At 48.0% G+C, this 288358-nt stretch overlaps 7 protein-coding genes and 1 long non-coding RNA gene across 16 annotated transcripts; 4 read left to right on the forward strand and 4 right to left on the reverse strand.

Annotated features, from left to right (window-relative positions):
* Positions 1–376: 376 nt before the first annotated feature.
* bicra (BRD4 interacting chromatin remodeling complex associated protein) lies at positions 377–59938 on the reverse strand. Of its 5 annotated transcripts, XR_004410341.1 has the most exons (17): positions 59539–59938; positions 28073–28213; positions 26692–26737; positions 24810–24852; positions 24107–24172; positions 20863–22659; positions 18906–19139; positions 15010–15657; positions 14171–14417; positions 11510–11652; positions 10257–10385; positions 8651–8712; positions 8017–8165; positions 7444–7538; positions 6885–6987; positions 3014–6056; positions 377–387 (listed from the first exon to the last, which is right to left on the reverse strand). XR_004410341.1 is itself a non-coding variant. In XM_033014484.1 (16 exons), exons 2-16 carry the CDS (start codon positions 28089–28091, stop codon positions 4948–4950), a joined length of 4887 nt encoding a protein of 1628 aa, XP_032870375.1. In that variant the 5' UTR covers positions 28092–28213; positions 59539–59938; the 3' UTR covers positions 2113–4947. The 5 variants fall into 5 exon arrangements, 4 of the variants coding, with proteins under 4 accessions (XP_032870375.1, XP_032870376.1, XP_032870374.1 ...); XM_033014484.1 differs by lacking the exon at positions 377–387 and having other exon boundaries at positions 2113–6056; positions 18906–19136; XM_033014485.1 differs by lacking the exon at positions 377–387 and having other exon boundaries at positions 2113–6056; positions 10272–10385.
* Positions 59939–71468: 11530 nt separating this feature from the next.
* Positions 71469–101143, forward strand: znf541 (zinc finger protein 541). The gene is made up of 17 exons (XM_033014366.1): positions 71469–71868; positions 75979–76103; positions 76773–76900; positions 79881–80202; positions 80701–81750; positions 84133–84197; positions 85181–85355; positions 87287–87532; positions 88680–88983; positions 90535–90625; positions 90775–90917; positions 92339–92442; positions 94730–94805; positions 94961–95049; positions 97388–97615; positions 99208–99392; positions 100652–101143. The coding sequence occupies exons 1-17, from the start codon at positions 71562–71564 to the stop codon at positions 100833–100835; spliced, it is 3822 nt and encodes a 1273-aa protein (XP_032870257.1). The 5' UTR covers positions 71469–71561; the 3' UTR covers positions 100836–101143.
* A 1741-nt stretch (positions 101144–102884) lies between these two features.
* On the reverse strand, positions 102885–106773 carry erh (ERH mRNA splicing and mitosis factor). The gene is made up of 4 exons (XM_033014237.1): positions 106617–106773; positions 106185–106272; positions 104646–104766; positions 102885–103602 (listed from the first exon to the last, which is right to left on the reverse strand). The coding sequence occupies exons 1-4, from the start codon at positions 106617–106619 to the stop codon at positions 103500–103502; spliced, it is 315 nt and encodes a 104-aa protein (XP_032870128.1). The 5' UTR covers positions 106620–106773; the 3' UTR covers positions 102885–103499.
* A 4296-nt stretch (positions 106774–111069) lies between these two features.
* LOC116967691 (zinc finger BED domain-containing protein 1-like) lies at positions 111070–117237 on the reverse strand. Its single transcript, XM_033014285.1, has 5 exons — positions 116980–117237; positions 115911–116197; positions 114473–114611; positions 111685–113683; positions 111070–111648 (listed from the first exon to the last, which is right to left on the reverse strand). The coding sequence occupies exons 2-4, from the start codon at positions 116163–116165 to the stop codon at positions 111783–111785; spliced, it is 2295 nt and encodes a 764-aa protein (XP_032870176.1). The 5' UTR covers positions 116166–116197; positions 116980–117237; the 3' UTR covers positions 111070–111648; positions 111685–111782.
* A 129-nt stretch (positions 117238–117366) lies between these two features.
* mrps12 (mitochondrial ribosomal protein S12) lies at positions 117367–121568 on the forward strand. 2 transcript variants are annotated; one of them, XM_033014286.1, is made up of 3 exons: positions 117367–117564; positions 118447–118535; positions 120897–121568. In XM_033014286.1, exons 2-3 carry the CDS (start codon positions 118487–118489, stop codon positions 121319–121321), a joined length of 474 nt encoding a protein of 157 aa, XP_032870177.1. In that variant the 5' UTR covers positions 117367–117564; positions 118447–118486; the 3' UTR covers positions 121322–121568. The 2 variants fall into 2 exon arrangements, with proteins under 2 accessions (XP_032870177.1, XP_032870178.1); XM_033014287.1 differs by having other exon boundaries at positions 117371–117505.
* Positions 121569–129101: 7533 nt separating this feature from the next.
* Positions 129102–185593, reverse strand: LOC116967813 (protein Smaug homolog 1-like). Of its 4 annotated transcripts, none has more exons than XM_033014420.1 (13): positions 185378–185593; positions 176128–176680; positions 161556–162071; positions 154187–154453; positions 147270–147379; positions 146081–146167; positions 144208–144517; positions 143247–143332; positions 142139–142254; positions 139081–139282; positions 138090–138216; positions 136044–136127; positions 129102–135630 (listed from the first exon to the last, which is right to left on the reverse strand). In XM_033014420.1, the coding sequence occupies exons 2-13, from the start codon at positions 176321–176323 to the stop codon at positions 135602–135604; spliced, it is 2130 nt and encodes a 709-aa protein (XP_032870311.1). In that variant the 5' UTR covers positions 176324–176680; positions 185378–185593; the 3' UTR covers positions 129102–135601. The 4 variants fall into 4 exon arrangements, with proteins under 4 accessions (XP_032870311.1, XP_032870313.1, XP_032870312.1 ...); XM_033014422.1 differs by lacking the exon at positions 185378–185593 and adding an exon at positions 184092–184110; XM_033014421.1 differs by lacking the exon at positions 185378–185593 and adding an exon at positions 176866–176992.
* Positions 167109–185602, forward strand: LOC116967815. Its single transcript, XR_004410329.1, has 3 exons — positions 167109–167119; positions 169786–169787; positions 185565–185602. It is a non-coding gene; the product is annotated as an uncharacterized LOC116967815 (long non-coding RNA).
* A 6344-nt stretch (positions 185603–191946) lies between these two features.
* LOC116967804 (glia maturation factor gamma-like) lies at positions 191947–201195 on the forward strand. Its single transcript, XM_033014406.1, has 7 exons — positions 191947–192404; positions 195321–195417; positions 195948–195997; positions 197246–197295; positions 198806–198888; positions 199931–200004; positions 200977–201195. The coding sequence occupies exons 1-7, from the start codon at positions 192402–192404 to the stop codon at positions 201046–201048; spliced, it is 429 nt and encodes a 142-aa protein (XP_032870297.1). The 5' UTR covers positions 191947–192401; the 3' UTR covers positions 201049–201195.
* Positions 201196–288358: the final 87163 nt, after the last annotated feature.

Below are 288358 nucleotides of genomic sequence, written 5' to 3' on the forward strand. Positions count from 1 at the left end.
TACACAATCATCTTGGTCCGCGGCTGATGGATGTATGGGCAGGTCGTGGGCACAGATCCATCCCCTTCCCCCACCCACCCAGGGGAATACTTGGAGACGCCTCAGTGAACCCCCCCGCCCCCCCAGTGGGACAACGGGAAAGGTCTTTGTTCACGACGCCAGCTTGTGCAGAGCGCGCTGGCCCGCCTTGCTTTTGTTCCTCAACGTCTCAAGCTGAAACTAAAATCATTCGCGCCTCCTGGACAAGAGACTCGCAAACCTGCAGCTCGTCGACACAAGGCAGGAATCAGCCAGTCCCAGGACAGTCAGTCCTCAGGAAATCTCAGCCGCACTCTCACACTCACCACCTGCTCACTCACTCACACACACTCGTGCTCACACACACACCTACACACAGAATTGATCTGCATTGACACTCACTGCCCCGAAAGACAAGTTGATTCTCCACAAGTTCTAGGCACCAGATTTAACCTGAAACAGTCACAATGGCTGCCCCCTCCCTCGCCCCCAGCTCCATGGGGTGGAAGTTGTCCCCACCCTCCCGGGTTTGTCTGCTCCCCAAGGTGCTGGCTGGGTGTATGGGTGTGGGCTAAAATGCGACTGCAGGGAGGGTGCTGCCGGGCAGAAGATCCACCCAGTTAGGGTGCCCCCACCCCTGGGTGCTCCTTCACAGTGGCCGAGACACCGCCGGTCAGACAGGGGGGGCTGCAGGCAAAGCTTCACCCAGTGGACACACAGAGTGCTGGAGTAACTCAGCGGGTCAGGCAGCATCTGTGGAGAACATGGATAGGTGACGTTTCAGAGTGCTGGAGTAACTCAGCGGGTCAGGCAGCATCTGTGGAGGGAACGGACACACAGTCAAGTCGCCTGTCCATCCCTCTACAGATGCTGCCCGAGCTCCTCCAGCACTTGGCGCTTTGCTCAAGAATCCAGCATCTGCAGTTCATCGTGTGTGCAGAGTGGAGAACCAGGCTGACGGGCCGATACCTCCACCTTGATCTCCATTCGGCTAGCCTCCAGATACATCCTCCTCCCTCACCAAAACACACCCCGTCCCCTTTGTTCAGGTAGACGAGACCAACCAAGCTGGTTCCCCCAAACCAGACCCGTGGAAGCTGCACCCAATAGCCTCTGGAGCCAAGATCTTGCTTCAGAGTTAGAGTGACTGAGACATCGTAACGCACCCTCTGTCCACGGGTCAGGCACAACACTCCCCCCGCATCGCCCAGCACACGTCCCAGGCGTGGCAGTACAACCGGGGGGGGGGGGGGGGGGGTGATGGAGGGGGTGATGGAGGGGGAGGGGGGTGATGGAGGGGGTGATGGAGGGGGGGGGGGGGGTGATGGAGGGGGGGGGGTGATGGAGGGGGAGGAGGGGGAGATGGAGGGGGTGATGGAGGGGGGTGTGATGGAGGGGGAGGAGGGGGTGATGGAGGGGGAGGAGGGGGTGATGGAGGGGGGGGGTGATAGAGGGAGGGGGGTGTGATGGAGGGGGGGGGGGATGGGATGCAGGGACTGCGGCAGTAACACGCGGAGTGGAGAGGGAGAGGAATGTGTGGGGTCGGGTGAGGAAGGGCAGGTCCAGCGGTCATCTTAATTACCCTCCAGGTATGATGTTGGTGCTAGTCCCCAGCAGGTCTGAACGGTGAGGGCGGGGGGAACCTAAACACGCACATCTTTGGGATGTGGGAGGAAACCGGAGCACCCGGAGGAAACCCGCGCGGTCACAGGGAGAACGTGCAAACTCCACACACTCAGCACCTGAGGACAGGATTGAACCGGGTCTCTGGTGCCGAGGCAGTGGCTCTACCTGCTGCACCACCGTGTTGAGCCAGGATGAGAGATTTCCGGTTGCTCAGAAGGTTTGAGCCCCTGAATGTCGGCCTCGTTGTGCCAGAGGGAGCGAACGATGGGATTGGGATAGCCTGGCATTTACTGGGTCAAGGGGCTGAACGGCCTTGTCTGGGTGCCAGCACAGCGATGGTCAGAGACTCTCCCTTCACCGTCGTGGTTTACTCCTTGGCCTGGCTCTATGCTCCATGTTAGCTGGGCAGCTACACCTCATCTTGCAGGGAACCAGACTTCAGCCCATTACCCCACTCCCTCATTGAAGAACCCACTTACTGCTCAACAAGGGGACTGGCACATCAAAGAAACACTGCTTCAAAATACTGCCATTCTGCAAAGATGCAAATGTACTTTCAAACTCCAGGCGATAATGCTGACATTTTAAAAAACTGCAACAGGAAAAATATTTTTATATCTCATTCAAGTAGAAAATGTAACAGAAGTTGGAGTTTTTTTTGCTTCCGTATGTTGGCACTGTACGACATGATCCCACCCACAAGTGCAAAACAAAACATGACCAACATTCACAATGGTGCTTTCTAGACATTGCACGGCGGGATACTCACCAAACCAAATGTGAAGCATCTCTCTCTCTCTCTCCCCCGCATCTAAACTCTCCCCTCCCCCGCATTTAAACATTACTTTGAAGTTCCCAACGTTTAAAAAAGACATTTGCAAAAACCATAACTGCCCCTTCCCAAGCAAGTCCTCTGGACAAATCTTCATTCCAAATCCAATCCTTTATCCAACATCATTAACAACATTCTCCCCATTTTCCTTTGTAAGTACAGAATACAAATCACCGTGGATCTGAGGGGGTGGAGGATGGAGGGGGAGGGGGGGTGGAGATGGAGGTATGGAGGGGGATGGAGGTATGGAGGGGGAGGGGGTGGAGGGGGTATAGAGGGGTAGGTGTTTGACATTAATGAACACTAATGGCTTATCCATGTCACCAAGATGCAGCTTCAGAAACATCCACAGAATATCAGCAGAGGGACGTGTGTGAACATACAGTGAGAGAGACACACACACAGACACGGACAGAGAGAGAAAGAGTCACACAAACGGGGGGGGGGGGGGGGGGGGGGAGGGAGGGAGAGGGAGAAACACACTAGGACACATTCACACATTCGAGAGATGCATGCAAGCGAGGCAGCGAACCAAACACACACACACACACTGACAGGAGGGAGGGCAGCCCTGTGTGCATGCATCAACACTGTGATGAGTCTGTTCTCCATGACCTTGCATCAGATGTGGGTACACGTTCCCCGTGCCCCAGAGCTGCAACCCATCCCATCCCCACACCACTGCTGAGACTGGGACAGTGTGGGCACAGATACAGGAGGCACTCTGCCACTGACCAGTGGTGAGTGGACACTAGCACTGACCGGTGGTGCGGTGTGTGGCCAGAGACAACTCCCTGGCGAACCCCGTCCACAACCCATTGTTATTCCGTGAAAATAAAGGGCTACAGAATTCTGCATAATTGTTAAATTAAAAAAGTAGATAGTAATATTCCCCCTGCATCCACTTCCCTCCCATAAATATATTTTACTGACTGCATGGTTCTTGGGAATGCAGTCAAACAAAACATTTCTTCAGATAGATCACTCAGGCAGAAAGATACCAACACAAATAGCAACAGCATGGTAACTCGCTGCTAACACAGGCTTGCAAAGTCCACTCGGCCCATTACTCCCCAGCTGTCCCACCCGTGTTACACCACATCGAATCACAGCCCAGATCCAGAATCCCCACCCTTCTATTTGGCCTCCACAGACAGCACACGTTCTATACCCTCAGGCCTACCTCCCCGACCCTGCCTCCTCGACCCTGCCCTCCCTGACCCTGCCTCCCCGACCCTGCCTCTAACGGGCGCATGTGCTGGGAACCATCATTACGCACGACACAATGGGCCTCTCTCTCTGTGACCCAGGACCAAGGAACACCACAGACTCCACTACACCCACTGCTGAGAAATACCTGTGGATGGACTGGTCTGGGGACTGAGCCAGCCGTCTGGGTGGACTGGTCTGGGGACTGAGCCAGCCAGCTGGGTGGACTGGTCTGGGGACTGAGCCAGCCGTCTGGGTCAATCCTCATCGGGCAGTGATGCACAACTGGGGAATCAGGTAAAGGTTCATCTTCCCTCTCCAGGTGAGATGGTGGGTACATAAACGTTGACCAAGTGTCCACACCGATTGAAATCTGGTCACCACCTAGGTAATGATCAGTACAAAGGAGGGAGATTGATCAGGTAACCAATTGCAGACACAGAGATTGTACTGAAGATGAAGTTTAGCAAAGACTGGTGGGAATGGCAGCGAGATATCGCCCCTGAACGACAAGGCTTTGAGAGAGGTTGGAACATTACATGGGACATTTACATTGTCCCTCACTGTTCAAAGGCTCAATGGCAATACTGAGGATCAATCTGTGGCACACAATGGGGTGGGGAAGTGATGTCAACATCAGGGGCAAGGCTGGCAGGAAATGTTCTTAACGGTTCAAAAGAAAACATGGTGAGGCTTAAAAATAATAGATTTCCGGGCAATGCCTGTGCCAAACTGGGTTCATCCAAGTAACGGTGCCACGATGATCTCTCGTCCTTTGGTGGCATGGGGCGGGGGCACCCCTGAGCCACGGGGCAAGTGAAGGAGATACCATTTCACTCGTGGACCAGGCACTTTGGGGTCTGTCACAGCCACCAACCCAATGCCATGGTGACAATGGACTGGAGGAGACCAGAGGAAGACACCAAAACATTTGGATGTGGATTTGTTTTTTTGGTTAAGGTACATTGGTCAATCATCTAGTGAGCTATTTGAAATCATCACCCTTCAGCTCCCAACACCTTTAGGTCTTCAACACAAAGGTATGGTCTCCACCCAACCCCTGGAATAGTTGCTAACCTCAAGGTGAGGGTTGGCCATCCCATCACATCAGAGCTACACCAGGGGCTTGTCACCGCATCTTCTGCTAGAAGCATGACATGTTCTCTGGGATGCAATGTTTAGGTCGGTACACAGAGGGATACCATCTTGTTAGCGCCGTGCCTCTGTTGGCTACTGCACGTTGGGATGTAGCAGTACTCCAGTCATCTGGTGTAAGTCCTAGCTCCAAGGCCACCGTTACGATTGGGTGCAAGGTAGGTGTCCGAGTGTGTGGTTGGGGAGAAGGGCGAGCTAATCTCGGAGGCGTGGTAGGGTGAGGAGACAGGGGGAGCCAGGGATGACTGGGGTTGCCGGAGATTGAGGATGCTATCGATGGCGCTCTGCAAGTGTTCTGTCAACGTGTCGTCCTGGGGGCTATCGCTGGAGAAGCTAGCGTTGTCCATGTCGAACGACTCGCACTTGGTCCTCTTTGGAGGGGGCAGGGCCAGTTCCCAAGAGCCATCGGTGGGCTCGGCCTTGATGATGCCTCTCACCAGCTCCTCCGGCGCTGCCCGCAGCCCCCCCTCGCCCTCCTTGCTCCCAGGGGGCTCCTCGCAACGGGCAGGTGGGGGGTGGGCATGTGTCCGAGTTTTCCTGCCCCCCCCCTCCGCCCTGCCCCTGCCTGTCCTCTGCCTGGGGCCGGCGGGAGTGGGCTCACACTTGGCCAGCACGTCCCTGCGTCCGTCCTTGCGCCCGTCGTCCGGTTGGCCGGAGCTGGCCGGAGGGTCAGCGGCACTGCGACCGCTGGGCGGTGCCTCGCGTAGGCTCTTCCTGGGCGGCAGCTTGCATTGGGCTGTGGGGGGGTGGGGGTGGGGATCGGTGGGCGAGGGAGAGGCGTGGTGGTCCAGGCCCCCGTTGAGCTGCCGGGCAGTGGCGCTGACCGCTGGACACTCGGTGCTGCGGATGACCGAGCTGACCGGTTGGTGTACTGGGTCGAGTGCCGTGTTGTGCACCACCTTGCTCAGACCCGCCTCCTGCTTAATCTTCAGCTTTAGACCAATGCGACTGCGAGCCTCGTATGTCTTCATGGGAGGCGGGCGGCTGCGTGTGTGCAAGGTGTCGTCGTCTCCCCCCTCCGGCCCACCTCCCACACGTGCCCACGACACACACGGGGACCCTCCCGACTGCTTGATCACCAGCTTGGTTCCGTGGACCGGCGTCGAGCTCGCCACCAACGGCAGCCGCAGCGGTTCCTGCAGCGACGAGCAGGAGGATGGCGGGGAAGACGAGGTGGGCAGGTTGTGGCACCGTGACGACGAGGCCACATACTCATCTGTAGGCGGGAGAAAGCAGAGGCGTTTAGTCACATAGACCAGGCACAGAGATACACAGAGCAGGCACAGAGATACACAGACCAGCCATAAAGATACACAGAGCAGGCACAGAGATACACAGACCAGCCACAGAGATACATAGACACACACACACACACACCAGGCACATAGATACACAGACAGAGATACACAGACACACAGTCAAAACATACAGACACACAGACCAGACACAGAGATACACAGACAAGACACACACACACAGACAACACACACCAGACACGGAGATACATAGACACACACACACACACACACAGACCAGACACAGAGATACACAGACACACACACACACACCCAAGCCACGCTCTCATCTCGCTGCTACCATCAGGAGGAGGGTACAGGTGCCTGAAAACCATGACCTCCAGGTTCAAGAACAGCTTCTTCCTAACAACCATCAGGCTCTTGAACACTGCAAACGCCAACTAAACTACAACCTGTCTTTGTTGCACTCGGGACTATGGAAATGTGTTTGTGTTGCACTAATATTGGGGCTTTTATTTTAATTGAACTTCTTTGATAGTGTTTTATGATGTTATCTATGAGCACTGTGTTTAAACCGGTTTTGCTGCCGAGAATTTTATTGTTCCGTTTCAGTACACACCAGCGTTGGTCGGGGCGTGTGCGGGAGGGAACTACAGGTGTGGTTCAGTACAGGTGTGGGTCAGTACAGGTACAGGTGTGGGTCAGTACAGGTGGGAGGGAGGGAACTACAGGTGTGGGTCAGTACTGTTGTGTAGGTGGAACTACCGGTGCTATCGGCAGGGCCTTACCTGGTTTGTCTTTGGCCAGTTGTCTGTCTGTGGAGAGGGAGGTTTTCTCTTCCTGGATGAACATCCTGTCAATCATCACCATCTCTGCCGAGGGACTCAGCCGCTGGAGATTCAGAAAAAGGCAGTAAACTGTAACTGGTCTGTAACCCCACTGCAGCCTGTAACCCCACTGCAGCCTGTAACCCCACTGCAGCCTGTAACTGGTCTGTAACCCCCACAGGAAAATGACGTTGGGCTGGGTGGTGGGTCTGTTGTTGGCCATGGAAGGTGTGATCTCAAGAGGGGAGAGGGGAGGGGAGAGGGGAGGGGGCAGGGAAGAGGGGGCAGGGGAGAAAGGAGAGGGGAAGAGGACTTAGTAGAAGTTACTTTAAATGAGAGAATTCAACGTTCATGCTGCTGGAGTGTAAGCTATCCGAGCACAATAGGAGGTGCTGTTCGTCCAGTTTGTGTGTGGCCTCACTCTGACAGTGGAGGCCCAGGACAGAGTAGTCAGTGTGGGAATGGTTGGGAGATCATGTAGGCGTCAGCGAGCCGCGCGCAGGTATTGGGGAAACTTTACCCTGGCCTCCTCAAACAGCAGCATTCGGTACTTGTGTAGCATGGCCTGTGTCCGCTTCAGTAACTGTGTCGAGACGGCTTCAAACTCCTCGTCCACTGGAACACAAAGATTCACACTTACATCACTAGATAAGTGGCTCAGTAACTCAAACATAGAGACTGCAGACAGTGGACACAAGGATCTACGGATGCTGGTTTACAAAACACAGACACAGAGTGCTGGAGTAACTCAGCGGGTCAGGCAGCATCTGTGGAGAACATGGATAGGTGACTTTTCTGGAGACAGCTGGCCTTCCCAAGGGTGCAAGGGGCAGAGAGAGCACTTTGTTCTGATCTAGATCGCTGTTACGCTACCCACGTGGTTACCCTCCGTCCCCTCGTTAACATCAGCGACATGTTCTGTGAAGAGTTGTGGTCTCAACATAGACTCCATGGGTCACCAATGTGAACCTGTACCTGAGGTAGCCAAGTCACTGGAGGTCCCATACAGAACCTCCACCGGAGGACCAAGGTGTACCCCCATAAACAGGGAAAAGACGTGGGCTTTGGGGAACCACGTAACTGTGACCATTACCATTCCTGTGTTCGTCCACAGAGGGCAGCGTTCCCTGGTACAGGTGGTAGGGCAGCAGCCGGCTCAACGTGTCATGGTGAGTCCGAAATGGAGACTTGCAGTTGGGTTGTAGCACGCCATCCTGATCTCCACGTAGTCGCTCCAACAGCCTGTAACAAGAGCACAGCAACCATGATCTAACACCGACAGGCAGGAAGGCAACATGTCCCAGACACACAGAGCAGCCTTGTAACATACCCACTAACCCAGGCAGCATCCTGGTAAACCCCTACACCCTCTCCCTGTAACTGAAACTCCAGGTTTTGTGTCATCTGCAAATTTACTAACCAGCCCATCTACATTTATGTCCAAGTTATTTATATATATCTCAACCTACAAAGATCCTTGCGGAACAACTGGTCACAGAACTCTGGCCACAATACCACCCTTCCACCACAACCTTCTGTCTTCTGTGGGAATGCCAGTTCTAGATCAAAACTAAATTCTCTCGTCACTGACCCTTCAAGGTGGACGACACAGGACTGAACGTTGCACAGATGTAGAGGGTATGAGGAACCGGACAATGATGAAGGTGGAGCGACTAGAGGACTCGATACTAGAGCCACTTGGACAATTGGAGGACTGGCCGACTTACATGGACTCCTTCGGGGGCTGGGGCGTCAAGGATGTCTTCAAACTTCCCAGTTTACTCTCCATCTGTGGAGCAAACAAACAGTTCAATGTTCACTCATCCCCGATGACCTTCGGGAGACAGAGCTCCCAGAGAGAGAACATCGCACATTGGTCTAAAGCAGTGGTGGCCTTGACTCAGTCTAGGCCGAGTCTCATCTCTGGGTGATGGGTCCTTGTGCTAGAACATTACCCCCACTGAGCAGCTCCTGGTATCAATGTGGGCGAGCTGGGGTGCAGTTAGTTTAGTTCCGTCTCAGTCTAGTGAACTTCAGGAGAGCAGCGTGCCAGGAGAGAGCCACTGAGGTGAGGAGTGTTCTTGTTCAAACTGTACGGGCATTCAGGAAACGTTTAGAGAGATATGGGTCAAATGCAGGCAGTTGGGAATAGGGTAGATTGGCCGGTGTGGGCAAGTTGGGCCGAAGGGCCTGTTTACATGATGTAAGACTCTATGACTATGAAACCCAAAGGTGAAACTGGTGGACAGTTGGGCACAGAGGGAACTGAGGAATATGAGGAATATGGGGAAGAACCACAGCGGGTCAGGCAGCATCTGTGGAGAACATGGATAGGTGACGTTTCACAGAGTGCTGGAGTAACTCAGCGGGTCAGGCAGCATCTGTGGAGAACATGGATAGGTGACGTTTCACAGAGTGCTGGAGTAACTCAGCGGGTCAGGCAGCATCTGTGGAGAACATGGATAGGTGACGTTTCACAGAGTGCTGGAGTAACTCAGCGGGTCAGGCAGCATCTGTGGAGAACATGGATAGGTGACGTTTCACAGAGTGCTGGAGTAACTCAGCGGGTCAGGCAGCATCTGTGGAGAACATGGATAGGTGACGTTTCACAGAGTGCTGGAGTAACTCAGCGGGTCAGGCAGCATCTGTGGAGAACATGGATAGGTGACGTTTTGGGATCCTTTCCAAACTCTCAGGAATATGGGATGAGAGTGAGGCATGTGAAACAGGATTGTCTGAAGATCATGAGAGGAATAGATCGTGTAGACACACATAGTCTCTTGCCCATAGGAGGGGAATCAAGAACTAGAGGACATAAGTTTCCTTAAGGGAGGAAAGATTAAATAGGAACCTGACGGGCAACGGTTTTGTTTTACACGGAGCGATGGGTGTATGGAACGAGCTGCCAGAGGTAGTTGAGGCAGGTACCATCACAAAAATGTTTAAAAAACATTTAGACAGGTACATGGATTGTAGGGGTGTAGGGGGATATGGACCAAACGCAGGCAGGTGGGACAAATGTAGATGAGATGTTGGCCAGTATGGGCAAATTGGGCCAAAGGGCCTGTTTCTGTGCTGTATCACTCTATGACTCTATGAAGAAGTGCCTGGTATGTGCACCAACACTTCCTTGTCTACGAATTAAAAAAGCATGAGGTAACAGTATATTCTGGTAACTCACAAGAGCCCATCTGTTCTGTTCACTAGTGTCCTTTGGGGAATGAGCTCTGCCCTCGTTACCTGCTGGGCCCCGTCTCGTATCTGGTGGATGGGTACAGGGGTCCAGTGGTCAGAGGCTGGGCCCCAGTGGGGCCAGTGGGGCCTGTCACGTACCTGGTGGGCACTCACAGTTCCTGCGGGCACCAGCTGCGTCAATCCTTTCCCCAGGAGCTGGATCTGGATCGGCCCTTTGGACAGGCTCATGTTCAGACCTGAGATCGAACTGATCACCCCCGTCTTGGTCTGCAAAACACCAGGAACAATAAGCGTACAGACCGGTCAATGCAGGGGCAAGGACAAGATGGACTGTGTTAGAAAGCAGAGCACAGAGTGCTGGAGTAACTCAGCGGGTCAGGCAGCATCTGAGGAGGGAAGGGATGGATGACATTTCAGGAGGAGGTAATTGAGGCAGGTACTATAACGACATTTAAAAGACATTTGGACAGGTACATGAATAGCAACGGGTTAGGGGGATATGGGCCAATTGGGACATGTAGGTGGGACAGCAGGGGCAGTGGGCTGAAGGGCCTGTTTCCGTGCTGTATGGCTATGAGTATTGAGACCGAACCCTCTAGCTTCTGAATGGCCTCAACCTGAAACATTATCTGTCCAATTTCCTCCACAGATGCTGTCTGACCTAATGAGTTCCTCCAGTAACATGTTTTTGATCAATTCCAACATCTGCAGCCTCTTGTCTCTGCTTCATAAAGCAAAGTGTCAGGTCAGTTACCGCACCCAAACTAACAGCTAAATACAAATCAGCTGGTTTATAATTATGCTGTGTCCTGGTCCACAGCCTCTTCCCCGTGTGTTTGTTCCAGCTTGTCCATGCAGCAAGGTTGCGGAGCGGGTAGAACCGCTGCCTCACAGCACCAGAGCCCCTGGTTCGATCCTAACATCAGGTGCTGTCAGTGTGAAGTTTGAACGTCCTCCGTGTGACTGTGTGGGTTTACTCCGGGTTCTCTAGTTTCCTCCCACACTCCAAAAGGTTAGTAGGTTAATTGGCCCTCTGTAAATTGGACCCTAGTGTGCAGGGAGTGGATGGGAAAGTGGGAGAAGACAGAAGGACTAGTGTGTACGGGATGATCGCTAGTCAGTGTGGACTAGTGGCACCGAAGGGCTTGTTTCCATGCGGTATTCCTAAAGTAAAATGTCTGTAGACCTGTCGTCACCTCGCAGAGTTTAACTTGTACTATGGATCAGGGTGTCATGGGGAATTGTTAAAGCCAGCCCCAGTGTCCAGCACAACTGACCAACCCCCACCCACTTAAACTGCATGTTACTTACAGCACACTCCCCACGCTGCCCGTCAACTTCCCCACATACCCTGCCCTGCCCCCCTCCCCCTCCCCAGCCACGAACCCTACCTGCAGCGAGGGCTGCATCTGGTGCTGCACAAGAGGTTTAATCTGCAACGGCACAGCTGCTCCTTGCTGCAGGTGACCGGCAGATGCCGAGTTTGGCCCCGCGATGACCTTGCTGTCCGTAGAGCGGGTTGTGGCCGTGGTACCTGGAGACGGGACAAGATGGTGGAGAATGAAGACCAGGACGAGCAGCCCAGGGTCTGTCGCACACACTGCTGTACGCACGCACTGCTGTACGCACACACTGCTGTACGCACGCACTGCTGTACGCACGCACTGCTGTACACACCCACTGCTGTACACACCCACTGCTGTACGCACCCACTGCTGCTGTACACACCCACTGCTGTACACACCCACACACTGCTGTACACACACACTGCTGTACACACACACACACACACTGCTGTACACACACACACTGCTGTACACACCCACTGCTGTACACACGCACTGCTGTACACACGCACTGCTGTACACACACGCACTGCTGTACACACACGCACTGCTGTACGCACACACTGCTGTACACACGCACTGCTGTACACACACGCACTGCTGTACACACACGCACTGCTGTACGCACACACTGCTGTACACACACACTGCTGTACACACGCACTGCTGTACACACACGCACTGCTGTACACACACGCACTGCTGTACGCACACACTGCTGTACACACACACTGCTGTACACACGCACTGCTGTACACACACGCACTGCTGTACACACACGCACTGCTGTACACACACGCACTGCTGTACGCACACACTGCTGTACACACACCCACTGCTGTACACACCCACTGCTGTACACACCCACTGCTGTACACACACGCACTGCTGTACACACGCACTGCTGTACACACGCACGCACTGCTGTACGCACACACTGCTGTACACACACCCACTGCTGTACACACCCACTGCTGTACGCACCCACTGCTGTACGCACGCACTGCTGTACGCACACACTGCTGTACACACACCCACTGCTGTACACACCCACTGCTGTACGCACCCACTGCTGTACGCACGCACTGCTGTACACACACGCACTGCTGTACACACACGCACTGCTGTACACACCCACTGCTGTACACACCCACTGCTGTACACACCCACTGCTGTACACACGCACTGCTGTACACACACGCACTGCTGTACACACACGCACTGCTGTACACACACGCACTGCTGTACACACACGCACTGCTGTACACACACGCACTGCTGTACACACACGCACTGCTGTACACACACGCACTGCTGTACACACACACTGCTGTACACACGCACTGCTGTACACACCCACTGCTGTACACACCCACTGCTGTACGCACCCACTGCTGTACGCACCCACTGCTGTACGCACCCACTGCTGTACGCACGCACTGCTGTACACACACGCACTGCTGTACACACACGCACTGCTGTACACACACGCACTGCTGTACACACACACTGCTGTACACACACACTGCTGTACACACACACTGCTGTACACACGCACTGCTGTACACACGCACTGCTCCTCTTCAGGAGAAAATACCACTCCGCACATCCCACCCCTTGTCACACCGCAGGCCATTCAGCCCATCAAAGGGCAACTCACCATGTCTCCAGTCACTCTTACAAACTTCAACACATGCCCTGTAGAAAGCCGACTGACGGCTTGCATCACACTTTGGTTTAGGAACAGCTCTGCCCAAGACCGCAAGGTACCACAGAGTGTTGTAGATGTAGCCCAGTCCATCACACAGACCACACTCCCCACCATTGTAGATGTAGCCCAGTCCATCACACAGTCCACACTCCCCACCATTGTAGATGTAGCCCAGTCCATCACACAGACCACACTCCCCACCATCGACTCCATCTACACTTCACGCTGCCTCAGGAAAGCGGCCAACATAATCAAATACTTGTTTTCTCTCCCCCCTCCCTCCCCCCCCCCCCACCCCCCCTCGGTCATTCCGTCTTCTCCCCGCTCCCGTCCGGAAGAAGGTACAGAAGCTTGAAAGCGCGCACCACCAGACCAGGAACAGCTTCTTCCCCTCTGTTATCAGGCTTCTGAACGGTCCTTCCATCAGCTAGGGTTCTGTCCGATTCACCTCTACCCCGTTGCGGACATTGGACTTGGTCTCTGGAACTGATGCGCTACAATGCTGAGAACTATATCCTGCACTTTGTATCTTCCCCTTTGCTCCACCTATTGGACTGGAGTTTGACATTACTGTAATTATGTATGGTATGTCTGATCTGATGGTTATCATGCAGAACAAAGCTTTTCACTGGTATACCAAAATGCTGGAGAAACTCAGCGGGTGCAGCAGCATCTATGGAGCGAAGGAGATCAGTCTGAAGAAGGGTTTACGGCCCGAAACGTTGCCTATCTCCTTCGCTCCATAGATGCTGCTGCACCCGCTGAGTTTCTCCAGCATTTTTGTGTACCTTCGATTTTCCAGCATCTGCAGTTCCTTCTTAAAAGCTTTTCACTGTAACTCAGTACACGTGACAATAATAAACCCAAACCTATCCCAGCGAACAGAGTCCCCACTCCCATACCAGCCACCCTCCCCAACTAAAGCCCCCTCACTCCCCCCCCCTTCCCTTCCTGTAAAACCACCCCCCCCCCCCCCCACCCCCATGCGGCCTCACCTGCCGTGGTCTTGATGAGGACGGAGGTTTGCTGCAGGAGGGAGGCGAGAGCAACCTGACCCGCTCCCTGGGGCAGGGGCTTCAGGCCGGTGGGGGTGGAGGTGGTGGGAATGGGGTGGGGCTGGGGTCCGGGCGACTGCCCCTGCCCGGAGAGCAGCATGGTGGGCGGAGTGCTGGTCAGTGGCGTAGGGCCTGGGCCAGTCTGCCCACTGCCCGGCTTGGCCTGCAGGATGATGCTGTGTTGCATCTGTGTGGAGAGAGTGAGTCACATGTGTGTCTGTAGCACAATCCCCAACATGGTCTGTACATCCCCATCGCCCCCAAAATCGTCCCCTACCCCCCCCCCCCACATAGTCCTGTAATGACCCCAAAACTCTCCCACCCCCCCCCCCCAAGAGTCCTGTAACGACCCCAAAATTGTCCCCTATCCCCCCCCCCCACTGTCCCCCACCACCCGGGGTCCCCACAACCGTGACCCCGGTCCCCACTGTCCCCCACGACCCCAGTCCCCACGACCCTGTGACCCCAGTCCCCACGACCCCGGCCCCCTGTGACACCGGTCCCCACGGCCCTGTGACCCCCAGTCCCCACGACCCTGTGACCCCGGCCCCCTGTGACCCCGGTCCCCACGACCCCGGCCCCCTGTGACCCCGGTCCCCACGACCCTGTGACCCCAGTCCCCATGACCCTGTGACCCTGGCCCCGTGACCCCGGTCCCCACGACCCTGTGACCCACGGTCCCCACGACCCCAGTCCCTACGACCCTGTGACCCACGGTCCCCACGACCCTGGTCCCCACGACCCTGTGACCCGGGGCACTCACTCACTCACTCACTGACCTGTTGCAGCTTCTCCATCATGGTCTTGTGCTGGGGACTGGGGTTGGGGTGTGTGGCCATGGTCTGTAACTGACTGGTCACCATCTGGAACCTCTGCTGCTGCTCGGCGGTCAGAGTGACCGTCTGGTAGACGGGCTGCAAGGGAGGCTGTGGGTGTGGGGAGCAATGCAGCTGCAGCTGCACGTGTGCCTGGGGTGGGGGGCCCTCGGTGAGGGGCTGCGAGGGGGGCTGGAGGTGGGGAGGGGTCTGGGCCTCGGCTTGGCTGTGGGAGGGAGGGGGGGTCACCTGGGGAGGGGCTACAGCATTCTGGAACTGCATCTGCAGGTGTGGCTGCGAGGGGGGGCGCATGGGGTGGGTGGGTTGAGGGGGAGACTGCAACTGGGTCTGGATGACGTAGAGGGGTTGCAGGGGTAGCTGAGACGGGGTGCAGGAGCGGGACAGGGGCTCGGAGGGGGGGCGGGACAGGGGCTGCGGCTGGGAGGAGGGGCGGGACTGGGGCCGGGAGGGGGGGCGGGACAAGGGCTGGGGTTGGGAAGGGGGGCGCGACTGATGGGGAGATGACATCTGGATGTGGAGCTGCCCGTCGCTCCCTGTAGCCTGGGGGGCAGGAGACTGCGATGTTGGCGTCTTCTGCTGCCCTGCAGCCATCTGTAGAAAGAACAGACATGTGTAGGAGCCGTGCAGCATTGAGGTGACCCCCAAAGGCCACATAACCCCCAGAGTCAACAGGAGCCCCCAAAGCCAACAGGAACCCCCAGAGCCAACAGGAACCCCCAAAGCCAACAGGAACCCCCAGAGCCACGGAACCCCCAGAGTCAACAGGAGCCCCCAGAGTCAACAGGAGCCCCCAGAGCCACAGAACCCCCAAAGTCACGGAAGCCCCAGAGAGTGGCCACTGAGTAGCTGACAGCCCCACAGACACGAGAGATGACAGTGGTGGGATGGAGAGCAGGTCCCTGCACATACACGGCACCCAGACCCCCCCCCCCCCCCACGGCACCTCCCCGGGACCCCCATGGCTGCTTTATCAACTATTAATAAACCCAGAGCTTTCTGATGATCAAAGCGAGCGTACTTGTGCAAGGAACAACTTGCATCCCTGTGTCCCATCACACATTCCCAGGGTAGACCATAAGATGTAGGACCAGAATTAGGCCATTCGGCCCATCATGTCCGCTCCGCCATTCAATCATGGCTGATCTATCCCTCTCAACCCTTCTCCTCATAACCCATGACACCCGTACCAATCAAGAATCTATTCATCTCTGCCTTAAAAATATCCATTGACGGCCTCTGTGGCAATGAATTCCACAGATTCTCCACCTTCTTGCCAAATAAATTTCTCCTCATCTCCGATGTAAAGGAACGTCCTTTAATTCTGAGGCTGCTCCCAGCTCACTCCCGGGACAGTTATACCTGCTACCAGCTCACTAACCCATCATCGTAAGGATGCTCACATCTTGTTCCCAATCCCTCCATGACATTCCTCCTTCTCCACAACTTGTTGCAGCCCCGTAAGTATCAACAGTCTCCTGGCTTTCACCTCCGAGAATCTCCGGGAACCCAGGGTCGCAGGGAACCCAGGCTCAATGGTCAGTGCGGCAGCTGGGATTAGACTGAGCTTCTACCCACACACTGTCCCAGTACAAACACGTCCCTGGTCTGGTCCGTCACCGCCCTGGTCATAGCACTGGAAGGGAATACAGGAAATAATCTGCAAAACGGACACAGAGTGCTGGAGTAACTCAGCGGGTCAGGCAGCATCTGTGGAGAACATGGATAGGTGACATTTCAGATGAAGATTCTTTTTCAGACTGATTCTTCACTCGACCAGAAACCTCAGCTATCCATGTTCTCCACATATGCTGCCTGATCCGCTGAGTTACTCCAGCACTCTGTGAAACCTCAGCTATCCATGTTCTCCAGAGATGCTGCCTAACCCACTGAGTTACTCCAGCACTTTATGTTACTCCAGCACTATGTTTCTATGTTTCTATGTTTATGCCTTTTTTACGTATTATCAAGAATCTGCAATTCTTTGTTTTCTAGACCTTCAGTCCACTTACATTCCGTGGATGTTTGGCCCATTTACACTCACACAGAAACACACACAGACACACACGCAGACAGACACACAGACAGACACAGACAGACACACACACACACAGAATCTCTCAGGTACAAAGGCAACGTTACATAATGCAAGGAGCCAGGATTGAAGGAAGAGAGGGTGAACAGCAGCTTTGAGGCAGAAGCAAGAGTGAAGAGAGAAAGACCACTGGGGGAGGGGAGCTACCAGAGAGTTGCTGTGGTCGTGTGTTGTGGGGAACCATGCATGTCTGTAACACGCCACCAACACACATGTCGGCAGGTGTTGAATCTGATGCCTCAACACTGCTGTTTCTGCACCCCCTGTTTACACCTCCCACTAATGTATTCTCTCGCTGGTCAGAACATCACCTCTAATTATGCAGGCTTTATGATGATCTAATAACTGTCTGTGGCACTTTATCCAACACTGCACAAAACACAACTACATCTTTATCTGTTTTTTTGTTACAACACCAAAAAATCTATGGGAGATGGCATGGACGATTTCTTTTTCACAGATCCATGTTAACTATTATATTAACTATTATTATTTCTGAGTAGGTTCAGTGATTGTAGATGCTGGTTTACAAAATAAAGACACAGAGTGCTGAAGTAACTCAGTGGGTCAGGCAGCATCTCTGGAGAACATGGGGAGGTAACGTTTCGGGTTCGGGACCCTTCTTCAGACCTTGGTGTTGAACCGAAACATCACCTCTCCATGTTCTCCAGAGATGCTGCCTGACCCGCTGAGTTACTCCAGCACTGTGTCTTTTTTTAAATTATTTTTTAATATTCAGTTACCAATATTCCTTAATAACGGATTTGAGCATTTAGCCTCCCTCTGATGTCGGCCCAACTGTGGTTCCCCATTTCTCTCTCCCATGCTCCATAAATAATTGCCTCCATGTCTCTGGAACGGTTCTTGGATATCTGGAAAGTTGGGACTACATCCATCTCCAGAGCCAGTTCCAACTAAACCTGGTCCTATAGTTATGGAGACAGGCCCTTCAGCTCACCTTGTTCACACTGGGCTAGTCCCACTTGCCTGCATTTGTCCCATAGCCCTATAAACCCTTCCAATCCTTGCATCTGTCCAAATGTCTTTTGAAGGTCGTAAGTGCATCTGCTTCCTCTGGCAGCTCACTCCAGACTCTGGGTAAAGATTCTGTGCGTTTACCTCAGTCTGAAGAAGGGTTTTGACCAGAAACATCACCCATTCCTTCTCTCCAGATGCCGCCTGTCCCACTGATTACTCTAGCATGTTGTGTCTACCTTCGATTTAAACCAGCATCTGCAGTTCTTTCCTTCACACTGTGCGTATCCCCCTCATGATCTTATACACCTCTATAAGCAAAGCCCTCAGCCTCCTGCGCTTCAAGTCCTAACCTGCCCAAACTCCTCTCCCGGGAGCCCAGGCCATGAGTCCTGACATTTGTGCAACAGAAACCCTTCATGATGTTGAACTGTGGAAACTGCTGCCAACTCTCTGGGTGTAACTGAGAGTGTCTGTGCCTTCCCCACAGCCCGAGACCGTGAGACAACTCATAGACGCTATCTAGACCCCAGACACGTGTAAGGGAGAGTGCCTGTGCCTTCCCCACAGCCCGAGACCATGAGCCAACTCACAGCCGCTGTCTAAACCCCAGACACTACACCTCCAGCGGTGACCCAAGTAACCACGTAATAAGATTTGTAAAGTATATCTTGTGCAGTTAGTGGGTCCAACAGCCCCGGAAACCCAAAGCAGGAGGTTTATTAGTAGAAGCGTGAGAGGGTGAGAGACGGGGAGGAGAGGGGCAGGGTACCTGACCAGGCAGGGTGTGCTGGAAATGTGTGACGGGCAGTGTGGGCAGTGGTGCGTGTCCCTTGGCATCGGGGATGGGGCCGGATGCCAGGCCCAGGCTGCTGCTGACGATGACAGAGGCGGGCACGCTGCTGGTGGTGATGGTGGGGGCTAGGCTGTGGGGCGGCTGGTTCAATCCTCGCTCCTGCTGCAGTTTCAGAGCTGCCTGGTAAAGCTGCTGCTGCCTCTGTTCCTGCTGGAACATGCAAGACAAAGGGGTCAGCACCGATGCAGCACCGATGGGGGGAGGGGGGGGGGGGGACACCGATGCAGCGGAGATAGCAACGATGCAGCGCCAACTGGGAGAGTGCTGGTGCAGCAGCCGCAGGGGAGAGAGCTCCACCACAGCTGACAGCACTGATGCAGAGGCTGCAGGGGTTCAGTGCCGGCGCATGGGGAGGCAACACCAATGCAGTGGCTGCATGTGAGGCAACAACAATGCAAGGATCCAGCGACGCACAGAGCAACGGGATGAAGCGCCGGCTGCAGGTGTCCTGGGATGGGGGTGGCTGAGCCCAGCGCAGGGTCCCTAACCCCCAACCCCACTGTGGACGGCAGCTGTAAACCCCCTCACACCCCAACTCTGTAACTCCCTCCCAATCTCTAACCTGCGCCGCTCCCCGCCTCTGCAACTCCCCATACCTCCTCCCCACCTCCAGACTCTCCTGATATACTGACCATCCCCAGAGTGGGCTTACCCCAAGCTCTACCCCCCCCCCCCCCATAAAATCTGCAGACCTGTCCCACCCATCCTTAACATGCAGAGGGGCCAGAGGGCAGAGGGGCCGGTGGGCTGAGGGGCCGGTGGGCAGGGGCCGGTGGGCAGGGGCCGGTGGGCAGAGGGGCCGGTGGGCTGAGGGGCCGGTGGGCTGAGGGGCCGGTGGGCAGGGGCCGGAGGGCAGGGGCCGGAGGGCAGAAGGGCCGGTGGGCAGGGGGGCCGGTGGGCAGGGGCCGGAGGGCAGGGGCCGGTGGGCAGAGGGGCCGGTGGGCAGAGGGGCCGGTGGGCAGGGGCCGGAGGCAGAGGGGCCGGTGGGCAGGGGCCGGAGGGCAGAGGGGCCGGAGGGCAGAGGGGCCGGTGGGCAGGGGCCGGAGGGCAGGGGCCGGAGGGCAGAAGGGCCGGTGGGCAGAAGGGCCGGTGGGCAGAAGGGCCGGTGGGCAGAAGGGCCGGTGGGCAGGGGCCGGAGGGCAGAGGGGCCGGAGGGCAGGGGCCGGAGGGCAGGGGCCGGAGGGCAGAGGGGCCGGTGGGCAGGGGCCGGAGGGCAGGGGCCGGAGGGCAGGGGCCGGAGGGCAGAAGGGCCGGTGGGCAGAAGGGCCGGTGGGCAGAAGGGCCGGTGGGCAGAAGGGCCGGTGGGCAGAAGGGCCGGTGGGCAGAAGGGCCGGTGGGCAGAAGGGCCGGTGGGCAGGGGCCGGTGGGCAGGGGCCGGAGGGCAGAGGGGCCGGTGGGCAGGGGCCGGAGGGCAGGGGCCGGAGGGCAGGGGCCGGAGGGCAGAGGGGCCGGAGGGCAGAGGGGCCGGAGAGCAGAGGGGCCAGTGGGCAGGGGCCGGTGGGCAGGGGCCGGTGGGCAGGGGCCGGTGGGCAGGGGCCGGTGGGCAGGGGCCGGGGGGCAGGGGCCGGAGGGCAGAGGGGCCGGTGGGCAGGGGCCGGAGGGCAGGGGCCGGAGGGCAGAGGGGCCGGTGGGCAGGGGCCGGAGGGCAGAGGGGCCGGTGGGCAGGGGCCGGAGGGCAGAGGGGCCGGTGGACAGGGGCCGGTGGGCAGAGGGGCCGGAGGGCAGAGGGGCCGGAGGGCAGAGGGGCCGGTGGGCAGAGGGGCCGGTGGGCAGATGGGCCGGAGGGCAGAGGGGCCGGTGGGCAGGGGCCGGTGGGGCCGGGTGGACGGACGGGGTCTGGTCTACGCGCGCTCCCCCCCGCCCGAGCTCTCACCTGCTGGAAGAAGACCTGTGTGGTGTCCTGAGCGGCTGCCGGCCCCGATGGGGCCACCACGATCTTGCCGGTGGGTGCAGTGCTGGTGCTGCCGGCCTGGGTCCCCGGGGTCAGTGGAGGGCCAGGGCTCTGCACGGTCAGCAGTGATCCCTGCCCGTTGCCCAGGGCTACAAGGCTGGTGGTGGTTGCGGAATTCCCGGCCTGAGCCTGAGCCTGGGCCTCGCCTACTCCGGCCCCCAGCACGGTGGGCTGACCAGGCATGGCCACTCCCTGGATGACAGCAGACCCGGTCCCTGACCCGGTGCCCTGCGGCCCCAGGCCGCCAGCCAGCGAGACAGGCATCTGGAAGACGGTGGAGGGCCCCACAGGTCCTGCCTGCAGCTGGATGGGGCCGGACAGAATGTGCGTGGCCCCGTGGGCATTCTGGGCAATCACTTGGCCCAGGTTGATTTGCCCGGCTAGGCCCTGGTTGGTGAGGATCTGTGCGGGTAGCCCCTGGTTGGTGATGATGTGAGTGGTGTTGGGTGAGGGGCCCGTGGGCTGAGCTGTGAGGATTTGCCCCCCCACCCCGGGTGCCAGAGCAGACAGCTGCTGGGAGAGTTGTCCGCCCGTAAGCTGCCCCTGCAACAGGAACTGATTCTGGCCTTGCAGCATGGCCTGGTGCATGTGCTGCGGTTGTATGACGATGCTGCCCCCTTGCAGCTGCAGGCTCAGCGGCTTGCCGAAGGCTTGCGGGGGGGCTTGCTGTGGCTTGAATACCCCCGAGGAGAAGCCGGGCCCCGAGGCAGAGAATACCACGTTCTGGCCCGGTTTGCCGGCCATGAATGCGACGTTAGGCTGGGCTTTCTGCTGCGGAGCCTGCGACTGCTGCAGTGGAGCATCGGCCTGCAGGGACAGGGCTGCGGAGGACGGGCAGAAGGGCTTGGAGCTGATCTGGAAGAGTTTGTGCTGCACTAAGCTGGCACTGGGCTTGGGCTGAATGGGTGTTGGGGTGCGCTGGACAATGACGTTGGGGCCAGCCAGCTGTGCCTGCATGAGTGTGGGGCCAGATGCGGGACGCACCCCCGCCTGCCCTGCAAACAGAGAGTTGCCGTTGTGCGCGTTGGGACCGGCATTCTTCTGCAGCACCAGGCTGGCGTTGGTGGGTGACACCGCGGACACTTGCTGCTCAGATGCGGGTGAGGAGATGTAACTGACTCCCGGCACTGTGGTCACCGTGGGTTGCCCGGCCTTGCCGATGATCTGCTGGGCCATGACCGGCTGGCTGGACAACTGACCGACCACCTGGATCTGGCCGATGCCCAGCGTGCCGGAGGGGCTCCCGTTGGGCAGACCCTGGATGTTGGACACAGGCTGAAGGGTGACGTTGCCCAGTCCCACCTGCTGCAGGAAAGGCTGGATGTTGATAGCCTTGTTCACCACCTGGCCAGCGATGGTTTGCTGCTGGATCAGGGTCTGCTGTGCCAGCACTGCGGACGGCTGTTGTTGCAGCCCCATCAGCTCCGTGCTGCCGGCAAACAGATGCGCCGCCTCAGCCCCCTGCGACACTGGCTGCAACGAGGAGAAATGCAGCGACCCAATGTCCAGCCCCGCATCATCCTCCAGTGACTGCTCGGTGATGTTGGCCTCTTGCAGGCTCTGCTGAAGAATGTCGCATGGCTCTGCTGAGCCGGGCAGGTTCGAGGCCGAGCTCGGCCCCAGGATATCATCCTCCAGGAAGTCCAGGTCAACAGCGCCGCTGGAGCTGGGAGGCTGGCCACTGTTCAGGTGGTTCACCGATGCATCCTGTACATTGAGCTGCAAGGGGGCAGGTTGTCAGCAACACAGCAACACGTCACGCGGTCACGCAGCAACACGTCACACGGCCATGCAGCGACACGCCACGCGGCCACGCGGTCATGCAGCGACACGTCACGCAGCACGTCACGCGGCAACACGTCACACGGCAACACGTCACGAGGCAACACGTCACGCGGCAACAGGCCACGCAGCAACACATCACGCGGCAACACGTCACGTAGCAAAACGTCACGCGGCAACAGGCCATGCAGCAACACGTCACGCGGCAACAGGCCACGCAGCAACACGTCACGCGGCAACAGGCCACGCAGTAACACGTCACGCAGCAACACATCATGCAGTAACACGTCACGCGGCAACACGTCACGTGGCAACACGTCATGCAGTAACACGTCACGCAGCAACAGGCCAACACGTCACATCCACTTCATTAACAGTCAAATGATCTAGCTATCAATTGGCCACCAACATGTGATGGGAACACTTATTTTAAAACCCAAATGGAACAAGAAATAAATCCTCAGATAGCGTGGATGTGGAGAGGATGCTTCCACTAGTGGGAGAGTCTAGGGCCAGAGGGCATGGCCTCAGAATGAAAGGGTGTTTCTTTAGAATGGAGATGAGGTGGAATTTCTTTAGTCAGAGGGTGGTGAATCTGTGGAATTCATCGCCACAGACGGCTGTGGAGGCAAAGTCATTTTTAAAGAGGAGATTGACAGATACTTTAGTAAGAGTATCAAAGGTTAAAGGGAGAAGGCAGGAGAATGGGGTTCAGAGGGAAAAATAGCTCAGCCATAATTGAATGGCGGAGCAGACTCGATTGGCCAAATGGCATGATCTCAGCACCTCCCCCCCGGTTGTACTTGGCAATGATGATTGTATTTATGTACAGCATTATCTGATCTGTTTGGACAGCATACATGACAAAGCTGTTCACTGTATCTCGGCAGTGGAGCTGCTGATGTCTGGAGAAGTGAGGCTTTAGTGGAAGGACCCAATAAAAGAGGCAGCAGTTCAGTGCAAACTGGAGAGACCAATCTCAGGAGAAGAGATTGAAGGGAGATTTGATCCCAATGTGAAGGGTTTTGTCAGCACTCTCCATTGGTGGAAGTGGTCATGGGCTACACTGACAATACCAAATAGTGAGAGAACGAATGAGACGCCACCTTGAGTTACAGGGAGAGGGCGCACAGGCTGGGACATTTTTTTAAGCCATTACTGTATCCACAGTTTCCTCTGGCAGTTCATTCCAGATACGGACCACCCTCTGAGTGAATAAGAGCCTGTGCCCTCTAGTTTTAGAATCCTCTACCCTGGGGAAAAGCCTGTGTTCATGCCCTCCATGATCACGTACACCTCAGTCAGGTCACCCCTCAGCCTGCTACGCTGCAAATGACAGGGTGCCTGCCCGAGTGCCCCCCTGAGAGTGGACATCAACACTTACCGAGGCATCGGTGAAGAAAGCACTGGCTGGATCAGCGTTCGTGTCCAGGAGATCCTCACCGTCAAGCTGGTGAATAAATAAATCACCAGCACATTTAGAAGCAGAACCTTGCGGAGATTTGAAGCATCAAAGTTAAGTTTAGAGATACAGCACGGAAACAGGCCCTTCGGCCCACCGAGTTCATGCCGACCAGAGGAAGTAGGATTTACGGGCGGCACAGTGGTGCAGCGGTAGAGCAAGTGCTCTCTGTGTGGAGTTTGCACGTTCTCGCTGTGACCTGCGTGGGTTTTCTCCGAGATCTTTGGTTTCCTCCCACACTCCAAAAAAGTACAGGTTTGCAGGTTAAGTGGCTTGGTAGAAATGTAAAATTGTCCCTAGTGTGTGTAGGATAGTGTTAGTGTGCGGGGATCACTGGTCGGCGCGGACCCGGTGGGCTGAAGGGCCTGTTTCTGCGCCATATCTCTAAACTAAATCTATATGTGTTGGGGTTGTGGAACAAGCTGCGGGGTCGTTGATGGCAACATGACAAAGTTGGGAAGCAGGGATAAGATGGGTTTGTTTCACCATCATAACCAGCATGCCCGAGGCTGTACGGTACATGGTCTCCAAGCTCAGGCTTATTCTCAAACATTGAGAGTAAGTTATGTGCAACCCTGGGGCACAGGAGGAACAGAGTCCATCCACGTCTGCTGTCTGGACTTACCTGGTCTGAACCGTGCAGGAAGTCATTGAGGGCCTGAGGGTCACTGCAAGGAGAGAGAGAGAGAGAGAGAGAGTCAGCGTGTTTATTGTCACATGTACCCGTGACATAACAACAATGTTCCATTAAACACAATACTCACAGGTAACATCAAATAAATAAAAATGTCAATGAATGAATAACCTCAACATCAGTGCAAATAAGCTCAATTCCCCTTGCACAACCATAGAAAGGTCATAGTTTAGTTAATGTTGTGTAGTGCTGGTTGCCTGATGGTTGATGAAGAAGCTGTTCTTGAAGCTGGAGGTCAGTTTTCAGGCTCCTGTACCTTCTTCCCAATGGTGGCAGCGAGATGAGAGCGTGGCCAGGGTGGTGTGGGTCTCTGATGATGCTGGCTGCCTTTTTGAGGCAGCGACTCCTGTAGATCCCTTCGATGGTGGAGCGGTCAGTACCTGTGATGGACCTTCAACAGTGGGGAGGTCAGTACCTGCGATGGACCTTCGATGGTGGGGAGGTCAGTACCAGTGATGGACTTTCAACAGTGGAGCGGTCAGTACTGATATGGACCTTCAATGGTGGGATGGTCAGTACCTGTGATGGACCTTCGATGGTGGAGAGGTCAGTACCTGTGATGGACCTTCAATGGTGGGGAAGGAAAGGCTGCAGATTCATTTATTCGGATGTCCACTAAACAACAAGGCCCGGGGTGCTGTAGACTCCTCGTGTGAATGCAGACGTTTGAGGAGTAAAGTTAAATTAGGAAACGCTGTTTATCACATCCTCAATGGTGGCTGCACTGTGCACCATGTAACACGAGTTCTCCAGCTGTTTATTCAGATGCACACCGTCAGGTTGCATCACAGCTTGGTGTGGGATCAGCTCTGCCCAAGACCGCAAGGTGTAGCCCAGTCCATCACTCAGACCACCCCTTCCCCTCTGTTCTTCTTCCCCAGCATCTTCCCCTCTGTTATCAGGCTTCTGAACGGTCCTTCCATAAGCTAGGGTACTGTCCGATTCACCTCTACCCCATTGCGGACATTGGACTTTGTCTCTGGAACTGATGCGCTACAATGCTGAGAACTAGATTGGGTATCTTCCCTTTTGCTCCACCTGTTGTACTTGAGTTTGACTGGATTGTGGTTATGTATGGTATATCTGATCTATTTAAATAGCAGGTTAAACAAAGATTTTCACTGTAACTCAGTACACCTGAAAAAATAAACTGAAACCTAAAGATGGAACTGTACAGCAGTTTAATGGCAGCACAGCATTGCAGCAGGTATAGCCGCTGCCTCACAACACCAAAGACCTGGCTTCAATCCTGACCTAGAATGCTGTCTTTGTGGAGTTTGCACATTGTATTCTGTATGCTGTAGTAACATACAGCATACAGCATATAATCCTCCAACATTTTCGCCACCTCCAACGGGATCCCACTACTGGTCACATCTTCCCATCTCCACCCCTTTCTACTTTCCGCAGAGACCGTTCCCTCCGAAACTCCCTGGTCAACTCGTCCCTTCCCACCCAAACCACCCCCTCCCCAGGTACTTTCCCCTGCAACCTCAGAGGAGGGTAAGATGAAGAGGTGTTTGACAGATTAAGTTGCAGAGACAGGTGGGCAATGAGGAACAATGGAATTTCTCTTGGAGAGGATGTTGCTTTAAAGGCCCAGAGCTGCCGGAGAATCAGAAGGACTCAGAGGGTCTGAAGAAGGGTCTCGACCTGAAACGTCATCTCTCCAGAGATGCTGCCTGTTACTCCAGCTTTTTGTGTCTACCTTCAACCAGGAAGCTGGAGGATCCAGAGGAACAAACTCATCACCGGCAGCCCAGCGGCACAGACAGAATGACCATGACAGAGAACGCGGAGGCTCGGTACGTACCATATTACATCTAGGAGACAACGCCCATCTTCATCATCCATGTCAACTGCAGGGACAGAGAGAAACCATTACACACGGCACCGCAGAAGACATACGTGCGCAAACGCACACCGCCACTTTCAGGGACAGTTTCCTCCCAACTGAACTATCCTATCACCAACTAGAGAGCGGTCCTGACCTCCCATCTACCTCATTGGAGACCTTCAGACTACCTGTAATCGGACTTTACTGGGCTTCACCTTGCACTAAACGTTATTCCGTTTATCCCGTTTCTATTCACTGTGAACGGCTCGATTGTAAACATGTAGTCTTTCTGCTGACTGGTTAGCACGCAACAAAAAAGCTTTTCACTGTACCTCGGTACACGTGACAATAAACCAAAGTAAACAACAAAGGAACTTGCATTTCTCTGGCACCTGATGCTGTTACTGCCGTGCGACAGGAGTCAGAGCCTAGGTGTGGACAGCAAAGCTCAGTGCTGGCTGCTGCTGGCATTCATCAGGAACTGCTCGCAACTCTGGCAAACTGGGGGAACTCCAGCTGCAGCCGTGGGATATTCATCACCTCTGGGCTGCGGGCGGGTGGGCGGGTGGGCAGGTGGGTGGCACTCACCGGGACCGGCAGCACCAGCCCACCCAGAGGTGCCCGCTGCAGAAATGCAACCCCCCAGTCACCCACATACCCACCTACACAATCACCCACCCCCCCTCCCTCACCCACCCCCAACCAACCCACTCACCCACACACCCCCCCCCTCACCCCCCACCCACTCACCCAAGGGTGACAGTTACAGACACCTAGCTCATCCATCCACCCCCCCCCCCCCCCCAGTCCACCCCGCAGAGTGCCATACACCTTGTCCCACCCCACCCTCACCCACAGGACACAGCTCCAGAAACCCTGGCCCCCTGGCCAATCCACCCACCCGCCCCCGTGTGGCTGGAGGGACTTTCCGTTGGGAATGGGATCCGTGTGGCTGGGGGGACTTTCCGTTGGGAATGGGATCCGTGCGGCTGGAGGGAGTTTGCGTTGGGAATGGGATCCGTGCGGCTGGAGGGAGTTTGCGTTGGGAATGGGATCCGTGCGGCTGGAGGGACTTTCCGTTGGGAATGGGATCCGTGTGGCTGGAGGGAGTTTGCGTTGGGAATGGGATCCGTGCGGCTGGAGGGAGTTTGCGTTGGGAATGGGATCCGTGCGGCTGGAGGGACTTTCCGTTGGGAATGGGATCCGTGTGGCTGGAGGGAGTTTGCGTTGGGAATGGGATCCGTGTGGCTGGAGGGAGTTTGCGTTGGGAATGGGATCCGTGTGGCTGGGGGGCCTTTCCGTTGGGAATGGGATCCGTGCGGCTGGGGCAGAGTTCGACGTATGGCGGAGGAGTTACCTGCATGAGCCGACATCATAGAACGCCTGGGGTGCGCCTCTTGCTTTAAGCGTCTCTCACTCCCCTATTGCAGCGTCGATTCTGCCAGAGGCTGCTCCATACCCACATCACGCCACGTCTCAGCTGGGTACAACTCTTTACCTGCACAGAAAGACACCATTACAGCCTCACATACTCTTGCATGTATTACAGTGGCCCTGTGCCAGGTCCCGACCCCTCACCCTTCCTCTGAACCCCCAGCGCCTCACCTAAACCCCAACCACCCCAAGTAACCCTTACACCACTTGCATGGAGTTTAATCCAAGCAAGGATCCGGTGTTGCACTTTGCGAGGTCAAATGTAAAGGGGAAAATATACAGTTAATGGCAAGACCCTTAACACCATCGATGTATTGGGTTCCCTGGAAGTGGCAACACAAGTAGACAGAACGGTAAAGAAAACAGGAGGCCACTCACACAGAGTCACCTCACAGAGCCCACCTGGCTCACAGGTTGTCACTTCCATTCCCAGCAGAGCTGCTGGGAAAGTGTGGGAACAGGAGATGGGGAGATGCCTGCTCTGTGGATCATGTGGCAACGGTTCCATTTGAACCAGGCACGTTGGAAGAACACAGACAGGGAAGCAGATGTAATGCGGTGTGCATTAATAACCAAAGCCAAGAGTTTATTCCGTAACTCAGCCTCCCCAGGGTGTGAAAATCCTGTGGCCTCTCTCCCAACCTCCTGCCTCTTCAAACATGCACCCTTCAGGGTGGCCACAGCTGGGAGCCACGGGATTGGCCACAGCTGGGAGCCACGGGATTGGCCACAGCTGGGACCCACGGGATTGGCCACAACACCGACCCACAGGATTGGCCACAACACCGATCCACGGGATTGGCCACAGCTGGGAGCCACGGGATTGGCCACAACACCGACCCACGGGATTGGCCACAACATCGACCCACGGGATTGGCCACAGCAGGGAGCCACGGGATTGGCCACAGCTGGGACCCACGTGATTGGCCACAACACCGACCCACAGGATTGGCCACAGCTGGGACCCACGGGATTGGCCACAGCTGGGACCCACGGGATTGGCCACGCACACAAATCAATTTGTCCGTTCTGTGCCATAAACTTGGAAACTTCCATTTCATCCCTCATGCTGCATCTTTATCATCATAAACACTGAAACATCAGGAGTGTGGAATGAAACTGGTTTGGAGAGTTATTTCTCTGTACAGATCCCTTCCTCCATTGTGTCTAATACCCAGAGAAATCCTACACAGAACATGTACTTTCCTTTGAGCGGCACAGTGGCTGCTAGCACACATACAGCTTTGTAGGTTAACTGCTTTTGATCAAATTGTAAATGGTCCCGAGTGTGTAGGATAGTGGTGGTGTACGGGGTGATTGTGGTCGGCACCAACTCGGCAACGGGAACCCGTCAGCCGCGACTGCGCAGTTGGGGGCTATGGGTCAGTGGTGGAATATTGCCTTGGTGGACTGCCCCAATGGGGCCGCACCTGGTCTAGTTAATACTAACGTTTGATTGATGCTTTCCCATTTTCTGGTTTCCTCCTACATCCCAGAGACGTGCAGGTTTGTAGGTTAATCTGCCCTCTGTAAATTGCCCCTAGTGTGTAAGGAGTGGATGAGAAAGTGGGAGAAGATAGAACTAGTGTGGATGGGTGATCGATGGTCAGCATTGACTCTGTGGGCTGAAGGGCCTGATTCCATGCTGCATCTCTACACTATATGAGATAATGAAGTTTAACAGTGAGTGCATGGAGGACATTAGAATGGTCCAGACACAAAACATTGTCTGTCCATTTAACTCTTCAAGTGTCGGTGTGCTGAGGGTTTGTGCCTGCACTGCTGGCCTGCTCCCTCTCCACATTATTACCCCTGTCAGGTGACTGGGAATCACGAGAAACTGCGGTGAACACCACACAAACTGCACTTTCCGGTTTACGAGCTTAACAAGTTCTGCCCAAATTACTCCCGTACAACAGATTTGGAAGCTCATGAGGAAATTCCCCTCAGGCTGTCCTGTAAAAGCCAGATATAAAGTACCGGCCCATAAGGGGGGGAGAAGAGGAGAAAGTATTTTTTAAAAGTCAAAAGCTACGGCATGGGTGGGGGAAACTTTTAAATCTCTTCCCTGTACAGGGACCCGACCTTTTCCCTGTCGGGTCTCCGTTGTCGTTGGGGCCTAGCACCGTGGAGCGGCCTCCAACCGGAACAACCTGGGGGCTCAAGTCACGGAGCCAGCGGAGCTGCGGACCTGCCATCGTGGAGCTGGCTGGTTTGGAGCGTGGAGAGCTGTGGTGGCGCGCGGCTGCGACCTGACTCCGGTGGATGGTGACACCGGGAGCTCGCGGGACCCCGGTGGGAGACCGCTTTACGGAGCAGCAACAACAGCAACTTCTCCCGCCCGAATTGCGGGGTTGAAAGTGACCTGGAGCGGGGCCTTACATCGCCCGACGCGGCTTAAACAGCCGCGGGACTTCCTAGCGTCCGCCGGGGGCTCCAACATCAAGACCCGGAGCAGGTTCCTTACATCGCCCGGCGCGGCTTTAAATGGCCACGGGACTTGCTAGCGCCCGCCGGGGGCTTTGACTTTGGCATCGGGAGAAGAATGGAGAGCAGGGGAGAGACAAGACTTTGCCTTCCATCACAGTGAGGAGGAGATTCACTGTGATGGATGTTTGTGTAAATTGTGTTGGTGTGTGTCTTGGTTCTTTTCTTGTTGTATGACTGCAGAAACCAAATTTCGTTTGAACTTCATGTGAGGTTCAAATGACAAATAAACGGTATTGTATTGTGTTGTAACACCCTCACATCCAGCAACCCCGAGAAATTGTCCTTGTTTCAAGAAGTCAAACCATCAACTGAAAGATTATAATGAACAGCAACTTACACAACACATGGTCAAGAGGCACGTCAGATACAATGCTGGAGACGCTCTAGTTTAGATATACATTAAGGAAACAGGCCCTTCAGCCCACGCCGACCATCGATCATCCTGTACACGCCACTTCTCCACGTGCCCCACAGAAAGCATCCTATTGGGATGCAGCACAGCCTTTGGGATCAGCTCTGCGTAAGACCACAAGAAATTGTAGAGAGCTGTAGGTGTAGCCCAGTCCATCACACACACCACACACCCCACCATTGTAGATGTAGCCCAGTCCATCACACAGTCCACACTCTCCACCATAGACTCTTTCTACATGATGTTATCTGAAGAAGGGTCTCGACCCGAAACATCACCCATTCCTTCTCTCCAGAGATGCTGCCTGTCCCGCTGAGTTACTCCAGCTTTTTGTGTCTACCTTCTACATGATGCTAGACTCAGTGGGTCAGACAGCATCTATGGAGAGATTACAGTAGTGAGCTGCTTGTTACTAACATGTTGCTACATGATGCTAGACTAACTCAGTGGGTCAGACAGCATCTATGGAGAGATTACAGCAGTGAGCTGCTTGTTACTAACGAGCCCAGCCATGCCAAGGTCGTGCACATTGCTACACAAACGCAAGCTTGTTGTATCTTCATGGAATCCAGAGCAAGATAATGACAACAGGAAGCAGAGCCGGAAGTGTGCACGCACACACACACACATCTAAACCACTGGGTCAGAACGAAACTGGGCCGGGCCTAAACAGGAAGGAGAGCACGGGTGAGGGAGGTGTGGGAACAGGAGAGGCAGGGGGGGGGAGAGGGGGGTGTGGGAACGGGAGAGACAGGGGGGGGGGGGGGGGTGTGGGAACGGGAGAGGCAGGTGGGGGGAGAGGCAGGGCGGGGGAGAGGGGGGTGTGGGAACGGGAGAGACAGGGGGTGGGGGGGGTGGGAACGGGAGAGGCAGGTGGGGGGAGAGGGGGGTGTGGGAACGGGAGAGGCAGGGTGGGGAGAGGGGGTGCGGGAACGGGAGAGGCAGGTGGGGGGAGAGGCAGGGCGGGGGAGAGGGGGGTGTGGGAACGGGAGAGACAGGGTGGGGGGAGGGGGGTGTGGGAACGGGAGAGGCAGGTGGGGGGAGAGGGGGTGTGAGAACGGGAGAGAGGAGGTGGGGGAGAGGAAGGGAGGGGGAGAGGGGTGTGAGAAGGCGAGAGACGAGGGGGGGGAAAGAGAGGGGGGTGTGGTAACGGGAGATGCAGGGTGGGTAAGAGAGGGGTGTGGGACGGAGAGACGAGGGGGGGAAGAGAGGGGGGGTTTCGGGGACCGGGAGAGGCAGGTGGGGGGAGAGGGGGGTGTGGGAACGGGAGAGGCAGGGTGGGAAGAGGGGGGTGTGGGAACGGCAGAGATACGCAGGAACGGGGATGTGGGAATGACAGAGAGACGGGGCAAGTGTGACAGTGTGAAGGGGTAGGTGTGGCAGAGTGTGACGGGGTGAGTGTGTGACATGAGTGGCAAGTGGGGCAGAGTGTGACAGGGGAGGGGTGAGTGTGGCGGTGGCCAGGTGGGTGTATGGAATGAGCGTAGATGGGGCATGTTGGTCGGCGTGGGCAAGTTGGGCTGAAGGGCCTGTTTCCGTGCTGGGCGGTTTCACAGAACAACACAGTACAGAGGCTTCCAGCCGGTGCGGGGAGATGAGAGGGACAGGCGGGACCAGCACCAAGGCCCAGTGCCAGTGTAGGCCTTCAGTGCCAGCGTGGGCCTTCACAGTGTGGCCTTTCATTCACAGTGTGGGCCTTCAGTGCCAGTGTGGGCCTTCAGTGCCAGTGTGGGCCTTCACACACAGTGTGGGCCTTCACTCACAGTGTGGGCCTTCACTCACAGTGTGGGCCTTCACTCACAGTGTGGGCCTTCACACACAGTGTGGGCCTTCACACACAGTGTGGGCCTTCACTCACAGTGTGGGCCTTCATTCACAGTGTGGGCCTTCACTCACAGTGTGGGCCTTCATTCACAGTGTGGGCCTTCACTCACAGTGTGGGCCTTCACTCACAGTGTGGGCCTTCACTCACAGTGTGGGCCTTCACTCACAGTGTGGGCCTTCACTCACAGTGTGGGCCTTCACTCACAGTGTGGGCCTTCACTCACAGTGTGGGCCTTCATTCACAGTGTGGGCCTTCAGTGCCAGTGAGCTGAACCAGGGAGGGATCTAGAGCATGGAGCCAGGATTCAGAGAAGGTGGTGAGAACTGGGTGACTGGGGCAGATGCATTACATTCCTCCTGAGCTGCCGCCGTTCCAGTTCTGGATGTTTTCATTCATCTGAAATCTGATCCCGGTCTGGTTTAATGTGTACAAACGTGTAATTGAGGCAACTCGGACATGCATGCCGACACTGTGCCGCACACACGTGGCTCGCAGCGGCTCAGCACCGCACCACGGAATGCGTGTCACAGCCCCACATGCAAAAAAAGAGAGAGAGAGAAAGAGAGAGAGCCGAATAATGGAGTCCCTGTGATCGGGGTGCAGAGGATATCAGGCTAGTGAGCACACTAGCAAGGGTATAAACGAGAATCCTTTCCTTTAGTTGGTGACGTGGGATGACGGGGGAGGTGGTCACCAGACCTGCCACATCTCCACCAGCGAGATGCCCCAGAGACAGGGGCTAGAGTAGAGGTGAATGTGGAATGGAGGACCAGTCAGAGCAATCCCGGTGGACAGCTAACCTGTAACACTCTGGCCCCTCACAGCGCCGCTGTGCCACCGTGCCACTCCATCAGCGCCGCGCCACGGTCCCTGGTGTCAGTCACCGTGACGGGGGAGGCTAGCTCCATCCGCACACAGCAAGATCCCACAATTGGCAGTCGCTCTCAACATTGCTGGTCGAGGGGTAAATATCAGCCCTGGTCGCCCCGGGACAGGCCCAAGGAGTCTAGTGCTCTCCTCTATCTCCCCAGGACGCGGCACCTTCAGCACAGCAGGCCGTCCTCAGCGCTGCAGCGGGATCTTCACTATGGACCTCCATGATCAAGAGTCGGGCTCAATCCCAGAAACACGTCTTGGAACACAAACACCACTAGCTGCCCTTTGCAGCCTGATCTCTGACACATGCAAACTTTCACCAAAACACCAAAGAACAGATTCCATTACTAACACGAGAGGCGGCTCGCTGATTTAACTCCTGGGCCTGAAGCATCCTATGGTGTCACAAGGGGCTGACTTGCTACAGATATTAAACACACATTGCTCCCCTTTCTTTGGATCCAAATTATCTGCCTTTATCCGTCTGGAACACCCAGCTCTCCCTGCAGTCCCCGACATCACAGGGGGAGTGCGAAATCAGATCTTGCAAACAGGCAGGAAGAAACATGGAGGGGTTTAGTGGGTGTGTTAGTGAGTGTAAGGTTGTAACGAGCAGGTTGTACAGGGCCCCGCGTCAAGCCATCAATATTCATCATTCAAAAAAACCTCATGTGTAGGATGCTGGTTAAACCGAAGATAGACACAAAAAGCTGGAGTAACTCTGGACAAGCATCATCTGAACTGTGGGCAAATCAAGCATGAGCACCAGGCAGCATCTCTGGAGAGAAGGAATGGTTGACATTTCGGGTCGAGGCCATTCTTCATTCAAAGCCTCATTATAGGAATCACACGATTCTATACAGCTGTACAGCACGGAAGCAGGCTCGTCCCATTTGCCTGCATTTGCATAGCCCTGTAAACTGGCACACATGGTGCAGAGGTAGAGGCTCAGCCTCACAGCGCCAGAGACCCGGGTTCCAACCTGACCAAGGATACTACAGTATCTGTGTGGAGTTTGCATTTTCTCCCTGTGACCTTGTTATAAACTTTGCGCTCTATCCAGCCAAATTACACCAAACTCAAATACAAGTACCTGTAGTGCAATAGAAAAATATCAGAGTAAAGAATACAGTGCAACAGCGTAATGGTTACAGAGAATGCAGGTAAAACAAAAGTGCGTGGAATATAATGAGATAGACTAGTTTATCCCTAGTGCAGGGTACAACCAGTGTATGGGTGATCAATGGTCGGCATGGAATCTGTGGGTCAAAGGGCCTGTTTCCATGGGGCTGGCTCTGTGACTATGGCTGATCACAGGGCATGGGGCCATAGGACAGTGTAGTGACACAGCATCACTGCTCCAGCAGCCAGTTCAATCCCGGGCTCCGGACCACTAAGGGTATTTTTGCAGCTCCCATTCCCTCCCACATCCCATAATCGGTCCCTGTAAAAAATACTCTGGACATAGAGGTAAGGGGCAAAAACTGGGAATTTGTGGAGAATAAAATGGAAAGTGTAGTTATATATGTACCCGATGGCCAGTGTAGAATTGCTGGGCTGAAGGGCTCTTTATGGACGTCTGATCAGTTGGGATTTTATCTGGAGAAATATGAGATGATGTCCTTGGAAAGCAGTCAAAGGCAAGGGGAGGGACAATAAATAAATGGGAGGGTGGTACAGTGGTGCAGCGGTAGAGTTGTTGCCTGACAGCGCCAGAGACCAGCTTCAATCTTCACCTACAAACTTGAAAATGAAAACAAAAGGAGACGAGCACCCGGAGGAAAGACACGTGGTTACAGATAGAACGTGCAACCCTCCACACAGACAGCACCCGAGGTCAGGATCGAACCCGGGTATCTGCTGTTGCAAGGCAGCAGCACTACCCGCTGCAACACTGTGAGGCCCCACATTCTTATGCAGACGTGTGGGCTGTGGGCAACTAAGCAGTAGGTAGCTAGGGAGACTCTATGTTGGGCCAGGATTTTGTTTTTATTTCAGATTTTCAGCACACCCATTGTTTTTGCTTTCTGGTCAAGAACGCTGAGCAAGATATTAATCACCCACCCCAATCTCTTTTGGTTCCAAGCTAATTATTCTTTGATGAAGCTCCTTATGAAGGGGAAATCATGCTTGACTAATCTTCTGGAAGTTTTTGAGGATATAACAAGTAGAACGGATAAGGGAGAGCCAGTGGATGTTGTGTATCAACTTTCAAAAAGCCTTTGACAAGGTCCTACACAAGAGATTAGTGTGCAAAATTAGAGCACAGTGTATTGGGGGTAGGGTATTGACATGGATAGAGAACTGGTTGGCAGACAGGAAGCAAAGAGTAGGAACTAACGGGTCCTTTTCAGAATGGCAGGCAGTGACTAGTGGGGTGCCACAAGGATCAGTGCTGGGACCCCAGTTATTTACAATATATATTAACAATTTAGATGAGGGAATTAAAAGTGACATCTCCAAGTTTGCGGATGACACAAAGCTGGGTGGCAGTGTGGGCTGTGATGAGGATGCTATGAGGCTGCAAGGTGACTTGGATAGGTTGGGTGAGTATGCAGATGCATGGCAGATGCAGTATGTGGATGAATGTGAGGTTATCCACTTGGTGGCAAGAACAGGAAGGCAGATTATTATCAGAATGGTGTCAGATTAGAAGAGGAAGTATAACGTGACCTGGGTGTGCTTGTATATCAGGCACTGAAAGTAGCATGCAGGTTCAGCAGGCAATGAAGAAAGCTAATGGCACGTTGGCCTTCATTGCGAGGGGATTTGAGTTTAGGAGCAAGGATGTCCTACTACAGTTGTACAGGGTCCTGATGAGACTGCACCTGGAGTATTGTGTGCAATTCAGGTCTCCTAATTTGAGGAAGGACATTATAGCTATTGAGGGAGTGCAGCGTAGGTTCACCAGGTTAATTTCCGGATGGAAGAATGGGTCAACTGGGCTTGTATTCACTGGAATTTAGGAGGATGAGAGGGTATCTTATAGAAACATATAAAATTCTTAAAGGATTGGACAGGCTAGATGCAGGTAAAATGTTCCCGATATTGGGGGAAGTCCAGAACCAGGGTCACATTAAGAATAAGGGGTTGGCCATTTAGGACTGGGATGAGGAAAAACTTCTGCACCCAGAAGTGAATCTGTTGAATTCTCTGCCACAGAAGGCAGTGGAGGCCAATTCACTGGATGTCAAGAGAGATTTAGATTTAGCTCTTAGGGCTAAAGGAATCAAAGGACATGGGGAGATGTATCAGCCACGATATATTGAATGGCCAAATGGCCTCCTCCTGCACCTATTTTTCTATGTTTCTATGAAGCACCTGGAAGCGTTTTGTGATGAATCCTCTTCACAAGACCACCAGGGGCACTGGGGCAATGGCTGCCCTGCCGGCAGTCTGTTCGTCTTTTCATCTTTTTGTTATTTTTTAGTTTGTTAAAAGTTTTAGTTTTAATGTTCTTCGGTTTGTTATATGTGAGGGGTGGGGGCGGGGGGGTGGGGGGGGGGGAAATCGGGGGAAATTCAGGTTCTTACATTCCCGGAGATGTGGTTGATTTTCGGATCACATTCTCCGTGTTCTGCGGCCTACCATCGATGGAGCTGGAAGCCACCTCGGACTGTTGTGAGCCCCACCGCGGGGCTTGGACTTAACATCGGAGCTGATCCCTTGCCTGGGATCACTCCCACCGCGGAACCAACACCAAGGGCTCGCAGTCTCGGGTGAGGCCGAGTCAGGAGCTCCAACGTCGCGGAAGGTTTGACCAGCCCCGACGCGAGATTTGATCGCTCGGCGTGGGGCAGCTGACATCCACCCGATGCGGGAGCTTTATCGCCTCAACACGGAGGGCACGAACGCCGCTGGCTACGGGAGTCAAGATCATCCCGTCAACGGGGGTTCGAGGCCCACGACTGAGGAAGAACTAAGGGAAAGACGAACTTTATTTCGCCTTCCATCACAGTGAGGAATGTGTAGGAGCCACTGTGGTGGATGGTCATGTTAAAATGTGTTGAGTGATCTGTTACTTTTAATTGTATGACTGATCTGGCCAATGAAATTCCTCGTATGTTGCAAAACATACTTGGCGAATAAAGTGTGATTCTGATTATTAAATGGTTATTCCCTTCAGAAACCAACATTGGCAACTGAGTCACCACGGACTCCCCTAAGCCAGTCCCATTTACCCGTGTGTGGCCCAGATCCCTCTAAACCTTTCCAAGCCATGTACCCGTCAAAGTGCCATTTATAGTGCGGCACGGTGGCGCAGCAGTGGAGCCAGAGACCGGGTTCCACCCTAACCACGAGTACTGTTTTTACGTTCTCCCCGTGACCACGTGGGTTTTCTCCGGGTGCTCCGGTTTCCTCCCAACAGGAAAGACATGTTTAATTCGGTTTCGGTAAAATTGCAAACTGTCCCTAGTGTGTAGGATAGTGCTAGTGTGCAGGGTGATTGCTGGTCAGTGCAGACTTGGTGGGTTTGGTGTTTCTGCACTGTATCTCCAAAATCTAGTCCATAGGTTTTAATTATTTATACATCAGGAAGCACATTTTCTTCGTAATTATTTCCCCCCAACCCAATGAGTAGTTTGTGGCCCATGGAGTAACACAACTGAGCACCTCAATAAGACAAAACATCCTCCACGATAACTGTCAACACTGGCACCCCACAAGGTTATGTTCTCAGCCCCGTTACTAAACTCCCTTACACTCACACCTGTTCACACTCCATCTACAAGTCTCCAAATGACACTGTTGTGGTGGGCCGCATCTCAAACATGGAGGAGCAGTTGAGGAAGGAGAATGGGAGTAGAGTAGAATGGTGTCATGTTAATAATCTCTCCCTCATGAAGGGCCTGCTGCTGGACTTCAGGGAGGGGAGCAGGGTGGAGCATCAGCGGTCGTGACCAAGGGCCGAGAGCTGCAAGATGCTGGCAAGACCAAGGAAGCACAACAAATCCTCTGCTGCTGCAGAAAGCCAAAGAAATGTGGCACATCTCCAATAACCCTTACCAATTTGTACAGATATACTGGAGAAAACATCCGATCTGGATGCATTACAGCTTGGCAACAGCTCTGCCCAAGAACACAAGAAATTGCAGAGTGTTGTGGATGTAGCCCAGTCCATCACACACACCACTCCCCACCATTGTGGATGTAGCCCAGTCCATCACACACACCACTCCCCACCATTGTAGATGTAGCCCAGACCATCACACAGACCACACTCCCCACCATTGTAGATGTAGCCCAGACCATCACACAGACCACACTCCCCACCATTGTAGATGTAGCCCAGTCCATCACACAGACCACACTCCCCACCATTGTAGATGTAGCCCAGACCATCACCCAGAACACACTCCCCACCATTGTAGATGTAGCCCAGTCCATCACACAGACCACACTCCCCACCATTGTAGATGTAGCCCAGTCCATCACACAGACCACACTCCCCACCATTGTAGATGTAGCCCAGTCCATCACACACACCACTCCCCACCATTGTAGATGTAGCCCAGACCATCACCCAGACCACACTCCCCACCATTGTAGATGTAGCCCAGTCCATCACACAGACCACACTCCCCACCATTGTAGATGTAGCCCAGTCCATCACACAGACCACACTCCCCACCATTGTAGATGTAGCCCAGTCCATCACACAGACCACACTCCCCACCATTGTAGATGTAGCCCAGTCCATCACACAGACCACACTCCCCACCATCGATTCCATCTACACTTCACGCTGCCTCGGGAAAGCAGCCAACATAATCAAGGATACACCGTCATTCTCACATCAGATAGAAGATACAAAAGCACATTCAGAAACAGCATCTTCCCTGCTGTTATCAGACGTTCAATCTCTGCATCAATCCACCTCGCCACACCCCTTGCTATGTGTTTAATCTGCACTTTCCCTGTACCTGTAACAAGAGATTCTGCACTTCCTTTCTTCTCTGGCCTCAGTCCAAGCCACTGCCAATCACCCTCCTTCACCTCTATCCACCCATTACTCACCAGGCCTACTCATGCCCACCCCTCTCCCCCTTCTACTACTATCAGTCTGAAGATCTGAAACATCACCTGTCCATGTTCTCCAGAGATGCTTCCTGACCCGCTGAGTTACCCACTCAGTATCTGCCTCAAACACCTCCTCCGGCAGCTTGTTCCATAGACCCACCATCCTGAGTGAAAAGGTGACTACTCAGGTTTGTGTGAAGGAAGCTGCACAGTTGGAAAGGTCGACAGGCGGGAGGGAAATATGGGACCCGACCTCTCCCATTATCAGAGTCTCCCTGACGTTTGGACAGGTGCATGGGGTGGGGGGGCCTTGATCAGCATGGGCAGGTTGGGCTGAAGGGCCTGTTTCCATGCTGTGTGACTGGGACTACAGGTACAGGAGGTCATGGGCAGCCCAACAGGCTACTTAGAAGATACTTTAATAAACAAGAAAAAGTTCACTAAATTATAAAAGACAACATAGTGCAAAACCATAGTGCTCACCGATACAAAAAGGCAAAATTAGTTGCAAGACGCTGGTCCACAGAAAGAAAACAATGAAGTGCTGGAGTAACTCCGCAGCATCTGTGGAGAACATGGATAGGTGACGTTTCACAGAGTGCTGGAGTAACTCAGCGGGTCAGGCAGCATCTGTGGAGAACATGGATAGGTGACGTTTCACAGAGTGCTGGAGTAACTCAGCGGGTCAGGCAGCATCTGTGGAGAACATGGATAGGTGACATTTCTGGTCAGGACCTTTCTTCAGACTGGTCACCATCGTGATCGGGATATTGTGTTGCCGGTCTCCGTTAGTCAGCTCGTCAGTAGAGTGCGAGGATGGGAAGGGGAAGTTCAGTAACGGTTGAGGCAGTGACAGACAAACCTCCCGTCATGGAATAATGAGGAGAGAATCATTGAGGGACCATCCTGATCACCGTCTCGTGACCCCTGCCTGCTGGGGAAACTGTGCAGCAGTGTTTGTGTTCAGCAGCAGAGTGGTGGTGATGCTGCTGCAGTAAAAGGTCTCTGACACACGGATGGAGGCAGGCCAGGCCTGGGGAGGGGGCTGAGAGTCCGCAGCACAAACCCACAGAGATGGAAGGGGAGCACAGCTGGCACCAAGCACAGCAGGAACACAGAGCTAACACAGGGTCCCAGCAGCTCATATATCCCATCCTCACACAGCAGAGTTTACACAACCCCACTCTCCCCCTCCCGTTCTCTGCCCCCGTCCCCAGACACACACTCTGCCCCTCTCTCCCCAAACACATGCACACAGTCTCTCTCTCTCTCTCTCCAGGCACACACTCTCCCCCTCTCCAGACAGACACTCTCCCCCTCTCTCTAGACACGCTCTCTCCATAGACTTGCTCCCGACAGCCACCCTCTCTCTATACACACACACTCCAGACTCACTCCCCCCCTCTCTATCAGGTGAGGGGACACAAACAAATGAGCCAGCCTTCCTGCAGCCCAAGCTGAGGGCAGCCCCCTGTCAGTGCCCACCTCCCCCAGATGTATTTGTGATGGAGACAGGGGAAGGAGCAGGGAGGCCGAGCTACACAAAACCATTGGCACTGCCAACAGAGAGGGGGGGAGCAGATCTGTGGGAAAACAAGCAAACAATAAACTAGCCGCTGGCTCAGTCGGTGTGTGATGCACATCAGCAGCCCCATTAAAGTGACGCTCCCACACAAACAGAACTAACTCGCCTTCCCTTTGTCCCTGACCCCTGTTTAACTGATCACACACAGGGGCAGTGCCGATGTATGCGAGCGGCTCTTCACACCAACATTCACAGGCAGGATCTCACATAACGTCACAGTGACACGGGGGGGGGGGGGGGGGGGGAGAGAGAGACGGAGAGAGTGACGGAGGGGGGGGGGAGAGACAGAGTGGGGGGGGGTTAGAGACGGAGGGGGGGGGGGGTTAGAGACGGAGGGGGGGGTGGAGACGGAGGGGGGGGTGGAGACGGAGGGGGGGGGTGGAGACGGAGGGGGGGAAGAGACGGAGGGGGGGGTGGAGACGGAGGGGGGGGGGGTTAGAGACGGAGGGGGGGGGTAGTGACGGAGGGGGGGGAGAGACGGAGGGGGGGGAAGAGACGGAGGGGGGGAGAGACGGAGGGGGGGAGAGACGGAGGGGGGGAGAGACGGAGGGGGGGAGAGACGGAGGGGGGGGGAGAGACGGAGGGGGGGGAGAGGCGGAGGGGGGGGGGAGAGACGGAGGGGGGGGGGAGAGACGGAGGGGGGGGGGGAGAGACGGAGGGGGGGGGGGAGAGACGGAGGGGGGAGAGACGGAGGGGGGAGAGACGGAGGGGGGGTAGACGGAGGGGGGGTAGACGGAGGGGGGGTAGACGGAGGGGGGGTAGACGGAGGGGGGGATAGACGGAGGGGGGGGATAGACGGAGGGGGGGGATAGACGGAGGGGGGGGATAGACGGAGGGGGGGAGACGGAGGGGGGGATAGACGGAGGGGGGGGATAGACGGAGGGGGGGTAGACGGAGGGGGGGTAGACGGAGGGGGGGTAGACGGAGGGGGGGTAGACGGAGGGGGGGTAGACGGAGGGGGGGTAGACGGAGGGGGGGTAGACGGAGGGGGGGTAGACGGAGGGGGGGTAGACGGAGGGGGGGTAGACGGAGGGGGGGTAGACGGAGGGGGGGTAGACGGAGGGGGGGTAGACGGAGGGGGGGGGAGAGGAAGAGACGGGGGGGGGAGGATCGGCAGGGGTGAGAAGCAGAGCCTGTTTTGATGCTGTATGATTCCATGGCTAAACATAAATGTAGAGTGCTACAGTGCCTCCATGATGTTTGGGATAAAGACCCATCATTTATTTATTTGCCTCTGAACTCCACAATTTGAGATTTGTAATAGAAAAAAAGTCACATGTGGTTAAAGTGCACATTGTCAGATTTTAATAAAGGCCATTTTTATACATTTTGGTTTCACCATGTAGAAATTACAGCAGTGTTTATACATAGTCCCCCCATTTCAGGGCACCATAATGTTTGGGACACAGCAATGTCATGTAAATGAAAGTAGTTATGTTCAATATTTTGTTGCATATCCTTTGCATGCAATGACTGCTTGAAATCTGCGATTCATGGACATCACCAGTTGCTGGGTGTCTTCTCTGGTGATGCTCTGCCAGGCCTGTATTGCAGCCATCTTTAGCTTATGCTTGTTTTGGGGACTCGTACCCTTCAGTTTTCTCTTCAGCATATAAAAGGCATGCTCAATTGGGTTCAGTTCGGGTGATTGACTTGGCCACTCAAGATTTGACCATGTTTTAGTTTAGAAAACCTCCTTTGTTGCTATAGCAGTATGTTTGGGATCACTGTCTTGCTGTAGAATGAACTGCCGGCCAATGAGTTTTGAGGCATTTGTTTGAACTTGACAGATAGGATGTGTCTACACACTTCAGAATTAATTATGCTACTACCATCAGCAGTTGTGTCATCAATGAAGATAAGTGAGCCAGTACCTTCAGCAATCATACATGCCCAAGCCATAACATCCCCACCACCGTGTTTCACAGATGAAGTGGTATGCTTTGGATCTTGGGCAGTTCATTCTCTCCTCTATCCATTGCTCTTGCCATCACTCTGATAAAAGTTCATCTTCACCTCATCTGTCAACAAGACCTTTTTCCAGAACTGTGGTTGCTCTTTTAAGTACTTCTTGGCAAACTGTAACTGGGCCATCCTATTTTTGCGGCTAACCAGTGGTTTGCATCTTACATTGTAGCCTCTGTATTTCTGTTCATGAAGTCTTCTGCGGACAGTGGTCATTGACAAATCCACACCTGACTCCGGAAGAGTGTTTCTGATCTGTCGGACAGGTGTTTGGGGATTTTTCTTTATTATAGAGAGAATTCTTCTTTCATCAGCTGTAGAGTTTTTCCTTGGCCTGCCAGTCCCTTTACTATTAGTAAGCTCACCAGTGCTCTCTTTCTTCTTAATGATGTTCCAAACAGTTGATTTTGGCAACCCTAATGCTTGGCTGATGTCTCTAACAGTTTTATTCTTGTTTCTCAGTCTTATAATGGCTTCTTTGACTTTCCTTGGCACAACTTTGGTCCTCATGTTGATAAACAGCAATAAAAGTTTCTAAAGGTGATGGAAAGGCTGGAGGAAAGATTAGGTGCTGAGAGCTCTCTTATACCTGCATTAAGGAGGCAATTAAACACACCTGAGCAAATACGAACACCTGTGAAGCCATATGTCCCAAACATTATGGTGCCCTGAAATGGGGGACGACGACTATGTATAAACACTGCTGTAATTTCTACATGGTGAAACCAAAATGTATAAAAATGGCCTTTAATAAAATCTGACAATGTGCACTTTAGCCACATGTGATTTTTTTTTCTATTACAAATCTCAAATTGTGGAGTACAGAGGCAAATAAATAAATGATGGGTCATTGTCCCAAACATTATGGAGGGCACTGTATAAAGGCATTTAAGAGGCATTTAGATAGGCACATGGATATGCAGGGAATGGAGGGATATGGATCCTGTGCAGGCAGGGGAGATTAACTTGGCATCATGTTCGGCACAGACATTGTGGGCCGAAGGGCCTGTTCCTATGCTGTACTGGTCTGCGTTTACATGAGATGGGAAGATGCTGATTGGGAGCCTGGTCCTTCAACTGATTGGGAGCCTGGTCCAGTCACTGAAAGACGATATCCAGGTGCAGCCAGCGCTCGGGAGAGCAAATGATGTGTTGGGAGAGGTTATGCAGAAAATAGAAAGACTTTGCGCAAGTAATTAAAAGGGAATGTGATGAAACTGCGTACGGGGCAAGACCCTGCAGGACCACTGCTGAAGCCCCTTCCCCACGAGCTATCTCCCACCCTCTGCCCACAGACCCTTGCACATTAACATTGATTTAGTTTAGTTTACAGATGCAGCATGGAAACAGGCCCTTCAGCCCATCGAGTCCACGCTGACCATCGATCACCCGTTCACACCAGTTCCATGTCATCCCACTTTCTCATTCACTTCCTGAACACTGGGGCAATTTACAGAAGCAATTAACCTATAAACCTGCACGTCTTTGGGATGTGGGAGGAAACAGGAGCACCCGGAGGAAACCCATGAGGTCACAGGGAGAACCCGCAAACTCCACACAGACAGCAGCCGAGGTCAGGATTGAACCCAGGTTAGTGGGATTGAAGGCAGCAGCTGTACTCTGTGCCACCCAGAAACAGATGCTTCAGGCACAGTGCGTGCTCCCATGCCAAACCCAGGGTTCAAAGTCATAACCTGACCACATATCAAACCACATCTGTACAGCTCTGGCAACACTGCGCACTTCTGTTCCTTCAAAACAAAAAACATCATCCTCGATCAGTCTTCATGATTGATATCTAGGCAATGCCTTATTAAAAAACGACCCAACACCAGTGGTAACTAGTCGGTAACCGGCAGCAGTAACTAGTCAATAACTGCCAGCAGTAACTAGTCAATAACCACCCATCAGTAACTAGTCAGTAACCACCAGCCAGTAAGTAGTCAGTAACTACCAGCCGGTAACCACCAGTCACTGCCCTGGGCACTGGAGCCAACACTCCACAGCCAATGTTTCAGTAGCAAACCACCCTCACAGGTGACGTTGCCTGATCTGAAGAATGGCCTCGACCTGGAGGCTATCCATGTTCTCCACAGATGCTGCCTGACCCGCTGAGTTACTCCAGCACTTGGTGTTTTGCTCCAGACTCAGGAAATCATGATACAGCTCTATAGGAATTTGGTTAGGCTGTATTTGGAGCAGTACATGCAGTTCTAGTCGCCCCATTACAGGAAGGATGTGGAGGCTTTGTAGAGGTTTACCCGCATGCTACCCTGGATTAGAGGGTGTCAGCAACAAGGGGAGGATGGAAGAAACAGATTGTTTTCACTGGAGCAGAGGATGAGAGTGCTTCCTGAAAGAAGCGTATAGACAATAGCAACATTTAGGAGCCATTTAGTCACATGAAGAGGCAGGAATGGAGATCATATGCAGAAGGGACAGGCAGCATCTCTGGAGAGAAGGAATGGGTGACATTTTGGGTCAAGACCCTTCTTCAGAACTGAAGAAGGGTATCAACCTGAAACACCACCCATTGCTTCTCTCCAGAGATACTGCCTGTCCCGCTGAGTTACTCCAACATCTTGTGTCTATCTTCGGTTTAAGCCAGCATCTGTAGTTCCTTCCTACATGTGTAGAAGGGTTAGTTTAATTTGACATCCGGTTGATATACACAAGGGGGCCATAGGGCCTGCTTCTGCACTGCACGGTCCTGTGCTTCTATGAATCCTAAAGAAAGATGCAAACTCTTTAAAAACAAACTTCTGACTCAAGAGATTAACTGAGATAGACTGATAACTCAGCCTCAAAAATCAGATTAAAAACACACAGACATGTTGATTACACAGAAATAAGCCGCGAGTGCCTCAGGGAACCAAGGTTGACTCTGGGTCACCATGGGCAGCCAATGAGGCGGGTGGGTCAGCTTCACAGGAGCCCTGAAGAGTCACAGGTTCAGGGAGTGAATTTCAGAATTGGCTCCATTCACAGTCAAATTCATACAGCACAGAAACAGAACCTTCAGCCCGACAAAATGTCCCAACTCAGCCAGTTCCATTGTCCCATATTTAGCCCATATTCCTATCCATGTACCTGTCCAAGTGTCTTTTATATGTTGTTACAGTACCTGCCTCAACTACCTCCTCTGGCATACACCCACCCACCACCCACTGTAAGGAGATTGCCCCTCACGTTCCCCTCTCACCTTAAATCTACATCAGCTGCTTCTGGATTCCCCAACCCAGGGGAAACTCTGCCGCACTCTATCTGTCCCCCTCTTGATTTAAAACACATCTACAAGATCATCCCTTGGGCTGCTGTACTCCAAGGAATAAACTCCCAGCCTGCTCAACCTCACCCTGTAGCTCAGTGCCTCGAGTCTTGACAACATCCTTGTAAATCTTCTCTGCACTCCATCCAGCTTAATGGAATCTTTCCTGAACCAAAACTGAACACAATACACCCAGTGTGTCCTCATCGAGTTCTTGGGACAACTGTAACATAACGTCCCAACTATTTCCAAATACCCTAACTGATGGAAGATTGAGCAAGAGCTGGATAGGACATCACGTAGACTCAGGGACCAGCCCAACCCAGCCTCCAGTCCATGCCATAGTGGTCATGTGGACCTTGGTAGAAGGGCCAAATGGAGTCAAGGACCATCCCCACCCAGCCACTTTGGACAGCCCAGGCTGATGCTGTCCACAGCACCAAGCGTTCAATTCAAACCCCATCTCAACGCTCCCAGTGCTGGTCGTGGAGAACAGGAACTGTCCCAGTGTTTATCAGCAAGCCTGAAACCCACCACCTGGTCACCAGCTCACGGGGGTTAGCACGCAACAAACGCTCATCACTGTACCTCAGTCCATGTGACAAACTCAACTCAATCTAGTGGGAGCTTTCTGTGCACTTCACCCTGCCCTCCCCCCTCCACCCTGCCCCCCACCCCATGCACACACCTTCCCCCCCAGTCCCTCTACACCTTTCCCCCAGTCTCCCACACCTGTCACCCTACACCTTGTCCGTCCATTCCACCCCATACCCCTCACTCCTCCTCTTCTCTCCTATTTGACACCTTTTGTCTCCTTTTCACCTCCAACCTGTCACATTCCACCCACCTGCCAATCCCCCCCATCTACCACCCATTGCTTGCCAGACCTTGTCCTACCACCACAGTTTCCAGCTTTCTCCCCCCTCCCCCTCTATTAAGCCAATGATCTGAAGAAGTGTTCCGACCCAAAGCTTTGTCTGTCCAATCCCTGCACAGATGCTGCCTGACCCACTGAGTTCCTGCAGCACTGAGTTTCCACACAAGATTCCAGCATCTGCAGCACTCTGCACATTTTCCACATTCTGTGGTTAATTACTGTGGGGAGGGGATGTGCTGTGGGCTCCGACTTGGAAGTTTCCTCAGAGGGCAGATCGCATTACAGGGCTTGGTCACTCTGGGGAGGCCGATGGGGGGGTGGGGGGCAGGAAAAGTCATTCCCTGCTGAATGTATTCCCAGTAACTCCAACTGCAATGTCAGACAGGAGTGGTGCAGACCAGCACATGCTGGGGGTCCCTTTAAATTTGTAACTCAGCTGCCAATCAGACGGCTAAAGGCATGTTCTAAAATGGCAGCTGACTCCTGCAGGGAGACAGGGGGCCTGGAGTCAATCAAGAGAGTAGTTAGCCGCAGGAAGGGTTTGTGATTCAGTCGGCAGTTTCCACAACGTTGGAGCAGATACGCTGTGTGAACGGTGAGTGAGTCACGTTTCACCTTGTTTCTCCAGGAAATCCAGAAGGTGCAAAGATTGCAGCAAGATACAACATGGTATGTGCAAAGTAGAAGCATCTGACAGGAGAATGTAGCTGACAGACCAGGCTCACATCCGAGGGAGGCTGACAGACTGAAGGGTACCGACCCAAAACGTCACCAATCCATGTTCTCCACAGATGCTGCCTGACCTGCTGAGTCACTCCAGCACTCTGTCTTTTTTTTGTAATCCTTGCTTCCACACTGAGACACACATGGCCAGCTGAGACTTGCAAAGGAACATAGAACTGCACAGGAACAAGCCCTTTGCTCATAATGTCCATGCCAAACAAGATGCCATTAATCTCCTCTGCCTGCACATTTAGCTTTATTTTTGTTGGGTTTATTATTGTCACGTGTACTGAGGTACAGTGAAAAGCTTTGTTCTGCATGTTATCCATCAGATCAGATCTACGATACATAAATGCCAAGTCCAATAGGTAGATTAAATGGGAAAGTACAGAGTGCAGAATATAGTTCTCAGCATTGTAGCGCATCAGTTCCAGAGACAAAGTCCAATGTCCGCAATGGGGTAGAGGTGAATCGGACAGAACCCTAGCTTATGGAAGGACCGTTCAGAAGCCTGATAACAGAGGGGAAGAAGCTGTTCCTGAGTCTGGTGGTGCGAGCTTTCAAGCTTCTGTACCTTCTGCCGGACGGGAGCGGGGAGAAGAAGGAATGACCGGGGGGGGGGGGGGGGGGGGGGGGAGAGAAAATAAGTCTTTGATTATGTTGGCTGCTTTCCTGTGGCAGCGTGAAGTGTAGATGGAGTCAGTGGTGGGGAGTGTGGTCTGTGTGATGGACTGGGCTACATCTACAATGGTGGGGAGTATGGTCTGTGTGATGGACTGGGCTACATCTACAATGGTGGGGAGTGTGGTCTGTGTGATGGACTGGGCTACATCTACAATGGTGGGGAGTGTGGACTGTGTGATGGACTGGGCTACATCTACAATGGTGGGGAGTGTGGTCTGTGTGATGGACTGGGCTACATCTACAATGGTGGGGAGTGTGGACTGTGTGATGGACTGGGCTACATCTACAATGGTGGGGAGTGTGGTCTGTGTGATGGACTGGGCTACATCTACAACTCTCTGTAATCTCTTGTGGTCTTGGGCAGAGCTGTTCCCAAACCAAGCTGTGATCCATATCCATTTGTGTCTAACAGCCCCTTAGGTCTTGAAACATATCCTGCAGAGCAAATTGTATGAATAGAAAAAAAGAAAATCTGAATCAAAATGATGACTGGAAAAAAAGTCCAGTTCTTACAGGTAGAAAGACAGTTATCCAGAGTTACAAAATCTGATATTGAGTCCAGAAGGCATGAGTTGCCCAGATGAAACAAGTGTTGCTCCTCATACATGTGGCAGTTCCCACTGTCAGAGTATAGGAGTGGCAGAGCTTTAGTTGGGCTGACAATTAAGATGGGCTCATGCTCTCCTCATCCCACCCCTCAACCCCCACCCCTCCCCCCCTTCCTCCCCCCCCCTCCCCTCCTCCCCTTCCCCCCCGCCCACCCCTTTCCCCTCCCTCCCCCCCCCTTCGCTTGCTGAGAAGCGGGCAAGAGATACCGTGCTCCCGAATTACTATTCATTGAAAGATACAATATTGGTCTGATAAAGTCCGATAGAAAATAGTTGAAATGTCTCCAATGAGGCAGATGGGAGTTCATGAACATACTCCAGCATGAGAGGAGGGTTCATGAACATACTCCAGCACGAGAGGACGATTTATGAACATACTCCAGCACGAGGGGAGGACGATTCATGAACATACTCCAGCATGAGAGGAGGACGATTCATGAACATACTCCAGCACGAGGGGAGGACGATTCCTGAACATACTCCAGCACGAGGGGAGGGTTCATGAACATACTCCAGCACGAGGGGAGGGTTCATGAACATACTCCAGCACGAGGGGAGGGTTCATGAACATACTCCAGCACGAGGGGAGGGTTCATGAACATACTCCAGCATGAGAGGAGGACGATTCATGAACATACTCCAGCACGAGGGGAGGGTTCATGAACATACTCCAGCATGAGGGGAGGACGATCCATGAACATACTCCAGCACGAGAGGAGGACGATTCATGAACATACTCCAGCACGAGAGGACGGTTCAGTTGCCTCCCTACCAACGGGTTTGCTGAAATGAGGAACGGGTTACAGCAGCAGATTCAACAGAGGGATTAAAATGGGAGTTGATCTTGAACCAAACACAAAGTGTTGGAGAAAATCCGCGGGTCACAGGGGTGGGGGGGGGAGTCGGGGAGTGAGGGGGAACAAAGAGGTTGGGAGCGGGGGTGGGGGTTAGTGGGTGGAGCGGCAGGGTGGGTGGAAGCTGGGTGGACTATTTAGCTCATCTCTCCGTTCAATGTGTCCACAAACATTCCAGAAGCTGACCCTCACATTCTCAGATCCCCCTTTTAACACAGTTCTACAGGTGGGAACTAAACTTAACAATGGACGCAGACTCAGGAACAGCTTCTTCCCCTCTGTCATCCGGTTTCTGAATAGTCCTTCCATAAGCTAAGGTACTGTCCGATTCACCTCTACCCCATTGCGGGCATTAGACTTAGTTTCTGGAACTGATGTGTTACAATGCTGAGAACTATATCCTGCACTCTGTATCTTCCCCTTTGCCCCATCTGCTGTAGTTGAGTTTGACTTGATTGTATTCATGTACAGTATATCTGATCTGTTTTGGATAGCATGCAAAACAAAGCTTTTCACTGTACCTCGGTACACATTACAAAGATCACCCCTCATCCTCTTGCGCTCCAAGGAATAAAGTCCTAATTAGAGAGTTTCTCTTGGCCCCCATTAGCCACTTCCATGAATGGATTAGGTCCACCCACCTGCCCCGACTCTGCATTTGCTCCATTGCAGAGAGAAAGTCCCACGTCATTGGAGGTGGTGTAATCACTGACCAATGTCCACACTGGTCGAAGCCCAACATGGCAGCTGGAGACAAGAGACTGCAGATGTTGGGACCTTGAGCAACACACAAATCGCTGGAGTGGGGAAAAAGGACTGAGATGGTGGGGAAATGGGGTTGCCCCAGGTTAGGGGGACACAGGAAAGAGAGACAGTGAGGTGGGGCATTACTTGAAATTGTAGAATTCAATGTTCATAGCTCGATTTCTGCAGTCCACCGGACGGGCGGACAGAGCGGACGGGGGGGGGGGGGGGCAGACAGGGGGGACGGGCGGACAGAGGGGGACGGACAGAGGGGGACGGACAGAGGGGGACGGACAGAGGGGGACGGACAGAGGGGGACGGACAGAGGGGGACGGACAGAGGGGGACGGACAGGGTGGCAGGATGGGCAGGTAAATGGCAGATGAGGGTCAATGTAGAGCAATGTGTAACATTTGCAATATGAATTCCCCAGATCTTCATATTCTTGAACCTTTCACAATAATTTACTTCCTTATTTTTGGTCTTCCTACCAAATGTAACGGATCAGTCAGCATTGCACTTCACCTCCCACCCATCTGCCCATCCCTCCACCCTGTCTCCATCTTCCTGAACTCTCCTGCTATCTTCACCATTCACTTCACTCTAAGCTTATTGTCAACTGCAGAAGGATGACCCAAGGTGGAGTAAAATAGACAAATAAAGGATACGGCGGAAAGAAGCCAGGGTGATGACGGTGAACTCCGAAGGGGAGCAAAAAAGGAAACGAGAGGCAGAGAGCCGGAGGAAAGATTGGCACAAATAGAAAATAGAAAAGGGAAGCTGAAAGCAACTTGTAGATAAGTGACGAGCAAAAGGACTATACTGGGGTGGATCCAAGACCAGAGGAGAGGTGTACTCCACCGGGGAACGAGCCTGAGGTCATAGCGGTCACACCCCACCAAGGACAACAGTTCCGTTTATTGTCACGTGTACTGAGGTACCGTGAAAAGCTTTTGTTGTGTGCTAACCAGTCAGTGGAAAGACAGTACATGATTACAATCGAGCCGTCCACAGTTTACAGATACATGATAAGGGTAAATGTTTATTACAAGGTAAAGCCAGTAAAGTCCGATCAAAGATAGTCCGATAGTAGTTCAGCACTGCTTTCTGGTTGTGGTAGGATGGTTCAGTTACCTGATAACAGCTGGGGAAGAAACTATCCCCGAGAGGTATGGGATTCAACAGCACCTTGATGTCAGCAAACAGAGGGGTTGTGGAGATTGTGGTGCGAGGCTGACAATTCCACAAACAGTGAGGGAGATGGCCGAGGAGGCATTGACCACAACCTTCCATACAGCTGAAAGCCCAGTGGTCATGCTTCCAACTGGAAAACCAAACTGAATAAAACACAAGAGTGGTGGAGTAACTCAGCGGGTCAGGCAGCATCTCTGCCGGACATGGATAGGTGATATTTCGGGTTGGGACTGTTCTTCAGGCTGCTTGCAATGGGGAGCAGAAAGCTGGATGACATTTGGTAGGAGACTGAAAAGAAGGAAGGAAACAATTGTGAAAGGTTCACGAATACGAAGGTCTGAGGATTCATGTGCATCGCTCTTCGGAAGTGGCAGAGCAGATTGGAAAATTGGTTTAGCATAATGAGACACAAGGACCTGCAGATACGGGAAGCTTGTAGAGAACAGAGTGCTGGAGTAACTCAGCGGGTCAGGCATCATTTGTGGAGAACATGGATAGGTGACGTTTCACAAAGTGCTGGAGTAACTCAGCGGGTCAGGCATCATCTGTGGAGAACATGGATAGGTGACGTTTCACAGAGTGTTGGAGTAACTCAGCGGGTCAGGCAGCATCTGTGGAGAACATGGATAGGTGACGTTTCACAGAGTGCTGGAGTAACTCAGCAGGTCAGGCATCATCTGTGGAGAACATGGATAGGTGACGTTTCACAGAGTGCTGGAGTAACTCAGCGGGTCAGGCAGCATCTGTGGAGAACATGGATAGGTGACGTTTCACAGAGTGCTGGAGTAACTCAGCAGGTCAGGCATCATCTGTGGAGAACATGGATAGGTGACGTTTCACAGAGTGCTGGAGTAACTCAGCGGGTCAGGCAGCATCTCTGGAGAACATGGATAGATGACGTTTTGAGCTTTTTTGTAAACTAGTATCTGCAGTTTGAACTATCTTTAATCGGACTTAATCTATCACTGAACATTATACACTTTATCCTTCACCTATGTCCACAGAGTTTTTTCCTCTGACTGGATAGCAAATAACAACAAGTGTTTCACTGTACATTAATAAACTGAATTAAAATATTAGCAGTGTTACACTAAGAAATGTTAGCACCAACGCCACTCGATACCTTTGACCCAGAATCTTTGACCGTGGTCACTTATGTGCCCACCCCCCCCCCCCCCCCCAGGGTGACCCCCATCCCTCCTGTCGCCTCTCAAAGTTGACAAAGGTGGCGGAAGGAACAACTTCTTGCAGTGAGCGTTGTGATGCAGAACCTGTACAGAACAAGACTCTCCAACCGCATCAGAACCTGTACGGTCTGAGACCATGCAACACGACGCGAGAACCTGCACAGAGCTGGAGACTCAAACACACCATCGGAACCTGTACAGACCTAGACCATCAAACACACTGTCAGACCCTGCACAGACCGAGATTCTCCAACATCAACGGCAGAACATCTGATGGAGCGACGTTGGACAAACAGCCGAGAAGTCAGTGAAGGAACGCCTTGGAATCCATCACGCCCGAGCAAAGTCTCGGTTTGAAACCAAATTCAACAGACACAAGAACTGCAGATGCTGGTTTATAAAAGAAAGTGCCAAATGCTGGAGTAACTCGGCGGGTCAAGCAACATCTCTGCAGAACACGAAGACGGGACCTTTCTTCAGACTGATTGTGGGGGGGGGGGGGGGGGGGGGGAGAGAAAGCTGCAAGAGAGGAGGGGCAGAACAAAGTGCGGTTGGATAAAAGGTGGACAGACAGGTGAGGGTGGGAGGTTTGATAGGCAGACAGCTGGACAAAGGCTAGAAATAAAAAAAACAGAAGGTGCAAGACAAATGTTTAAAGGATTAAAGAGTTGCAAATTGTAGAATCAGAGGAATGTAGGTGGAGGGGAGAAATTGGTGCGTCCATGTGGGGCACGGGGAGGGGAAGAATGGGGGAGATGTGGGAGGGGGCAATTCAGGGTTACCTACAATTGGTCGGCACGGTGGTGCAGCGGTAGAGTTGTTGCCTTACAGAGCCAGAGACCCGGGTTCGATCCCGACTACGGGTGCTGTCTGTACGGAGTTTGCACGTTCTCCATGTGACCTGCGTGGGTTTCTCCGGGATATCTGGTTTCCTCCCACACTCCAAAGACGTGCAGGTTTGAAGGCTAATTGACTTTGGTAACAATTGTACATTGTCCCTAGTGTGTGTAGGGTAGTGGTATAGTGTGTGGAGATCACTGGTCTGTGGGAACCCTGTGGGCCTAAGGGCCTGTTTCCACACTGTCTCTCTAAACTAAACTGGAGAATGCAGTGTTCAGCACCTCCTAGGGTGCAGCACCCCCTGGGCCCCGACTCTGGGACGCCGCCGCCGGTCTTTGCTCGGCACCAAAGGACGGGCAGAGGAACAAGAACACCGGACCCACCAAACAATGCACAGAACTGGAACAATAACGGTTCACAGAGTATGGCACGGCTCGAGCTGGCTGCCGTGGGAACCCCCGGTAAAGCAGCGAGTCTCAGGTCACCGTCCCAAGTTTTCCACTGTACCTCGGTACACGTGACAATAAATGAAACAACCTCAAACCAAGTATTCTCCACAACCTAGGGTCACCACATAGAGCAACCAAGTGACAATCACCCTGCAGAGCGAGGGCACTTGACATCATTGTGGACACTTGCTATAAAGATGCCCTCACTAGCTACAAGTGTCAACCACTCGTGGCATTTGTGAGAATTATGGACGGCCACATGGATATACAGGGAATGGAGGGGTATGGGTTATGTGCAGGCATCATGCTCAGCACGGACATTGTGGGCCGAAGGGCCTGTTCTGAGCCATTCTGTTGTTCAGTGAAAGTCAGACTAGCATTGCCTATTGAAGCAGACATGGTTGAAAGTCTCAAGCTCTTAGGAATAAATATCACCAGTAATTTGTCCTGGACCAGCCACATTGAAGCTTTGGCCAATGTCCCCAACAACCCTCACCAACTTCTACAGATGTGCCGTAGAAAGCATTTTATCAGGATGCTTCACAGCACAGTTTGGGAACAGCTCCATCCAAGATTGTAACAAATTGCATTGAAATTGTGGACGCAGCCCAGCCAATCACACAAAGCAACCTCCCTTCCATTGACTCCATCTACACCTCACGCTGCCTCGGTAAGGCCGCCAGCATAAACAAAGAACAGTCTCACCCCGGTCACTCCCTCTTATCCCCTCTCCCATCAGGAGGAGGCCCAGGATAGGATGTTCAGTATGTGAATAGAAAGTTAACAGCCGGGCGATCCAGCAGGACTTGATCGATTGATTGAGCGCATGTGTTCGGCGAAGCGGTTGTGAATGCAGCCCACCGCTGAAGGGCAGCATAAATGCTAGCTGCAAAAGTGACAACAGGTCCCCTAATACCTGAGGGGGGTAAACAACAGCTGGTCCCATTCATTCCCATCTCACCGGCAGCCCCCCAACTTCCTCTCCGTGACAACATCCGCCCATCCTGCCTCAGTCTCCAAATACCGATCGGGGCAGCACGGTGGCACAGCGGCAGAGTTGCTGCTTTACAGCGCTTTCAGCACCAGAGACCCCGGTTCGATCCTGACTACAGGTGCTGTCTGTACAGAGTTTGTACGTTCTCCGCATGGGTTTTCTCTGGGAACTCAGTTTCCTCCCACACTCCAAAGATGTACGGGTTTGTAGGTTAATTGGCTTGGTATAAATGTAAATTGTCCCTAGTATGCAGAGGATAGTGTTAATATGCAGGGATCGCTGGTCGGCGCGGACTCGGTGAGCTGAAGGGCCTGTTCCATGCTGTATCTCTAAACTAAAAAGTGTGAAAACGCACAAACTCAGATTCAGGAACAGTTTCTTCCCAGCTGTTACCCAGGCAACTGAAAAGTCCCCTCACCAGCTGGAGTGCGGTCCTGACCACCCATCTAGCTCATTGGAGAACTTTGAATTATCTTTAATCTGACTTTATCTTGCATTAAACGTAGTATAGTTTATATGTACACGGTGGGCAGTTTAATTGTAATCATGTATAGTTTTTCTTTGACTGGAAAGCACGCAAACAAAAAACCTTTCACTGTACCTTGGTTACACGTGACAATAATAAGCTAATCTAGTGTGTAGTTAGTGGATGAGAAAGTGGGATAACATAGAACTGGTGTGAACGGGTGATCGCTGGTGGGCAAGGATTCGGTGGCCGATGGTGGATCATTTGATCACTCTGGCTGGACATTCCAGGAACACTCTTAATATCATTGAGCTGGAAAGAGTGCAGAGAAGATTTACAAGGATGTTGCCAGAACTTGAGGGCCTGAGCTACCGGGAGAAGTTGGGCAGGTTATTCCTTGGAGCACAGGAGGCTGAGGGGTGATCTTATAGAGGTTTATAAAATAAGACAGGACTAGATGGGTCAATGCAGAGTCTTTTACCCAGAATATGGAAAATCAAGAACCAGAGAACATAGGTTTAAGGTGAGAGGGGAAAGACTTAACAGGAACCTGAGGGGCAACATTTTCACACAGAAGGTGGTGGGTGTATAGAACGAGCTGCCAGAGGGGGTAGTTGGACAGGCACATGGATAGGAAAGGTTTTGCGAGATATGGGCAAAATGTGGGCAGGTGGGACTAGTACAGATGAGGAATCTTGATCGGCATGGAAAAGTTGGGGTGGAAGGGCCTGTTTCCATGCTGTGTGACTGTACCACACCTTACCCACGTGGCACTGACTCTACCCCACCTTACCCATGTGGTCACTGACTCTACACACCCACTGTACCCAAGTGGTCACTGACCACTGACTCTACACACCCACTGTACCCAAGTGGTCACTTATTACACCCACCTTACCCACGTGGCAATTCTGAGGGCATTTTTAATGGGCAGAAGTCGCTGGACTGATTTCCCAGAATTTCTGTGCAGCTGACCCTCACCCACGTGGACATCTCCTCACCCCACGTGGACAATTCCTCACCCCCACGTGGACAATTCCACACCCCACGTGGACAATTCCACACCCCCACGTGGGACATCTCCTCACCCCCACGTGGTCATCTCCTCACCCCCACGTGGACAATTCCTCACCCCCACGTGGACCTCACCCCCACGTGGGACATCTCCTCACCCCACGTGGACAATTCCTCACCCCATGTGGACAATTCCTCACCCCCACGTGGGACATCTCCTCACCCCCACGTGCCAACCTTTCCAGCTTTCTCCACTGATTTCCAAGACCCAGTTAGTCTGAGGAACGGTCTCAACCCAAATCATCCCCCATTTCTTCTGTCCAGAGATGGTGCTTGTCCCGCTGAGTTAGTGCAGCATTTGGTGTCTAGTCAATTCCCTTTATTTGCAGTATGCAAATTCCACACAGATATCTCAAGACTGATTTGACAAAGATTTTATCTGTTTATTTGATGAATGTAAATTCCTTCACTATTTAAAAAATCACGAAATATCAAAAAATGTCAACGGAGTCTGCAAAAGCTAATTCACCAGCAGCGACAGCTCCTACAAGGGGGACCATGAGATCCATGAGGTAATGTGTAACCTCAGGGCTCTGTACACTACAGGCATGGTTGGAGTTGGAGGGGGGGGGGGGGGTGATGGTGGAAGCATTTGGTGGGTTACATAACAAGTTTGTCAGAGTGGAACCCAAAAACAGGTCAAGCATCAATGACAGGGGCTCCAATCAACAACCCTTCAACCCAGGTACATTTGCAACAAACTACTTATCTTTCTGATCACATCAATGAGGTGTAAAGTTCACCCCTTTTCTCTTTCAGTTATTCATTCTGCACATTGTTTATCATATTCTTTCAACTGCGTTTCCGACATAATATTTACAGTTCAGAGACATAATTTAACTACGGAAACACATGTGAAGAGACAAGAGCGCATATTCCATATTAACCCTCGGCCCGAGATAAGAAACAATCAAATCAAACGTGGAACAATTCAAGGCTTGAAATAAATGGTGGCAAGAGACAAAACATAACCCCCAGCCCCCCAGAACTTTTCCAGGAAAGGAGGAGCTAGGTGCAGATCGAGGGGGCAATGGGGCAAATCTCAGGCACAGCCATCAGCAGGCACAGAGGTGCAGAACTTTCTCACTACTTCCACTGTTCTCACAAACCAGTGAGGAAGCAGTTGTAAGCCAGGAAGGAGCTAGAGGCTCCCGAGATAACCACGGATCAAACAGTCACAATTCAGTACAAACTACCAACAAACCAATGGCAATTGTGAATATCAATACTGCTGTGTTATACTACCCCAGAAAAGTTAAGCTAAAAACTGTAAGGTGAGACTTTAAAATGTGCAAGTTAAAATGTACAGCACTCTAGGATGGAGAAGGGAGTTTTCACCACCAATGTTTATAAAAAATAAAGTCATTTGAAACATCACAATTTTCAGCAGCATAACATTCTGGTTTAAAAGTGAAATATAACTTTTGAGAAAGTCAGTGCTCGGCAGAGTAATTGTCAAAAGGTCGTCAAGCATTTTCTTCAGAGAAGACGGAGGAAAAACAGATTCAATTATATGTCAAAAATCGAAGCAGTAATAACTGCTGAACAACAAATCAAATTGCAACACACTTCGTACATGCATACGCATTGGATACTGTAAGTTGTTTATTCCCTTTTTAAAAAGTGTAAGAGACGTTTGCAACTGATGGGGAGGAGAGGAGAGGGGGGGTGGGGGGTGGAACGATGTGGCTATACCCTCAGAAAAAGTGGGCCTAAAAATGAACCCTGGTCATATATTGGGGAAAAGGAAGGTATGTATAAATGGAGGGAGGAGGGGAGAGAAGGTAAGAAAAACTTTCACCCATTAAAAGGGGAGGGGAAGGAGGGGGAGGCAAGCGGGGCGAGGGGGAAGGTGCAATATTGGGATTTAGCAACATTGGGGCATGTATCAACGTTCCATTCGCAGCCACTTCAAAGGGAAAAGAGATACATTGTAGCAGCTTGCAACATGACCTGCGACAGGAACACATGGGCGAGTAGAGGCGGTCTCGTCTTATTGTCTACCTTCCTGCGCTAGGGTTCCTTTTAATTAAAAAAGGGGGAAAAAAGACTAAGGTGTTTTGAGCGGAGGGAGGGGGTGTTTTTTTTTGTAAAGAGGGATAATGGACATTTTTTCAGGGATTGTTGTTTTACCTCTCTCTCTCTCTCTCTCTGGAAGGGAGGGGTGGGGAGGGGGAGTAAAGAGCGAGAGAGAGAGAGAGAAAATAAGGGAAAGACATTTAAGAGAAATTTGTAATACTCGAAAGGAACTCACCGTCATGAAGAGCGCCTGCCTAACGGGGTTTCCTCGCCATCACATCAGGGGCTAAGATAGGTCAGCTCCAGCAGCTGTTCCCGCACTCTCCTGTCAGGAATCACATTCTCAAACCTTCAGCTAAACACCACCCCTCTCCTCAAACACCTCACAGGGCACAACAAAATCACCCACTCCCATTCTCCCAAATATTTATTCACTAGGTGCTTTTTCTTTATTCCAAATAGTTATGTTTTCGATTCATTTTTCACTGCACTCCACATGTAAATTCTTCCCCCCCAAAAAAAAATCGGAGTGTGATTATCCGTGCATTGATTTCCCTGCATCAATGTATCTCGGACTGGGGAGTGTTGTTTCACTGTTGATCATTTAGTCAGAGGCCAGGCGGTTGCGCGGCCGCCTTATGCCCGGGGTCCTTGTGGCTGCCTGAGCACTAGCGGACGGTGCGCGCCGCTCATTGGTGGAGACCCGCAGCGCGCCCGCCAATCAGCGCCCTGCCCTGCCAATAGCCGCTCCCCATTGGCCAACTCTGCAGCTTCGCCAGCCAATAGCCGCTCCCCACTGGCCACTGGCCTACTGTACGCGCCATGACCCAATACCACTGGCCCACTGTACAGCTCCACCAGCCAAGGGCCACTCCCCACTGTACAGTGCCATGACCCAATAGCCACTGGCCCACTGTACAGCTCCACCAGCCAAGGGCCACTCCCCACTGTACAGTGCCATGACCCAATAGCCACTGGCCCACTGTACAGCTCCACCAGCCAAGGGCCACTCCCCACTGGCTACTGGCCCACTGTACAGTGCCATGACCCAATGGCCACTGGCCCACTGTACGCACCATGACCCAATAGCCACGGGCCCACTGTACAGCTCCACCAGCCAAGGGCCACTCCCCACTGTACAGTGCCATGACCCAATAGCCACTGGCCCACTGTACAGCTCCACCAGCCAAGGGCCACTCCCCACTGGCTACTGGCCCACTGTACAGTGCCATGACCCAATAGGTCAGTGGACCTCAGTGAGGGGAGAGTGTGCCCCAGTGCCATGACCAAATGGCCACTGGCCCACTGTACAGTGCCATGACCCAATGGCCACTGGCCCACTGTGCAGTGCCATGACCCAATAGCCACTGGCCCACTGTACAGGGCCATGACTCACTGGCCCCTACTCCCACTGGCCCACTGTACAGCGCCATGACTCACTGGTCTCTAGTCCCACTGTACAGTGCCATGACCCAATGGCCACTGGCCCACTGTACAGTGCCATGACCCAATGGCCACTGGCCCACTGTACAGCTCCACCAGCCAAGGGCCACTGGCCCACAGCAGCCAGCCTCTCACTGGCCCACTGTATAGTGCCATGACCCAATGGGCACTGGCCCACAGCAGCCAGCCTCCCACTGGCCCACTGTACAGCTCCACCAGCCAAGGGCCACTTCCCACTGGCCCACTGTACAGCGCCATGACCCAATGGCCACTGGCCTCTAGCCCTATTGTACAGCGCCATGACCCAATGGCCACTGGCCTCTAGCCCCATTGTACAGCGCCATGACCCAATGGCCACTGGCCTCTAGCCCCACTGTACAGCACCATGACCCAATGGCCACTGGCTACTGATCCACTGTACAGCGCCATGACCCAATGGCCACTGGCTACTGGTCCACTGTACAGCACCATGACCCAATGGCCACAGGCCTCTAGCCCCACTGTACAGCACCATGACCCAATGGCCACTGACCTCTACCCCCACTGGCCCACAGCGGACAAGTCCACACACGCTTCCCATTGGCTGCTGAGCGAGCGGCAGATACTTGCCGGTGATTGGTTCGTGGAGCTGGGGCGGGGCTGCTGGAACTCCACCCAGTCTGTTGCATATTCATCAGTGGGCGGGGCGACAGGGGAGGAGCTGCCTCCCACTCTGACTGGCTGCATTTGAAGGCGTGTGTCTCAGGGTTGGCATGCCGGGCGGAGAGGAGGGTGCAGTGCAGAGGGTGCAAGGCGAGCGAGGGGAGAGTGTAGAGTGAGCGAGTGGAGGGTGCAGAGTGAGGAGAGGGGGGAGAGTGGACCTCAGTGAGGGGAGAGTGTGCCTCAGTGCTTTTCTCCCACATTCCTAAGATGGCAGGTGTGGAGGTTAATGGCCCTCTGTAAATTGTTCCTAGTGTGTAAGGAGTGGATGAGAAAATGGGATAACATGTGAAAAGGTGATCAATGGTCGTTGTGGGGTCGGTGGGCCAAAGGGCCTGTTTCCGTGCTGTATCTCTAGTCTAAACATAAGAACACTGCCCCCAACAGTAAAACATCCCAAGGTCTGAAGAAAGATCCCGACTTGAAACATCACCCATCCAAAGAAGCTGCCTGACCCACTTAATTACTTCAGCGCTTTGTGTTTGACGCACGTTTTCCAGCATCTACATTACCTTGTGTCTTCATTCTAAGGAAGTTTACAGGAGCATTCACAAACATTATTTGACACAAGACAAATTATACGTCAAGCGAGATGCAGAATTGTTGACAAATGGGTGCCGATATGTCAATTAAAATTAAGCTTAATTTATCAACAATCTTTTTCATCAATATACCTCCCCTGCTTTGATTTTGTGACAAATTAACTAATTTAATACACTAACAACTACAAGGTATAAAATCGCATTACTGCCCCAGAAAATTAGTTTTAAACTATTTACAGGCACCTGTACACGGCAGCATCACAAAATAAACACAGCCCTTCTGCTTTTCTCCCTCATGCAGTTATCTCATCCCACTTCATATGGATTCCATCGCAGGTATACTGTTGAATGGAGTTCAATACAGAGACTGTTGAATGCAATTAATAGGGGGTGACACCGTTGCGCAGTGGTAGAGTTGCTGCCTTACAGCACCAGAGAAGCAGGTTCCATCCTGATTGCGGATACTGTATGTATGGAGTTTGAACGTTCTTCCTGTGACCTGCGTGGGTTTTCTCTGGGTGCTTCAGTTTCCTCCCACACTCCAAAGATGTACAGGTTTGTAGGTTAATTGGCTTTGGTAAAATTGTAAATTGTCCCTAATGTGTAGGATAGTGTTAGTATATGGGGTGATCGCTAGTTGGCGTGGACTCGGTGGTCCGACGAGGCCCAGTTCCGCGTTGTATCTCTAAAGTTTAAAGTAAAGAAGGTGTTACATTTGGGAAGTCTAACCAGGCAGGACCTACACAATGAACGGCAGGGCTCTAAGGAGTGTTGTAGAACAAAGGGATCTGGGAATGCAGGAACATAGTTCCTTGAAAGTGGCGTCACAGGTAGATAGGGTGGTCAAGAAGGCTGCGCATATTTACGAATCACTTCACTGGGACATTGTTAGTGCAACAGCCAACATAACCAAATATACTTAACAATGAATTTCAGAACCTGGAAAATTAAATTAGCTACAAATTAATAAAGACTGCCACTGATAAACCCAAATGAGAATTCAGCAATGAAGCTGCATAGCCAGAGTTAATGAAACACGAGACTTTCATTGGAAATCTACACCCCCGATGTCCAGTCACTGACTGCAGTCAGAAATTTCAATGGGTTTCTGGATGTTACAAGGATCGAGTGATATCAGGATAGGAAACGGTGTTGAGGTGGAAGTCCATCACAGGTACTGACCTCCCACCATTGAAGGTCCATCACAGATACTGACCTCCCACCATTGAAGAGATCTATAGGAGGCGCTGTCTCAAAAATGCAGCCAATATCATCTTGGCCACTCTCTCATCTTGCTGCTCCCTTCGGGAGGAAGGTACAGGAGCCTGAAAACTGAGACCTCGATGTTGAAGAACAGCTTCTTCCCAGCAACCATCTGGCTCTTGGACACTGCATAACACTAACCTCAGTAACTGTGATCTGTGGACTGTGTCATTGGTTGCACTACGCAGTTTAGTTTTGCACTATTATAATGACCTAGTATTAGAGTTATTGATGTATTATTAATCATTATATATTTTTCTGTGAGTTATTGCGTATACGGGCCAGTTAAGCTTCAAGAAATAAGAATGTAATTGTTCCATTGCTGGTACATCTGACAATAAACACTCTTGATGCTTGGTCCTCCTTGCTGGATGTATATCCTCCCTCTGCAGCAACGCCACCAGACACCTGCACCAGGGGATCCGCAGCGGTTCAAGAATCAGAACACCACCTTCCTACAATAAATAGTGATGGGCACCAAGTGTAAGGGTGATGAAAAGTAAAATAATTTATGAATACAAGTGAAAATGACAATCACAAAGAATGGAGTCGAAAGATATACTGATGGGGTGAGATGAAAAGCTGTCGCAGAAAACTAGCTAAAATAATCAAAGATGCGTCCCACCTCAGTCATTCTTTCTTCTCCCTGCTCCTGTCCGGCACTAGGTACAGGAGCTTGAAAATGTGCTCCTAACCATCTTATCTGCTGCCCTCACGGTTTTATATCTCCCCATAAGGTCAACTTGCAGTCTCCTGCACTGCAGGGAAACAAAGACCATGTGTGAAAGCTCGTTCCTGTGCTGTCGGTCGGGCTGTGGACAAGGATTTACGGCTTTAGACCAAGTCGTGCTGATGGGGGAGGGGGCAGTGAGGGGAAATTTCTCAAGTTAAAGAAAAAGGATAAACTGGTAGTTCAGGTAATGATGACCAGTCTGTCAGGAATAGTTCACACCAACACAAGTGTGCACTTCTAGTTAGGGTCAGGTCAGGACAGGAAGGAATGCTGAAAAGACATTGAGGCTCTTTACCCGAGTGCCTGCAGTATTTATAACAAGTGAATTAACGTCACAAATCTCTACCATGTAAAAGTCTTCAGATAAATGTGTTGTCAAAGTGATAAAGAATGAGAATTAATTATTTCCAGGGATGCGTTTAGAGGAAATAGACACAATTGAAAAGGAGTGGGGGGCAGACCAAATAGAGATTGGAGTAAAAGCAAGGCAGAGGAAGGAACTGCTCAGAAAGTCAGGAGGTGGCTGGTGAGGGAGTATCAGAGTCTCACCGTGGACGTGCTAAACCAAGTTAACAGTTATGGTGTAGATGAAGCATTTCTGGAGTGCTTAAATCACTGCACTGATAAACCAGGGAGGGAACCGGCTATTTCAGTTCGAATGGTGTGTAGAGAAAGGGTTAATAATAGTCTAGTGGTTGAGGAGCCTTTAGAAACAAGACCACAACGTGATCAATTTTCCTATAAAACACAATGATTTCTATTTAGGTTTAGGTTTATTATTGTCACATGTACCTGGTTACAGTGCAAAACTTTGTTTCGCATGCTGTCCAAAGAGAGGAGACACCCCATACATAGATGCCAAGATTTGTTTTCCAGCACTGTTAATTGTTAATTTACTTCTTGCAGGGCTGAGGAAGTGCTGCAGTGTCAGATGTGCCATCTTCTGAATGAAAAATGTAACAACCTCAAGAGTGTTTCATTGTCATTTGTAGCGATAACAGAACAATGACATTCTTACCTGCTGCAGCTAAACTGGCCTGTCAATGTAATAACACACAGATAATATAATCATATATACAATAAATGAATAACTGTAGTACTGGGTAAACCATAATAGTGTAAAAACCAGTCCCTAGTGCAACCAAAGACGCAGAGCATAGAAGATCATAGTTGCTGAGATCAATGTTATAGTGTGGAAAAGCCTGATGGTTACTGGGAAGAAGCTGTTTTTGAACTTGGAGGTCACAGTTCACAGGCCTTCACAGTACCTTCTTCCCGATGGTAGCAACGAGATGAGAGCGTGGCCAGGGTGGTGTGGGTCTTTGATGATGCTGGCTGCCTTTTTGAGACAGTGCCTCCTGTAGATCCCTTCAATGGTGGAGCGGTCAGTGTGATGGCGCATGATGGACCGGGCAGTGTCCACCACTGTCTGTAATCGTCGTCATTCCTGGGCTTTGGAGTTGCTGATCTTCTGATGCAACCAGTCAGTAAGTTGTCTACTGAACACCTCTATAGGGTGCATGTTCTTAAAGGATCCCAAAGCCACTATTTTGAAGAAGAGTCCACAGTCAACAATAAAAACAGATTATAGGGTCTCTATCATAATGTTGTTTGTGGGAGCTTGCTGTGTATTGAATTGAATTGAATTGAATCCTTTATTTGTCATTCAGACCTTTCGGTCTGAACGAAATGTTGTTGCCTGCAGCCATACATGTAATAATAACAGCACACAATAAACACAAATTAACAACCGCCACAGTGAGTTCACCAAGCACCTCCTCACTGTGATGGAGGCAAAAGTCTTAGAGTTACTGTCTCTTCCCTCCTCTTCTCCCTCTGCGCTGAGGCGATACCCCACCGGGCGATGGTAAGTCAGTCCCGCGGTTCAAGCTCCGCGGCCCGGGGGTGGTCGAAGCTGCCGCCCTCCAGTCCAGCGGACTGTCTCAACACGTCTCAATTCCAACTGTGGCTACATTTCAAAAGGACTACTTTGCAAACAAAGCACTTTGAGTCAGCCACAGACAGCATATAATATAATATTCTTTTTCCCCTGGGAGACAGTAAATTTACTGAGTGAGCTTGTTTGGTCATTTTGAACTCTTTTGACATTTACTGTCATTTTCCTAAGATCTCAGATGAATTGCAATTTACGTCTGAAACATCTTCAGCGGTAGTGGCTTCAATACCCGATCTGATGTATTGGTGTCAACAGGAGTATTTGCTGTTAAGCTTGACATTGCATTAAAGCATCGGTTTAATTAGGTGTGATTTATTGATCCAGGATAATACTTCAAAGTTGTAGGAGATTTCCCTAAACCTGACACAATTACCTTAAATCATTAATGATATAAAAATCTATGGCTTCACATCTTTCATTCCAATGTTTAAATTCGGAACATTATTTTTTATCTGAAACCATGAATTCATCTCCATCATTGTTTCTCGCATGAGTAATTGGGTAGAGAACCTCTCCTTGACTTTTTTGTTCACTCAACCCTCTCCACCATCGCTCTCCCCAGGTACTTTCCCCTACATTTCCTCCCTCACCTCCATTCATGGATCCCAACAGTCCTTCCAGGTGAGACAGAGGTTCAATGTACTGCATTTGGTGTTCTCAATGTGGCCTGCTTTGCATCAACGAGACCAAGGTAGCCCCGAACATCGTTTTGCCTGACATTGGCACTCTCTGCCAGGGCCAGCTGGAGCTCCCGGCTGCTAACAATTTAAATTCCCTCTCCCAAACATACCTGTCCTTCATTGTGCTTCTCCACTCCAGAGTGAGGCCGCCCACCAACTAGAAGAGCATTTCATATTCCGCTTGGGCAGCCTGGAGTCCAATTGAATTCTTCCATTTTAGGTCATCCCTCTCTCATTATCATGTACCCAGCTTCCTTTCCTTTCCCATCCAAACCTTTCTTTCCATTTCCCCTGCCACCATCACCCAGTGCCTTTCCCCTCCGCCACCTGCTCATCTTGAACCCCTCCCATCCTATGTCTTCCTTTCTTCCCACCATCCTTCCCTCTGCTTCTACATTTCAATCCCCATCTTCCTTGCTTAGCAGAAATCTAGCTCTTTGTCTCTCAACTGATCCCCTCACGCCTCGGTTACTCTCAACCCTTCTCTCCGCCACCTACATCGTCTGCCAAGTAATCCCTCCTCACCTGAAGAAGGGTCCTGACCCAAAACGTCACCTATCCATGTTCTCCATAGATGCTGCCTGACTTGCTGATTTATTCCAGCACTCTGTGTTTCTTTTTTGGAAACCAACATCTGCAGTTCCCTGCCTCTACATCTATCACTTGCCAGCTCTTGCCCCACCCTTCCCCTCAGCTCTCTCCATCAATCTGGAGAAGGGCCCTGACCTAAAATATAGTCTGTCCGTTGCCTAACCGGTCTGAGTTCCTTCAGAATGGTCCTCAGGGCGGACACAATGACATTGGATCACCCAGCCCAGTATAAGGCCCAATAACAAGCCCAGTATAAGGCCCAATAACAAGCCCAGTAAAAGGCCCGGGCCCACCCGCACTCCCAACTCCTGTCACCCCAGGCAACCAGGTGCATCACGTGGTCCCACCAAGGTCAAGTGATCAGATCCCCATCACGTGCCGGCTCTGCCACCACGTGCTCCACACCCCGATCTCTGGGCGCGGGATATCGTGGTCGAAGTCCGGCGCGGCGTCCGGTATCCCCCGCCACGTGCCCCACCACCTCCCCCGTCACATGGCCCTGACCACCGCCACGTGCCCCCCGCCACGTGCCCCAACCCCTCCCGTCACATGTCCCTGACCCCCGCCACGTGGCCCGCAACCCCCCGGCACGTGCGCGCGGCCGGCGCGAGTTCTCGCCCGGTCTGGATTAGCCCACTCGGGACCTGGGGGTGGTGGGGATTTATGTATGCCTCATGATGTCGCTGGCCACTCCGGCCAACGTCCGGCTGGACACTTGACCCTGGGCTAACATGATCACGCCCAAGTCGTCACTAAAGCGGGAATTCCTGTGGCATTAGGTGCGACGCTGGTTCCGAGTGGAACCTCCCCCCCCCCCCCCCCCTCCCCATCCCCATCCCCATTCCCTCCCCCACCCCGGGCGGCACGCGGCAACGGAGGGATGTGTTTGAATGAGGCCGCGCTCCCGTCAGCAGCGCCGCGGCCTGTGGTCAACCGCCCAGGTGGGGCCCGGGGCCCGGGGTGGGGGCGAGGGCGGTGGGGTGGGGCCCGGGGTGGGGGCGAGGGTGGTGGGGCCCGGGGGTGGTGGGGGCCCGGGGCCAGGGCGGCGACGGGTCCCGGGGTGGGGCCCGGTGAGGGGGCGAGGGCGGTGGGGCCCGGGGTGGGGGCGAGGGCGGTGGGGCCCGGGGGTGGTGGGGGCCCGGGGCGAGGGCGGCGACGGGTCCCGGGGTGGGGCTAGGCCAGGATCCAGGGACGCAGCGTCGAGGCTGCAGGCCCAGGGCGAGTGTTGTCTCCGGGCCGCAACAACGTCGTGGTTCTGGTTGCGGGCCCCGGGGTGGGGCGAGGGCGGCGGGGCCCCGGGGTGGGGGTGGCGGGGCCCGGGGCGAGGCGGGGTGGGGCTAGGCCAGGATCCAGGTCAGGGACGTAGCGTCGAGGCTGCAGGCCCAGGGCGAGTGTTGTCTCCGGGCCGCAACAACGTCGAGGTTCCGGGCCTCGACCATGGGTGGGGGGCGGGTGGGGGCTGTCATGGACCTGCGGCCCTTCGGCCCTCCGAGGACAGCGGGTACATAGTTTATTGAACGTGGCATCGCACGTAGACGGGGTGGTCAAGAAGGCTCTGGGTACATTGGACACCAGGCAGGGCATTGAAGATGTTATGTTACACTTGTACAAGACGTTGGTGAGGCCACATTTGAAGTGTTTCAGTTATGATCACCCTGCGATAAGAAGGATGTTAAGCTGGCACAGAGAAGATGTATGAGGATGTTGCCAGGACTCGAGGGTCTGAGCTACAGGGAGAGGTTGTGCAGGCTAGGACTTTATTCCTTGGAGGATGGGGGCTGATCTGATAGACTCTATCAGACCAGCCTCTATCATAGAGGTGTATAATCATGAGAGGAAACAGATAGGGTGTCCTTTACCCAGAATAAAGGAATCAAGAACCAGGGGACATAGGTGTAGAGTGAGAAGAGAAAGATTTCATAGGATCCCGAGGGGCAACGTTTTCACACAGAGGGTGGAGGGAATATGGAACAAGCTGGTAGTTGAGGCAAATGCTATAACAACATTTAAAAGGCATTTGGACAGGTACATGGATAGGAAATGTTTGAGGGATATGGGCCAAATGTGGGCAGGTGGGATTAATGTAGATGGAGCACGGGTAAATTGGACTGAAGGGCCTGTTTCTGTGCTGTATGACTATGAATTGATAACATAATTCCAAGATAAACTAATCTCATCTGCTGACATGTGATCCAAATCCCTCCATTCCCTGCATACCCATGTGCCTACTTAAATGTCTCCTAAACGCCGCTATCATATCTGCCTCCACCACACCCCTGACAGTGCATTCCAGGCACCCAGCACTCTGCGCAAAACACTATCCCCCTTCATCTCCTTTAAACGTTGAAACTCTCTCCATAAAGCTATGCCTTTGAGCCTTGGACATTTCCACTCTGGGGGGAGAGGGGGGAAGGTTCAGACTGTCTTCTTTATAATTTTATGTACTTCTGTCAGGTCTCCTCTCAACCTCTGGCATTCCATTTTCCATCCTCTCCTTTTAACTAATCCACTCTAATCCAGGCAGCATTCTGTTAAACTACTTGTGCACCCTCCCAAGCCTTCACATCCTTCCTGTAATTTACAGCTCTGTGATCTGACACTTGCAGCTCAGGATTGGTAAATATGTTGCTTTATCTTCTGACTCTTGGTTGAAATTTATCTGTTAAACGTGAATAATTACCAAATATAAAAGGAATCAAATATAAACGTATCTCATTCCTCTCAGGGTACACACAGTTGCTGGGGAAACTCAGCGGGTGCAGCAGCATCTATGGAGCGAAGGAAATAGGCGACGTTTCGGGCCGAAACCCTTCTTCAGACTCATTCCTCTCATATCCCTTTGTCAATTACCGTATATTCATTTCAGTGTAAACGTCCCCTAGTTCATCTGAAATATCTTAATGTTAATGTCAGAAATGCCCGTATGGAAGTCTGCACTTTCAAATGGACCATCGTGCATTGATGTTTAATGTCAGCTGGTAAACAGGCAGATGTAGATATAATGCTGCTATGAAATTACTCATACATTTTGTTATTGGAGATATTTTGTGTTAATCTAAAGATGGCTCGCTGCAGAAGAAAACATGCTACCTACTCGTTTCTTCTGGTTAGATAAAATTAAATGATAGATGTTGAAAGATTTCCAAAGTATTAAATGTCATTATTTAAATTAATCTCGCTTTAAACGATTATTGTGGAATTTATTTTCTTTTGCCGTTACATGAAATAACATAAAAAAGAAATTCCTCAAGAAACTTGAACAATTACTTGCATTTAGCATATTTACTGAGTTGCCATGCAGTGCTTATAAGAAACCTATTGATAAATTTGCTGACATGTGAAGCTGAATTAAACATACCAGTAATGTAAATGGAAACTTTTTCCCCTTGGCATTCTGAGTCAGCTGTTAACTTTGACAGTGCAGGGTTCATCCTTTTCTCCATCAGTCTGACCTCTGCCCAGCATTCTTAGGGCAGAACTAGCATCATGACCCCACCATGTGGTAGTTGTGGCTTTGACCAATCTGCCTTAAACGACCTGGGAGTCTACAAATTAAATGATTGATATTATACACTACAAATCCATTTTTAAAGTGCTGTTTCTGGAGATTAAATTCATCGATAAAGCAAATGATGAGCATGCATATTTGGTTACAATAATTTGAAATCACAAATCATTTCACCAATCAAGATGCTTGAAAGTATTTTAACAATGGCTATGTTTAGTGGTCTGGGCCATATACGTGCAGAAGTCGAATGGTAAATTTGTAGTGCCAGTTCTTCATGTACATCCCCAATTTTCACCGTTCTCTTAGTAAACAGAATTCACTGACATGCATCTTATCAGACAGCGAGTTGCCCATTGAAGAAGGGTTCTGACCAGAAATGTCACCTATCCATGTTCTCCAGAGATGTTGCCTGACCCGCGGAGTTACTCCAGCACACTGTCTTCTTTTGTATACCAGCATCTGCAGTTCCTTGTTTCTAGTTTTCTGCTACATGGGAGACAGAAAATCAGAGGGATAAGTGAACTCCAGTGTATATAGTGTTTGGTATTTTCAAAGTGCACCTTTTGTTTTCTTAGATCTGCTGCCTGTAGAAACTTGGGTAAAAAAAAATCAGCTTAAAGGATCGAGGATAATAAGTGAAAATTAGAAAATTATGTGCGTCTAATAGTACCTTAATGATCTACCAAAGTTTTGGAAATTCAATCTACCACTAAATTTTCTTATTATTTTCATCTGCAGAAATACATCAAGAGTAAAGAGGATGCTTTGGATGAGAATCATACTGTGAAAATTAGTTGCTTGCTGGTTAATTCTGCAGTGACTTTACTGTCAAATCAGGAGCTATGGACTGCTACAGCTTCGCCGATGAAAGCTCTCTCCAAACCGACATGCATCTGCCTTTGCTATCAGACAGTGAGTTGCCCATTGCAAGTAATATCCAGAGACAAGAATTCATCTCAGATCCTGATGATATTATTTATGCCGGAATGACAAATATAGAACTTGATTCTAACCTGGAGGCTGCAGAAATTCCTGGCGATCCATTTGCAGACAATTTAGATCTCTCCCTGTACACTGTAGACAAGGGATGTGACTCCCCAAAGGTTCCCAGTGACTCCACGGATACTGATTCTCCGCCCATGTTGCTAGGTACTTGAATGTGCATGCATATTTTTGTTTAAGTCCAGCAGTACTATTTAACTATTTTGCTGCAGGGATACATTTTCTTTCATTCTGGTTCAAAGAAAATTCACAAACAAAATTATTAATGCATAACCTTAAGAAATCCAATTAAAACTAATGTTATGAATGCTTCACTGATCTGTGTGAGCTATTCGACATTAAGTTCAGGTGGTAATCAAATTTCAAGCTTGTGCTAAGTTAGACAGTATTATCCATCGTCAAGAATTAACAGTCCTCACTGTATTAAACATTTTCTCACTGTATTTTGTCTACATTATTTTACTCCTGCTTTTCTCTTACTAAACCAGGCATTAAAGTAATGGAATTTAATTCATAGAAACATAGAAAATAGGTGCAGGAGGAGGCCATTCGGCCCTTTGAGCCAGCACTGCCATTCATTGTGATCATGGCTGATCGTCCCAAATCAATAACCCGTGCCTGCCTTCTCCCCATATCCCTTGATTCCACTAGCCCCTAGAGGAATCAAGGGATATCTAACTCTCTCTTAAATCCATCCGGTGATTTGGCCTCCACTGCCCTCAGTGGCAGGGAATTCCACAAATTAACAACTCTCTGGGTGAAAAGTTTTTTCTCACCTCAGTCCTAAATGGCCTCCCCTTTATTCTAAGACTGTGGCCCCTGGTTCTGGACTCGCCCAACATTGGGAACATTTTTCCTGCATCTAGCTTGTCCAGTCCTTTTATAATTTTATATGTTTCTATAAGATTCCCCCTCATCCTTCTAAACTCCAGTGAATTCATCCTTAGTATCCGCAAGTTGAATGATTTATTTCACCATCTCAGTGAAGCATTTTGTTAAGAGATTGTCATCCAAGTGTATTTTTAATCACCGATAGATCAATCCACCTAGCCAAGAGTTTACTGCAGGTTTAAAAAATATATATAATCAGAATGCCAATGCTGAAAGTTATCCTTTGCATCTTTGTATTTTGTTAATATAAACAGCTAACATACATTTGTGGCATAGTTTGTAGTACTGCTGCTAGATGCTATGTGGAATTCTTTGATAATATATGTGCCTTGCATTTGATAAATACAACTGAAGTATGCATATAGATGATTAAATATAATTTGTGATGTTAATGCTTTCACAGAATACACTGACTCCTTTTTCTAGAATTTGGGGTTCCTTGCACAAGAGGTAGCTGTCCTGTGGAACCTCATCCACTCTGTCATTCTTTACATAAAAGTCTATAAATTGATTGTCACCAGGTTGCTGTTAGTAGGCATTTTACTTGAACTGAATGTGACTGACCCTGTCCCATCTGCAGTCCACTCATGCTCCTGTTATCATGGACTTAAAGGAATGTGATGGCCAGTGGGCATTGTGGCTAATATTTTCATAATGAGTGAGAGAAGGTATTTGGTTATGCCTCTCACAACAAGGCCACTCTGATGAAACCTCCAATAGCAGGCATGCAAGATCAATAAGGATTTGAAAGGACATACATTTTGGTGAGAAAAATATTACTTAAAAAAACAAAACTTTCAAAGATCTGTCTGCGGTAATAGATTGTACCATAAAAATGAAAGGACTCCCCAACCTAGAAATTTGATTCATTTGTGCATGTGTTTTTCTATACAAATTGCACATACAAGTGTTTCTCCATGGATTAGATCAGTCAACAATCATTTTCTATTGTATATTGCCCTTCAGAAAACTAACTTGAGTACTTCAGTGCCAAATTCCTCTTACCATGTTGATGTTACTCTAGCATTGATGGCACAGTGAATGATGCCATCACATGGACACCTGTCATTTCTGTGCCCACTTAACTAAACTGGCTGATGAAAGTGCAACTAATTGTCATCTGTTTAATTAAACTAAAAATGTATATGCACAACTTTCAGTGTCTGCCCCCTCGTTGGTCAATGTTTCTATGTCAAGCAAGAGGCTGCCATGATCAGCCTGTATCTTGCAGTGGGCTGTGACTCACGGTAATGCTTTAAAACCATGAGAGTCATACATACTAGAGATTGCTTCTTCACTACACTAAATGTTTCCCTTGCCTCCATGTCAATCCTGTCTACAGTTCCAATATAGAACAGTACAGCATAGCAACAGGCCCTTCGGCCCACAATGTCCATGCAGAACACAATGCCAAATTGTTAATTTCCTTTGCCTGCACGTGATCTGTATCTCTCCATTCTCTGAATAAAAAGCCTCTTAAAAATCCTTATCTACTTCCACCACCACCGCTTGCAGGAAGTTCCAGGCAACCACCACTCAGTGTAAATAACTTGCCCTGCATATCTCCTTGAAACTTTGCCCCTTTCACCTTAGAGCTATGGCCTCTAGTCTTTGACTGTCTACCCTATTTATGCCTCTCATAATTTTATATACTTTGACCAGGTCCCCCCTCAAGTGGTTATTTTGGTGATGTTGTATCCCCTCATAGTAGTCCCAGAGAAAACAACCCAAGTCTGTTCAATCTTGCCTTGTAGCTAATACCCTCTAATCCAGGCAGCATTATGGTACCTTCTCTACACCCTCTCCAAAGCTTCCACATCGTTCCTGTAAGGGGCAACCAGAACTGCACACAATGTTCCAAACACGGCCAAGCTAAAGGTTCTGTCGAGCTGCAATTGTGGATGAACGATGCAGAGAATCCATGGAGGTATGACGCTCTTCCCAGTGGTCAGCACAGCAATGACTTGGTGGCTGTGAGTTCTACTAACCGTTTTGAACTGAACGGTGTACAAACACTAACATTTTTTAATCTCATTGTGATTTTCTTAGGGACATGTAAGTGGGCATTAGAACAAAATCTGCCATATATTAACATACCAGAAATGGGTGAATATCAATTTCAAAGCAGCAGACCTTCTAAATACTGTGTGGTACAAAATCAGTGTGGTGCCAGTTTGCTGGGGTTTCTGCCTTGAAAGGCCATCTGTTCTCATCCGCCAGACCTGAAAAATGAAATCATTATTGAACACTGGGAACCTATTTTCGCTCCTTTTCCAAGTCCCATTATTTGCCAATTCCTGGAGTGTTAGGCAGAAGAAATATGATTTGCAAGATGATGTGTCTTTCCTGGTTGGGATATTCCTACTAGTAACAGATGAGAGTATTTAACACCTCACCTGCTTTTATGGGGATTCTGCAGATGCTTACTTGGAAACTGGAATAGAGTTTACAGAACTGTCATCTTTTTCATATTTTTTCATGATATTTCAACCTATTAAGTCTCTGTATGCCCACAGAATAAGCCCATGACCCCACTAATTTTCCCTGTCGCCTATTCTGTCCACGTTTCTATCAATTCCTCCCATTCTACTACTGCATACTGGGAGCAATTTGCAGCAGCCAATTAACGCACTAGCCCACACGTCTCTGAGATGTGGGGAGGATCCGGAGCAGCGGGGAAACCCCATGGAGTCTAGGCTGGAGACTGGGGAAATAAAGCAAACCATGCAGACTCTACCAGAGGTCAGGATTGAACCCGGGTTGTGAGGCAGCAGCTCTATTGGCTCTGCCACGTGATCTTCTAGTTAAAGATCATATTTAAAGTGCTACCAATCTTCTGACACCCCAGGCAAGATTACTCTTTGTTTTATTTCATGCTACAGGCTGTTCAGCAGGTCCAAATGTTATCAGATTCTGTGGCTGTTTTAAAAAAAGCACACTGTCTGACTCTCAATGAAGTGAAAGCAGGGCTAAAGTTCGGCCCTGTAACCCCTAATTTGACAATTAAGCTTTTGCCAGTGTAGATAAAGGGCATTTGGACATAGGAAATTATATAATGTAACACAGATTTGCATACACAAAACTGCACATACTGGAATCTTGAGCAAAAACCAAAGTGCTGGAGGAATTCAGCGGGTCAGACAGCATCTGTGGAGGGAATGGACAGGTGACAATTCGAGTCGGGACCGTTCCCACTGACTTGCTGAGTTCCTTCAACACTTTGTTTTTTGGTGAAGTGTATGGTTGCCACTTGGCCCAACTCGTCTGCTGCTTTTAATTTTAAAAGTATGTTTGAACTGGAAGTTGTTAGAAGAGCAACAGTAATCGAATTGAAAATTTTATGTTTTTGTTACCAATATTTTATAGGTATTAGTCCCCTCCCACAAAAAAACACCCCTGAGAAAAGCATTACTAAAAGTGAAAGGAAATATGGGGGTCTTCAGAAAAGAAGGCGCCTCTCTGCAAGACATTCTCCACAGCAAGCATTCCAGGTTAGCATCATTATGGCTAGTTATCTCTGTAAACCTGGTTTGAGATTTCAACCAAATGCAATGTCAAACAGAATATAATCCAGTGTATGCTTGTCTTACTGAGTTTATAAGAAAATAGACATACAAGTAATCTATCAAAAATGCCTTCTGGTTTAGTGGTTTGACTTTGAGATATATTTTTAAAATTAACACTTGTAAAATTATGTTGGAAATATTTTTTTGTTACTTTCAATTAAACTTGGTAGGTGCAGTGAATGCAAAATCCGTGGGGAATAGTGTTTATAAGGGAAAGCGCAGCAAGCGATGTGTGATGCTCGTCAGGATCTGAGAAAAAGACAACATTCTCAAAGGTTAAAATCCAGAGCATCATGACAGAACTTTATCCATTCTTTTATAAACCTTTTTTATTAGTATGATATGCAAAGTTTGGATTTATTTGCAGAGAAAGTAGAATTTAGATACAACTCTTGTAAATAGTAGATAACCCAAAATAGATAGAGAATTCTTTACAACTCAACACTTATCAGGAAAGGAATATTCTTAGGATGTGGCACCAGGTGATGCCTTTACTAATCATTGGATAGGGAGAGGGAATGTATGTTTGAATGAAAAGTTATAATTTAGGTTGTGAGTTTGAGTAGTAACTTCTTTTTATACTTTGTTGTCAAGGAGTGCAGCCAGTGTGGAAAGTCATTCAGCAGTGCCAGTGCCCTGAGCAAACACTACCTGACGCACAGTCACGAACGCCGGCATGTCTGCAGGATCTGCAGTAAAGCCTTTAAGAGACAAGACCATTTGTATGTGAACATTACTTAACTTAGGAGTTCGAGTTAGTTCTATTTTAAACAAAGTACACATCCCCTGTATGCACTGAATGACACTAAATATACTTCTTATATATTCTACATCAGATTCAGCTATGCCGGTAGGATGTATGTAGACTTTCATGGTGTTTAAGACGTTAATGTTGCAATCTTGTGAGAGAAACAGTTTCGGCACTAGCAGATTCCCCCCACTCACAGCTTACACTTTGTCAAAACTCAAAAAAAGCTTTTCCAGACCTGCAGAACCTGACAACCTAGACTGGGAGGTAATGCAGGGCTCAACGGGCAAGGTATGGAAGTTTGAATTCCTTACTCCACCATTTAATGATTATGGCTAATCTGATCATAAGCTGTACTCTCCGTCTTATTTACTGGCAATGACCTTTCACCACCTTATGAAGAACCTATCCACGTGTGCGTTAAAAAAATCAAAGATTCTGCTTCCACCCATCTTTGAGGAAGAATGTTCCAAAGCCTCTTGAGAGAAATAATTCAACTTATCATTCTGAAAAGGACCTGTTCCAGATTCTCCCCAAAGAGGAATCATCTACCTTAGTTTTCATTTAGTTTCGAGATGCAGCATGGAAACAGGCCCTCTGGCCCACCAAGTCCATGCCAACCATCGATCACCCATTCACACAGGATTTATGTTAGTCCACTTTCTCCTCCACTCACTCCATATTAGGGGCAATTTTACGCAAAACAATTAACCTACAAACCCGGTGGAAACTGATGAGGCCACAGGGAGAATGTGCAAACTCCACATAGACAGCAGCCAAGATCAGGATCGAATTCAGGCCTCTGGAGCTGTATCGCAGTAGTTCTACCAGCTGTGCCACTGTGCCGGCCTGGGTTTGATCTCATCATGTCCCGTATCATTTTTCCTTATTCATTATTACCCATATGGTGGCCATTTGTACTATGTTTATTTTCCTGTAGCCCTGTTACTTAATCTCTTTCTTCTGCCATCAACTCTCCATTGGCTGGTTGCCACACTATAGGAAGGATGTGATTAAGTTAGAGAGGATGCAGAAAAGATAACAAGGTTCTTGCCTGGACTAGAGTAATAGTTATAAGGAGAAAATGGATACGCTGGGCTTGTTTTCTCTGAAACAAAGACAATTGGGACTAGTTTAGACAGAAATCATGGTTGACCTGGACGAGTTGTATGAGGAAGGTACACAGTTAATGACAGGACCCTTAACAGCATTGATGTACAGAGGGATCTTGGGGTCAAAATCCATAGCTCCCTGGGATAATTTACAGTATGTATTTATACATGTTTAGACTGTCCAACCTTACCTCAAAAGCCAACTGACCTCAAGTTTTAATATGTGTGGAGAAACTGCAGATGCTGGTTTAAACTGAAGACAGACACAAACTGCTGGAGTAACTCAGCGGGACAGGCAGCATCTTTGGAGAGAAGGAATGGGTAACGATTCGGGTCTCTGCCTGTCCCGCTGAGTTACTCCAACATTTTGTGTCTATCCAAAGTTTTAACATTTTCCTTGAATATGGAGACCAGTACTCAGATATGGTCTCACTAACGTGCAATGTAACAAAAGCATAACCTCATTGCTTTTGTGTTCAGTTCATCTTGTTACAAATAATAGCGTTCCTAGTTATTTGTACCCAGATCCATCTGCAAATCAGAACTCTGAGACTTTACACACCACAAAGATAATGTGCCAAAATGGACATTTTCACACTTGATATTTCACCTGGCTGGGAGTGTCTATAACTGTGAGTCACACTCTCAAAAAAATCTCCAAGTATCAAGTTTAAAGCAGTGACCCTTTGGAAAGCGAGCTGCAGAAGTTGCTTCAAACAAAGTGATGCTGTCTTGGATGGCAGAGCAGATAGAAGGGGCCTGGCGGCCTTCTATTCCTTACGTTTGTGAGCAGATTCTGCACCAGCAGACCCACATTGGCTAAACTCAACAGCTTCTGCATTCGCAAAATTCTGCTTCAGTAGAAATTGGCACAAAGATTAGTACAGCTCTTACGCTGGTATGTAAATTTGAATTTACGATCAATGAGTTCCAACCACACCCCTTGTAGACTGTAAGCACATCTCAGGTAGCATTCTTATGACTGCCTAACTTATACTCATTGAGTCGGCCTGTAAATGAAATCAGCAAGACATTGGGTGGTCAAGAGTTTTAAAACAAAGACTATTTCTCATCGGTGAGAAATAGTCTTGTACTTCTCATCGGTGAGACTAAGCGGAGGCTGGGCGATCGTTTCGCCGAACACCTCCGCTCGGTCCGCAAGAACCTACCTGACCTCCCGGTGGCTCAGCACTTCAACTCCCCCTCCCATTCCCCGTCCGACCTCTCTGTCCTGGGTCTCCTCCATGGCCAGAGTGAGCAACACCGGAAATTGGAGGAACAGCACCTCATATTCCGCTTGGGGAGTCTGCATCCTGCGGGCATGAACATTGAATTCTCCCAATTTTGTTAGCCCTTGCTGTCTCCTCCCTTTCCTCAGTCCTCGGGCTGTTTCCTCCCATCCCTCAGCCCTCGGGCTCCTCCTCCTTTTTCCTTCCTTCTCCCCGCCACCCCCTATCAGTCTGAAGAAGGATTTCGGCCCAAAACGTTGCCTATTTCCTTCGCTCCATAGATGCTGCTGCACCCGCTGAGTTTCTCCAGCATTTTTGTGTACCTTCATTGTACCTTATTTTTCAGCATCTGCAGTTCCTTCTTAAACACTATTTCTCATCCTCTGCTTGGACAATGCATGAGCACATTGAGCAACTACACAAGATATTTAACATGGAAAGAATGAATAAATTTTAACTCACCTGCTTATTTGAGATCCTGGATTAATGCTTGTAGGTCAATTGCACCAAGACGTTTGGAAAGTTTGCAATATACTATCATTTAATGAATGTTAGAAGCAGAAGTTTATTAATTGCTACGTGGTAAATATTGTTCTGTACTCTCCCTCCTTAGATCTGGGCACCTACTAACACACCAAAAAACTAAACCATATGGTTGTATGGAGCATGGATGTGACAAGAGCTATTGTGACTCGAGATCCCTGCGCCGTCACTATGAAGTGCAGCACGGCTTGTACTGTCAGAGGGAGCCCTTTCCTGACAGCAGCTCCAAAGACCTGGATACAGCAGAGAGCATATTGTTCCCACAGACCGGACATACTCAGGCCCTTCAGTGTGACGTGGGAATAACGCAGAGGTCCACACAACAAATGGAATCTCTTCCACAAAGGTCCTCTTTGCTTAATAGAGAACTGCTGAGACCTCTGATGAGTAGCGTATGCCAGAAGGCAGCAGGTGAAACCGAAACCAGTGCAAGCAATGTTACCTTGCACTATCCCACGCAAACTCACACTACAGCAAGTGTGCTTACCAGTCCAACTATATGTTTATCTGAAAGATCAGGGACTGTTAGACAAACCAAATATCGATTACTGCAAAGAGAGCAGTCTTCTGGTTTAAATTGTAACACAACTGATCCATTTAACACTTCCCATTTTTCTGTCACAAACCCCACTGTGTCTTGTATAGAAAGTTTAGATTCTTATGTCCTGGACTCAGTAATTCCCAGTAGAACCTTACAGCCTGCCCAGTATACGTTAGAGTCGGCAAGACCTGCAAGTTGGCCACAGGCTGTGAGCTCAAATCATACACTATCAAGAAATGAAACCATTTCCACCAGGCAGCAAGCAAATCAAGATCTTGTATGGACCAACAACTTGGCCACCTACAGTGGCAGCAAAGGAACATACTCCTATATTGTTCCCAATTCCCAGCCTTCGGAAGAGGTTTCTGCTACTTTTTCAAGTGGAGCTTTGCATAAACTCGACTCGTTTGCTCAGGCCTTCACAAGACAGAATCTGGATATTCAGTCAAATTCCGTTGTTGCAAAGACCCCAGGTGAAAATTCAGCAGCTTCTGAAATTGATGCTTGCGGAAATGTTTTCAGACAGATCTTGAGTTATAAAGCAAATTTAAACCAGTGGCAAGCATTTCCTGAACAGAAACATCAAATACTGCAGGAACAATACTCTCTCCACCAGCAGCATCAACAGCAGATAGCAACTTCACTCTTTACACAAGTCTACATGGGCGATCAGGATGCCTCCCCTATGCAGAGCCAAGACCAATTCCAAAACCATATGCTCCAGCTGATCTCTGATACCCAATACAATCTATCTCAATCCCAAAATTCGGTAAGTCAATCTCAAGTTATAGTTACCCAGTCCCAGCATGTGCTTTCTCAGATCCAGAATAATGGATCACAATTGCTCCAGCCCTCAGACTTAGAGCAAGATTTTCAGCATTCCTTCAGAAAGGAAACCACTTCTCCATTTTTACAATTTCAAAGCACAAAACCTTGCCAACTCTCCAAGAGCATCCTCCCTTGCTACCCACAACAGACAGAAAGTACTGTCCAGCAGGCAGGAACTGATCTGCAGCCTGCATTAACGCGTGTCTCACAATGTCACAAGAAATCCAAGAAGAGTCCATTCAAGGCACATCATCCTCCTCTGTCAGTGTGTGAAGAAGAGGTTGTTCAGAAGCAGCTTCAGACACAGTCAGAGCAGTTGGAGGGTTGGTCACCTCCACCTTGCAACAACAAGAAAGGCAGAATCTCTAATAAGGATATGTGCATAAAGCATTTCACTCTTATAGGTAAATCCAGTAAGAATGTGTCAGTCTCTCGAAAGGAACGACAGAAGTTAGATACCAATTGCACAGCTCCTCCTAGTCAGGTGGCTATGAACTCATTTTCAGTTCAGAATTCTTTGAGGAGTATGGAAGACTGTCTACAAAAAGAAACTTTTCATGAGAGCATCCAGGTAATTAACTCAATTTCTCATCAGGCTTTCCATATTCCTCCTTTTTCTCTCGTCTTCATTTGTGAAGGCACCAACTCTTGAGAACTTGACAGGTGTCTGCTGTTTCTCACCGGATCTTGTTTAGCATGACACGGGTAAGTAAGCGTAGGCAAGTACCTTGGCAGGAGGTTTAAATGTAAAGACATCACAGCCAAACTTGATATGATCAATTGATATCCATATTACTGCAGGAGTGAGAATACTGCTTGCCTTTTGTGTTCCTACACCATATCACTGAGGTTATGTGCTTGCATTAAATGTGTCCTCGGAGCACCTACAGTGAGTATTTGCTTATCTCTGGCTAGGCATGAAAATGAGATCAGGAAAGCAGGAAGTGAACTTGGAGACTTGAGGTGTGTGATTTAGTAATGTGTACCAGTGTGGCTGTGGGGGAACCTAGTAAAAGAAGCAAATATAATGGGCTGAAATTGCATTAATGCACATTACCATCAAGCCAATTACTGCACTTCATGGACAATCTATGGGATTTCTCCAGCAACCCTCTTTCATTTCACTAGCATGCCCCCAATATTTATTTTCTGCTGCGGATGCAGAGAACCAACAGGACTAGTGTAGGTGTGAGCATAAATGTGCAGGCATCGTTGTGAGAACTAGCACCCATGCATTTAGACCCACACCTAGCATAAACCCTGCCAGTCCGCATGCATCACCTGGTGACACCTGTGCTGCCACTTGGTATGTTTGAAGTAGAATGGCTCGTGCTGGGAGGAGATTGGGTTTGTAATATGCAGGAGCTTGTTTCGAATGGCAACAATGCAATGGTATGAAAGGTATAAATTGCTCCAAGGAGTATTTGTGCATGACGGGGAGAGAGAGCCCTAATATCTGGATCTTCTAGCATGCTAGAGTGATCAGTCTGGTGAGCCCTAATATCTGGATCTTCTAGCATGCTAGAGTGATCAGTCTGGTGAGCCCTAATATCTGGATCTTCTCCTAGAATGCTAGAGTGACCAGTCTGATGAGCCCTAATATCTGGATCTTCTAGCATGCTAGAGGGATCAGTCTGGTGACCGACCCTCTGTCTGCTCCAGGCAGTGCTTAGTTGGCAATGAGGACAATCCATGTGATTAAGGAGACCAGAGGATGAACTCAAAACAAAATCCCAATTGAATTCTGGCATGGAGCCAGTAGCTCCAACTCATGCCTGTAAGAAAAGACTGTCAGGAAAGTATTGATATTAGGAACTACAATTGTTGGTTAACCAAAAAGGCACAACATGGTGGAGTAACTCAGCAGGTCAGGCAGTATCTCTGGAGAACATTGAGAGATGACATTTCGGGTCTGGACCCTTCTTCAGGCTGGAGAAGAGTCATGGCCTGAAATATCGCCTATTCATGTTCTCCTGAAATGCTGCTTAATCCAGCACTTTGTGCCTTTTAGAGGTCAGGAAAGTGTAGGTTTGCCTGATAAACACACGAGAAGCTATGAATACAGGTCTCCTTTCTAGTTGCACATCGTCCTGACTTGAAAACTCATCACCAATCCTTGATCATGGCTGAGCCTTGGTCCTGAAACTGCCTCCCGACATTCTGGCAGAAGCATCGTCGCCAGATGCACCACAGCGACACTTTACCACCTCCACCTGGGCAATTAAAACCCTATATCTCGAACACAACGTGAATTTCTATCTTGTTAATCACAGTGTTATTTGTTTAGTATTATCTTGAGATCCATTCTCGGCTGGGTAGGATGGGTGGAAATTAACATCCAGACCATTTCAATAGTGCGATTTACATCCACTGTGGGCAATCTGAATGCTCCCCTTTATATGGATCAGTACCTGGCAATGTAGAGGCACCAACTGAGCAAACAGATGCTGGGAAAAACATTTTAATCAATTTTTTGGAACCATGTATAATGTACATGTTTTACAATGATAACTCTAAAACCTTTATGCAGGGACCCCCTGGAATGATGGGGCTGTTCCTGAGGACGCCCTGTATATGTTGCCACGTTCTCTGCTGGCTGCCGCTCAAATTCCGAAGGACTATCAGCTACCTGAAGGAAAACAGTGCACGTGATGTTTGATACAAAACCAATGGAACGGCAGGAGGTGTGGAACTCTTGACATTCTGTTCCCAGTGTGCAGCACAGCTGTCTCCAATGAGCAGAATTCGGATAATGTCTGGCCTCCTTGTGTCACAAGTCACAACTTAAATACTATATTATAAATAATTTAAAATTTAATTTAAAAGTATCAGCATTTCAGGTTCCGGTAATGCAGAACACTGTTTCCAATGTTTCCTGATTTTGTGACCTGAGAGAAACATGCCAGCTATAAAAGTTTTATTGTCCTGAATGTAATGAACTGTGACATTTCAGGGTGAAGATATTTACAGCCTCTGCAGCATTCCACAAGAGGAAGATGGACCTTCATCAGTGCTGTGGTATGGAACATCCCTCTAACATTATGTAGAGTCGTGTTGTCAATTCAGATGGTTTGTGGGTGCCAAAGATAACAATCCATGTGCTCGTGAACAGTGAGTTGTTGACTCAGTACCTTGTAGTAGTGGTGGTTTGAGTATAAGGATGGTTGTTTCTCTGTGGGATACTCAGGTATTTCTTCCAACATCTACTTACCTGGGAGAGTATTCCACGCCTGGGGTATACTGGTATAATGCTTAAGGTATTAAATCATTGAACCCATACTCCATAATGGCAACTGGGGAATTCAAAGAATATTTAATCTCACTGATGGTAACCACAAAATTGGATTGTCATAAAACCCCATCTGGTTCATTGATTGCTTCAGGGAAGAAAAGCTGCCATCCTTACTAGGTCACTAGATCCACCCCACAGATGTCTTAGTTGTCTACTCAGTTCACAGATACTTACGGATGGACAATCCAGTGTTGTACTACCCCGTCCTGACCTTGATTTGGTTTGAGGGGTATGGAACAAAGGAAAAAGGGAAAGTATAGCAAGAGAATTAACAGCGTGGTAATGATATCTGTGCTAGTTCTCCTTTGCCAGTGTGTTGCAAGATAGTTTGTTCAGAGAGTGTCACTGATGTCATGACTAGTTTTTAAATCAACTCATGGAATTGCTGTAAAGAATGCTGATGTGTGATTTAGTATTTCCATGGTTTGGAGTACGTTCAGATGAAATTGAACAGACTTTATTGTCAAATTGTTAGAAACCTTTCCTGAATATTGGATTTTTCTAGGACTCAAGGGCCTGAGCTATAGGGAAAAGTTGGGTAGATACCTGGACTAATGATCTGGACCATAACTTTAAATTCAATAAATATTTTATATTTAATAATTCATCATACTTGACATTTAGAAATAAATCTGGAGCAATGTCCTGCTATGTATTTCAAGCATTCAGAATTATTCTAACATATTTTCATTTTTCTTGATGTTGATAGCAAAGACCTGGTGAGTAGCAGCATGACAGAAAGTTTGGAAGAAAATGGGGAAAACTTCCAGTGTGAAAGATGTCAAGGCGTTTTCCATTTTCTGAAAGGACTAAACTGCCACAGTTGTCCACGGGAAGGAGTGGGCAAACAGCATTCATTGGAAGATAACATTAAGCCACAAAAGGTTAGATTAATTATATGTTGTCCACTTTCGAAAGCCCTGACCAAAGAAAATGTGTATTGCATGTGTATTGGTATGTGTTTTGTTTGCCTCTTGGTGATTTTTCATTTTAGAAGAATTTAGCTGCAGTTGTGAATATTTCACATAATTACGTTGGAGTAAAAAAACACAATATTTTACTTGGTCAAAAAAAAACACACGGGCAATTATTGTCACAGCCTAATGCTCATAATAGTAGGCCTGCAACCCAGCAATGGTTGAGAGTTCAAATCTCACCATTGGGAAGGAAAGAAATTAGTACTAAGGCAGCTGTGCTTTGAAGATGACATGATTGTCATTAAAACTTAACCAGCACTTGGGGTCTTGAACAAAGCAACATCTGTTTTTGTTTCTGTCTTCTGTGACTGGACCAACAATTCTGGAAGTCATTACAGCGTGTGCTTTGCAGTGAGTGTTCCACACCCTTCACCAATGAGCCGTGGAAACTGAGATATTAATTTTCCTGCTTTTAGAATGGATTGGAAACTGCAAAACCCACCCATAAATGTCTGAAGAAGGTAGACACAAAATGCTGGAGTAACTCAGCTGGACAGGCAGCATCTCTGCAGCATTTCGGGTCGAGACCCTTCTTCAGACTGATGTCAGGGGAGGGGGTGGGACAAAGATAGAATGTAGTCAAAGACAGTAAGAATGTCTGAAGAAGGGTCTCGACCCAAAATGTCACCCTTTCCTTCTCTCCAGAGATGCCCTGCTAAGTTTCTCTAGCATTTTGTCTTACCACCCATAAATAGATTTGGATCAATTATGAAGAAAGAACGCTTTATCGAATGAAATAACGACAATAAAACAGCAATAAAACAATGAGTTTCAAACACCCTGCTTTTGCATGTGGGTTGATGGCTTGGCCTGGAGAACTCGAGGGTTCCTGGCCTGAGGCGAGGTCTGCTGAGTTCACTCGCAGCGTGCACTTGTACTAGAGTGGTAGAGTTGCTGCCTTACAGCGCCAGAGACCTGGGTTCGATCCTGACTACGGGTGTTGACTGTACAGAGTTTATACGTTCTCCCCGTGACCTTGTGGGTTTTCCCCGGGTGCTCCGGTATTCTACTCTCTAAAGGCGTATAGGTTTGTAGGTTAATTGGCTTTGGTATAATTGTAAATTGTCCTTAGTGTGTGTAGGATGGTGTTAGCGTGCAGGGATCACTAGTCAGTGCGGACTCGGTGGGCCAAAGTGCCTGTTTCCGCGCTGTATCTCTAAACTAAACTATACTCAATGAGCCTGCACTTCTTCCCTAATCTATTACTTCGGCATAAAAAAGCATAGCACAGAAACAGGCCCTCCGATCCACCACGTACATGTCAAACATGATGCCAAGTTCCACTAATCCTATCTGCCTGCATGTGATCTATATCCCTCCATTCCCAACATATCCATGTGCCTGACGAAAAGCCTCTTCAATGCTGCTATCATATGCCTCAGTCACCACTCCTGCCACCTATCACACTCTGTGTAAAAAAACTTACCCCGCACATCTCCTTTAAACTTTGCCCCTCTCACCTTAAACTATGCCTCTGCAGCTGCATGATCTGAAGGTGATCTCATGAGTTATTGGTTATTCCAAGTGAGCCGACTTATTTTTCTAAGCGAGCTTGCTTGCTTGACCTAGGGACTGTTAGCAGACAACCCCATTTTAGCTGAAAAGCCAGGTTTAACTCTACACTGGCACCATAGAGGTGTGGAATAATTGTTGGTCTTCAGTTTCTCTTCCTCCCTTTAGTATATTAGTTCATTGAAATATATGGATGTATACAAATATACACGTGCAGCTCCAGAAACAGCCCCAGATTTTTACAGACTAACCATAATATGATGTTTGTTAACTGACAAGTACTATTTTGTAATTGCTGAAAGTAACAGTTATTATTTTAACTTTAGGTGATTGATAATGGCATTGAGAAAATGGATCATGGTGGATTGTTTTTTCAGTATCTAGAGGATAAGCTCAGTGCTTTTCTGCTCAAGAAGCCGCTGGAGGAAAGTGTGGCAGCGCCTTTGGTGATCCCAGTCTCTGTACCTGTGAAAACCTCTGGGCTTGCAAGAGATAGCAAAGTCGAAGGTTCACCTGTTAGATCAAAGAAGTTAACTGCCACAAGACGGACCTCAAATGACAGTTCTGTCCAGGTGAGAAAGCTCTTGCCAAGAGCTACAATGCAGATCTCATCAATATTTCGACATACGGAACTGCAGACTGTTTAGTTTACTGATTGGGGATGATCAGCCATGATCACTTTGAATGGCGGTGCTGGCTCGAAGGTCCAAATGGCCTACTCATGCACCTATTGTTTATAGTTTAGAGATCCAGCATGGAAATAGGCCCTTCGGCCTATCAAGTCAAAGCCGGCCATCAATCACTCATTCACACTAGTTCCATGTTATCCCACCTTCTCATCCACTCCCTACACACTGGGGGCAATTTACAGGAACCAATTAACCTACAAACCTGCATGTCTTTGGGATGTGGGAAAAAAATCGGAGAACCTGGAGGAAACCCATATGGTCACAGAGAGACCATGCAAACTCCACACAGACAATACCCAAACTCAGGTTGGAACCTGGGTCTCTGGAGCTGTGAAGCAACAGCTCTACCCTCTGAGCCACCATGTAGACGCTAGAAATGTGTAGATCACAAAATGTTGAAGTAACTCAGTGAGTCAGGCAACATCTCTGTAGAAAGGGTCCTGAGGGCCTGAGCTATAAGGAGAGTTTGAGCAGATTAGGACTTTATTCCTTGGTGTGCAGGAGGTTGAGGTGTGATCTTAAAGAGGTGTATAAAATCATGAGGGGAATAATTAGGATGAATGCAGAGACTCTTTTACCCAGAGTTGGGGAATCAAGAACCATAGGTTTAATGTGAGAGTGGAAAGATTTAATAGGAATCTGAGGGCTCACACATGGCGGATGCTGACAGGGTTAACTTGTTTGTCTGCTGCAAAAAGAATTGAAGTAATTTTATAGCTCTTTCTATTTGCATTGTTTCTTTAATATGCACAGATGGCAGAGAATGCCGATGAAATAAGTGACTGAAGGTTAAGTGTATTTAATGTCATAACATAGGAATATATGGCTGTCAAGTCACATACAGAAAGCTCCCGTAACTGCATTGATTTCAATCAATCTGTCCATTCTTGGTCTAAGGATATGTTTGGATAAGACATCAGAGGATAGCATTTCCTCACATAGCTGCACCCTTTGGTATGACATTAAAATATATATATGACTAGGATTAAAGTGTTGAATGTCCATTACTTTGGCATTCTATGTTTCACAGGTCCATGAAACCGGCAAATCATCAAGTATGAACTGCAGAGGCCACTCCAAAAAACAGCGAAGAAAGCGATGTCGCCCAGAGCCGCTCTTTATCCCATCCCCATCTTCCAGCCAGACTGGGGCCCTGCCAGGGATGATATTGTACCAGAGTCACATGCGTTCTCCTGTTTGCTTAGCTGATCACCTTTTAGAGAACTTCCAACCTCCCCCCTACACGCCTCCCCCCATGTTGAGTCCCATCCGCCATGGCTCAGGTCTCTACTTCAACAGGATCTGTTCCCTGCCAGGGAGCTGGGCACCGTACAGTGCATACACTGCCAGAGGAATCCCAGGCAGTGTCGTAGGTAAGCTCTCCCTTTAATGTACAAGAAATCTAAAGTCACGTTCCAACCAATTAATTTCCTCTGATGCAGTAACTTATGTACTGCTTAAGATTTTTATGTAAATTGATTCAATTTTGATACAGCTGTTAACATGTTTAAAACGTTTGATAGTGGTGTTAACGTTGAATAAAACAAGACATAAAGGAACATGTACAGCAAAACCTGCAAGAGCCTTACATCCTGTCTGAAGAAGGGTCTCAACCCGAAACGTCACCCATTCCTTTGCTCCATAGATGCTGCCTCACCCGCTTTCTCCTGCATTTTTATCTACCTTCGATTTTTCCAGCATCTGCAGTTCTTTCTTATACATCGTCAGCAGCTCTCTCTGTCTTACCAGCTATTGTACAATGCTATTTCTGAAAAAGTGGAGTCTAAAGTGAATGGATGTAGAAACAAGGAACTGCAGATGCTGGTTAATACACAAAAGGACGCAAAGTGCTGGTACAACTCAGCAGGTCAGGCAGCATTGCTGGAGAACGTGGATAGGTGATATGTTTTCCAGAGATGCTACCTGACCTGGTGAGTTACTCCTGCACTTTGTGACCTTCTGTGAAAGGATGATTGTTTATGGGGATGACTGATGGTGCATGTGTAGATTCCTATTAGTATTGAATTATGGACAAGTGCAATGGTAACTGAAGCAAGTCTCCAAAATTTGATTTCAGTTTGGCCACTTGAATCAGGTTATGCGGGTCTCTTAACCTGAACACTGGAATGTAATTTACCAAAGTTCCCCAATGTTCGAAAGGTGATTGACTTATTATTGTCACGTGTATCGAGGTACAGTGAAAAGTTTTGTTTTGCATGTTATCCGATCAAATCAGATATTACTATATATAAATCCAATCAAGCCAAACTCAAGTACAATAGGTTGAGTGAAGGGGAAGATTCTGATTGCAGAATATAGTTCTCAGCATTGTAGCGCATCAGTTCCAGAGACAAAGTCCAATGTCCGCAATGGGGTAGAGGTGAATCGGACAGTACCCTAGCTTATGGAAGGACCGTTCAGAAGCCTGATAACAGAGGGGAAGAAGCTGTTCCTGGGAGAAGCAGTTCCTGAGGTGTGTCCTTACGCGCGCTCACTGACACTGGAAGCAGAGCCCTGTTTCCATATTTCTAGACCAAGTAATTGTGCCTTCTGCAAGACCGCACAAAATATATCAATCCCACTGTACCATCTACCCAAGCTACCATTCTTAAATACTTATAGGAATCTGCATATGCAAAAATATTACATGGCCAAGTCTAGGAGAGACCTGATGAGTCTGGAGCTGAAAGTGAAAACTATGGGTCAAAACTGCAACACGGAACTCCAGAAACTCAATGCGGGTGCATACTCTTTGAAATACAAATGTATTCCATTCAGTAGAACATAATACAATAACTTTGAGAAAATAATTGAAGTAAACCTCATATGTTTGTCATCAGGAGTCTTGTTCAACATCTTTAGGTATAGGAGTGAGTTTACTCCAGCTCTTTATGTAATTCTGTCTGTTCCAGATGTTGTCGATGGAATCTGTGGCATCTCTATGGTTAAAGATGATTCGATAATTTTCATAGAACCGTAAGTTATACCATTCCCTCTATTAGCACTAATTATTCTTATTTTAGTTTTTCTTTGGAATAATAACATAGAAATACAATTATACCTGTAGTGGCCGTGGTGTCCTATGTATTATACTGACTCCCGAATGTTACGTGTAACTTGCTTAGGCATATTAACATTGGGACGCGGTTCCAGGCTGAGATTCCCCTGCTGCAAGACAAATCTTTAGTTGAAGATAGTGTCCACCTAGCAGACCTGGTCTGGAAACCATGGGATGACATTGAAACCAGTAAAGTCACTCAAGCAAGAGGTGAGTTTGTTACTTTGCACGAATATTACATCAAGATTTTAATTATTTGCAGAGAATAGAAAAAATGGAAAGTAAAATGATTCAAAGGGTAATTAGGCAGGTGTGCACAGACGTTGAACAGGCAGAGAGAACAGCTTTCTTTGCTCTTTGAATTGTCACTTATTGAAACTAAATTACCATGGGCAAAATATGAAGGCTTTTGGAGCCAGTAATATTTCCACAGAGGGTACCCGTTTCAACCATCAACAGCTTAAACCTTACAGTGCAATACCACACCTTTAGTTCCAAACTGAAAGTGCATTTTATGAGGTTAATAATAGTTCACGTGTGTCATGTTTTAATAAATTTCACAAAGGCTCATTCATGCCAAACAGACTTTGCTAGAGTTTTTATTTATAGAGGAAATTCATCGTCTAATGGGTGTAAAAAAAAACTGGACCATTAAGAATCATGAAGGAAAGAGAATTTAGAATGTTGCTTCTTCCAGACACATCCCCATCCGTTTTGTTTTGCTAGGATTATAAGCCTGGTTTCAAATCAGGAAGACCAAAGTCAGGTCTTCAAAGTGAAATTCCACATGCCCACCTGTTTCTTGGCATTTGAAAACGGAAAATCATCCTGTGGATGATGCAGCGGCATATAGTGACCTACAGTACTGTGTGGAGTTTGCATGTTCTCCCTGTGTCTGCGTGGGTTTCCCCAGGGTGCTCCAGTTTCCTCCCACATCCCAAAGTGTGGGCCAGTGGATGAATTAGCTGCTGCACATTTCCCCAAGTGTAAAGGATGATATTGATGGGGTGGGGGGGGGGGGTGGCTGATGTGGATGTGTGAGAGAGAACAGCTTACTGGGAAATAAATGGGAGAATAAGATTGATCTGACCAAATTGCCTCCTATGTCACATAAAATGTGAATATCCATTTTTAAACTTATAATGATGATGTAAAATTGTCCAATGGAGGCAGCTTCAGGAAGCCGGCTTTCATTTAGTAATATTTTGAATGATACTTCTTTCATATTTTATTCTGAGGCTGTGACTCTCATTCAGAGTCTAGGACCAAAGAACACAACCTCAGAATAAAAGGACATACCTTTTCGAATGGAGATGAAGTGGAATTTCTTTAGCCAGAGGGTGGTGAATTTGGAATTCATTGCCACAGACGTCTGTGGAGGCCAAGACATTGGGTATGTTTAAAGTGGAGATTGACAGGCTCTTGATTAGTAAGGTTATGGGGAGAAGGCAGGAGAATGGGGTTGAGTGGAAAAACTCATCTGCCATGATCGAATAGTGGAGCTGACTCGATGGGCCGAATCACCGAATTCTGCTCCTATGCCTTATGTACATGATACTTGCGTGAGAACGAGGTGTGTATGTGTGCTAGCATTGCAAAATGCTCACTTCATGTTATTTATCTTCCTGCAGTGACAGACCTTTTGAACCTAGCTTGTTCGAGTGCACTGCCAGGAGGAGGCACCAATTTGGAGCTGGCCCTGCACTGCCTACATGACACTCGTGGAGATATCTTGGTAACTCAAGAGGGCACAATGTTTGTTTGCTATTTTGTTGGAGGGTTTTGTTGCATTTCTTGTCATGGTTCAGCTATGTCAAACACTGTCCGTGTCTACACTTCTGAGAATATCATTAGATTAGAATGGACAGTGATTGGCAGACAGGACTAAAGCATAAAGGTCAGTAAAGGACTTCTGGTGGGTACGTTAATAGTAAGTTAACAAAAAATATAGGTAAGGTCATGAAATAAAGAAGTAGAAAGCAAGAATGTGTAAGAAGATAGAGCAATACACAAAGTCTGATCTGAATTTGATGCCGAGATCAACAATTTGCCTGCACGTCATCCTGCATATCCTCCATCATCTGGGCGTGCGCTGATCAACTGGCAGAGGTGTTCACCAACATCTTCAACCTCTCCCTGAGTCACTCCCTTCAAAGCATCCATCATTGTTCCTGTTCCAAAGAAACCATTAATCTCCTGTTTAAATGACTACCGTCCTGTCGCACTGACATCAGTCATCATGAAGTGCTTCGAGTGACTAGTCAAAACGCACATCTGCTCCTTTATCCCTGACACCTTGGGCCCTCTTCAGTTTGTGTATAGACGAAACAGGGCCACGGATGATGCCATCGCCATGGCAACTCACACTGCGCTCACCCACCTGGACAAAGGGAATACATATGTGAGAATGCTCTTCATTGACTACAGCTCGGCATTCAACACTATCATTCCCTCAAAACTCGTCCCCAAGCTCCTTGATCTTGGACTGGATATTCGACCTCCTGACGGGCAGGCCCCAGGTGGTGAGAATTGGCAACCACACCTCTTCCTCACTGATCCTCAACACAGACACACCACAGGGCTGTGTGCTCAGTCCTCTCCCGTACTCCCTGTTCACGCACGACTGTACTGCTAAGCACAGCTCCAACATCAACACGACCTTCCTGGGCCTCATCACAGACAATAATGAGACGGCCTATAGAGAGGAGGTAAAGGAACTAAACAGCTGTTGCCAGGAAAATATTCTCTCCCTCAATGTCTGTAAAACTAAAGAGATGATCGTGGACAACAGGAGACAGCAGGGGAGTGGTCACCTCCCCATCCACATCGGTGATGCTGAGGTTGAAAGGGTCAGCAGCTTCAAGTTCCTAGGTGTGCACATCACTGAGGACACTGCACACGGACACAGTAACTAAGAAAGCCCGCCAGCGGCTCCTTTTCCTGAGAAGACTGAGGAAGTTTGGCATGAACGCCAGCATCCTCACAAACTTCTACAGTTGCACCATCGAGAGCCTGCTGATGGGCTGCATCACAGTCTGGTACGGGAACTGTTCTGCCCACAGCAGCAAATCACTACAGAGAGTGGTGAAGGCGGCACAGCACATCACTGGCAACTGTCTCCTGGCCATTCAGGACATTTTTCACAGGCGGTGCCTGCGGAAGGCACACAGCATCATCAAGGACCACAGCCACCCAGCACGCAGACTGTTCTTGTTACCGTCAGGCAGACAATACAGGAGCATGGCTGCACGTACCACTAGACTTAAGAACAGTTTTTATCATCATGCCTTCAGGCCGCTGAACTCATAAACGCATCATATATGTTGATGATTTTATTTATCATTGTCTTTTATCTACCAATGTCAGTTTTATCTTATCTTTTTTTACCTTAATTTTATCCTTGTAATATCATTGCTGAGGTGACCCGTTGTCTTGTCAAACACCTCATTGCACCTCACTGAACTGAACCTGTGCCTATCTAAAAGTCTATGAAACACCACTATTGTACCTGCCTCTACCACCATCCCTGGCAGCATGTTGTAGGCACTCACCACCGTCTGTGTAAAAACATGCCCCGCACATCTCCTTTAAACTTTGCTTCTCTGCAAGGGTGCCTTCGATTGTATTTGTACCTTAATAATGTGAGTTGCAAGGGTGCCTCTGATTGCCCAGAGTGCTGCCAGGACAATATAACAGTTGCATATTCCTTGCCACTCTAACAAACCACTATGGCCCCTCCAGCCTTGGACCTCTTGGTTGGTTATTGCTCTAAACACACCTTGTCTAATGTCACAGTTCTTCCTTTGATAGACACAAACCTTCTACAGATCAGATATGGGGATGTAGTGTAGCCCAGAGAATCCCTGGTATTAATGTTAAAGAAACGTCATTTATATCAAATTTCTTCATCGGATTCTTTTATGCTGCATTTAACCTTTATAAGTAATTACAGAGCAATTGCAATGAGGTGCATTAATATTCCACAGTTCTGGCGATGTTATTTCCAGCACCTTTTCTTGCAGGCTGGTCTGGATATATTACTGATGAAAGAAGCAAGACGGGACCTTGCACATCCTCTGGGAGATTATCATTACACGGGTAAGAGCAAAGCCACTTAAACAGGAGCCCGTTTCAGCATTCAGCAGGCTGGGATACTGAAGTGTTAGAGCTTTCCTCTTGCACACTCTGCCGCAGTCTTGCAGCCTTACTTTTAGTTTCTGTGATGAGTTTCTCAGTATGTCTCTTCAATTTAGGGACTGAGAAGTGGACCACGGCAGAGAAAAAGATGTTCAATAAAGCAATTTGCCTTTACAACAAGGATTTCTTCCTGATGCAGAAGATGGTAAGTGAATATCTGGTAGCAAGCGCACTCTTAAAAAAAACAGGTAGAAACTCTCTAACTTCTGCCAACATTAATTCTGATATTTTGCAGGGTAATTTGCACCGTTGTCTCTTGAAAAAATTATTGTATTCCGGCATAGAAGGAGACTGCAGACTGTCAGGCTGAAGAAGTGTCTCGATCCGAAACATCCCTGTCTATTTCCCTCCACAGATGCTGCCAGACTCGCTAAGTCTCTCCGGCACTTTGTTTTATGCTCAGGGCATAGAATAATATGGACCAAGTATGGGATAATGAGGTTAATTTAGAGACCAACGTGATCAGCATGGACATGGTGGGCTGAAGGGCCTGTTTCTGTGCTCTGTGGCTTTATCATGAGGAAGCTCATGAGTCTCCAGAGAGGGAATGAATGGTTGTACCAGTCCCTGGTATAGGTACATTTCCCAGCCAGCACCACTAACCTGATTAATTACCTGCATAAAGTCCATTTATAACAGTACTGTGGTTTCCTAAAAAAAATTACAGTAAGACACCCAATGCTGGAATAACTCAGCAGGTTAGGCAGCATCCCTGGAGAACGTAGGTAGGTGACGTTTTGGGCCAGGATCTTTCTTCAGACTGAAGTAAGTGAGAGGTTTACCTCTGAATTCATCCCCAGTAAGCCTGCATTGTGCCTCTGAAAATAATTTCATTGATATCTCTTGTGGACCATGACGATACCAAGCTGTTGGTGCAACCTCCCGGGTGTATTTGAGACAGGGAGCATTTATCTTTAGTCAACAGCACCAAATGGGTTGGATCTGGTTGCCTTCACTCCTGCTCTTTCAGTGCCTTCAAAGTTAATGGAATTGAATGTACAGAGGTAAGAACAAACAGATGGTGAGACCCTTACATGAGGACTTGTGCATCTGTGCAAGATGCGGGACAACAGGGACTGCAGATGCTGGAATCTAGAACAAAGGCAGAATGCTGGACAAATTCAGCTGTGGAGACAGAAGGGGTAAGTCGAGACTTTGAGCCGGTACCCTGCTTCTGGACTGAGAGCGAACAGGAAAGATTGCAAGAATATAAAATGCAAACATTTTTCTTCCTGACTGAAAGCCAATATATCTCAGGAAAAGTTTCCATACTTGTAAAGAGAGTTAGTTTGATTCAATAGTTGGTCTTGTGCGGCTCTGTAACAGAGCTTCATGCTGAGGTATAGTTAGCTGCTGCCACCTAGTGACCGGCGAGGGCAGCACGGCAGAGGTGGTTGTCCATTTGTGGAGCTTGCCTTTGGAAACAACCCAGGCTGTGGGATTAGAAGTCTGCATACAATATGGGTTTGGATGGGAAGCAGCTGAACTGCAAGTATAATGTAACTCAAAAATACAGCTGTTTCTTAATTACATAATATCTCCTGACCTGAAGACACTGGAATCTTAAGCAAAACACAAAGTGCAGGAGGAACTCAGCATATTGAGAACAGTGGCGTGTGCTTGGAGGAACCCGACTGGGCAATCCACACTCATTTCACTACAGAACTTCCAGTTGTTAGAAAGAGGTCAGGAGATAAAAACACAATGTACTGGAGGAACTCAGCAGGTCAGCCAGCATCTGTGGAGGGAATGGACTGGTGACGTTTCGGGTCAGTAATCTTCATCAATCCCTCTCCACTGATGCTGCCTGACCTGCTGTATTCCTCCAGCACTATATAATTTTATCTCCTGACCTCTTTCTAACGTCTGGAAGTTCCGTGGTGAAATGAGTTGAATACCTCAGCATGAAACACTGCAGATCATGGATTGCCCAGTCCAGCACCCGTGACCCGGAGCTCCAAGCACACACCGCTGTTCTCTAAAGGATGTTTGGAAATGATTATAGGTTTATGTGTCCTTGTGTCTATCTTAACTTTTATAGGTTGGTGATTTGAGAGGGTGGTGTAGATGCAATTTCATTCTGCAACAGTTTGAAATTGAGAGCTCCTCATGGTATTGGGATCAACAAAGCAGTGAGTATGGGCACAGGTGGTGTCAGTGCATCCCGCTGATGCATGCTGCTCTAGAATGCTGTTGTAGGTGCCGCTATTACAGCACCAAAGACCTGGTTCAATTCTGGCCTCTGCTGCTGTCTGTGTGGAGTTTGCACCTTCACCCTGTGACCACTGCGTTTCTTGGTACAGATTACAGAGCCGATTTTACTCATTGCCGCCATTATTAGGGATTTAGTCCGCTGCATAACTCAAGAAACATAGGAGTCCAAAGAGGGAATATGCCCTTTGTACTAATCCCCAGGTAGCTGATCAGAAAGTCAGCCTTGTTCTGAATCAGTTACTACATTCATGGGCATGCTGTTTTTACAGATAAAACACAAGACTGTGGCTCAATGTGTAGAGTATTACTACACCTGGAAGAAGCAGCTAAAATTTGAGTGGAAGAGATCACGTCTGCTGCAGGAAGAGGAAATAAAACGTGAAACTGACAGTGCTGGAGATGGAAAGGAATTCAAAAAGCCGGTTAGAAATATTCTTACTTCCATAGAAATGCTCCAGGCTACTGACAGGGCAATATACGATGCCCTCCACAATGTTTGGGACAAAGACCCATCATTTATTTATTTGCCTCTGTACTCCATAATTTGAGATTTGAATGATCCCAAACACTGCTAAAGCAACAAAGGAGTTTTTCAAAGCTAAATAATGGTCAATTCTTGAGTGGCCAAGTTAAAGTGCACATTGTCAGATTTTATTTAAAGGGTATTTTTTATACATTTTGGCTTCACCATGTAGAAATGTCAGCAGTGTTTTTACACAGTCCCCACATTTCTGGGCACCATAATGTTTGGGACACAGCAATGTCATGTAAATTAAAGTTAGTATTTTGTTGCATATCCTTTTGCATGCAATGACTGCTTGAAGTCTGCGATTCATGGACATTACCAGTTGCTGGGTGTTTTGGTACCTGCTTGACAAGCTCAAGGGCTGAGGCTCCTCTAACACTGTCGCTACCTCTGTTCCCCTGCCTGCCTCACTTGCAGTCACACCCTCCTCCTCACCATGGACAAATTGGAAGCAGTTACTCTAACAGGTGATTCTCCCCGTCCCTGATGTGCTGCAGCGTTTGCGCTGGTTTTACATTTCCATTTGCAGACTTTACCTACATGAAGCTGACGGCACAGTTGGTTTCAGTTCTATTCTAATGTGTGCCTTTCACCCCCGAGTGGGAGCCCTGCAATAGAATTGGCTTATATACGTTGAACATCTAAAAGGCATTTAGATCGGCACAAATAGTCCAGGCACACAAGGCCATGGACGTAATGTGGGCAATGCTGATTAGTACAGGTACAACAGTCAGCTTGATCGATGAGCTGAAGGTCCTGTGTCTGTACTGTACGACTATGACTACAGTACTATCAGACCCACTGCCTCTTCATCGAGAGGTTTATAGAGGTGAATATTACAAGGGAAGATGCCAGATCAATAATGAAAGTGTTGGAAGAGGCAGATAGGTAAAACAATGAATATACAGAGAACTGGACAGGTACTTGCTTGAGCAAGTGAGTGAAGGAATGGTACTTCTGGAACTGACTTTACAAGAATGATCCCAGGAATGAGTAGGTTAACCTATGAAGAGCATTTGTCGGCACTGGGCCTGTACTCGCTGGAGTTGAATGAGAATGAGGGGGGAACTCATTGAAACGTACAGAATAGTGAAAGGCTTGGATAGAGTGGATGTGGAGAGGATGTTTCCATTAGTTGGAGAGTCTAGGACTAGAGGTCATAGCCTCAGAATTAAAGGACGCTCTTTTCGGAAAAAGATGAGGAGAAATTTCTTTAGTCAGAGGGTGGTGAATCTGTGGAATTCTTTGCCACAGAAGGCTGTGGAGGCTTAGTCAGTGGATATTTTTAAGGCAGAGATAGATTCTTGATTAATATGGGTGTCAGGGGATATAGGGAGAAGGCAGGAGAATGGGGTTAGGAGGGAGAGATAGATCAGCCATGATTGAATGGTGTAGACTTGATGGGCCGAATTGCCTAATTCTACTCCTATTCCTTATGACCTAAAGCCTTCGAGGATGTGTACTTTTCCTATAAAGTAGCTGGAGTAACATTGATGATTAGTGGTAACATTTTATCAGAGCAAGTTGTCGTCAGATATTTTCATCTGTTATTTCCACCCTTAGTCATGCTTAGCTTCACAGAATCTGAGCGCTCCTTACCAGAGAAGTGCAAACCGGGAGAACACAAGGAAGAAGGTGGTTCGTGCTAAGTCCAGCTCGTCCCCATCTGTTCAGTGTCCGGCAGGAGTCCAGGACAAGAGCGAGAAAAAACCCACCATCGGCAATTTCCCGTGTAAAGAATGCAGCAAGTAGGTACAAGTGTGAGTGGCGGAGTCTGATTGAAAGGGCAGTACGAGGTTTTAGTCAACAGCTGTGATTGTGCAGCAAAGATGTCGCCTGGATCGGAGGGTTTGAGTTATCAGGAGGGATTGGTCGTCATTGTAGAGCAGAGGAGGCTAGAGGATAGAGGTATATGAAATATTCTTAAAACTAGAGGGCACAGGATTAAGGTGGGAGGGAGGTTTAGAGGGAATTTTAAATGTTTAACACACAGTATCTGGAATCCACCAGAGGAGGAGGCAGGAACAGATATAAGAGACATCTGGACAGCAACTTGACTGAACAGGGCAGAGGGACGTGGAAATAATGTAGGCGTGGGATTAGTGTAGACAGACACAATGATAGGCAGGCAGATAGTGGGCCAAGGGGTATGCTTCTACACTAAACCACTGCATGACTGAGCACTAACCGAGTTTGCCCTTTAATCAGTGGATGACACAGGCTTGGTTGTGTTTTTAGAGGCCAGCGACTGGCCTGCGTCTGCAGTTTTTAGTCGATGCTGCTTTTGGCTTAAGATCAGCCTCATCTTTTGTGCTGATCCTTTCAACCTGGGATTTGAACCAACAACCTTGTGACTTAGAAGCAATTGAACAATCCCTGTCTCCATGCTGTCTAAAAAATAAACGAAAACCGTGACAGGCGAGTCAGGCAGTATCTGCAGAGAAAGATGGGCAGAGGACATTTTGCATTGGGACCCTTCAGACTGATTGGGGGGGGAATAAAGAAAGAGTTGGGGGGGGGGGGGGGGGACAAAGACTGGCTAGTGATCGGTGGATACAGGTGAGGGGGGAGATTGCAGATGGGTGGAATAAGTGACAAAGACTGGAGGTGAACAGGAGACAAAAGGGTGTCAGATCATGAGTAGAGAAATGGAAAGCCAGAGGGAAGGATATGGGTGGAAGGGGAAAGAGGGGAGATAAAAAGGGATAGGAGGTGTGGGAAAGGAAGGTCTTCTAAAGTTCAGAGGATTTGCTCTTATTGAAGGAACGCCAGGGGTATTGAATAAGCAGAGACTTGCGGTGTCAAAGTGGACTGTGCCATGATGACTCTCTGTAGAACTCACTCACCCAGATGACAGGAAACTAAGACTGGCTGATGGCCTGATGTGGTACTTATTTAACATTGGCCTGATCTGCAATGGTACGCTGGTTATTTTTGGTGTAGACAATAATCAGCTGTAAACCAAGAACGTAGATATTTACCCTGGGTGTTCACACATTTATTTCAGAGTATTTGATAAAGTGAAAAGTCGGAATGCTCACATGAAATGCCACAGGCAACAGGAAGAGCAAGAACGACAGGCGGAGATGAAACGATCGAGAATACGTTTGAAGGCTGAGATAAAGGAGGAACCAGTGGAGACTATTGTGGTCTTCAATCCAAACAATCTACAGAACATCAGCACACCTTAGAGTATCAGCACCTGGCAGAGATACACGAGGCTATGGAGGGGTGAGAAGCAGTGTCTGTCTTGGTTGGTACCGATGGATGCTGTGGGCTGAAGACACTGGGATAGAAATACCTGGATGTTGCCCATTGCTGCTCAGTGTTGATATTTACAGCCCAGTCCCTGCAAGATGCACGGTTCCACCAATGTATCCCCCCCCCCCCCCATACATTCCAACAAGAGTTGACCCACCACAAATTAAACCCAATACCTCTTTTAGTCTGATGTACTGAGCAGAACCATAGCATTCCCATTTTAACCTGCCCAGAAAATTCCTTTGCCTTTATTCACTTTTTGCATTTTTTAAGTATTTTTGACAGAAAGGTGATATTTTCATTATTTTACCAGTGGTTAATAATAATTGCTGGAGTTGTTCATGCAAACTATTTGATAGTGTTTTAAGATTGATATATTTGAAGGAAATGTGAATTGTTTTAAACAACCTGTGGCTGAGGGTGTACGTTACCTGATGTCCCTCAGCATCAGGTCATCTGGAATTACAGACAGCAGATGCTTTTTAACTAGGGACAATCACTGAGATCCTTGACCAAACCCATCTTGGGTTGACAGACTATGTTAAAGTTGGCTGTCCTAAAACACATTAAACTTGGTGCCCTCGCACCAGGTTTGCATCTAGGAGTGGGACAAGCAGCTGAAACTGACCTTTTGTTTGAAAAAACAGCCCAGCTGTGTGGTATATAACAGAAAGCCAAGTCAATGCAAGGCAAAATGTAAAATATTTTTATAGGGAGCTGCAGAAAAGTGTTAAATATGACCCTGTTTATACAAAAGTCCAACTGAGCATCACGTCCAATGGTCCCTTCATTCTGTTCTGTGATGCGACTAGAGAATTTACGAGATTTACAGAATATTTTATGCTATTAAGCTGCCACCCATAGGAACTACTCCCAAGATGCCCTGGGCATGTTAAAGTAGAACTCTTTGGAAAAAATGAAAAACTTAAATAATGCCAGCTGTTAACGTTCATAGTGGCTAAAAAGGCAGGCCACATTTAGAGAACATTTGATCCAAACGAAACTGGAAATACATTTAGACCAGAGTAGTCTCAGGCACGTTTGATGATAGTCAGGGTTTATGGTCAAATACGAATGCCTGTGAAACAGCACGATCAACTCAGTGCTAGCAAGCTGCACAACGTTCATCTATTGAACAAAAACTCAAACTAATAAATCTCTGTTGTTGCGTCTCCAAACTTAAATCAAGAATGGAAGCGTCAGTAATCTCTTCATTTTGTATTTGTACATTGTTGTATATTTAGTTTAAGATCCAAACCCAATAGGTAGTTGATTGGTTACCAGAAGATTGCAATGGATGTGTTTTTAACTTTTTTTTGCCAGTGTTTAGTTTTCATTTGTATATAAGTATGTGTACAAATACTGCACACACAATGTCTGTTTACATTTATGTTGGAGAATTGTGATGCGAGGAGTGGAGATCTGTCTCGCATCTGATTCTTGACCTCATTTCTGCCTCTGGGCAGCATACAAGTTATAAGCACTGATGTGTTACAATTTTATGGAGTTAAGGTTTTGTTTGTGGGTAAAATATATTTTAAACAATCATTAGGTGAAACCCCACTGATGCTCCAAGCACATATTTCTTTGAGAATATGCAGAATTGTTTGAATAAACATTATGTTGACTGTTGGGAATATTATTTCAGTGTCGTGTTTAAATCACTTTTCATTCTGAAGAAATACTAAAGGATCTGAGATAAACACATGTCAGTCAGTAACTCTTCTTCACATTGCCATCTTGACAAGACCCAATGGATCTTTCACCCACAAACAAAACTGTAGCCACTCTTTTCTCAAGGAGAGACACGTGCACTTAACTGACCATTAAGTGTGCAGAGGAAACTTGAACAAACGTCCAGAAATGCAGATGGATTCTGAACTACTGGTCAACATTATGTCACAGGTGTCTGCCCAGCCCCAAACCCCTCTCCACTTTCCCACAGCAATGTAGAACTGAAAGCAATTCAATGAAGTTTCAATATTAAAACATCTTTAATCTGCAACAAAAAAAAAATCATAAATGCAACCAGAGAAAGCAAAAACAAAAACTACCAGATAACCAGACGTCAGTCCAGCAGAAACAGTGTGCTGCCCGCTAGGTTTCAGTGTTCTAAGAAGCGCATTTAATCCAAAGAGCATTTCTTTCTAAACAGTCACATTTAGACTCTTGCCACTGTGTGAACAAGACATTACAGAAAAGTGTTTGCAAAACCACCAACAACTAATTCTCTGGCAAGCAAGAAAACTGTTGGTCTGAGCAGACAACTAGCAAGAAGATGGTGGTGGTCCTTCCATGAAAGACAAAAGCAACAAAGGCTTTAGATGTTATTACCTGTATCTGGGGTGGCCAGAACAAGACAGGGCCTTCACTGCATTTAATATGGTTTGTTTTAAAACACCAATGCATGATTTTCTGTAAGAAAATGCCTCTAACGGATGGTTGGGGAAGAGGGAAAAACAAATCCAAAATGATTTCTACAAAAATACTGCAGATCTAGAATCAGTACACTCAGGTGCACCCAAGACCTGAAGAGGAACATCTGTGAACTACAAAACACAAAGGTTGGTGCAGGTGGCAAGGCCAGGACCCAGCTACTTCCCTGCCTGCTGGGCTTGTCTACGCAGAAGGATGTAGATCTTCTCCTTTAGCCAGTCCTTGTTGTACGGCTGGTACGTCTGCGTGTCTGCTCGGTAACTGGAGAAAAAACACAGTGCCGTCAGTGTCGAGGACCTTCAATGATCCAACTGCCACAACTCACGTTTCAGGTTGGGACCCTTTGACCCAGACCCGCTGAGTTTAAGATTCCAGCGTCTGTGGTCTCCTGCGTCCACCACAGCCCTCACTGGGAATCCTACGCAGCCAGAGGTGTTGAATAGACTAAGCTTCCCCACATCCCCACAATCACAGGCAAGACTTTAGCCCAACTTAATTCACTCCATGCAATGTCCGGATATGATAAGAGCACAAGCACAGAGGGCAAAGATAGATCAACCATGATTAAATAGCGGTGTACACTTAATGAGCCAAGTCCATGTCGACCAGAAATCACCCGTTCACACTAGTTCTATATTATCCCACTTTCTCATCCACTCCCTGCACAGTCAGGGCAATTTACAGAGGGCCAAGTAACCTACAAACCTGCAAGTCTTTGGGATGTGGGAGGAAACCAGAGCACCCAAATCCCAGGGATAGTTGAGGCTGGGACTATCCCATCGTTTAAGAAACAGACAGGTACATGGATATGAAAGGTTTGGAGGGATATGGACCAAGCGCAGGCAAGTGGGACTAGTGTAGCTGGGACATTGTATGCCGGTGTGGGCAAGTTGGGCTCAAAGGGCCTGTTTCCACGCTGCATCACTCTATGACTGACTTCACACAGACAGCACCCGAGGTCATGATTGAACCCAGGTCTCTGAGCTGAGGCATTCTGCAGTCCCGACTGCTCCAGTCTTCTGGATTTATAAGAGCTAGTCGTGACCTGCCCTTGACCCCATAAGCCACCCTGATCGTTCATGGACCTCCATGTGTGTAGAAAAGAATGAGTGTAGGGGCGATCGCTAGTCGTTGTGGACTCAGTGGGCTGAAGGACCTGTTTCCACGCTGTATCTCTAAATTAAACTTCCCTTAAATGAGGAAGCTGAGGGTTAACAAGGTAGCGTGAAGGACTTGAAGTGCAGGTGGAATGGCTGGGTCAATTTCCCCTGTTGCTCTGTCTGGGAACTGAAGGCAACACTTACACAAGGCAACTCAGATCAGCAAGGTCATCGATGAAGTCAAAGAGTTGGCTGATGTCATACGTGATGGACGGACTGTTCGGGTTCATCCTCTTCAAATGCTCTTCAAACATTTTACAGACACCTGGGGAGGAGCAGATTCAAATGTTTTAAATGTAACAAGCAACTGCAGATGCTGGTTCAAATACGAAACATAGACACAGAGTGCTGGAGTAAATCAGGACAGGCAGCATCTCTGGAGAACATGGGTCCCAGATGCTTCCAGACCCGCTGAGTTACTCCAGCACTGTTTCATGGCATTTTAAACGTACTTTGTAGTTTACATATTGCATGGAGCCTGTGATGTAACAGTTCTGGGCTGCTGCTGCAGCAATTAGGGGCCTAACCCTAACCCCCTTCCCTAAAACCACACCTGACAATTCCATCTATTCCAAAGGGGAAACAAACAGCATTATCAAACAAGTTACACGTTAACACAAAGTGCGGGAGGATCACAGCGGGCCAGGCAGCATTTGTGGAAGGAAATGGACAGACGACGTTAAGGAAACCAACCCATAACACTGTCCAAATGCTGCCCAACCCGTTGAGTTCTTCCAGCACTTTGTGTTTTGCTTGGTTCCAGTATTTGCAGTTCTTTGTGTCTGCAAATTTTGCATTGAATCGTACACGGTGTGGGCAGGGAGTATTACACTTGTTCACAGGTAGGAGCGACATAGGATCATACAGCACGGAAACAGGCCCTTCAGCCCAACTCCTCCATGCCGACTACGTTGCCACATCTACACTGGTCCCACCTGCCTGTTTGCCCATATCCCTTTCAACCTGTCCTATCCATGTACCTGTCCAAATGTCTTTTAAATGTTGTGGTACCTGCCTGAACTACCTCCTCTGGCAGCTCGTTCCATACACCCACCACCCAATGTGTGAAAAGTTTGTCCTCAGATTCCCATTAAACCTACGGCCTCTGGCTCTTCATTCCCCGACCTTGATACAGCGCAGAAACAGGTCCTTCAGCCCAACTTGCCCACACCAACCAACATGTCCCATCTACCCTAGTCCCACCTGCCCGTGTTTAGCCCATATCACTCCAAACCTGTCCTATGTACCTGTCTAAATATTTCTTCAAAGTTGCGATGGTACCCACCTCAACAACCTTCCCTGGCAGCTCATTCCATGCATGTGTATGTTACCCCTCGGGTTCCCATTAAACCTTCTCCCACCCCCACCACCCTCACCTTAAACCCATGTCCTCTGGTTCTCGTTTCCCTACTCTGGACAAGCGACTGCATCTACCTGATCTATGCCTCATCTTGGGTAAATGGACTGTGTGCCGCTGACTAGAGGAGACCCAGCTCTGACTGTTTGTGGATTCGCTGTTGGAGCCGTAGGTGAACAGTGCAGGAGTTGGGGAGTTGTGGAGGTGAAAGTATAAAGCAGCCGGGCCCCAGTGAAGGGTGGACACGGTGCAGTGACCCAAGGCCTCAGCTACTAATCCTGCAGAGAGAGGCAGATGAACAACGGTGAACAAAAGCGCTGCGGTACCTTCCATGCATTCGTTGACAGACTCGTAGTCTGCGTAGGTCCGGCCCTCGGGCCGCTTGGTCGGTTGCACCAGGAGGATCGTGTGAGACTGGAGATGGAGGAGGGAGAGTCAGCGTCGCCATCGCCATCGTCATCGTCCCCACCACACGCTGCCCCCCCCCCACACAAAATCACTCCCATGTTCCCCTCCCCGCCCCACCCACCCCCCAGTGCCCCCGCCCCACCCTGCCCCATCCACCCCCCTGCCCCCCACACACACACACACACACTACCCCCACCCGGCCCCCACCCGGCCCCGCCGCGCCGCATGTGCCCCCCACCACCCACCCTGCCCCATTCACCCCCCCCCCCCCCACACACACACACACACACTACCCCCCACCCCCACCCGGCCCCACCCACCCACACACACACTACCCCACCCCCACCCACCATGTTGTCGCCGCCGCGTGTGTCGTGTCTCGGGTCTCGGGGCCGCCGGGGGTGAAATGGAAACCGGAAATGGCGAGGCGCGACCTTCCACCCGGAAGCGCGGTGACGTCACGCAAGCCTGTGAATGGCTGAAAGTTTCCCCTTTGTTGTAGAAACTTCGCTCGCGCCAAAAATCCTTTAGGATAAATTGTTCAAAAGGGAACTGTAGATGCTGGAATATCCAAGGTACAAACAATTGCTGGGGAAACTCAGCGGGTGCAGCAGCATCTATGGAGCGAAGGAAATAGGCGACGTTTCGGGCCGAAACCCTTCTTCAGACTTCTTAGGATAAAGTGTCTGATTGTGTTTATATGTTTATATATATATATATATGTATGTATGTGTATATATGTGTGTGTATGTATGTATGTGTATATGTGTGTGTATATGTGTATATGTATTCAATTCAATTCAATTCAATTCAATTTATTGTCATTTGGACCCCTTGAGGTCCAAACGAAATGCCGTTTCTGCAGCCATACATTACAAACAAATAGACCCAAGACACAACATATTTTACATAAACATCCATCACATTGCTGTGATGGAAGGCCAAAAAAACTTATCTCTCCACTGCACTCCCCCCCCCCCCCCGATGTCAGAGTCAAAGTCAAAGCCCCCGGCGGGCGATGGCGATTGTCCCGTGTGTGTGTGTGTGTGTGTATGTGTGTGTGTGTATGTATGTGTGTGTGTATGTATGTGTGTGTATATGTATGTGTGTGTATATGTATGTGTGTGTATATGTATGTATGTGTATGTGTGTGTGTGTGTATGTGTGTGTATATGTGTGTGTGTGTATATGTGTGTGTGTGTATATGTATGTGTGTGTGTGTGTGTGTAAAGGGTGATTTCACGAAAGGTCACTGGCAAAGATCTTATAGCGGCTATAGGATATTTGGTCACTGGATCATAGATCCTCACCCACGTGACCGCAAAATCGAAAATATCGGGATTGTACCGCGTTTTCTCGCTGCATTTCATCAAAACATCAATAATGCCTTAGTTTTGATGAAATGCAGCGAGCAAACGCGATAATTCCCGATATTTTCGATCTTTATATCTGCACGGCCAACAACTTCCGCTGTTATTTTCCCTTCAGCGCTCTCTTGTCTTTACCTTCGTTTTTCTTTATCTTCTGGACTGTAAAGTAGGATAACTGTGTCTCACGGGTCGTTTTCGCGGTTTTTAACAGGTTTGAAATTTCGCGTTTCTAGCATCAATAACATGTACTGGAAGTGACGTTTGTACCCCAGTTAAATTTTGCGGTCACGTGGGTGAGGATCTATGCTCCAGTGACCTTTCGTGAAATCACCCTATATGTGTGTGTATATGTGTGTATATATATATGTATGTATGTGTGTGTGGGTGTGTATGTGTGTGTATGTATATGTATGTGTATATATATATGTGTGTGTGTGTATATATATATATGTGTGTGTGTGTATGTATGCGTGTGTATGTGTATATATGTGTGTGTGTGTGTGTATATATATGTCTATGTGTGTTTGTGTATGTATGTGTGTGTATATATATATGTCTATGTATGTATGTATGTGTGTATATATATATGTCTGTGTGTATGTATATGTGTGTATATATATATATATGTGTGTGTGGGTGTGTGTGTATATGTGTTTGTGTTGGTCAGTATGTGTGTGTGTATATGCGTGTGTGTGTGGGGGTCAGTGTGTGTGTGGGTCAAACTCAGTCTGTGGGTCAGTGTGTGTGTGGGGTCAGTGTGTGTGTGGGTCAGTGTGTGTGTGTGGGTCAGTGTGTGTGTGGGTCAGTGTGTGTGTGTGGGTCACCTTGTCCGTGGTGGAGAAGCTTGTGTGGTCCTGAGATCCTGAGAGCGATGCCGTCTGGAGCTATGGTCCTGGTAGGGCCACCCATGGCGGTAAGATTGAGGGGGAGGTCTCTGACAAAGAGCGATCCAACCAAGACCTCAATGGTGGAACAGGTGGAGGACGATGGCTGACCTTAGTGGAGCGTCACAGCGGCTGGGAAGGCGAATGAAGGCTGCAGCAGAAAGGGGTCTCCGTTCGTCTTGGACTCCATGCCACTGGATCCTAACCCAGATCTGTCAAGGACCATGTGGTGGCTGTCTGTACACCAGTCTCCCCACGTTAAACAAAGTCACGCACTGGCGTCCTCCAACCCAGGAGACACCCATGGTCAGCCATGACCGAATGGGGCCTAAAAAAAAATCTGCAGTTCTTTGTTTCTACAAACACCAGGACTGATCTTCAATGGGTCATGTCGTTGGATTGAAGTTTTATGGAATTCAGTTTTACATGAGTTGGGGGACGTCGCTGCTCCTGCCTGTCCCATGATGGTGACCACACATGTAACACGCTCTGGGCATCCTGAAGATGTGACATGGATGGTTTGTTCCCTTAACAATTAGTTGTTTTACACCTGTTTCTATGAGGCAGTGGTTTTATCAGTACAGGAAATAAATAGAAAATGTATCATTTATCCACACTGCCGTCTGTTTATTGGGAATAGCCAAGGCCGTCTAATACCTAACGGCGGGAGCAGTTCCAACTTCCAGCACAGAAACCGCTGTGTTTGTGATGAGATACTGGTGTCGTCACCACATGTAGACACCCTTCCTCGTGCTCATTAACTGACAGAAGGATACGGGATACATAGGTCAGGCAAGACTATAAGGTATAGGAACAGACTATAAGGTATAGGAACAGAACGAGGCCATTCGGCCCTTGGAGTCTGCTCCGCCATTCAACCGGTCAGGGAACGGCTCGGTCCATCACTGCTCCACTGAGGGTGTGGGGACAGATCATTCGCACACACAGGGCAGGGAGACCACCTGATTGGAGCTTAAACCAACACGCTGCTGTTAGCAGGAAGCATGTTGATCCTGAAACAATTGTCCATTGTTGTCCATCCAGCAAACAAGATCACTCAGTGGTCCAGGCAGCATCTGTGGAGATGGAATCTGCTTGGTTTTCAGCTCAATGATCACTCATCAAATCTGGGAGAGATTGACACCTGGTTCTGGAGGATCTACAACCTCTGTTTCTCTCTACACGGATGCTGCCTGGCCTGCTGTGTTTCCAAGATGTGTTTTTAAATTCATAACATCTGCGGTTATTTTAAAAGGAAAGTTAATTCATTTGAATAAAAATCAAAACTGCAAGAATATCCAATTGGGATTCATGGTTTGGGAACAGCTCTGCTCAAGACCGCAAGAAATTGCAGAGACATGTGGATGTAGCCCAGTCCATCACACAGACTGGACTCTCCGCCATTGATTGCGTCTACACTTCACGCTGCCTCAGGAGAGCAGCCAACATAATCAAGGACCTTCTTTCACCTCGTTCATTCCTCTTCTCCCCTTTTCTGTCGGGCAGAAGATGGAAAAGCTTGCCAGCTTCAGGACCAGGTTCTTACCCGCTGTTATCAGACTACGAACAGTCCCGTTCTTCCATCCTACCTTGTCGTGGACATTAGACTTGTAACACTGCAAAAGTAGATTCTGCACTCTGCTAAAGTTCTCTTTGCACTAGAAACAGAGAAAATAGGTGCTAGAGAAGGCCATTCGGCCCTTCGACTAGATGTCGTAGCTTGCCGTGATTGGACTCATGCATTGTATGATCTGATTTAATCAATTAGCATACAAACAAAAGCTTTTCACAGTATCTCCATACACATGATAATAATAAACCAATAACAAACCAATACAAATATTTAGCATCTGATTGCCAGGAATATTCTCCAGTGGCCGTGGATGAGGAAGCCCTTAGCCTCGTTTGTTCGGTTCCCCGTCAAAGATAGTCCGAAGATCATCATAGACGTAGATAGTAGTCCAGGATTGCTCTCTGGTTGTGGTAGGATGGTTCAGTTGCCAAATAGACAATAGGTGCAGGAGTAGGCCATTCGGCCCTTCGAGCCAGCACCGCCATTCAATGTGATCATCCCCAATCAGTACCCCTTTCCTGCCTTCTCCCCTATCCCCTGACTCCGCTATCTTTAAGAGCCTTATCTAATTCTCTCTTGAAAATAACAACTGGGAAGAAACGTCAGCCCACGGATTGAGCCAAGGCCTGCCTCTAGCGGGTCAGGAGGTCATGGAGTCAAGTCCTGCTCCAGAGACTTGTTGTAGGCTGATGATTCAGCTTCATGCTGAGAGAGCAGAGATTAAACTCAGGTCTTGTTTGCCTCCCTAGATTGTCAGCAATAATCACAGCCTACTGTTTCATTAGGTACAGAGGATATCACAACATTAGAACAAGCAGCCATTACATCAGGGACAGTTTCTTCCCAGCTGTTATCAGGCAACTGAATCATCCTACCCTTAACCAGAGAGCAATGAACTACTATCTACCTCATTGATGACCCTTGGACTATCCTTGATCGGACTTTGCTGGCTTAACTTTGCACTAAACGTTATTCCCTTATCATGCATCTATACACTATAAATGGCCCACGTATTGTCTTTCCGCTGACTGGTTAGCACACAACAAAAGCTTTTCACTGTACCTCGGTACACGAGACTATGAATTGTGGATTCAGATTTTGTTTCAGTGTTACAGCAATGACTAACTCTGCCCACTGGGGAGCGCTGTCACTGACTGAAGGAATGCAAGTGCCTACACGCTGGTCATCTGCTCCAGGGTGGAAGAATGAATCAATGCAGAGGCCACGAAGAAAGGCACAGGTTAATCAGGGAGATTCAGCACGGGTTTATTCTGGGAGGTGATGTTGGATTGGCTTGAGTTCATGTGTTGGATGGATTAAATAAGGTTGTCCACCTCAGACCACCGTCAGGGAATGATGTGCCTGCACCTCCAGGCTTTGTGTTCTTCATCTATCCCCAGTACTCTATAATTTACTGTTCAAGTCCTGCCCTTGTTTATTTATGTGAATAAATGGAATCTGTCCAATTCCATGGTGCACGGATAGCTTTCGTTCAAAGAACATGATTAGGATTAGGATCACATAATGAGCAGGATTGGGCCAATCAGTCCCTTATAGTCATAGTCTTATAGTCAGAGACATAGTCCCTTATGTCTCTTCTGTCGAGACTGGCGCTGCTGTACTGGGAGCGTGGGGTTAGAGTGATGGTCAGCAGCGAGTGGACGGGCCGAAGGGCCACTCGGTTTGGCGTCACTGGAGGAGGTCGATGTACGGGGCGTTTGTGTGAAGGAACACGATGTACTCCACATCGGTGTCGGTGCCGCCGGCGGGCGTGGAGTTGTGGCGGGGAGAGAGCGGCCCGGCGGCGGCGGGGATGGGCAGGAAGCGCCGGGCGAGGCGGGAGAGCGCCGGGAAGCGGTGCCCGTTGTCTCGCCACCAGTGGAAGGGGTCGGAGTCGCGTTTGCGGAGCGGCTCGGACAAGTACCCGTCCAACTGCAGCCGAGACTCGGGCATCGCGCCCGCCGGCTCCGCGCCGAACAACAGGTCATAGTCGCTGGGCAGGGCGGCCGGGGGCGGGCCCGGGCTAGCAGGCCCTGGGGACGGGCCGAGCGGCGGCGGGCAGGGGCTAGCAGGCCGGGGTTCGGGCGGAGTGGCCGCCAGCAGTGCCCGCACCTTGCGGTGGATGTGGTCCCGGGTGCGGGCGTCGAGGAAACGCAGGTCCTTGAAGCGCGGGTCGAGGAAGGAGGCGATGGCGGCCAGACCAGCGGGACCGGTGGCCACATCGGGGCCGCTCTCCAGTTCCCAGCGGCGCAACAACAAGTGTCGGAGCCGGGCCCCGGCAGCCCTGGCCGGGCTCGCCACCTCCAGCGGACACTGGGCCAGCGCGGCGGCCACGCCATGTAGGCAGGGCAGCAGCGCCGACACTGAAGCGTTGTGGGGCTCGGACAGGAAGGCCAGGCCGAGCCGCAGCGGCCGCAGGACGGACACCAGGTCCCGCAAAAGCTGCCAGTGTTGCGGGGAAAGTGCGGGCTCGCTGTCCAGCGCCGGCCGCATCCGCAGCAGCCGCTCGCACATCTGTAGCGTGTTGTCCCAGTGCGGGCCAGTGTCCGCCTCCGGCCACTGTCCGGCCGGGAGGAGACCGGTGTCCAGCAGCTCCGGCCACTGTCCAGCCTGGAGGAGACCGATGTCCAGCGGCTCCGGCCCGTGTCCGGAGTCCGGGCCGAGCTGCAGGTGCGCGGCGAGGTGGCGAGCCGCTCCGAGCGCCGGTTGTAGAGCCTCGAGTCGCAGTGTTTGTCGGAGACAGAGGTCGAGGGCGCGGCGGGCGCACGGGAGGCTGTATGGCGGCCACTCGGCCCGGGCCCGCGGGCTATCCTCCACCACACAGATGACGGCAGCGGCGGGGAGCTGGTAGTCGGCGAGGGCAGAGAGCAGGAGGTCGGGACCGGGGGCTCGGCCGGTCCGGAGAGCGCAGCGCACCGTGGCCCAACGGGCGTCCGTGTAGTGAGCTAGCACAGTGAGGAAGGGCCGACCGCCGGGGCCGCTCCAGCTGTGAGTGGATAGCGCCAGCGCCGGTACCGAGCGCAGCTGTGCTGCCAGATGTTGGCGAGCCCGCAGGTAGAGGCGGCGCAGAGCGGCCGACAACTGAGACGCCGTCGGGGGCCGGTAACTCGGCTCCAAGTAACCGAGCAGCCGTTTGAAGCCGGCCTGTTTCCCGAGGCCAAGCGGCTGCAGGTCCCGGTAAACCAGGCCCAGCAGTAGCCGGTCCAGCACGTCCCGCCGCCGCTCCGGACACTCCGGACACTCCAGGACCCCCCCTCTCTCCCCCACCGCTCGGTTCCTCGTCACCTCGGGCTCCGGACCCACCGACTCGGATCCGGACGAGGCATCGTCGGCGCCGTGACGGGGCTGCGCTTCCCCGAGCCGGTGTTTGCGGCGGAGATGTTCCCGGAGACTGGCCGTGCTGGCGTGGAAGCAGAGCTGTTTGCGGCAGAGGCTGCACTCGACGCACCGCTCGTTCAGCTTCTTGAAGAAATCCCATGTCTCAGCCCGGTCCGGGCTCCCGCCCGCCAGCCGCCGCTTGTAGGTCAGCTCGGCGCTTCCCTGGGGACTGCGGGACGGCCCACAGGAGCGAAGCAGCGTGGACAGCTCGTCTGTGGGGGAGAGGGGAGAAGAGAGGAGACGTGAGGAGGGGAGAGGAGAGGGGAGAGGAGGGGAGGGGAGGGGAGAGGGGAGGAGATGAGATGAGATGAGACGTGAGGAGAGGGGAGGAGATGAGATGAGATGAGATGAGATGAGATGAGATGAGATGAGATGAGATGAGATGAGATGAGATGAGATGAGATGAGATGAGAGGAGAGGAGAGGAGAGGGGAGGAGGGGAGAGGAGAGGGGAGGGGAGGGGAGGGGAGGGGAGGGGAGGGGAGGGGAGGGGAGGGGAGGGGAGGGGAGGAGAATAGAGGAGGGGATATGAGAGGAGGGGAGAGGACATGGGAGGAGAGGAGATGTGAGGAGAGGAGAGGAGATGGGAGGAGAGGAGAGGGGATGGGAGGAGAGGAGAGGAGAAGTGAGGAGAGGAGAGGAGGAGAGGAGGAGACGTGAGGAGAGGGCTACAGTGATATATGGGTAGAGTGATACAGATACAAGATGGGGCTACAATGATATAGTGATGCAGGAATACATTGACCCAGGGGTACAATTCTTGCTATTGAGGGAGCGCAGCGTAGGTTCACCAAGTTAATTCCCGGGATGGCAGGACTGACATGTGATGAAAGAATGGGTCGACTGGGCTTGTATTCACTGGAATTTAGGATAAAATGGAATCTTATGGAAACATATAAAATTCTTAGAGGATTGGACAGGGTAGATGCAGGAAAAATGTTCCCCATGTTGGGGGAGTCCAGAACAGGGGGGTGGGGGTAAGTGTGTTGGTGGGTGCGGTACCTTCAGTCAGGGTGGGGTGAGGGTCTCCATCTCCTGGCCCCTCTTCCTCCTCGTCCTCGAGCTGTGCAGCGCAGTCCCGCAGCATCTCCGACATGCGCCTGCTGCTGCTGCTGCTGCTGCCCGGCGACCTGTGGGGCTCCTGCGCAGAGCAAAGAGGAGACGTTACAGCGATGCTCACCTGCCCTGCGGTGGGGAGGAAGGGAACCATGCGGACCCCCCTCTCCCAGGGGAGGGGAGTGGCGGGGGGTGGGGGGTCTACAGACTGGAGGGGTCAGATACCACCGGCAGCGATATTGGGGATTGGGTGTGAGAGTCAGGGGCCTAATGTCAGCACTTCACGTGTGGCTGGCTGACAGTCCAACAGCTGGAACACTGACATCTAATTGTACCCCCACTGACCACTCTCTCTGTCCCCGCCCCCCCCCCCCCCCTCCCATGCATACACCTCTCGCCCACCCTCCCCCTTCACAGTCACCCTGCTCCCCCCCCCTCTGTACACTCACTTTATCTCCCTTTTACCCTTCTCTTTCCCCCCATTCCCTTCCACCCACTCCACTCTCAGGCTTTACATTTCACTCCATACCTGACGCCCTTTTGTTTCCTCTCACCTCCAGCCTTTATCACTTACTCCACCCATCTGCCAATCACGTCTCGTGTATCCACCTATCACTTGCCAAGCTTTGCCCTGCCCCATCTCTCTTTTCCAGCTTTCCCACTCCCCCCCCCCCCCCCCCCCCACTCCACTCCATCAGTCTGACGGAGGGTCCCGACCAGAAATGTCTGTCCATTCCCTCCATAGACGCTGCCTGACCTGCTGAGCTCCTCCAGTACTTTGTGCTTAGTTGCACAGAAGATGGTGGGTGTAATGGAATGAGCTGCCAAAGGGAAGTAATTGCGGCAGATACAATAACAATGTTTAGAAGACATTTAGACAGGTGAATGGATAGGAAAGATTTAGAGGAATATGAGCAAATGGGACTCACTTTGATAGCAGAGGTTTACGAGGATGTTGCCAGTAGTTGAGGGTCTGAGGTACAGGGAGAGGTTGAGCAGGCTAGGACTTTATTCCTTGGAGCGCAGGAGGGTGAGGGGTGATCTTATAGAGGTGTATAAAATCACGATGGGAATAGATAGGGTGAATGTACAAGGATACCCAGGATAGGGGAATCAAGAACCAGAGGACATAGGTTTAAGGTGAAGGGGAAAAGATTTAATAGGAACCTGAGGGGTAACTTTTTCACACAGAGGTGGTTGGTGTATGGAACGCGCTGCCAGAGGAGGTAGTTGAGGCTGGGACTATAACAACATTGAAAGATATTTGGAGAGGTTCATGGATAGGACATGTTTAGAGGGCTATGGGCCAACCGTGGGCAGGTGTGGAAAGTTAGTATGGGTGATTTGGGCCGAGTGGCCTGTTTCCGTACACACGTGGACTCACGGGGCTGTCTATGTCCAGCGTGTCGCTGTGACCCTGTTCCTCCTCACACTGAGTCTCGTCTCCGGTGCTGTCGGTTCCCTGCGGTTCCCCCTGCCCGGTCTCTGTGGTGAAGTGGATGCGGTGGTGGCGTTGCAGGTGTAGGCGCAGTACTTCAGCACTGCAAGGGTGGGCTAGCTGCCAGCCACACATGGTGCATTCCAGGGTTCGATCATCTCTCTGCGTTACGTATCTCCACACCTCACTGATGGGCGGCATGGCCCCTCCTCAGCCCCCAGCGGCAGTAATCACTGAGGGAGAGACAAGGTCAGGGTTAGGGCCAGGGTGAGTGCATCATACCCCAAACCTCGACCTTCCAACCCCTAATCCTCTCCCCCCCCCCCCCACCCCCCCAGCCCCAGCGACCAGTATCACTGAGACAGGGACAGGATTAATGCACTGTACCCCAAACCCCGACCCCTAGCCCCCCCTACACCCCCTCTCCCATCACCCCAGCATCATGGAGACGGTCAGGGTGAGGGTGAGGGTGAGGGTCAGTGCATCGTGACATACATCCACCCCAACCCTCCCGCATTTCCTCCATTTGCTTCTTGCCCCCATCCCTCTGTCTGCCCCTCGATCCCCCCTCCTCATTCCCTGCATCCCCTCTCTCACTCCCTTCTTCCCACTTGACCATTCCCTTCATCTGTTTCATTCCATTCCATTTATCCTCCATTTCCCAGCGTCATTCGCCATCTGGCCCTCAGTCACCCCTCCCTCATCCCCTGCTTCATCTTCTCCACATCCCTCACTATTCACCCCTCCCTTTTGCTCCACACTCCCCCCTCCTCCTCCCTCATTCCCTCTCCCCTTCTCCCTTTCCCATTCTCCCCATCCTTCTCTCCCTTCACCTTCACCATCCTCCCCTCTCCCCCCCCATCTGCATCTCTCCCCCATTCATCAGACATACAACATTGCACAAGATGAAGAATACCACTGTTGATATAAAGATGGAGGAATACATCTAGTGAACACAAGCACCACAGACAAGACAAGACAAGACAAGTCAGTGAGTCAACCACAAGCCACCAACCTGGAGATTATTTCATTGACACTTGACTTTCTAACTCGTTTTTCTTCAAGACAACAGATGTTTGTAAAACCCAACCGGCCGGCACCAGGGATGAGATGAGATGAGATGAGATGTCCACAACATCAACACAAACACAGATGTATCTCCATCTCCACCATCAAGGCGCTGAGTGACGCTCTGTTACATCCACATCCCCGGGCGGGGCGCTGTGCGGGGCGGCCACTCGGTTCGTGCATCGCGGTCGGTCTGAGCGTCGGGGCCGGGGTCGGGGCCTAGGTCGGGCGGAGCGGGTGACGGTGACGGTGACGGTGACGGTGACGGTGACGGTGACGGTGACGGGGGGAGGATGAGGGGGGGGGGGGGGAGACGGGGACCAGGGGGGTTGACGGCAGTTGCGGGTTTTGCCGGCGGACGATCCGCTTCTTGTCCCAGCGCCGCCACCGTCGCGGTCGCCAGGGCAACGCGGCCTAGTCCCGCCCGTGGAACCTGCAGCCTGAAATCGCCCCGATCCCGGCAACAGCGGTCGGTGAACCCGGGCCTCGGCCTCGTCGTGGTTGCGGCTCCGGCCTGAGGGCGCGGGGGCAGGTGTGTGAGGGGTGGGGGGGGAGATCCAGATGTGGGGGGGGGGACCCAGCTGTGTGGGCCAGGTGTGTGTGTGTGTGTGTGGGGGGGAGATCCAGATGTGGGGGGCAGGTGTGTGTGTGTGGGGGCAGGTGTGTGAGGGGTGGGGGGGGAGATCCAGATGTGGGGGGGCAGGTGTGTGTGTGTGTGTGTGTGTGTTTGTGTGTGGGGGGAGATCCAGATGTGTGGGCCAAGTGTGTGTGTGTGGGGGGGGAGATCCAGATGTGGGGGGACAGGTGTGTGTGTGTGTGGGGGGGGGGGGGGGGGGGTTGTATTAATACAAGTAATATCCAGGTCTGGAGACTGTGTCACCTTCAGGCGCGGGTCTGTCAGGGTTTCACTGTATCTACAACATCCTGATTTATACTGAACAATTTAGCTCCTTGTGTTGTAGAGAGGGCGATAAATCATAGGAGCAGAATTAAGCCCATGGAGTCTACTCCACTATTCGATCATGGCTGATCTATCTCTCCCTCTCTGCCCTATTCTCCTGACTTCTCCCTGTAACCTTGGACGCCCTTACTAATCAAGAACCTGTCCGTCTCTAAAAATATCCGATGACTTGGCCTCCACCGCCCTCCGTGGCAATGAATTCCACAGATTCACCACCCTCCGGCTTAGGAAATTCCTCCTCATCTCCTTTCTCAAGGAACGTCCTTTAATTCTGAGGCTGTGCCCTCTGGTCCTAGACTCTCCCACTAGTGAACGAACATCCTCTCCACATCCACAGGTAAACTATGAGAACCGCCACGACCTCTGTGCAGTCTCCCACGAACCTTCTCCACACCGAGGCAGCACCCCATCTCCTGCCGCCTCTCATTCTCTTCATTTATCTTCACCTTACAGGACTGAGAACGTGCGGATTTATTTATTTTTTGGATCGGAGATGCTTACTGTAGCTGTGATGCGGGGCTGTGCCTCATCGTTATGTGCAGGTGAGTGGTTCAGCTGGCCCGTTCTCCACTTGCTTTGAGATCGCCTCACCTCTGCATCATCAGAACTACCTGCAAGCAGGTATCTGAAATGAGCAGTGTGTAATGGATGTGTGAAGCCCCATGCAGGTGAATCGTAACTGGAGTCTGCAGAACCATCACTCCAGGGGTACGATTCTCACTTAGGGTATGAGAGGTCCTGGGTCCAAATCCTAGATGAGCCCTCGTTCAGCACTGCACAGTGGTGCAGCGGTAGAGCTGCTGCCTCACAGCGTGTAGGAAAGAACTGCAGATGCTGGTTTAAATTGAAGGTAGATACAAAATGCTGGAGTAACTCAGCAGGAGAGGTAGCATTTCTGGAGAGAAGGAATGGGTGATATTTCTGGTTGAGAGAAGAAGGGTCTCGACCCAAAACATCACCCATCCTTTCTCTCCAGAAGTGTTGCTGTTTCAGTGTTAGATAGCCAGGTTCTGACTAAGGGGGCTACCTGCACGGAGTTTGTAAGTTCTCCAGGACCACGTGGGTTTTCTCTGGTTTTCTCCTACACTCCAAAGACGTACAGGTTTGAAGGTTAATTGGAGCTTGAACCGCGGGACTGATACCATCGCCCGGTGGGGTATCGCCTCGGCGCAGAGGGAGAAGAGGAGGGAAGAGACAGTAGCTCTAAGACTTTTGCCTCCATCACAGTGAGGAGGTGTTTGGTGAACTCACTGTGGTGGATGTTAATTTGTGTTTATTGTGTGTTGTTATTATTACGCGTATGGCTGCAGGCAACAGCATTTCGTTCAGACCGAAAGGTCTGAATGACAATAAAGGAAATCCATCTAATCTAATTGACTTCTATAAAATGTCCACAGTGCATAGAATAGAACATGTGTACAGGCGATCACTGGTCAGTATGGAATCAGTGGACTGAAGGGCCTATTGCCACGCTGTATCTCTAAAACAAAACTTTCCTTGGATGAGGATGTTAAGGGTTAACAAGGTAGCAGGAAGGAGTTGAGGTGCAGATCAGCCAGGATCTAAAAACTAAAACATACAGACCTGTCAACAGACCCTCGGCAATAATGGTTGATTTACCAGATTTGTGATGGGTGGGTGATTTAAGAACCCATGCATTCAGAACTGACTGATCGGTAGAATGATGCCTCAACTCCCCCTTCCCCTTGTATTCTGATACATCTTGTGCTTGCCCAGGGATCCCACCAGGGACAAGGGCAATTTAAGGCAGGTAGTGATGATGTAACACAAGGAAGGATTTGCTGGCTCATTGAAACATACAGAATAGAGAGACTTGGACAGAGTGGATGTGAAGAGGATGTTTCCACTAGCTGGGAGAGTCTCTGACTAGAGGTCATAGCCTCACAATTAAAGGACGTTATTTCAGGAAGGAGACGAGGAGAAATTTCTTTAGTCGGAGGGTGGCGAATCTGTGAAATTCTTTGCCACAGAAGGCTGTAAAGGCCAAGTCAGTGGATATTTTAATGGCAGAGATATAGATTCTTGATTAATACGGGTGTCAGGGGTTATGGGGAGAAGGCAGGAGAATGGGGTTAGGAGGGAGAGATAGGTCAGCCATGATTGAAGGGCGGAGTAAACTCGATGGGCGGAATAGCCTAATTCTACATATGGTATAGGGAGACACAAGAAACTGCAGATGTTGGAATTTTGAGCAAAGCACAAGTGCCGGAGGAATCCCGCGGGTCAGGCAGCATCTGTGGAGGGAATGGACAGACTCCGTGGGTCAGGCAGAATGGACGGGCCACATTTTGGGTTAGTTCCTGTCCCTGACTCCCATATTTATTCATTTTTTCATTCCACTCATAGGCCCTCCTTCGGCTTTACATTTCATTCCTCCTCTTCTCTCTGTATCCGACGCCCATTTATCTCCTTTTCACCAGCTTTTGTCACTTACTCCATCCCCACCCACTCCCCTCACCTGTATCCAACTATCACTTGCCAGGAATTGTCCCTCTCTTTTCCAGCTTAATCTCCCACCACCCACTCCATCCGTCTGGAGAGTCATGACCCCAAATGTCACCTGTCCATTCCCTCCACAGATGCTGCCTGACCCACTGAGTTCTTCCAGCCTTCATCAGCTAGAGAGTGGTCCTGACCTCCCATCTACCTCATTGGAGACGATTGAACTATCTTTAATCAGACTTTATCTTGTACTAAACATTATTCCCTTTATTCTTTATCTATACACTATGGACGGCTTGATTGTAATCATGTATAGTCTTTTCTCTGACTGGAAAGTGGGAAAATAAGAGTTTTCCACTGTACCTCGGTACATGTGACAAGTACTTGCTCAGTACCAGGGATGTGTGAGTAGCGGGTAACTTTGCTGTGCTTCCCTCTAGGTGCAGTGAGACTGGTGGGCTCCTCCTCGCCGTCTCCCCTCCTCCAGCGAGCGATGCAGTCACCTCCTGCTATCCCTTGGCAGAATGGCCACCCCATGACCACTCTGCACCAGATGCACAAGGCAGGCAAGCCCAAGCGGCCCCCCACCAAGCTGGGCCCCACCTATGGCCACCCCCAGCTGAAGGGGGTGGTGCTGAAGACCATGATACGCAAACCCAAGAAGCCCAACTCTGCCAACCGCAAGTGTGCCCGCGTCAGGCTCAGTAACGGCAAGGAGGTGATCTGCTTCATCCCTGGGGAAGGTCACAACCTGCAGGAGCACAACATCGTACTGGTGGAGGGTGGCAGGACCCAGGACCTGCCTGGCGTTAAACTCAAGGTGGTGCGGGGCAAGTATGACTGTGCCCACGTGCAGAAAAAGTAGCCCAGCATTCCCCACCGACCTGGGGCTGGAGTACAATGATCAATACCATCGTTCAACCCAGGAATGTGGAGCATCATTAAACCTTCCCCGCTGACCCGTGGCTGCAGCCAACGCTGAACGTTCATCGTTCAACCTGGGACTGTACGGCAATGATAAATATCATCGTTCAACCTGGGTCCGTAGACCAACGTTACATTTCGCTAGACCCTGGATTGTAGGCCAACATTAAACGTGATTATATTTATAATGGGCAAGGCTGCTTCCTTTCACTGATCCCTGCACACACTCACTCCCACTGACACCGGCATGGTGACTACGGTTGCTGCCTGTACGGAGTTTGCACGTTCTCCTTGTGACCTGCGTGGGTTTCCTCCAGGTGCTCTGGTTTCCTGTCGCATCCCAAAGACATGCAGATTTGTAGGTTAATTGGCCCTCTGCCCTCTAGGAAGGAACTGCAAATGCTCGTTTACACCGAAGATGGATAAAATGCTGGAGTAACTCAGCGGGAAAGACAGCATCTCTGGAGAGAAGGAATTTGTGACGTTTCGGGTGTGATGAAGGGTCTTGACCTGAATCGTAACCCATCCCTTCTATCCAGAGATGCTGCCTGCCCCCTCGTGTGTAGGGAGTGGATGAGAAAGTAGGATAACATAGATCTAGTGTGAATGGGTGGTTGATGGTCGGCATGGGCTTGGTGAGCCGAAGGTTTGTGAACACCTTGCTGAGCTCGGAGGAGCAAGGACAGTGGTGGGCGCTGGAATAGTTCAATGTCCAGGTTAATGCCCATAGCTCAGACACAAAGGCAGAGAGCTCTGGGCCTGACGCTAATGGCACGGATCCAGTTACCCAACCTCCTGTGCTGTCAGTGTGGAGTTTGCACATTCTCCCCGTTAAACATGCAAGTTTCTTCCCACGTCCCAAAGACGTGCAGTTTTGTAAGTTAATTGGCCTCAATTACCTCAGCGGGTCAGGCAGCATTTCTGAGAATATGGTCGGTTGTTTTGGGTCGGGACCCTTCTTCAGAGTATGAAAGGTCCCAATCTGAAACATCACCTCTCAGTGTCCTCCAGAGATGCTGTTTCACCCGCTGTTACTCCAACAATTTGTCTTTAATGCTAAACCAGCATCTGCAGTTCCTTCTGCCTCCTTTTCCCAATTAATGACTTAACCCAGCAATAATGTGAGACTGCATTAGGCTGTGTAAAATACAAAGCACTGGAGAAATTGTCAGCAGGTCAGGCAGCATCCCTGGAGGGAATGGACAGACGACGTTTTGGTTCGGGACCTTTCTTCAGACTTCAGAAAGGTTGTCTGTCTGCTCTCTCCGCAGATGCTGCCTGACCCACAGAGTTCCTCCAGCATTGTGTTTTACCCAAGATTCCAGCATCAGCAGTCCCTTGTGCCTACATTAGATAGTTTGCAATCTTGCGTGATTGTTAACACCAAAATGTGCCTTCAACCTCACATCCAAATCACTAGCAACAATCCATCACCTTCTCAACATTTAGTTGGAATAAATGTTGTAATTCCTCTGGGTGAGCATAGCACAACTATTGAACCTTGAAACGAGAGGAAATTGGATTAATGTCCATAATTAGTTTAGTTTAGAGATACAGCGCAGAAACAGGCCCGGTGGCCCACCGAGTCCGTGCCGACCAGCGATCCCCATACACTAACACCATCCTACACACACTAGGGACAATCTACAATTTTATCAAAGCCCATTAACCTACAAACCTGTACATCTTTGGAGCTTGGTAGAAAACCGGAACACCCGGAGAAAATCCACGAGGTCACAGGAATAACATACAAACTCCATACAGAAAGCACCCGTAGTCAGGATCGAACCTGGGCCTCTGGTGCTGTGAGGCAGCAGCTCTACTGCTGAATAGAAGGGATGTTAAACCATCATTACTAACAGGACCCTTCAGGTTCTTAGAGTATGGATTTGGTTCCCTTTCATCTGTGCTACAATTCAGTTAAACACCCAAGTAGATGCATCTCCTTGAAATTAGTTTTTGTGCTTCAACCTTTCTTCACAGATTAATCCAGAGGGCCCAGAACAAAATCCGATTCAATAAGTACGTGTTTGTGCTCAGGCGATGCACAGGGGGGAGCCAGATTAAACTCTTTGGACCCATCAAATTGTTTTATTCCAAGATCATTACTAATTTGTTCACAAGTGCTACCATATAAAATCTAAAAATAACTGACTTGTGTAACACATCTGATTGACCACAGCATCTTCAATTAAACCTGCAGTTTGCCGAGAGCTAATCATATCAGTCCAGTCCTAAGATTTAGGCGGCACAGTGGCGCAGATGGTTAAGCACCAGAGACTCGGGTTCGATCCTGATTTTGGGTGCTGGCTGTACAGACTTTGAATGTTTTCCCTGTGACCATGTGGGCTTCCTCAGGTTCCCACCCACATTTCAAGCGGGTTTGTAGGTTAATTGTCATCTGTAAAATTGCCCCTTGGGTGCAGGATATAAAACTGGGATAACATAGAAGTAGTGTACTGGTGATCGTTGGTTGGTGTGGACTCGGTGGGCTGAAGGACCCATTGCTATGCTGTATCTCTAGATTAAATAAACTAAAAACAAAGCATGTGGCACTGAAACCCACCTTATCCTTGCCAACCAATGTGCCCCATGCTAAGTGAAATGGGACTAAGCCAGTCCCACTTACCTGCATTTAGCCCATTTCCTTCCTAACCTTTTTTTATCCATATCCCCCTCTATGTCTGTTAAATGTCATTATTGTATCTGCCTCAACTACCACCTCTGGGAAAAAGGTGCCCCTCAGGTTCCTATTTAAACTTTCCCCCTCACATTAAAGCTATGCCCTCTGGTTCTTGATTCCCCACCTCTGGGTAAAAGACCATGCAGTCACCCTGTGTATTCCACTCATGATCTTAAACTCCTCCGTACAATCACACATCGGCTTCCTGCACTCATGGAATGTCCCAACCTCTCCCTCTGCCCCTCACTCATCAGCTCTTGAAGATGACACAACACTCAGTTACTTTCCATGTAAAAACATTATATGTTACGTGTGTATTGCATTTGCAGGCTTGTTCAGCGACCGCAAGTAAAAATTTCATTATTCCGTTGTCAGAACATATGACAATAAAATCTTCTTGAAGTTATCCGGTTAGGCTACAGATCCAAAAGCATGTCCTCTAAACTGCAAACATAGTTATCCTGAAAGGGTGTCCATGACGTCAAGGCACTGCAGCAGAAATCTATTCCAACTCCTGGTCTTTGTTCGACTGCCCAGGCTACTATGCATCGCACACCGCCAGATTCAGGGGCAGTGTCTTCCCAGATGTTGTCAGGCAACTGAACCATCCTATCACCAACTAGAGAGCGGTCCTGATCTCTCATCTACCCCATGGGTCTCCCTCATGCTACCTTTAATGGACTAAACATTATTCCCTTTATCCTGTATCTGTACACTGTGGACGGCTTGATTGTAATCTTGTATAACCTTTCCGCTGACTGGATAGCACACAACAAAAAAAGGGTTTCACTGTACCTCGGCACATGTGATAAACTAAAAGGAAAATGGAGAATGTTTGTTCATCAAAAGAAAGAAAATCTAATATCTTCAACTGTTCCTTCCTCAAAATAGCAAGACAAGGAAGTTTATTTATGCTTATTATTTAAATCTAATTATAGAACTGGCATGTTTGTGTCAAAGTCAGAGTCACAGTGGTGTCACTGGCTCACAGCACCAGAGATCCAAGTTCCTTCCAGACCTCGGGTGCTGCCTGTGTGGAGTTTGCACGTTTTCACTGATTGTGTGGGTTTCTTCCCACACCTCAAAAGACATGCAGTGCTGTGTGTTAATTGGTAGCTGCAAATTGCCACTAGTATGTAGGGAGTGGATGCAAAATGGGATTAGGATAGAACTAGTGTTCTAATGGATGATGGTCAGCGTGGACTCAGTGGGCTGAAGGGCCTGTTTCCCTGCTGCATCTATAATCTAATTAACACCCAACAAGTCCTTCTCTCCAAGAGTTGCAGCTTACCTGCACAAAGCCTCCTGTTCTTGCCTACCTTCGCATCATATTCTAAAGAGCAGCATTTTCCTGCTAGACTACAAACACTGTCTTAGGTTAAAAGACAACTTATTAATGCTCAAAACACACATTCAAACTAAATAGTTGACTACCACAAGACTTGGGCTGCAGACTAAAGATGAAATAATGACTGCACAGTCTGCTAACGACATGCAGGAGTATGAATAATATTACTAAGATGTCTATAGCAAACCTGACTGGACAGTTTCCAACTTGGGAAGTCCAAATGTTTCAGTTTGCTGTAATAAATATTACAGGCGTGCCACTTTCCTTGTGGTCTTATGTATCACATGAAGGGTAAACATTTAAAATGAAACAAACCTATTGAGCAGCAGTTTCCAATCACCACAAGAATTTAGTTTTGGCAGAACAAAAGGTTACTGCAGAAATATTTTCCAGGTTCACATTACACTAGTCTTTCACAAGCAATGGTAGTTCTAACGCTAGGTCTGAATAAAATCTGAACAGCCAGCTGTGCACCCAGAATCAATATTGCCAGTAAATATTTGTTCATTCACTGCAGGGCAGTTCCAGCCCAAGGCTTGCTTGGTTTCCCCATTTTCCTCCCCACCTCCCATTTCTGCACCGATACGTGGCATCCTTCTCCCTTGGATAGAACAAATATCCACAGGCTGATCTTGGCTGAAGAAACACACAGATGTAGGTCTCCACTGCAAAGAGAGCAAGGCAAAGGCAGCCTTTTTTTCAGTTTAGAGATACAGCGTGGAAACAGGCCTTCAGCCCACGCCGACCATCGATCACCCATTCACACTAGTTCTATGTTATCCCACTTTCTCATTCACTCCCTGTACACTAGGGGCAATTTACAGAGGCCAATTAACCTACTAACCTGACCTTTGGGATGTGGGAGGAAATGAGAGGACCTGGAGAAAACCCACTAGGTCACAGGGAGAACGCAGAAACTCCAGAGGTCAGGATCAAAACCGGGTCTCTGGTGCTGAGGAAACAGCTCTATCAATTACACAATACACAGTAAAATATCTTTGTGTAATACCATGTAAAGCAGAATGCGGCTGTAATTGTGGATGGACAGCATAGTGGCGCAGCTTGTAGAGTTGCTGCCTTGCAGCATCCTAGACACAGATTAATTTCAGACCACAGGCGCTATCTGTGTGGGATCCTCCAGGTGCTCTGGTTTCTCCCACAGCATAATGACATGTGGGTTTGTAGGTTAATTGCCCCTAGTGTGTAGGGAGGAAAAACATAGAACTGGTGTGCTCGGATGGTCAATGGTCAGCATTGACTTGGTGGGCCGCAGGGCCTGTTTCTATGCTGTATCCAATTAATTTCATCAACTCCAGGTTAGTGGTAGAATCTGGGCAGAAGAAATGGGATGAGTGTGAATGGTCAGCATCGACTAAGTGGAGTGAAGAGCTAGTTTCTCCTTTGTCTCTCTCTCTCTCTCCCCACAAGTGCCCATGGCTTTCCCTTGCCCTGCAGCAGAGGTCAAAGCCCGCCAACAGCACCACCCGCTGCAGTATAATACACTAGCCCAGTACAGGTGCTGGATTGGGTTTATGGGTCTACCTCTACCACAGTTTGAGGCCATAACACCAGTTGGAGGAGGAAGAAATTCCCAAACAGACTATACTGGCATTACCTTGTACTAAATGTTATTCACTTATCATGTAGCTGTACACTGCAAATGGCTCGATTGTAATCATGTATTGTCTTTCCGCTGACTGGTTAGCACGCAACAGAAGCTTTACAAGGTACACGTGACAATAAACTAAAATACATGAAAGCAGACTGAGGGAATAGATCAGTTGGAGTCTTGTGCAAAACGCAAAGTGCTGGAGGAACTCAACGGTCAGGCAGCATCTGTGGAGAACATGGATAGGTGACGTTTCACAGAGTGCTGGAGTAACTCAGCGGTCAGGCAGCATCTGTGAAGGAAATAGATAGACGGTTCAGGTCGGGACCCTCCTTTAGTCCGAGTAAATATCCTGACTTGAAATGTCACAGAGTTGTATAGTGTGGAAGCCTTGTAACCCAACTTGCTCATTCCAGCCAAGATGCCCATCTACACTTGTCCCACCTGCCTGCGTTTGGCCCATATTCTTCAAAACCTTTCCTATCCACATCTTTTAAATGTTATTGCACCTGTCACAACTACCTTCTCAGTAGCTCGTTCCATATACCCACCACCCTGTGAAAAAGTTGACCCTTGGATTCCTATTAAATCTTTCCCCTCTCACCTTAAACCTACGTCCTCTGGTTGTTGATTATCCTACTCTGCATTTACCCTGACTATTCCCCTCGTAATCTTAAACACTACAATGTCACCCCTCATCCTCATGTGCTCCAGGGAATCAAGCCCTAGCCTGCTTAATCTCTCCCTGTAGCTTAATCCTCGCGTCCTGGCAACATCTTCATAAATCTTCTCTGCACCCTTTCCAGCTTAACATCTTTCCTGTAAGTGACCACAATTGAACACAATACTCCAAATGTGGCCTTGCCAATGTCTTGTACGCAATACTGACCGATGAAGGCCAATGGGCTGAAGACCAACCTATCTACAAGTGACGCCACTTTCAAAGAACAATGTACCTGCACACTTAGATCCCTCTGCTCTACAACATTCGTCAGGGCCCTGCCATTCACTGTGACGGTCCTGCCTTGGTTTGACTTCCCAAAAAGCACCTTGAACTTATTTGTATTGAACGCCATTAACCATTCTTCTGCCCACCTGAACAAGATCTTGCAGTGATTTTTGACAACCATCTTTGCTATCTATGATGCCACTCATTTTCTGCAAACTTACTTATCATGCCTTGTACGTCAACTGCCTATTCCCTCCACAGATATTGCCAGGCCTGGCCTGGCCTGAATTCCTCTAGCATTTGCTTTTTATGAAGGCTCCAACATTTGCAGTTTCTTGTGTCTTCATTAGAAATGTTGATTGGGTTTGCAGATCAGTGTGAAATGAATGGCAACTTATAGAATGCTGATGAAAAAGTACACTCCCAGCATGCATTTACCATTCTAGAAATGGATAAGAGTTTGCTAAAACAATGAGAAATCAAATGCTGTGTTAACTCACAAAATAAATATGATAATGCATACAGAAAGTAAAACTGCCCATAGTCATAGCAAAATGACTAAAGATTTAAAAACTATTGAACAAAGTGGGTAAAGCATGTAGCCAGCAGTAGATGTCCAGCATTAAATTTGCCAATAATTGTAGGATATCCACAATGGAAAACTAAAAAAAAAACACCTCATTTTAATGCAACAGCAATGTTCATTTTTGCAGAAAAGGCTTCCCTTCCCCGCTGCGGAGATTATTTGTATCTCCAGATCCCCAGTCAGACATTAACACCTCTCCCCACTCAACTATGCAGAGATATTTTTACACAATTTAGCTGATGCAAATCTCAACAATTTGCATTTATAAGGAGCATCTAATGTTCCCCTTGCAGTTAGCTTATAATTTAACAAACCTGGTGGTGGTTTATGAGTGCAGAGATGCCAGTGATGAAGGTAGTGTGTAATGGCCATCATGCTGAGCATCGCGGTTGGAAGCAGAAGTCAATTGTTGCACAGGGTCAGGAACTGCAAGCTTACAACATTTCGGTCGAGATAAAACTGTCCAAACTCGCAGCAGAGGCCGTCGAATAATTACTGGCATCAACATAACGGGGCAACGCAAGCGAAAAAACTCCAACACTTGAGCACTTTTGGATATTTATTGTTTAGTAAGAAAATTATTTTTGTGGCGTCAGACGGAACACAAAGGGATGTCATAACTTTCCACCAGAGCAGAGATTCCTGGTTTCTTTAAGAGCTTCAGCCTGCATAGAGGGGGATTTCTTTGAAGAGTTTGCAAATGATTAAAAGTGGAGTCAAATTGCAGAATAGGGAAGGGCAAAGAATTCCCAATTTGCCCAGATTTATTTTTAATCCAAATGACCAGGTGGGTGGAGTGCCTTTCAATTCATATTCCACCAAGGCCTTTCAATCCTCACTGCGTTTAAACTCTGGTGAAAAGTGAACTCTCCCCATGTCCAACAACAAACATTCATGACTGGGACAGTACGGTTCGACATCTCACTCCTGCTGGAGCAGCTTCGCTGGAAAGCCAAGGTGGCAAGTGTCAGACGGGCTGGCCCAATCCTATTCATTCAGCAGCCAACCAGCTACTCCCAGGAGAGGAGACAGATCGACAGGGTAGTCAGGAGACCTGCTCTCTGTTTCGTCAGGAATCAGTGGCACTGCAGCCTAGGTACCGCACCAGTGACGGGCAAGGTGCAATTACTGCCTCTTGTACAAGATGGAACGAGCAGCTTTAAATTGGGTCTCCACTCTATCCATATGGGATGCCAAGATGAGTGGTAGGCAATACTACAACAAATGAAGCCTGCCAGCATTTGATGCAACATGCAGGAGGGAAAGGGCCCCACAGTTTAGGCAGTGCCCTCCCAGAGAAGGATATTTCTCAGCACTTTTAATTGCCAAGGTTCTAAGGGAAAGAACAAGTGGAACCTTAGAAACCAGGAATGAGTCTGTTCCGGTTCCGGTCTTGGAAAAGCAAATATTGGAGGAACAGGCATATTCCAAAGTTTGGCTATTAAATGTCCCCTCTCCCCTGCCCGACTGCAGCGCACACCCAGTTGCTGCAGAACCCAAGGTGTCAACGCCAGCCCCAACGATGCTTCAACACTCTGCTATTTCTTTACACATCAAACCCTCCCCCCCCCCCCCCCAAACCCTTTCCAACTCTGTCTCGAGAAGTACAACTTCCCTTTTACACGAGCAAGCAAACCTGCTGCAAAGGCATTTAAAAATAATAATTGTGTAATAGAAAAAAGGGTTACTTAACGTGTTTTAAACATGTATCGTAGCTTGTAAAAAAAGGGTGAAGCTTCAAACACAACCAACTTTAAATGACTTTGGTTTATATTCCCGTCGACTTTGATCCACTGCAGACCTTAGTGCCAAGGGTAGAGCTGGGGTCCACATTCACCAGATCTCCTGACAACGAGCTAGAAAGGCACAGAACACTGCCACTCCACAGTCAAAGTCAAAGCAGGATCATTCTTCACTAGTGTCCTCACTATTAAAGGATACTTCAGGGTAATCCACTATGCAGTCCACTCTTGGAAACCCTATACATCTGGGTCCACTTTAGTACCAATTTCATTCAGGCACAGCCCACTGAATGCAAGTCACAAAATTATTTCATCCTGGTTCCTCGATCCAAGCTCTGCCCAGCATTTACTGTCCACAACTGAATTCAACTCCACTTCAGACTGACTCACAACTTGGTGGTATGATTTTATTCAACTCTCAACTTTCAGACTTCATACGTTCAAATCATTCTTTTTAATGGGTTTAAAGTGTTTGAATTGTGTAAAAAACCCACTAAAATACCAATGCACTGATTTCCAAAAGGCAGACGGTGTATTAGATGGGAAAATGCTAATTGGATAGCAGGAATCAGCAAACCCCCTGCTTGTAATCAGTTTGCAAATAGCTTTATTTTAGCAGTTTATTGTCTTTTATTGGATCAGTTAAATGATCTAAATGTTGCCACAAATAGTTGATTCATAAGGTATGAAATGGAGACAGACTGGTTACAGAAGTTGACAAGTTCCACAACTGCATGCAGACATTGATCTATAGTCCACTCCAAGCACAGGGACGTTACACACATGCTGTACAGATGTATCAACAGGACTAAAGCACAAGGGGGGCCTGCCCCTTTACACCCAACTCTCGCCTCCAATTTTATGTTACACAAAAACAGGATACTGTTGCCATGGTAGCATCCTCATCAGCTGTAGATACCCAAGAAAAATGTCCCAACCTCACCAGTACACCCGAGGTGGTAATGTGGGTTATTGATAAAGCTATTCCTTATTTTGCTTTGAGTGTGGGGTGGGAGAAGGGGAGATTCCTTAACACAGGACTGGCTGGTCAATGTGGCTGGGACGGGGCCAGTAATACACAAACAACAGCAGTGGTACAGATTGTCCCAGACTGCATTGAATCTAGCATGGTGATGGGTTCATTTTAATTTAACAGACAGCTACAGGACCTCTCAGTGACCCTCAATGACGGAAAATGGAATTCTCAAGATAGGTGCGCCCATCTTTCATCAGACTCCAACTTTAAAAAAGATAGGTGCTAAATAAAAATAACTTGAGGCACATTAGCCATTGGTAGCACCTCATTAGAGAGGGCACTGCAGTGCTAAGCTGTCACCTGGGTCAGGTAACAAAACCCACTAATCACCAACCCTGGCACTTTCATATCTTCCAAAAGCAGCCTGGACAGAGGAACCCCAAATGGTACTAACCCCACAGCCTGCATTGTGAACAGTCCTGCCACTGATCAAAACATTGATCAACAAGTATTTTAATCGGGAGTGGGAAGGGTGGGGCATCTGTCCTCGCCTTGAAACTCAGCTCAGGATCGTGCAGCCCTGTGACCAACTGTGGAACGAGGCTGGACACAAGTCAGACCGAGCAAGGGCAGTGGACCAGTCTGTTGGAACAGGCCACACGATTGATGAACCTGGGATTAGCAGCAGGTCTGTAACTTGATTCTGGGATGAGTGATGTAGGAGACAGAATTGGATTAGAGTTCAGACAAGGTGAATATTGGGAGTCCAGGTGCTGTTCCAGATAGCATCACTGTTGTGGCAGGTTACAGTGTAGGGGCAGTGGCATAGGATGAGTAAGGAGGAGAGGATAAAATAAAGCTATCCGAACAGTGACAGCCTTCCACGGGTTTATACTGGACACTCTCACAGGAACCAGCTACATTTCCAACCACACATTAACAGAAATCTTCGCCAAATCCAAAATGTAGATTTATTAAATTGCCCATTTAAAGAAAGCCAGGCGTAGGCATGGCTTTACAGCTATCCCAGTACCAAACTATGCAACAAAGTGACCTCAGTACCCAACTATCATTAGTGGAGGTAGCACAAACAGTGGGAAACCTTTGTCATGAAGCAAGCCTCTCCCACTGCAGCACTGGTCAGAGCATCATGACAAAAACACACAGCATGGGCCTCACTGTCACTGAATGACAAGGCAGCTAATGAAGTGGGAAAACTGAGCCTTGTATTCTTCAGAGGGAAGCCCAATGTCTGGTGTATCTTGGACCGACAAGAAAGGAGCCTTTGAATGTACCTCAAAGTCTGGATAAACCACACACGGAAGTGAAAAGACAAGGAGCATCTATGCAATGTGTCTCGGCTAGTGTAAGAGCCCAACTCCCTCAAACTCTCCGTCATCCATCCCCATTTTAAAATGTGCCCAATGCATTAGTTGTATAAACATTATCAAGAGCACAATCCCTGCAGCCCAGTACTGGGAGAGAGGCGAGTGGAGGGGGACATGACAAACCAACATGGAGTCTTCACACTACGCAGAATTCTCTTCTGTACAAAGTTCTTTTCTTTTCAATATTGTAAGGGAGTCACTTAAATCTCTGCCAGTGCTCATTTTGGAAGTCAAGAAAGCAAATCATTTTGCAAAAGCGAGAGCAAGAAGCTGGAAAGGGAGAGTGTGAGGATGATGTAGCCTCTCATTCCAGTGCATTAGTTGAGATTATTTGAGAAAGAGACAGAAATAGAATTGTGGTTTTCCAATCCCACAGCAGCCTTTTTCTTAAGAAAAGTGAATGTCCACCAGCAGGGACACACGCACATCTCTCCCCCTTGACACGTATGTCACTGATCAACTCGTTAACAAGGGTCCCATCATGGAGGTGGCCACCCTACCCTTGTAAACGCCTCGTCAAGACGACAGCTTGAGAGCAATCTCACCAAAGGTAGAAATCTGGAACGATTCTGTTGACCAGTGTGACAGGACCATTGAAAGCCAAAGTCATTTAAAGTCGTGCCCGTGTTATGCATGCCCCCTCTTAAAATGTAAACACATAAAAGTCCTTTACTGAAGCCACAAGACTCCAGGCAAAAAATGTGATTCATATAAACAGGCCCTTGTAGCACTGAAACCCTTTCAAGAATTATTCTCACTTTTCCATACATACATTTACTATATACATGAAACCATTTTTCTTTGAACATACACATTCCCCCCCCTCCCCCATTCTGTGCCTCATGCTAGAAAATTATGACCCATGAACTCTTAAATGTAACTAAGCAACCGGGAGTTACAAATACACGACTCCCCATAATCTTGCTCTGTTAAATTTTTCAACAACAAAAAAAAGTTATCTTTCCTTACATTATTTCAAAGAAATATCGTGTTCTGAAAGCACCGTCATTACAAAAGAACGCTTGGGTAGTTTGCTATTGGTACTGATGTTGCATTGGCTTCAATGAGGGGAGATACTGTGCCTCTGGATAACAGTTGGACAGCCACTGCCAAAACTCGCCCAGTCCCCATTAGTCAGGTTGAAATATCTCACATCAAGCGAGAAAGGCACCAAAAAGGAACGACGCTTGTAAATATGAAATAGCCATGTCCCGCTTGACTACAAAATTGTTCTGCGTCTAGGCAGTAAACACGGAGAGTAGAAATTGTCAGTTTTTTAATACTTTGGTGAATGCACTCTCTTTGTCTGTCTCTCTCCCAAGGCCTCTTGCTGGGTGCCAGAGTGGAGCTATTGGTCTTTCCTGCCATGTCACAGTTCAATAAGCCAGCATTTGCATTGGCTTACCTAGCCTAAAACCTGGTCTGGCAGCTCCAAAATCAGGCATCATTGTTCTAAACGGACGTTCAATACAGACTGTTCCCAGCACTGGATACAGCAGGGAACTATGGACCATGACGCTCAGCTGGGTGCTGCGATAACTTTCTGCTCCTTTGCTACTGGAGCACGAGTTCAGGGAAGTAAAGATATTCTACTCTTGGTCTCACAGTCTTGTGCAATGAGGAAGAGGACTACAGTGAGGAGCAGTGAAGGGGGAGGGGGGGGGGGGGGGGAAGATGTATCGCCCTGGTTTAGGCTTTAAACAGATTGCAACGGTCTTCTCATTAGTCAATGACAAAAACCTTCAGCTAGTTCAACTACTGAAGGGTTAGTTCCAAGACAGTCTTTAAACTCTTTATCAATGCTCAATGTTGCTGTTTAAAACTTGACCAATTGACCAGATTTGGGACAGAAATGACAACCAGAGCTTCCATCTCTTGGCACCCCAGGCTTTCCATTCATGCTCAGCGTTCCAACAATCAGCCAGCCTTTTCCAAACGATTAAGATAACCTTCATGAAGTTCCAAAGCAAACTAAACGTAGAAGTGAGCTCTAAACCACCATCAACGGGAGAAGAGTCAACGCCTTCTTCAGAATCCCAGTCATCAGCTAGATTGTGAGGGGCCGGCTGGGGAAGCATCACGGAGAGACTGTACAGATGGGAAGAAGAGGAAACACTAGCCTCCTGTTACAGATCCACAATGTAGAAATTGGGCAAACATATATCAAGCACAAAGCACAAGTGTAAATCCAGTCCAAACAGTGCTAATTTGGAGCTGTCTAGATGTATTTTGCCATCATTACAAGCACAAACAGAGATAACCTCAGAAAAATGTCAGTTAATTTTCCATTCTTCTTTGCAGCTCCTCAAATGAAAATGCTGGAGCAGTTTTGCTAATGCAACCATTGTGTTTTATCGAGTAATGCGTGCTTCAGAACAGAACATCTCTTATATAGTTTAAACTTTCTTAAATGGTTAACTTGTTTTCATCACTTGACCAGAGATTTTAGTTTAAATTAGTGATAGACAGGTAAACACCAGAGCTGCACGACTGCCAAGTACTGCATGCATTGGTGCCAGACCTACATGAGCACACAGTAATCGACACGTGCAGGTTTCTGTTAAGACCATTGTAACATCCGCCCAAGAGTTCCCGTCTCTCCTCTTTGTCATGAGCACTGCTCAGCACATCGCACTGTCAATCACTAATTTCATGTTAGTTCCCAGTTTTCTTTTAAATTAAGTTGAGCTAAATGATTTTTGTACCGGTGCTGAACCTTTAACCAGATGGGTACTGAAAAAAAGTTAAAATAAAAAATATAATGGAAAACAGACCGAAGGTAGTTTGGGTATCAGTCTGATTCCCCCGAGGTTAAATAAAGGTCAGCGAAAATATACATTGTAAGGTGTAGTGAGCCCCTCAAACATCAGTGGCGTTGTCCGCCCGCAGCTGTTGTGTAACGTCAGTCTCTCTAAGTGTTCACAAGCCAAGTACTGCACACTAAATAGTTGACGTCTTGTCCACTCCATCTGTTGAAATTAAAGGAAATTACTTTAGTTGTTGTTCCACTAAATGCAAGCCAGCCAGGCTACATATTTACTGCTCATGTTGTATTATAACAGATTGTCTTCAAATTCCCAGAGAGATCTACGACTCCTTACAATCCATCCTTAATTCTCAGTCAGCATAAATCTTCCCTCATACAATTTTTAGCCTTAGTCCAGCATTTAATCTAGATTTCAGTCATTTATAGACTTTGGGTATCAATGAACATATCATAAATATTATATAAAACCACTTCATTATTCACATTCATAACCATGAGTTAAGAGCTCAATGGCAAAGATTGAATCAATTTATCTTGAAGAAGAACCCTCCCCACTGTGGTATTTTCCACTTAGTCCTTACGATTCAATGAGGGATGGTGTTGAAAGAGACTTACCTCCTAAGGCATGCTCCGTCATACTGAGGCAGAGAGACTCCAGTCTTGTGTTAATCTCTGGTTCTGTCACTGGCACTTGACATTCTGGTAAAACAGCACAAAGCCTCTGGTAAACAAAATGGCAGATACTAAAACCACATGTCCTTCTCTGTTCCTTTGGGCTGATTACCCTGGCATTTGTTCCCTGGCTATTAAGGGCCAGACCTTCTGGGAGACAGCTCACCCACCTGGAACACTGAGAAAGGACCGGACTGTGCAAGGAACACCATGGACAAATGATCAGCTTGGTAACCCCGACTGATTTTCCTTTCCCCAACTCCCACCCCACTAAATGCTCTCCAAGAGTAAGGCTCAAGATCATTGGGAATTAGACTAATGCAGAAGGCAGTTCATGACATGGTAATGGAAGTAGTCTACAAGATCCTTCATATCTCTCAATGCCACATCAGGACCAGATTCTCCCAGCACCCAAAGGCATCTTTCAAATATGTACTCTGCAACTGGGCATTCCCACCACTTTGGGATGTAGAGCTCCAAAGATTCACAATCCTGGAATAAATTTCTTCTAATCCTCACTTTAACTTGCAAGACAACACTATTCAGTTTGGTACTTTCCAAGAAAATAGAACAACTTAGCATCTGTGTAGGAAGAAACTGCAGATACTGGTTTACACTGAAGATAGACACAAAATGCTGGAGTAACCCAGCTCGACAGGCAGCATCTCTGGAGAGAAGGAAGGTACAACTTAGCATCTATCTAGTCAGCATCTCTCGGAATAAGCGAGTTCAGTATTCCGATTGCGCATGCCCAGGTCATAGGTCACTGGAGATAAACATTCTCAGTTGTTAAGCTGCTGTATGTATACAAACCTGCATTTCATCCGTAGTCAGGATCAAACTCGGGTCTCCGGCGCTGCAAGCGCGGTTGAATTGCCACTGGACCGTCCCCTCCCGAGTGTCACATCCCTGTCCGGGGGCGGCTGGAGATGTCCGGGGTGACCCTGGACTGACGGGACACTGGTCCCGGCAGTGGCGACCCCCCAGGCTTACTGCCAGCGCAGAGAAGAAATGCTAACTCCAGCTCAACTCTGCTCCAACTCCCGAGGAACCCGTTCCTCGACTGGCCGGGGACCGTCAGCTGTGCCTCTCGCCTTATCCAGTGGCTGTCGGTTATCCCCCTCGGTGCTGGCTAAAGCCGAGCACCAATCATCAACGGGATACACACAAAATGCTGGAGTAACTCAGCGGGTCAGGAAGCATCTTTGGAGAAAAGGGATTAGGTGACGTTTCGGGTCAAGACCCTTCTCCAGAGATGTTGCTTCTCACTATGTGGTACAGAACTGTAGGCAACTTTTTATTTGCTAAATCATTAAATCTGATGATAAAGTTGCTGGAGGTTTGCTGATAGCCAACATTGGAGATCATTGATCAGCCTCCCTCTCCACAGATGCTGCCTTACAAGCTGAATATCTGCATTAGATAGATTCCCAGCATCTGGTCTCCTTCCCCCACCCCTCACTCCCTGCCAGGTTGCAAAATAAAAGCTTTTCTGTTTAACTTAGATTTACTGATGCTCAAATGGTGTAGAAATATTGAATATGCTTTTATTGCTCCTAGACCAAGCATTTTAATTCCACATAAAGTGCTGGAGTAACTCAGCGGGTCAGGCAGCACCACAGTGGTGTACTAGTAGAGTTGCTGCCTCACAGCACCAGAGACCCATGTTCCATCCAGACTACTGGTTTTATCTGTGTAGTTTGTACGTTCTCCCTGTAACCTCATGGGCTTTCTCCGGGTGCTCCCGTTTCCTCTCTCATCCCAAAGTGCAGGGTTATAGGTTAATTGGCTCTAGCCGTTTCTATTTTGTAAACCAACATCGGTAGTTCCTTGTGTTAGCATTTTAATTTGCCAGTTCCGACAAAGATCAGAGACTCGGAACATTGATAGTTTCTCCACCTGACTTGCTGACCTTTCCCAGCACATGGTTTCTGTTTCAGGAAACACTATTGCACAACAGGAGTTACGGGAAGTTGAAAGACTACATACCCGACTGCTGGAACATCAGGATGGCTTGAGGGGAGGTGTGCACAGGTAGAGAGTATGTCCGTTGTACAGAGCTGCGGCTTTGACTCGGCATGCTGTTACTGCCACCGGGGTTGGCAAACCATAAGTTCTGTGGGAATAGAGAAGGCATGTTATCGAACACACTACCCAACATCCATCTGCTTTCTCCTGTTTCAACACTCACACAGAGCAACGTTTTTAATGAAAGAGCACTTAGTTGTCACAGCTTCCACAACGCTGGAACATACAACCCCCAGACTGGGAGTCCTTGCTGTCTACGGACACATCCAGCTTTCAGACTCTTCATTCAAACTCAGTGCAATACTAAACAATGGATGCTAGTGGAAGCACCAACAGGGGAGGGACAGGTGTGTGGATCCCAAGAGATTTCAGAGATATATTGCACAGCCCCGAATTAGCCAAGGTCATTTATTACTTCAGTCAGACCACAATAACAGATGCTCTAGTCAGCTACAACCAAGCACTGTTTGGTACAACTTACACCGAATCATTGTCAGAGGATCCAGGTGCACATACAACACCTTTGCACTTTAGGAATTACCACTAATTTTAATGATGGGCTGAAGAAAAAAGTATACCAACACTCCATTCAGTGCAACAGAGGCAGTAAAAGAGATGGAATGACACAATGAACGGTGAGGCATGCCAAGTCTCAGACCACCCACCCACCCACACAGCAGTTCACTGCCAGTGGGCTTGGGATCATTACCACTCTGGGCCCATGATCATTAAAGCTGGTCAGAAAATGCCCACACTCATTACACAGAAGATCCCAATAGTTACAACAATAACAATCATTCCACCATCAGCCCAGCCTGGATGGACATTTGGGATACAGGAGATGAGGCTGTTGAATGGTCCAACCTTCTGTCTGAGACTAACTATATCACAAAAAGCAGACCTTACACACTGACTGTGTTTACACCCCACTCTCTGGGGAAGGTGTACTAACCTGCCTGCCTTGGCTTGCAAGTGGGTTAAGTGTATGGCGTGGAGAAACGCCACCCAGATTAGCAGCTGACGTGCCCATCAGACCCATGCGGGTTGCCGAGAGACCTCGGGGAGGTACCTGGAACGGCCGCTGGCCTCGTCGGCTCAGGCCACCAACCACAGAACCAGCTGTGGGAAGGGAACTGGACTGACCAAAACCCCAGCTGGAAGAAAACACAACACGTTTCTGAATACAATCTCGTGAGCTCAATGACTGACAATGCTTTATTGATTATGTAAACAAGAATGAGTGGCAGTGTCAAAGCCAAAATATATCAGGTCCATATGACTGAAAGCTGTTGACTGTTCCCTGGGCAACAGGGGCACAATTTCTGAGCTTAATAGAGATATCTTGTTTTCAAGAACAAGAGGGCAGATGTTTGTGAGGGGCAAGATTAAACACAGACCGAAGTAGCAACTTTTCTTACTCATGGGTGGTGGGTATATGAAACGAGCTGCCAGAGGATGCAGTAGAGGCAGTAACTATTATAGCATTTAAAACATGATTGAACAAGTACATGGATAGGAACGGTTTAGAGGGATATGGGCCAAATGGAGATTTGGCAATTTGGTCAGCATGAAAGAATTGGGCCAAAGGGCCCGTTTCTGTGCTATATGACTCCATGATACCATGGTAAAGACAGGTGCTATACAAATGAAAGTTTTCCTACATAATGCAATGAAAAGGCATGTTGGAACTTTGGAACAATTCAATCACTGAAATGCAACAGAAGCAAAGGAATAAAAAATACTTTTGCAGTGCTGTTTGTTTTAATAAACAGGTAAAACCTGCATTACTCAGGGTTAGAAAGATAATCTTCCATGCATTTGTACAAAGAGAAAGCTGGAGTAACTCAGGGGGTCTGGCAGCAACCATGGAGAACATGAAATTGGTGATGCTTCAGGTCAGGACCCTTCTTCAGAATGGTCCCAACCAGTAAAGATACCCATCCATGTTCTCCAGGGGTGCTGCCCGACCACCTGAGTTACCCCAGCACTTTGTATTTTATGTAAACCAGCATTTGCAGTTCCTTATTTCTTCCATGCAGTTGGCTCCTTTAAAAATGTAAAGCAGAGAATCCTAACCGACTGGGCTTGCCGATGCATCTCACATATCAGCCTGAAGAAGGGTCGGGACCCAAAACGTCACATTCCTTCTCTCCAGAGATGCTGCCTGTCCTGCTGAGTTACTCCAGCATTGTGTCTATCTTCGATTTAAACCAGCATCTGCAGTTCCTTCCTTACACATACTCCTGGTGGTTATCATTTAAAGCTGGTTGTGGTAGCGACACACGAGGCATTCTACTTCCACACATGATTGAACCTCTGGTTCAGAAACCTTTCAGAGAAATAAAAACTACACAGACAGATCTGGCACAATTGTGCTAGACCCTTATATTTTAATTATAATAAATTGAATGGCAGTGAGCTTAATGTAGTAATTGAAACCCACTTTTGCTCATAAAAAAATCATTTGAATGAATGCATTCTTTGTTCTCAATGCCAATCAATGATCCTATATATAGTAACAAACTGTAGTCTTCATTAAATTCAACAATCAGGTATTGCATAGTTAGGGTGTGCCTGGATTTCTGAGACAAAGCCTGACAGATGGCACAGATTCAACCTAACACTGTTCTATGATACTAATCCAGTTTGCTTTTACCATCTCTGAAATCACAAATATTGTTCAAATGTAACATTGTGCCAGAACATTATATGGGCTCCAGATGAATGACTAAATTAGTTTAGGAAGGAACTACAGAAACCGAAGATCGACACAAAAAAGCTGGAGTAACTCAGCGGGACAGGCAGCATCTCTGGAGAGAAGGGATGGGTGACGTTGCGGGTCGAAACCCTTCTTCAGACCAATTGATTAGTTTAGTTTTGAGATACACCGCGGAAACAGGACCTTCAGCCCACCGAGTCGACACCGACCAGTGATCCCCGCACATTAACACCATTCTACATACTCACTAGGGACAATTTACATTCATACCAAGCTAATTAACCTACAACCTGTATGTCTTTGGAGTGTGGGAGGAAACTGAAGATCTCGGAGAAAACACACGTGGCCACAGGGAGCACATACAAACTCCGTACAGACAGCACGTGTAATCGATAATACCCGGGTCTCTGGCACTGCAAGTGCTGATAGGCAGCAACTCTACTGTTGTGCCACCACTAACCAAGTGCGCCACCATTAACCAAGTAACTGGTTACTTATTAACCCTTTTCCTCACTTTTGAATGTTCAAAAACTATTATTTTCTGATTTGGCCCGACTCTCATTGCAGACACATACCAGTCTGCTGATATTTTCTAAACAAGACCTGCATTCACTTACAGATCTGGAAATGCAAGACATTTTGTTATTGAAGAACGGCCAGAGCCTCAGCTCTCACTGCACTAGCCCCTCTTGCACCAACTCCCATCCCTACATCCATCGGTCAACACTGCTTAGTTATCCAAGGTGAGCAGAGGGATAGAGACAAGAGGATGCAGCACAGACGTTGAAAACCTGCCCATTGTACAGTAAACCTGCAGAAATACAGAGCAAAGGTACAAGGAGTAGAATTAGACCATTTGATCATGGCCGATCTGTTTCCTGGCTAAAGAAATTCCCCGCCATCTCCTTCCTAAAGGTACACACTTTATTCTGAGGCTGTGCCCTCTGGTCCAAGACTGTTCCACTACTGGAAACATCCTCTCAACATCCACACTATCCAGGTCTGTCATGGAAAGTATAAAACTCCAGTGTCACACTAGCACTAGAACTAGCAGGGGGCCAGTCGGCCCATCGAGCTTGTTCCGACATTCAGCAATCTTGACCTCACTTTCCTTTCATATCCCCAAAAACACCAAGTCTCTTCGAAATCAAATGTCTGTCAATCTTCATCTTGAATATATTTCATGACTTCACTTGCAGTTTTTTGGGGCAAAAATGCCATTTTGCTATAAATTATTTGAGATTACTCTGAGTTTAGTGCCACAGATTTCATAGGTAGCATGGAATCTCACCTTCTCTGGCGAACACCTGGCATCTCCAACAAGGCTTTTCTGGGAAAGGACCTGAGCAGCTTAAACACCTGCTGCTTCCATGAGAAGAGTCTTTTCTTCTGTGTTTCAGTAAATGCCTGAAGAAACCAAAGAGGAAACACTGTGAGCCCAAGCAATGCATAGTCTGTGCAAGCACCAAACTACCATGTAGGACAGATCACCACTCAATTTCGTACAATAATGGCGTTTAACAGGGTTTTAGATGGCTTTAAGAAGCACAATGATGTGGAGAGAATAGAGGGATGTGGATTACGTGCAGGCAGAGATTCATTTATCTCTGTATCATGTTTGGCACAGATATGGTGGACCAGGGGACCTGTTCCTATGCTGTTCTATGTTTCAATTCAATTTATCTCAAATGTATATAAAATCTATCACCTGTTGTTGAACATAGTGAAGTTTTGAGCAGGGGAGCATTATAACTACAGGTACACTTCAGAAACCCAGAAAGGTAATTGAGAGACTCTGCGATGATGCATTCATCCATATCTGCTCTCCAAAGTGGAGAGTGGTGCAAACTTGAGCACCAGTGATTCGCATTACTGTAAAACAACTGGACAGTAGTTTACGGTAGTCTTGAACATTCATCACCCTCCTCTCAAGGCTGCAAGACAAAAATATGTGAGGAACCGCCAAGGTACATCTTGCCCAGAAAGCATTTCCCAGAGCAACTGTGGGCAGCTTTAAACATTATTAACCAGATCATTATCCAATGCTGCATCCACTGGTGCAATGAAAGATGATGTTGGCCTAAGTCCTTGGACAACATTCCTCTGTCAATTACATCAGCCACAGATTACATGGCAATTTTAATGCTGTGCACTAATAGGCAACAAAGAAGCCTGACTATAAAAGGTGGTTCCTTAGCTGCAATCTGTTTTGGAAGCACTGGAAGAATCTGCAAACCTGGCGTATCTTTCTCCCTCTTCACACCCCAATTATGGGGAAAAAAGTAATAGAAATAGGATCAATGCTGTTTTCACCCTGGTTTCAGAAGAATCATTCGTGCTGGTGTAATAGAATAAAGGAATGTACACCACTACCACAGCGCAGCGATCTCCACACTCACCTCGTGTGCCAGGCACTTCTCAAGGAGCTGCAAGTAAGAGCTTATATTTTCTTCATCAGGTCTGGACACTAGCAGCTGAGTACAAACTGGAGGAAAACATGATTGAAACATTAGAATCTCTGCTCCACCAAACCAAATCTGATCAGTGCAGAAAATGCCCACTTCTTTAAGCACAGAGTACACTCTCATTTCCCCACTGTACTCAACTATGCTTCCCACACGAGCTGTTTCAAAGCAGCTCAACACAAGCTCAGGGAACAGCATCTACTCTTCTGACAATTCCCTCTTCTGGGCTCAGTGCTGCATTCGGCTATTTTAGATAATCGGCTATTTCAGTTTTCGATCGCACATTCCCATCATTATTTTGTGTCCTCTCCAAGGGCAATTTCAGATTACATCTATTTATTTACACTGCAAAATCCAGCCTTTCCCCCCCCCCCCCCAATTGGCTTCATATTGCGTTGGGAAAACAACCAACATAATCAAGGACCACCTTCACCCGTTACTCCCTCTTCTCTCCACCCATCGGCAGAAGAAACAAAACATTGAGAGCTCGTACCACCAGATTCAGGAACAGCTTTGTGCCCGCTGTTATCAGACTATGGAGCGGCCCTCTCATAAGCTAAGGGTGTAATCACGATCTCCCAATCTGCCTCATTGTGGTCATGCACTTCTTACTAATCTGCACTTTCTCTGTAACCGAGGCAATAAATGCTTTATCCTATACTCTGCACTCTGATACATTTCCCTTTGTACTTGTGCAGGGCTTGATTGTACGTGTGTAGTACCCAGAGCTTTGCCATCTCTCAATACATGACAATAATAAATCAATACCACTAGCAATTTGAGAAATACCACGTGACATTTGATCAGTGCTTGTGTTTCCCCGATGCATGTGGAAATGCAGGCATAACGTTAACCATATTCAACCTTCCTGCTGCTGAGAAAGTTTGGAACTAACCTTTCCCCATGACCCTGGTGAACTGCCCAGGGATATCGCCTTCAGACACAGGGGCTGCTGTGGATTCTCCATCACACGTTGACACAATCTGGGACTGAAAACCATCAGGTGTCGTTTCCTTCCCAGCTGCTGCTTTGGTTGTTCGGCTGTCTGTTCCCAGCCCAGTTGCACTGCTGGAGGAGTTGCTGGAATCTGTGTTGTGCCCTTCTTTAAGTGTTAGTTGAGGTGGGGTGTAGGCTTTGATAGGAGTTATAATTATTTGTTGCAGCTCCTGAAGGGCATTTCGCAGGTTTCCTCCTTCAAGAATATCCTGTTAAGAGTTAACAAAATAACCAAGTGCCCACTAGACTCTTTGCACGGTGCGGTTCGTCAGCATCTTGCATTTGTATTCAAAATGGTAGTGAGGGTGGGAGCATTGTGAATCGATTAAGGAGTCTATTAAAGCAACAACGAGGAAGGATATTCTGTACAGCTCTGCAATGAGGCCACAAGGGTAGAGCTAAGGAACAAAAAGCAGGTGATCACTTTATGGGAGTATGTTACAGGTCTCCCAACAGTTAACAGGAGAAAGCAGAAGACATGTAGAGCATAAGCAAACAGGTTACAGTATAGTAGTATAGTAGGGGCAGCACGGTGGCGCAACAGTAGAGTTGCTGCCTTACAGCACCAGAGACCCGGGTTCGATCCTGACTACGGGTTCTGTCTGCACGGAGTTTGTACGTTCTCCCTGTGAACGCGTGCGTTTTTTCCGGGTGCTCAGATTTCCTCCCACACTCCAAAGACGTGCAGGTTTGTAGGTTAATTGGTTTAGGTCTCTACTATGTAGGATAGTTCTAACGTACGAGGTGATCAAGGTTGACGTGGACTCTGTGGGCCGAAGGGCCCGTTTCTTCACTATATCTCTAAAGTCTGGAGGATTTTAACTTCCCCCAACATTGACCGGGATAAAACGGACACAGACTGCTGGAGTAACGTAGTGGTTCAGGCTGCATCTCTAGTGAATATGGACGACCCTTTCATGACCCTTCTTCAGTCTGAAGCCCAAAATGTCACCTATCCATGTTCTACAGAGATGCAGCCTTAGTTACTCCTGCACTTTGTGTCCTTTTGTGTAAACCAGCATCTGCAGTTCATTGTTTCTACATTTTTACTGGGATAACCTCAAGTGTTAAAGACTTCAAGGGGTTGAAACTGTTAGTGTGCTCAGGAGAGTTTGAGCCAGAATGCTGCTGGTCCCACTAGAGAAAGAGCAGCCACTCAACTGGATTAAGGAATGTAGCAAGTGGCTGAAGTGTCAGTGGGGTGACATTTGGAGATAGAGCTCACAGTCTAGGTTTCAAGGTAGTTAGGGAGTTTAAGGACCCGAATTAAGGGTAATGCTGATTTCAATATTGTAAGACTGGAGCTGACAAAAGTCGATTGGGATCAGCAATTGGCAGACAAGTATGTCTAATAAGCAGGAGTAATTTAAAAGTGAAACAGCGAGAATTCGGGGCCAATGTGTTTTTGCAAGGGGGAAAGATAAGGTCAATATTTCAGGGAACCCGGAATATAAAGGGATAGAGGGCTGGTTAAAAGCAAAGCATGAAGCAAGCATTGAGAACTGAGGCAGGGGAGGACTTTCAGGAGAATAGAACTAATTGAGGGAGGGAATCTACACTTAAATGACTGGAGGGCGAAGAGAGGGCAATAAATATCATTGGCAGACAAGGTGGGGTCAAATCACCAAAGGTGGACCCATTAGGGACCCCAAGTAGCAATCTGTAAGTGGAATCTGAGGGTGTAAGCAGTGTCTGACATAGATACTTCTCATGTGTATTCACTAAGGGGAAAATACATTGTATGTAGAGGATGGTGAAATAAATCAGCTCACCTTTTCTAATGACTTCAGCACACCTTGCCGCTCACGTAGCTTCTGAATGCTCAGAGCTATTTTATGTCGCGCTCCCTTTGTGACATTCTGCAGAAGAACACATTTAGTGAGATGTTGCAGTAAAGAGGGATTAAAGACGGGACCAGGAAGAAAACAGGAAGAGAATGTAGATTTCCTCCTACCCATCCCATGCTTAGTCCATTGGGAGACACCATGGGTCAATCCTGACCTCCAGTGTTGTCTGTGTGGAAACAAGCCCCTCGGCCCATCTTACCCACACCGGCCAACATGTCCCAGCTACAGTGGTCCCACTTGCCTGCGCTTGGTCCATATCCATCCAAACCTGTCCTATCCATGTACCTGTCTAACTGGTTCTTAAACATTGTGATAGTCCCAGCCTCAACTACCTCCTCTGGCAGCTTGTTCCATACACCCACCACCCTCTGTGTGAAAAAGTGTGGAAGGAATGTGGAGACAACTGGTAACAAGGAAAATGAGTGGAACTGGAATTGTCCTGCGAGTTACCATTGACTCCAGAGGCTGAGAAAAGTAAACTAGAGGCAAGCCTGGATAAAAGCCAGCCATGAGCTCATTCTGGCACCCCTCCCCATCAATCTCAGAATACCTAGGACTGACAGAAGAAGGGGCATTGATGTACGGAGAGCTGTAGGCAGCTGTAGAACTACGCCCCACAATGATACCTTTGGTGAGAAAGGGGGGAAATAAAGCAGCATGAAACATTACTGAAACACAAGAGATTTTTCCACATTAAAAACAGAGCAACATATAACCTAAAAAAAATCCCAAACTTCTGGAATGTATCATATCATATATGTACCCCAGGTTCATATCTGGAATTCAAATATTATTCCCCCCTGGCCTGACCTTTATGGCAGACAAAATATGCTGGTATGTACAATTAATGCATTGCCGGAAACAAAATAATATATATATATTTTTTATAAAGAGGTGTCGATACACCGTACTGGCACATACTATCACATAAAGAGCAATGCTCCTGGCTCATATGATCGAAACGTTAGCAATATGACATATACACAAAAAACATGTATTGACCACAAGGTGTACACTGCAGTCCATTAAACTTAACATGGACAGTCAACAGGCAAATGGTTTTGATAGCCTATTGAAAGGGAGAGAGCATGAATTTCCACATTCACCAACAAACCTGAGACTCCAGCTGATGTTCGGTCAGGGTCATCATCTCTTCATATGTTAGCTGCGAGAAGAGCGATGCATATTTGTGTAGCCGAAGGCTTTTTAACCAAGTGGGCACATCTATGATAAAAATGAGAAACCAAGAGTCAAGAGAAAGTGGGGAAAACAAATGAAGACATTTTCCACAGACCTGATACAATTTGATCTACAGATTCAAAAACAAGTGACAATATTGCCAAAGCCAGAGAATTTTAACTATGAGGAATGGCTGGATAGGTTGGACGTTTCTTTGAAACAACAAATAGCAATTTTCAAACAAAAAAGGACATATGAATAGATATAGACAATAACTATTTTGATCAATGATCCAGTGGGACTGGATTTGATAATTTGAGGGTGGCAGAAGGTTGCAAAACCCACCCTATTTAAAATGGCTTGGATGTGTCACTGATGTGGTGCAGCCTGCAAGCTACAGCCTAAGAGGCAAGCTGTTGGGGTCAGACTGGATGGTTCTTTCAGTTCAGCAAGGACATGGTCTGAATGACTACCTTTCCTGGTTTGAGAAACACAGTATAGCATACAGTACTTAGGTAAACAAGGAAATGTCAACATAAGTAATGTGGATTTAAAGCAAGTCGGCAATAACTTCTGCTTCATCAACAATTCAGGTTTTCCAACAAAATCAAAGCAGTTACAAAAGCACAAATAAAGACAGGACAGATGATGGAAGTAACGATCGAACTAATTTACACAAACCAACAGTCCCCATCATACTATTTGACTAACTCGTGATCGACACCAGAACTTTAGCAACCAGCATCATATTTTAAGGACAGTTCAAGGCACTAATCATTTGCCTCTCTGCACTGATCCTGATTATTCAGTGTGAGATGTCAAATTAATGCAGGAAGATTTATTCCCAAGGTTGCACACTTCAAGTGGGGAGCACATCCACCCATGATCAGTATCCACACACACAACCAACGACACCCCAGCACAAGAATTTACCAACCAGAGAAAAATCAATGCTGTTGGTGCCCAATACCTCCAGCCACTCAATACCATACTGCATGGTCTCAGTGACATACCCCCAGAACCCAAAAAACCACAACCAACAAGACAAAGAGTCTTGTCCACGCTCACTCCATAGCATCCACATACTCAAAGTCAAGCAGGAGCTTCCAACATCAACATCTGGGATCACCCAGGAGGCACAGAACGGTGATTGAGCAGCTGAGCAGCAAGGTGATTGAGCAGCCTGCATAATAGGGGCAGAGGAGGAAAAAGCTACCTAGAAATACAGACCCACGTTAGCAGGTAAAAGGGCAGTGTGCTTTTACTTTGCCACGTTAGGAGACACTTTGCAACAACAGAAAGATCCACTCATTGTTCAAGGATAGCGGTTGGGTGATGTACAATCTCAGATCAGGGTCAACTTCCTGTTTCAGAGAAATGCTGCCTGAAGTTAACTTTGTCTCCTTTATACATCTTAATGTTTTATTATGCCCTTAGCCCATAATCATGTTTTTTTCCCGGGGAGTGACCCCGGGAGCGGCACGGGCCCGATCCACCCGCCAAACAACCGTGCCACCGCCAAATAGGACAACGTCAGAAGACCGGAATGCACCCCCGGTCGACCCGACTCGCCCCACAGGCCTCCCTGTGGACCGCAGTGAAGCCAGGCGGTGAGGCCTCAGTCAATGAGCGCGGGGGGGGGGAACCGCCGAAGAACAATGGGGACCCGGCGTGGGGGAGGGCACTCTAGTTTTAGAATCCTCTGCGCAGGGGATAAGCCTGTGTTTGTTTGTTTGTTCGTTCCGGTGAAGGCACCGTGCACACGGCAGCCAGCCAACAGACGCTTGTCTTTTTCTTTTTACTTTCAAGTTAGTGTACCTTGGGTGTTGTGACAATCGGCAGACCAATTTCCCTCCGGGGATGAATAAAGTTTTATCGTATCGTATCGTTTTAATAAACAGCACGGAAATATTTGAAGACAAGAAACCATTTTCCAATTTACCAAAAACATAATGGCTGCAATACATTGATATTTAATGTGAATTATGTTAACATGATGTCTGCCACAAGCATCAAATTGAGAGGCTGACCATCAGTCTTGCACCAGAGAATGATAACCGAATGATTGAGCCCAATCACTGTCCAGTTTCAACTTCACTGCATCCCCACACACAGGGGAAACCCGACAGTAACCGCACAGACGACTCAGACACCAGCTACCACAGGCCTGCCAGACAGAAGCAACAACACAATCCTGTCAGAGCTCCAATACCAGCCTGGAGAGCAAATGGAAACTAAAACAGAGTAAATCAGTATTAAAACTGATTAAAGGTTTTCTTTGTGCTAAGTATACTCCTTGTACTAAAGTAAGCAAAATTATCACTGAACTTTCAAAAACATCTATCTTTGCGTCATTTTGAGTTCGCTGGTGGGGGACAGACTAAAAGCAAAATAGTACATTCATAATGCGTGTCCTTGGGTTGTGTTTAAAGAGTATTTATGCCTTAATACCATGGGAGTGTGGGGGAACTGGGTCATGCAGTGGGATGGATTCGATTTCTGTTGGCGCATCTTTGTTTAGAGTCAATCAATTCAGCACTTTGCTTAAGGAGCGTTATAACTAAATCTTGACACTTTCATTGGAGTAATTAGTTAGAGAAATGTCAATGCTCAGTTTAACTGTTGATTTGCAAAACAACAGGTCCATGACCTTAAATACAGTGCCTTTCATAATGTTTGGGACAAAGACCCATCATTTATTTATTTGCCTCTGTACTCTACAATTTGAGATTTGTAATAGAAAAAAAATCACATGTGGTTAAAGTGCACATTGTCAGATTTTATTAAAGGATATTTTTATACATTTTAGTTTCACCATGTAGAAATTACAGCAATGTTTATACATAGTCCCCCCATTTCAGGGCACCATAATGTTTGGGACACATGGCTTCACAGGTGTTTGTAATTGCTCGGGTGTGTTTAAATGCCTCTTTAAATCAGGTATCTGAGAGATCTCAGCACCTAGTCTTTCCTCCAGTCTTTCCATCATATTTGGAAACTTTTATTGCTGTTTATCAACATGAGGACCAAAGTTGTGCCAATGAAAGTCAAAGAAGCCATTATGAGGCTGAGAAACAAGAATACAACTGTTAGAGACATCAGCCAAACCTTATGCTTACCAAACAAAATCAAATGTTTGGAGCATCATTAAGAAGAAAGAGAGCACTGGTGAGCTTACTAATCATAAAGGAACTGGCAGGCCAAGGAAGACCTCCACAGCAAATTACAGAATAATTTTTTCTATAATAAGGAAAAATCCCCAAACACCTGTCCAACAGATCAGAAACACTCTTCAGGAATCAGGTTTTGATTTGTCAATGACCACTGTCCGCAGAAGACTTCATGAACAGAAATACAGAGGCTACACTGCAAGATGAAATCCACTGGTTAGCTCCAAAAATAGGATGACCAGGTTACCAAGAAGAATAGGATGGCCAGTTTGCCAAGAAGTACTTAAAAGAACAACCACAGTTCTGGAAAAAAGGTCTTGTGGACAGATGAGACTAAGATTAACAATATTAGAGTGATGGCAAGAACAAAGTATGGTGGCGAGAAGGAACTGCCCAAGATCCAAAGCATACCACCTCATCTGTGAAACATGGTGGTGGGGGTGTTATGGCCTGGGCATGTATGGCTGCCGAAGGTACTGCCTCACATCTTCATTTATGATACAATTGCTGATGGTAGTAGCATAATGAATTGTGAAGTGTATTGATACATCCTATCTGCTCAAGTTCAAACAAATGCCTCAACTAATTGGCCGGCAGTTCATTCTACATCAAGACAATGATCCCAAACATACTGCTATAGCAACAAAGAAGTTTTTCAAAGCAAAAAAATTGTCAATTCTTGAGTGGCCAAGTCAATCACCTGACCTGAACCCAACTGAGCATGCATTTTATATTCTGAAGAGAAAACTGAAGGGGACTAGCCCCCAAAACAAGCACAAACTAAAGATGGCTGCAATACAAGCCTGGCAGGGCATCACCAGAGAAGACACCCAGCAACTGGTGATGTCCATGAATCGCAGACTTCAAGCAGTCATTGCATGCAAAGGATATGCAACAAAATACTGAACATAACTACTTTCCGTGACAATACATGACATTGCTGTCTCCCAAACATTATGGTGCCCTGAAATAGGGGGGCCTATGTATGAACATTGCTGTAATTTCTACATTGTGAAACCAAAATGTATAAATATACCCTTTATTAAAATCTGACAATGTGCACTTTGTGATTTTTTCTATTACAAATTTCAAATTGTGGAGTACAGAGGCAAATAAATAAATTATGGGTCTTTGTCCTAAACATTATGGAGGGCACTGTAGCATCAGTGGTTATATCGAGTTGTATGGGCCTGACACTGTACAATGCCCATGCATTAAAGAAATCACAGGATGTTGGCAAGTGTGATCACCAAATCGTGATCATGTTACAGGGAAACGTCAAAACAGGGAGTTTTAAGTTACGTCACATGCATGCAGAGTGCAAACAATTTATGAATGAAATTTTAACACGTGTCTGGGTTACTACTTTGCAACATGCCTCTAATAATTCACCCATACACAATACTACACAAATGAAACAATGAGGAAGAAATCTGGATAGAGAAAAACAGAACTGTATATGTAAAACTCAACCTAAACAGTCCTCCGTTATCAGAAAATATTACAAATATTAGGGTGAACTTTAATCTTTAAACATTATCTTTGCATCATTACCAATAGTTGAGTGTATGCATAAATAAATATAAACTACTCCCCCAGCCCTCACACAGAATTCATGATCAACTGATGTTACAGCATTAGATTTCAAAGCAAAACCAGCAAGAACAGTCAAATGGGAAAGGTTAAAAATAGGTTAAGAGCATGGACGGATAAAAAGACTTGCAATTTTCCTAAGTATCGAGTGCTAACTAGAGACGGTAATCACGTGAACACCATCTAGTATTCAATAACCACAGGTAATAAAATTAATGTCAAGAATCTGGCCATGCAGGCAGGGATATCCCTTTGAATGGTACCATCCGTGCCCGAGTTATTGTGTACATGTCTAGATCATTTACAAAGGGGCAATCTTCAGACTGAATAGACCAATTATGTGCAAGAAGGAACTGCAGGTGTGGGTTTAAACCTAAGATAGACACAAAAGCTGGAGTAACTCAATGGGACAGGCAGCATCTCTGGAGAGAAGGAATAGGACCAATTATGCCAATTCCAGGAGAGTATTGGAGGAAAAGGTTTTTTAGCAATTTTCTTCCAAGCCACTAGCTCCCAAGATAGACTATTGCACTCAGTTCAGTTGTAAACTGCAAGGTATTGTTGTGCACAAGTTACCAACCATGTTTATTCACAGAACAGAAGTGTATTTCTAAACAATTTATTGGAAAACGCAAAAGGTAAATGTTATAGAAAGAGGTAAAAAGTAACTGAAGACCTCACAAGGAAGAAGAACTGGAAAAACAAAGAATTCTCAGAATGTGTAAGCAATGGCTACAAACATTCAGGGGTGAGGTGCATTATCACTTTGAGAAAAAAACGTTAAAAAAGTTCCTGCTATCAAATAAAACTGAAAATACAAAGTTTACAATTAAATATTTTTAAAATCACAAGTTTATTCCATGATATTTTACATAGTTGTCGATCCTACAATTGTCTGCTAGTGGCTTTTCTGCACGCTAAAATAAAAGGGAAAGACACAACCCAGGAGGTGAAACACTCTTTATGCAGGGAATTTGTAATCTTTGTAAATTTCTATCCGGCGTCACTGAATACATTTGAGCCAGAGACCACTAGATTTTTGGCCACCAAGGGCTGAATAAGATATGGGATTCAGGCAGCCAAGTAACCTGAGGGCACAGGATCATTAAAATCATCTTTGATGAAACAATGTGCTTGAAGACCCCATCCTAATGTTAATGTTATTTTCTTAGTGAAAGACTGCTCACGGGATGCACTTAACAATATGCAGAATTTGCAGGCAGTGTGGGACTTTCTTGATCTTGCAAAAATAAAAAGCTCTTCACAAAGATCTAGTCATCTCCAGAGAGAGCCTCTGGATCAGCTGTTGCACATTAGTTCCACAGAATTCCAGGCATCCAGCAGCTGTGATATCAGCAAGCTGACTGAATAACCAATCATACTAAACATCGTATTTAAAAGCCACAGTTTAAATCCTTTGTATTTTGACATATACATTGAAGATATTTACTGTGATTCTGTAAAGAGCCAAATAGATTTGTGATCAGCTATTATGGCTTGGAACACCATTAGAATTCAAACCTCAAAGCTTTATTCAGATGATATTTTAGCAAGCTCTAGATTATGCGATTTCCCTCAACTGGTTGAGAAACAGGCAACAGTTCAGCATTTGAATCACAGATACCAACTCAAATGTCCACATTAAACCGGACATGCAAGAAGTCCAAGTTATAGTCCAGAGAGTATTAATAGAAACCGAGGGCAATTTCATCATCGATATAACAAATTCAGTGTCAATGTGTACCTTCTCAGTACAAATTAAACCTACACCGTGAAGCTGTGGCTACATCCTTCACAGTTCAAGCTTAAATAGTTCATCTGATTATAGCTGTCATGATACGGCCGTCAATAGCTTTCACTGGCTCCCAACAATGCAACACAACAATCTTGATGCAAAGACTAACCACCAGATTTTACACTCATGTTAACTCTGGGTCAACAACTTCCCCAGGATGGGGAACAACTAGCCTGGATGAAAAAGGTCACCTACCTCGCCTACCACCAACTTTCTAATCTGAACGCAGTCTTTATTCTGATGTCTATGTGGTTTTAAGACATTTGAGCCAATAGCCTGATCATTGTGTCTTACCTTTCATTCCACTCCCCTCCTCCTGAAAAGTGTTGCGACTTGACCCCTGTTCTTCTGTCTGCTCACTGCCCCCACTTCCAGAGGAGGCTATGCTGCTTTGAGGGGAGAGCGGTGCATGGTCTGATGGGGCATAGACTGCTCGGCTGCGCAGGTCATCTGGAGACATCCACTCGCTGACCACAGACTGGTTTGTCATATTGATCGGTGGAGTGAGGGAAACCGAGCGCTTCAGAGGACTGTGGTTGGTTTGAGTTTGGCCTTGGAGAACTGAAAATTAAAAATGGTTCATTAATTTGTCTGAAAACCATAAAAGAAACAACCCATCCCCTCTTGCAGCAAATGCGGGCAAAAAAGAGGCAGCAAAGTCGGTTTGGATATTCAATGCTGTTATAGTACCTGCCTCAACCACCTCCTCTGGCAGCTTGTTCCATATTTCCATAACTCAGAAAATGTTGCATTCATCTCCCTGTACATCTCCATTTTTTCTTAAAATGATACACACTGAAAAAATTGAAGGGCCTCAAGGATGTAAATGAGCAAAGAATGCTCTGCAGTTGGGGAATGAACAGTACAAGGTTCTCCTGTGCTGCCTCCGCTCCTTCCAACTAAATGGAATCTCATGTCAAACCTGAAATCAAATCTACTTCCTTCAAAAACTGAGGCGAGTTGGTTTGTCAATGAACACTCTGTGGAATCTCTACAGGTGTACAGTAGAGAGCACACTGACTAGTTGCATCACAGCCTGGGACTGCCAACTCAAATGCCCAGGACAGGGGATTACAGAAAGTGGTAAAACACTGCCCAGTCCATCACAGGTACTGACCTTCCCCATCACCGAAGGGATCTACAGGAGGCGCCAATGCAAAAACCGACACCACTCTGGCTGCTCCCTCATCTCACTACCACCATCGGGAAGAAAGTACAGGAGCCTCAAAATCATAATCTCCAGGTTCAAAAACAGCTAAAAAACTATCAGACTCTTGAACACCACACAACACTAATCTCAGCGCCAATGAACTGTCTTTGGTTGCACAAAGGACGTTGGGTTTTTTTGTTGCACCAGTATTACTATTATTAATCTATTTAATTATCTGCATTTAGTGTATTTACAGGCCTGTTAAGCTGTTGCAAGTAACAATTTCCGTGTTCCATTGTTGGTACATGACCATTAAACACTCTAGACTGTTGACTGAAATAGCAAGCTCCAGTCAGCATACAGGTTAGTGAAATGGATAATATATTCCAATTCGACAATCACCTGCCCCAATGTTCTTCTCCAGCCAATCTCAATTCGTGCAGTGCAAATTAAAACAGGATCTGCTAATAATCCTATAATTAACTGAGATATGAAAGAGACTCCAATACAAAAAAAACATTTTGATTTTACAATTTAAATCATGTAGAATTATGAATTTTCAACTGCAAAGCTTCCAGAGGAGATAAATTAGTAGAAGATTGACACAAAATGCTAGAGTAACTCAGCGAGACAGGCAGTATCTCTGGGGAGAAGGAATGTGACGTTTCAGGTCAATACCTTTCTTCAGGGTAAATTAGTATTCAATTTCTCAATTTACTTTGTGCAAGCTTTCAAACAACAACCATTGTATCTGCACAAAACCCACTTCCATCTTTCCTCTAACTCTTCCAGCAGGACATTCCAATGGATATTGCAAATCCTGTGCTGTATCTCAAACGGGCATTATTTTTTTTTGTGCAGGGAAGTTAGCAAATTCTTCAGAGAACAAGTATATAAATGTACACAGATTAATCCCAAATAAGTAAGAACAATACCCATGGTAAAATTGCCCAGCACCCAATCAAATTAAAGAACAACCGATGTTCCCAAGATTGAACCAGGTCAACATCATACCACAACAATGCACAAAGTGCTAGAGGAACTCAGCAAGTCAAACATAGAAACATAGAAATTAGGTGCAGGAGTAGGCCATTCGGCCCTTCGAGCCTGCACCGCCATTCAATATGATCATGGCTGATCATCCAACTCAGTATCCCGTACCTGCCTTCTCTCCATACCCTCTGATCACCTTAGCCACAAGGGCCACATCTAACTCCCTCTTAAATATATTTTATAAATTAAGTCAAGCTGCATCAATGCAGGGATTGGATGTTACTTTTCATCATTTGTCCATTCCATCTACAGATGCTGCTTGACCTGCTGGGTTCCTCCAGCACTGTGTTTTGTTCAAGATTCCAATATCTGCAGTTCCTTACATCTCCATCATTCCATCCAGAAGATGGCCAAATGTAATGCGGGGGTTTGGGCAAAGTCATTTGCAGAGTTTTAGTTTAGAGAGTCATTATTCTGATGCTTCTTCCCATTACTTTTGGGCTCCACCATTGCCATGGCTCAGGTCACCCAAGTCTTATATGGGCACTGAGTCAATAATGGTCTGATTCATCGCTGATTGTGTTTCATTCTTCAAGGAACTCTGATCTCTTAAGTGCTTGATGGATAACATATGTACAGACAAGGAGACAAAATAACTTGGGTGCAAGATGCTCTACAACCTACACCAACAGCATGTAGCCCAAAGTTCTATACTTAATTAATACTGGCAGCAAGACCATGAGCATTAATCCTTACTGATATATTATTCCCTCTAGCCATGAGCTGAGGACAATTGTAATTCCCGTAGCACGGCTGATAACTCAATACAGATGACCTTTGTCCACATTATGTAGTTTATATTGAACAGTAACCTTTAACCAAGATACTGGGAGGCTCAAATCACACAGAGCTCCAGAGGCTGTGGGTATTATGTCAGAGCTATTCTTGCTCTATGCAGCCTACACCAAATCAAGACATTTCCTGGCTTTCGCTTTAAATAATATTTAATTAGTTGAAGCTGTAATCACAGTAAATACTTTTGAGATAATTTGCACGTGGTACCTTGGTTTTGCCATCAAATGCCATTTCATGGAACAGTGACAGTGAGGCAGATGGTGATCAAGATTCACTATGCAAGTCTAAAAAACTGCAACTTGAAATGTTAAGCGTTTTGCCTTCTACAGCTGCCACATAACCAGAACATTTTCAGCATTTTGTTTTTATTTCAGAATTCCAGCATGCACGGTATGTTGCTTTTGGAGGTTTCATAGTCAAGTGGAGAAATTTAGCAGACTATCCTGTGCCATCGTGCTTTTAATGGCAGAAAACCAAATGTTTTCCAGCATAGGTTCTTGGCTATGCCTGACTACTGTTTGGTTCAGGGATACATTTTTAATGTTGAAGAAATAATCCTGCTAGTCTGTTGGTAAGAGATATTACATCTGCAACCTGCTTAAAGGGCCACAGATAATAATGCCACAAACAGTAGATCAGAATGAGCAAGATAGCAAAGTGAAACTAATACTGCAGCTAGTTGTGGATTTTATTTTTATGACGTCTTGTCCACCCAATTTTAGTATTTTACCACCCTTTAACTCCTTTCCAAAAGTGAACAATTTGTTCAATGACAGCACTATTTGGGCAGGAAGAGAGAAAAGTAAACGGTAGGAAATATTGACGTTAGTCAAGTAAAAGAACAGTTTATCTTAACTTTGCAGTAAAACTAGATCTTTAAAAAATATGACAGAAATTGCTGGAATAACACAGCGGACCAAGCAATATCTCTGGGGAACATGGATAGATGACGTTTTGGGTCAGGACCCTTCTTATATTTTCCCATCCTGGGTTTTATCTTTAATCAGGAATGCAATGGCAGATCATTCCCCCTGGTTCTTTAAGTGCTTGGTTTGTTAGCGGTGCTCCATGTTTGCAATTAATCACCTATCCAAGGTGGTTGAAGTAGATATGTTAGTGGCATTTCAAAGACTTTTGGATAGGCATATAGATAAACAGGGAATGGAGGGATATGGGTTATGTGCAGTAGGTGAACCTACACGCACTCCCTCAATAGCAAGAATGTCCTTCCTCAAATTGGGAGACCAAAACTGCACACAATACTCCAGGTGCGGTCTCACCAGGGCCCTGTACAACTGCAGTAGGACCTCCTTGCTCCTAAACTCAAATCCTCCCTCAACGAAGGCCAACAGGCCATTAGCTTTCTTCACTGCCTGCTGAACCTGCATGCTTACTTTCTGTGACTGGTGTACAAGGACACCCAGGTCTCGTTGCATCTTCCCTTTTCCTAATCTGACACCATTCAGATAATCTGCCTTCCTGTTCTTGCCACCATAGTGGATAATCTCACATTTACCCACATTATATTGCATTTGTCAATAATGAAACCCCACTATTAAATACCATGATAGAGGGAGATCAATAATGAAAGATTTTCCAAAAATTAAAACTGTAATTTTTCCCCAATTAGTAAAACTTCAAATTAAAACATTAAAGTTAAGACAGGCTTCTGGCTCACCAATGTTAAGGCTTGCAAGGAAATTATACTGTGACTCAGTGGAGAAGATGCTAGTCCTTGCTTTGCCTTGTGTCTTTTATTCTTGCCTTATGTTGGGCAAAAAGAACATGATTATGGATTGAGTGGATCTGCTGTTTTGGTATTGCACTAAATTAATTCCAGCCCACCCCCAATTTAGCAGTAAACACCGCTCCCACTCACATAGCCAAAAATAGCCAAACTGCTCCAAAGCAGCAGTCGAGCAACCTACAAGTCAATAGAACTTAGAGCTTTCTGGCTTACTCCAAGGATTGAAGGTAAGCTATGCACTGCTTTTGCTAACAATTCTGATCCTATTAAGTACACCTACATCTCTCCGTGGTGCTATTATCACTCAGAACCATCAACCAGGCTTACTCTCCAAAGGATTGAACAGACTTTCCGCAGAACAGACCGAATTTCGATTAACCAAGACAAAGTAGATTAAATGATCCAAGTCAATAGGCGGTGAAAGGGCTTTCACGTCTTGTCCTTCTTTCAATCCTTCATAATATTATGTTTAGTGGGTTTGCTTCCTTTTATTGAGACTTTGCAAGCTGCACTGTTAATCTTCCTTCAGGTTGCATAGGTGCGAATACGAGGAAGTAATGCTAAAAAGCCAACCATTACCGAAAAACATCTCCTATGCAGCATTTTCATTTGTATATCCCAACCGATTGTTGCTGATGGGTGGCAAATCTGTTAGCAGTCATGCCCAACATGATGTAATAAGATCAGCTGATCTAACATACTTCACTTTGATGGTATTCAAATAGAACTTGGAGACACGTCACTAAATATTTCAAAACGAAAGACATACCCAAGTCAAATGTTTTGCATAAAAATCCAGCTACTGAAAACAGACAAATGTGCAGAGGTCTATTACAACATGCAGTTGGTCAGGAGGATAATTAAAATACATCACATTGGAGTGGGGCAACAAAGACAATCTCCAGGAGAGATTGCCAAATCCACAATGTCTGCTCCATTATGTTCCCTGGCATGACATTTTCTCATTTTAAAATGTACCTGTTGTACATTTCCTTAAAAAATGCATTTGGATCAGAGTCTAATCGCGCACAGCCTCATACAACTGCGGAGAGGCAATGAGAGTGTATTCATGCATCCCATTCTCATTACAGCAAAAGAACACGTCAGAGCTGACAAGTTGGTTAGGGGCAGGCATTTGAAAAGGAAGGTAGAGTCCCAAAGGAGCACCAAGCACGCAAGGTGACCTGCCTGGGAAGCCAACACGTGGACAAAATCTCAATTAAGAAACACACGGATAAATTACTTCCCAGAATGAAAAGCTGAAGGTAGTGGTAATGAGTAACAAACAAACAAACAAACGTGCATTATGGGTCTGCAGAGCACCCACATTTAATAAACACAACATTTGGAACAGAAAACACCAATTTCTCTGGGTACAAGACTAATACATAGTATTTACATCACAAATAGGCCATTTGTTCCATTGACATTCCACTGGATTTCCAGTGATACCTTTTAGGAAAGGCAGCAGCCAAGAACTGGATCTCTGCTCCCCATTATCAGTGAAGATTAAATAGTGGAGACATCAGAAAATCTCAGTGCTTTGGCTCCATATATACCTTTAAATCTACATTTATATATCACATGTCAATAAGATGAACATCACCACATTTGCTTGCTTTATAATAGCAAGTGAATTTGTTAATAACGTGAATTTTCCAACAGTGCTTTACAATTTTTCTGACTCGTGACCCAGTCATAAAAAAGCAACATGAAAATTAAATTTCTGGCCTGTCCAGAGCAAGAATAAAATGGCAGACAGATGTGAGCTGTCACTTGCTATTGCCACATATCTTTAGAAGGCAGCAAAGCCACCCTGAGGGGACATACTTCAATGTACATTTGAGAAGTCATTATTTCCCAGACTAATGCCTATTCGGAACTGGGCTGCTGCCAATACAGGCGACAGTGACACCTGACCATACTTGACTTAAGTCCATCATTTATTCTATTGGCTTCACATTCACAGATACGTCCTGATGTATAATTTTAGTTGATTGCACAAAGGAGAAAAACAGCTGTAGGTTCGTACTGCCTTCAGACATTTTTGTTCCCGTCTATATATAGACTGACGCCACTGGCATGGTTGAGTACTGAATGTTCTTTGTAGCTTTTATAATGCACATGTTTTTTATTATGCAACATCTGCAGCAGACATTTTGAGATGTTTTAATGTTATACTCTCCCTCCTTTTGAATCCCCCTTTGTGCTGTGCACACACTGCCCTTCAGCAAGGGGGATAGTTGAGATGCTCTCACATCACAATCACCGCCACCCTAAAGCCAAAATCAAATCTATCATTATGTGGTGATTTTCTAACCCATTTAATTTTTCCTTCAGAAGTTCTATTTTTGCTTTCTCCCCTTCCCCCATCCCAAATGACATAGCCAAGTTCAGCAATGTGTGGTGAAAATTCCTAACCTATTTGACACTGTTTGTTAGTTCGCTGCACTGCCGAAATATTTCTACTGCTGAAATACCCCAGAGGGGGAACTGATGGAACAAGTGAACAGTTCTTAAAAAATGGCACAGCTGTCAGATATCTCTAGCTTATTGTCACCCTCTACAAATAAGTTGGTTTGTGATAATTCAAGCTAAGCAAACACGCTATTTTTCCCTTTCCTAAGGCATTGATTGCTTTACTGGGATCACATCTCCCTGAGATATCTGCCTATTCTTTATTCAAGTCAAGGTAAACTTGCACAAACGCACTTAGTTCCATAAAGCTTCAGGATAGGCTAATCAAAACCGCACATGTAGAACAAGAGATGGATGCAAAGTTCACTATTGTTAACTGGCACACCAATTAACAAATTGATCTGCAACAAACACCTGTAACAATGCCAGAAACATCCAACCATAGGGATTTGGCTACAATGCTTTTCAGCCTAAACTTGATAATTAAACGTCTGCCTTACCTGTACTGCTATTGCTCCCAATGTTGTTCATTGCAGATGGCACTGACACAGATGTATGCAGAGGCAAATGTCCATTCTCACAGGTCATTGGCTTGTCCAGCCAAGTAGGAACAGTGACACACATGCTGCTATCCGCTCGGTTCTGCCATTCATTTAGCTTGTCTTCAACATTGTGTCTCTGATTTTGGTTGTACGCTCCTGTGTAAATAGAGTCTGCCCGGCCCATGCTTGGCGAACTGTAGTTGCTTGACATGCGTTCCTCCAAGTGAGTTAGCCACAAGGCCAGAGAACTGCGGTCATCCAGTGAGGTTGCAGGATGGATTAGTGCATAGGATAGGAGCTGCCTACTCTCTTCTATGAATAGATTGCTATCGATGGAGTAAGCCAGCACTTTCTGCAGCAGCTTCATGTACTCAGACTTTGCCTCTACATTTCCAGGCTGAAGTAGAGGGAGATGGGAAAGCAACTGTGAAACAACCTTCTCCTTCGGGTCTTGCTGCCATTGACTGATGAAAGCTGAAAAACAAAATACAGACACTCAATATTCTGGAGATAAATTTCCCTTCATAAATGGTATACATTAACCCAAGTGAATGATCAATGGACAGAGCTTGCCTTGCAAACTCAAATCTTCTTTCCTGTTGAGTGAAAGTTTCTTATTTGGGAAGGTTGACAGATAAATGATTTAAGCTTGTTATACAGCACATTAACAATTTAGTAACAGCAAGCACAAGGGTAAAACTGATGCAGAATATAGGGCAATTTATGAATCCAAATGTCAAAATTACAAGAAAAAGAATTGGTCACAAGCCTCTCAGACATGATATGTATTAAATGGATTAACATAAAATACATTATATTGGGTTCCTATTGACACTGGAAACATTGTCATTAGGTCTGTTTAACACCACCACGACATGTCTGGCTACTGCAATCACTGCAGCACAGTAGACGCAACAACCACCTTCACCCCATTCCATCAGTGCTTGGCCATCTTTGTACATTCTACTAACCATGCATTGCAAGAAAACTGCATCTAAATCAGTGCAGTTAAACACAATGAACTAGTGCAATGTACTTCATCCATCCTATCCAATTATTCTCAATTGCCATGTCAACTCTGTATCTCAGTTATTTATGGAATTGTTGTATACTAATCTGCGTTTCCTTCATTGACTCATTCCTCCAGTGACTAAATGTTGGGATGTTGAAAAACAACTGCTGTAAATACTGGGTATGCTCAGGTTAGGCAGTAGCATCTGTGAGAGATACGGTTTGCATTGCATTACTGTACTCCAAAATTCTGAGCGTTTCACTATTCAGAAATTGTTTGAACTGCGAGAATCACCAGTATTTTCCAGTTTTAATTGAAATGTTTTTTTCGGCTGAAAATCACTAGGACATTCTGAAAAGGAAAGATGCTGCACAAGTACTCCTTTCATCACTGGAACTGCACTTCAAAAGTCAGTCAGGACTTAGAAAAGAATATGTAAATAGACACCAGAGTTTATAATATGACTTGGGACGATTTACATTGAGTCTGCACTCTATTAACATATTCTTTTTTTGGAACTATTGAATGTCACTTTGCAAACAATCATTCTGTGCTTCAATGCAAATATGCAACTAATTTATACAGTAGAGAAAATGGGAAAAGCAAATAGCCATATTAATTCTATAATCTGGAATGTTTGATTTGAAGTTTGTTTAAAAATGATTTCAAAGTTTAGCAAATCCTCAAGGTGTGCAATTAAGTATGACTACTCTCTTTCATAAACCAAATGGAAGTTGAAGGGGTGAAATTTCTTTCTCAGCAGTTAACATGATTCAGCCTTAACTACAGCCCTAATTTGCACTTTCATTCAGATAGGTTATGCTGCAAGGTTACAATTTCACATTTAAAACAGGAACATAAATAAATGGGCAAAGATTGTTCTGGGCAAGTACAAATGGAAATTGTGTCCAAATATCAAACCCAACCCAGCAAATCCCCGAATCACATTAGCATGGTCAAGGTCAGAACATGCACATCGATGGACACGTTGGTCAAATTGTTTCAAATATGTAATAATCTAGCTGCAGACCAGCTCAAAAAGTTTGAATTTAAACAAGCTGATACAATGTAGTGGTGTGAAACAATGCGTTTCTTGTAAAGCCATGGCAATTAACTTAGTGAACTTGACTGTATCAACGTAGAAAGATCTGCCAGAGTAGAAAAGGTAAAAGACGACACAATGCACATTGTACGGGCCAGAATGCAACAACAAAATATTTACATTTTTACAACGCTTCAGGACATCAAGGCACTTTATAGCCAATGAGGTATTTTTCCAAAAAAGCTGTTTATATAGAAAACAAGGCAGCCCTTTTATTAACCCCACAGCAAACCCCCTGAAACAGGAATTGGATAGTGAAGTCTTATCCCCAAGGCAACAAGCTGAGCTATAAAAAGATTCTCCAGCCAGAAGAACCACCCTCTCAGCATCCTCCTCCCACCCCAGTGAGTCAAGTACTAAACCGTAACATTGAACAGCCTCCTCAGCTGAGGAATTTCTGTTTCATGCCATGCAAGGAAGCATCTTTCCTCAGGAGACAAAAACTGTACACAATACTGCAGACTTTGTTTCAAATAATCCACCTCCTTTAATTCAAGAGCAACATACTGTGCAATTTCTTAACTGTTTGTTGTACCTGCATGAACAAGGAACCACATCCTAGAAAAATAAATCTTGTTCGTACATTCTTCAAGAGTCCATTTCTACATTTCCTCTCAATAATTTTATCTGCCACCATTTTACCCAATCACATCATGCTTATATTCACACTTAGGAGAAAACATGTTATGTCCTCAACCAAGTCAGAGAGGATTTTGGTAACAGCCAAGCCCTGAACTTCACTGCCATCGCAGGTGAGCATATAGCACAGAAACAGGCATCCCAATTCGTGCATGCCGATCAAGATGCCCCATTTAAGATAGTCCATTTGACTGTATTTGGTCCATGTCCCTCCATCTCTCTTTCCTATCCATTATCTGTCCGTGTCTTTTAAATACTATAATGCCCGTCTCAACTACCTCCTCTGGTAGCTCATTCCATATACCCACTAGCCTCCGAGTGAAAAAGTTGCCCCTGTTCCTGTTACATCTTTCCCCTCTCACCTTAAACCTATAAACGCCGGTTCTTGATTCCACTACCCTGAGGAAAAACTCACCACTCACCCAATCAATTTCCCTCGTGATTTTATATACATCTGTAAATCATCCCTTAGCCTTATGCACTCCAAGGAATAAAATTCTAGCTTACTCAATCTCTGCCTTTAGCTCATCGAGTCCTGGCAACATCCTCATAAAAATCTTCTCTGCACTCTTTCCTGTTTTTACCCATTTCATTTTTAACCAATCTTAGATCTATGCTAATAACACATTTGAACCCAATCCCACAAGTCCTAATCTGAAGGGCCCCGACCCAAAACGTCACCCATCCTTGTTCTCCAGTGATGTTGCCTGACTCGCTGAATTACTCCAGCACGTTGTGTCTACCTACAAGTCCTAACCTTGTGTATCAACCTCTTCAGGTTCCTCTCTCATTAGGCTCGAGTCACATGAAAGCCCTCAATGCATATCTCATTCAAACTCACATTGAAACTAACAAATCATATCCCTTGTCTGACATGTTGCAAATTGTTGTAGATTGTTCCACACTGGTTGGCACCCTCATGATATAGTTTACCATTCCCTTAGAGCTCAGGTATATCTTTAGTAAAACCAGGAGGATGACGAGGAATTACAGCAGCCAGAAATATGGAGAGTCCCATAGAAAACACCACAAGCAAGACAAGAATCAAATGTTACCATAAATCACTTACTGTAAATAGTAATTCACTGAATATAAATTAAAAGAAAAGAATTGCCACAATGAAAAACGCATCAGTAAAAATAGCATTTAAATCACCAATGTGTCATGTGCCAAGGTCAGAAGATAAAAATAACTGAATTCAAGTATATGTGGCACAGGCGTGTGTGTGAATGACAAGCAATTACATTTTATTCAATGGACAAGTTTTAAAGATATTCTATAGATAAAACAGTGCAAATCAGAGACATACATTTCATTTTTAGCACAACGTACACCACATACATAGTCTTTTAGTTTTAGTTTTAGAGATACAGAGTGGAAACAGGCCCACACTGACCAGCAATCGAAAGTAGACACAAATTACTGGAGTAACTCAGCGGGACAGGCAGCATCACTGGAGAGAAGGAACGGGCAACATTTCGGGTCGAGACCCTTCTTCAGACCCGAAACGTCGCCCATTCCTTCTCTCCAGAGATTTCCGAGGTTCGGAGAATCAAAGACTTGATATATATGAGAGGGGAAAGATATAATAGCAACTTTGTCACACCAGGTTCACACCCGACTATATGGAATGAGCTGCCAGAGGAAGTAGTTGAGACAGATGCTATAACATTTGAAATACATTTGGACAGGGATATGGGCAAAACGCAGGCAAATTGGACTAGCTTAGATGGGGCATCTTGGTTTGCAGAGACGAGTTGGGCCGAGGGCCTGTTTCTCGACTATAGCTCTGGATCAATAAACAATTTGCTGTCTTCACTTACTGTACCTGCTTATCCACTTCTGTCATGAACAAAAACCCCAGATCCATCAGAGATGCATTAATTTGCAGTCTTGTTCCTTGTACAGAAAAGGATAATTGCATGTTTCTCTATTATTCATCAAACTTGGTAGATTGTAACGTTTTGCTCGGTTAGCTGAAGATAAAAGATGCTGATCCTGAATGGATTGTGGTCTGTAAATTGTAGCTGAGGTAATTTATATAAGAACTGAACTAACATGAATTTGCCATGTGGAACTTCATGCCTGCTTGACATTCAGTTGAGACCAAAGCTGATCTTTGACCTCGGCTCTTCCTGCACTTATCTTGGTCTCTTTTTTAAAAATATTGTGGGAACCAATCGGTCTTGAATATGCTCAATGATTCTCTGCAGATTTTGGTTAGTGAATTCCAAAGATTCTCTTGTCACTGGCTCAACTGTCCAGAATGGTTGACCCCTTTAGAGACTGACTCCTGGTTTTAGACTCCTTAGCCAGGTGAAATGTCAACTTCGCAGCTCTGCTACAAGCCCCACAAGAATTTTGTGCATTTCTATTTTTGTTTCTTGTGAACGAGAGTACAGGCTGATCTCTCCTCATATGACATGCCTGCCATCCCAGAAATCAGTCTGCTGAAACTTTGCTGCAATCCAACTGCAATTATAAATCCTTACTCTGGTAGGGAGACTGTGCTTGTACTGAGTATTCCAGATGTGGTCTCTTCAGGGCTCTATATTATTGAAGCAAGATGTCTCTGCTACAGTAATAGGAGGCCAAGGTACTGCTTGCCTTCCGAATCTCTTGTTAAACTGCATCTTAACTTTATACCATAACAATAATGGTGTCTCCATGTAGAAACAAAGAATTGCAGGTGCTGGTTACTGCACAAACAGACACAAATTGCTGTAGTAACCCAGCAGGTTAGGCAGCCTGCGGAGCGGAGAGGCGGCAGTGCGGAGAGGCGGCAGTGCGGAGAGGCGGCGCCAACTTTATCAACGGGAGCCTGGGAGCTTCAAACCGGCGTGGCCTTGTCGGCTATCCACTGTGGGGGGGATGATTTTTTTGTCTAATTGTAATCCTGTAAGTCTGTGTCCTATATGGCTGCCGTGAAGAGAGAGTGGACGCTGGCGCGCTTTGGCTGCCGCTGCTCTCTCTTCATTGTGTTTTTGATTTTCTGTTTTTGGATTGAACTATGTTTTTAATTTGTGTCTCTGTGACGTCTTTATTACTTATTTTATTCCGATTATATGTTTTTATTCCGATTATCTATGTAAGGTGTCCTTGAGATGTCTGAAAGGCGCCCATTAAATAAAATGTATTATTATTATTATTATAGGTGACATTTCTGAAGAAGGGTTTTGACCCGAAACATCACCTATCCATATTCTCCAAAGATGTTCCCTGACTTGCTGAGCTACTCCAACACTTTGTACCCTCTGGATCTCTAAATGCCTTTAAGTCTCTTGCTTTATAAAAAATAATTTAGAGATACATTACGGAAACTGGCCCTTCAGCCCACCGAGTCCACGTCGATCACCAATCCCCGTTACACTAGCACACACAACACACTCGGGACAATTTACAATTTTTACAGAAGTTAATTAACCTATAAACCTGTATGCCTGTGTGAGGAAACCGGAGCACCCAGGGAAAACCCACGTGGTCACATGGAGAACGTACAAACTCCGTACAGACAGCACCCATAGTCAGGATCAAAAATGGGGGTCTGGCGCTGTGAGGCAGCAACTGCACTGCTGCGCCACCGTGGAAATAGTCCACCTTTTACCCACCATAGAAAACATAGAAACATAGGTGCAGGAGGAAGCCATTCGGCCCTTTGAGACAGCACCGCCATTCATTGCGATCATGGCTAATTGTCCCCAATCAATAACCCGTGCCAGCCTTCTCCCCATATCCATTGATTCCACTAGCCCCTAGAGCTCTAACTCTCCCTTAAATCCATCCAGTGATTTGGCCTCCACTGCCCTCTGTGGCAGGGAATTCCACAAATTCACAACTCTCTGGGTGAAAACGTTTTTTCTCACCTCAGTCTTAAATGGCCTCCCCTTTATTCTAAGACTGTGGCCCCTGGTTCCAGACTCGCCCAACATTGGGAACATTTTTCCTACATCTAGCTTATCCAGTCCTTTTATAATTTTATATGTTTCTATAAGATCCCCCCTCATCCTTCTAAACTCCAGTGAATACAAGTGCATTCCATATGAATATGAATGCCAAAGTGGATACCCTTACTCTTCCACGTGGTATCTTTGACCGGCCCCTTCACTTAGTCTGTTTATATCCCCCTGCAGCAACTCTGCATGTGCTTCTCAGCTTGCCTTGCCATCTACCTTTATCATCTGCTAACTCTATTGAACCCTTTGCCTAGATCATTGGTGTAGATCATAAACAGCTGGAGCCCAGCGTCGATTCCGGCTTAGCCCTCACCTGCAAATCACCTGCATTTCCTAATCATTTTCCCTCAGCCAATCTGCAGTCCACATCACAGCCCACCTGAAAACATGCACTCTGCTTAATTTCTTACGTTGCACCTTTTACAAAGGCTTTTTAAGTCCAGAAGCACGACAGCTAGTAATTAGCCATGATCGATTCTCTTGGATACAACCTCAAAAGGAATTCTGTTGGACTTGTCTTCCTCTATCAATCCGTGTCAAGTCAAGAGGTGTTTATTGTCATGTGCACAAGCATGATGAGGTACAGGTACACTGAAAATTGAAGCATGTTTGCAGATTATGAAATGTGTGCGCACTAATTATAAACTTGGTTGCATATAAGCTGAAACTTCACTTATAAATTATAGTTTGTGATTAACACATTAGGTAAGCCTGCTGCCGAATTATTAGATCACGGTTGATTTGTACTTCAGGTCTGTGTGCCCACAAGTTTTATCATAGTCATACGGCATGGAAACAGGTCCTTCGGCCCAACGTGCCCATGCCGACCAACATATCCCATCTACACTTGTCCCACCTGCCTGCGTTTGGCCCATATCCTTCTAAACTTATCCTATCCATGTACCTGTCCAAATGTCTTTTAAACATTATTGAACTGGTTAAATGGATTTGACCGAATCTAATGTTTTAAACATTTGTAACCCTTAGACTTGAGGGTCAAAGCTAATTTTTGTTTCAATCTGTAGGATTTGTAGGAAGAGGAAAGTTGCAAGTAGAATAAACTTGGGATTCATGGTCACATATTCCAACATGATTAATGAATGCCTTTAAATAATTCCTGTGATTTTTTCTTTTCGGTAAAAGGTGTTTTCTTTCCACACAATACCAGTGCTATTGAACAAAAAAATGAAGATGCTCAAAATCTGAGACAAAAACAAAGGCTGCAAATGAAGGATCTTCGACATGAAATATTAATTGTTTCTCTTTACCAGATCTGTGTATTTTCAGCATTTGCAGTAAACCTAGGCCAGCATTTTGGTAAAGTATTTATCAAATTGTGGGTTTTTTCTTTGTCCTGTGGTTACTCTCGCTGAATACCTTTAGTTCCATTGCAGTAGTTTAAATGTGGATGAGAATGCAGATGGCATGGTTAGTACGTTTGCCGATGACACATGTAGCATGCAGTGATGGTTTCTAAGATAGCAGTGGGGTCCTAATCAACTAATCCGATGGGCTGAAGAATGGCAAATGGAGCTTAAATCACATGCAAGATGTTGGGTTTTGGTAAGAAAAACCAGGGGAGGCCTCTCACAGTAAATGGGAAGGTGCTTGGGAGTATTGTAGAACATAGAGACATGGGGATGCCAGTACACAATTCATTGAAAGTAGAGACCCACAGGGTGGTGATGAAGCTGTTTGACATGCTTGCCTTCATCGCTCAGGCTATTGAGTATAGGAGTTGAGGCGTCCAATTACATTTGTATAATATGTTGGTGAGGCTACATTTTGAACACAGCAAAAGTTCTGGTAAACTGGAAAAGGTGTTTTAAAAAAAAAGGATTTATGAGGACATTATTGGAGTAGTTTGAGTTATAAGGAGGGGCTGGGCAAGCTTGGACCTTTTTTCCCCGGAGAGGAGGTGGCTGAGGGGGTGACATTTTATAGAGATAGATAAAAGTTGTGAGGGACATAGATAAGGTGAATAGCCACAGTCTTTACCCAGGTAGGCCAGCTTAAACCTAGCAGAAATAGGTTTAAGGTGAGCAGAGAAAGATTTAGAAAGGATCTGAGGGCTATTTTGTCCGTAGAGGATGGTGCATGGATGAAATGATCTGCCAGAGGTTGGGGTAGGTACAATTACAACATTGGAAAGCCACGTGGATAGGAAAGGTTGCATAGAAACATGGAAATATAGCTGCAGTAGGCCATTCGGCCCTTCGAGCCAGCACCGCCATTCAATATGATCATGGCTGATCTAAAATCGGTACCTCGTTCTTACTTTTCCCCCATATTCCTTGATTCCTTTAGCCCTAAGAGCTAAATCTAACTCTTGTAAACATCCAGTTAATTGGTCTCCACTGCCTTTTGTGGCAGAGAATTCCACAGATTCACAACTCTCTGGGTGAAAAAGTTTTTCCTTCATCTCAGTCCTAAATGGCCGACCCCTTGTTCATAAACTGCGAACCCTGGTTCTGGACTCCCCCAACATCGAGAACATTTTTCCTGCATCTGGCCTGTCCAATCCTTTAAGAATATTATGAATATCTCGTCCTTCTAAATTCCAGTGAATCATGATCTATTCCATGATTTTATTTCACTGCATAAGATCACCCTTTTGTGCTCCAAGGAGGAAAGTCCCATCATGCCCTCCCTCACCCTGTAACTCAGGCCTTCAAAACCTGGGAACCTCTTCATAAAGCTTCTCTGTACACTTTCCAGCTTAGTGGCATCTTCGCTACAACAGGGTGACTAAAACTGAACACAATATCCAAGTGTGACCTCACCAACAACTTGTACAACTAAGCAATCACAAAAGCTGGAGTGCAAAATTAATGATGTAAATGTTGGTTTTGTGCGTGCGTGTGGAGGGGTGAGGAACAGAGAATGAACAGGAACAAAATGGGAACAATATTCCCGAGTTGAATAATGAAAGTAATCTTATTGGGGCATCACATTGGAGTTGACAGGTTGGTGAGTATTTATGGCAGGGATCAATACAGTGTAATAAAACTACTGATGGAATGGAATTCAAAGAATAACAAAGTGCTGGAAGCTTCAGGGCGACCACCCTTTGATCAAGGGGAATTGACCCAGAACACTGATCATTTCCCTTCCCATGGATGTCGCTTGGTCCAAGTGCTTCCAGCATTCTCTCTTTGTACCAATATATTGTACATCAAGGGCATAAACAAAGTTACACTGCAATTCTGGCAGTTTTACTGAATGGAACAGAAGAGTACCTGACGTGCCAGCATTTTCAAAAAATGAGGTATTTGATCATTGTGAGGTTGGGATAAAGCACTGGTTCCTGTCAGCATACAGAGACACAGTCTTGCTGGAGGAAGATTTTCAATGCCCAATGGGCATTTCCCAACTGTGTACAGCAGAAACAGCCGTTACTACAACAAAGTCCTCTTAGCTTGACTATTCTGTTCAGTGTTGACATGTTCTTTTTCTTAAAACAAAAGGACAGTTCTTTTGGTGGTTTGGATGACTGCTGATGTACAGAACCAAGGTCCAAACTGAAAACTGATTCTGCTTAGTTACTGGGGCGAACGAGTGGGAAGGGACAAGAATGGCCTCTGTGAATCAGAGTGCTCAGTGCTCTCTGTTCTGTCTGACCCACTCCCCAATTGCTGTGGCCGTGGCGGGGGGGTCTGTGAGAGGAGTAGGCATGATCAAATGCCCCTTTCCTACCTGCCAGAAGATGCATGCAACGATGCGACAAATTTATCTCCGTTCACATCCCCAGACATCTGGCAGAGTAGCTCAAGCTAATAATTTCCCCATAAAATATCACCTCCGCAGTGTACATGCGGGTGCCAAAGGACGAATGCGCTACCGAGAACAAAGGAGAATCCGGCGTGGGGGAACCGCCGAGGAGAGGGGTAGAGGACAGGAAGAACAAAGGAGAACCTGGCATGGGGAACAAGCTGCGAAAGACTAGAATAGAATAGAATCTTTAATTGCCACGCAACCAGGGTTGGTGGTATTTGGGTTCGGTACATGATGGTACACTGCTTTTGTTACATACCACTAATAACACAGATCACCGTAATAAAGTGCATCCATACCACATCACAAATCTCACCAACAATACATAGTGCAAAAGAACAAACAAAGACCATAGACAAGGCACTGTATACATCAAAAGTCATATTATTGTCTGATTATTGGACGGAATTGAGAGTTCTTATTGCTGAGGGGAAGAAACTGTTTTTAAAGCGGGTGGTTTTAGTAGCAAGTGACCTGAGGCACCTCCCCGAAGGGAGAGACTGAAAAAGGTGATTTGCTGGATGGGAGTGGTCCGAGATGATCTTTTTTGCCCGTTGTGAGGTACGTTGGAGATAACTGGAATGGATTGAGGGGAGGGGGGAGTTGATGATCCTGGAGGCCTTGGAGACAATGCGTTGTATTCTGTGTAGTGAGTGACTATCGACTATTATTATTGCACTATATTTGTTATTTATTGAACTTTTTTTTTCTCTTCCCACATTATGTACTACGTTTACATATTCACATATTCTGTTGTGCTGCAGCAAGTAAGAATTTCATTGTCCCATCTGGGACATATGACAATAAAACACTCTTGACTCTTGGGATCACAACTGGGATTTGTTAAAAATGGCTTGTGTAAAATTAAATACTTTGTAACTTTGTCGGTGCCCTTTATGTGGCGACTCTTTGCATACCAAGACATGGATAAAGTCAGGCTGGCCTCCCTCGTATTTTCAGTGAAAAGTTCTTGGCCAGTAAAACTCAGAGCCGCCATGCAATCTTCTATTCACAAGGTCTTGGTTTACCATTTCACTTGGAGGTGAATTCCTCTGACAGTACGCTATTTCCATCAGACTATGCTGAGAGTTTGTGGGAGAAAGACGAGGGTGCAGGTGAACCCACAAAATTTGACACTATCTTAAATTGAATCATTAAGGACGTTATTTTTTTCAGCTGTCAAGTGACCCGTTGTATACAAAGGATACATCAGCCCATTAAATGACAAGTCTCAATTTGGTGGTTACAGTCCCCTCCATAATGGTAGGGACAAAGACCCAACATTTATTTGCCTCTGTACTCCACAATTTGAGATTTGTAATGGAAAAAAAAAAAAATCGCATGTGGTTTAAGTGCACAATGTCAGAATTTATTAAAGGCAATTTTTATACATTTTGGTTTCACCATGTAGAAATTACAGCTGTGTTTATATATAGTCCCCCCCATTTCAGGGCACCATAATGTTTGGGACACGTGGCTTCACAGGTCTTTGTAATTGATCGGGTGTGTTTAATTGCCTCCTTAATGCAGGTATAAGAGAGCTCTCAGCACCTAATCTTTCCTCCAGCCTTTCCATCATATTCGGAAACCTTTATTGCTGTTTATCAACATGAGGACCAAAGTTGTGCCAATGAAAGTCAAAGAAGCCATTATAAGACTGAGAAACAAGAATAAAACTGTTTGAGATATCAGCTAAAACTTAGAGACTTACCAAAATCAACTGTTTGGAACATCATTAAGAAGAAAGAGAGCACTGGTGAGCAAAGGGACTGGCAGGCCAAGGAAGACCTCTACAGCTGATGACAGAAGAATTCTCTCTATAATAAAGAAAAATCCCCAAAAATGTCCGACAGATCAGAAACACTCTTCAGGAGTCAGATGTGGATTTGTCAATGACCACTGTCCGCAGAAGACTTCATGAACAGAAATACAGAGGCTACAATGTAAGATGCAAACCACTGGTTAGCCACAAAAATAGGATGGCCCAGTTACAGTTTGCCAAGAAGTACTTAAAAGAGCAACCACAGTTCTGGAAAAAGGTCTTGTGGACAGATAAGGCGAAGATTAACTTACATCAGAGTGATGGCAACAGCAAAGTATAGAGGAGAGAAGGAACTGCCCAAGATCCAAAGCGTACCACTTCATCTGTGAAACAGGGTGGAGGTGTGTTATGGCCTGGGTATGTATGGCTGCTGAAGGTACTGGTTCACTTATCTTCATTGATGACACAACTGCTGATGGTAGTAGCATAATTAATTCTGAAGTGTGTAGACACATCCTATCTGTCAAGTTCAAACAAATGCCTCAACTCATTGGCCGGCAGTTCATTCTACAGCAAGACAGTGATCCCAAACATACTGCTATAGCAACAAAGGAGGTTTTCTAAACTAAAACATGGTCAATTCAAAACACCCAGCAACTGGTGATGTCCATGAATCGCAGACTTCAAGCAGTCATTGCATGCAAAGGATATGCAACCAAATACTTTCATTTACATGACATTGCTGTGTCCCAAACATTATCATGCCTTGAAATGGGGGGACTATGTATAAACACTGCTGTAATTTCTACATGGTGAAACCAAAATATATAAAAACACCCTTTATTAAAATCTGACAATGTGCATTTTAACTACATGCGATTTTTTATTGTACAAATCTCAAATTGTGGAGTACAGAGGCAAATAAATAAATGATGGATCTTTGTCCCAAACATTATGGAGGGCACTGTGAATGCCTAACAATTTTGTACAGCAAAAATGTGTTTAGTTCTATTCTGCAAAAAAAATCCTATCACAAATAGCAACAATTGAGGACTTTGTAATTATCTACAGTTAGCATGCAAGTGCCATCATGGTCCACTGCTCCAATCAAATATTGTTTTCCTTTTCCGAAAAGCGAATTAAATTGTTGCAATAATCACATAAAATATTATAAATAACTATCATTAACGTGGCTGAATACTGCACTCTGTGACAGGTAACAAGGCAGTCCAGATCTTACTAAAGGAACCTTTTGACACAAGTATTAAAAAACGACTCCAACAAAAATACCAACACCACAAGCTCAAATAGGATATTTTGAAAGCTGAAAATCCTTTGTATAAACTGGTCAAAGCAGGAATAAAGGCTCCATTTACTACCCAGGGATCTAACACTAACACTCAGCTCCAAGTGTAGGTAGGTTCATTTTACACAATGTTTTTCTTGTCTTTCTTACATTATGTTTAAAGCTAACATTCTAGGTTAAGCATTGTTGATAGTTAAAAACATCAGATCATGACACAGGAGATGGCAAACATAAGTTACATTAGTTCAGACAAAACTAGCAATTAAAATTATGAAAAATAAATTCTGGTTCCTTTTACATGCTTTTGTGCGCATCCAAATCATCTAAAATCGGCAAAAACCATTGTCATTCAGAACAGCTTCACAATATAGAAATTGATTCTGTGAATTCCATATAAAGACAACAATTATTGAAGAAATAAGATCTTAAGGCTTGTCACAGAATCCATCAAAAATAAAACAGCAAGTGACCAAAAGTCTAGGCAAAGTTAGGTTTTAAAGGAGCATTCTGAAGAGGAAAGTAATGGCAAAGATTTGAGGGAATTATGGATTGGGTCCCTGTAATGTGGAAAGTATGAACAGGATGATTCATTAAAGAACAAGATGGCACTAATGGAGCTCAGATCTGAGGGCTGTCACAAAGGGAGGCGCAAGACCATGAAGCAATGAGAAAGTAACAATGACGTGTTTAAAAGTCAGCACATGGGGTCAGCCAGCAAGTCAGGAGCAATGACAAATCCTGCTCACTGATCATGGGCAATACAACTTTGTCAGGAAACTCCCATGTTTAATTAATGGAAAGTACTAGGAAAGCTAGCTATTTTTAACTAGTCCGAGTATATAATAGTAACATTATTATAATAGGCCCACTGACAATAATCACCCAGTAATAACCACAGCAAAATACACAAGACCTGCAAACAGCCCTCATTAAAGTTTACCTATTACATTTTAATTCCACACATTTCACATGAAGGACTCACCAGCATCATTGGCCTCTCCCTCCAGTATGTGGATCTCGGTGCAATCGGCCAGCGAGTGCTCCAAACAAATCTGAAGAAATCGAGCCTGGGTCCGACTGACCCTCTTCAGCAGAGTCAGCAAGGCGACAGTCTGTTCACATTCATTCCACCCCTTAAACCACCCAGCTAACACACCAACTTGATCCCGGAACATCATGATCGCAAGCCTGCACGATGGTCTCTTCTCTTCGGGCACCAACACAAGAGGAGAATGTCACATGTTTTCAGTTCGGGCAGCAAGACAGTAGTCTTTGAAACAGTTGGTGTCTTTTCTGTCAAAACATTCTTTTTTTTGAATGAGGGGGATTGCAAAATAGTCTCCCACTTCTTTGCCTCACACCCCCACCCACCCACCCCCTCCCCCCAGATACAATACTCTGGGAGAACTACTCTCAACACTGGAAACTGAACAGAGAAACAACTTCAGGCAACTTCTGACAGCAGACTGTGGTAAACTTGGCATTCGTTAAGGTTTTTTTTCCTTGTTTCTTGCAGTTAGGGCTTCATGTTGTCACTAAAATCAAAAGACAAAAAAAAGGCAACAAATAAATAAATACCAAATATACAATTTAAAGAGTACTTCTTCTGCAACTTTCCATATTTCTTTTCCTCCCCTCCCCATCGGCTAGTCTCCATTACAATCTGATCCCAGGCATCTACAAACACCACTCTCAACAACATTCAATAATTTTCAGCCACCTGGAAAATGCTCGCACTTTTCTCAGACTACTGGATGTAAAGTAGGGAACTAGAGTGAAAATAATCTGAATCAGTCCACTGACATTCTGTGCGGCTTTCAGCTTTTCTCCCTCACCCCACCCACTTCCAGCATTACCCAGTTTAAAGACCTCATCAGTCTGATAATCGGAATGCTTCCCTTGAAATAATCCAACCCACACAGCACTCCCCCCCTCCCCAATCCACCAGCCAGCCCCATCTGGAGCTGTTATTAAGCCAAGAAGTGAAGTTCCATCAATGTATGACATCATTCCTAAAGCCACCCACATCTGGACTTCATTAACATTCAGAGCGCGCTCAGAGCTGGCACATACTGGATACAGAGAGAACGCTGCACAAAGTGGAAATCATTTCAATAGGGTTGCCACAAAAGGAAACAAAACATTTGATCATGGAGCTGACCATACAGAAAAAAAATCCCTGCTTTTATTTCAAAGTTATATTGTTATTAGGAATTTCATTTAAACTTTAAAATATAGTACAACAACCCATAATTATTCAAACAGGCAAAACTATATAGACCAAGAGATTCAATGTTTGACCCCGGTCACAATTGAGGTACTGTATTATAATTGGCTTCATGGTTCACGGAAGTGGGTCAGGGGTACGGGTTAGGGGATTGTGGGGCAGTGATCAGACTTGGCTATGATGTGCTCCTGTACTCCAAGCAGCTAGCCGACCATTTATTTCTGTGCCAAGGTACATATCTGGAGCTAATAGGACAGTAGTATGAGGGAGGATGTAGGGCGCTGGAGAGCAAGCAGACCATAGAGTAATTTCCAATGAAAGCTCCTGAATTCAATCGCCTGACCGAGGAACTGCCCAAAACCACCTCAGCAAATTTCCTACTGCCCAGTTTGTTTGGACAGCTACATCATTCCAAACAGAAGCACTTCAGTATAGGTGGAAGAAAATACTAAACCACCTTTAAAAAACTTAAACACATGCAACTGTCCCATTTTGACAGATCTTCAAATTGTCTCATTCAGAACGGAATCTTTATAAGAACAGGAAAGCCATACACACTGCAGTAATAAACTGTTCAGACACAAAATGCTGGTGTAGCTCAGTGGAACAGGCAGTATCTCTGGATAGAAGGAATGGGTGACGTTTCGGGTCAAGACCCTTCTTCAGAATAAATTACCCATTCAGTTATTCCTATACTGTGAGCCTGCCCTCCAGATTCACTAATCAATACCACATCAACAATTTCTATAGACCAACAACCTACAACACTTCTGTAAAAAGAAAATTCAATGAAGGCAGGGACACAAAGTCACTACCCCTCAGCAAACATTCTTTAGTTTAATTGCAAAGACATAGCTTGGACATTTCTACATAGACACTACCTAATAAGTAAACTACTTTACATCATCTACACAGTTGTTACGTAACCTGTATTACAGACCATGTGTCAAGAACACAATGGGTTATTGCACCAAATTACAGATTGAGAAAGATTGATGCTAAATCTTAGTCTGAGGCAATTGACTGGTCCGTGTAGACGATTTAAAAGGAAACGTCAACAGTCTGGATGTCCAGAAGATAGAGAACAAATATTCACGTTCTTTCTTCAGACCCATACATTTTTTGAGAAATGTTTTAAAACACTGCAGGTGAGGCAATTGTTTGCATGGACGTACTGAATAGTCTGACAATGGTAGACACAAAACAAAATCAGCACTCACCAGATAATTGTAAACAATGGACCATTTAACCAAGTAAGAATATGCATCTGCCTTTGATTCAGCAGGGCAGGAGAGCTGGAGTAAATTAAGTACGTATAAGTCCTGTAACAGGCACTGTATACCCATGAGTACTACCAATTACCACTGAAACACTGAATTTCACCATTGCAGCTGGGGAGTTCAAATTCTGGAATAATAGGCTCCTGTAACACTCCTAGATAGCTTTTTACAACAATCCAATTCGTAAAGTCTCACAGAAAGAAATTTGCAGGTCCAATGATAGATTCCAGACCCAACTACAACATGGCTGGCTCGTTTCTAATGGCATGGCATGCCACTCAGTTTAAGGGCAGTTAGAAATGAGCAATAAATAAAACTACGACCTACGCTCGCATCTCATCCAGCAAAGTGAATTGCCTGCATTTATCTTTGGTCAATTTCAATCGTTTGGGTAGCACAGCGGTCAGTCATGTTGCCACTCTGTAAACTCCACACAGCCTCTATTCTCTGTTACTATGTGGCTTTGCCCAAGCAGCTCCCCTTCCCTCCAACATCCCACAGACTTACTGGTTAGTAGATTAAATGGCAATTCTGAATTATCCCTAGTGTAGGTAGGTGGCAGGAGAATTGGTGTTGATGATCAAGAATATAGGTTATTGGGAAATAAGCGAGGAAACTGGACTAACAGGAATGCTCAACGGGCCAAATGCCTGGTAAGGAAATATGGAAAATTTGAACAAGTTTGGAAAAACACATCAATGAGTGCACAATGCTTTGACTTACTGCACCAGTAGGAATGCAGTACAAGTTATGGGTCTCCCTAAAATAAAACATATTACACATTTCCAATCAAGTATCTAAAAGTTCCAAGAATGGAAAATTAGTTTGTCATTTTAAACAGGTAATCAAACAGCTAATTATCAAGCAGGTAGCCATGTGAATTTTATAAGCAGATACTCGTTTGTGGCTATTTGGTGGTGCATTGCGTGTTACAAGTATCTGCAATAGTCACTAGCCTATTTTCTCCTCCCTGATCCAGTGTGGCAGTCAATGCAGACAGTCCCAATTTTTGAAAGGGAGCCGGATTACCCCACACTACCTATTATTGTCCAAAAAGCAATAGACCAGGCTAAACAAAATTAAGGAGGGTGTGGACATTACAGCAACGTCCCTCCCTCATTCTAAATGCCCTCCCCAAATCCTGCAGTTAGGGCTGCTGTCAGAGTGTCTAAGCAGCAAGTATCAATCTGCTCAACACATCGTTGTAATAGGTAGGAAAGCACTGCAAATGCTGGTTCAAATCGAAGGTAGACACAAAATGCTGGAGTACTTCAGCGGGACAGGCAGCATCTCTGGAAAGGAATGGGTGATGTTTCGGGTCGAGACCCTTCTTCAGACATCGTTGTAATGGCTGTGGTACTGAGAAACAAGAAAGAAGTCTAACAACCAATTGAAGCTATTGATCCAGAGAAAAGATGTTCACTTCTATAGATTGATGAAGGTAGGGCGGCGGATGTTGTATACATGGATTTTAGAAAGGCTTTTGATAAGTTCTCTCATGGTAGGCTGATCGAGAAGATAAGATATACGAAATTCACGATGACTTGGTTGTATGGATTCAGAACTGGCTTATTCACAGAAGACAAATGGTTGTGGTGAAAGGGATATTCTGGCTGGTGCTTTGTGCTGGGATCTCTGCTGTATGTATGTAAATGATATAAATGACCAAGACGTAAATGTAGATGGGTTGGTGAGTAAGTTTGCTAAAGACACCAAAACAGGAGTTGCAGACAGTGTGGAAGTTCGCTGTCAGAAGATACAGCTGGATATAGATCAGCTGCAGAAATGGCAGATGGAGTTTAACTCGAGCAAGTCTGGGGTGTTGCAATTCAGGAGAGCGTATGCAGGGAGGGAGTATACAGTTAATGGCAAGACCCTCCACAGCACTGAAGTGCAGAGAGATCTTGGACTCCAAGTTCATAGCTCACTAAAGGTGGCAGTACAAATAGCTAGGTGCATTGAATACAAGAGTCAGGAAATCAGGATGCAGTTCAATAGGGCTTTCATCTGGATGCATATGAGGAATTGCACTTAGTTCTGGTTGTCCCATTACAGGAAAGATGTGGAGACTTGAGGGTGCAGAAGTGGCTTGCCAGAATATTGCCTGGATAAAGGGTTTCCACCACAGGGGGAGGTTGGATAGACTTGAATTGTTTTCTCTGAAATGTCAGAAGTTGAGGGGAGACAATAGAGATACTTAAAATTATTATGAGAGGTATAGGTAGGGGAGACAGTCAGAACCATTTTCCTAGGGTGGAAATATCCAACACTAGAGGGCACAGCTATGAGGTGAGAGGGGGAAAGTTTTTTTCACATAGAATAATGGGGCCTGGAACACATTGCTGGGATGGTGGTGGGCAGATACAATAGAGGCGTTTAAGAGGCTTTTAGATAGGTACACAGAAGATGAGGGATATGGATCATGTACATGCAAAAGAGATCGGTTTAACCGGGCAGCATGCTCGGCACAAATATTGTGGGCCGGTGCCCATTCTTGTGCTGTTCTGTTCCATGTTCTATAAATCTTCCCTGCTACAGATTTATTGGGGGCAGGAACAAGGCAAGAGAAGGCAGTAAAATATTACAAATGCTCAGTATAGCTACACAAAAACCTTCCAACCTCTAACTGGATCTATGCATAGAAATCTAACTGTGCCAAATACAAATCAAGCCATCATAAGCTTGCATGGACCTTAGCTACCCAGACAGCATCAATAATCCTCCATTAAATAAAGAATAATTAAAACACTAGAAGGCTCCAGTCCAAGAAAACAAGCAGAACCAAGCTTGATTCCTTTCCCCAGGCCGTCACGTATTTCTATTGCTAATTGGCTGAACATTAAACACTGTTGACATATTTGGGTATCAATATCAATATCAGTTTTATTCATCACTTGCACATAAAGTGTTGTTCTATGTGTTGGTGTTCATGGAGCTGCACATCTTCAGAAAGGTACTCATGGCACATGGCACACACACATCTAACTTAGATGGTCCTATCTAAATTGTCATATCTACCCACCATGTTGCTAATCTACATGTATTTCAGCATCCTTGTAACGATTTTAAAAAAATACTGTGACCCAGGAGAAAACGATCTAGTCTCAAGTTCACCAGCATCGTGTTTATGAGTTAACTTTGTTTACTAGAGGGACACTGACTGAGCTCCCCGCGATGAAGCAAAGTTTATTTTGCTCTCAAATATGGAAATTTTCACTGTAGAAACAAAGATTCAAATTTGCAAAGTGCAGATTTAGGACAGACACAGGTATTTTTTTGCACAGCAGGATGACTAACCACTGAAGGGAGTTCAGGCAAGGCTGCTGGGCTCAATACAGGTGCTGCAATAGGAAAGAAGCATAAGACAAAATGGGGAGAAAGGCAGCAAAGTGAAGTGCCTGATTGGAAAAGGCAGATTTATCTACTATTCCTGTACATCCATTTGTATACTTCAAGCCTGCACAATTTGGACTTTTAATCGCAACATCGGTCAGACCAATACTGTTGCTCAACTTTAAGCAGCTTTATATTCTGTTCCTATTGTTGAGGATCAGTGACTAGCTCTCCCAAGAAAGATTCCATTCCACTCTGAAGACTTAAATGCGATACAGAGGGAACAACGTGTTGATGGAACTCTTGTCAATTTGAAATGCAAAACCAAGGATCGCTCTAACTCCTTACTTGGTTAATAGAGTTCTTATGGCATTAGTCAACATTTGCCTCTCAACCAACATCAGCAAAACGATGTGATAACATAACACTGTAATTAACTACAATATCACAACAGTGACTGCACTTCAAAAATTATTCAATGGAAGAAGTGTGTTGGGATGTGGATTTTGAGAGAGGTGAGAGAAGTGTTTGTTTGTAATACAATTCCTAAGCCTATGCTATCTAAGTTGTATGTTGAATAACTAAGTCTTGAACATTGGTCATGTTTCTGTATTCACTGTGCAGCAATGGCCCAGCAGCAGCAGAATGCAGCAGAAATTTGACGTACCTTGCACTGACTAAACTGTGGTGCTGTCAACGCCAATGTCACAGGTTGAAAAATCCAACTAGTGATCTTCTGGACAGGGTGCTAGAGTCATTAGTCTTCCTGCCACCATTCCACTCATTCTTTACCAACGTATCAATGAATCTGACTACTAACACGCACTGAAGTTTTAACTTTTAAATTATTTTGTTCAATATTGAAATGTGACCAAAATATCACCCTTCAAATAACTTTTTATTCACCTGTAATCCTGAATAACTGAACATGCGGCAAGAAACATACTAGATACACAAAGCTACTACCACATTGATCTAAGATAGACACAAAGTGGTGGAGTAACTCAGCGGGACAGGCAGCATCTCTAGAGAGAAGGAATGAATGACGTTGAGGCGCAAGACCCTTCTTCAGACCAAATTGATCTATTCTGCTACAGAGCCATACAAAATTCAATATGCAACAACTAGCTTTGACTCCTCAGATGAGGGGTGGAGAAGAAAAATGCCAGGCAAACCACCAAGGCTCCATATCAATGCCAAACTGAAGTTTTATAAAGAGCAATGTTAAGAGACAATTTCATCCTAGCCTCCGCCCATCATCCAATGATTAATTTCACCATGAATAAATTTGTGACATTCTCCCCACCTTCTATTTTGGGGCATCACCACCAGATATTTTGGCTACTTGGGTTAGGTCGAAGCTAAAATAGCTATGTATCCTTTGCGCAATGATATTTAAATTAATCCTCTCTTAATAAATAATAGTTTTCTTTTACAATTCCAGATCAAACTCAACCAGAGAATAACTTTGCCTAAGGATTCCAAATCAAACCAAAGTTTAGGACAATTACAAACAACTCTTGGTAACCAGGAATTCAGGCTCAAACCAATCCACGACTTAGCTATAGAAATATAGAACTATCTCGGGAGTGCCATGGGACAATTGGCATGAGAAATGGAAAATGAGCAGCAGCTTTGGAGATTGGCAAGCACTGCTCAGGCAATATACTGGAAGATTTACAATCTACCTCCAATTATTTGTGATTTACAAAATTGCAAGGCATGGCATCACCCAGCAACAGCTCTGGTTTGGACATAAATTTGATTTCAATCCTGAACAAATTATAATTTCATGGTTTTCCCTGCAAAACACTAAAATGTTGAACGTAATTATCACGCAGCCTTCACACAAATTGTTGAATCCACACACGTAGGCAACAGCGGGAAATACAACAAGTAACCCACATGCTGCAGTCAACCTCAAAGTATTCACGTGGTTTTATATACGTTGAACGTTATTTAAAACACCGCATCCAACTTTCACACTGTATTACTCTTCAATTTAAAACTCGGCAAGGCCACCAGCATAATCAAGGACTGATCTCATCCAGTCACTCGTTCTCCCCTCTCCCATCAGACGAGGTACAGAAGTTTGAAAACGCCTACCTCCAGATTCAGAGACAGTTTCTTCCCAACTGTTATCAGGCAACTGAACTGTTCTCTCACCAACTGGAGAGTGGTCTTGACTCCCATCTACCTCATTGAAGACCTTCAAACCATTTTTAAGCAGACTTTATCTTTAACTAAACATTATACCCTTTATCCTGTATCTGTACACTGCGGATGGCTTGATTGTAATCATGTCTTGTCTTTTCACTAACAGGATAGCGCACCACAAAATGCTTTTCACTGTACACGTGATAATAATAAACTAAACACCTACAATTTAAAGTGCTCCCCCATTTACACAAAATTTTGCTCAAAAGCTACAACCTCCAGGATTCAATCTTACAGAATCCCTGAAGTTATTCATGACACACCACATTGAATTAAAAGGCTGACAGTGCAGTAGAAAGTACAACAAAATCAGAAAAAGACTAAATATACACCAAGATGAATAGTGTAACTTAGAAAAGGTCAGAGTTAACAGAAAATAATAGGAAGCTGGCTTGAGCATTGATACTAAATGTCTAGATGGGAGTATTTTTTGATAAATTTAACCAATGTACCATCCATGTAACAGGTTGTCACACACACAAGTCTCGAGTCAATTACGTCAAATGTTGAAGAAACAAAACGAAACAACTGCAATCTTCCAGAATTTCAGTGAGAGAGGGGCTGGCAGACAAAATAAGTGAAGGAGAGACTGGTGCATACCAGAGGTGGCTTGATACAGGAGCTGGGCCAGGCTCCTGGCAAAGAGTGTGCGGGATAAATCGCTGAACTCTGCCTGTCCCTCAGTCCTGTGGTTTAACGGCAATACCTCGCCCCTTCACCCAAAGGCAGGCACAAATCGTTGCCCCCTCCCCTCTCATCCCTGCTCACCTCCGCCCCCCCCCCCCCCCCTCTCCTCTCTCTTACATTCACCCCCCCCAACCTCCAATACCTGTCTCACCCTCCTGGGACACAGCCCTCACCTCCATGATATGGGTCCAGGTGCCCACACTTCATCTCCCCCCAGGGACCAGTCTCCATCCCCACCCCAGGACCCAGCCCCCACCCTCTAGGGACCCAGTCTCCACCCCCACGAGCCAGCGTCCGCGGCCGCAGCAGCCCCCTCCCCTCCCCTCCCCCGGCCCCTCCACACACGCTACCCCGCGGGTGCCGGCCGAGGCCTACCTCCCCCCCCTCAGCAACACAGACGTCAGCCGGTCCCCGGGCGCCACTCGACGGTCCGCTGCCGGCGGCGGGTCGCGGACAGCCGCCCGTGGAATGTTCTGGAGGGCGCTCACCTGAGGGTCTGGTCTGGTCTGGTCTGGGCGGCCTGGGCCTGAGGGTCGGCGCCTGGGGTTCGGGGTGCGGGGCCCGGCCGGCGCGGCGACAGCGGCCTGTGGGGAGGGGAGGCTCGGCTCGGCGCCTGGGGTCGAGGCCTTGTGTCGCCGCCTGAAGGAAGAGTCGGCGCCTGGGGGTTGAGGGGAGGCGACAGCACCACAAACCCCGCCGCCGAAATCCCCCGGTCACACTAACCTGCTGGGCCGCAGCTCGCCCGCCCATTGGTCGCGGCCACCCGTCCCGCCCACCCGCCCCTCCCACTCTCCACTTCCATTGGACAGCCGCGCCGTCAATCAGCGGCGCCCGGCAGCACGTTCGGTTGTGGACGCGCTGGGAGAGACCGGATATGACATAGTACGAGCCGGATGTAGGCTTGGTTTTTCGCAACGGTTGCTGGGGGTTGTAGTTTTTCCGTGGCACTGAGCTCCAATTGTACATGGGGCACAGTAGCAGGTGACTCTATGATCTTTGGTAGCAGGTGACTCAGTGGGTCAGGCAGCATCTGTGGAGGACATGGATAGGTGACGTTTTGGGTCAGGTAGTGGGAGAGCCTAGGCCTACAATACAATACAATACAATTTATTTGTTGTCATTTGAACCCAGAGGTTCAAACGAAATTTGGTTTCTGCAGTCATACAAACAAGAAGAAGAACCAAGACACAACACAATTTACACGAACATCCATCACAGTGAATCTCCTCCTCACTGTGATGGTCTTATCTCTCATAGGTCATAATTCTAGAGGTCATAGCCTCAGAATTAACGGACGTTCCTTTAGGAAAAAGATGATGAGTAATTTATTTAGTCCAAGGGAGGTTAATCTGTGGAATTCATTGCCATAGAAAGTTGTAGAGGCCAAGTCAGTTGATATTTTTAAGGCCGAGATAGATAGTCTAATTTTGTACGGGTGTCAAGGGTTACGGGGAGAAGGCAGGAGAATGGGGTTAGTAGGGGGAGATAGATCAGCCTTGATTGAATGGCGGAGTAAACTTGATGGGCCGAATGGCCTAATTCTACTCCTATCAGTTATGACCTCATGACAGATCAAAACAGACGATGATCAAGGAAATGTAGAATGATTCATTGTTGGCTGAGGGGAAAGTGACAACAAGGCCTACAATCAGCAACTTTGAATTAGGACGATGGTAAAACTAGTCGGTGAACTATTTATAGATCCCTGGTGGACAGAGCGAAGGTGTTCAGCGAAACGATCGCCGAGTCTGCGTTTGGTCTCGCCGATATCTAGTAGTCCACAATAAATGTCATACAATAAACTAGCAGTGGTAAAACCAGGTAACACTAGAAGTGCAAGTCCGAGTTGCAACCAACAATACACGCCATAAAAGATCACAGTTGCAGAGGTTAGTGTCGTGCAGTGTTCAAGAGCCTGATGGTTGTTGGGAAGGAAGCTCTTGAAGCTGGAGATCATAGTTTTCAGGCTCCTGTACCTTCTTCTCGATGGTAGCAGCGAGATGAGGAGCGTGGCCAGGGCGGTGGGGGTCTTTGATGATATTGGTTGCCTTTTTGAGGTTGAACCTCCTATAGATCCCTTCAATGGCGGGGAGGTCAGTACTAGTAATTGGTTCTGGCTATGTCTACCACTAACTGCAGACTCCTTCATTCCTGGGCTTTTGAGTTGCCAAACCAGGCCGTAATTTAACCAGTCAATATGTTCTCCACCAAACATCTGTCGAAGTTTAAATCAGCGACTTACCAGATCTCTTCCAAGGAAGTAGAGGTGATGATGGGATTTCTTTGTGATTGCACCAATGTGTTCGGCCCAGGACAGATGTTTGGAGATCAGCACTCTCAGAAATCCAAAACTGTTGTCTCTCTCCACCAGTGAGGTACAGGTACAATGATAAACATTTCCTGCAGCAACATCATGGACAAATAGACTCAGACAAACACATACACATGAATTGGACATAAATGGCATATAAAAAATCTAAAAGAAGAAGACTGTAAAAGAAATCAGAACACAAAAAACACAGCTTGCGCGGCGGGTTGGTTCAAGAAACTGATTGTTGTAGGAAAGTAACTGTTCCTGAACCTGATAGTGTGGGACTTGAGGCTTCTGTACCTCCTGCCCCACAGTAGCAATGAGAAGAGGCCATGGGCCGGATGTTGGGCATCCTTGATGATAAATGCTGCTGCCTTGATGCAGCACTGGTGTTGATGGAGGGGGAAAAGATACTTGAAGATACTGCCTGATTTGTTCTCTATCTGGTTTGGGGACTGCAAAGCCTCTGACTGGAAGTCCGTGCAAAGAGTGGTGAGGACGGCTGAAAAAATCATCGGGATTTCTCTTCCTTCAATCCGGGACATTGCGTGCAAACATTGCTTGTCCAAGGCCAACAGCATTATAAAAGACCCCACACATCTCCATCATAGACTGTTCACTCTGCTGCCCTTGGGCAAAAGGTATCGCAGTATAAGGAGCAGAACGGCCAAGTTTTGCAACAGCTTCTTCCCCCGAGCCATCAGACTCTTGAATTCCATATAATGTGCCGCCACTATTATCTATTTTATCTTTTTATCTATTTTATCCTTTTGTTATTTTATGTTGCACGGTGAGCCAGATGCAACAAAATTTCGTTCAGAATTGCGTTTGTTGGTGTATTTTTGAATGACAATAAAGTCTTTGATTGATTGATCGATTGATTGATTGATTGATTGATGGGAGAGGGGAGATGAGAGAATGACCAGGGTGTGAGTGGTCCTAGACTAGATTATATTGGCTTCTGTCCTGAGGCAGCGTGAAATGATGAAGTTGATGGAGAGATGTTGGGTTGAGAGATGGAATGGGCTACATCACACAATCACAATCAGACAATCACAATATTACTTTATTAGCCAAGTATGTTTTGCAACATAGGAGGAATTTCATTTGTCAAGGCAGTCATGCAAATAAAAAGCAACGGAACACAAAATACATTTTAACATAAACATCCATCACAGTGACTCCTCCACATTCCTCACTGTGATGGAAGGCAAAAAAAAGTTCAAATTGCTTCCCTTCTACATCAATAACTCTCTGCACTTGGTCTTGGGCAGAGCAGTTGTCATCACAAGCAACAATGCATCCTGATAGGATGCTTTCTACTGTGCATCTGTAGAAATTGGTAAAGTTCATGTAATTCACAGTTAGATTGGGGGTTGTATAGTCTGCTGTGGGGTGCTATTTGCTGCTAAACCAGTTTTGTTTGGTGCTGCAATGTCTCACGTGTGTGTTAGAGACCGCTTACAGCACTGTGTGAATCAAGTAGACAAGACTGTCTAGTTAGCCTCCACGACCCTCATAGATGTCAAACAGACCGCAGGCTGGAGAATTTCTATTGGGAAGCAACTCCCCGAGGTGTCAGGGTAAGATAACAGATTGAAAACCATGTAAAAGCAGTGCCTGCCACGCACACCTTAGTCTCTGGGTAGGCAGCTCTGAGCTAATGGATATTTCCTTGTGGCACCAGCAACTTTCTACCAGAAAATAGGGAAAACAAAATGGGATTGGTTTGGTATTAGAAACAAGGAGCTACAGATATTGGTTTACTCAGAAGGACACAAAGTGCTGAAGTAACATGTTCCCATTATTAACACACAGATCAATAATAATAATAATGGATGGGATTTATATAGCGCTTTTCTAATACTCAAGGCGCTTTACATCGCATTATTCATTCACTCCTCAGTCACACTCGGTGGTGGTAAGCTACTTCTGTAGCCACAGCTGCCCTGGGGCAGACTGATGGAAGCGTGGCTGCCAATCTGCGCCTACGGCCCCTCCGACCACCACCAATCACTCACACACATTCACACACATTCACACAGAGGCAAAGGTGGGTGAAGTGTCTTGCCCAAGGACACAACGACAGTATGCACTCCAAGCGGGATTCAAACTGGCTACCTTCCGGTTGCCAGCCGAACACTTAGCCCATTGTGCCATCTGTCGTCCCAATACAGCACAGGAACAGGCCCTTCGGCCCACAATGTCCGTGCTGAACATGATGCCGTTAAACTAATCCACCTAGAAAACTCACTGTTTAAAGAATATTAATACTCAACTACCCGTGTGGCTTAGGAAATATTTGAGTAATAATATTACTGCAGAGTGTAGTAATAGAGCTGCCATAAAACACTGAACATAGAACATAGTTTAGTTTAGTATGTTATTGTCATGTGAACTGAGGTACAGTGAAAAGCTTGTGTTTGCATGTATCCAGTCAAAGACTATACCAGCCATCTACCGTGCAGAGATGAAGGATAATAGGTATAACGTTTAGTGCAAGATATAACATTGAAGTCTGATTAAAGATAATTCAAAAGCTTCCGATGAGGTAGATGGGAGGTCAGGACCATCCTCTAGCTGATGAACACTGAACATAGAACACAGAATGTAGAACATAGAACAGTACAGGACAGGAACAGACCCTTCTGCCCACAATATCTGTGCCCGGTAACAGCTGGGAAGAAACTGTCTCTGAATCTGGTGTGGTGTAGATGGGTTGGAAGATCCGCATGGACATGTTGGGCTGAAGGGCCTGTTCCTGTGCTATATGACTCTATGTCTCCCTCTGTCTACATCCTTGTTACTTTGAGCACTCTCTCCACTTTCTCCACTCTCAGAAGACTAATGCCGGCTGATGCAGCCTTTCCTGGTGACACATCTCCCTCATTATTGGATCCATTCCAGCAAGCCAGACTGCATCCTTCCCAAGGTCATCACATCTGTAATGCCTTCATGAATGTGTTGGGTCACACCATCGAAGGTTTATTTATAGGATGGTGCACAGCCATTTACATATTCAGCCTCTAAGGTCTTGGTGCAAACTGAATGCCCTCGACTTTTTGTGAAACCGGTGCAGTTTTTGAGAAGAATGCGCACCATATGGCTCTTCAGCCCAGTAGGATTATAACACATACCCAGATACAGGGAACACATAGAACATGGAACAGTACAGCACAAGAACAGGCCCTTCGGCCCACGATGTCTGTGCTGAACATGATGCCATATTATCTGCCTGCACGTGATTTATATCCCTCCATCCCCTGCATATCCATATCTATCCAAAAGCCTCTTGAACGCCACTAACATATCTACCTCCACCACCACCCCTGGCAGCATGTTCCAGGCCCCCACCACCCTCTGTGTAAAACAACCTGCCCCACACATCTCCTTTGTGCTTGCATTATGTGCAGGCGGATAAGAGATGGTCTTGCCATCGTGTTCAGCACCAACATTGTGGGCCGAAGGGCCTGCTCCTGTGCTATACTGTTCCATGTTCATTCTCCCTGCCAGAGTATAGGATAGCTTGGCCCTGCAGTACTGGAATATTTCACACGTCAACAAACCACAAACTCTGTTCAAGTGATGACGGCTTTGATGCCGTCTCTGGTCGGATGGAGATTCTACAGAAGACCTTTCTCAGTGGACTTTAGAGAGACAACGCAGAAACAGGTTCTTCAGCCCACCCAGTCCACTAGCACTATCCTACACACTGGGGACAATTTACAATTTTTTACACAAACCTACAAACCTGCTCTTCTTTGGGATGTGGGAGGAAACCGGAGCACCCAGAGAAAACCCACATGGTCACAGGGGGAACATACAAACTCCGTACAGACAGCACCCGTAGCCAGGATCGAAGCCGGTAACCACAGGCGTTCTCTTTCTAATTCCCCGTCCCCCCTCTGCTTCTCTCCCCTCGGCTGAAGACGATTAATCCTATCAAGATTCTCCGGTTCAACGGAGGAAGACCTTCAATGGTGACAACAATCATCTCCCTTTTGCTTTCCAGAATCTTCTCTGCTTCAGTCTGAAGAAAGATCCCAACCTGAAATGTGTCCACCACAGATGCTGCCTGACCCGCTGAGTTCCTCCAACACTTTGTGTTTTTCTCCAGATTCCAGCATGTGCAGTTCCTTGAGTCTTCTATCTGGTTCTCTTAAATTCAGATTAGTTTGTATTGTCACACCCAGCAGGGAGCAATGACATTCCTTGCTCACACGAAGTTCACAGAGTAGACCGTGTACATGGTCATGATGGATCCAACAAGACCAGGATCGCGTGGATGTTTCTACTAGTTGGAGAGACTAGGACCAGTGGACACAACATCAGAATAAATGGACGTACCTTCAGAAAGGAGATGAGGAGGAGGAGTTTCTTTAGTGAGAGGGTGGTGAATTTGTGGAATTCATTGACACAGATGGTCGTGGAAGCCAAGTCAATGAATATTTTTAAGGCAGAGATGGATGGATTCTTGATTGGTCTTGGTTTATGGGGATGAGAAGGAAAGATGTCAGTCATGATTGAATGACGGAGTAGACCTGATGGGCTGAATGGCCTCATTCTGCTCCTATCACTTATGAACAATAAATGCAATGAAGCATTAAATCAGCAGACTGGTGCAACAATTGTAGTGAAACCATGGTACAGGAGCAGAGGTGGGGTGAGGTGTTTGAGGTGAGACATTACCAGTCTTTCAAAGCCCTTGATTATGGCCGGTGTCAGAGCTACTGGGCGCCAGTCATGGTGAGAGGTCACTTAGTTTATTTGGGGATGGGGAGGGTGGAAGCTTGCGTGAAGATGGTGAAGACCATAACCTTTGGTGTAGACGGCCTCTCGCATGTACATTGTAAAACTTAGCGCAGTGACTTCCGTGTGGCAGTTGATGAGCAGGAGTTTCGTTCTGTTTCCCCTGTGGCCTCGTGGTTTTGTTGGTCCTTGTGTGTCTCACTCGCCCCCGGGGAGCGCGCAACAAACAGGAGTGAGTCCAGGGTACAAGGGCCTTGTCCGGGGTACAAGGAGCCAGATCTGAGCGTCACTGAATAGCCGATCGATTTGGAAACTTGTCAGTAAAGTTCAGCTTTTGGCCAGAAATCTGCCGTTTTGTAAGTTTGTGGCAGGTCTTATATGGTGTGAGCGACATTGAGGAACTAGCAGTGCGAGCATCCTGCCACGGGACTTCACTGTACAGACGGGCTATCATGGTAAGCACTTCGCCTTTCATAAACTCTGACATTTTCTTGCATGTTTCGATTTAAAGCGCGTCTCCTGGTTCCACTGTAGACACAACTCTCTCGGGCAGGAATCACTTTAGGCTGCTGCTGTTGTGTTGTGCACTTCAACACAGTGCTGTGTTGGTGTTGTGTACAGCTGTGACCGGCTCTGACTTTCTGGCATAATTGGGGAACCGAGGCCGTGGATTTGCCATTCCACCCAACATTTCTGCCCGCTGATAGCTGGTTGGAAGTGGCACAAAGACTAGCGGTGGACCCGTGTTCTAGTCTGACCCTTTAACTGGTACCGAGGGGAATGCTGATTAACTGCTGGATGCTGGACTAAACTAAACATGATTGCAATCTGTCCCCATCTGGTATTTCCGGGTCCTTCACCGTTCCGTTAATGGCAGACTTGCCCTCAGTAGCAACATCACATGTATGTCCCTGATCACAACCTCCAACCCACAACTCCATCGCCGCGTTTCTCTGCCCGTCCCCGAGCGATCGCTGGGAATTATAGCCACAAGTGAGACACAGATTCTTCCCCACCCTCCTGACACCACTTGTCTTGTCGTCTGTGTCCGGACTGGGGCGGTGGTGTCCACACTTGGTCGCCGTAAGCGGCTGAGGATCTGTATTGCCCGGGGTAGAAGGAGAAGCGAGATAACCATGGAGTCAGACAGCCCTTCGGCCCAACTCATCCATGCTGACCAAGATGTCTATCCAAGCTGCCATTTACCTGCAATAGGCTGATGGCCCTATTTCCTGTCCTTGTATCTGAGAGATAGTGGGGATGGAGTGTGTGTGTGTGTGTGTGTGTGTGAGAGAGAGAGAGAGAGAGATGGGGAGAAAGACATGAGGGAGGAACATATATAGAGGGAGAGATGGAGTGTGTGAGAGGGTGAATGGAGAGAGAGGATTGAGAGATGGAGAGGAGACACATAAATTGACTGTTGGAGAGGGAGAGTGAAAGAGAGAAATATATATATATATATATAGAGAGAGAGAGGGGGAGGGAGAAGAGGGAGAGAGGAAGGGGAGAGAGGGAGACACCTTATCTTCAGCTAACATTATTGATATTTTGAAGTACAATAGATGGTGTAAATCGGAGTCGGCAGGATCACCTGGTGCTCTCTCTGCACGGTGCTGCCTGCTGTGTTGAATATTCAAGTCAAGTTCTTTAATGTCGTGTGCAAAACACAAACTGGTGGTGCAGCACTTTGTGTTTGGTTCCAGGCTCCAACATCTGCATCTCCTGTGTCTCCCCAACCCCTGCTTTGACGGTTCTGCACAGCTAGACATCTCTTCACATCATCTTCCTCCACTCCCCCTCTCCTCGCCCCATCAATACATTCTCAAGCTCGCCCCGTTGCTTCTATCAATAAGATTTTCTTTCTCACAAGTTAGAGGAGCAGGAGCAAGTCTACTGGACCCCGGGGCTTGTTCTGCCAATCAGTGGGATAATGGGTGAACCTTCTCTGCACACTTCCATTTCATTCCATTCCCTAAGTGTGCAAACATCTATCACAGTCACAGAGCTATACAGCATGGAAACAGGCCCTTCGGCCCACCTTCTCCATGCTGACCATTGACATGCTGGGCTAGCCCCATATCCCCTGAAACCCTTCCTATCCTTGCCTCTGCCCAAATGTCTTTGACTTTTAAATTGGATTTGTATCTGGTCCGACACATTCCTCCAGATACAGAACTGTTGCCCCTGAGGTCCCTCTTAAATCTCTCCCATCTCATCATCAGCTTATTCCCCTTATTTTTTAGGATCCTCTACCGTTCCAGCTTTCTCCCCCAACCCCCCTCCCCCATTACACTCAGTCTGAAGAAGAGTCCTAACCTAAAACGTTCGCTATCCACGTTCTCTGGAGATGTTGCTGGACCCTTGAGTTATTCTACTCATGGGACATCTCTTCATCCCGGAGCACAGAAGGCTGATTACACTAGTTAAACTAAACTACATTGGTTAAACTAAACTAGTACCTGTTATGGGCTGGTTGTTTTATGGGGAAAGATTGGGGAGGCTGGACTTATTGAAGCTCCTGAGAGAGCTGGAGAGGGCAGGTGAGAGGCTTGGATAGAGTGGATGTGGAGAGGATGTTTCCACTAGTGGGAGAGTCTAGGACTAGAGGCCACAGCCTCAGAATTAAAGGACGTTCTTTTAAGAAGGTGATGAGGAGAAATTTCTTTAGTCAGAGGGTGGTGAATCTGTGGAGGCTGTGGAGGACAGGTCAGTGGATATATTTAAGGCAGAGATAGATAGATTCTTGATTAGTACGGGTGTCAGAAGATATGGGGAGAAGGCAGGAGAATGGGGTTAGGAGGGAGAGATAGATCAGCCATGATTGAATGGTGGAGTAGACTTGATGGGCCGAATGGCCAAATTCTACTCCTATCCCTTGTGACCTTATGTGGAGAGGATGTTTCTGTAGGCGAATCCACAACTGTTACGTCTGAGTCACTGCATCACTGTCTCAGAAGGAACAGGAAATCTAAAATGCCGTTATGTTGAAACTCTTATTGCAGAATTCAATGTTCATACCGCTGGGTTGTAAACTATCCGTGAATACGAGGTGATGTTCCTCCAGTTTGTGTGTGTGTGTCCTCTGTCACTGGTGGTGGAGGAGGCCCAGGACAGGGAGGCCAGTGTGGGAATGGGGGGGGGAGAGGTAAATGTTCAGCAGCCGGGAGATCCAGCAGATTGTGTGAGACTCTGGACAGGCAACCCCAGCGTTTAGTGTTCGGTCGCCGAGGCTAGGCTCGATGTTGTCGATGTACAGGAGGTGACATGGTGATTGATGCTGGGCTTCCCCCCTACTCTTTCCCCCCTCCCTCTTTCCCCCCTCCCCCTTTCCCCCTTCTCCCCCCCCCCTCCCCTCTCCCCCCCCCCGACAGTCGGACACACTTGTCGTCTGTGAGCTCGACGCCGATCTCCTCGCCCGGCTGAGGAAGTTCCGTTTCCGCAAAGAGAAAACCAACGCAGCCATCGTTAGTGAGTGTGGGTGGGGGGGGGGGGGGCAGGGCGGTGGATGGGGGAGTTGGGGGGGGGGGGGCAAAGCGGGGTAACAGGGTTTTATCTGTGTGGGAGGGGGGGGCAGGAGACGGGGTAACAGGGAACCACTCACCGCCCCCCCCCCAGGGGGTGTCTGGTCCTCCTGGTGCCCCCAATGCCAGGGAATCGGGCAGGTGTTGCCCCTCTCAGGGCGGCACGGCGGGTAGTGCCGCTGCCTCACAGCGCCAGAGACCCAGGTTCAATCCTGACTCCGGGCGCTGTCTGTGTGTGGAGTTTGTAAGTTCCTTCTGTGACCGCGTGGGTTTCCTCCGGATGCTCCGGATTCCTCTCGCATCCCCAAATACGAGCGGGTTTGTAGGCCCGCTGTAAATTGTCCCCAGTGCGCAGGGAGTGGGTGGGAAAGTGGGATAACATGGAACTAGTGTGAAGGGGTGATCGATGGTCGGCGTGGATGCATCGAGCGCTGAGGTGGAACCGTCGCCTTACTTGACATGTCCTGTCTCTTCCAGTTAAAGTTGACAAAGAAAGTCAGATGATGGTCCTGGACGAGGAGCACGAGGTCAGTGGGTCTCATAACGTTCCATCAACGGTTCACCTGTCTCACCTGCCTCACAGACTCACCTGCCTCACAAACTCACCTGCCTTACTGCCTCACCTGCCTTACAGTGTCACCTGCCTTACAGACTCACCTGCCTTACAGACTCACCTGCCTCACAAACTCACCTGCCTTACTGCCTCAACTGCCTTACAGTGTCACCTGCCTTACAGACTCACCTGCCTTACAGACTCACCTGCCTTACTGCCTCACCTGCCTTACAGACTCACCTGCCTTACAGGCTCACCTGCCTTAGAGTGTCCCCAACGTCACCTATCCATGTTCTCCATAGATATTGCCTGTCCCGCTGAGTTACTCCAGCATTTTGTGTCTGTCTTCGGTTTAAACCAGCATCTGCAGTTCCTTCCTACACATGATTACTATCAAGCCGTCCACAATTAACAGATGGAAGATACAAGGTACAACATTTAGTGCAAGATAAATTCCATTAAAGATAAAACCAAGTCCTATCCCAACTCACCCATGCCAACCAAAATGCTCCATCATAGCCAGTCCCACTTGCCTGTGTTTGGCCCATATCCCTTTACAACTTTCCTATCCATGTACCTGTCCAAGTATCTATTAAATATTGTTATTACTGTATATCTGCCTCAGCTACCACCTCTGGCAGCTCGTTCCATACACCCACTGCGTGAAAAGGTTCCTATTAAATCTCTCCCCCTTCACCTTGAACCTATGTTCTCTGGTCCTCGATTTCCCAACTCTGGGCGAGAGACTCTGCGTGGATGTGTATTAATGTTGGGCGAGTGTTTACTGGTCCAGCACAAGGTAGCAGGCATCTCGACATGAGAGGTCACCCATTCCTTCTCTCCAGAGATGCTGCCTGTCCCACTCAGTTACTCCAGCATGTTGTGTCTAATTTAAACCTGCATCTGCAGTTCCTTCCAACACAAGCATCTCTATTCGGCTGGCAACCGGAAGGTAGCTGGTTCGAATCCCGCTTGGAGTGCATACTGTCGTTGTGTCCTTGGGCAAGACACTTCACCCACCTTTGCCTATGTGTGTCCTTGGGCAAGACACTTCACCCACCTTTGCCTGTCTGTATGGAAGTAATTATGTGAAGCACTTTGGGGTCAATGCAAGTTGACTAAAAATGTGCTATATAAATAAAGACATTATTATTAAAGACATTATTATTATTCTCTGTCTTCACAGTGCCGATCGTTTTTAACCAATGTGCTTTCCTTTCAGGACATTTCTCTTGACTCACTCAGAAACGAACTCCCAGAGAGGCAGCCTCGATATCCTTTATGTGATAGGAGCATAATTAGGCCATTCGGCCCATCAAGTCTATGATATACTCCTGATTTTTGTGTCTATCGTTGGTTTTAACCAGAATCTGCAGTTCCTTGCGACACATCTGTTGTCCCACTCCCCTGATTCTCAATCTGAAGAAGGGTCTCGTCACCCATTCCTTCTCTCCAGAGATGCTGCCTGTCCCACTGAGTTACTCCAGCTTTTTGTGTCTATCTTCCATTTAAACCTGCATCTGCAGTTCCTTTCTACACATTCTGTCGTAAGGGAGGTTGGTACAAAATGCTGGAGTAACTCAGCGGGACAAGCAGAATCTCTGGAGAGAAGGAATGGGTGACGTTTCGGGTCAAGATCCTTCTTCAGACCGTAAGGGATATTGTTGCAGGAATGGGAAGTAGAAGGGAACTTTGTGAGGACTGGGAGCTGGGAACGTTGGCTGGCAGGTGCTCCGACCAATGTCCTACCTGCCGTGACAGTGCCGGGCAGGTGAGTAGGGAGCTTCATTTCGTCCCCTCACCCCACTCTCACCCTCACTCTCACCCCACTCTCACCCCCACTCCCCCCTCACCTCATCTCTCAGCCGCCCCGCACGCACCCGACGCGCACCCACCCTCACCCACCTCACTCGCACTCCGCACACCCCACTCTGCACCGCTCACCCACGCTCACCCCCACTCTCACCCGCACGCCACCCCCACGCACCCGCACTCGCACCACCGCACCTCCGCACACCACCCAACCGCACCGCACCCCCCCCACCTCACCCACCCCCACCCACTGCACCTCACTCTCACCCACTCCACCTCACCCCGCACCCTCACCACCCCACTCCACCCACCCCACCACTGCTCAATCTCACCCCACCACCCCTCACCCTGACCCACACCCACACACTGCTCACCCTCACCCACCACCCCTCACTCTACCCTCACCCCTACCCCACCCCCACCTCCTCTCACCCTCACTCTCACTCACTCCCCACCCTCACTCCCACCCTCAACCCCCACCCTCACTCCCACCTTCACCCACCCTCACCATCACCCCCACCCTCACCCCACCCTCACCTCCCCACCCTCACTCCCACCCTCACCATCACCCCACCCTCACCGCCCAATCAGGTGCTGCATCTTCCCAAACAGCAGCTAACCAACAAACTAAACTAATTGACTTTTTTATCTCGAGTTTCAGTGAAAATGAATCCTGTCTGTAAAACAATCACGGTAATTCCAGCTCAATTATTTAGTGTTGAAGCCTTTTGAAAATGTGAAAATTGTTGTAAAAAGGCAAATTATATTTTATGACGTGATCGATTAATGATTATTGGTCTTGTTCATGAACTTTCTCTCTCGCTAAATGCTCTCCCTTATTGATTGGCTGTTATATCTTTGTTAATTACTTTAATTGATTACTCCCAATCATTTTTCACCCAATTATTGTTTATTATTCCTTCCTGTTTCAGAAAGCTTTATATGTTTCTGTCCCTTAATTGCTGCTCAGATTTATAGTTTACAGCTGTAAATACGTGCACCATGACAACAGGGTATCATACCCCATGTGTCTCATCTTCAGCAGCCCCCAGGGTGAGTCTCACTGCCCCCTCCCCAACACTAACTACATCCACCGACAGCCCTGGCCAAGTCAACGGGTATTTTTAAGGCAGAGATTGGCAGATTTTTTATTATTATGTGTGTCAGGGATTATGGGGAGAAGGCAGGAGAATGGGGTTAGGAGGGAGAGATAGATCAGCCATGATTGAATGGCGGAGTAGGCTTGATGGGCCGAATGGCCTAATTCCTGTCCTTAGAACTGATGAACGCTGAGACCGTCATCTCCTCTCCGACATTTATCTTATCTTTCTCCCAGGCTAGAGGATTCTAAAACTAGAGGATGTAGGTTTATGGTGAGAGTGGAGAGTTTTAAGAGGGATCTCAGGGTGGTCCGTATGTGGAACGAGCTGCAGGAGGAGGTTAGAGAAGCAGATACAATCACAACCTTTGAACAGGAGGGGGGGGGGGGGGAAGGGGGAGTGGGGTGAGAAGGGTTGGGGGATGGGGAGGAGGGGTGGGGGGAAGCGGTCGGGGTGTGGGGAGAAGGGTTGAGGGGTGGGGAGGAGGGATGCGGGGAAGGGGTTAGGGAGTGGGGAGCAGGGGTTTGTGACTGAGTGAGGGAGATATGTCTCATGGTAGTGCAGCGGTAGAGTTGCTGCCTCACAGCATCAGAGACCTGGGTTCCATCCTGACTGGTACTGTCTGTGTGGAGTTTGTACGTCCCAACTGTGAACTGCATTGGTTTTCTCCAGGTGCTCGGGTTCCCTCCCACACTAATATAAATGTGCAGGTAGGTTAATTGGCTTTGGTAAAATTGTAAATTGTCCCAGTGTGTGTCGGAATAGTGTTAAAGTGCGGGGATCACTGGTCAGCGTGGACCTGATGGGCTGAAAGGCCTGTTTCCACACTGTATCTCTAAACTAAACTGGACATTATTTCGGGAGGTGGGCGGGTGGATGGACAGAGAGATCGGGGTGTTGATGTGACCCCAACATTTACACGGGCGGTGTCTGGGGGCTTTGTGTCTGTGCAGCATCCACGACACTCACTAACGTGCCCTGACCCTGGTTTACAGGTTGCCACCCCCAGCAGCAGGTGATGTACGCGGGCAGCAAGAACCACCTGGTCCAAGCGGCCGAACTCACCAAGGTGGGTCTTTGTTCTCATCTCTTCTTTTACCTCGAAGATCGACACAAAATGCTGGAGTGACTCAGCGGGACAGGCAGCATCTCTGGAGAGAAGGAATGGGTGACATTTCGGATCCTGACCCTTCTACCTGTCAGACCCTAGAACAACCCCAGGCCAAAGCCACCCAACTAATCTTATCCCTCCTGATACTCCCAGCCTCGCCCGATATCACAACAAGCCCAACCTACCCATCGAGTCTCTCCCCATCAACAATTCTATCCCCACCCAGCCATTCCAACCCCAACCCCAAACCCCAAACCCCCCCCCCCCCCCCGGCCAAGTGTGGACAACTGAGACCAGCTTGCATGGGGCATCTTGGTTGACATGGACCAGTTGGGCTGAAGGTCCTGATTCCCTGAAGAAGGGTTCTGGCCCAAAACATCACCTATCCATGTTCTCCACAGATGCTGCCTGACCCGCTGAGTTACTCCAGCACTTGTTTGTAAAGCAGCATCTGCCGCTGCTTGTTTCCACACGTGCGCCTGACTGCACACTGCCCGCCACTGTGACTGTCACAGCCGTGTCACTGTACCACTGTGTCTCTGTGCCAGTGTGCCAGTGTGCCAGTGTGCCTGTGTGCCAGTGTGCCAGTGTACCGCTGTGTCTCTGTGCCAGTGTACCACTGTGTCTCTGTGCCAGTGTACCAGTGTGCCAGTGTGCCTGTGTGCCAGTGTGCCAGTGTACCGCTGTGTCTCTGTGCCAGTGTACCGCTGTGTCTCTGTGCCAGTGTACCAGTGTACCAGTGTACCGCTGTGTCTCTGTGCCAGTGTGCCACTGTGTCTCTGTACTACTGTACCACTGAATCGCCGTGTCACTGTACCACCACACCACTGTGCCATCATGCCGCACTATGCACAGTGTTTACCGTGACGGAGGTGAGGGGGGGGGGGGGGGCAGCTCTCACTGACTCTGTCTCCCGTTACCCGGAAGCAGGTGTTTGAGATTCGGAGCACGGAGGAGCTGACCGAGGACTGGCTGAGTGAGAAACTCGCCTTCTTCCGCTGAGGCCGGACCGGGCCGGGCCGGGACCACAGCGCGGCCACGACAATCCATCCCCACGCTGGCTTCATCCAACCAGGGCAGACTAATGCCGCTGTTCCACAAGGCTGGAGTTTTATACCGCATAAATAAATGTCACCCGCTTTTGCTTTAGTGATGTGTCGCGTTGTTCTCTCTCCACTGGGAGAATAAGTTCCTAAATTCACAAGTTCTAAGAACAGAATTAGGACATTCGGCCCAGATTGAAACTCTCCGCCATTCAATCGAGGCTGATCTATCTCTCCCTCCTAACCCCATTCACCGACATAGAAACATAGAAACATAGAAAATAGGTGCAGGAGTAGGCCATTCGGCCTTTCGAGCCTGCACCGCCATTCAATATGATTATGGCTGATCATCCAACTCAGTATCCTGTACCTGCCTTCTCTCCATACCCCCTGATCCCTTTAGCCACAAGGGTCACATCTAACTCCCTCTTAAATATAGCCAATGAACTGGCCTCAACTACCTTCTGTGACAATCTCCGCCTTAAAAATACTGAACTATGTGCTCCGGTTTCCTCCCACATTCCAAAGACGAGCGGGTTTGTAGGTTAATCGGCCCCTTGTAAACTACCCCTAGTGTGTAGGGCGTGGATGAGAATGTGGGATAACATAGAACTGGTGTGAACGGATGGTCGGCATGGTCTGGATGGGCCGAAGGGCCTGTTTTCGTGCTGTATCTCTAAACTAAACGAGTAAATTCCCGACTGTGTCCAGTCCCCGACCCGTTGCTGTTGCTGTTGCTGTCGCTGCCACTGGGTGGCAGTGTGGGCCCACACCACATCACAGCCCTCTCTCTATACCTGTACACACTGGTACACACTGTACACACCTGGTACACACACATGGACAACAACAACACGCCACGTTCCACACTGACACACACACGCTGACGTGTATCAGAGGCCCAACTTGCCCACGCCGACCAACATGTCCTCTTCCCGATGGTAGCAGCGAGATGAGAGTGTGGTCAGGGTGGTCTGGGTCTCTGGTGATGCTGGCTGCCTTGTTGAGGCTACGCCTCCTTCGGTGGTGGGGGGGGGGGGGGTGTGGTGGTGGGAGGTCAGTACCTGTGATGGACCGGGCAGTGTGTGGTGGTGGTGGGGGGGGGGGGGGGGGGGTGGGGGTGTGGGGGGGGGTGTGGTGGTGGGAGGTCAGTGCCTGTGATGGACCGGGCAGTATGTGGTGGTGGTGGGTGGGGGTGGGGGTGGGGGGGGGGGGGGGGGGGGTCCAGTACCTGTGATGGACCGGGCAGTGACCACCTTTCTCTGTAATCACCATCGTTCCTGGGCGTTCGAGTAGCTGAACCAGAACCAGAACCAGAACCAACAACAGTACAGGGACCGTATGATCTTCATTGGGCATCTGATACATCGGGTCTCAGAATCTCAGCGACACTGCCTTGGAGAAACCGGCTCCATCTATAAATCTCCCCCTCCAGCTTCATAAGCAGCGTGGACAGTGTTGCTGGTAAGGTCATAGGTCATAAATGATAGGAGCAGAATTAGGCCATTCGGCCCATCGAGTCTATTCCACCATTCAATCATGGCTCTTCTATATCTCCCTCCTAACCCCATTCTCCTGCCTTCTCTCCATAACATAGAAACATAGAAAATAGGTGCAGGAGTAGGCCATTCGGCCCTTCGACACCACTGACACCCGCACTAATCAAGAATCTATCTATCTCTGCCTTAAAAATATCAATTGACTTGGCCTCCACCGCCGTCTGAGGCAAAGAATTCCACAGATTCACCACCCTCTGACTAAAGGAACGTCCTTTAATTCTCAGGCTATGGCCTAGACTCTCCCACTAGTGGAAACATCTTCTCCACATCCACTATCCAAGCCTTTCACTATCCGGTAAGTTTCAATGAGGTCCCCCTCATCCTTCTAAACCTGAACCAGGGGTCACAGTTTAAGAATAAGGGGTCGGCCATTTAGGACTGAGATGAGGAAAAACCTTTTCACCCAGAGAGTTGTGAATCTGTGGAATTCTCTGCCACAGAAGGCAGTGGAGGCCAATTCACGGGATGTTTTCAAGAGAGAGTTAGATTTTGCTCTTAGGGCTAATGGAATCAAGGGATATGGGGGGAAAGCAGGAACGGGGTACTGATTCTGGGTGATCAGCCATGATCATATTGAATGCCGGTGCTGGCTCGAAGGGCCGAATGGCCAGCTCCTGCACCTATTTTCTATGTTTCTATGTAAACTCCAGTGAGTACAGGCCCAGTGCTGTCAAATGCTCATCAGAGGTTAACCCATGTTGGTGACACCATCTTATTTCAGTTTCAGAGTCTGACTATTGTAGTGAGTGGATACAGTGTGTACAATGAGATCTGGAGCCACAGCCTTTGATAAACCCGTTAAACTGGCCACAGGAACAACCATGCTGAATGTAAAGCATCAAAACTACAGCAGCCTCCGTTCATAAATCACAAATTAACCCCAGACTGATATATCATCATGGTCCCTGGAGGGAGAGTGTGGAACCAACATAGCGAGTGAACCCTAAGGGGGGTCAGGGAGATTAAAGATGAAGCAACAATAGACAGGGCTGTTAGAACTCAGTTCCCTCTGCCCCATCCCCTCCCTCACTGTCCCCTCCCTCACTCCCCCCTCCCTCACTCCCCAGCCCTCACTCCCTCCCCCCTCCCTCACTCCCCAGCCCTCACTCCCTCCCTCACTCCCTCGCCCCTCTCCCTCACACACTCGCCCCTCCCTCACTCCCCCCTCCCTCACACACTCGCCCCTCCCTCACTCCTCCCTCCCTCACTCGCCCCTCTCCCTCCCTCACTCCCCCCTCTCCCTCACACACTCGCCCCTCCCTCACTCTCTCCGCCCCCTCCCTTCCTCACTCCGCACGGTCAGGGCTGCACGATGCGCATTTATTGCCCCCGTTTCAATGCAGTTACTGCGCCGAGGATCTGTGGAGACAGTGATTGATGAAGACACTTTTAAAATCAACTCCTTATATTAAGTGTGGTTTAACCAGACTCTTTCCTATTTCAATAAACTGTTTAATGTAACAGACACAAAATGCTGGAGTAACTCCGCGGGTCAGGCAGCATCTCTGGAGAAACGGAATGGGTGAGGTTTCGGGTCGAGACCCTTCTTCTTCAGATCATTGGACAACTGTTTAAATAGACCTGCTTTGTCTCCAGCGATGCTGCCTGACCCACTGAGTCCCTCCAGCAGTTTGCATTTTGCTCGGTTAATCTGTGACTCTGCACATCTCTTTCTCACACTCTCTCTCTCTCTCTCTCTCTCTCTCTCTCTCTCTCTCTCTCTCTCTCTCTCTCTCTCTCTCTCTCTCTCTCTCTCCATCTTTCTCCTTCCCTCTGCCTCTCCCTCTGCCTCTCCATCTGCCTTTCCCACCGCTCACTATTAACTGACAGTTTGGGGCACACAGATAAGGATAAAGATAGAATCAACACCACAGTGCTGCCACCTTGGGTCCCTGTCTTCATTTACAAAGCTGATTTAGTGGCAAAGATTGTCCCTCTGCTCTCTACACAAGGACAAACTGTGTCAAAGTTGCTGGAAACACATCTCACCCTGATGCTGATTTATGAATTTTCGCTTCGTGTTTCTCAGGAACAAATTCCTTTTGTAAATCAACTGATGACTATGTCAACACAAGGATTAGTGTATAAGGTATAATTCTGTGAGTGCGTTAACACAAGCAAGGAATGGAATAATCTGGGGCTGTGAATCTCAGGGAAGAGGGAGGGTAAAGATGTAACGAGAGTGATGGGAAGAACATCAACCAGAAAATAATTATGGATCGATTTACAGAGCCGTACATCGCAGGCACAGGCCCTTTGGCCCACCTTATCCATGCTGCCCAATCTGGTATACTGGGCTAGTCTCGTTTGCCTGCATTTGGCCCATATCCCTCTAAACCCTGTCTATCCATATATCTGTCCAATTGTCTTAATTACATCTGCTACAGCTTCCTCTAGCATCTCGTTATAGATATATCACAGGATTAAGGTGAGGGGGGAAATATTTAATAAGAATCTGAGGGGTGACTTTTTCACGCAAAGGGTGATATGTATATGGAACGAGCTGCTGGAGGAGGTAGTTAAGGCAGATATTATCGCAATGTTTCAGAAACAATTAGACAGGTACACGGATAACACAGGGTGAGAGGGAAATGGACTAAACGCAGTCAGGTGGGACTAATGTAGATGGGACATAGTGGCCAGTGTGGGCAAGTTCATAAGGTCATAAGGGATAGGATTAGAATGAGGCCATTCGGCCCAATGATTCTACTCCGCCATTCAATCGCGGCTGATCTATCCTCCTAACCCCATTCTACTGCCTTCTCCCCATAACCTCTGACACCCGAACTAATCAAAATCTATCTATCTCTGCCTTAAATATATCCACTGAGTTGGGCCGAAGGACCTGTTTTCATGCTGTAAGACTCTATGACTCAACCTACGATTTGAGGAAGGACATTCTTGCTATTGAGGGAGTGCCGCGTAGGTTTACCAGGTTAAATCCCGGGATGGCGGGACTGACATATGATGAAAGAATGGGTCGACTGGGCTTGTATTTACTGGAATTTAGAAGGATGAGAGGGAATCTTATAGAAACATATAAAATTCTTGGAGGATTGGACAGGATAGATGCAGGAAAAATGTTCCCCATGTTGGGGGAGTCCAGAACCAGGAGGTCACAGTTTAAGAATGTGGACTGAGATGAGGAAAAACCTTTTCACCCAGAGAGTTGTGAATCTGTGGAATTCTCTGCTACAGAAAGCAGTGGAGACCAATTCACTGGATGTGTTCAAGAGAGAGCCAAGGCTAATGGAATCAAGGGATATGGGGAGAATGCAGGAACGGGGTACTGATTTAGGATGATCAGCCATGATCATGTTGAATGGCGGTGCAGGCTCGAAGGGCCGAATGGCCTCTACTCCTGCACCTATTTTTTGATGTTTCTATATTATAGTCTACCCTCCGAGTGAAACAGTTGTTCCTGATGTCTCTCTTAAATCTCTCCCCTCTCGCTGTGAGGTTCCTTGGCCATTTGAGCCGCTCCCAGGAACAAATCCGTGTACGGTGTCCCGGTGCAGGGGTGTGAGAGACGGGGAACGTCACTCAGTCTGAAGAAGGGTCTCGACCCGAAACGTCACCTACCCATGTTCTCCACAGATGCTGCCTGACCCGCTGAGTTACTCCAGCACTCTGTGAAACGTCACCTATCCATGTTCTCCACAGATGCTGCCTGACCCGCTGAGTTACTCCAGCACTCTGTGAAACGTCACCTATCCATGTTCTCCACAGATGCTGCCTGACCCGCTGAGTTACTCCAGCACTCTGTGAAACGTCACCTATCCATGTTCTCCACAGATGCTGCCTGACCCGCTGAGTTACTCCAGCACTCTGTGTGTCACTGACTTTGCAGGGACAGCTCTGAGTTAATGACTGTAATTGGAGTTGACGCAAGTCTGCCTGCGTGACTCTTTTTCCTTCCCTCGCCACCCCCGCATCCCCGACAAAAGAATAAACCCCCCTCAGATATTCACAATGCTGACTTGTCACAGCTTCATTCTTATTCAGTAGCGGGGTGTGTTGATGTTCTGACAGTTCCGCGCGTTCAACACTAAATCAACTTGCTGCCAAGTTTGCCACTTGTGTTAAAGATCTCGACATCTTCCAGTGAATCTGTGTTGGACCAGGGAGCATGTGAAATATTCCACAGCCCAGCTTGTGCTGAATCTGCTAGTGTGACAGGGTGTAAAGATTACTTTAGTTTATCGTCACGTGTACCGAGGTGCAGTGAAAAGCTTTTGTTGCGTGCTGACCAGTCAGCAGAAAGACAATACATGATTACAATCGGGCCTGTCGGTAGTGTGGAGATAAAGTGGGAGGAGAGATTTAGGAGTGTGGATCGATTGTAATGTGTGGCTGTAGACCTGCCTCCGTGGCTAGCGCACAGATAGCCTGTGTTGTGCGGGCGGCATCTTTGAAGCGGGGTAGAATGTAGGAAACCTTCATCAAGGCAGATGGATGGAGGGTGGGTGACCAACAGGAGATTGTGTGCGGGGTCGTGGACATCCAGAGGTTGGGTGACATCTAGAACCTTCCGCCTGAGGGTGGTGAAGGTAGGGGGTCTTCCAACACAGAGGGGAGTGGGTGTGTGGAACAGGCTGCCAGAGGAGGTAGTTGAGGCAGGTAGAATGCGGTGGAACTGCAGATGCTAGTTTACACAAATAGACACAAAGTGCTGGAGTAACTCAGCTGGAGAACATGGATAGGTGACGTTTTGGGTCGGGACCCTTCTATCCATGTTCCCCAAACATTTAAAATACATTTGGACAGGTACATGGGTTGGAAAGATGTGGGCCAAACGTGGGCAAATGGGATTAGCTTGGATGGGATAGGACAGCATGGACAGGTTGGGCCGAAGGGCCTGTCTCCATGCTGGAATATCCACAATCCACAAAGCAGGTTTTAGGTGGAATATCCCCTAGGCCCGTGTACTGAACGCGTTAAAAAAACATACAGTGTGTGTGTAAAAGGCAGTGTTTGAAACATATTTAATGAGCTGTCTATCTTTGTGGTTCCATTCTGCAAAACGCCAAGATTACTGTAATTTATGCAAAAAATAATCATCAGAAAGAAGGGAATTAAAGAATTTATTATTGGTTAATTACAAAATGGGAGGCATTTAATGAATACTTTCAGACCTCATTATCTGCTCCAGCTCCACATAAAGCCCCCTGCAGTCAAATAAGCAGCGGGTTCCGACACTAAACTGCACAGCACAGCACAAAAGGCACATCATACCTTGTTTACAGCCTTCCACGTATACACAGTGCTGGAGTAACTCAGCGGCTCAGGCAGCATCTCTGGGTAGAAGGAATGGGCGACGTTTCGGGTTGAAACCCATCTTTAAAATGTCTCCACCTGAAGATTCGTCGAACACTTGCGCTCGGTCAAATGTCCCCGATGTTGGGGGGGAGAGTCCAGAACCAGGGGTCACAGTTTAAGAATAAGGGGTCGGCCATTTAGAACTAAAATGAGGAATAACCTTTTCACCCAGAGAGTTGTGAATCTGTGGAATTCTCTGCCACACAGGGCAGTGGAGGCCAATTCACTGGATGTTTTCAAGAGAGAGATTTAGCTCCCAAGGCTAACGGAATCAAGGGATATGGGGAGAAAGCAGGAACGGCCATGATCATATTGAATGGCGGTGCTGGCTTGAAGGCCGAATGGCCTACTCCTGCACCTATTTTCTGTGTTTCTACCTCTAGATTCAGCGACAGTTTCTTCTCAGCTGTTATCAGGCAACTGAATCATCCCACCACAACCAGAGAGCAGTGCTGAACTTTGGTGACCCTCGGACTATCCTTGATCGGACTTTACTGGCTTTACCTTGCACTAAATGTTATTCCCTTTATCCTGTATCTGTACACTGTGGACGGCTCGATTGTAATCATGTATTGTCTTTCCGCTGACTGGTTAGCACGCAACAAAAGCTTTTCACTGTACCTCGGTACACGGGACAATAAACTGAGCTGAAATTGACCCAAAACGCAGTCAGGAAATAAACTCCAATCCATTTAATTCCTGTGCGAATCCCGCGAGAACAATCTAGCTCCAATAACAAACAATGTCAACCCGGTGGTGCAGCGGGTAGAGCTGTTGTCTCTCAGCGCCAGTGACCCGCGTTCCATACTGACCTCGGGTGCTGTCTGTGTGGAGTTTACACGTTCTACCTGTGACCATGTGGGTTTCCTCCGGGTGTTCCGGTTTCCTCCCACTCCCAAAGTTTATGAGGTGAAGTGAATGGCCCTAGTGTGGATGTGTCGGGTGGAATCAGAGGGAATTAACAAAGGCGTTTATATTGACACTCAGGGCAGTTCATTCTTAATCTAATTCACTCGATCACTAAACTTCACCACCTGCTCGGATTAATCGCAGAAGAAATATTTTAAACCACTTTTGATTCACTTCCTAATTACTGGAAAGAAGGTGACAAATCACCCGTCACCTGATCCACTCGCAATCAGATTGCTTCTAATTAGGGAGGTGATTGAGTGAGTGAGAGAGAGTGAGTGCGTGTGAGTGTGTGATTGAGAATGAGTGTGTGAGAGTGAGTGTCAGTCAGTGAGTGTGAGTGAGAGTGAGTGAGTGAGTGAGTGTGTGAGTGAGTGAGAGTGTGATGAGTCAGTCAGTGAGTGAGTGTGAGTGAGAGTGAGTGAGTGAGTGTGTGAGTGAGTGAGAGTGTGAGAGTGTGAGCGTGTGGGTGAGTGAGTAAATTAATGAATGGGAGTGAGAGTGTGAGTGAGAGAGTGAGTGAGAGTGTGAGTGAGGGAGCGTTGAGCAGTTTACCAGTCCATCATTCCAGATTCACAAACAATATTCACTCTGCAGCTCCACTGAGTGGAGGAAGGTTTCACTTCATTCTGATTGGATTGATTAAAGTAACAATCCCACAGGAAGGAGTTTCCAAAAGTCAAGTTGGTACCGGCAACAGAACAATTACATTCTTACGTGTAGGAAGGAACTGCAGATGCTGGTTTACACCAAAGATAGACACAAAATGCTGGAGTAACTCAGCGGGACAGGCAGCATCTCTGGAGAGAAGGAATAGGTGTCGTTTCGGGTCAAGACCCTTCTTCAGACTGAGTCAGGGGAGAGGGAAACATGGAAGATATCTCTCATTTTCACACCTTATCCTTCCATGTCTCTATGTCTCCCTCTCCCCTGACCGAAGAAGGATCTCGACCCGAAACGTCGCCCATTCCTTCTCTCCAGAGATGCTGCCTGTCCCGCTGAGTTACTCCAGCACTTTGTGTCTATCTACAGCGAAATTCTTACTGGCTGCAGCTTCACAGACCCTTCAGTGCAAGAAGACACACATACAATGATAACTATTGATAAGGAGGGAAGGGGGGCAGATACACACACGCGCACAGATACCACTTTATGTGGAGCTGCCGCTGAGAGCGGTCACTTTGTGCAGAATCTTCATGTCTGGCTCATTCTGCTCCATCACTGATTGTAATATTAAATGTATCAATGCGCGACATTCCCACACCCTGGGTTGGTGGATAACGGAGTCCCACATACACTGATGCTCTAAATTACTCCCAGTTTTTGTAGGAGCTGTAAAATCTATCCACTAAAACAGCAGGCACGTGAGTCCCGTCACTTCTCACTCCCCAAATAATAGCTGGCAGGATGTGGTGAGCTGTTAGATCTATTAATCTGTGTCTCTGAATCCAGACACTAATTTGTCCAGGTGAGTAGGCTGGTTAACAACACGGGATCACACACACACTCTAACAAACACACACACTCTAACACACACACACTCTAACAAACACACACACTCTAACACACTCTAACACACACACACTCTAACACACACACACTTACACTAACAAACGCACACACACACACTCTAACAAACACACACACACTCTAACACACGCACACACACTCTAACACACACACTCTAACACGCACACACACACTCTAACACACTCTAACACACACACACACAGTGTTGCCTTCACTAAAGACACACGCGTGCTCCAGTTTCCTCCCACATTCCAAAGACGCGCAGGGTTGTAGGTTAATTGGCTTCGGTAAAGATTGTAAATTGTCCCTGGTGTGTGTGGGATAATGTTACACGGGGAGATCACCGGTCGGCACAGACGTGATGGGCAGAAGGGCCTGTTTCCTCGCTGTTTCTCTCAAAATTGAATATACACACATTCAACCTCTTTGCACCAATTTGAATTCCCTACTTTCTTTGAATTGAAAAATCAAAGTGATTTCCACCCCAACTCCACAGACCCCAAAACATCACCCTCCACAGATGCTGCCTGACCCGCTGAATTACTCCAGCACTTTGTACCTTATTTTGTAAACCAGCCGCTGCAGTTCCTTGTTTCGACAAATATCTGGGCAGAGTTGGATTGCCCCATCTCCACACCTCAGGGTGACGCAGCGGGTAGAGCTGCTGCCTCACAGCGCCGGAGACCCGGGTTCAATCCTGACCACGGGTGCTGTCTGTACGGAGTTTGTACGTTCTCCCCGTGACCTGCGTGCGTTTTCTCCGGGGTGGTCTGGGCCAAAGATCTTAGAGCAGCGTCTGGTCGTTGGAGGGACTGAGGTCGCATGAATATTCAGCAAATAATATCACCGTAAAAAGTGATTGAGAGTTTCGAGTGGGGAATGGACATAAAGGACGTGCTTTAGGTCGGGTGATTTAATGTGCTATTACTATGAGAAATATAAAACGTGTATGTATCCAGGATGTGTGGGCAGCTTGGGAACAGGCCGATAAGGGAATCCCTGACAGTGTTTCAGTAATAAAACGTCTCCTTAAGCTCCCTATCACCTCTCGCAGACAAGTTTATTAACATCAGGTTGTTTAACGGGATGAAAGTGAATTGTCTCATTATAACACCGGGCGATAAATCATTCATTAGGCGATCCCACTCCAGCGCTGTTCACCACAACGTCACCAGGAAGAAGCCTGCACCACGGTCAGCACATCTCCCCATCCCCACATCTCCCCATCCCCACATCTCCCCATCCCCACATCTCCCCATCCCCACATCTCCCCCCCCCCCCCCCTCCCCCACCATGGGGCACAAAACTGCTCACAAGACCCACGCCTTATAGAGTCTCAGCATTACATCCCTGTTTACATATTGGGGTCAAAGTGTGGTCAGCACCTCAACTCCTCTTCAGATACGATACTATAGATCTTTATTTATCCCAGGTGGATCAGTTGGTGAAACCATCTCCCGCTGCCAGGAGGAGAGCGAGGAGAGAGGGTTAATATTTTGTTAGGGTCTGAAGAAGGGTTTCGGCCCGAAACGTCGCCTATTTCCTTCGCTCAGTCTGAAGAAGGGTTTCGGCCCGAAACGTCGCCTATTTCCTTCGCTCCATAGATGCTGCTGCACCCGCTGAGTTTCCCCAGCAATTTTGTGTACCTTCGATATTCCAGCATCTGCAGTTCCCTTTTGAACACGAGGGTTAATATTTGTTAACTGTGTTCCTGGACCTGAATACAAAATTAGCAAACTGAAGCTGGAGGAAAGATCAGGACAAACTCCAATCAAAAGCCGCTGACTGAGTTTTCTGAGCGTTGCAGTGGACGGCAGTTTTAATGATTTACCGGGTGGAGAGAGCAGTGAGGTTGTTGGGCCTGATGCTCAGCTAAACCCCCCCACCCCACTAGATTACATTCCACCTCTGTCTGCCTCGTTGTCACCTTCTCCCAGCTAACAAGGGTCCATTCTACAATTTCCTTCATCTCCATCCCCCTTTAATGTCTCCTTCTCACACTTAACCTTCCTCATCTCTATGTCTCCCTCTCCCCTGACTCTCAGTCTGAAAAGGGGTCTTGAACCGAGACGTCACTCATTCCTTCTCTCCACAGATGCTGCCTGTCCCGCTGAGTTACACCAGCATTTTGTGTCTATCTTTGCAAGTAAGAATCACATTGTTCCCTTGCCCTACACATAACAATTAAACACTGTTGCATCTCTTAAATAGAAGCTGCATGTGGTGGGAACTCACTGCAGGAGAGGCAACTTCAGGAGCCAAGTCAAGAGTGTTTAATTCTCACGTTAACTTGAACAATGATATTCCTACTGACTGCAGCCTCACTGGCCCATTGATGCAACAACACACGAATAAATATATAATAATCAATTAATATAAAGCAGAAATGTAGACTGGTTCATTGTTCGCTGAGGGGACGTGACAAGGTAACATTAATCAGAAGGATAGTGAAGCTAGTCGGAGAAGCAACATGACAGAGAAGTCAATATTCATACATACTCAATACCCCTACTCTGCGTCTCCCCGATCTACTCCTCTCGTGATTTTATACACCTCTATGAGATCACCCCTCATCCTCCTGTGCTCCAAGGAATAGAGACCCAGCCTGCTCAGCCTCTCCCTGTAGCTCACACCCTCTAGTCCTGGCAACATCCTTGTAACAAACTGATGTATTTGGTGAAGGGGGGTGAGATGGTGGGGGGGGGGGGGTGAGATGGGGGGGGGGGGTGAGATGGGGGTGGGGGGGGGTGAGATGGGGGGGGGGGTGAGATGGTGGGGGGGGGGTGAGATGGGGGGGGTGAGAGGGTGGGGGGGGGTGAGATGGTGGGGGGGGGGGGGGGGTTGAGATGGTGGGGGGGGGTGAGATGGGGGGGGTGAGATGGTGGGGGGGGTGAGATGGGGGGGGGTGAGATGGTGGGGGGGGAGATGGTGGGGGGGGGGGTGAGATGGTGGGGGGGGTGAGATGGTGGGGGGGGGGTGAGATGGTGGGGGTGGGGGGGTGAGATGGTGGGGGGGGGGTGAGATGGGGGGGGGGGGTGAGATGGTGGGGGGGGGGGTGAGATGGTGGGGGGGGGGGTGAGATGGTGGGGGGGGGGTTGAGATGGTGGGGGTGAGGGGGGGGGGGTTGAGATGGTGGGGGGGGGGAGGGGGGGGAGAGATCTGTCCCCAGCCCCTCCCTGACCGCTGCTTTGGTCTCTCCCCAGGATGACCACAGCCAGTGTGAATAAATGTTCTGCTTCGGTCGATGCAGCTTCGAGGTTAATTGTTGGGATAAATCAGAGCAACAACAGCAGCAGCAGCAGCAGCTCCATCGTGTCCCTGATCCCAGCGACTGCCCAACACTGTCTACACCACTCACTGGGTCACTACATAACCCCCTCTGCCCCACTATCCCCTTCCCTCCCCCACTCACACATACCCACCAAGATGCCCCAATTACAATGGTCCCATTCACTCACGTTTGGCCCATATTCCCTCTAATCGTGTATAGTGTGATGTTAGTGTGCGGGGGTCGCTGGCCAGCACAGACTTGGAGGGCCGAAGGTCCTGTTTCCGCGCTGTATCTCTAATTTCAGTCTGAACAAAATTTCGTGCCTTGCAGTCATAACATAGAATAAAATAACTAAACACACAATAAACACAGATTTAACATCCACCACAGTGAGTCCACCAGATCCTCCTCACTGTGATGGAAGGCGAAAGTCTTAAGTCCTTGTCTCTTCTAAACTGAGAAGCCGGGTGGTGGATAATGACAACAGCAACACAGGAGGCTGCACATACATTGGACAAAACAAGAAACTGCTGGAGGAACTCAGCGGGTCGGACAGCCTCTGTGGAGGCAGAGGGAATGTCGATGTTTCAGGTTGAATCACCCTCCTGCCCCACTGAGTTCCTCCGGCACGTTGTTCTTTGTCTCAGTAATTAACATCTAAAACTCCAGGCTCTGAGCTGCAGGAAGCGTTGAAGGTAGTGATGTATAAATGCATATTTGCTTCAGTGAAACCCTGTAGTGCGGCTGCCAACACTATTTACAATTCAAGAAATAAATAACAATCTCATTCTTCCCAAGTCAGCTTCTGTAAACTCATCATAACTCTCAAACAGAATGACATTTCCTTCATGTTTGGGTTCACCAAATCAACTTTAAAATAACAGGCAGCCAGACCTTTGGCAGAACGTCAGGAAGCGAGATTCAATATTAGTTATAAGATGAGGTGTCATTTAGTTATAGTCGGTGATGTACTGACTTTGCACAGAGATAAGTAGGTTGGTGACCAGGGGTGAAGGAGATGTCCTGTTGTGTGCAGGTACTATGTGTGGGATGGAACTGCAGACGCTGGTTTAAACCGAAGATAGACACTAAAAAGCTGGAGTAACTCAGCGGAACAGGTAGCATCTCTGGAGAGAAGGAATGGGTGACGTTTCGGGTGGAGACACTTCTTCAGACTGATGACAAGTGACCAGACTCACTCCAGCTCTGCCTTGCTCCAAGCATCCGGGGTGGGCACACAGAACTGCAGGTGCTGGTTTACAAAACAAGACACAACGTGCTGGAGTATCTCAGCTGGTTTGGCAGCATCCAAGAGGATGGAGAGTGTATGGAACAAGCTGCCAGAGGAGATAGTTGTGGCAGGGTCTCTAACAGCATTTACACGATATTTGGAAAGGTACATGGATAGTTTAGGTTTTGTGGGATATGGGCCAAACGCAGGCAGGTGGGATTAGCGTAGATGGGACATCTTGGTCGGCATGAGCAAGTTGGGCCGAAGGGCCTGTTTTTCTGTCCCACCCCCCAACTGCATCAGTCTGTAGAAGGTCCAGACACCCATCCATTCCATCCACAGATGCTGTCTGCTTCAGAGTTACATGAAGTGGTGAACGGCTTCCACAAAACCGTTTTACCTCAGTGCCTGGTTAGTTTTGAGGTACATCGCGGAAACAGGCCCTTCTGGAAGCGAGCGGGCAAGATCATCTCTAACCCCTCTCACCCTGACCACAAACTCTTTGAATCACTTCCCTCTGGAAGACGACTCCGGATTGTCAAAGCTGCCACAGCCAGACATAAAAACAGTTTTTATCCACGAGTAGTTGTTCTACTCAACAGCCAAAAATCTGTAGCCTCCCTTTGATCTGGTATTTTGTTGGTTCACATGTTTGATCAATGGTGTTTTATCATTAATGTTTTATTATTATGAATGTTTAGTGTTTTCTGAGTCATTCGTAACTGTCACTGTATGTCGTGTTGTTACTTGTGGGCGGAGCACCAAGGCAAATTCCTTGTATGTGAATACTTGGCCAATAAACTTACTTACTTACTTCTGTCCACTAACACTATCCGACACACACGAGGGACAACTTACAATTTTACTGAAGCCTTTTAACCTACAAACCTGCGCGTCTTTGGAGTGTGGGAGGAAACTGGAGAACCGGGAGGAAACTGACGCAGTCACGGGGAGAACGTGCAAACTCCGTACAGACAGCACCCGTAGTCAGGATGGAAACAGGCCCTTCTGGCCACTCCGGTGCTGCGAGGCATGTCTAACATCTTCACACTGTCACAAACTCGCCTTCTCTCCCACACAAGGCCTTGGTCAAACCCTTGTCTTGATTTTGAACATTTCCATTACATTTTCCTCCAAACTTTGTGCCCTGCGAAATACAATTGGCCTTGAGTGGCCGTTTGGACAAAGACTGCCCACGAGGGCGTTGAGTGGATCCGCAATCAATGCGTGCATGATCCAACCTCGTGGCCCACTCTCCTCACCATCAACACAATAGCTTCCTCCTCTCTCTGATTATCCCCTTTCAATGCTCACAGTATTAGCATTGATCACCAAGTCTTAACACCTCCTGGCGTGTAAATCTTTCTCCCATCAACGGCCCAGTGTTTATCTCAAGGATATGACTGACCCCTTGTTAATTTATCGCCCGCACAATGACATTATTTATTCCTTTTCATCAGTTGGTCCTTGTTCTTGACGACCCCTGTACTCAGGGAACAATTCTGTCTTGTTTCCCAATGATTCAAACACTCTATTCTGTACAGTTTTGGTCTCCTAATTTGAGGAAGGACATCCTTGTGATTGAGGCAGTGCAGCGTAGGTTCACGAGATTGATCCCTGGGATGGCGGGACTGTCATATGAGGAAAGATTGAAAAGACTAGGCTTGTGTTCACTGGAGTTTAGTAGGATGAGGGGGATATTATAGAAACATATAAAATTATAAAAGGATTGGACAAGCTAGATGCAGGAAAAATGTTCCCAATGTTGGGCGAGTCCAGAACAAGGGGCCACACAGTCTTAGAATAAAGGGGAGGTCATTTAAGACTGAGGTGAGAATTGTTTTTTCACCCAGAGAGTTGTGAATCTGTGGAATTCCCTGCCACAGAGGGCAGTGGAGGCCAAGTCACTGGATGGATTTAAGAGAGAGTTAGATAGAGCTCTAGGGGCTGGTGGAGTCTAGGGATATGGGGAGAAGGCAGGCACGGGCTATTGATTGGGGACGATCAGCCATGATCACAATGAATGGCGGTGCTGGCTCAAAGGGCCGAATGACCTCCTCCTGCACCTATTTTCTATGTTTCTATGTCTCACAGCGTCAGAGATCCGTGTTCGATCCGAACTTCGGCTGCTGTCTGTACGGAGTTTGTACGTTCTACCCGTGACCGCGTGGGTTTTCTCCGAGATCCTCGGTTTCCTCCCACACTCCAAAGACGTACAGGGTTGTAGGTTAATTGGTTTGGTATAAATATAAATTGTCCCTAGTGTGTGTAGGACAGTGTTAGTGTGCGGGGATCGCTGGTCGGCACGGACTCGGTGGGCCGAAGGGCCAGTTTCTGCGCAGTATCTCTAAACTAAAACTAAAAACTCTCACATTGGGCTCAGAAGCTCATTACCTAACCGTGTGAACATTTTAGCAACTAACCGACGTCTCTAACATCAAAGAAACCTTACATCCCCTCTCTCTCCGTCCCTCCCCCACCCTCATCATCGTACTAGTTTCACTGTCGTCCTGATGACTTTCACTGTCTGTATAACTCGTTAACACCTACCCCACAGCCAACAATGAACCATTGTGGGCTCCACCTTTCCTTGATCGATCGTCGTTGCTTTTTGCATGTCTTTCATTCATTTGTTCCATTTACCCTCTCCACTAACTCTCAGTCTGAGGAAAGGGTCTCAACCCGAAACGTCACCCATTCCTTTTATCCACAGATGCTGCCTGACCCGCTGAGTTACTCCAGCACTGTGTGAAACGTCACCTATCCATGTTCTCCACAGATGCTGCCTGACCCGCTGAGTTATGGTGCATCAGCATCTGTGGAGCTAAGGAAATAGGCAACGTTTTGGGCCGAAACCCTTCTGGAAATAGGCAACGTTTCGGGCTGAAACCCGGAAGGGTTTCGGCCCGAAACGTTGCCGATTTCCTTAGCTCCATAGATGCTGCTGCACCCGCTGAGTTACTCCAGCACTCTGTGAAACGTCACCTATCCATGTTCTCCACAGATGCTGCCTGACCCGCTGAGTTACTCCAGCACTCTGTGCCACTCTGCGACCCTCGCTGCTGGCTTCACCTTGTGGAAACTGTTGCTGCTGTTGTCGATGTTTCTCCACTCTCCACTCCCTCGACCTGTCTACCTCTTGGGTCTTATCAATCTCAGGTCCTCTTGTGCTGAGTTGTAAAGTGCTCTCAATCTCTAGAGCCACTGCTATTTCAGGCAACTCTATCCGACTCTGTCTGTCTAACGCTAGCATTAACTTCTGCCTGCCACAGATGAACCGTTTTGAGTTGATGTGCCTGAAAGGAATTATTTTCTGGAGTTTATGGTTTATTTCTTTAAATGCCTGTCCACAATCAAGCCTTTCAAAGGTATTCTGCTCCTGAGCCTGGGCCAACTCTTCCCTTTGTTATTGAAGACAGATACAAAATGCTGGAGTAACTCAGTGGGACAGGCAGCATCTCTGAAGAGAAGGAATGGGTGATGTTTCGGGTCAAGACCCTTCTTCAGACAGACCGCTGGATCAAGAATCAAGAGTGTTTTATTGTCATGTTGACCCGAAACATCACCTATTCCTTCTCTCCAGAGATGCTGCCTGTCTCGCTGAGTTACTCCAGCTTTTTGTGTCTATCTTTGGTGTAAACCAGCATCTGCAGTTCCTTCCTACACATGAAATTAAGTCATATTAGATTCATAGAGTCAGAGAACATGGAAACAGCCCAACTTGCCCGTACCGACCAAGATGCCCCATCTCAGCCAGTCCCATTTGCTAGTATTTGGCTCATATCCCTCTAAATCTCTAGTCTCATAATCATACACCTCTATAAGATCACCCCTCAATCTCCCGTGCCCCTAGGAATAAAGTTTTAGCCTGCTCAACCTCTCCCTGTGCCTCAGACACTTGAGCCCTGGCAACATCCTTGTAAAAATGGGGACAACATTGTTGGACATTGATAACAAATGCTACACAGCATTGTAGGGGGGGGTCACCAACATTGTCACTGCAGAAGTACAGACCATGGGCGGCACGGTGGCGCAGCGCTAGAGTCGGGTTCGATCCCAACTACGGGTGCTGCCTGTATGGAGTTTGTACATTCTCCCCGTGACCTGCGTGGGTTTACTCAAGATGCTCCGGTTCCCCCCACACTCCAAATGTGTACAGGTTTACAGGTTAATTGGCTTGGTCCAAGTGTAAATTGTCCCTAGTGTGTGTGGGATAGTGTTAGTGTGCGGGGATCGCTGGTCGGCGCGGATCTGGTGGGCCGAATGGCAATGAGGGGGGAAAGATTTAATAGCAAACTGAGGGGTAACTTTTTCACACAAAGGGTGGTAGGTGTATGGAACGAGCTGCCAGAGGAGGTAGTTGAGGCTGGGACTATCCCAACGTTTAAGAAACAATTAGACAGGTACATGGATAGGCCAGGTTTGGATGGGATATGGACCAAATGCAGGCAGGCGGGACTAGTGTAGCTGGGGCACGTTGGTCGGTGTGGGCAAGCTGAGCCGAAGGGCCTGTTTCCACGCTGAGTGACTGTATGAAAGTGCTGGAGTAACTCAGCGGGTCAGGCAGCATCTGTGGAGAACATGGATAGGTGACGTTTCACAGAGTGCTGGAGTAACTCAGCGGGTCAGGCAGCATCTGTGGAGAACATGGATAGGTGACGTTTCACAGAGTGCTGGAGTAACTCAGCGGGTCAGGCAGCATCTGTGGAGAACATGGATAGGTGACGTTTCACAGAGTGCTGGAGTAACTCAGCGGGTCAGGCAGCATCTGTGGAGAACATGGATAAGTGACGTTTCACAGAGTGCTGGAGTAACTCAGCGGGTCAGGCAGCATCTGTGGAGAACATGGATAGGTGACGTTTCACAGAGTGCTGGAGTAACTCAGCGGGTCAGGCAGCATCTGTGGAGAACGTGGACAGGTGTCTATCCTTGTTCTCTCCCTGTCCTACCCTCCTCTCCTCTCCTGCTGCTCTTTAGCAGGGTGGAGCCACCAGGAATATCGAGTTCCTGCGCTGGTCACCAGGCAACATGACTCTGTAATAGCTATAAAATCAAAGCCATTTATTTCTATTTGTGCTGCCAACTCCTGGATCGTGTTACGAATGCTACACACATTCAGATAAACAACTGCCAGCAGTTACTTTTTATTTAATCTGCGTCCCATTCCTGCCGCAAACTTTCTCCTTGTTTTATGTCCTTTCCCGACGTTCTCTGATTCACTCCTTCCCTCCTCTGGCACGGTGCTCTCTTGTAGAGTCACAGAGTGATACAGTGTGGAAACAGGCCCTCCAGCCCAACCTGCCCACACCAGCCAACATGTCCCATCTACACTAGTCATAGTCACAGAGTGACACAGTGTGGAAACAGGCCCTCCAGCCCAACCTGCCCACACCGGCCAACATGCCCACACCGGCCAACATGTCCCATCTACACTTGTCATAGTCACAGAGTGATACAGTGTGGAAACAGGCCCTCCAGCCCAACCTGCCCACACCGGCCAACATGCCCCATCTACACTAGTCATAGAGTGACACAGTGTGGAAACAGGCCCTCCAGCCCAACTTGCCCACACCGGCCAACATGCCCCATCTACACTAGTCACAGAGTGATACATCATGGAAACAGGCCCTTCGGCCCAACTTGCCCACACCGGCCAACATGTCCCAGCTACACTAGTCATAGTCACAGAGTGATACATCATGGAAATAGGCCCTTCGGCCCAACTTGCCCACACCGGCCAACATGTCCCATCTACACTAGTTCCACCTAACCGTGCTTGGTCCATATCCCTCCAAACCTGTCCTATCCATGTACCTGTCTAACTGTTTCTTAAACATTGGGATAGTCCCTGCCTCAACTACCTCCTCTGGCAGCTCGTTCTATACACCCACCACCCTTTGTGTGAAAAAGGTACCGCTCAGATTCCTATTAAAGCTTTTCCCCTTCGCCTTGAACCTGTGTCCTCTGGTCCTCGATTCCCCTACTCTGGGCAAGAGACTCTGTGCATCTACCCGATCTATTCCTCTCGTTAACTCTATTTGATTTGTTATGTTTCTCATCACTTCACATTACGCCCCTTCTGATTAGTTTATTAAACTCTGTCTGCAGTCCTGTTATTTTGTCACATGTACCAACCAGAGATTAATGAAGTACTTGCTTGCTGCATTTTAAAAAGCACATTAACACAGTGACACACAAATAAATATCCATAATACAATAAATCAGAAATACTAACAAACTATAATAGTGCAAAGTCAATGTTGGTAGTGCAACCAAAGGCATGGTCTATAGAAGATCACAGTTGCTGAGGTCAGTGTTGTGCAGTGTCCAAGAGGCTGATGGTGTTGGGAAGAAGCTGTTCTTGAAACTAGAGGTCACAGTTTTCAGGCTCCTGGACCTTCTTCATAAGGTCATAAGTTCATGAGGGATAGGAGCAGAATTAGGCAGAATTAGGCCATTCGGCCCATCAAGTCTATTGCACCATTCAATCATGGCTGATCTATCTCTCCCTCCTAACCCCATTCTCCTGCCTTCTCCTCATAACCTCTGACACCCGTACTAATCGAGAATCTATTTATCTCTGCCTTAGAAATATCCACTGACTTGTCCTCCATAGCCGTCTGTGGCAATGAATTCCACAGATTCACCACCATCTGACTGAAGATGGTAGCAGTGAGATGAGAGCGTGGCCAGGGTGGTGTGGGTGGGTCTTGGACGTAGGTTGTTTAAACACAGATAAAATAGATGTGTTATGATGCTGACTGTCCCGTTGAGTTACTTCAGCACTTTGTGTCTATCATCGGTGTAAACCAGCATCTGCAGTTCCTTCCTCCCTCCTTCGAGCCAGTGTGGACACCTCATGCTCTGAGCTGATGGACCTACCCATTGGTTGCTGCCTCTAGACTTGCCTGGGGCTGTGCATGCCTCACATTGGAAATCCATTAACTGCCATCAGCTGTGATTATAAATCCTGAATTATAAACATTCTGTTGGAAGGAGTAAAGAGAGGATCCTCATTGTAAATGTGTGGGTGTGGATAGAGAGGGATGTTAGAATGTTTCATATCTGAGGACAACACACACATGGGCTTCTGGTTTGCAATATTATTAATTAAATGTACTATTAATTATTGGATATTATCCCTTTTGTAGATGGTTTATGCATGCAACCTATAATGTAGCTACCTCAACACCACTAACCACGCCCAGCCATATCAGTATAACTGTGATATCCTCCCCTTGTTCCTCCCTGTTTGTTCCAGTACGCCTGAAGACTAGATGCAGTCAGTACTGGGACGTGTGTAACATGTGCCTTAATTAAAGACTCAGTAAAGGTTACAGTGTGTCAGACTCCACTCCTTTACACCTTTGTTAGTGGATTTATGAGCCTGTAAAGCTTCAGCAAGTCAGAGTTTCATTGTTCCATTGTTGTTACACATGGACATTAAACATGCTTGCCTCTTCATCTGAGATACATGGCTGTTCATTCACAGCCACTGCGTATAAACCTGGATCTCTCTCCACAGTAGCTCTGAGGGAGCAGCTTCAGGAGGGCTCTAAATTCTCTAACTTCAAGTAACCCTTGCTTTCCCTCGCTCTCCACCCCTTCCCACCTCTCCGACCAGTCTTACTGTCATGGCCTACATTTTATCTCTGTTTGCTTTGTGGTCACCTTCTCCTAAGCAACAATCATGTATTATACATTTGCCTTGATCACCATTCCCCTTTGTCCTGTTTTCACACCTTACACTTCCTTATCTCTATCTCCCTCTCCCTTGACATCAGTCTGAAGAAGGGTCTTGACCCGAAACGTCTCCCATTCCTTCTGTCAAGAGATGCTGCTGGCCTGTCCCGCTGAGTTACTCCAGCATTATGAGCCTGTCTGCAAGGACTCACTGCCCCCTCGAAGAGTCTTTACTGGTGGGCGGTAACTCCTGACCTGGCAGAGACCCTCGTCATTGGGGGTGGGGCCACAGGTGGTCCGAGCAGGTGCACGGGGTCAGAGGTCAGAACAGGTGCACGGGGTCAGAGGTCGTTGCAGGTACACGGGGTCAGAGGTTGGCGCAGGTGCATGGGGTCAGAGGTCGGCGCGGATACACGGGGTCAGAGGTCGTTGCAGGTGCGCGGGGTTAGAGGTCGTTGCAGGTGCACGGGGTCAGAGGTAGGTGCAGGTACATGTCCCCTGTAGATGAATGGCCACCTTTGGTCAGTCCGCTACCTGGGTGTTGACCCAACAGGTGACATTCCCCAGGTGTCAGGTGACCTGGCAGCAGAACATTGCACAATAGATACGCTGCTAGTAAGAAATTAATTGTTCCATTTTGGTTCACATGGCAATTAAAACACTCTGGACTTGATGGGACAGTACAGCACAGGAACAGGCCCTTCGGCCCACAATGTCCATGCTGATCTTGATGCCAAGTTAATCTTATCCCCTCTGCCTGCACGTGATCCACATTCCTCCATTCCCTGCATATCCACGGGCCAGTCCAGAACCCTCTCAGTCGCGCCTCTAGTACCTGCCTCCACTACCACCCCCGGCAGCACCGACCCTGTACATCTCAGGGTGTAGTGTCTGCACCAGCTCAGGTTTGCAGTGCGGGGTCTGTAAGGCCGGAGATCGGACTGAGCAGGTTCTAGCCCGTGGTGACGGCACTAACCGCTGCCTCCGGCTTTGTCGATCCTGGCTTCCCATCGACTGACTAATGGGAGAGTGTCGGTGCATGGGGTTTAGAAGCGGTTAATGTTGGGCCACAGAATGCCCAGGGCAACGCTGCAATGGAATCAATAGCTGGCAGCATGCAATGTCTGTGCGCTGACTCACGCCAGCAATGAAATCAGATTTCTGAAAGGAAAATCAATAGGAGACTAATATGCAATGTTGGGATGAATTATCCCCGATACTTGGGAAAGATGATTTTCTCTCATCATTCTGAAGTGTGTTGTGATTTACAAGCTTGCTTGAAACGTACACAGTTTAGCTTTTGTAATGGAACTCAGTGAGTGGCTGATTGTGGACGATCTGGTCTTCCATCTCTGACCGATACCTGTTGGAGGCGGCGATGTTGTCCACACCTAGCTCCCGCGGACAGGCACACACTGGGCGGACGGACACCACTCTGGTTACTCTGGTTACTCTGGTTACCCCAACACCACTCTGGTTACTCTGGCTACTCTGGTTACTCTGGTTATTCCAACACCACTCTGGTTACTCTGGCTACTCCAACCCCACTCTGGTTACTCTAGTTACTCTGGTTACTCTGGTCACCCCAACACCACTCTGGTTACTCTGGTTACTCTGGTTATTCCAACACCACTCTGGTTACTCTGGTTACTCTGGCTACTCCAACACCACTCTGGTTACTCTAGTTACTCTGGTTACTCTGGTTACTCTGGTTACTCTAACACCACTGGTTACTCCAAAACCACTCTGGTTACTCTGGTTACTCTAACACCACTGGTTACTCTGGTTACTCTGGTTACTCTGGTTACTCTAACACCACTGGTTACTCCAAAACCACTCTGGTTACTCTGGTTACTCTAACACCACTGGTTACTCTGGTTACTCTGGTTACTCTAACACCACTGGTTACTCCAACACCACTCTGGTTACTCTGGTTACTCCGACACTTGGATAGACACCAGCTTTGGGGGAAAAAAACAGTTCTGACTGTCTACTCAATCTATGTCAGTCTGGTGAATCTGTGGAATTCATTGCCACGGAAGGCTGTGGAGGCCGTGTCAATGGATACGTTTATGGCAGAGATAGATAGATTCTTGTGTAGGAAGGAACTGCAGGTAGGCACAAAATGCTGGAGTACTTCAGCGAGACAGGCAGCATCACTGGAGAGGAATGGGTGACATTTTGGGTCGAGACCCTTCTTCAGACTGGTCAGGGAGAAGGGAAACGAGAGATATAGACGATGATGTAGAGAGATAAAGAACAATGAATGATAGATATGTACAAAGGTAACGATGATAAAGGCCATTGTTAGCTGTTTGTTGGTTGTGGGGTGAAAATGAGAAGCCGGTGCGACTTGGTTGGGGGAGGGGTAGAGAGAGAGGGGACACTTCCTGACACTTATTCTCAGAGCCCCGACCAATGGAGGCAAGCAGACCGTATGTACGTGTGTCCATCTTGTATAGACTGGGGGCCCAGGAGCTTTTCTGTTCACGTTTGTGACACAACTCACGGAACTACCTGCATGTTTAACACATTGTGTACAAATATTATATAAATCGTACCTGAAACTCTTCAAGACCAAAACCTGCACATTTTCTTTAAATATGAGAAAAACTTCCAATGTTCCCAGTAGTAATTGTCCAATCAATGCAGGTTTGACATTGAGGTCCAATCCGGGGCTTTGTTTTATGGTCACTATGCAGCTCATGGCTGCTTCCTCATTACATCAAAACAGTAACAAGGTTTCCATGGAATAAAGGTAATGCTAACCTTGCTGATCATTTTGTTTTACAATTGATTTATCTTTGTAAAGTTGTGATGTGAACTGTTAAATAAAAATGATAAATAACAAATGTAGAGCTAGGGGTAGGATTAGGGTCAGGCAGTCGGTCAGTCAGAAGTCAGTCGGTCAGATGACCGGTGGGTGCTGCGAGTGGTCAGTCGGGCTGTCGGACGGCCAGAGTTGCAGCGAGTGAGCGGGCGGACTGACGGAGCCGGCGTTATGGGGGTGCTGAAAACGGCCTGGGCGATGTGCAGAGCAGTGCTGCTCTCCACCATCATCACCACAATGATCCAGAAGGGCATGCTGGCCGAGGTGGACACGCTGCGGGGCCACATGTACAGAGCCCGCAGCCGGTTCCAAAACGGCTCCAGCTCCAGCCGTGGGCAGCACTGGAATGGGTGGGGGGGGGGCGAGTTAGGGTTAAGGTTTGGCATTTTCCAGTCAGTGGAAGCCTTAGCCTTCCCCCAGCCTGGCACTGCCCCAGTCCCACTATGGCCATGACCCCCACTCTGTACACTGGCAGTCAGTGGGGTTCAGTAAACGGGGGAACCCACAGGAACTGCCCTCACCCATTAATTAGGCTGGTTCAGGAGCAGGACCTCTGCGGCAGTCTCATTCAAAACACACTCACAATTATATTCATGATATTAGTTTTATATAATAAATTATACATAGTAGGTGCACAACCTTTTATCCGAAAGCCTTGGGACCAGACACTTTTCGTAATTCAGAATTTGTCGGTCTTCGGAATGGAAATTTTTTAGCGTAGATTTTAATGGCTGGCTCAGTGGTAGAGTGCTCGGCTCATATCCGCAAGGTCGCGAGTTTGCGCCTTGATCCCGGCAGTTACTCGGTCGCGAGTTTGAGTCTTCAATGTCGTTTTTTCTTGCAGAATAAATGTCTGTATGAAATGCAGTGTGTTGAATGAATTCTTGAATTTGTAAATGTGCCCGCAGCATTGAATCATCTCTCGCACTCATGTCACCCTAGCGGGGCTACATGCCCTTAGGCGGCCTAGCTCGGGGATTCTTGAATCCCCGAGCTAGGTCGCGAGTTTGCGCCTCGATCCTGGCATTTACTCGGTCGCGAGTTTGTGTCTTCAATGTAGTTTTTTCTTGCAGAATAAATGTTTGTATGAAATGCAGTGTAGGAGAGGTGTACTGACTGTGTGGGCAGAACTTTGGAAGTGATTGCCCACCAGTCTAAAAAGCCGCTGTGTCTCCCTGTCCCTGGGATAGCAGGGGGCGATCAAACAGCACAATACCCCCCTCCCCCTCCAACTCCAGAGGAATCCGCTCCCCGATGGGCCGCTACGGCGACAAGTGGCAGTTTGCCCACAGCCCGAGCTGCGCCCCCTCATCCGCCACCCCAAGAACAAGACGTACCTTGCACACCATCAGCTTCTGCCCCTACGTGTTCCTCTGGAGTTGGAGCGGAGCTGGGCTGGAGTTGCTGCTGGCTGTGGGTCTCTGGGATCTCCGTGCTTGCAGTGGGCCTGGGGGTCGGTGTCCCGTTGGTCCTGACGTCTCCGGCCACTCCCCTGGACTGGAGCTGAGACTGGGAACTGTACCGCCCTTGCCCCCTCCCTCTGCAACTGCAAACAACCCCACTCTCCTGCAAGGGTGGTACAGTTCCCGGAGGATGGCAGGTGGCCGGAGACGTCAGGACCAACAGGAACCCGCTCCCCGATGGGCCCCTACGACGCCCCGAGCTGCGCCCCGTCATCCGCAACCCAGGTTCCTCTGTAGTTGGAGCGGGGCTGGGCTGGGCTGCTGTTGGCTGTGGGTCTCTGGGATCTCCGTGCTTGCAGTGGGCCTGGGGGTCGGTGTCCCGATGAGGGGGCGCAGCTCGGGGAACGGCTTCTGGTGGTCCTGACGTCTCCGGCCTGTTTGCAGTTTCCCTCTGTAGTTGGAGCGGGGCTGGGCTGGGCTGCTGTTGGCTGTGGGTCTCTGGGATCTCCGTGCTTGCGCTTGAGTCTTGCGTGGGAACTTTTTAACTCAGCGGGCAGGCAGCAGCATATTGTCAATTATTAACCTTCCCGCGCAATATACCCTCACCTTCTCTTTTATGAATGGGGATTTAGTTCCCCTTTCTTCGAGGACCGACCGGAGGTTCCGCTGTTACCTCTGCGGGCCGCCCTCGGTGAACGTTTTCAAGGACCTTTCTTCAAGGACCGAAAAAATGGCCGCTATTCGGAGGTTTTCGTTATTTGGATCTTCGGATAAAAGGTTGTGCACCTGTATTTATATATGATTACACTCATATTCACAAGTATATATATGGTATAATAATATATGGTTTAAATAGACTGCAACACGGGAATAGGCTCCCCATGGAGTAATATGGGCATTGGACAATAGATGGCGCTTACTTTTCGATCTGGTTTTCTAATTAGTTTAATTAATTAATGTGCAACTTTTGTCACGGACGAGTTCTGACTTCCTTCTCAATTATATTTTATCTAAATCTGTGGAAAATTTCATGTAGTTCCGAGACATGGGTCACGAAAGTTAAATTCTAGACACATTTTCGATGCTCGGCCCACAACCTACAAACCCGTACGTCTTTGGAGTGTGGGAGGAAACCGGAGCACCCGGAGAAAACCCACACAGATCACGGGGAGAACGTGCAAACTCCGTACAGAGAGCACCCGTAGTTAGGATCTAACCCGTGTCTCTGGCGCTGTGGGGCAGTAGCTCTACCGCTGCTCCATCGTGACGCCCTATTGATGATATCCCTGCCTTTGTTTAACGCAGGTTCCCCCACTGTAGGATGGTGCCCCATGGGATACATCCACAGACCGCTCTGTGCCAACTACAGCGCCAAGCTCCCCTCAGCCTGGGGGAGAATTGCCACACTACGCACTCTCCAAATACAATTTAATTTCCCCGCTATTAACTCGACAAACGTGCTGACAGACAAGTTCGCTCCAAATCTTTAAAAGGCATAATTTATTTAAAAAAACATGTATAATTCATTTTGGAATTCATAAATATTAACAAGGAATAAACCATTATTATTTGCGTTTACACAGATACCAACATGACAGAATGTCTGGGGTATCAGGGTCGTACACACAACTAAGTGTCAGGTACCGAGGCAAGATTGTCATCGAGATAAAGAGATGTAGAGCAGAGGACTGGCCCTTCGGCCCACCTTGCCCATGCTGACCAAGTTGGTATGCTGGGGCAGTCCCATTGGTCGGCGTTTGGCCCTTAGCCCTCTGAACTCTTCCCATCCATATATATGTCCAAATGTCCTTTAAAAGTCGTAATTGTATCCATTTCAATAGCTTCCTCTGGCAACTCGTTCCAGATACGGACTACACTCTCAGTGACAAAGTTGCCTCTGAGGTCCCTCTCTCAGCTTTAACCTGCACCCTCTAATTTTAGAATCCTCCACCCTGGTGAAAAAGACAGTGAGTGTTCACTTTATCCAAACCCCTCATGATCTTGGACACCTCAATAATGTCACCACTCAGCCTCCGACACTGCTGAGAAATAAACCCTAGTGTGTCCAACCCCTCCCTGTCCACAAGACCAGGTAACCTGCTGCTTTGTGTTCATCAGTAATAGGAGCAGAATTAGGCCATTCGGCCCATCAAGTCTTCTCTGCCATTGAATCCACTGATTGGGTCCAACCTGTCCAATCTCGACACCAGACACAGTTTCAGCCACCCTGGTGTTGCTCTTTGAGACAAGATAGTCTGTCATAGATTCACAGAACTGTCAAGCACAGAACAGGCCCTTCGGTCCATCTTGCCCATGCTGACCAAGTTGGCATTCTGGGCCATAGTTTAAACAAGCCATGAGTGAAGTGTAGGAAGGAACTGCAGTTGCCAGTTTAAACAAACCTCAGCAACTATCATATTTTACGGACTGTGTCGAGGAAATTGACTTAGAGGGAAATCAAATGAAAAAAAAAAGACTTGAAGGTTTGCTTCAAGAGACTTTATTGCAGTATGTGATGGAGAAATGGCAGCAGTAAACTGTTCACCAGTTCTCTGTGTTTGCTGCAGAATTAGCCGAATGTTATACCGTGCAGTCAACAACTTTTTGTTTTGTTAGTTACAATTATACGGAAACAAACTTTGTTTTCCTGTTATTACTATTTACTACATGGGTATTAATGATTTAATTAGGCATAATGTTGTCTATGTTAATCGTATTCAACACCAGATGGTTAATACAAGCCAAACATAATGTAAGGGCATCTTGACATTGTTCTATCTCATCTTTCAAGCAGACCACCCCACTGCCACCTCCCCTTTGCTACTAGCAGCAGGGGGCATGGGTGGTCTAGCCAGCTATTGCTGTTGCGTTTAAAGGGTCAACTATTGTGATCCAGCATTCAGTAGCTTTCCACTGAGAAACAGGCTTCCTGATCTATGTAGGAAGATTAGGACGTGTCAGTCTAGACTTGAGTTCACAAGCTCTTCCTTGAGTTTACAAACTTGTTTTCTTAACTCCATGGGCCATACCTGCACCAGGTATGTTTAGCCGAGCTCTGAAGCGTACATTCACAGAGTGAAGAACATATTTCTCCCACAGACAGTGTCTTTGTTTCCACTACAGACATCAGTATTTGCACCATAGTTGTTATTTAGTATGATTATTAATATATAGCATTATTGATTATATAATATTGATCTATGCTAATGCATTTATGGGCTTGTTAAGCTGCAGCAAGTAAGGTTTTAATTGTTCCGTTGTCGGTGCATCTGACAATTAAACATTTTTGACTCTCTTGAATGTTACAAGACATTTGGACAAAGGTATGGATAGGAAGACCATCAGTCTGAAGAAGGGTTTCGGCCTGAAACGTTGCCCATTTCCTTCGCTCCATAGATGCTGCTGCACCCGCTGAGTTTCTCCAGCATTTTTGTCTACCTATGGATAGGAAGGGTTTGGATGGACCAAATGCAGGCAAATGGAACAAGGCCAGAATGTCAACTTGGTCGGTATGGACAAGGTGGGCCGAAGGGCCTGTTTCCGTGCTGTACAGCTCAGTGACTCTAACAGGGCAGCTGAAAACAAACATTCACTCCTCTCATTTCTGTCTCCACACTCTGCCTCCAATCAGCTATCCATCGTGGTGGCACGGTGGCGCAGAGGTAGAGTTGCTGCCGCCTCACAGCGCCAGAGACCCGGGTTCCATCCTGACTACGGTGCTGTCTGTACGGAGTTTGCACGTTCTCCCCGTGACCACATGGGTTTTTCTCCCACACTCCAAAGACGTGCAGGTTTGTAGGCAAATTGGCTTGGGTAAAATTGCAAATTGTCCCTAGTGTGTGTAGGATAGTGTTAATGTGCGGGGATCGCTGGTCAGTGCGGATTCGGTGCATCGTAAACTAAACTGAACTGAATTGCCCTGCCTGCACTGGAGCCTCTGACAGATGAGTCCAGGGGGCTCCCTCTGTGCCCACACTCTCTCTGTCTGCCAGGGCCCAGGGTGGGTGACATCAGTGTCTACACTTCACCACATTCACAAAAAGATCTTTCAACCTGCTGTGTGCCCGACTGTTTCTCACTCCCCCTTTTAATCACCAGCTGTAACACATCAGACTGAGGGCCAATGGACACAATGTCATTTCTCTCAGACTTACTATTAACTTCGATGATGAAATAACCTTGCAATTTCACACTACATTATCTTGCTGCCATTACGTTCCCAGTGCCACTAAATCGTTTCACAACCTGGGGACGTAAGTCAAAGGACCGTATGATGCAGATTTCTCCATCCACAGACTGGTGCTTCACAACACGTGTGTTCCCTGTGATTCTGGGACACAAGACACGGCAGGCCATGGTTTACAGATGCAACTTTTACACTGAGAAGGTGATGGGCATGTGGAACAAACTGCCAGAGAAAATGTGTAGGAAGGAGCTGCAGATGCTGGTTTATACTGAAGATAGACACAAAATGCTGGAGTAGCTCAGCGGGACAGGCAGCATCTCAGGGGAACATGGATAGGTGATGTTTTGGGCCAGAACCCTTCTTCAGACTGATGGGCTGGGTCAGCATGGATGTGTCGGGCTGAAGGGCCTGTGTCCGTTCTGTACGATTTCTTCACCAAGTGAGAACGTTTGCAAGTCGCTACACGAGGTGACTCGGTCACTGAGACACTTCACTCAGAGGCCGGGAATCAGGGGCTAAGGGGTAAACATAGAAACATAGAAATTAGGTGCAGGAGTAGGCCATTCGGCCCTTCGAGCCTGCACTGCCATTCAATATGATCATGGCTGATCATCCAACTCAGTATCCCGTACCTGCCTTCTCTCCATACCCTCTGATCCCCTTAGCCACAAGGGCCACATCTAACTCCCTCTTAAATATAGCCAATGAACTGGCCTCGACTACCCTCTGTGGCAGAGAGTTCCAGAGATTCACCACTCTCTGTGTGAAAAAAGTTCTTCTCATCTCGGTTTTAAAGGATTTCCCCCTTATCCTTAAGCTGTGACCCCTTGTCCTGGACTTCCCCAACATCGGGAGCAATCTTCCTGCATCTAGCCTGTCCAACCCCTTAAGAATTTTATAAGTTTCTATAAGATCCCCTCTCAATCTCCTAAATTCTAGAGAGTATAAACCAAGTCTATCCAGTCTTTCTTCATAAGACAGTCCTGACATCCCAGGAATCAGTCTGGTGAACCTTCTCTGCACTCCCTCTAGGGCAATAATGTCCTTCCTCAGATTTGGAGACCAAAACTGTACGCAATACTCCAGGTGTGGTCTCACCAAGACCCTGTACAACTGCAGTAGAACGTCCCTGCTCCTATACTCAAATCCTTTTGCTATGAAAGCTAACATACCATTCGGGTAGGTGTTGGAAGGGGAGGCTGAGGAGGAGGATCAGGCATCGAGGGACGGGATAGGCACGAGGGCTGAATGGCCTCGCTGCTGCTTCTGTTCCTCACGTTGATGATAAAGGGCAGAGGTGGTGGTACAATGTGACTCCCTCAGATTCAGAGACAGTTACTTCCCAGCTGTTATCAGGCAACTGAACCATCCTACCACAACCAGGGAGCAGTCCTGACCTCCCATCTATCTCATCTCAAACTATCTTTAATCAGACTTTACTAGACTTTACCTTGCACTAAACATTATTCCCTTTATCCTGTATCTGTACACTGTGGACGGCTCGATTGTAATCATGTGTTGTCTTTCCGCTGACTGGTTAGCACGCAACAAAAGCTTTTCACTGTACCTCGGTACACGTGACAATAAACTAAACAAGAACCAGTTTTCCACCAGTTGCAAGAACTGAGGGAGGGGGAGCAAGGATGCACAAACACAACTGGTTCACACGGCTACTAAATTTAATTAAAAATATTTCCTCTGGGGTCCCTGTAACGTGCGAAACTAGGAGCATGATTAAATTAATCAGCAGGACAGGCACCACACACACTGTGGGTGAGGGAGGGACATGGAGCTGGAGCTGGAGCTGGAGCTGGAGCTGGAGCTGGAGCTGGAGCTGGAGCTGGAGCTCAGAGATAAGACGGCTCTGAGCCGGCCTCAAGGCTGGGTGGCTGAGGCTCTGATGGGACAAAGCTGCCCCTCACAGCTGTGCAAACCACAACCGTGCAATTCACAACAGTGCAAACCACACCCGAGCAAACCACAACAGTGCAAACCACAACCCACAGCCCACACGGTAAAACACTCTTCCTGGCTTGTTGCTGAGGCAGGGCTGTGGTTGGGGGTCAAACGTCAAGAAAGAACACAAAATGCTGGAGTAACTCAGCGGATCAGGCAGCATCTGTGGAGAACTTATATATTTGACAGCTTGGGATGGGACACATCTTCAGGCTGGTCAAAATGTAGAAACAACTACGATGTTGGTCTCGTCTCGTAACGTCACCTATCCATGTTCTCCACAGATACTGCCTGACCCGCTGAGTTACTCCAGCACTCTGTGAAACGTCACCTATCCATGTTCTCCACAGATGCTGCCTGACCCGCTGAGTTACTCCAGCACTCTGTGAAACGTCACCTATCCATGTTCTCCACAGATGCTGCCTGACCCGCTGAGTTACTCCAGCACTCTGTGAAACGTCACCTATCCATGTTCTCCACAGATGCTGCCTGACCCGCTGAGTTACTCCAGCACTCTGTGAAACATCACCTATCCATATTCTCTAAAGATGCTGCCTGACCCGCTGAGTTACTCCAGCATTTTGTGTCTATCTTCTGTTTAAAGCAGCATCTGCAGTTCCTTCCTGCAGATATTGTTATATAACAGGTAGTGTGATCAAGTAGATGGCTTGTTGGGGAACACAGAGCTACCATAACCGGGCTTTATGGACGGCTCTGACAGCCAAAGATCTTAGCTGGGTCATACCACATCTTGGTTATATCTTCCTGATAGCCCTAGACTTCAGTCTGTCCTTTCCAGCCTGGGTATTATTTTATTCAAGTGATTTATCAACACAATCAGAAGGCTTTAATCGTGAAGAACGACACACTAACGCTGGTTGGAGCAACAGTGAGAGTAATTTTTATCTCACTCGGTTATGAAGTGGAAATGATCATAAATCACAATCTTTGAGGTGGTCCGTGATGGGAATAATTGAATTTTTCCTTCAATGGCTTTCAACAACAAAAGCCTTTTCCCTGATGTTAAAAATGAATTGCCAGCAGTTGTCAGGGTTGTGGATTTAATCTTGTGTTTAATCGGTCGAGGATTGGCACGGTGGCGCAGCGGTAGAGTTGCTGCCTTACAGAGCTTGCAGCGCCGGAGACCCGGGTTCCATCCTGACCACGGGTGCTGTCTGTACGGAGTTTGCACGTTCTCTCCATGACCTGCGTGGGGTTTGGTTCTTCGGTTTCAGTTTCGGTGGGGACGTGGAAGGGCTTGGCTCACATGCGTGCCCTGGGGTCGGGCAGATATTGAATGTGGTCCACAGGTTCTGGTCTAATCGAGGGTGAGACTGTCGATGGGTGAATGATGAATGGCGGTGCTGGCTCGAAGGGCCGAATGGCCTCCTCCTGCACCTATTTTCTATGTTTCTATATTTTCTATGAACCCCACACAATCACCACCCTCTGGCCAAAGAAATTCCTCCTCATCTTCTGTCTAAAGGTACGTCCTATTATTTTGAGGACAGGCTGGGACATTTTCTTTGGAGATGTTGGAGGCTGAGGGGTGACCTTATTGAGGTGTACAAGGTCATGGATAAAGTGAACTCATAGTCTTTTTCCCAGGATATTTTAAAACTAGAGGGCACAGGGTTAAGGTGAGAGGGGAAAGAGTTAAGAGGGGCCTCAGAGCCAACTATTTCACTCAGAGAGTAGTTTGTACAGAGAACTGATAGAAGTATATACAATTATGAGGCTTTGATAGGGTTGACAGCAGGGACCTCTGCTGTTTGTGGTGAATATTACTGCTGTACTGGCCATTGTGGGCAGAAGGGCTGCTCTTGTGCTGTTCTGTTCTGTGAAATGGGGGGGGGGGGGGGGGGGGGGGGTACTCCTGCATTTTGTGTCTATCTCTCTGTCAGTCTGTCCGTCTGTCTGTCTGTCTATCTCTCTGTCTGTTTGCCAGTCTGTCTGCCTGTCTGTCTATCTCTCTGTCTGTCTGTCTGTCTGCCAGTCTGTCTGTCTGTCCGTCTGTCTGTCTATCTGTCTATCTCTCTGTCTGTCTGTCTGCCTGTCTGTTCCAGCAGAGACACATATACCCATCGTGTCTGTTGCAGACACTGTGAAACGTGTTGCCTAAACTCGGCTGACAAATCCCCGGTGATTCTGTGTGGGTCGATGTAATGTCCAAGCTGGCTGCTTTTTATTAGGAAATGATTGAAGCAGGAACCGGCATTCCAGAGACTTGTGTAGCCGCTGAATCCCACACTGTCCTCAGTCCACAGATGTTACAATGTCAACAAACCAAGGAGGCAATTTTATTTGTGGCCTCTGTGTTGTGTGAAAAGTCGATAATGAATATACGTACTGAGTGAGGCCTGTAGAGGTAATGTCAAAACCTCGGGCGAGATTCTTGCCTGGAGACTCAAGAAGCTGGAATCTGGAGCACAGACACAGAGTGCTGGAGTAACTCAGCGGGTGCAGCAGCATCTATGGAGCTAGGGAAATAGGCAACGTTTCGGGCCGAAACCCTTCCGGGTTTCGGCTCGAAACGTTGCCTATTTCCAGAAGGGTTTCGGCCCGAAACGTTGCCTATTTCCTTAGCTCCACAGATGCTGCTGCACCATAACTCAGCGGGTCAGGCAGCATCTGTGGAGAACATGGATAGGTAACGTTTCACATAGTGCTGGAGTAACTCAGCGGGTCAGGCAGCATCTGTGGAGAACATGGATAGGTGACGTTTCACAGAGTGCTGGAGTAACTCAGCGGGTCAGGCAGCATCTGTGGAGAACATGGATAGGTGACGTTTCACAGAGTGCTGGAGTAACTCAGCGGGTCAGGCAGCATCTGTGGAGAACATGGATAGGTGACGTTTCACAGAGTGCTGAAGTAACTCAGCGGGTCAGGCAGCATCTGTGGAGAAAAGGAATGGCTGACATTTCGGGTGGAGACCCTACTTCAGACTGAGAGTCAGGGGAAAGGGAAACAAGATATAGTCGGTGATGTAGAGAGATATAGAACAAATGAATGAAAGATTTACAGTAAAGTAACATTGATAAAGGAAACAGGACATAGCTGGGTGCTAGGTGAAAATGAGTTGCAGACAATGAGACTCAGCAAGGCGACTTTCAAGCTAGTATGACTTGGGCAGGGGCGGGGAGGGGGGGGGGGGGAGGGTGTTATTCGAACTTTTTGTGTCTATTTTCAGTTTAAACCAACATCTGCAGTTCCTTCCTACACATTTCGATCGCTGGTCGGTGCGGACTCGGTGGATCGAAGGGCTTGTTTCCGCGCTGTATCTCTAAACTAGACTAAACCAAACTAAACTAAACTAAATTCCGTCTGTCATGTGAAATCCTTGGCGCTTGTGATCCGGAGATGTCCTGGAGAAATCCCCGGTGTGGAGTGTTGTCTCCTGGAGTCACCTGTCTCGGGGAATTGCTCATCATGTTAATGAACCGTGCAGTTTGCATATTCCAGCACACTGTATTTTTAGCAACTGGAATGTTATTTTGCAAAGACAGTGCGTGATTGGAAATGATATTCTCAACGAGTGTCTTCTCTGTTTCACGGAGCCAACCTCCTCCTGAACCCAATACATATTCCTACTGAAGATGGATACAGAGTGCTGGAGTAACTCAGCGGGTCAGGCAGCATCTGTGGAGAACATGGATAGGTGACGTTTCACAGAGTGCTGGACTCGGCGGGTCAGGCAGCATCTGTGAAGACATGGATAGGTGACGTTTCACAGAGTGCTGGAGCAACTCCGCGGGTCAGGCAGCATCTGTGGAGAACATGGATAGGTGACGTTTCACAGAGTGCTGGAGTAACTCAGCGGGTCAGGCAGCATCTGTGGAGAACATGGATAGGTGACGTTTTGGGTCGAAACTCTTCTTCAGTTTATCTTCGGTTTAAAACCAGTTTCCTCCCAGCTCGTCTGCAGACTGCTTCCCTAACCACTGATGCTTTGCACCAGGCAATGTATCTGCACTTTGCAGTCAAATAGCACACTAAATATGCCAAACGCCTGCATCAATCAGCATCAGCAGCACAAACACTGCAGTCTGCCTGCCATTGCTGTACAATTAGGGCAGGGCTGGACACTATCTGCCTAATGGCAGGATGCAGGCATCAATCACCGCCAGTCACTCCCCCCCTCTCCCTGTCCCCCTCCCCCTCCCTCTCCCCTCCCCCCCCTCTCCCTGTCCCCTCCCCCTCCCTGTCCCCCTCCCTGTCCCCCTCCCCCTCCCCCTCCCCCTCCCTCTCCCCCTCCCCCCCCCCCTCCCCGTCCGCCTCTCTGTCCCCCTCGCTGTAAGGCAGCAACTCTCCCGCTGCGCCACAGTTCCCCATGGAGCTGTGGGGAGAGTTGTGTTTATGGGGTCCTGTTGTGGTTGTGCAGCGGGATAACGGGGGCTATGTTTCGGGGCGAGTGCGGGGCAGTGGGCGTCCTGGGGGACGAAGAGGATATTTCCTGTTCTCTCGTCAACCGCCTGAAAGCAGCAATTAACTCGTATTAAATGTGGATGATTTTCTCATTTCTCTTCCCCAGTGGGAAGCAGAGAGTCGCACTGTTCCTGCCTCGCTCGAGTGTTGTCACAATGCACGGCCATTGTTGCAATAACCTTTCCTGCTGTCAAACGCAAACAATGGTCTTGTCAGCAGAATTGTTCGCTGCCCTCGTCTCCTCCACAGCCAGTCACTGCCTGAATCATGGAACCTTTGGTGGAGAAAGGATTTGTGCCGGAACTGTGTATCTGTAGCTGTTAAATATTCTGCAGCGTGGAGCAGTGATGTTTTAGTTTTCAGCACCAAAGGAAATGTTTTCATTTTAATCCCACAAAAGGTTTATTAATAACCAGTTAATTATACACGTTTAGATCACATCACTGTCTCTGCTGCCTCCGGGTTTTCCACCCTGGGAACCTCATGTTGAGCGGGCTCCGCCCTCGGACCCCCTGATGCTGGCCCTAACCCTCCCCACGGTGAACCTACACACTCCCGGTTCAACCCCCCGTCGCCCCCCTGTCCGATCCTCACCTCCCACAGCCTGTCAGTCTGTCCTGCACCCGTGGAAACTCCTCTGGGGGAGAGAGAGATCCACAGGGGCAGGGGCTGGTCAAATAGAGGGCACAGAGAGAGAAAGGGAAGGAGAGAAAGGGGGGGGGGGGGGGGGGGAGAGAGAGGTAGAGGGAGGGAGAAACAGAGAGACAGAGAGAGAGAGGGGGGAGAGAATGGGAGAGCGAGAGAGAGAGGGGGTGAGAGAGTGAGGGGGGGGGGGGGGGAGAGGGAGATAGACAGAGAGAGTAACTGAGGGATTGAGAGAGATGGGATAGAGATGAGCTGTTCTATGTTCTGGGTAAACCAGTCCCTGGTGCAGCTGAGAGGGAGAGAGGGGGGTGTGGATCTGTGTGTGTGTGTGTGTGGGGGTGGGTTCCCACAGGGGGTACATGCTACAATGCCACAGTCTGCAGCTCCTCCCGATCTCCCCCCCCTTTCCCCAAACAGTAACCGTGCTGTGACCTTCCTGAGCGAGTGTGGGCAGCTGAGGGACGTGACCTTTCAGCGCAGTAATGACTGGTGCAGCCTCACCGTCCACTCCTCCTCCTCCACAACAGCTACCGCCTGTGGCCGCTTCATTGCCTGAAAGGTCGGTGCGGGAAGATTGGATTCGATCCACGGCAAAGGGGGGTTGGAGAGGAGACGTGGGGAGAGGCATGTGCGGAAGGGGACTGAGTGGAGTGGTCCTGTAATGAGCTTGTAGCAGCAGAATGGGCAGAGTGGACTCCTCATGTCATATATTTCCCATACGCCACAGGAGGCCATTTGACCCATCGAGTCCATGCTGACTCATAGAGGAACTAATGTTCCCCATACTCTGGGCTGGCACGGTGGTGCAGCGGGTAGAGCTGCTAGCTCACAGCACCAGAGACTCGGGTTCGATCCTGACCGTGGGTGCAGTCTATGTGGAGTTTGCTTGTTCCCCCTGTGACTGCGTGGGTTTTCTCCGGGTGCCCCAGTTTTCTCACAAAAACTTCCATTAGCTGGTGAACCCATCACCATCTACAACGTTTTGGGTCGAGACCCTTCTTCGGACATGGGACAAGTTGGGCTGAAGGGCCTGTTTCCGTTCTGTACGACTCTAGGAATCTACATACGCTGAAAAGATAAATCATTCTGCTGGTCTTGTGTTTTTTTTGCTCCGTAATCAATTGGTCCCTGACTCCGAGCCTCCACCACCTCTGTAGCACTCAATCACAAGATCATGAAGCAGGCACTGACTGCAAAGAATATTCCTCTCCGATGGCAGCAATTTGCTTGTCAGAGTAATTGAGGTCAAAGCAATGTGTTCTAGCTGAAGAACAAACATTCATATCTATTTTAATTAAACTTTTAACAAGAAATCTATAAGCCTAAAGAGTTTGCAGAGAAGCAATGGGCAAGGCTGATCTTTCTCCCTGTGTCAGGCGTAGTTATCTCAAGGTCCTTTGGCCTGAATCTTGCAGGTCCTGTCACTGGTCAGCGATTTACAGCCATCCAGTGGCAGTGTTTGTGAGTTGCTGCATTGTACCGAGTGACAGGACTTGCAACAAACGCCTGAGGAATTGTAAATTGTCACAGATGGATGTTCCCCTCGACCATCAGCACAGATCCCTCAATGGTCTCGGCTTCTACCCAGCGGCTCCCTCTGTTGAACCAGCGACTGGAGATGCTGGCTCGCTGCTTCTGAACCTGGCGGCTTCATTATTCAATACATGCATTTCGTTATCTCTGTACTGTACGCTGCACAATGACAATATAGTTTGAATCTGAATCTGACAATACGATACGATATTGGTCTGCCAACAGTCACATCACACAAGATATATGAAATGTGAAGGAGTTGTACAGTTTGATAGCCACAGGGAAGAAGGATCTCCTGTGGTGTTCTGTGCTGCATCTTGGTGGAACCAGTCTGTTGCTGAAGGTGCTCCTCAGGTTGACCAGGTGTGTCATGGAGGATTTCACAGTCCACTCTACTGTGGCATGGTGGCGCAGCGGATACCAACCCTACCTGTCAGCTACCTCCAACACCTGCACGCACCTGTGTACCAGGTGGTAGTGACACAGACTTGGCAGCCCCGAAACAAGCAGTAGAAGGTTATTGTAGGAGGGATGATGGATGCTACAAGTTATATATCATTCTGCAGAGATTGACAGAGCTGATTCTAGGCTGCAGCAGATTCTCAAGAAGAAATGTCCTCTCCTTGGCTCCTCAGTAGCACGGCGGTGCAGCGGGTAGAGCTGCTGCCTCACAGCGCCAGAGACCAGGGTTCCATCCTGACCACGGGTACTGTCTGTGTGGGGTTTGCACGTTCTCCCTGTGACCGCGTGGGTCTCCCCAGGTGCTTCGGTTTCCTCCCACATTGTTACTGAGGCCAATTAATCTACAAACCTGCATTTTATGGTGGAAACCGGAGCACCCGGAGAAAACCCACGCGGTCACGGGAACACTGGGTTTTCTCCAAGATCTTCGGTTACCTCCTACACTCCAAAAACGTACAGGTTTGTAGGTTAATTGGCTTGGTGTAAGTGTAACATTGTCCCTAGTGTGTGTAGGATAGTGTTAGCGTGCAGGGATCGCTGGTTGGTGCGGACTTGGTGGGCTGAATGGCCTGTTCCATGCTGCATCTCTAAACTAAACTAAACTTGGTGATATTTGTATATGGTCACGTTTCACAGAGTGCTGGAGTAACTCAGCGGGTCAGGCAGCATCTGTGGAGAACATGGATAGGTGACGTTTCACAGAGTGCTGGAGTAACTCAGCGGGTGCAGCAGCATCTATGGAGCTAAGGAAATAGGCAACTTTTCGGGCCGAAACCCTTCCGGGTTTCAGCCCGAAACGTTTCCTATTTCCAGAAGGGTTTCGGCCCAAAACGTTGCCTATTTCCTTAGCTCCACAGATGCTGATGCACCATAACTCAGCGGGTCAGGCAGCATCGGTGGAGAACATGGATAGGTGACGTTTGGGGTCGCGACCTGAAACATCACCAATTCCATTTCTCCAGAGATGTTCAGTTTAGATGCTGCCTGACCCGCTGAGTTACTCCAGCACTCTGTGAAACGTCACCTATCCATGTTCTCCACAGATGCTGCCTGACCCGCTGAGTTACTCCAGCACTCTGTGAAACGTCACCTATCCATGTTCTCCACAGATGCTGCCTGACCCGCTGAGTTACTCCAGTATTTTATGTCTATCTTCGTAGTAAACCAGCATCTGCAGATCTGTAGGTCTGAAGAAGTGTCACGACCCAAAACGTCACCCATTCCTTCTCTCCAGAGTTGCTGCCTGTCCCGTTGAGTTACTCCAGCTTTTCGTGTCTATCTGCAGTTCCTTCCTACACATTGAGTTGTGCAGTTTAAATTGGCATCAGGGTCAGCACAGGCATGGTGGGCCGAAGGGCCTGTTCTTGTGGCTGTACTATTCTGAATGCCACGTCTCCTCAAATCCCTTTGTGTGGTTTGTCACTGCTTGCTGTCTGACCTGCACCTCTCACAGACTCTCCATCTCCGGTTCCCTCTGATGCAAGGCACAGTCTATCACCTCTGACCCAGACTGTTGCCTCTTCTCTACATCCTTGCAAATGTCTGTCACAATCCACAGCTTCACTGTGAAACTACTCCACACCATTTAATACCAGTGCTCTCTCGCCGAGGCTGCTAGGATCATTTCCCCAAACTGCGATCTATAAATAGAATTTCTAGCTATTAGTCTCAACTGTATTATCTCAGCGCCATGCTGTCTGAATGCCGGATAATTCCTCGAAATCTCTGAATATGCCTCACCTAACCCCGCAGACACAATTACCCAAACCTTTCCTTGTTACTTCAATCTCCAAATACTCGGAACAGGCTTACTCTGATCCCTTAAACACAACTATCTCTCTCCCTGTGACAAAGTATAATGCCACAGGGTGTTTCTGCCGGACATTTCTTTCAAGAAGGCTTACCAAAATACTGTTAAAGAGGCCAAAAGATATTACCTGTCTAATACAATAGTGTCTAAGCGTCACGACCCACGTGTGTTATTCAAAACCATTGATTCTGTTTTAAATGCCCCACAGCCTGTCTGCCTGGAAGCATCGTCCGCATTGTGCAATGACTTCCTGCACTTCTTTATCAATAAGGTTGTTTCTATAAGGGCTCTCATCTCAGCTCCTGCCTCTGACCCCTCTGATCCGGTCCCATGCCTGGTGGCATTCGATAAGTTTGTGCCTCTGACATTGTCGGGTCTAGAGGATGTGGTTAGCCATATTAAGCCGTCGGGTTCCCCTTGTGATGCTGTCCCTCCTCTTCTTTTTAAAGAGGTTTTCCCGAGTATAGGGCAGTCGGTTCTCGCCATCATAAACTGTAGCTTGTGTTCTGGGGTTGTCCCCGTAAATTTTAAACATGCTGTAGTGCAACCACTACTTAAAAAACCTGGTCTGGATCAAACTGTTCTGGCCAATTTTAGGCCGATCTCCAAGTTGCCATTTATCTCTAAGATCATGGAGAAAGTAGTTTATGCTCAGCTGAAACTCTTCCTGGATGAGCACAATATTCAGGAGGTTTTCCAGTCTGGATTCAAAGCTATGCATAGCACAGAGTCGGCTCTGCTAAGGGTTTTTAATGACATCCTCCTGGCAAACGACTCCGGTAATTATGTGGTTCTTGTCTTGCTGGACCTATCTGCCACCTTCGATACAATGGACCATGGAATTTTAATTTCCCGATTACAGCGCCAAGTGGGCATTTGTGGCAGTGCCCTGGGATGGTTCAGGTCCTATCTGGCAGACAGAACCATGCGTGTAAGCCTTGCTGGCTTTGAATCCTCCTCCACTCCCTTGGCATATGGGATTCCACAGGGCTCAATATTAGGGCCCCTGCTCTTCTCTCTATACCTACTTCCTCTGGGCTCAATTTTACGAAGGCATGGCATCTCCTTTCACTTTTACGCAGATGATAGCCAGTTATATATGCCACTCAGGAAAGAAGACGACTATTCTCTAAAATCACTTCTGTCTTGTCTTGAGGACATTAAGTCCTGGATGGCCTTAAACTTTCTGGGACTTAATGAAAAAAAGACAGAGGTGATTTTGTTTGGCCCCAATGGCTGCCGTGAACCTCCCTTTGTTGACTTGGGTCCACTGGCATTGTCCGTAAAGCCAACAGTTTTAAACCTGGGTTCTAGGATGGATGGTGATTTTAAACTAGATAAACAAATAGGCGCGGTGGTTAAGTCCAGCTTCTTTCACCTAAGGAAGCTGGCAAATGTGAAGCCCATCCTCGAGCGGCAGCATTTTGAAACAGTAATCCATGCCTTTATTACATCTAGGCTGGATTACTGTAACGCACTCTACTCTGGAGTCGCACGAGCTTCATTGGCTCGTCTCCAGCTGGTTCAAAATGCTGCCGCTTGCCTTTTAACCGGAACTCGAAAGAGGGAGCACATTACGCCAATTTTGGCCTCCCTTCACTGGCTCCCAGTGCACTTTCGAGTTCATTTTAAAATTCTGTTATTTGTTTTCAAATCGTTGAATGGGCTCGCCCCGCCTTACCTCTCTGAGCTGCTCCACCTATATGCTCCTGCCCGGTGCCTCAGGTCAGCTGATCAGCTGCTCCTTGAGGTACCAAGGTCTAAGCGGAAGCTCAGAGGGGATAGAGCCTTTTCTGTTGCTGCTCCGGCACTCTGGAACACCTTGCCGTTGCACATCAGACAGGCCCCCTCACTGTCCATCTTCAAATCCTCCCTAAAAACTCATTTTTATTCTCTGGCTTTCGACACTGGCTGAGACATTGCTCCTGTTCTTAGTGCTTTTAATTTTTACTGTTTTTTAGTCCTTCGTTTTACGGTTTTTAATGGTTTGTAATAACTTTTTGTCCATGAGTTCTCATGTACAGCACTTTGTGGCAACTGCGGTTGTTTAAAGTGCTTTATAAATAAAGTTATTATATTATTATTATTAGTGTGAAAACTCGTTGGCACCTGGTTAGAATGTGGAGCCGGTGAGTGTAATATAAGGGTTAAACAAATTATGTCAGCTAACATGTTGTCAGCTAAATTATCGGTGCTGCATTTCAAACGTTGCTTAGAAAAACAAAGAGAATGCTTGGGCTAATTCAAAGGGACCAGCGGATCATGGTCACCTGCGAGGCCACTGAGATAAGTCTTGCTTTCCCGGAGACATCCGCGAATAGCTCGGTGTCTGATGGGACACATAACTCACGCCATTATGGTACCGAAGAGAATAGCGACCTTGACACATAATCACTGGTTGTTCTTATTAGAATAACATTATATAAACACACGAAAACATGCTTGATCTTCAGGGAGAGAAATGAGCTTCATGAAGGAGAGAGACAGAGAGAGGGAGATAGAGAGACAGAGAGAGGGAGATAGAGAGAGAGAGAGACAGACAGAGCATCTCTGGAGAACATGGATAGGTGAAACGGGTATAGCTTGGACCCAATAGCAGCACAGAATCAGGCAGATATAGTTGGTAATGAACTTTATTACGATACTGTAACACAGAGTAGTAACACAGGAATGGGTACACCGTACTCACACAGAGGCTCAGGATTGAACGAGGGTTCCGAAGAGGGGCAGGCAGGATCGAATCCGGTGTAGGCAGTCGGGAAATCGCTGGAGAGTCTTGCATGAATGCTGAGAACAATCTGGCACTGTGTGAACGGTGAGGAGAGTCTATATACCGGGTTAATTGGTGATCAGAGGCAACTGAGTGCAACAGGTGAGGAGAATTGGGCTGATGAGAGGGGAGTGGCAGGCAGGCAGGTGAGGAGAAGGAGGGACCGGTGGAAAAGTACTGGGAGGTGAAGTGGATGAGAATGAGGAGAGGGCAGACTGTGACAGAACCCCCCCCCCCCCTCAAGGGACGGCTCCTGACGTCCCAAAAAACCCCCCAAAAACAATAAAGAAAATAAACCCAATCCCACGCAGAGTTGGGTGGGAGGAGGGGGACCGGAGGAGGGGGACCGGAGGAGGGCTAATATTCGTCCGAGACATCCATGTCCGCATCCTCCTCCATAGCATCAGAGGAAAGCTCCGTCTCGTCATCACTGGGCGCCTCAGACGGAAGAGGGGACAGAGTCTCAGGGGCGGCGACCCCTCTAGGAGTGGCGGACTTGGACGGCTGGTCGGGATGACGCCGGTGAAACTCCCTGATGAGGGAGGCGTCCAGGATGTGTCGAGCAGGAACCCAGGACCTCTCCTCTGGACCGTAACCCTCCCAATCGACCAGGTATTGGAGACCCCTCCCGCGACGGCGGGAGCGCAGGAGGCGGTGCACCGTAAAGGCGGGGCCTCCGTCGATGAGGTGGAGGAGGAGGGACTGCGGGGACCAGGGAGCTCTCCCGGACTGGCTTTACTCTGGACACGTGGAACGTAGGATGGACCCGCATGGAACGAGGCAACTTGAGCCTCACAGCCGCTGGGTTGATGACCTTCTGGATCTCAAAGGGACCGATGAACTTGGGTGCCAACTTCTTGGACTCCACCCTCAAGGGAAGATCCCGGGTCGACAGCCACACCTTCTGGCCCGCGAGGTAGGTGGGGGCCTGGGTGCGGAGACTGTTGACAGCCGTGGCATAACGGTCCACGGAGCGGAGAAGAGCCGCCCTGGCTTGGGTCCACGTCCTGCGGCAGCGACGAATGAAGGCCTGGACGGATGGGCAGGAAACCTCTTTCTCCAGCGCCGGGAACAGTGGAGGCTGGAACCCGCAGGCACACTGGAAAGGGGAGAGCCCAGTGGCCGAGCTTGTCAGGGTGTTGTGGGCGTACTCCACCCACAACAACTGCTGGGACCAGGAGGAGGGATGCTTGGACACCATACTCCGCAGCGCCGTCTCCATCTCCTGATTCTTCCTTTCAGTTTGGCCGTTGGACTGGGGATGAAATCCGGATGTCAGACTCACGGTGGCCCCCACAAGCGTGCAGAACTCCCTCCAGAACACAGAGGCAAACTGGGGTCCCCGGTCGGAGACCACCTCGACGGGGAGACCATGGAGCCTGAAGACGTGGAGTAACATGAGCTCGGCAGTTTCCTTGGCTGACGGAAGCTTGGGCAGGGGCACGAAGTGAGCCATCTTGCTAAATCTATCGACCACGGTCAGAATGGTGATGTGACCATGGGATGGGGGCAGGCCGGTAACGAAGTCCAGGGAGATGTGGGACCGTGGTCGATGGGGTACAGGCAGTGGAAGCAGATGACTCGCAGGAGCTTGGTGTGAGACCTTGTGCTGGTTGCAAACGGGACAGGCGTTGACAAACTCCCGAGTGTCCTCCTCCAGCGATGCCCACCAGAACCTCCGTAGCACCATCTCCTTGGTCCGCTGAATGCCGGGATGACAGGTGAGTCAAGAGCTGTGGGCCCACTGAAGGATGTCGGACCGCAGGGCAGAAACCACAAACAGGGGATCAGGAGGGCATGCGCTGGGTCCCGGCTGGTTCTCCAAGGCCGCCTTGACCCTCTCCTCCAATTCCCAGGTGAGGGAGGCAATCCTGTGCGAGGACGGGAGAATGGTGTTGGGGCCAGAGGCAGGTTCCTCCTTCGCCAAGAACTGTCGAGAGAGGGACACAGAGGCTCAGGATTGAGCGAAGGTTCGAATCCGTGTAGGCAGTCGGGAAATCGCTGGAGAGGCTTGCATGAATGCTGAGAACAATCTGGCACTGTGTGAACGGTGAGGAGAGTCTATATACCGGGTTAATTGGTAATCAGAGGCAACTGAGTGCAACAGGTGAGGAGAGTTGGGCTGATGAGAGGGGAGTGGCAGGCAGGCAGGTGAGGAGAAGGAGGGACCGGTGGAAAAGTACTGGGAGGTGAAGTGGATGAGAATGAGGAGAGGGCAGACTGTGACAATAGGAGATGTTTTGAGTTGAGACCTTTCTTCATTCAGTTTGAAATAGGGTCTTGACCCGAAATGTCACCTATCCTTGTTCTCCACAGATGCTGCCTGACCCGCTGAGTTACTCCAGCACTCTGTGAAACATCACCTATCCATGTTCTCCACAGATGCTGCCTGACCCGCTGAGTTACTCCAGCACTCTGTGTGGGTCTTTGGACTTTTCAGAGAGGTGGAGGCTGCGTGATGGCGTGGGAGCGTGGCGTCTCTCTGCGTGCTAGACCAGAGGAGGATGGATTGTCCTCGTGTTCAGTGTGTGTGACAGAACTAGCTGCTCATTGAGCACTGGACGCAAGACAATAAATAAAGCATCATCCTGTCATTGGGGGAATTCATTGCCGTAATGCCGGGGGGATGATGGGATGGTTAGTGACAAGATGGGAACAGGTAGAGTGGAGAGCCAGAGGTAGCTGAACAGAGCTGTCAGAGAGAGCCACATGAAATGGAACAGGAGTAGACCAAATGTCAGGCCAGTTTAGAATTAGCTATAGATTATCACAAGATGATTAATGTGAAGAGATAGTGGTGGAACAGTCATGTATAATATTACACAGAAAATATACAGGGCAAAATGTTTAATACAGTTAGGATGCTGTAGTTTTAAATTTGCTGGAGTTAACGATTGTTATTATTGTGTGACAAGTACACTAGAGGAAACATGTTTGTGGGGAATGTGAAGATGTACATGCATCATTGGTGATGTGCTGGCCATGACCTGTAATATTCAGCTCAGTTTATTGTCACGTGTACCGAGGTATAGTGGAAAACTAACCAGTCAGCGGAAAGACAATATATGATCACAATCGAGCCATTTACAGTGTACAGATACATGACAAGGGAACAATGTTTAGTGCAAGGTAAAGCCAGTAAAGACCGATCAAGGATAGTCCGAGGGTCACCAATGAGGTTGAGCATTGCTCTCTGGTGGTCAAGGCGGTGGATCTCGGCAGGATGAACCTGGCACGGAAACGTACACATGGACACAGACTGTCTCACGGCCCAGGAATAAGCTGCTGTCAATTTAAGACAAGAGTCTAGAGTGTTCCATTGTCACATGTACCAACAAAGGATCAATAAAATCTTCATAATGCTGGAGTAACTGAGTCAACGGGACAGGCAGCATCTCTGGAGAGAAGGAATGGGTGACGTTTCGGGCCGAGACCCTTCTTCACATTAATTCTTCAGATGAATCTTCTGAAGGAGGGTCTCGACCCGAAACGTCACCCATTCCTTCTCTCCAGAGATGCTGCCTGTCCCGCTGAGTTACTCCAGCATTTGGTGTCTATCTTTGGTTTAAACCAGCATCTGCAGTTCCTCTCCTACACATTATCTGCATTAGGCTTCCAAAGAGCTAGCACGATGCAGTGGGAGGAATGGCCTGCTCCCCTTCCTGTGCGGGACGTTGTGCAGAGCTGCCACATCAGCATGCAACAGACCGCTCCCATGCAGCTAACCTGCGACGTGACCCAGTCGCAGTCTGTATGGATTCAGGTCGCATAAATCTCACAAGTCAATAGACCTCAATTTCAGTCCAGAATTAATCTTTGCAATTACATTGCGGTTGTCAGGGCAGGAGGAGAGGAAATGCTTGCGAGGAAGTTCTCCCACTGCGAGAGGAGAGGAGGTCTGCTCATCCAATCTGTGAGGGCAGGGAATGGCAGCAGAGCAGGGCGGGAATGCTGGAGTAGGGTTGATGCGACACGGCACTGTACAATGCGATACAATACGATGCGATGTGATGCAACATGACACGACACGACACGACACGACACGACACGACACAACACAACATGAACCAACACGACACGACACGACACGACACGACACGACACGACACAACACAACATGAACCAACACAACACAACACGACACGACACGACACGACACGACACGACACAACACAACATGAACCAACACAACACAACACGACACAATACAACACAACACAATGTGAACCGACACAACACGACACAACACGACACGACACGACACAACACGACACAACATGAACCAACACGACACAACACAACACAACACAACACAACACAACACAACATGAACCAAAACGACACAACACAACATGAACCAACACGACACAACACAACATGAACCAACACAACACGACACAACACAACACAACATGAACCAACACGACACAACACAACACAACACAACACAACACAACACAACATGAACCAAAACGACACAACACAACATGAACCAACACGACACAACACAACATGAACCAACACGACACAACACGACACAACACAACACAACACAACACAACACAACACAACACAACACAACACAACACAACACAGCATGAACCAACACGACACAACACGACACAACACAACACAACACAACACAACACAACACAACACAACACAACACAACACAACACAACACGACACGATACCATAGGATGCGATAGAACTCTATTTATCCCAGAAGGGAATTGACAGACCAACAATCATAAAAACACAACATCCATGAAACATGAAATTAAAGTGACAAGTGGAAAGGATTGGGGACGTGCAAAGATTCGATGGGGTGGGGGTGGGGGGGGGGTCAGTCTTAGTCTACCCCACGACAGAAGGGGGAGGAGTTGTACAGTTTGATAGCCACAGGGAAGAAGGATCTCCTGTGGTGTTCTGTGCTGCATAGAAAAAAATAGGTGCAGGAGGAGGCCATTCGGCCCTTCGAGCCAGCACCGTTATTCATTGTGATCATGGCTGATGGTCCCCAATCATCTTGGTGGAATTGCAGGGATGGTTTGGAATGCTGGATGGGATTACAGGGATAGCTGGAAATGCTGGATGGGATTACAGGGATAGCTGGAAATGCTGGATGGGATTACAGGAATAGCTGGAAATGCTGGATGGGATTACAGGGATAGCTGGAAATGCTGGATGGGATAGCAGGGATAGCTGGAAATGCTGGATGGGATTACAGGGATAGCTGGAAATGCTGGATGGGATTACAGGGATAGCTGGAAATGCTGGATGGGATAGCAGGGATAGCTGGAAATGCTGGATGGGATTACAGGGATAGCTGGAAATGCTGGATGGGATTACAGGGATAGCTGGAAATGCTGGATGGGATAGCAGGGATAGCTGGAAATGCTGGATGGGATTACAGGGATAGCTGGAAATGCTGGATGGGATACAGGGATAGTCTGTCAACTATTGTTTGTGACAATTCTCCACTCTTCTGTCTTCCTCAGAGCAGAGAGAGTGACAGGTTTGGAGCAAGGGCTCTGTGTCGTTCAAATTAACCTGAAACATCACAAAGAGACATGAGAATCTCCTGGCTCGGTGAGTTGTGGGTAGAGCGGTTATTCACACACGGGCTGATGCTGCTGCAATTACGGAAATAAATGCTAGAAGCTCCTTGCGTCAGGACCCGTCTCCATCACCAGTGTCTCCTGGAGCAGTGAGGGGAGATGATTGTGTAGGAAGGAACTGCAGACTGGTTTACACCGAAGATAGACACAAAATGCTGGAGTAACTCAACAGGACAGGCAGCATCTCTGGAGATTTCAGGTCGAGATCCTTCTTCAGACTGAGAGTTGTGGAGTCTGACAGTCTCCCTTCCACAGAAGATTGTGGAAATAATCAGCGGGTTGGGTGGTGACTAGGGAGAGAAAAATGAAAGTCAATGGTTCAGGCGGAACAGCTGAACAGAGATGCCAACTCTATTCCCGCTCTTCACCGCTGCACGCCTCACCAGGGTTTACGCCATTTGCTGTTTTCATTTCAGGCTTTCAAGATGATTTGCTTTTATAGCCATAGTCATACAGAGGCCCTTCGGCCCACCGAGTCCATGCCGACCATAACGCACTAGCACTGTCCTGCACACTAAGCACAATTTACACTTTTTACTGCAAGCAATTAAACTACAAACCTCTACAGCCTTCTATGGCAAAGAATTCCACAGATTCACCACCCTCTGACTAAATAAAATTTACCTCATCTCCTTCCTGAACGAATGTCCTTTAATTCTGAGGCTGTGACTCCTGGTCCTAGACTCTCCCACTAGTGGAAACATTCTCTCCACATCCACTCTATCCGGGCCTTTCACTATTCTGTACGTTTCAATGAGGTCCCCCCTCATTCTTCTAAACTCCAGCGAGTACAGGCCCAGTGCCGACAAACGCTCATCATATGTTAACCCACTCATTCCCGGGATCATTCATGTAAACCTCCTCTGGACCCTCTCCAGGGCCAGCACACCCTTCCTCAGATATGGGGCCCTAATTTGCTCACAATATTCCACATGCGGCCTGACTAGCACCTTATAGAGCTTCAACGTTCCATCACGAGGCTGTCTTGTGCAGACAGTCCCTGTGTTCAGGGGCGTTAGTTTACACCTGGTGACTCACACATCACCAGTGAGCAGATGGCAGGATGCAAGAGCAGAGAAATCTTTCCCAAGTTGCAAGAAATAGAAGAAATGAAGTTTGCACAATCTCCCTGTGGCCCACGTGGGTTTCCTCCCTCATTCCAAAGACACGCAGTGAAAGGAGAGGACTGCAGAAATGTCTCTGCAGTAACAGAGAGAAGTTACATCCATACACAAGGGGTACAAAACTGGATTGGGATAGTTTTACTAGAGTGAGAAAGGAAGTCGGTCGTGCTGTTAGGAATGCTCATAGACAACATGGACTGCTATCCCTTATGACCAAATGAGCTATAATAACAATGAGTGTCGAAAGCTAACCATTTATTAGCATCTAATTCACTTGTTTTATAACATACCCTTACAAATCTCCCCCCTTCCCACCCCCACACATCCCAGTATTGTTTGAACCATCTTTCGTCAAGTCCCTGGAGAAATGGCTCTGACTTCCCTTCTCACGCCTAATCCTTTCTACATTTGTACAAAACCCTTTCTTCATGCCGTCTCACACTCCAGGAAATGTAATCTATTTTCAAATAAGATCTCCCCGCATCAGATTGGGCACAATGTTAATAATTGATGTTGCTGTAAACTCTGAAAGTGAAATGCTTCAGAAAGCGATCTATAATTGTTAGCGTCAACACAAACACCCTGATCTTATTTGATTCTACTCCCTAAATATAGGAAACAGGAAACCTCTCTTGTTTCCTCCGACAGCTCGCTCCAATTACGGACTTTCTGAGTGAAAAAAGTTGCCCCTGAGGTCCCTCTTAAATCTCACCCCTCTCCAAAAGTCCAGGTAACATCTAGGTATATCTCTACAGCACCCTTTCCAACGTAACGTCATCCTCCTACAGCCAGCTTCAGCTGCAAGACCATGGGTTGCTCCACCAAGACCTTCCTGCAAGCCCTCACCCCTGCCACCACCTCAAGACCCTCACCCCTGCCACCAACACCTACAAGCCCTCACCCCTGCCACCAACACCTACAAGCCCTCACCCCTGCCACCACCTCAAGACCCTCACCCCTGCCACCAACACCTAAAAGCCCTCACCCCTGCCACCAACACCTACAAGCCCTCACCCCTGCCACCACCTCAAGACCCTCACCCCTGCCACCACCTCAAGCCCTCACCCCTGCCACCACCTCAAGACCCTCACCCCTGCCACCAACACCTACAAGCCCTCACCCCTGCCACCAACACCTACAAGCCCTCACCCCTGCCACCACCTCAAGCCCTCACCCTGCCACCACCTCAAGCCCTCACCCCTGCCACCACCTCAAGACCCTCACCCCTGCCACCAACACCTACAAGCCCTCACCCCATCCAGCATGTGGTACAGGGGTGCAAGGCAATGAGGAAATGATGATCCTCACCAACCTGGATTATATCCAGCCTGATTCATCATCACTGCATCTGAATCCCTTTGAAAGCAGACACACATTAGAGGGACAGGGTGGGAATGAGATACAATATCAGAGGGTCTTTTTTTTAAAATTGTGTTGCTCTAATAGATTCCGTTTTTAATACAATATTGACCCAGGGATTAATATTCTGCTGCTGTGTAACTGGGATGAACATGTTGGGATATCCTGCACTTGATCCTAAACTGGTGTTAAGATGTTATGTTTTTCCATAGGCTAAAAAAGACAAAGTGCTGGAGTAACTCAGTGGGTCAGGCAGCATCTGTACACAGGTGTGTCTCCACACAGGCGAGTTCCTACACAGGTGCGTCCATACAAGGCGTGTCTCCACACAGGTGCGCATGTACACAGTGAGGCTGTGGGAGTAGCTTCACACAGGGAGAGCTGGAGAAGAGGTCCACCGCACCTTCTCCACTGCAGGTTGAGTCCCGGCCTCACCACTCACACCCAGAGCCCAGGAATGAGTAACTAATACACACTTGCACCAGCCGTCCTGTCTACACGACCACCTCCCCACCGCAGTGTGTGTGAGTCACAGAACCATCCTTGTCTCCAGCTCCACCCATACTGCAAACATGCCTCAGGAGCCAAGTCTGAGTTTTGGAAAGCTTGTATTCAAAGTTTAGGACAACAAATAAAGCGCTCAAATCTGACCATGACTACGCATGGCTGTGAGGGATACCTCAGGGATAGTTTAGAAGCTTTATGAAGCTTTCAGAATCATGAAAGGATTAGAGATAAATTGCACAAACTCAAAAACTGCAGCGGGATTTGGATCCAAATGTTCTGGGGTTGCTGATGCAGTCAACGTGAAGATTGGCTTTGCCTTGCGACCAGACCAAGCGTAAACACAGCCACCGTTTAGCTGAACACTTGCGCTTGGTCCACCAAGGACTGCTGGATCTCCTGGTTTTTCCCATCTCTGTATAATGGTCCCCATCTATCCCTCCATGTTCTCCACAGATGCTGCCTGACCCGCTGAGTTACTCCAGCACTCTGTGAAACGTCACCTATCCATGTTCCCCACAGATGCTGCCTGACCCGCTGAGTTATGGTGCAGCAGCATCTGTGGAGCTAAGGAAATAGGCAACGTTTCGGGCCAAAACCCTTCTGGAAATAGGCAACGTTTCGGGCTGAAACCCGGAAGGGTTTCGGCCCGAAACGTTGACTATTTCCTTAGATCCATAGATGCTGCTGCACCCGCTGAGTTACTCCAGCACTCTGTGAAACGTCACCTATCCATGTTCTCCACAGATGCTGCCTATCCCGCTGAGTTACTCCAGCACTCTGTGAAACGTCACCTATCCATGTTCACCAGACATGCTGCCTGACCCGCTGAGTTACTCCAGCACTCTGTGAAACGTCACCTATCCATGTTCTCCACAGATGCTGCCTGACCCGCTGAGTTATGGTGCAGCAGCATCTGTGGAGCTAAGGAAATAGGCAACGTTTCGGGCCGAAACCCTTCTGGAAATAGGCAACGTTTCGGCCCGAAATGTTGCCTATTTCCTTAGCTCCATAGATGCTGCTGCACCCGCTGAGTTACTCCAGCACTCTGTGAAACGTCACCTATCCATGTTCTCCACAGATGCTGCCTGTCCCGCTGAGTTACTCCAGCACTCTGTGAAACGTCACCTATCCATGTTCACCAGACATGCTGCCTGACCCGCTGAGTTACTCCAGCACTCTGTGTCTTTTTAAGCCTATGGAAATGCATGACGTCTTAACACATGTTTGGGATCAAGTGCAGGATATCCCAACATGTTTATCCCAGTTACACAGCAGCAGTGCACTAATCCCTGGGTCAATATTGCATTTAAAAAGGAAGCTATTTAAAGCAACACAATGAAAACAAAGGACCCTCTGATATTGGATGTCATTCCCACCCTGTCCCTGTGACGAGCGAGCGCTGCTTTCAAAGGAACCAAACACGTTCCACTCTGTAACCAATTACAGATACATTCATTAGCTTTATTTATAAATGTAACACCTTTGCTTTTTCACAAAGCCTCGTTTCTTCACCAGATGGCTGCTGCTGAAGATGATTTAAAAATACTTTTCTGTGTGACAGAGATGAAGGGCGATATTTCGCAGGGTCGGGAGTCACAGGAGGTCGACCTTTCTCTGGGCTGGAGTCTACACAGAGTCTCCCCTGGCCCTCTCCCCTCATTTAGTCCCAATACTTCCAATATCAAAGGTAGATACAAAAAGCTGGACAGGCAGGACCAGAGAGAAAAGGGATGGGTAACTTTTCTGATCTCGACCAGAAACGTCACCCATTCCTTCTCTCCGGAGATGCTGCCTGTCCCGCTGAGTTACTCCAGCATTTCATGTCCATCTTCAGTGTAGCTCCAGGAGACACTGGTGATGGAGATGGGTCCTGACGCAAGGAGCTTCTAGCGTTTATTTCTGTAATTGCAGCAGCATCAGCCCGTGTGTGAATAACCGCTCTACCCACAACTCACTGAACCACGAGATTCTCATGTCTCTTTGTGATGTTTCAGGTTAATTCGAACGACACAAAGAGCCCTTGCTCCAAACCTGTCACTCTCTCTGCTCTGAGGAAGACAGAAGGGTGGAGAAATGTCACAAACAATAGTTGACAAACTGCCCCTGTATCCCTCTCCAGCATTTCCAAACCATCCCTGCAATTCCACCAAGATGCAGCACAGAACGCCACAGGAGATCCTTCTTCCCTGTGGCTATCAAACTGTACAACTGTACAATATAACCTGAGGGGCAACTTTTTCACACAGAGGGTGGTGGGTGTATGGAACGTGAGTCCAGGGGAAGTAGTTGAAGCAGGGACTATCCCACTGTTTAAGACACTTGGTACATGGATAGGACAGGTTTAGAGGGATATGGGCCAAACACAGGCAGGTGAGACTAGTGTAGGTGGGGCCTCCTGGTTAGCACAGGCAGGTTGGGCCGAAGGGCCTGTGTGACCTTACCATCCTGTCCCACCGTTCCAGGTGTTCATGGCTGACCTGCCACAGGTAGAAACTTCTCCTCTCTGCTCGATACCAACGCTAAAGGGCGCAGCTTTAAGATGAGAGCGGGAATGTGTGAAGGAGAGGGTGGGTGGGTGGGGGCCTGGAACGCGCTGCCAGGGGTGGGGGTGGTGTGGGCAGACACGATCGTGGTGTATGAGGCTTTTAGATAGGCACATGGATATGCAGGGAATGGAGGGATATGGATCACCTGCAGGCAGGAGAGATCAGTTTAACTTGGCATCATGTTAGCATGGACATTGTGGGCCGAAGGGCCTGTTACTGTGCTAGAGTCAGAGAGTCATACAAGAGTTGGAACAGGCCCTTCAGCCCAACTTGCCCATACCAGCCAACAGGTCCCATCTACATTAGTCCCACCTGCCTACATTTGGCCCATATCCCTCCAAACCCATCCTATCTGTGCTGTTCCATGTGTAAGAAGCCTCTTACAACAGTTTGCAGATAACCTGGCAACTCTCAGAAGCATCCAAGATCTGTCGATGTCCGAAGAAGAGTCGCGACCCAGAGAGTGGTCTGTCCATTCCCTCCACAGCTGCTGCCTGGCCCGCTGAGTTCCTCCAGCACTGATGTCCAAATTCACCCAGCTTTGTTAAAGGGGAAGAATGGAGGCAGAAATATCGAGGGGAAGGCAGAGCTGCAGACTAGCGTATTCATATTTGTCAATGTGCGGAGGCAATGGTAATTAGGTAATTTTCACTGGGATTAAAATAGACCCAATTGCTGTTTCCTGCCCCCTGTCATGTTTCAGTTACAGGACGATTCCAGGAATGAGTGGGTTAGCATATGATGAGTGTTTGACAGCACTGGGCCTGTACTCGCAGGAGTTTAGAAGGTTTAGGGGGAACCTCATTGAAACTTACCGAATAGTGAAAGGCCTGGATAGAGTGGATGTGGTGAGGACTGGAGGTCACAGCCTCAGAGCTCTATGGGCTAGTGGAGTCAAGGGATATGGGGAGAAGGCAGGCATGGGTTATTGATAGGGGACGATCAGCCATGTTCCTGAGGATTGGAGGGTAGCAAACGTAACCCCACTTTTTAAGAAGGGAGGGAGAGAGAAAACGGGGAATTACAGACCAGTTAGTCTAACATCGGTAGTGGGGAAACTGCTAGAGTCAGTTATTAAAGATGGGATAGCAGCACATTTGGAAAGTGGTGAAATCATTGGACAAAGTCAGCATGGATTTACGAAAGGTAAATCATGTCTGACGAATCTTATAGAATTTTTCGAGGATGTAACTAGTAGCGTGGATAGGGGAGAACCAGTGGATGTGGTGTATCTGGACTTCCAGAAGGCTTTCGACAAGGTCCCACATAAGAGATTAGTATACAAACTTAAAGCACACGGCATTGGGGGTTCAGTATTGATGTGGATAGAGAACTGGCTGGCAAACAGGAAGCAAAGAGTAGGAGTAAACGGATCCTTTTCACAATGGCAGGCAGTGACTAGTGGGGTACCACAAGGCTTAGTGCTGGGACCCCAGCTATTTACAATTTATATTAATGATCTGGATGAGGGAATTGAAGGCAATATCTCCAAGTTTGCGGATGACACTAAGCTGGGGGGCAGAGTTAGCTGTGAGGAGGATGCTAGGAGACTGCAAGGTGACTTGGATAGGCTGGGTGAGTGGGCAAATGTTTGGCAGATGCAGTATAATGTGGATAAATGTGAGGTTATCCATTTTGGTGACAAAAACAGGAAAGCAGACTATTATCTAAATGGCGGCCGACTAGGAAAAGGGGAAATGCAGCGAGACCTGGGTGTCATGGTACACCAGTCATTGAAAGTAGGCATGCAGGTGCAGCATGCAGTGAAGAAAGCGAATGGTATGTTAGCTTTCATTGCAAAAGGATTTGAGTATAGGAGCAGGGAGGTTCTACTGCAGTTGTACAGGGTCTTGGTGAGACCACACCTGGAGTATTGCATACAGTTTCGGTCTCCAAATCTGAGGAAGGACATTATTGCCATAGAGGGAGTGCTGAGAAGGTTCACCAGACTGCTTCCTGGGATGTCAGGACTGTCTTATGAAGAAAGACTGGATAGACTTGGTTTATACTCTTTAGAATTTAGGAGATTGAGAGGGGATCTTATAGAAACTTACTAAATTCTTAAGGGGTTGGACAGGCTAGATGCAGGAAGATTGTTCCCGATGTTGGGGAAGTCCAGGACAAGGGGTCACAGCTTAAGGATAAGGGGGAAATCCTTTAAAACCGAGATGAGAAAAACTTTTTCACACAGAGAGTGGTGAATCTCTGGAACTCTCTGCCACAGAGGGTAGTTGAGGCCAGTTCATTGGCTATATTTAAGAGGGAGTTAGACGTGGCCCTTGTGACTAAAGGGATCAGAGGGTATGGAGAGAAGGCAGGTATGGGATACTGAGTTGGATGATCAGCCATGATCATATTGAATGGCGGTGCAGGCTCGAAGGGCCTCCTCCTGCACCTATTTTCTATGTTCTATGTTCTAATTAAAGGGCACTCTTTTAGAAAGGAGGTGAGCAGGAACTTCTTTAGTCAGAGGGTGGTGAATCTGTGGGACTCATTGCCACAGAAGGCTGTGGAGGCCAAGTCAGTGGATATTTTTATGGCAGAGATAGACAAATTCTTGATTAGTGCGGGTGTCAGGGGTTATTGGGAGAAGGCAGGAGAATGGGGTTAGGAGGGAGAGATAGATCAGCCATGATTGAATGGTGGAGTAGACTTGATGGGCCGAATGGTCTAATTGTACTCCTATAACTTGTGAAGTTTCAGAACGTTCTTCATGCGGGTGGCAAGTTTAACGTACAGCGGGCGGGTGGAACGCTGTGACTGAGACACAACACTTCTTTAAAGCCGTCAGCGCAGCAGAGTGAGGCTCCATGATTATTCTCAGCACCTCACTCAAATCTTACCAACACATACACAAGGCAATGAATAAATTATTATCACACTACAAAAATAACAGCCGTGACATTCCAGTGTGAGTCATCCTCCCCCAGCCCCAGATACAGCAGAGTCTTGCATGTGGCTGCATTGTGGTTGCAGAACACAGACCCCTGCAACCCACACGTGCAGCCCATCTGACCAAGGCACACACACTGTGCACACACACACATGTACACACACACACTGTGCACACTCACACACACACACACACACACACGTGCACACACACACACGTGCACACTCACACGTGCACACTCACACACACGTACACACTCACACACACACACACGTACACACTCACACACACGTGCACACACACACACGTACACACTCACACGTGCACACACACTTTGCACGCACACACATGTACACACTCACACGTGCACTCACACACACACGTGCACACACACACACGTACACACTCACACACGTGCACACTCACACACACACACACACACACGTACACACTCACACACGTGCACACTCACACACGTGCACACACGTGCACACTCACACACTCGTGCACACACACACACACACACGTACACACTCACACACGTGCACACTCACACACGTGCACACTCACACACACTGTGTACACGTGCACACACACACGTACACACACACACACACACTGTGCACACTCACACACACGTGCACACTCACACACATGCACACTCCCACACACACACTATACACATGCACACTCCCACACACACACTATACACATGCACACACACACACGCACAGGCCAGAATATCCCTTCCACCACAACCATCTGTCTTCTGGGGAGGGAGATTGCGACCTTCACGTGGTCCACCCTGTTTCAACGAATGCAATCAACCTGGCGTGCACAATCAAATAAGATCAAATAGAACAAGTTGTCCTACAACTTTAGGTTGAGCACGCCATACGCAAGAAGAAGAATCTCTGTCTTCTATGAATAAGCCAGTTCTGAATCCATGCGACCAAGTCTTCGTGAATATCATATATCTTTCCTTCTGGATCAGACACAGAATGCTGGAGTAACTGAGAGGAACAGGCAGCATCTGTGGAGAGAAGGAATGGGTGACGTTTCAAGTTGAGACTCTACTTTGAAGAAGCTTTCCTTCCTACCCACACAAAGTCGTGTCAGCTATCCCTAATTAGTCCATTCTCTACTAAATGGGAGTGAATCGTATCTTGAAGAATTCTCTCCAATAGTGTCTCCACTACTGACCTGAGGCTCACTGGCCTATCGATCCCTTGGTTCTTTGGTCAACAGTTGGGCCTGTTTCCGTGCTGTATCGCCGATGGCTCTATATATCGGCAACTTTGGCTAGATGGGACCCAGTGCAGCTCAAAACAACCCAAAAAGTGGCATAAAGCATAATAAAGGTAGATAGATAGATTCTTGATTAGTACGGGTGTCAGGGGTTATGGGGAGAAGACAGGAGAATAGGGTTAGGAGGGAGAGATAGATCAGCCATGATTGAATGGCAGTAGATGATGGGCCGAATGGCCTATTTTTCTCCTATCCCTTCTGACCTTAATAAAGTGAGTGAGTTAAAGAATGTTGTTGAGGTTGAAAAGACTCGTTCAGTGGATGAAGGTTCAGAGTCTGGTAGTTGAGTTGAATCAGAATTTGGTTTAGGTTTAGGTTCACATTGTCACGTGTGTCGAGGTACAGTGAAGAGCTTTGTCTTGCACGCAGGTACACAGAATTGCTGGAGGAACTCAGCGGGTGCAGCAGCATCTATGGAGCGAAGGAAATAGGCGACGTTTCGGGCCGAAACCCTTCTTCAGACCTCGCTATCCCAACAGATCAGATGTACCATAAAAAAAATACAACCAGGTCTGGTCAAACTCAAATACAACAGGCAGAGCAAATGGGAAGATACAGAGTGCAGGATATAGTTCTCAGCATTGTAGCGCATCAGTTCCACAGACAAAGTCCAATGTCTGCAATGGGGTAGAGGTACAAGATACAAGATACATTTATTTGTCACATGTGCCAGTTGGCACAGTGAAATGTGGTCACCGTACAGCCAGAATAAAATAAAGAACACAACACACAATAATGTTCAACATAAAACATCCCCCACAGCAGAATCAAAAGTTTCCCACTGTGAGGGAAGGCACCAAAATCATTCATCTTCCTCTGATGTTCACCCGTGATCGGGACCTCCGGAGCCCACGCAGCGGCTTGGACCTCCAAAAGGTGAATGGGGCAGAACCCTAGCTTATGGAAGGGTCGTTCAGAAGCCTGATACCAGTGGGAGAGAAGCTTTAGCCCTCTGTTGCTGCCAAGCTGAGATCACTTAATACCAACAGGCGGAGGGCAAAGTGATGCACTGATGTATTCCCGCCACTCACTCCCTTTATCTCCAGAAACATAACAGACAGATGAATCCACAAACTTCTCAGCTGCCGACCAGCTCCCCAACTGAAGGCTCCTTCTTCTTTGAAGCTGGCTTTAGGTTGGAAACATCAGTCCATCAGCAAAAAAAACACACACAGATAAGAAATGAAAGAAGTTTTCAGATCAAAGTCTTGGTTAGAAAACAGGCCTGGATAACTCACCCAATCTGTTTCGTTCATGATCCAATCTAGTGGAGAGACAGTGTGATTGGATCTGGGGAGCTTCAGAGTGTTTGATCAGGAAACAGGGAGCTTCTGTGTCTGATGGGCCGCAGATAGACACAGAGTGCTGGAGTAACTCAGCGGGTCAGGCAGCATCTCTGGAGAAAAGGAATGGGTGATGTTTTGGGTCGAGACCCTTCTTCAGACAGACCGCTGGATCAAGAGTCACCTGTCATGTGTCCCAGATAGAACAATGGAATTGTTACTTGCTGCAGCACAGCAGAATATGTAAACATAGTACACAGTAAACAATGTAATACACGAGAGAAAACAAGTTGAGTATGTGTGTACATTTTATATACATACTCACATATACACATATTTTATATATATGTATATACATATGTATATGCACACATACGTACACATAATAGTCCATGTAGTTTGGTGCTTATTTGAGGTTGTAGTGTTTAATAGCCTGATGGTTGTTGGGAAGAATCTGTTCTTGAACCTGGAGGTGACGGTTTTCAGGCTCCTGTACCTTCTTCCCCGATGGTAGCAGCGAGATGAGAGCATGGCCAGGGTGGTGTGGGTCTCTGATGATGCTGGCTGTCTTTCTGAGGCAGCGACTCGTGTAGATCCCTTCGATGGAGGGGAGGTCAGTACCCGTGATGGACTGGGCAGTGTTTACAACTGTGAACACCTGATCATGTACTGAGGCTCTGGATGTCTGACAACCAAGCCCACTCACTGCACCAACCTTGCCATAAGTTCAGCTGGGAAGAAACTGTCCCTGAGTCTGGAGGTGTGCGTTTTCACACTTCTGTACCTTTTGCCCAACAAAAAAGGTAAAAGGCATTTGGCCCATATCCCTCTAAACTTTTCCTATCCATGTATCCCCCCAACCCAACCATTAACAAGCCTTGTGCAGCCTCTCCAGACCAACTCATTACACACCAGGGTGAAATAGTTCTATAATTATTCTTGTGTTACATGAGCCTGAAACATCATTTCACCTCCAGTGATAAGAGATCATCTGTTCAATTAGACAATGTTCTCTCCCAGATAAGAAAAATAATTGGCCTTGAGAAGTGCAGTTGCCGACTGCCACCATACAAATGCAGCCAAGCCACTCTAATAGGTACAAGCGAGCTCTAATTCATTATGAGTGTACACAAATCCATCAGCAACAAGGCTGGTATTGTCTGGTAATGAATGTTAGCTCCAACCTACCTGATTCATCTCCTAACATTGTAGCAGCACATGCAAATGACAATGTACAAATGCCTGATCAAGGCTGTAAATTAATAATCCTGATTGATTGCCACATTTTCATGCAATATCAGGCTAATTACTTTCTGCGTAGGATTCTCTGCTTGACTTGACCGGGATTTGATGGGAGCGTGTCATAGAGTCGCAGAGAGTGTCTGCTGTTTTAGCGAGATTCTTCCCTGAGTGGAACTAGAGATACAGCGTGGAAACAGGCCCTCCGTCCCACCAAGCCCGTGACGACCAGCGATCACCCCACACACTAGCACTATCCTACACACTGGGGACAACTTACAATTTACAGAAGTCAATTAACCTACAAACCCGCACGTTTTTGAACCGAGGGAGGAAACTGGAGCACCCGGAGAAAACCCACGCGGTCACGGGGAGAACATACAAACTCCGTACAGACAGCACCCGTAGTCAGGATCTAACCCGGGTCTCTGGCGCTGTGAGGCAGCAACTCTACCGCTGTGCCACTGTTCTGCCTGTTAAAGGTATATAAAATGATGAGGCATAGAGAGGGTAGGCAGTCAGATCCTTTATCCCAGCGTGTAAATGACCAAAGGTTTAAGGTGAGAGGGGGAAAGTTTAAAGGAGATGTGCGGGGCAGGTTATTTTACACAGAGCATGGCTGGGGTGGTGGTGGAGGCAGATATGATAGTGGTGTTTAAGAGGCTTTTGGATAGGCACATGGAAGTGTGGGGAATGGACAGATATCTTCCAGCATTTATATTCTACACATCCCGTAGCCCATCCTAGTTGTCCATGGAACAAGGATAAAATACAAATGTTCCATGGCCAACCAGGCTGGTGATTTCCTGAGGGAATTCGAGCAACAGGAAAGGTTTGGGTTCAGGCCGGTGTGAATCACATTACGTCAATGGCTTTGGCAGAAAAAGATGAAGAAGGGCCCTGACCCAAAACGTCACCTGTCCATCCCTTCACAGATGCTGCCTGACCCCAGGAGATCCTCCAGCACTTTGTATTTTGCTTAATGTTCCAGCACCTGCAGTTCCTTGTCTCTCCGCCAATTCCATTCTCACTTGTTAAATCAGTCTCTGAATTTCTGGAACTCTGGCGATGAACAGAAAATAAATGTATCGTTTGCACATTACTCATGGTGGAGTAGTTAAGGGAAAATTGTGTCAATATTTGGAACAGTTTGTTAAAGAGGGGGTGGGGACAGGCAAGGAATTGCAGATGCTGGATTCTTGAGAAAAACACAACATGCTGGAGGAATTCAATGGGTCAGGCAGTATCTGTGGAGAGAATGGACAGATGAGGTTTCAATCAGTTTGAAGAAGGGCCCTGTCCTGCAACGGCATCTCTCCATTCCTTCCACGGATGCCACATGACCCGCTGAGTTCCTCCAACACTCTGGAGTTGAGTCTGAGGTAATTTTAGTGCTGAGGGAGGCAATGGGATCAATAAAGGTCAATGAGGGAGAGAGGGCAGAGGGGTTTGTTGTGGCACAGCTGACAGAGACCCGGGTTCCATCCAGACTATGGCTGCTGCCTGTGCGGAGTTTGTCCGTTCTCTCCCCGTGACTGCGTGGGTTTTCTACGGGTGCTCCGGTTTCCTCCCACATCCCAAAGACGTGCAGGTTTGTAGGTTAATCGGCCCTCTGTACATTGCCCCAGGTGTGTAAGGAGTGGATGAGCAAGTGGGATAACATAGAATTGGTATCAACGGTTGGAATGGCTGATGGTTGGAATCGACTCGATGGGCCGAAGGGCCTGTTTCTATGCTGAACAATGTCTATTGGCAAACTTGCAAAAAGCCAGCACAGACACATGATGGCACAAACGTGATCGGATTGTAGGTAGTTCAGTTCAGCTCAGTTTATTGTCACGCGAGGTACAGTGAAAAGCTTTTGTTGCGTGCTAACCAGTCATCGGAAAGACAACACATGATTACAATCGAGCCGTCCACAGTGTACAGATACATGATAAGGGAATAACGTTTAGTGCAAGGTAAAGCCAGCAAAGTCCGATCAAGGATAGTCCGAGGGTCACCAATGAGGTAGATAGTAGTTCAGGACCGCTCTCTGGTTGTGGTAGGATGGTTCAGTTGCCTGATATGTCGAGGAGAGTAGAGACTGTTGCAACAGTGCCATCGACCATCTCTGCCAGTTCATCTGATCGATGTTATTAACAACTGTAGATGTGCCGCGATGTTTGTGAGGTTGCGATCATTATCTGATCCGTGTCGCTCCAGTCACTGATACTGGGTGTGGGCATATCTGTATGTATCATCATCACAGTGACCTCCATAACTCCTATCCTCACAGGCGGCAGAGAACACAGCGCAGACGTGGAAATATCAAACCTGTGTGTAGGAAGGAATTACACCGAAGATAGACACAAAATGCTGGAGTAACTCAGCGGGAAAGGCAGCATCTCTGGAGAGCAGGGACTGGTGATGTTTCGGGTCGAGACCCTCCTTCAAACTTCAGACTTCTGAAGAAGGGTCTCGACCCGAAACGACACCGATTCCTATCCAGCGATGCTGCTTGTCCCACTGAGTTACTCCAGCATTTTGTGTCTCTCTTCAATATCCAATCTGACGCATGCTGATTATGATCAGCTGTTTAGCAGGAAGTTAAATATTAGCTTAATGCCTTCAGGGAAAGTCTTATGGTGGAAACATCTGTAACTCATTGAGAATCCTACAGCAATGATCATACACGCTCCAGAGAACCGTACTGGCATTCTGCATCGTCATAAGTCATAGCAGCAGAATTAGGCCATTCGGCCCATCAAGTCTACTCTGCCATTCAATCTTCTTTCGTGTGGCGTGCACAGCCTAAAGTTGTTGGACAACTTGTTCTATTTGACATCAGTCTGAAGAAGGGTTTCGGCCCGAAACGTTACCTATCTCCTTCGCTCCATAGATGCTGCTGCACCCGCTGAGTTTCTCCAGCATTTTTGTGTACCTTTGTTCTATTTGATCTTCCGTTTGTGCACGTCGAGTTGATTGCATTAGTCGAAGCAGGGCGGACCATGTGAAGGTTGCAATCTTCCACCCCCCATTCAATCATGGCTGATATATCTCTCCCTTCTAACCTCATTCTCCTGCCCTCCCCATAACCCCTGACACATCTATCTATCTATCTATCTATCTATCTATCTATCTATCTATCTATCTATCTATCTATCTATCTATCTATCTATCTATCTGTCTATCTGTCTATCTGTCTGTCTGTCTGTCTGTCTGTCTGTCTGTCTGTCTGTCTGTCTGTCTGTCTGTCTGTCTGTCTGTCTGTCTGTCTGTCTGTCTGTCTATCTATCTATCCCGACTGTGTGGGTTTACTCCAGGTGCTCCGGTTTCCTCCCACATCACATCACATCATGGAGATTTGAAGGCTGTAGAAACAAGGAACTGCAGATGATGGATTATTGTAAAAAAGGACACAAAGTGCTGGAGTAACTCAGTGGGTCAGGCAGCATCTGTGGAGAACATGGATAGGTGACGTTTCACAGAGTGCTGGAGTAACTCAACGGGTCAGGCAGCATCTGTGGAGAACATGGATAGGTGACGTTTCACAGAGTGCTGGAGTAACTCAGCGGGTCAGGCAGCATCTCTGGAGAGCATGGACAGGTGACGTTTCAGGTCAGGACCCTTCTACAGACACCAGAGGTGGTGTTTAACCTTCTGAGTTACTCCAGCAATTTGTAATTTTTGTAAAGCAGCATCTGCAGTTCCTTGTTCTGCAGCCTACAAACCCACACGCCTTTGGGATGTGGGAGGTGACTTGAGCACCCTGTGGAAACACACATGGTCACAGGGAGAACGTGCAAACTCCACACAGACAGCACCTGAGGTCAGGATCTACCCCGGGTCTCTGGCACTGTGAGGCAGCAGCACTACCCGCTGCACCACTTTACCGCTCCTAGCTTTGATAAATAAGGTAAAGGAGAGGCAAAGTTCAACCCACTCAAACAAAATGCATTTAGAGTACTCCTACAAAGCATGGGCATGCTCTTGCATAAGCTTATTAAACTCTCTCTATATTTCCACTTTTGAAAATAAAGCAGTATTTCAAACACAACTAATTAATTTAGCTTGCAGTCCTCTGATGAGATTGTTGATCAGTGAGTGTATTGAAGTACCATGGAATGGTTTACTCCCACACGTTGATGCTTTGCCAGGTACAAGGCTGCCTGCAGGATGATGCAGGACCTATGGTGGGGGCACAGACTGTGTGGGACTGCATTACTGTGCAGCGTGGAGTGTGGGACTGTGTTACTGGGACTGTGTTACTGGGGACTGTGTTACTGGGGACTGTGTTACTGTGGAGCGTGGAGTGGGGGACTCTGTTACTGGGGCCATGTGGGGCTGTGTTACTGGGGACTGTGTTACTGGAGCTGTGTTACTGGGGACTGTGTTACTGGGGACTGTGTTACTGTGGAGCGTGGAGTGGGGGACTGTGTTACTGGGGCCATGTGGGGCTGTGTTACTGGGGAGATTAGGCAACAGCTTTGAACATGGGATGCGAATTGTAAGTATTTCTGGGCATGGAGGAGCCTCCATTTGGCAGGGTATTTGGCAGGAATCTGCAGCGTGGGAGTCAGACTGTTTTAGAAAACTCTTTCAAGGTTGTTAAAGTGACAGCACACACACAAGGGGTGATGCCAGGGGAGGGGCGACAAGCAGAGGGGGGTTCAAACATTTCTGGAAACTCTCCCAGCAACTTGGCACTGTTGTGCTGCCTCTATCTCCAACCTTCTCGCAAAGATCAGACTGAGATACAAGGCAGCAGAGCAGACTCTGCTGTACAACACACGGGGGTCTGAAGAAGGGTTTCGGCCCGAAACGTCGCCTATTTCCTTCGCTCCATAGATGCTGCTGCACCCGCTGAGTTTCCCCAGCAATTTTGTGTACCTGCTGTACAACAAACGTTATTCCCTTATCATGTATCTGTACACTGTGAATGGATCGATTGTAATCATGTATTGTCTTTCCGCTGACTGGTTAGCACGGAGCAAAAGCTTTTCATTGTACCTCGGTACACGTGACAATAAACTGAAACTCAACTCAACTACATGGAACTGGACTGAACTAAGCAGGAAGATCAACAGCAGCTGTGACCCGTCCTCCCCTCACTGTGCACATTGGACCTTCCCTGTAAGATAGACACAAAATGCAGGAGTAGCTCAGCAGGACAGGCAGCATCTGTGGAGAGATGGAATTGGTGACACTTTGGGTCGAGACCCTTCTTCAAACTGAGAGTCAGGGGAGAGAGAGCAGAGATATGGAAGTGTAAGGTGTGAAAACGAGAGATCAAAGGTGACAAAGTTGAAGGGGAATGTAGAGTAGACCATTGTTGACTGAGGGGAAGGTGACAATGAGGCATAGAATGTAAAGTTTAGTCAGGACTGCACCGCCACATGGTAATGTTCTCACTGCTCGACTTGTTGTACTTGTGTACGGTTTGATTGCACTCGTGTGGAACTTGATTTAATTTAATTGGAGAGCAACAAACGAAGCTTTTCATGGTACATGTGACAATAATGAACCAAGAAGGCTCACCAGCATCTCTTCTTCCTGAGGAGACTGAAGAAGGTCCATCTGTCTCTTCAGATCCTGGTGAACTTCTACCGCTGCACCATCGAGAGCATCCTTACCAACTGCATCACAGTATGGTATGGCAACTGCTCTGTCTCCGACCAGAAGGCATTGCAGAGGGTGGTGAAAATTGCCCAACGCATCACCGGTTCCTCGCTCCCCTCCATTGAGTCTGTCCAAAGCAAGCGTTGTCTGCGGAGGGCGCTCAGCATCGCCAAGGACTGCTCTCACCCCAACCATGGACTGTTTACCCTCCTACCATCCGGGAGGCGCTACAGGTCTCTCCGTTGCCGAACCAACAGGTCCAGGAACAGCTTCTTCCCGGCGGCTGTCACTCTACTCAACAACGTACCTCGGTGACTGCCAATCACCTCCTCCCCCGGACACTTATTATTATTTATTCAAATCATTTGCTATGTCGCTCTTCCAGGGAGATGCTAAATGCATTTCGTTGTCTCTGTACTGTACACTGACAATGACAATTAAAATTGAATCTGAATCTGATCTGAAGAGTTCAATTACCAAATGTACCGAGAACGGAACGATGATATTCTGCCTGGCAGCAGCAGCACAACAGGCCTGGAAACGCAGCATCAATAGGTTACATAATATTGAAGAAAATACCAAAAGCACTAAAGTGCGACGCGGTGATGCAGCGGGTAGAGCTGCTGCCTCACAGCGCCAGAGACCCGGGTTCAATCCTTTGACTACGGGTGCTGTCTGCACGTTCTCCCCGTGACCGCGTGGGTTTTTTCCGGGTGCTCCGGTTTCCTCCCACACTCCAAAGACGTGCGGGTTTGTGGGATAATTGGCTTCTGTAAATGGTCCTAATAGTTTGTGCGGGATAGAACTTGTGTACGGGTGATCGTGGTCGGCACGGACTCGGTGGGCCGAAGGGACACCACAGACATCACCAGCGGAAGGTTCAGATGCACAAAGTTTTTCATTGTACCTCGGTACACATGGCAACAGTAAACGTAACACAAACCTACACCCTGTATTCTGTGTGACTGCAGGCACTGCAGGGACAATCTGATGCCTTCTTTTCGTTGAAGGAAGGTATTAAACTTCAGAAAACAAGAGCCATCTGGAACTGGATTCCTAATTTCAATCTAATTTCTTAATTTAACACTTGGTTAAGCAGGCAGAAAGGCAGAGACATTAAACTGCAGAAGAATTCTTCACACCTTCAGCAAAGACAAGTCCAGCCGTGTTTTAATACTTTCTTGGAGCTGGAGCTAACTACTAATTCAGCAAGAGCTGGTCGAAATAGAATATAGGTGCAGGAGGAGGCCATTCAGCCCTTCGAGCCAGCACCGCCATTCAATGTGATCATGGCTGATCATCCACAATCAGTACCCCGTTCCTGCTTTCTCCCCATATCCCTTGATTCCGTTAGCCTAAAGAGCTAAATTCAACTTTCTCTTGAAAACATCCAGTGAATTGGCCTCCATTGCCTTCCATGGCAGAGAATTCCACAGATTCACAACTCTCTGGGTGATAAGGTTTTTCCTCATCTCAGTCGTAAATGGCCAACCCCTTTTACTTAAACTGTGACCCCCCTGGTTCTGGACTCCACCAACTTGGGGAACATGTTTCCTGCATCTAACCTGTCCAATCCCTTAAGTCGTTTATATGTTTCTATAAGATCCCATCTCGTCCTTCTAAATTCACTGGCAATATGTTTTAAAATACTGTGTTTAAATGTTTTAAAATAAAATATGTAAAGCTCACTAGCCATCAGGCTGTCAGAGTCTCAGAGTTTACCAAGATGGTTTCTCATTCATTCTAAAACTAGAAGGCACAGGTTTAAGGTGAGAGGGAAGAGATTTAAGAGGGACCTCAGGGGCAACTTTTTCACTCCAAAGATAGTCCGAATCTGGAACGAGTTGCCAGAGGAATCTATAGAAGCAGATACAATTTTACTTTTCAAAGACTGGTATATGGAATCATTGTAATCATGTATTGTCTTTCCGCTGACTGGTTAGCACGCAACAAAAGCTTTTCACTGTACCTTGGTACACGTGACAATAAACTAAACTGAAACTGGATAGGAAGGGATTTAGAAGGATAGGGGCCAAATGTTGGTAGTGGACATACCCAGTGTGTAATTGGTCAGCATGGACAGGGTGGGCCGAAGGGCCTGTTTCTAATAGACAATAGACTCTACGGCTCGATGCCTCTACCACTGAGTGGAGTCAGCAGCATTCCAGTGAAAACAAAGGTGTGGAGTTTGGGAATCACTTACGTCAGCCGTTTTCCCAATAAAATTGTCAGGATAATTGCTTTGAGTTCCAACATTTCACAATTAATTAGCTGACCCCTTTACCAACACAGTTTTCCTATTGTTAGGTCAGACTAATTGGAGGCAAATGCATGGTGGTTTAATTTTTGTAATTAACACATACTTTGGTGAGAACATGTGAGGTATAAGATCCTGTTTCTAACAGCTGTTGCACTTTGCTGCTTCTGCTGAGATCATCAGTTTGTGTTCACATTCCCGCACTGTGGGATTCTTCACAGCAAGCTGCAGTCTCCGGAGCAGTCTCTGTGAGAGATAGATTCTTGATTAGTACGGGTGTCGGGGGATGTGAGGAGAAGGCAGGAGAATGGGCTTAGGAGGGAGAGATAGATCAGTCATGATTGAATGGTGGAGTAGACTTGATGGGCCGAATGGCCTAATTCTACTCCTATCACTTATGAACATAAAAAGATCAGTGCAAATATTTAAGTGATTGGATTGGTATTGGACTTGATGGGCCGAATGCCCTAATTCTGCTCCTATCACTTATGACCTTATTGTTCCCGTTTGGAAGCCACGTGTGTATTAGAAGATCTCAGAATTGGAGATTGTCTAAATCTTAAAAATATTTAGGATAGTAGGTATATGCCAACTCAATTTATCGACAGCCTCTGACATTCTCAAAGCCATGCTCCAATAACCCAACCTGGAATACCTGAATGTAGAAGGGCCTCAACACGAAACGTCACCTATCCATGTTCTCCACAGATGCTGCCTGACCCGCTGAGTTACTCCAGCACTCTGTGAAACGTCACCTATCCATGTTCTCCACAGATGCTGCCTAACCCGCTGAGTTACTCCAGCACTCTGTGAAACGTCACCTATCCATGTTCTCCACAGATGCTGCCTGACCCACTGAGTTACTCCAGCTCTCTGTGTCTATTCACAGCTTCCTGCCCGCTGTTATCAGACTACTGAACGGTCCTCCCATAAGATAGGGTGTAATCCTCATCTTTCTCCTCATCTTCTTCCGAAAAGAACATCCTTTAATTCTGAGGCTGTAACCTCTAGTCTGAGACTCTCCCACGAATCTGTCCTTTTGTTTAGCATCTTTAACGAGTTGTATCTGGTTTCCCAGTTGTGTCACATGGGCCACGCTGGCAGCTCCACCCTTTGTACATTTGTACATTGAAGGTTGAGTTGTTAAGGCATTGCCTATTGTACAGGCAGTGTGTGAACATCAATGTGTTCTGAAGGTGTACTGACTCTAGCTTTGACAGTGAGGGTTATCCTGTTGTGTCTGTTCACTAATAGACACCAGTTGTCACAATGAGTGCCCCTGCCACTGGCTCTGTCCCAGCAGCTGTGTTCATTACAGAATGTGTCGTTTCTTCTTTTGTTTCCTACAATCTGAGGAACTAATTGAATGCGATCTTTCTCCCGATCCACAGCCCACTGACGGTCAGGCAATTTGTCCCAGCGTTTAGGATTGATTCCTCTCTCTCTGTACTGATAGCTGCCTTCTCTTTGTGCTTGCCTTAGACTTCCTATCTCTCTCCCTCCATCCTCCCCCCCATCCTCCCCCCACACTCCATCATTGGTACTGACCTCCCCCCCAAGTGTGGGACCTTGATGGTGTACCTGGTCATGTTCTCAAAGCCTGCAGGGACCAACCACAGCCAAGCTGGAGGTCTTGGTGACATCTTCAACTTCTCACTACTACAGTCAGTGGAACCCTCCTGGTTTAAAAGGGGCGTACAGCGCGGAAACAGGCCCTTCGGCCCAACTTGCCCAAACCCACCAACATGTCCCAGCTACACTAGTCCCACCTGCCTGCGTTTGGCCGGTGCCCATGAAGGGCAAGTGTTTATCACTGTCTCAGTGACAGTGAAGTTAGTCCTGTTGCATTTCAACCACTACCTTCACACTGAGTGTCCTATCTGGGACATATGACAATAAAACACTCTTGACTCTTGTTAGTGTGACTGCAAAGTTGCAGTGAGTAAGAATGTCGTTGTTCAGATTCTGGTGCTTATGACAATTAAGCACTCGAGTCTTGACCCTTGTCACCTACTCCTACTATTGAGACATCAGAAGAGGCCGACACGGAGGAGTTCTCCAGTAAACACAGGCAAGCTGAGCAGTGAACAAATCACAATTGTCAGGGTCACCATTAAACTCCCCGAACCATGACTTAATGCTTGATTAATTATAGAGAAACTTACAAGTGCTACTGATGTAAAAAACTCCAAACATAATGGCCAATCCAGACTACATCTACACCCTGGGCTGATGCCTACTGGAGATGTCACACACAGATGCTAGTTTATACTGAAGATAGACACAGAATGCTGGAGTAACTCAGCTGTCAGGCAGCATCTGTGGAGAGAAGGAATGAGTGGCATTTCGGGTCGCGACCATTCTTCAGACTGAAGACTCTCAACCCGTAGTCGAGATCGAGCCTGGGTCTCTGGCGCTGTGAGGCAGCAGCTCTACCCGCTGCACAACGTGCCGCTTGTCTCTTGGGTTAATGTTTCTCCCTCACTTCTTTATGTCACATCCCTGGGGTCAGAGCAAACATGATGGGCCGAAGGGCCTGTTGCTGCGCTGCAATGTTGTACGTTCTATTCTATCTAATACACCACTCTTTCATTCCACTATTGAGCATGCAGACACAGTGGCCTGTGTTTAAATACACCGACACTACATCACACACATGTCAAGCTTGTTTGCCTATTCAAGGGAAGTCAAGCATTCAGTTTAAACACCATCATCTCCTGGGATTTGTTTGGACAGATTTAATGAGTGCCTCACTCTGAGCTTCAGAGAAGAGGGCTTAACTTCACTTCCCCTGTTGCCATTCAGCAAAGGCATCTCCTCTCCTTTGACACTTCCTCCTAAACCCGCCAGAGATGAGCAAAACACAAAGTGCTGGAGGAACTCAACAGGTCAGGCAGCCTCTGTGGAGGGAATGGACAGACGACGTTTCAGGTCGAGACCCGTTAAACTTTAGACTTTAAACTTTAGACTTTAGAGATTCAGCGCAGAAACACGCCCTTCGACTCACCGAGTCCACGCTGACCAGCGATCACCCCGTACACTAGCACCATTCCACACACTGGGGACAATTTACAATTTTAACAAAGGAATTGACCGACAAAACTTTATATTTTTCACTATTCACTCATTCACTCATTCATTCACTCATTCATTCATTCATTCATTCATTCATTCATTCATTCACTCATTCATTCATTCACTCATTCACTCATTCATTCATTCACTCACTCATTCATTCACTCATTCATTCACCCATTCATTCCTTTTGGAAAGGATCAGAAGGTTGGGCGGCTGGGATCTGGAGTGGTGGGGCTGGAGGGGGGATGGAGGGGGAGGGGGGTTGGAGGAGGGGGGAGCTGGTGGGGGGGATGGGGGGATGGAGGGGAGGGGGGCTGGAGGAGGGGGGGAGCTGGTGGGGGGGATGGAGGAGGAGGGGGGGGCTGGAGGGGAGGAGGGGGACTGAGGTCAGGAGGAGATGAAGGAAGCTCTAGCAGGCGCGGGCTGCTGGGCATGGCGATCCCTGGAGGGAACTCGATGAGCTGCAAGACAGAGTGAATGTGGAGACAGAGTGAATGTGGAGCCGTGTGGTACAGAATGAGATGAAATGGTTCAATTACACTGAAACGCTAAACTGTGGGATTTTAGTAAAACTCAATAATTGGCTTTCTAATCGGCTGTAGATCAATACCTCTCCATGGTGTGATTGGCCTGTGAGGGGAGTAACCAGTTCCACATTAACTCTGCACTTTACCCAACTTGCCCACACCAACCAACATGCCCATCCACACTAGTCCCACCTGCCCACCTTTGGCCCATATCCCTCTAAACATTTCCTATCCATGTACCTCTCCAAATGTCTTTTAAATCTTGGTATTGTACGAGCCTTAACTATCTCCGGCAGCTCGTTCCATACAGCTACCACCCTCTGTGTGAAAAAGTTGCCCCTCAGGTTCCTATTAATTCTGTTCCATCTCCCATTGAATCTATATCCTCTGATTCTCGATTATTTTACACTGGGTAAAATATTCTACATTCATCCTATATTTATTCCCCTTGTGATTTTATACACCTCAATAAAATCACCCCTCACCCTCCCTTAGTGTGTAGGAAGGAACTGCACATGCTGGTTTAAACCGAAGATAGACAGAAAATGCTGGAGTAACTCTGCAGGACAGGCTGAATCTCTGGAGAGAAGGAATGGGTATTATTTTGGGTCGAGACCCTTCTCCAAAGACGTACAGGTTTGTAGGTTAATTGGCTTGGTAAATATAAAAATGGTCCCTGGTGTGTGTAGGATGGTGTTGATGTGCGGGGATCGCTGGTCGGCGCAGACCCGGTGGGCTGAAGGGCCTGTTTCCACGCTGTATCTCTAAACTAAACATAAACTAAACCTTAAACTAAACTGGTCCTAGTCTGCCCAACCTGTGGCTTAGACCCTCTCCCACTTAGACCACCCAATGGTGGCAGGGACCCTCGTTATGGAGGGAGCGCTAGGATGTTTCAGACCAAAGATGCTTGAGTAACTCTGCTCTCTAGATGTTTTCTGGAGTAAAACTGACAGAGGTGTCAGAGTGACGTCTGCTCGTGGTTGTGTGGGAGGGCGATTCTCAGAGCCAGGAGATGCAGAGATGTTGGGCCAGACTTGAGAGTGGGCACTGACATACACCATGTCCTGCCATCTCGCAGTATGATAAATGAGATGTTGATGGTCGTAGTGCCAATGCTCTTATCTTGGCACTGTCGCCACAATGACACATATTGATTCAACACCTTCTCTCTGCCGAGACCAATAATAATGTCAGGCCTGCCAGCATGCTGCTGAATATTCAACAGTGAAACGCATTAACCCGGGGACTGCAGGCTGGTTAAGGTGGGATTTGATTATTGAGGCGATGGATGCAAGAGTCATGGAACCATTGAGCTGGACAGTACTGAAACAGGCCCTTCGGCCCATCGGTTCCATGCCAACCAAGTCATGTCAACCCTTCCTATCCATATCTCTGTCATAAAGCTTCCTAAAGCTTATACCTTGAAGTCATTTAGCTTCATCTGGCAGCTCGTACCAGACGCAGACTTCCCTCTGAGTGAGAACGTTGACCCTGAGCTCCCTCTTTAATCTCTCCACTCTCACCTGAAGAGGTTTATGGAGGAATGGTAACAGGGAGAGGATGGTACAGGTGAGGGATGAGAGGGAGAGGGATCGTGAGGAGTCTGCCTGAATGGATATAGTTATCCACACTCATAGAGTCATAGAGTGATACAGTGTGGAAACAGGCCCTTCGAACCAACTTGCCCGCACCGACCTACATGTCCCAGCTACACTAGTCTCACCTGCCCGCATTTGACCCATATCCCTCCAAACCCGTCCTATACATGTACCTGTCTAACTGTTTCTTAAACGTTGGGATTAGATTAGATAGATATAATTTATTGCCACACAGCCAGGCTGGTGGAAATTTGGGTTGTCTGCAGCGATACAATAATAAAGAACACACAACCACAATAAAACTGTAACACAAACATCCACCACAGCATTCATCACTGTGGTGGAAGGCACAACATTTGGCCAGTCCTCCTCCATTTCCCCCCCGTGGTCAGGACCAGAGTCCAGAGTCAGTCCAGGATCGGCTCTTCCTCACCGGAGACCGCGGCTTTAAGTTGTTGTAGGCCGCAGGCCGGCGGTCAAGATTTAAAGTCCCCGCCGCAGCCAGAAGCACCGTAGACTGCAGGGCCGGCAGTCGAAGCTCCCCTCCAGGGGTGATGGTAAGTCCATGCCGGACCCGCGGAAGAAGTCGGCCGCGGGCCGGCAGTGATGGCTTCTTCTTCCCCCGGGTCCCCAACGTGAGATCCCGGGCTGTAGACGCCGCACCAGCTGGAGCTCTGCAGACCGCGACTTCAGGCTGCGACTTCAGGCTGCTGGCTGCCCCGGGTCAGCGAAACGGAGCGCTCCCTACCAGCGAGCCCCAGCGAGGGTTCACCCGCTCCACGCCGAGAGTCCACGCTGTGCCCGCCGCTGAATAGTTCACCCGCCCCCCGCCGATAGTCCCAGCCTCAACTACCTCCTCTGGCAGCTTGTTCCATACACCCACCACCCTTTGTGTGAAAAAGTTACCCCTCAGATTCCTATTAAGTCTTTTCCTCTTCACCTTAAACCTATGTCCACTGGTCCTCGATTCCCCTCCTCTGTGGGAGAAAACCGGAGCAGCCGTAGAAAACCCACGCAGGTCACGGGGAGAACGTACAAACTCCGTACAGACAGCACCCGTAGTCAGGATTGAACCCGGGTCTCTGGCGCTGTGAGGCAGCAACTCTACCGCTGCGGTCCTCGATTCACCTACTCTGGGCAAAAGACTCTGTGCATCTACCAGATCTATTCCTCTCGTGGTTTTATACACTCAATGGTAAAATAATTAATTTACACGGTGAATGTCACCAACACACGTCAGGGATCAGGGCTGCAAACGTGATCTGATCCTCCACGTTGCTGAAGAGATGGGCAGAAACTGCCTGACCCATCTCCGGTGGTCCTCTGTGGACCAGCCTGCTTCCTGTTTGTGGTAGAGAGTGCATCTTTGTTGGAGCTACACGGTACACGCAAGGAAACCGCTCAGTCTGCCTAAACCTATCCTATCTCCCGGTTGCTCAACACTTCAACTCCCCCTCCCATTCCCACACTGACCTTTCTGTCCTGGGCCTCCTCCATTGTCAGAGTGGGGCCCAGCGCAAATTGGAGGAGCAGCACCTCATATTTCACTTGGGCAGCTTACACCCCAGTGGTATGAACATTGACTTCTCTAACTTCAAGTAATCCTTGCTTTCCCTCTCTCTCCATCCCCTCCCCCTTCCCAATTCTCCCACCAGTCTGACTGTCACTGACTACATTTCATCCCTCAGTCTGAAGAAGGGTTTCGGCCCGAAACTTTACCTATTTCCTTCGCTCCATAGATGCTGCTGCACCCGCTGAGTTTCTCCAGCATTTTTGTGTACCTTCGATTTTCCAGCATCTGCAGTTCCTTCTTGAATACATTTTATCTCTGTTTGCTAACAATGATCGATTCTTCATCTCCCTTGAACTCCATTCCCTTTGTCTTGTTTTCACACCATACACTTCCTTATCTCTGCATCTGACATCAGTCCGAGAAAGGGTCTCGACCCGAAACATCTCCTATTCCTTCTCTGCAGAGATGCCGCCTGTCCCGCTGAGTTACTCCGGCATTTTGTGTCTGTACAAGGAAACAGTTGAGCCGAGCCAGCTGCCCTGGCAGCCACTTATCATTTTTATTTTAAGCTGTGAATCGCTGAATATCGGCAAGTATACCAGAATGCCAGTGTGTAGACAGCAAGCAGGGCAGAGACAGGGAGATGGAGCTACCATTATCACAGCCACCTCAGCAAACCCCCCCCCCCCCCCCCCCCCACACACACTGAGAGCAGCACCTGGGAATTAATCAGATCAGTGCTGGCTTGCTGCAGCCAAATAATATATTACATGTCAGAAACAATAAGAGATTGTGGATTTCCCACTGAATTCTCCCTGACATGGATTCTGTGTGGAAATCATCCCGGTCATTGTTTGACCTGCACAGGCATTAAAATGTTTAGATATCCCCTCTGTAGCCATCAGTGATCCAGGCGTTGACAATGACTGCGTTCAGACTCAGCCAAAGTTCGAACGGTAGATTCATTTGGCATTTCATCACATCTTTAACACAGTTAATTCATTTCACAGTTGAGGTGCCCGGACTTGGCATGGACACAGTTGAGGTGCCCGGACTTGGCATGGACACAGTTGAGGTGCCCGGACTTGGCATGGACACAGTTGAGGTGCCCGGACTTGGCATGGACTCAGAGTCAGACTGCATGGAAACAGGCCCTTCCGCCCAACTTGAAGTACAAGTTTGTAGATTAATTGACTTGGTTGTATTGTAAAGTGTCCCTAGTGTGTGTGGGATAATGTTAATGTGTGGGGATCGCTGGTCGGCGTGGACTCGATGGGCTGAAGGGCCTGTTTTCGGTGCTGTATCTCTTCACTAAAACCAAACCAAGGCTGCAGCAAGGAGAGGCTGTGGTGGAGTCCATGATGTTGGAGCCGTCTCTGTCTCTATCATGGACCATGTGGGGGCTGTACGTCCATGCACCAGTCTCCCTGCGGGGAAAGACATCACATACGGATGTCCACCTTGTAGATACATGGACATGGTCTCCAGCTGTTGCATCATCTCTGACCACAAGGACAATCACATCCCACCTTGACGATGACTTTGCCTCCCACGCTCCCATGGACTTGCTCCTTCCCACAGTATAATTCTCTTGTATAATTCATGCTTTGTTCTTCACTGTCTATGTGCCTATGATGCTGCTGCAAGCAAGATGTCTCATTGCTCCTATATCTCACCGTACGTACATGATAATAATAAACTCCACTTGACTTGATTTGCCTTGACAGAGATGTCGGTGGCTCAGAGAAATAGCCACAGCAAGCAATGTAGCAACTGTCCAAAGCTGCTGCAGAAGTAGGTACAATACCAGCTGGAAAAAGCATGGACATATGTAACAACATCTCCTCAACTTTCCATCCGAATCACACCCAGCTCTAGGTTTATTATTGTCACGTGTACTGAGGTACAGTGAAAAGCTTTGTTCTGCATGTTAACCATCAGATCAGATCTACGATACATAAATGCCAAGTCCAACAGGTGGAGCAAATGGGAAGATACATAGTGCAGAATATAGTTCTCAGCATTGTAGCGCATCAGTTCCACAGACAAAGTCCAATGTCCACAACGGAGTAGAGGTGAATCGGACAGCACCCTAGCTTATGGAAGGACCGTTCAGAAGCCTGATAACAGAGGGGAAGAAGCTGTTCCTGAGTCTGGTGGTGCGCGCTTTCAAGCTTCTGTACCTTCTGCCGGACAGGAGCGGGGAGAAGAAGGAATGACCGGGGGGGGGGGGGGGGGAGAGAGAAAACGAGTCTTTGATGATGTTGGCTGCTTTCCTGAGGCAGCGTGAAGATGGAGTCGATGGTGGGGAATGTGGTCTGTGTGGGACTGGGCTACATCTACAGTGGTGGGGAGTGTGGTCTGTGTGTGATGAACTGGGCTACATCTACAATGGTGGGGAATGTGGTCTGTGTGGGACTGGGCTACATCTACAGTGGTGGGGAGTGTGGTCTGTGTGATGGACTGGGCTACATCTACAATGGTGGGGAGTGTGGTCTGTGTGGGACTGGGCTACATCTACAATGGTGGGGAGTGTGGTCTGTGTGATGGACTGGGCTACATCTACAATGGTGGGGGAGTGTGGTCTGTGTGATGGACTGGGCTACATCTACAATGGTGGGGAGTGTGGTCTGTGTGATGGATTGGGCTACATCTACAATGGTGGGGAGTGTGGACTGTGTGATGGACTGGGCTACATCTACAATGGTGGGGAGTGTGGACTGTGTGATGGACTGGGCTACATCTACAATGGTGGGGAGTGTGGTCTGTGTGATGGACTGTGTGGTGATCCAACTCACCCACATTCGGAACAATATCTCAGCCCCTTCATCCACACGGGTTGAGCCCTGTTCCCTTGCTCGTAACGCTGGTAAGCGTTCACCAGGGCTGCAGCCGTTCCTGAAACTCTTCACCACCAACCTGGGAATAGTGATGGAACCAAGGAAGGATGTGGAAGAGAATAGATATATCAGGTTAATGACATACATGCGAGGTTCACACGGGATGAACCTTGCTTAGAAGATGCACAATTATCGGATTTTTTTATTCCTTAACATGAAGCTTTTATTCAGCTAAACAGAAATAGAGAAATAACAAAATCGAGATTGCCAATCACACAGTTATCAGATTAAAACGTTGTCAACTTTATGTACATTACACACGACCCCCCCACGGTGAGTTCCCTCTCCAGGGACGTAGACCGGTTGGCAATCGGATCGGGCGTTAGTGGACATTGGGTTAGGGGTGTGACAAAGTGAATGGTTGATCTGATCCATGATGGCATTGTCAGCATTGGCGAGAAGTCAAGGAAACCCGGCATCTGTCCACACACACACACACACACACACACACACACACACACACAGCTCTTCCCACACACACACACACACACACACACACACACACACACACACACACACACACACACACACACACAGCTCTGCCCCCACACCCACACACACACACACACACAGCTCTGTCCCCACACACACACACACAGCTCTGTCCCCCCCCACACACACACACCTCTGCGCTTCCTTTTGAAGATGCCTCAATTTTAATTATCGGTGTTGAAAAGGATGTTGAAAAGATGAAAGGATTCATTGGGGAATGAGAGTGGAGTTAATAGAGATATCCTGGGGGTTTAGAAGTGCAGACATCAGCCGCTCTTCCTGCAATCTGTTTGGCAATTTCATAAATATTTCACCTGGAGCACCTTGGGAGCTGCTAATGTAAGTGAACGGGAACCAGCAGCGACCAACGATCAACGATTAGAGATCAGAAATCAAAGATCAGTAATTACAAATCAGAGATCAGAAATCAACGATCAACGATCAGAGATCAGCAATTAGAGATCAGGGATCAGAGATCAGCGATCAGAAATCAGAGATCAGAGATCAGCAATCTGAGATCAGAGATCAGCGATCATAGATCAGAGATCAGAGATCAGCGATCATAGATCAGAGATCAGAGATCAGAGATCATAGATCAGCGATTAGAGATCAGAGATCATAGATTATAGATCATAGATCAGAGATCAGACTGATATATGACATGAATGCCAGCGTTCTTTAATGCCCCGCTCCCAAAACCACCCAGAGAGTTATAAGAACCATAAGACATAGGAGCAGAATTAGGCCATTCGGCCCATCGAGTCTACTCTGCCATTCAATGGTGACTGATCTATCTCCCTCTTAACCCCATTCTCCTGCCTTCACCCTGTAACCTTTGACGCCTGTACTAATCAAGAATCTGTCAATCTCCGCCTTAAAAATATCCATTGACTTGGCCTCCACCACTGTTTGTGGCAAACAATCCCACCTTTTGGCTAAAGAAATTCCTCCTCTTCTCCTTCCTGAAGGTGTGCAGCGCTGTCGAGATCTCAGGTCGTTCTTCTCAGCTCCAAGATAAGATGTAATTGTTGCAGCCAGCAATGTTAACTTCCAAGATAAAACCTTCTCCCACGTGTCATCCCAATCTTTATTTTTAAAACTATTGGCAAACTCTGCAGCAGATCAACAGAATCAGGGCTTTTACTCGTGTTCCAAAATTTAAAAAAAAAAAAGATTTTTAGAATGTTTAGAATTACAAGAAGATGTTTAAAACTTGTTTTAGTTAAATGAGACAGTTAGGCCTTGAAACAGTTTAGCAGCTCAGAGGATGTTGGGATAGAAGAATGAAGCTCAGCCATAAAGATCAACATCACAGAGTGATCTGTGACTGGCATCTCTTTGTCCACAAGGAAAGCAAGGAATAGAATTATGATGGAATGCAAGATTTGGAACGTGGTTTAGTGCACAAACCAGGAGCATATTAGTGGTGCATCTTAGGGTCAAATACGGTAGATGTCACCCCCAATGACCTTCAATGCCTGCGTCTCTGACCATTACCCCGACTACCTCAATCTCCTGCTTCTTCACGATGCTCCAGTGAAGTGGGCAGCACGGTGGTGCAGCGGGTAGAGTTGCTGCCTCACAGCACCAGAGACCCGGGTTCAATCCTGACTACGGGTGCTGTCTGTACGGAGTTTGCACGTTCTCCCTGTGACCCGCGTGGGTTTTCTCCAGGTGCTCCGGTTTCCTCCCACACTCCAAAGACGTGCAGGTTTGTAGGTTAATTGGCTTCGGTGAAGTTGTAAATTGTCCCTGGTGTGTGTAGGATAGTGTTAGTGTGCGGGGATCGCTGGTCGGCGCGGACGCGATGGGCTGAAGGGCCTGTTTCCGTGCTGTATCTCTCCATGACGTTTCCGTCTGTGTGGGGCCAGCACAGAATGAAGAACAGGTCTGAAGAAGGTTCCCGACCTGAAACGTCACCTATCCATGTTTTCCACAGATGCTGCCTGACCCGCTGAGTTACTCCAGCACTCTGTGTTTTTTGCTGGCGATTCCTGCACCTGCAGTTCCTTGTGTCGGCTGAGGTCCAGGTTATTGTGGACGCAGTGTGTTTCAGCTGCCGACGATACCCAGCTCATTGCAATCATCGCTTCTCCGTCCACAGCTGAACGGTGCAGCGAAGATTCAATTACATGTAACAAAGACTTCAGTGTGTTGACCACAAACCATTGTGGGTGGAGGGATATTGTTCATTAAGCACAACAGATTAATTAAATTGCATCCTTTACAACAAATCGATACTTAACAAAGACACCGTTTCCTTTCCTTGCCCGGCTTGACAGAGAGCAGTTCCTTCAGCTTCCCTCCCTCCCTCGCCCTGCTCTCGCTGTTACAACTAACCAGCATCACGCCTCGCCCTGTTCACATTGAATATAGACACAAGGAACTGCAGATGCTGGTTTACAACAACAAAAAAACACAGAGTGCTGGAGTAACTCAGCGGGTCAGGCAACATCTCTGGAGAACATTCAATTAGGTCGGCACGGTGGCGCAGCGATAGCTTACAGCACTTGCAGCGCCAGAGACCCGGGTTCGATCCTGACTACAGGTGCTGTCTGGACGGAGTTTGCACGTTCTCCCCATTACCCGGTTTTCTCCGAGATCTTCGGTTTCCTCCCACACTCCAAAGACGTACAGGTATGTAGGTTAATTAGCTTGGTGTAAGTGTAAATTGTCCCTAGTGTGTGTAGGATAGTGTACATGTGCGGGGATCGCTGGTCGGCACGGACTCGGCGGGCCGAAGGGCCTGTTTCAGCGCTGTATCTCTAAACTAAACTAAATTAAACATGGAACTAAACATGGAATTAAACAAGAAATAACCCCCCCCCCCCTCCCCCATCCACCTCTGTGTATACACATTTCTCCCACCACTCTGGGCAGCACAGTTGTGCAGCGGGTAGAGCTGCTGCCTCACATCGCCAGAGATCCGGGTTCGATCCTGACATCGGGCGCTGTCTGCGTTGAGTTTGTACGTTTTTCCCTGTGACCTGCGTGGGTTTTCTCCGGGTGCCCCGGTTTCCTCCCTATGTAAATTGTGGATGGGAAAGTGGGATAACATAGAACTCGTGTGGATGGTCGGGGTGTACATTTCAAACCAACCCAACCCCAGTCACTTTTCCGCTCCTTTCCGCTCCTCTGTACACGCCACTCTCTGCATCATCCTTCGTTTCTGGCCGTTCCTGGTGGGCGGCGCGACCGACGTCGAAGCGGCCTCTGCAGTCTGTCTGTGTATTTTTTATTTTTTTGTCCTGTTGAGGTTTAGTTTGTAATGGGTTTTTAAATGTGTATGTGTGTGGGGGGGGGGGGGGGGGAAACTTTTAAATCTCTTTCCTGCATGGAGACCCGACCTTTTCCCTGTCGGGTCTCCGTTGCCGTTGGGGCCTAGCGCTGTGGAGCGGCCTCGAACCGGAGCGACCTGGGGGCTGAAGTCACGGAGCTGTGGAGCTGTGGAGCTGTGGAGCTACGGACCTACCTCCGTGGAGCTAGCCAGCTTCGGAGCGTGGAGAGCTGCGGCGGCGAGCTGCTGCGACCCGACTCAGGTGGATGGGACACCGGGAGCTCGCGGGTCCCCGGTGGGAGACCGCTTTGCGGGGCACCGGCAACGGCGACTTCTCCCGCCCGAATTGCGGGGTTGAGAGTGACCTGGAGCGGGGCCTTACAACGCCCGGCGCGGCTGTAAATTGCCGCGGACTTGCTAGCGCCCGCCGGGGGCTCCAACATCAAGACCCGGGGCAGGACACTACATCGCCCGGCGTGGCTTTGAGTGGCCGCGGACTTGCTAGCGCCCGCCGGGGGCTTTGACCTCGACTTCGGGAGAGGAATGGAGAGCAGGGGAGAGACAAGTTTTGCCTTCCATCACAGTGAGGAGGACTCACTGTGATGGATGTTTATGTGAATTGAATTGTGTTGGTGTGTGTCTTGGTTCTTTTTTTGTATGGCTGCAGAAACCAAATTTCGTTTGAACCTCATGTGAGGTTCAAATGACAAATAAAAGGTGTTGTATATTATATTGTTCGAGTTACTAAACCAGGCCGTGGTTTCCGGTCTGCGTTGTTCCACATTCCTCTGTAATGTTACATCTTCCGCCACCTCTGTTGCCAGTTACATCTCCATTCTGTCAAACTGCTCTCTCTCTCACTTCTGCTGCAGCCTCTCTAGAGTTTTCGTTTCTACGTTGTTTGTTTCAACATCTCAGGACAGACCCACTGACTGTTCGTTAGCAATAACACAGCGCCGTGGAGCTGGGCTGAACTCCCTGGTCTCAGTGAAGCTGAGCGTGTACAAGCTCGTTCCCATACTACAAGGCTCGTTCTTGTCATTCTCGAGTTGAAATAACTCACTGAAGGCATTTCACACAAATGTATCTCAGGGGCAATTCCTGCTACATGGCCCACTTACTTATCCGTGGCTTCAGCTTGTGGCACAAAGCCATGGACATCTAAATGGAAGAGCAGCCCCTCGAAGACAAGACTTGTCTTGTAGTTCAGCAGTAAGTCTTTAGTTTAGTTTAGAGAGACAGCGCAGAAACAGGCCCTTCGGCCCACCGAGTCCGTGCCGACCAGCGATCCCCACACACTAACACTACCCTACACACACTAGGGACAATGTACTCATTCACCAAGTCAATTAACCTACAAATCTGCACGTTTTCGGAGTGTGGGAGGAAACCGAAGATCTCGGAGAAAACCCAGCTGGGTCACGGGGAGAACGGGCAAACTCCATACAGACAGCACCCGTAGTCAGGATCGAACCCGGGTCTCTGGCGCTGTGAGGCACGGACATGCCACCCAAATATAGACTCTTCACTGGAGACGTTCAAAGATATTCCGAATTTAGAATTTAAAATGATTCTTCGTGTTATCATGATACACTAGACAGAATTAATATTGCCAGGTACTTCTGAGGCTATTTATATAACAACATAATTTAAATTATAACATAACGAGACACATGACATGATAATGAACGCTCCTGTGTGGGGAAACTAGGTGCTAATTGCAAATCAGGGATGCAGCAGTTAGTGCCGCTGCCTCACAGCTCCAGCAGCCACAACTCAGGTGCTGTCTGTGTGGAGTTTGCACGTTCTCGCTGTGACCGTGTGGGTTTCCTCCCATATCGCAAAGATGTGCGGGGAAGTTAGTTGGCTTCTATCAGTTCAGTTTAGTTTATTGTCACGTGTACCGAGGTACAATGAAAAGCTTTTGTTGCGTGCTAACCAGTCAGCGGAAAGACAATACATGATTACAATCGAGCCGTCCACAGTGTACAGATACAGGATAAGGGAATAACGTTTAGTGCAAGGTAAAGCCAGCAAAGTCCGATCAAGGATAGTCTGAGGGTCACCAATGAGGTAGATAGTAGTTCAGCACTTGTGGTAGGATGGTTCAGTTGCCTGATAACAGCTGGGAAGAAACTGTCCCTGAATCTGGAGGTGTGCGTTTTCACACTTCTGTACCTCTTGCCCGATGGGAGAGGGGAGAAGAGGGAGTGGCCGGGGTGTGAGACTGGTCCTTGATGATGCTGCTGGCCTTGCCGAGGCAGCGTGAGGTGTAGATGGAGTCAATGGAAGGGAGGTTGGTTTGTGTGATGGTCTGGGCTGCGTCCACAATTCACTGCAATTTGTTGCGGTCTTGGGTGGAGCTGCTCCCGAACCGAGCTGTGATGCTTCCTGATCAAATGCTTTCTGTGGTGCATCTGTGGAAGTTGGTGAGAGTTGTTGGGGGACATGCCGAACTTCCTCAGACTTCAAAGGAAGTACAGGCGTTGATGTGCTCCCCTTTGTGCCAGCATGAAGCCGATGGGCAGAATGGCCTCCTCCTGTCTTGTTGTACGTATAGGATTAGGATAATGACTGCATTAACAATGGGAGACATGAGCTCAACTTGCACCACATTAAATTAATGACATAGATTGGATTTAAAGAATACATTTGGCTTCACGTGGGGCAGTGAGGACGGGGATGGATTGTTGGACAGGTCGGGACTATTTTTCTTTGCCTCGTACAAGGCTGAGAGGTGACCTCATTGAAATGTACAAGAGCAAGGGGAATGGATAAAGTGAACTTTCATGGTATGTTCCCTGGGTAGAGGATTCTAAACTAGAGGGCACAGGGTTATGGTGAGAGGGACCTCAGGGGCAACATTTTCTCTCAGCGGGTAGTCCACAGGAAGCTGTACACGTGGATAGACGCAAAAGGCTGGAGTAACTCAACGACGGTCTCTCTGAGACCACGTTCTCCTACAGTGTACTCGGAAGCGCACACTACATTCCTTCTCTCAGTGAAAGGGAGTTATCAAGGCCAGCACGCTGGAACCAGTGAAAAAGCTGTCAAATGCTTTGAAACTTGTAAAGAATGATTTCCATCAAAGCCAGGGTTTATCCTTTTATCATTAAATGATGATCGACGATAACAAAAAACTTAATTCCCAGCGCTCCATTCTTTAACTCCAAATGAAAGGCCATTCAGTGCTGTTTCTAATTACAAAGTTGCATAAACATACGAGGCATGAATGCATTGAAATGAAATGCAAAGATGTCTTTGATTTTTTTTAAAGATTCTGCTAATTGATTTGAAGAAGAAAGTTCATCTTCCTGTTGAGGTCAGGAAACATAGAAACATGGGAAATAGGTGCAGGAGGAGGCCATTCGGAACGCCTGTTGATGTTTAGTTGAGAGTAGTGTTAAACTTGTTCATGAAATATGTATTTTTATTTCTATTTATTTTTTACTGCACACTGAATGGACACTGGTTTGAGTAACGTTTTTTTGTTTCCTCTGGGTATGCAAGTACTCAGGAAAATAACAATAAAGACATACAATACAATACATTCGGCCATTCGAGCCAGCACCGCCATTCAATATGATCATGGCTGTTCATCTAAAATCAGTACCCCGTTCCTGCTTTCCCCTCATATCCCTCGATTCCGTTAGCCCTAAGAGCTAAATCTCTCTCTCTTGAAAACATCCAGTGAATTGGCCTCCACTGCCTTCTGTGGCAGAGAATTCCACAGATTCACAACTCTCTGGATGAAGAAGTTTTTCCTCATCTCAGTCCTAAATGGCCGACCCCTTATTCACAACCTGTGACCAATGTTACAGTGGAACGCCGACATTGAAGCACCATGATCACTTATGGTGCAAATTATAGTCTCTTCATCCAAAGATGTGAGTGGCTATCACACCACGCCTTTCACTCTGGGATGCAACGTCCAAGAGGGGCATCAACACACAGAAGCCGGGGAAGGCCGTTCGGCCCCTCATAACTGTTCTGTCATCCAATAAGCTAGTGACGGTACAGAGAAGATTAATTGGAATGTAGACAAAATGAACCACAAATGCTGAAATCTTGCTTTGAACACAATGCTAGAGTGACCCATTGGATCAGGCAGTCATCTCTGGGCAACATGGATTGGTGACGCTTTAGGTCCAAACTCCACAGCGCAACCGAAGACACAGTCTATAAAAGATCAATGTTGTTGAGATTAGTCTCAAGGATCTCGAGGGGCCAGCCTGAAGAAGGGTCCCGAAACGTCACCTCTCCATGTTCTCTACAAATGCTGCCGGACCCGCTGAGTTACTCCAGCACTCTGTGAAACGTCACCTATCCATGTTCTCCACAGATGCTGCCTGACCCGCTGAGTTACTCCAGCACTCTGTGAAACGTCACCTATCCACGTTCTCCACAGATGCTGCCTGACCCGCTGAGTTATGGTGCAGCAGCATCTGTGGAGCTAAGGAAATAGGCAACGTTTCGGGCCGAAACCCTTCTGGAAATAGGCAACGTTTCGGGCTGAAACCCGGAAGGGTTTCGGCCCGAAACGTTGCCTATTTCCTTAGCTCCATAGATGCTGCTGCACCCGCTGAGTTACTCCAGCACTCTGTGAAACGTCACCTATCCA

Source organism: Amblyraja radiata, chromosome 41, assembly GCF_010909765.2.
Source record: "Amblyraja radiata isolate CabotCenter1 chromosome 41, sAmbRad1.1.pri, whole genome shotgun sequence".
Lineage (NCBI taxonomy): Eukaryota > Metazoa > Chordata > Chondrichthyes > Rajiformes > Rajidae > Amblyraja > Amblyraja radiata.

Coding starts and splice junctions, on each gene's coding strand:
- bicra (XM_033014483.1), bottom strand. Junction 19,140..20,862: donor CACAGGTCTTCTTCCAGCAG/GTGAGAGCTCGG, acceptor TGCATGTTCCAG/CAGGAACAGAGGCAGCAGCA. Junction 6,988..7,443: donor TGCTGTTTGAGGAGGCCAGG/GTAAAGTTTCCC, acceptor CTGAATCTCCAG/CGGCTGAGTCCCTCGGCAGA.
- znf541 (XM_033014366.1), top strand. CDS start 71,562: ATGGACTGCTACAGCTTCGCCGATGAAAGCTCTCTCCAAACCGACATG. Junction 88,984..90,534: donor AGGGAGCTGGGCACCGTACA/GTGCATACACTG, acceptor AGTTTACTCCAG/CTCTTTATGTAATTCTGTCT. Junction 99,393..100,651: donor CCGTGTAAAGAATGCAGCAA/GTAGGTACAAGT, acceptor CATTTATTTCAG/AGTATTTGATAAAGTGAAAA.
- erh (XM_033014237.1), bottom strand. Junction 104,767..106,184: donor TGTCAACGAATGCATGGAAG/GTACCGCAGCGC, acceptor GCTCCTCCCCAG/GTGTCTGTAAAATGTTTGAA. Junction 103,603..104,645: donor GCTGATCTGAGTTGCCTTGT/GTAAGTGTTGCC, acceptor TTTTTTCTCCAG/TTACCGAGCAGACACGCAGA.
- LOC116967691 (XM_033014285.1), bottom strand. CDS start 116,165: ATGCCGCCCATCAGTGAGGTGTGGAGATACGTAACGCAGAGAGATGAT. Junction 114,612..115,910: donor CGCTGGACATAGACAGCCCC/GTGAGTCCACGT, acceptor TGCTCTGCGCAG/GAGCCCCACAGGTCGCCGGG. Junction 113,684..114,472: donor TCACCCCACCCTGACTGAAG/GTACCGCACCCA, acceptor TCTCCCCCACAG/ACGAGCTGTCCACGCTGCTT.
- mrps12 (XM_033014286.1), top strand. CDS start 118,487: ATGCTTACTGTAGCTGTGATGCGGGGCTGTGCCTCATCGTTATGTGCA. Junction 118,536..120,896: donor TGCCTCATCGTTATGTGCAG/GTGAGTGGTTCA, acceptor GCTTCCCTCTAG/GTGCAGTGAGACTGGTGGGC.
- LOC116967813 (XM_033014420.1), bottom strand. CDS start 176,323: ATGATGTTCCGGGATCAAGTTGGTGTGTTAGCTGGGTGGTTTAAGGGG. Junction 143,333..144,207: donor CACCAGGGTCATGGGGAAAG/GTTAGTTCCAAA, acceptor GTTTTCCTCCAG/TTTGTACTCAGCTGCTAGTG. Junction 135,631..136,043: donor GACGGAGCATGCCTTAGGAG/GTAAGTCTCTTT, acceptor TAATTTCAACAG/ATGGAGTGGACAAGACGTCA.
- LOC116967804 (XM_033014406.1), top strand. Junction 195,418..195,947: donor AACCAACGCAGCCATCGTTA/GTGAGTGTGGGT, acceptor TGTCTCTTCCAG/TTAAAGTTGACAAAGAAAGT. Junction 198,889..199,930: donor CATCTTCAGCAGCCCCCAGG/GTGAGTCTCACT, acceptor CCTGGTTTACAG/GTTGCCACCCCCAGCAGCAG.